This window comes from Armigeres subalbatus, chromosome 2 (genome assembly GCF_024139115.2).
Source record: "Armigeres subalbatus isolate Guangzhou_Male chromosome 2, GZ_Asu_2, whole genome shotgun sequence".
Classification (NCBI taxonomy): domain Eukaryota; kingdom Metazoa; phylum Arthropoda; class Insecta; order Diptera; family Culicidae; genus Armigeres; species Armigeres subalbatus.
This window is the reverse complement of record NC_085140.1, coordinates 109,241,738-109,505,756: the sequence shown is the minus strand read 5'-3', so window position 1 is coordinate 109,505,756 and position 264,019 is coordinate 109,241,738. Positions and strand designations below refer to the sequence as shown.

Here is a 264,019-nt window from a genome sequence, read left to right as displayed (position 1 = left end):
TCCCCTTCTCATTTATAAGCTCCTAGCATTTTCGGCGTAAATCTGATGTTAGCTATTCAAACCGTCAGATGATGGGAATGAGGAGAACATAACATTGATTGATTGGATATTGAAAGTGCTTTAAAGTTCAATTTGTAAATGAGTCTTTCTCAACGGACCAATCGAATTTTCCCCGTCAAAGTGCATGAAAAGCGACATTGCACTGCGGCACCACGCCGACCAGACTATGTATATTTCAGTTTCCGGTCCACAAGTTTGTCCGTCACCAACCTGATGCAATTTTGCAACATTGACAGCGGATTTGAGGCTGCAAAACTTTCACTCTCTCCGAGGCAGCGCCTGTGTGCATTCCAGCAAGCGGCCGCCATTGAACAAGCTGTTTTGCCACCCTTAACAGCCAAAGCAGGATTTCGCAAAATGGTTTGACAAACATCCGGCTTCCGCTTGCACTGCGAAACCCTTCATCCTCTTTTATTCGACGAGTGCAGTCGCGTGGGCAACTTTCAGTAAATGGCAGGAGTGAAAAAAACAGAACTACCGCCCCAGCAGAGCCCTTTCAATCGAGAACATCGAATATAAACAACTTCCAAAGCCGTCCGTCCGACTCGATATCCACGACGAAACGGAACGCCAGCGGATGTCGGACCAGGTCTACATCAAACCAATAAATGAGCTGACAAACGGTTTCGGCTTGGTTCTGTTGTCGTTGTCCGCAAATTTGCTGCCACCACCGAACCGCGAGAATACCGATTTTTGTTGATTTCAACTCGTATGGATTGAATGGAAAATATATATATGAAGGAACAAGTATTTCATATTATGCCTTAGTAGGTGGATTATTTTATTATCAAAGGGTTTAATAATGTTGTAGTACTTATCGAAACTGAAATCAAACTTTTCAAACATACATTTTAATTGCTAAAAAAGATTTTTTAAACTTTATTATAGTGAATTTAAAATTTAAAATAATTCTTCACCTAATGTTCAGAATAAATAAAATGGAAATAATGTTTAGAAATTACGATGGAGATCATGAAGGTTCATTGATCATTTTCAATTACACAATTCCACGATTTTCGTCAGATGCATAGAAGATCTGTCATTTGACGTAGAATATAAATTTATCGTTAAATATAGCTCATTATTATTCAATTAAACGTGTATCTTCCTACTTTATATGACCTTCCTAGTTGTAATGGGTTCCTGTATTTTGTTGTGCATTCCAGAACGAGGACATCTTCTGCCCGAAATGCCATTCCCGAATGCAGGAGTCACGAATTGATTGCCTCTCTCTCCTACCACATTGTCGCCGTTGTCGTTGGATCACCCCGAATGGCGGTGGCGAATTATTCAGATATGTAAATTCCCGCTTCAAACGCCATACAAATATTTATCCTTTTGGTACCCGAACCATCTCGATTGGGGATCGAGATTCCACTGCCTGACTGTGAATCGGTGTGGAGCACACGTTTGCTCGCTCGTTCTCGCCCAACAGCCGCGGCGCCGGCTTCTGGGGTATGGATGAAGTCAGTTTTATTTAAATTGCACCGAATAACAACAACAGCACTTGTTCCAACCGGTAGAAGTAAAACTTCCAACTACATCATCCAGCGCTACCTCCAGCAGCTAAGGGGTGGTCGTCGGCAGTGGGCAACAATAATGGCGAAGGCGATGATAATGTTGTTGTTTGAGAATGTACGACATGATGTTCTTGTTTGTGCCTTCTCGAAAAGTAACTCCATCCGATAAGTGGGCTGAAGTACGCATCCGATTTGGCACCATTTGAGAATGTGAAATTTTGATGGAAAATCGTCAGTGCCGTTGATCGCATCTTAAACGCTCAAAACTAAGGCTTTCTGTACACATTTTGTCGAACGTCAAACGTTTGTTCAATTGTTAGATACCTATCTTTAACGATGTTTCATCGGGCTTTTAATAGACATATTTGACGCTTTGTATAATTACGAGCAGCCCGTTCATTCATCACACAAAATGCATCCTGAGTTGTTCGGGTTTGCTGCTAGGCTGTGCGTTTCATTCGATATGTTAATTACCGTCATCGGGGGTGACAATGGGTCTAGGGGTGAGAATGGGTCATCGCTCTCACCAACAGTATTATAATAGGAGTCGGATAACAAAATCGTTCAAAAAAGTCTCTTATATTTTAGTTTTGCTGCCCACATATACATTTAATCTATTCTACGAGCATTCTAAGTAGTTAAAACAGTGACCCATTGTCACCCTCGACGACGGTACTGACTTGATTGCGACGTCACATTCTGGATCAATGTTTGCGCAATCGATAGAATTTCTTCATAATTTCATAACGACTCGAGGCCACCTTTCCATCCTCGTTTGCACCCACGCTCAGTCGTTCTGCACCTGGTCAGCTCTCTTGCTCGCTACGCTCTATGCATTCTTGTACCCTCCGGATCAGAAGCGAACCATCTTCTCAGGGTTGCTGTTCGACATTTTTGCAACAAGCCCTGCCAATCGACCTTCCGACTTCAGCTACCCGCTGGAGGCTGAGATCGTCATAGAACTGGGCAATATCGTGGTGTATCCTTCGCCGACCACACGCGTCTCTAATACTCCGAGTGCTTGCAGTCCTTAATGTTCAAAGGCATTCACCACTCGTTAATTTACTTGGTTTTTCTTAAAAATATAAGTTTTCAGTCTGAATTCTTTAAATATCTTCCATTTCACGGGGCCCACATCTTACCCACGAAATTTACAACACAAACGTGTCGGTGCTTTCTGCGCTTGTTGCCCCATTCGGGTGAACTGGTCTGATGAATTCTTAAACTTTTCGACACGCTTTAATGCGCCATCCAGTGCCATTGTCTGCTAATCTGCCGATGGCTTTCTCCCATACCGTCCTCGCATGAAAGCACCACTCAAAGCTGCTAATGTCCTCGTTGGTCCCTGCCTGTAAACCGGGAGTTTGGTTTGGGCTATGTTTTCTGTGCGCTTTGTGAAACATGGATGTCTCTGCGTTCGTGTTCTCTGGCGGACGTGACAGAGTGGAAGTGCGCCAAATCGAAAAGCAAATATGAGAAGTTTTAGTAAGTTTTCCATTTGTTTGCTCCAAGATTAGGAGAATCCGTGCCAACGGAGAGGGCGGATCCTGTTTACAACCGAACAATTGCTGAGAAACTTGTTTTCTGAAGTTGTTGCTTAATTTGTTTGATATTTTTTGGCTTTGAATAGAGTCTTTTGGATTTTTCCAGATTCGTTTGCGGTTCCAAATCATTAACTGGGCTGGCGGTTCATCAAGCGTTTACCTCATGATTTTCCAAACCAATAAAATCTGCATGGGTTTTCCACCTAGCTCTCCAAGTCAGGGAATGCTTCACTTTTTTTGTTAAATTACGAATAATAGATGGTGAAACGTTAAAATACATACTTCATTGAGTTATAATTTATTTTTGGTCAGACTAAGGGCGGAGTGGCCTGTCAATACATAAAAATCTTCTCCATTCAGCTCGGTCCATGGCTGCGTCTCCAACCACGCAGTCTACGGACGGTTCAAATCGTCCTCCACCTAATCGATCGCAGCGCACCTCGCCTTTTTGGCCCGCCGAGTCGTTGTCGAGCACCATTTTCACCGGGTTCCTGTTCAACATTCTGGCTACGTGCCCGGCCACCACAGACGTCCGATTTTCGCGGTGTAGGATGGATGGTTCTCCCAACAGCTGATGCAATTCGTGGTTCATTCGCGTCCTTCGCGTACCGTCCGCCATCTGTACCCCATCATAAATGGTACGAGCACTTTTCTTTCAAAAACTCCAAGTACGCGTTGGTCCACGAGCATCCTCTATGGTTTTTAATCAATCTCCCTTCTTTCTGGTTTTATCTCACCTGAAAGCATTCTGAACAATTATTTCAAAAGAAGTAAATACTAGTAATGTTGTTGTAATACAGTACATTGGAACGCTGCGTGTGAGGTATGGTCTTGTAATGCTATCAAAAGAAATGCGCGGAGAATAGTGCAACAAGCGCAATGAGCTTCAATTAACAAATTAATCTTCTCCGAAAAGCTGTGTCAATGCCAAAATAACACAGTCCGCAAAAGATGAAAGTCGAAAGGCTGTTCCTGCAACATGCCATATCTGGCCACCAACATCCTAATCTAAGTATCTGTAATGGCCATGATGTTGGAGCTTGATTGACTTATCAGGAGCTGATCGCGATGGTGAAGGTTATTAAAATGACCAAGACCAAATAGAATTGCAAACCACGTTCTTAACATACCGAGACAGGTGAATTTGGGATATAGTTAGGGTCCAATAGTTGAATCAAATAGATGGTGTCTATTTTTCTTTTAGCAGCATAACGATCGTGATTATCGTAATGTTTGGTTCTAGCTACGCGATTGTTAAATCGATAAATTATTAGAGCGTTCAATTGTGTGTGTGGGATATAAATCGTGTTCATTAGTGTTCATATTATTTTTAATAGTTTACGGCCACATCGCTTATCATGGAACCCAGACCCAATCATATGTATCCAACAAATGTTATGTAAACAAGTGAATGTAAACAAATGTTCCTTCTAGTGATGTTTATGGAGACGCAAAGGTAAACACGGTCTTTAAATAGCAAAAAAAACGCCTACTAATGATCCTTTATTTTTCCTAACGGACTTTACGGACGTGACCGGTACCGTTATTGGTCTTCGTTTGTTTTGGACTTGTGACCTTCCTTAACCATGCGGCAAGATACGTGGCTGCAAAGCGAAACCATGGCTGGGTTCGATTCCCGATCCACTTGAGGAAATTTTTGGGTTAATTTTCTCTAATTCCCTGGACATAAACATATCATCGTGTTAGCCTTATGATATACCTACCTGGATACCTGGTTGGCTGGCGTCGATATCTATGCCTGACGTATTGTAGAGCTCCAAATCGTCGTCTTGGGCGTGTTCCTCCAGTTTCCCAACGTTCAGGGTCCCCAGGTCCGATTCCACCGCGTGCAGCCAGCGTGTATTGGCCTTCCACGAAGTCCGGCCCTATCTGGTTCTCTGCTGAATATTGTTTTCGCATTCTTTCTTCCAAAAATCGCACTGGGTGACCAGCCTACTGAAGTCTGCCGTATTTTATACGATTCACAATATTCTCTTCTTTGTATACTTGATACAGCTCATGATTCATGCGTCTCGCCACACACTATTTTCTAGTTTCCCTCCAGTATTGTACGCAGCACTTTTCGCTCAAAACCCAAAGCTCTTCGGTCCGCTCTTTTATTGTCCATGCTTCTGTCCATAAAGGCCACTTGTAGAATCGAACTTTGGTATGAGCAAATTTCGTTTCCGTCTGAATGTTGAGGGACCTAAGCTGGTTACGTAATCCTAAAGGCCCTATTCGCAGACAATACATCTTTTTACTTCACGAAACGTCATTGTTACATGTCACAAGCGTTCCAAGGAAAACAAATTCCTCAACATCTTCAAAACATCCCCATCAAGCACTTCATCAGCACCAACATCACGTTCTTCCTCTTCCTGCCACCATGTACTTTGTTTATTTTTTAGCAGCAACTGCTAACAGGTGAGACATACGCACTACTGACATACTACGGTATACAACAAAAATTGATGCACTATATCTAACACAAATTACTTTTAAATCTATTCTTATTAGTTATACGAGGAACGAATCAAATACATTGTAACACCTATTAAACACGCGACACATGCTTTTGATGGGCTCATTGATTCCGTAGTTAGTTCTAGAATCGAATATAAAAATGAATGCGACCGAAGACTACGATTTCGCGTGTTACTTCAATTTTTCAAGCAGATCAGGACAATCTGTACTGGCCTTGAAGCAAATCTCCTATAAACAGGCTTTTGCAACTTTCGTCTAGCATGAAGCGTTTCCAGTTTATAAGCATGCATCGGTTCTCATATCTTGGTAAATTATAGGAATCTCGCCTATTAAGGAAGCAGAGCAAAGCGGATGAACTTGCGCTGAATTGAATTCGTTGAGTATCATTCTGATAGTGGTACAAACTGTTCAAGAATATTCTAATATAGGACGGACTAATGAGCAATACATTGCTTTTAGGCAATAAACATCTCTAAATTGTTTAGCAAAGCGAAAGATAAACCCTAATTGTAATGAGGCTTTGGACACAACATACGATATATGATGTTTAAAAGTCAATTTGCAGTCTAACATAATGCCTAAATCCTTTACGGTCGTTTCACGTTTGATGATACTATTATACAACAAGTATTCATGTTGATATAGAACATGCTTCCGTCCGAACGAAACACGGAGCACTGGAGACTGGAGTACCATCCGATTAAGCTGACACCAGGCTGCGAAAACCTCGAGTTGCCGCTGCAGAAACGTAGCATCGCTTGGGCATCTTATGACATAAAAAGTTTTAACTCCTCAGCGTACAATAAAGTTAAGCAGCTTAGAATAAAATTAACATCGGTCATATAAAGTACAAATAAAACGGTCCGAGATGCTACTGGGGACGCCTGAGCTAACGGAAAACGGTGACGAAACATGATCCCCGATTTTGACAGCCATTTTACGATCGGTCAGTAGGATCGAAGCCACTTGAGATAATGGTACTTAAGCCTAGTTTTTCAAATTTAAAGCGCAATACCGTGGTTCATTTGTCGAAAGCTGCAGACAAGTCTGCGTAGACAGCGTCAACTTGGTAACCTTTCTCCATTTGGCTGGTGACGAATGATGTAAACATTGCTAAATTAGTGCTGGTAGAGCGTTTGGCGATGAATCCATGTTGGTTTGTGGATACATAATGAGCATGCATACAAGCTTCTCAAGTACGATCAACTCAAATAATTTGGAAGCAGCTATACCTCGATAGTTGACGACATTTCGTTTACATCCTTTCTTATGCACGAAATATATAAGGTTCTTCCAACTCGACGGGAACGTACCAGTAGATAGCGAGGCGTTGAAAATTGCGGCTAGTGGTAGCGCTAAGGATGACGAACACTTCTTGAGCAGAATCGATGGAATGCAATCTGGGCCACAACCTACTGAACTTTTCGGTTTTCAGTGCGCGTGAGACCATGTCGGATAAAACATCAATTGCGAGATTGCGAAAGAAAGTTGAGGAACGTTGTTTTTGGTGGCTGCGATGTCGAGCGCTAAGCTTTGTCAGAGACTACGCTGCTGAACTAGGGCGGAACAATTCTGCGATTTCCTTCACAGTACTAGCTTCTGCATTGCCGTTAGTCATTGAGGACGGCAGACCAGACTGGTGTCGTTGATTTTACGTATTGGAAACCTCGTGGATCCGACTTGAGACGGCTTTGAATTTGAGCTAGTGGATGGCGAACAGATGCTCGTTGAGCCTAGAATATGTTGATTGGCCTCAGCATAAGCAATTCTAGTTGCATCAGTGCGATGTTTGCTGAGTCTTCAGAGAGTACCTTTTGAAGCGTTTTAGACGCATAAGTTGTGGATTCGACCATTCCGGCTCGACAGGTTCGCGACGAGTTACTTTCGACACAAACTGTTCGATGGCGTAGAGTAGGATGTTGGACATCAAAGATGCAGCATGATTGACATCGTTATCGAGGAGAATTTCTGTCCAATCTACATCGCGAAGAAAAGCATTCATTCTTTTGAAATCGGCCTTGCGGAAATTGTAGAAAATGCTGTCGGATGTTCGTTAAATTGAAATTGGGACCAACTGTTCAAATTAACAAGCAGAGGGGGTGATGCCTGCAGTTTTCACTAATGGTAACGGTGCCCGCATGACAGTGTAATTGTCACAAAAATCTTCGCTAGAACACAGATCCAGCGCTCGGTGATTGTCGTTTAAAGTTAGATTGAGCTGTTTGAGTCCGCAGTGCAGTATGCATCAAGAAGGCATCTAGATGCCATTGTCATGGAAGAGAGATGGGTCTGGAAATAGAGTACCATTCGAGCCGCTCTAGGTTATGCCACGGAGGTTGAAGTCACCAATAACAATGCTATCATTAGGGCCCATTTGATTAACGATCCATTCTAGTGACGCCAAATGTGTGTCAATCAGAGAATCGTTATTTATCATGTCAGGCGGAGTGTAAATCACACATAAAGGTGTATTCTCTTTGGCAGTGATTCAACACAACTGTTCAACTGCCAAATATCGGAGGACACAAAATGCGCGACTTGTGCATTTACGCAGCAAATATACTCCCCGCCAGAGTTTTTTTGCTGTTTGAGGACGACGATCTGACGATACACTGAAAAGGAGCTGTCGAAGAGCTGACAAGATTCGTGTGATCGTTGAGTCATGTTTCGTGAAAGCGTAGATGTCGTAGCTAGCATCACTGACCGCTAACTTATAATCTTCAAAGCAGGTTCATACCTCCGACATTTTGGTAGTAGACTGAGAGATGAAGCAGTAGTCGAAGTGTTCTTGATCTTTGGCGATGTGCTGCCGTCGGTAGCATTGATGCAAATGTCGGAGTAAAGGCAGCGTGGATTCATCGTTGACATCGCTCAGAATGGCGCCGTTGATTTTGTTGCCTGCGGGGTTTGAAACCCTTTCCTTACATCATATGGGACCGGGACGACTGCAGGACGCTGGCGGGACTGGCTCGACTAACGAGAGGGTATGGGGTTTCAGGGGCTCGGCATCGCCCCAGTAGAGAGTGTTTTCGGCAATCGTTTTGAGCTACGAACACAAGCGGCATCAGGGCAGGAATTGAACTCATATTGACGGTACTTGCCTGTATGCACAGGCTGGAAGACCCTTCACCGTACCCATCGCAGGACCAGGACGGCTGTTGACGCTGGCTACAGTCTCGACTGCGATGGGGGCTTGGGCTTCAATGTGCTGTGATTTGTTGCATCCTGGTTGTAGAGCGATCCTTAGCGCATAGAGGTGACAAACAGAACGATTTGGAGGACTTGGAAGGTTGATGTGGGCGGCAGGTGAATGGTATTTGGTAGTCAAACAGGAACTAACTAATAAGTTGGTAACAGGAGCCGCACAATAGCACCGTTTTTTGAGTTTGGTTCAAATTCCCGCACGGTTATGCCATCAGGCCAATACCAGGCGTCACCAACACATTAGAAACAGTACAAACCGTCACTTTGAAGGACACAAACGATAGATCCTCGACGCTTTTCTCTTAGAAAAACTTGGTTGCTTTGACCATGGAAGATTCAGCATTGGAAATTTCGCGACATACTGTCGTCTGTTCCTCATTCTGCTCGGGTGCGGAGGTTACATAAAAGATTGCTCGTCGATTGTAATTTGTGCATTAAGCCACCATCAATGTGGTCCCAACAGCACACCTTGTTCCACTACTGAACATTTCACTGTGTTGCAACTATTCAGAAAGAAACATTCTCTTGTTATGTGCAGCAAATATAACTCTTGCAATCTAAAAAGCGCAAGAGGTGGAGCTACGGAAACATCCGTCGATTGCAATAAATTTCAATAATATTGCAAAATACTACAGCGGACAAAAATAAAATAAAAATATAAAACTAGATTCGATTTATGGATCTTGTGATTGATAGCTCTTCACTCTACCACAGCACCATTAAACACTTCGAAGGGACTGCATGTTGACACACCATAAAACCATACGATTATGAAGTTTTGTACCGGGTTTTCTGTTACTTGATCGCACCATCACCGGAAAAAAATGTGAGTTGTCAAAACGATGAACGATGCTAAAATAAACATGAAGACACACTCAACTTATTTGCAACTCAATTTAAACAAACAAATAAATTTCTAAAGACGCATTGAAGTTACATGATAAAAATATGCAACTTGATGATTTTGCGTGTTTGCAACATAAAGTGCAGTATTCTTTGGTTGTTTGTTTCCAAATGTAAAACACGTACTGCATTGCAATATTAATGAAACGTTGATCGCACTCAGACTTTTTGACATCTTGATGCAACTTTTTCGTGCTTTGATGTTTTTCCAATGCCTTTAATGAAACTGATTAGAAACAGGTGCTTTCTGGAAGATGTTGCGTGTGCTACTTGGGGTGGCTCCTGTTTACTAGAACCACGAGTGTCCTTGGCAATTTATCCACAGCGGCCAGATTGTGCATACCATAACGGTACGCTGAGCGACGGCAGATTTTGTTGGTTTGAATAATTGGTAGCTTCCAAAAGCAGCAGGTGTGGATACATTTGCTCGAGGTTAGTTTTCTGTCGCGAGTTACTTGGGTCCGTGATAATCTGTACGCGTTTGTTGGATCCTACAACAAACCTATCGAAACTGGGCAATGGAGCTGTTAACTTCGTCCAGAACCTCGAAAAGAAGTATCGTTCGCATGACCTTGACCGATTAATGGGATCCTCGAAGAGAATCATCCAAATTCAGCTCATCAATGCATCGAGAAAATGAATTCTGGTGTACCGAGCTATTATTAGGTTTGGAATGTTGCTGCAGCGACTAAACAAGCTTCTGTTAATTTTGCGGAGATTTTCACCGTAATTCCCCAGTCGCGTATCCATTGAGTCGGTGAATTAGCAATTCGCGCAAAGCTCATATTGTTTTTCTCGATCATAAACAGCTGGCTCGAAGTTCAAACGGCATGACTCAGAACCAAAATAACCGGTTTTAGCGCACCACGAAGAAAATTGCGACTTAGACAATCCAACGCAAGCAAATGAAATGCCCGGCCACAAGATCCACTGCAATGAATCGCCTGCTTTGGGCTTGCTTGGCGGCACACTAGGAGTTAACTTTCTGAATCAGTATGGCGAAAGGCATCTAAGGCTCGATTTCTCAAAATAAGCACTTTCATCAAAAAAATATTTGGTAGGCATGGTGGCGGACACCTTCCTGCATAATCGGTACCAAATAGTTTTTCATGAAAAGTTTCTTATTTGAAAACCCGCTTAGATGACTTTCGCCATAAAATTCTGCGGTTTACTCTTGCTGGCTGTTTTGCGCATATACTATAGCGCCTGGATGTGACGGCGGCAGTAGAAAATCAGCCACTGCCAATAATTCATTAAGCCACCTGCTGGAATCAAATTACTTGAGCAGAGATGACATAGTTCCATCGTTGAAAAAAGTTGGTGACTACTGTCAGATGGTAGGAAAGCTTCCAGATACGCTGAGGTGAATATAAGTTGCGCCTTTGCATGCTATCAGGTATGTGGAAGCTTGGAGACGTTGCGTGCAAGTTGTTGTTTCTGTATATTCACTAAAGATGTCGCTTCGCGTTAAAAATTTTGCGTCAGTTTTTACGATGGGATTGTTGATATACTATAGCCAAAAATCCACTATCGCGAACTTTGAAAAAGTTGTTTGTTATATTTCACTGACGTATTGAAATAAACCACATCACACATCAAACAAAATTATAGATACGAATATTGGAGGTAAAACGGGCGATATGGTAGTTAAACACTAACGCTTCGCGGAGGTGAAACTTGCGAACGATTAGACTTGTCCAATCCTTGTCTTGTCTTGTCTTGGTAGAGTTAATGGTTAAGCCTATCCTCGCCGTCTCCCTTTTCAGTGGGACAAAAGCCTCTAATACTGCTCTGCGATCGTTCAATAGGCTCGATGTCGTCCGCAAGCCTAGGAGCATATGCGAGAACTTGTGATGATAGTACCGTTCCTTTGCACGAGATCTCTAATAGCGCCCTCAGTGCAATGTTGAACAATAAATTCGAAAGTGCATCATCCTGCTTCAATCCGTCTAAGGTCACAAACGGGTTGACACTTCGTCTACAATCCGAATACTTGATTTCGAGCCATCCAGTTTACGTATCAGTCTAATCAGTTTGGCCGGAAAACCATGTTCGGACATTATCTGCCACAGCACATTTCTTTTCACTGAATCGAACGCTGCTTTGAAATCAATGAGTTTTTGCAAGTTTTACTCCCGGAATTTATCAAAGATTACCCGCAGGCTAAACATCTGATCCGTCGTTGATCGGCCCTCACGAACCCTCTGCCCTTGTTACACTATACCGCTCTCTGTTGGAGTGGTATGGGTCACTAGCAACATTTTTCTCGTCCGTCACTCGCTGGCACTCATCAAACCACACTTCTTTCGTTGGGGTCGCTGTTGTAGTCACGCTTCGTGGATTTTCCCACAATCTGTTGACGTCGCCAGATCCGTGGCATCTCCATCCGCTCGTCCAGCTTCTGATGGTCTTTCAGCAACACATTCAACTGATAAGCGTTGGATATTGAAAGGCGGCGTTCTGTTGTTTCGTAAATTCGTGACGCTGGAAAGTCGCGCCCGAATTTTTGCAACTAAGGTAGTGATCCGAGTCAATGTTCGGGCCTCTGAAGGACCCCTATAACATCCGAAAATGTCGTCCGTCGACCAGCACGTGAGCATCTGTGAGCAAGTGTCTCCCACTCGGATGTTGCTAGCGTGTTGCGGATATTCTTTCGTGCGAAGTGTACTGCTTATTGCCATCCCTCTAGCAGCAGCAAAGGTTACAAGTCGCAAACCATTATCGTTGGTAGGAATGAAGGCTTTTCGACCAATGACAGGACGAAAGAAACTTTCTCTTCCGATTTGCGCATTTGCATCCCCGATGACAATCTTTACATCGTGTGTTGGAGCACCTCGTGGGCCTTATCAAGGCTCTCCTAGAACTCATCCTTCACGTCATCAGGCATATCGTTCGTTGGGGCATAGATTCTGATCAGGCTGTAGTTGAAGAATTTTCCTTCATTCACGAAAATCCGTCGCTTATCGGCTACCGGATAACACGCTTCATCTGCTTCCCGATCACCATGAAGCCAACTCCTCGTTTTGCTGTGCCACCGCCGCTATAGGATGTGGTCTTGAATGAAGTGTTCGCTATGGGATCCACCGCCCGGAATTCTGGGCACCGTATTTCCTGGATTGCTTCCACTCATGCCAACCTTCTGCAGCTCACGAACCAGGAGTCCAACACGTGCGGGTTCATTCAAAATTCTCACGTTCCAATATCCGACTTTCAATTGTTGTCCTGTGAGGACGGGATGATCAGCCGCCTCTATGGAACATACTTTGTTGTGAGCCGGTCCTAACATGGAGAACAGATGCTCGATCAGATTTGCACCTTCGGAGAAGAGCAAATCCCCTTCTCAGCATACGATCATAGTTCCTCCGAGTTTAACTGATCTTCCCTAAGGATGCTCATAACCTCGAGCGTATTGAGGTTGAGGGTATCCAACAACAAATGTTTAATGAATTAATATGAAATACTTTCGGTTTTGATTTTACGAACAAAATATCAAAAAGTCAGTTAAATAGGCGTTTAGTTGTACTGGGGTTAGTAAAAATAACTTCTAGTTTTCAAATCTATTTTCATAAATTACAAGCGGCTAAAATGGTATGAATCATCACACAGTTAGTGCAAAATTAACTGTTTTTGATAGTCTATAATGATTGAATGCATTTAGATTTTAGATTTCACAATAACTTAAGGTCACTCCTGACAAAATCCAAGTTTCAAAGTGCTCGTGTTTTCGGGATCTGTATCGGAGGCAGCGGACAGCTTCATGATGATACAGCTTTGCTGCGTCGTAGCATGCGTGAAAAATAAAAATGACAGTTGTGCTTCTTCATATCAGTGTGCCTAAACAGTAAACTGGATTATAAGTGACTCATGCTATCAATTTTCCTTTTCCACTTCCTCATGTCTACCTTTTATTTTCCACATGTATCACATTTATTCACATATATCCATTTTTCTTACAGAATTTCCAAAAGATACCTCCGAGTCCCGACACCCCGATGATGGTAATTCTTTTTTTCCGATCATTTAACTAATTTAGATCACTCGCGAAGTAAGAAACGAATACAATTGGTTCATGGGCACTCCCGCTTGCTTAAAGTCAGATTCTAAAGAAGTTAATTGCTAATGATTCCTATCTAGCAGGATCGTCAAATGTGGAGTTTATTCTGCTAGTAGTCAATTCAGAGTCTCCAGGAAAACCTTTCACTTTCGAGACTGACAACCAATTGTTTTGATTATTATTGATTCGACTATAAGAATCAGGCCTACTTCGATGGTTTCGAAGCCATTGAATATTTGCTTATATATCTCACTGCCACACAAGTCCGGGCTGCGAAATGATGAGTTGACATCCGGGAAGGGGCGCCTAACATAGCTCTGATCCTCACAAGTTCCAATACTCACTTCCGAGGTCTTCCGATGACAGTTGAACCGCCTAAGGGTTGCGTACTTAGCTAGTAGTGCACCTGGGCACTGTTGTCCTTCTGACATCAGCCTAGAATGAGAGGTGCGTCCTGTGGGGTCTGCCTAGGATGTGGTGGGGTTCGACAGTGGGCTCTTTTGAACTTCTATAAAGGCAATATGTCCCAAGCAGGCCCTATCAAGCGACCGTTCAGGCACTTCGAACAACTTTTCAAGAGGGCCATCACCACCTCGGCATGATCCCTAGGATCCGACGTATAACACGCGTCAATACGCGAAGCTCCATCCTAGAGATTCAAACAGCCATCCAAAGCATGAAATCGAATAGCCCAGGGGTCGACCGCATATCAGCCAGATTGCTAAATGACCCCTGACATCCCTCAACTACTGCATCGTTTATTTCGTAATATCTGGGACACCCCAACTTTCGCAGTCGACTGGATGCAAGGTATCTTAGTGAAGGTGCCCAAAAGAGTGACCTGACTGTGGTAACTGGCGAGGCATTTGTTGCTGTGTACCGTTCTCAAAATTCTGTGCAAATTATCCTGGCGATTCAGGAAGATCGATGGACTCTCCGGCGGCAGCAACCGGATTCCGTGCCGGAAGATCCTGTGGATATTGTTGCGCTCCGCATCATTCTGGAGCAGGTCAACAGAATTCAAGAGTCCCTTTACTTGGTATTCATTGACTCGAAACAGCTTTCGACCGTCTCAATCACGAGAATATGTGGGGCGCCCTGAGACGCAAGGGGTTCCTGAGAAAATCATCGGTCTCATCGAAGCACAGTACAGAGGCCTTTTCGTGTAGAGTGCTGCACAATGGGGTCCTGTCCGACCCTATCCGGGTCGTAGCTGGTGTGAGGCAAGGATGTATTCTATAACCGTTACTGTTCCTCATCGTAATCGATGAGATTCGTGATGCGATTGACCGTGACAAACCGCGGGCTGTTATGGCAGCCTATATCCATGGAACACCTAAACGACTTCGAATTGCCTGATGACGTTGCACCTCCTGCACAACGGCGCTCTGATAGCAGAGTAAGCTCAACGACCTTGCCGAGCGCTCATGCTCGCAGGTTTTAGTCATCAACGTCAACAAAACCAAATCTTGGATGTAAACACGGTGACTCCTTCCAGTTTCATAGTAGCCGGCAACCAGTGGAGAATTTTTGAAGCTTCAATATCTTGGTAGCCATAGCCTCAGATGGCGGTACCAGATCGACATGAGCGCACGATCAAGAAAGCAAGGGCTGCCTTTGCGAGTTTCAGAAATATCTGGAAAACAGGAAGATAAGTGAACGCACCAAAATAGAATTTTCAACTTTAACGTGGAAATCTGTGCTGTTATACGCTAGCGAAACATGGTGTGTATCAGTGGAGAACAGTCAACGGCTGCAGGTGTTCATTAACAGATGCCTGCGGTATATAATTCGGCCTGGTGGCCTCATAAGTGGATCAAAACAACGAGCTCCATCGTCGTTGTCACCAAGGCCGATAAAACAGAAATTCGGATCAGAGTGGGCTGGGTCGCCACACTCTACGTAGAGGCGAAACGAAATCTGTAAAAAGCATTGAACTGGAACCCAGCGGGACATCGCAGCAGAGAGACCCAGAGGCTCATGGCGGCGTAGCCTCAATAAAGAAATAAAGAATCGTCGAAATCTAACTGCAACAGTTCAATCAAAGTTAATTGCCTACTTCGAGTTAAACCACCCGACTTGAACGTTAATTTACAATGTATGAAAACTCATGTGAATATGTACGTTATGTGGAAGATATTGATTTGGAAAATGTATTGGGTATACTTTCCTTCAGATGGGACTCGAACCCATGACCAGTGTTGCCACAAGTACAGATTTATCTGGAAAGGTTCAGATTTTTAACAAATTTTGGTACAGATTCTGTACGGTACAGATTACAGATTTTTACCAAAAAGAACGATTGAGCAGATTTTTAACAAAGCATTAGAAAATAAATTTCTCCGACGATAGAATTTCAATTGAGATTTTTCCAGATGAGAACAGTAGGTAAGTTATCACCACTATACAACACTGTTCGATGATTAAATAATTTTACTTAACTTTCGGATAATTTTTGGGAGTTGAATTGTATTTTTGGATTTATTGATCGAATCGTATCAGAAAACTATATAAAGTTCATTTAATCATCATACACGTTCTGTAATTGTTCTTAGCATACCAACTGCCGTTTTTCCAATTCTTAGCTAAATCGAGCAATCAGAACCAATTTCCAGATCGAATAAGTGACGGAGGTGTAATTTCCTATATATTTTGGCTGAAATCCCCATACAAACTTCAAATCAAATGCGCCAACTTATGCAACAAGCGATTGAGTTGAAATTTTGAGAGTTGATTTTCTCACCCAAAGACACAATCCTGGGGTGTCCGTGGAATTCGACAACTTTTGTTTCCTGGACCAGTCTATTCAACAGAACCGTTAAATATTGTTTCGTGTGGCTCTCGATAGGAGAAAAATTAGTTCAAAACATAACACAACGAAAATGCTTGAAACTAAGATACGATTTTTTATTTGCTGGCAGAGTTTTATTAATTCATAATTCAACTTACATCGCGTGTGAGTGTTCATCAGACTTGATTTATATAAACAAAATCTTTCCAATCTTTGCTCTGTTATGAAACAAATGTTTAGAATACAGTCAAAACGAGGAGTTTGTATTCTATTTAGTTTTAATGTGATATAAAACTATCGTTAGTTAAAAGTGGCAAAAATAATATCAAGTCATCCCTAAGTAACACTGACGGTTCTGTTCTATCTGGTTTATAGCATACTTGAAGAGTAAATCGCTATCTCAAAGCATTATAAATCATAATTATTACTTGGGATGCTGGAAAAATATTGAAAATTAAACGACATTAAAATAGTATCTAATGTTGAAAATATGTACACGAGCTCAGGAGTTTAGTTTCTGGAAAACAGTCATCACAATTTGAAAAATAAACACTTGAACAATTCTGATGTGACTTGCTAACTCCAAGTCCAAAATCCGACTCTCTTCTTTATTTACAAACGTTATTTATAACTCTGCTTGTTTACATTTTTTTCTCATTTTCAATAATTTTAGAATGTTGCATACTACCACATTTACTCTCATGCGACATTCTGCTCAGCTCATTCAGCTTTCTAAATAAACAATTATTTAACAATTGGGTCAACTATATTTCTAGGCCAGCTTATTCAAAGTTTTGCTTATACTTAAATATCCGTTGTAGCAATACGTAACTTCTAGGCTTCTGGAAAGCTTCCAGCCAAGAAGCCTTGGAAAGCTTCCCACAAGAAGCTTCTGGAAAGCCCACAAGCAGCTTGGAAAGCTTCCACAAGAAGCTTGGAAAGCTTCCACAAGAAGTTTGAAAGCTCCACAAGAAGCTTCTGGAAAGCTTCCCCACAGAAGCTTGGAAAGCTTCCACAAGAAGTTTGGAAAGCTTCCACAAGAAGCTGGAAAGCTTCCCACAAGAAGCTTGGAAAGCTTCCACAAGAAGCTCAAGCTTCCACAAGAAGCTTGGAAAGCCTACAAGAAGCTTGGAAAGCTCCACAAGAAGCTTGGAAAGCTTCCACAAGAAGTTTGAAAGCTTCCAGAAGAAGCTTGAAAGCTCCAAGAAGCTTTGAAAGCTTCCACAAGAAGCTTGGAAAGCTTCCACAAGAAGCTTGGGAAGCTTCCACAAGGAGGTTGGAAAGCGTCCACAAGAAGCTGGGAAAGCTTCCACAGCTTGGAAAGCTTTGGAAAGCTCCACAAGAAGTTTGAAAGCTTCCATACAGTTTGGAAAGCTTCCACAAGAAGCTTTTGGAAAGCTTCCACAAGAAGCTTGGAAAGCCCACAAGAAGCTTGGAAAGCCTCACAAGAAGCTTGGAAAGCTTCCACAAGAAGTTTGGAAAGCTTCCACAAGAAGCTTTGGAAAGCTTCCACAAGAAGCTTGAAAGCTTCCACAAGAAGCTTGGAAAGCTTCCACAAGAAGCTTCTGGAAAGCTTCCACAAGCAGCTTGGAAAGCTCCACAAGAAGCTTGGAAAGTTTCCAAGAAGTTTGGAAAGCTCCACAAGAAGCTTGGAAAGCTTCCACAAGAAGCTTGGAAAGCTTCCACAAGAAGCTTGGAAAGCTTCCACAAGAAGCTTGAAAGCTCTCCACACAGCTTGGAAAGCCCACAAGAAGCTTTGGAAAGCTTCCACAAGAAGCTTGGAAAGCTCCACAAGAAGCTTCTGAAAAGCTCCACAAGAAGCTTGGAAAGTTTCTGGTGCTTCCCACAAGAAGCTTGGAAAGCCCACAAGAAGCTTCTGGAAAGCCCACAAGAAGCTTGGAAAGCTTCCACAGAAGCTTGGAAAGCTTCCACAGCTTGGAAAGCTTCCATAAGAAGCTTGGAAAGCTTCCATAAGAAGCTTGGAAAGCTTCCATAAGAAGCTTGGAAAGCTTCCATAAGAAGCTTGGAAAGCTTCCATAAGAAGCTTGGAAAGCTTCCATAAGAAGCTTGGAAAGCTTCCATAAGAAGCTTGGAAAGCTTCCATAAGAAGCTTAGAAACAAGAAGCTTGGAAAGCTTCCACAAGAAGCTTGGAAAGCTTCCACAAGAAGCTTGGAAAGCTTCCACAAGAAGCTTGGAAAGCTTCCAAAAGAAGCTTCCACAGTTTGGAAAGCTTCCACAAGTGCTTGAAAAGCCCAAAGCTTCCACAAGAAGCTTGGAAAGCTTCCACAAGAAGCTTGAAAGCTTCCACAAGAAGCTTCTGGAAAGCTTCCACAAGCAGCTTGGAAAGCTTCCACAAGAAGCTTTGGAAAGCTTCCACAAGAAGCTTCTGGAAAGCTCCACACAGTTTGCAAGAAGCTTCCACAAGAAGCTTTGGAAAGCTTCCACAAGAAGCTTGGAAAGCTTCCACAAGAGTTTGGAAAGCTTCCACAGAAGCTTGGAAAGCTTCCACAAGAAGCTTGGAAAAGCTTCCAAGAAGCTTGGAAAGCTTCCACAAGAAGCTTGGAAAGCTTCCACAAGAAGCTTGGAAAGCTCCACAAGAAGCTTGAAAGCTTCCACAAGAAGCTTCTGGAAAGCTTCCACAAGAAGCTTGGAAAGCTTCCACAAGAAGCTTCTGAAAGCCCCACAAGAAAGCTTGGAAAGCTTCCACAAGAAGCTGCAAGCTCCACAAGCAGTTTGGAAAGCTTCCACAAGAAGTTTTGGAAAGCTCCACAAGAGGTTTGGAAAGCTCACAAGAAGCTTGGTTTCCACAAGAAGCCTCTGGAAAGCTCCACAAGAAGCTCTGGAAAGCCCACAAGAAGCCTGGAAACAGAAGCTGCTTCCACAAGAGCTTCTGGAAAGCTTCCACAAGAAGCTTGGAAAGCCCCACAAGAAGCTTCAAGCTTCCACAAGAAGCTTGGAAAGCTTCCACAAGAAGCTTTGGAAAGCCCACAGCAGCTTCAAGCCTACAGCTTGAAAGCTTCCACAAGAAGCTTGGAAAGCTTCCACAAGAAGCTTCTGGAAAGCTTCCACAAGAAGCTTGGAAAGCTTCCACAAGAAGCTTGAAAGCTTCCACAAGAAGCTTGGAAAAGCCCACAAGAAGCTTGGAAAAGCTTCCACAAGAAGCTTCTGGAAAGCTTCCACAAGAAGCTTGGAAAGCTTCCACAAGAGCTTTGGAAAGCTTCCACAAGAAGCTTGGAAAGCTTCCACAAGAAGCTTGGAAAAGCTTTAACACCAAGCTTGGAAACGTTTCCACAAAAAGCTTTGAAAGCTTCCACAAGAAGCTTGGAAAGCTCCCACAAGAACCTTGGAAAGCTTCCACAAGAGGCTTGGAAAGCTTCCCACAAGAAGTTTGGAAAGCTTCCAGCTAAGCTTGGGAAAGCTTCCACAAGAAGCTTTGGAAAGCTCCACAAGAAGCTTGGAAAGCTTCCCACAAGAAGCTTCTGGAAAGCTCCACAAGAAGCTTGGAAAGCCCAAGGAGCTTCCACAAGAAGCTTCTGGAAAGCTCCACAAGAAGCTTGGAAAGCTTCCACAAGAAGCTTCTGGAAAGCTTCCACAAGAAGCTAAAGCTCCACAAGCTTCTGGAAAGCTTCCACAAGAAGTTTGGAAAGCTTCCACAAGAAGCTTCTGGAAAGCTTCCACAAGAAGCTTCTGGAAAGCTTCCACAAGAAGCTTGGAAAGCTTCCACAAGCTTCGAAGCTTCCCATTGCTAGTTTGAAAGCTTCCACAAGAAGCTTGGAAAGCTTCCACAAGAAGCTTGGAAAGCTTCCACAAGAAGCTTGGAAAGCCCACAAGAAGCTTCTGGAAAGCTTCCACAAGAAGCTTGGAAAGCTTCCACAAGAAGAAGCTTCTGGAAAGCTTCCACAAGAAGCTTGGAAAGCTTCCACGAGAAGCTTGGAAAGCTTCCACGAGAAGCTTGGAAAGCTTCCACGAGAAGCTTGGAAAGCTTCCACAAGAAGCTTGGGAAGCTTCCACAAGAAGCTTGGAAAGCTTCCACAAGAAGCTTGGAAAGCATCCACACGAAGCTTGGAAAGCTCCACAAGAAGCTTCTGGAAAGCTTCCACAAGAAGTTTGGAAAGCTTCCCACAAGAAGCTTGGAAGGCTTCCACAAGAAGCTTGGAAAGTTTCCACAAGAAGCTTCTGGAAAGCTTCCACAAGAAGCTTGGAAAGCCCACAAGAAGCTTGGAAAGCTTCCCACAAGAAGCTTTGGAAAGCCCACAAGAAGTTTGGAAAGCTTCCACAAGAAGCTTGGAAAGCTTCCACAAGAAGCTTCTGGAAAGCTTCCACAAGAAGCTTCTGGAAAGCTTCCCACAAGAAGCTTCTGGAAGCTTCCACAAGAAGCTTGGAAAGCTTCCCACAAGAAGCTTGGAAAGCTTCCACAAGAAGCTTGGAAAGCTTCCACAAGAGCTTGGAAAGCTTGGAAAGCCCACAAGAAGTTTGGAAAGCTTCCACAAGAAGCTTCTGGAAAGCTTCCACAAGAAGCTTGGTGCTCCAAGAAGCTTGGAAAGCTTCCACAAGAAGTTTGGAAAGCTTCCACAAGAAGCTTTGGAAAAGCTTCCACAAGAAGCTTGGAAAGCTCCACAAGAAGCTTCTGGAAAGCTTCCACAAGAAAGCTTGAAAAGCTTCCACAAGAAGCTTGGAAAGCTTCCACAAGAAGCTTGGAAAGCTTCCACAAGAAGCTTCTGGAAAGCTCCACAAGCAGCTTCTGGAAAGCTTCCACAAGAAGCTTCTGGAAAAGCTTCCACAAGAAGCTTGGAAAAGCTTCCAAGAAGCTTCTGGAAAGCCCACAAGAAGCTTGGAAAGCTTCCACAAGAAGCTTGGAAAAGCTTCCCACAAGAAGCTTCTGGAAAAGCTTCCACAAGAAGCTTGGAAGCTTCCACAAGAAGCTTGGAAAGCTCCACAAGAAGCTTGGAAAAGCTTCCACAAGAAGTTTGGAAAAGCTTCCACAAGAAGCTTGGAAAAGCTTCCACAAGAAGCTTGGAAAAGCTCCACAAGAAGCTTGGAAAGCTTCCCACAAGAAGCTTGGAAGCTTCCACAAGAAGCTTGGAAAAGCTTCCACAAGAAGTTCTGGAAAAGCTCCACAAGAAGCTTGGAAAAGCTTCCACAAGAAGTTTCTGGAAAAGCTTCCACAAGAAGCTTGGAAAGCTTCCACAAGAAGCTTGGAAAAGCCCACAAGAAGCTTGGAAAAGCTTCCACAAGAAGCTTGGAAAAGTCCCACAAGAAGCTTGGAAAAGCTTCCACAAGAAGCTTGGAAAAGCTTCCAAGAAGCTTGGAAAGCCCACAGTTTGAAAGCTTCCACAAGAAGCTTGGAAAAGCCTCCACAAGAAGCTTGGAAAGCTCCACAAGAAGCTTGGTGCTTCCACAAGAAGCTTGGAAAGCTTCCACAAGAAGCTTGGAAAAGCTTCCACAAGAAGCTTGGAAAGCTTCCACAAGAAGCTAAAAGCTTCCACAAGAAGCTTCTGGTGCTTCCCACAAGAAGCTTTGGAAAAGCCCACAAGAAGCTTGGAAAAGCTCCACAAGAAGCTTTGGAAAAGCTTCCACAAGCAGCTTGGGAAAGCTTCCCCAAGAAGCTTGGGAAAGCTTCCACAAGAAGCTTGGAAAAGCTTCCACAAGAAGCTTGGAAAAGCTCCCACAAGAACCTTGGAAAGCCCACAAGAAGTTTGGAAAGCTTCCACAAGAAGCTTGGTGCTTCCACAAGAAGTTTCTGGAAAGCCCACAAGAAGCTAAAAGCTTTCACAAGAAGCTTGAAGACTTCCACACGAAGCTTGAAAAAGCTTCCACAAGAAGCTTGGAAAAGCTTGGAAAAGCTTCCACAAGAAGCTTGGAAAAGCTTCCACAAGAAGCTTGGAAAAGCTTCCACAAGAAGCTTGGAAAAGCTTCCACAAGAAGCTTGGAAAAGCTTCCACAAGAAGCTTGGAAAGCTTCCACAAGAAGCTTGGAAAAGCCCACAAGAAGCTTCTGGAAAAGCTTCCACAGAGAAGCTTGGAAAAGCTCCACAAGAAGTTTGGAAGCCCACAAGAGTTTCTGGAAAGCTTCCACAAGAAGCTTGGAGTGCTCCCAGCCCACAAGAGAGCTTGGAAAAGCTTCCACAAGAAGCTTGCAAGAAGCTTCCACAAGAAGCCAAAAGCCCACAAGAAGCTTGGAAAGCTTCCACAAGAAGCTTGGAAAAAGCTTCCACAAGAAGCTTGGAAAAGCCCACAAGAAGCTTGGAAAGCTTCCACAAGAAGCTGGAAAAGCTTCCCACAAGAAGCTTGGAAAAGCTTCCACAAGAAGCTTGGAAAAGCCCACAAGAAGCTTGGAAAAGCCCACAAGAAGCTTGGAAAGCTTCCACAAGAAGCTTCTGGAAAGCTCCACAAGAAGCTTGGAAAAGCCCACAAGAAGCTTGGAAAAGCTTCCACAAGAAGCTTGGAAAAGCTTCCACAAGAAGCTTGGAAAAGCCCACAAGAGCTTGGAAAAGCTTCCCACAAGAAGCTTGGAAAGCCCACAAGAAGCTTGGAAAGCTTCCACAAGAAGCTTGGAAAAGCTCCACAAGAAGCTTGGAAAGCTTCCCACAAGAAGCTTGGAAAAGCTTCCACAAGAAGCTTGGAAAGCTTCCACAAGAAGTTTGGAAAAAGCTTCCACAAGAAGCTTGGAAAAAGCCCACAAGAAGCTTGGAAAAGCTTCCACAAGAAGCTTGGAAAAGCTTCCACAAGAAGCTTGGAAAAGCTTCCACAAGAAGCTTCTGGAAAGCTTCCACAAGAAGCTGGAAAAGCCCACAAGAAGCTTGGAAAAGCTTCCACAAGAAGTTTGGAAAAGCCCACAAGAAGCTTGGAAAGCTTCCACAAGAAGTTTGGAAAAGCTTCCACAAGAAGCTTGGAAAGCCCACAAGAAGCTTGGAAAAGCTTCCACAAGAAGCTTTGGAAAAGCCCACAAGAAGCTTGGAAAAGCTTCCCACAAGAAGCTTGGAAAGCTTCCACAAGAAGCTTGGAAAAGCTTCCACAAGAAGCTTGGAAAAGCTTCCACAAGAAGCTTGGAAAAGCTTCCACAAGAAGCTTGGAAAAGCTTCCACAAGAAGCTTGGAAAAGCTTCCACAAGAAGCTTGGATAGCTTCTACAAAAAGTTTGGAAAGCTTCCACAACAAGCGTTGAAAGATTCCATAAGAAGCGTGGAAAGCTTCCACAAGAAGCTTGGAAAAGCTTCCACAAGAAGCTTGGAAAAGCTTCCACAAGAAGCTTGGAAAAGCTTCCACAAGAAGCTTGGAAAGCTTCTACAAAAAGTTTGGAAAGCTTCCACAACAAGCGTGGAAAGATTCCATAAGAAGCGTGGAAAGCTTCTACAAGAAGCTTGGAAAGCTTCCACAAGAAGCTTGGAAAGATTCCACAAGAAGCTTAAAAAGATTCCACAAGAAGCTTAAAAGATTCCACAAGAAGCTTAAAAAGCTTTCACGAAAAAGAAAGATTCCGCAAGAAAAATTTGAAAGCTTCCACAAGAAGCTTGGAAAGCTTTCACTTGAACCTTGAAAAGCTTCTGGTGGAAACTTCAACAATCCACATGTTTGGAAAACGCTTCATGTTCTCATGATAAGAGTATCAAGAAATTCCTCTCGATTTTATGTTGATACTTTTTTCAATACTGGCTACACCCATGTCCGTTTGCAATCTACTTCAAGAGCTTTCTGCCTGCCATCAGAGCATAAGTTCAAATAACAAAGTTTCAACTTACATTATTGAACATCCTGCTGGTCTTGACCCTTCCGAACGAAAATCACCCACTGACATCAAAACAGGACAACATTGCCGCACAGATAGAAAAATCCACTGAAATTTACGCTAAAGATGATGCACATAAATGGAACACCATTATTAGCTTAATTCCACGCGTGATTTAGCCTGAATGTATATAATATTTGACGTGAATCGTCAATATTGCTTGCAAGTTGCAAGCAAACTTGTTAGGAAGAGGTCCATTTCCGTGTAGAATAGTGTAAATTTCCGCATCTCAAGTTTTACGTGCTGTTTACTTTTCATTATTTATTTCTGTGCGGTAAAGCTTCGAACGTAGTGCAGTTGAACAAAAATCTCATTCGAACAAGAACCTAGTGAACAACTGTCACTAACCAACAATCTGCTTACGCTGCATCCTACGACGTAACAGAAAAAAACAACACAGCATCCGTAACCATGTCGATAAACTCAGCCATCCGGAAACAATCGGACAGAGGGCGCTCCGCCGATCAAGTTTGCTACTCACGACGGTGCAATGCTCACCCAACAGCCATATGGAGCACCCACAGTAGTGTGGGCTGTGTTTGTGATTGCAACCGAGCTGCATTCCGCTGGTCCTGGCCCCAAACACATGGCTTCGACTGAGTTCTCATGCGGAATGCATTGGCCACTTGTTTGCCATATAATTGATTTATTTATGGCGTTTTCGATCTTGAATAATTGATTTATATTTCGTGCTTTATATTGAAATGCCTTACATGTATTGCGGGTATAAATAGTCAAGGGCTCGTATGCTGAATGTTCCACAAAAAGGAAACGGAAAATCTCAAAATTATTTTTTATTGTTTTCCAAGAAATTGAATAGAAAAATCTCACCAAAAAGTCCCGCATTGCAAAACTAATCATAGCAAAAAAGAGAAATATTTGAAACACCCCTTCATTTTCAATCAGTTTATATAACTGTTTCCGTTCTCATTATTTTCTGAATAAAATAATATTACTGTGCACCGTTCTGTAAAACACGAGTCGACACCTCACAAGATCTACACTTCTTCGCATCCAGTACTCTACACAGAGAAAAATAATGAAAAATAAACAGCGCGTAAAACCTGACATGCGGAAATTTGCGCCATTATACGCCGAAATGGTCCTCTTGCTAACAAGATTACTTACAACTTGTATTCAATATTGACGATTCACGCCAAAAATTGTATATATTTAAGCAATATCCCATGTGGAATTACGCTAATAATGGCGTTCCATTTATGTGCATGATTTTTAGCGTAAATTTCAGTGGATTTTTCTATCTGTGTAGCTTTCAGTACAGCAGCCGTTTCGTCGTGCCTTTCCATCCAGTATAATGTTATAGACTACCTAGTTGCATTATTAATCCCCTCGGGCAGCGTTTTGACAGCTGATTAAATGTTAAAAAAATAAGAAATTTTCTCCTCAAAACATAAAATTTGACAACATAGGACATAAAATTATAAAATATTTAAATAACAGAATGAGCTTATTAAAACATTCTGTGAAATACCGAGATTTTGAAGTGTATGGTTTTGTATTAAATCGCCGTTGTATTAAAAAATGAAATAAAAAGATATTCTTATTGCTCCTTGAGACATTGATTAAAAGCATTTAAATTATTATAATAAATTGCTTCTAAAATTTGGCAATTGAAAAAGCATATTTCTGTAACTTTTCCCCAATTCCATGAGAAAATTTTCATCCTAGTCATGTGTTATTCAACACTTCTCTCGTCAACACCGTCGATCTCACTTCAGTAGATGGAGCTAAACTTCACAAGTCTCTCGCAAGACGTTTATTGATGACGGTGTGTTTTATATCGCCTTGGCCTGTTTAATCGCAATTCTTGGAGGGTGCAGTTTACGACGGAGAAAAGTCGCCCAACAAAACGCTTCGTCCGTTGTTCGACAGCAACAACGGTTGCACATACAGAGGAAGATGCTTGCAGTTAGTTCCCGGAGGAAAATGGCTACACTAAAGCATTCAACAGTGAACCAGCTCGGCCCCCGAAGTGTAGTGCTTTGTGGAGTGTTCTTTCGTAAGAACAACATACTTCTTTGGTTGTTTGTATCCACCTAGACAAACCCGAGGGGAATTGGGATCAGACGCCCATTCAGAATAAAATAAGCTGTAACAACGTTCAGTCCTATTACTTATGTTTAATTTTATTGCATAGTCAGTAAAATAATCTCCAGGTGATATTCAATTCTTGTAATATCAAAAATAATGCATGGATAATTCTTTTGAAATAGAGCATCTCGAAAAATTTAGTACGAAACCGGAAAATGTCGTGTCGAGAAGTTGAAATGAACAAAACATTGTTGATTTTGATTCAAATAAAAAAGCATTTTCTTAATTTAAAAAAAAAAAGTTCTGTCTATATCAGGAACGAGCTCACCACTAACTCCTATGCGTTATATTAGAATAATGCAACTTTTGTTTGTTCAACTATGCTATTAAATTGAACCATTTTTTCTCAAAACTGAATGTGAAGCATCCTTTGCTCTATTCTCAACCAAGAAACATCGACATGAGGGAAAAAATGCCTTGGAAAGTATGCATTCTACAGTATGCGACTTTTTCCCACGACCGTCTTCCAAGACGAAGATGACGACGTACATATCAACCAGGCAGACATTCACACAAACACATACACTCGAATGATAGTGGGGTTCGCAGTTGGGTATACTGCTGCTCCACCTACTTGAGTGTGAGGGAATAAATCTCTCAGGACCTACTCCTTAAGTTGATTCAGTCACAACGGGAAGAGTAGGTACGGGTTGATCCGATGCATCTTAACAGTTCAATGCTTCGAAGAAGCAGTAGTGTGGTCGCCCCAACGAGAAACAAACGTGTTGAAGGTGGGTTCTCCTGGGACACATGTGGGTACATGCACAAGTATGTCAACAAAAGCTGATGCCGAGCTGGTGCAGATAGTCGATATGATGAACAGGGTGTGCCAGTGGAATACGGCTTCATGGAAACAGCTGCAAAACAATAGAGTTTATATTTTTAGGTGTGCAGTAGATGAATTACGAATTATTGAAGAAGATCCATCGGCGAATGAAGGGAACATTTTCGATTGTTCGTTGTAATCAGTTCACAGAAGGCAGCCATCCTTTACATCATCGTACAAAATGTTATTACACATGTTTATACTTCATGAGAAGGGAGCTTTTGTCGAAGCTTTCTAAAATAAGTTTTCGAAGCACTACACTACACACTACTGAGGCTTCCGAGCCTCTTGAAAGGAGGCTTCCGAGCCCCTTGAAAGGAGGCTTCCGAGCCCCTTGAAAGGTGGCTTCCGAGCCCCTTGAAAGGAGGCTTCCGAGCCTCTTGAAAGGAGGCTTCCGAGCCTCTTGAAAGGAGGCTTCCGAGCCTCTTGAAAGGAGGCTTCCGAGCCTCTTGAAAGGAGGCTTCCGAGCCTCTTGAAAGGAGGCTTCTGAGCCTCTTGAAAGGAAGCTTCCTGAGCCTCTTGAAAGGAGGCTTCCTGAGGCCTCTTGAAAGGAGGCTCTGGAGCCTTCTTGAAAGGAGGCTTCTGAGCCTCTTGAAAGGAGGCTTGAGCCTCTTGAAAGGAGGCTTCTGAGCCTCTTGAAAGGAGGCTTCTGAGCCTCTTGAAGGAGGCTTCTGAGCCTCTTGAAAGGAGGCTCTGGAGCCTCTTGAAAGGAGGCCTGAGCCTCTTGAAAGGAGGCTCTGAGGCCTCTTGAAAGGAGGCTTCCTGAGCCTCTTGAAAGGAGGCTCTGAGCCTCTTGAAAGGAGGCTTCTGAGCCTCTTGAAAGGAGGCTTCTGGAGCTCTTGAAAGGAGGCTTCTGAGCCTCTTGAAAGGAGGCTTCTGAGCCTCTTAAAAGGAGGCTTGAGCCTCTTGAAAGGAGGCTTCCTGAGGCCTCTTGAAAGGAGGCTTCTGAGCTCTTGAAAGGAAGCTTCTGAGCTCTGAAAGGAGGCTCTGAGCCTTGAAAGGAGGCTTCTGAGCCTCTTGAAAGGAGGCTTGAGCCTCTTGAAAGGAGGCTTCGAGCCTCTTGAAAGGAGGCTTCTGAGCCTCTTGAAAGGAGGCTTCTGAGCCTCTTGAAAGGAGGCTTCGAGCCTCTTGAAAGGGAGGCTTGAGCCTCTTGAAAGGAGGCTTCTGAGCCTCTTGAAAGGAGGCTTCTGAGGCCTCTTGAAAGGAGGCTTCTGAGCCTCTTGAAAAGGGAGGCCTGAGCCTCTTGAAAGGAGGCTCTGGAGCCTCTTGAAAGGAGGCTTCTGAGCTCTCTTGAAAGGGAGGCTTCTGAGCCTCTTGAAAGGAGGCTCTGAGCCTCTTGAAAGGAGGCTTCCTGAGCCTCTTGAAAGGAGGCTCTGAGCCTCTTGAAAGGAGGCTCTGAGCCTCTTGAAAAGGAGGCTTCTGAGCCTCTTGAAAGGAGGCTTCTGAGCCTCTTGAAAGGAGGCTTCCAGGCCTCTTGAAAGGAGGCTTCTGAGCCTCTTGAAAGGAGGCCTGAGCCTCTTGAAAGGAGGCCTGAGCCTCTTGAAAGGAGGCCTGAGCCTCTTGAAAGGAGGCTTCTGAGCCTCTTGAAAGGAGGCTTCCTGAGCCTCTGAAAGGAGGCTTCTGAGCCTCTTGAAAGGAGGCCTGAGGCCTCTTGAAAGGAGGCTTCTGAGCTCTCTTGAAGGAGGCTCTGAGCCTCTTGAAAGGAGGCTTCCTGAGCCTCTTGAAAGGAGGCTTCTGAGCCTCTTGAAAGGAGGCTTCCTGAGCTCTTGAAAGGAGGCTTCCTGAGAGCCTCTTGAAAGGAGGCTTCTGAGCCTCTTGAAAGGAGGCTCTGAGCCTCTTGAAAGGAGGCTTGAGCCTCTTGAAAGGAGGCTTCTGAGCCTCTTGAAGGAGGCTTCTGAGGCCTCTTGAAAGGAGGCTCTGAGCCTCTTGAGGAGGCTTCTGAGCCTTCTTGAAAGGAGGCTTCCAGCTCTTGAAAGGAGGCTTCCGGGCCTCTTGAAAGGAGGCTGAGCCTCTTGAAAGGAGGCTTGAGCCTCTTGAAAGGAGGCTTCCTGAGCCTCTTGAAGGAGGCTCTGAGCCTCTTGAAAGGAGGCTTCTGAGCCTCTTGAAAGGAGGCTTCTGAGGCCTCTTGAAAGGAGGCTTGAGCCTCTTGAAAGGAGGCTTCCAGGCCCTCTTGAAGGAGGCTTCCAGGCCTCTTGAAAGGAGGCTTCTGAGCCTCTTGAAAGGAGGCTTCTGAGGCCTCTTGAAAGGAGGCTTCAGGCCTCTTGAAAGGAGGCTTGAGCTCTTGAAAGGAGGCTTCCTGAGCTCTCTTGAAAGGAGGCTCTGAGCCTCTTGAAAGGAGGCTTCTGAGGCCTCTTGAAAGGAGGCTTCCAGGCCTCTTGAAAGGGAGGCTTCTGAGCTCTTGAAAGGAGGCTTCTGAGCCTCTTGAAAGGAGGCTTCTGAGCCTCTTGAAAGGAGGCTTCCTGAGCCTCTTGAAAGGAGGCTTCCGAGGCCTCTTGAAAGGAGGCTTGAGGCCTCTTGAAAGGAGGCTTCTGAGCCTCTTGAAAGGAGGCTTGAGCTCTTGAAGGAGGCTTGAGCCTCTTGAAAGGAGGCTCTCGAGCCTCTTGAAAGGAGGCTTCTGAGCCTCTTGAAAGGAGGCTTGAGCCTCTTGAAAGGAGGCTTCTGAGGCCTCTTGAAAGGAGGCTTCTGAGGCCTCTTGAAGGAGGCTTCTGAGCCTCTTGAAAGGAGGCTTCTGAGCCTCTTGAAAGGAGGCTTCCTGAGGCCTCTTGAAAGGAGGCTTACGAGGCCTCTTGAAAGGAGGCTTCCAGGCCTCTTGAAAGGAGGCTTCTGAGCCTCTTGAAAGGAGGCTCTGAGCCTCTCTTGAAGGAGGCTTCTGAGCCTCTTGAAAGGAGGCTTCTGAGCCTCTTGAAAGGAGGCTTGAGCCTCTTGAAAGGAGGCTTCTGAGGCCTCTTGAAAGGAGGCTTCTGAGGCCTCTTGAAAGGAGGCTCTGAGCCTCTTGAAAGGAGGCTCTGAGCCTCTTGAAAGGAGGCTTCTGAGCCTCTTGAAAGGAGGCTTCTGAGCCTCTTGAAAGGAGGCTCTCCAGGCCTCTTGAAAGGAGGAGGCTTCCTGAGCCTCTTGAAAGGAGGCTTCCGAGCCTCTTGAAAGGGAGGCTCTGAGCCTCTTGAAAGGAGGCTGGAGCCTCTTGAAAGGAGGCCTGAGCCTCTTGAAAGGAGGCTCTGAGCCTCTTGAAAGGAGGCTTCTGAGCCTCTTGAAAGGAGGCTTCTGAGCTCTTTGAAAGGAGGCTTCCGAGCCTCTTGAAAGGAGGCTTCTGAGCCTCTTGAAAGGAGGCTCTGAGGCCTCTTGAAAGGAGGCTCTGAGCCTCTTGAAAGGAGGCTTCTGAGCCTCTTGAAAGGAGGCTTCCTGAGCCTCTTGAAAGGAGGCTTCTGAGCCTCTTGAAAGGAGGCCTGAGGCCTCTTGAAAGGGAGGCTTGAGGCCTCTTGAAAGGAGGCTGAGCCTCTTGAAAGGAGGCTTCTGAGGCCTCTTGAAAGGAGGCTTCTGAGCTCTTGGAAGGAGGCTTGAGCCTCTTGAAAGGAGGCTTCTGAGCCTCTTGAAAGGAGGCTTCTGAGCCTCTTGAAAGGAGGCTTGAGCCTCTTGAAAGGAGGCTTCTGAGCCTCTTGAAAGGAGGCTTCTGAGCTCTTGAAAGGAGGCTTCTGGAGCCTCTTGAAAGGAGGCTTCCGAGCCTCTTGAAAGGAGGCCTGAGCCTCTTGAAAGGGAGGCTTCTGAGCCTCTTCAAAGGAGGCTCTGAGCCTCTTTGAAAGGAGGCTCTGAGCCTCTTGAAAGGAGGCTACTGAGCCTCTTGAAAGGAGGCTTGAGAGCCTCTTGAAAGGAGACTTCTGAGCCTCTTGAAAGGGAGGCCTGAGCCTCTTGAAAGGAGGCTTCTGAGCCTCTTGAAAGGAGGCTTCTGAGCCTCTTGAAAGGAGGCTTCTGAGCCTCTTGAAAGGAGGCTTCTGAGCCTCTTGAAAGGAGGCTCTGAGCCTCTTGAAAGGAGGCTTCTGAGCCTCTTGAAAGGAGGCTTCCTGAGGCCTCTTGAAAGGAGGCTTCTGAGGCCTCTTGAAAGGAGGCCTGAGCCTCTTGAAAGGAGGCTTCTGAGCCTCTTGAAAGGAGGCTCTGAGCCTCTTGAAAGGAGGCCTGAGCCTCTTGAAAGGAGGCCTTGAGCCTCTTGAAAGGAGGCTGGAGCCTCTTGAAAGGAGGCTTCCTGAGCCTCTTGAAAGGAGGCTTCTGAGCTCTTGAAAGGAGGCTTCTGAGCCTCTTGAAAGGAGGCCTGAGCCTCTTGAAAGGAGGCTTCTGAGCCTCTTGAAAGGAGGCTTCCGAGCCTCTTGAAAGGAGGCCTGAGCCTCTTGAAAGGAGGCTTGAGGCCTCTTGAAAGGAGGCTTCCTGAGCCTCTTGAAAGGAGGCTTCTGAGCCTCTTGAAAGGAGGCTTGAGCCTCTTGAAAGGAGGCTTCTGAGCCTCTTGAAAGGAGGCTTCTGAGCCTCTTGAAAGGAGGCCTGAGCCTCTTGAAAGGAGGCTCCCGAGCCTCTTGAAAGGAGGCTCTGAGCCTCTTGAAAGGAGGCCTGAGCCTCTTGAAAGGAGGCTTCTGAGCTCTTGAAAGGAGGCTTCTGAGCCTCTTGAAAGGAGGCTTCTGAGGCCTCTTGAAAGGAGGCTCTGAGGCCTCTTGAAAGGAGGCTTCTGAGCCTCTTGAAAGGAGGCTTCTGAGCCTCTTGAAAGGAGGCCTGAGCCTCTTGAAAGGAGGCTTCTGAGCCTCTTGAAAGGAGGCTTCTGAGCCTCTTGAAAGGAGGCTTCTGGAGCCTCTTGAAAGGAGGCTTCGAGCCTCTTGAAAGGAGGCTTCCTGAGCCTCTTGAAAGGAGGCTTCCGAGCCTCTTGAAAGGAGGCTTCCGAGCCTCTTGAAAGGAGGCTTCCGAGCCTCTTGAAAGGAGGCTTCCGAGCCTCTTGAAAGGAGGCTTCCGAGCCTCTTGAAAGGAGGCTTCCGAGCCTCTTGAAAGGAGGCTTCCGAGCCTCTTGAAAGGAGGCTACCAAGCCTCTTGAAAGGAGGCTACCAAGCCTCTTGAAAGGAGGCTACCAAGCCTCTTGAAAGGAGGCTACCAAGCCTCTTGAAAGGAGGCTACCAATTATCAAAACTTAATCGATAAGCTTTAATTGGAATTGTAATACATCCGCCACTACGCTTTTTTGTCCGAGGTACCCACGGAGGCAGCAAAGGTACCCCCACGAGTACCCCAGGTTGAGAATCGCTGATCTAAAAGAATAATTTGCAGAGAGGATGTCTGGCTTAGAGTTTTAACTTTTCTGCCTTTCTCGAACAACAAAGTTGTACTGGGGCTATCATTTAACTCCAAAAACGAACTTTTTATAGATGGCTCGGAGACTCATGATGTTATATACCAATCGACTCGGCTCGACGAAATGAGCAAATGTCTGTCTGTCCGTGTGTATGTGTGTGCACAAGAAAACTGAAAAACATTTTCATGGAGTAATCTTCATCCGATTTTTTCGCAATAAGTTGCATTCGACGGGAGATAAACTATAGTTGATCACTATTGAATTTGATAACGATCGAATGGTGTTCAAGCCATCCAAGGTTGGTACATTGCGCAGCATCCAATACATAATTTCTACGCCTTAAGATAGGCAATTATTTTTGGTATCGCACTAAGTCGAAATCAAATGATCGCATCGAGAAAGGCATCAACACCGCTAGGTGGATTAATTTGTTTTTCTCGTTAACTTTTTAACTAGCCCTCAAAATTCTAAATATAATAAAAGAGTTCTTTCGCCGAAAGCCATTTGGTCGAATAACGCAATAGGCTGCAAGCCATCTATTCGAATTTCATTAGGCCGAATGAAACATTTGACAAAATAGGTTATTAGGCTGAAAACGGTTAGATCGAAAATGTCTTTTAGCCAAACGAACGTGCGACAAAAAGGCCATTCGGCTAAACTGGATATTTGATCAAAAATATCGGTTGACCAAACAGATCATTTGGCAAAAAATGCTATTTGACCGAGAATATCGTTTGGCCTAAACTAAATGGTCATTTTCCAGAGTATGCCATTTGCCCAAAAATGTCAATTGGCCGAACCGATGACGTCTCACTTCCTACATTTCATTCGCAAATTTTTCCTTTCTCATTTCTTACTTTTCTCTTCTCACTTCTCGCAAAGAGAAACAAAAACTGAAAGATGAGTCGTCTCATTTCTCTATTCTCATTTCTTACTCTTCGCTTCTCAATTACTCTCCATCACTTTCCACATTCATTATTGTTCGGCCAAACGACATTTTCGGCCATATGGCCCATTAGCAAACAACATTTACGGTCGTATGACCCGTTCAGCAAAATAACTTTTCCGACCAAACAGAATTTTCAAACAAATAACTCCTTCTGTCACATGACCATTTCGTTCAAGCGTTTTTTTTTGGCCAAATGGCCTGTTCGGCCAAACGACATTTCCAGGTAAATGACCAATTCAGCCATATGAATTTCGGCCTAATGCTTTGTTCGATCAAATGACATATTCGGCCAAACTAATTTCTATGGAATGATATTCCGCCAAACGGGCGTACTCCCTCAATAAAATATCACCGTTTTTTAAAGTAGATTTTCATAAATATTGTGTACAATTTCCAACACTATCCCATAAACATATCTTATCTTTATTAGTGAGCGTTTCATGTTTAGCCTGGTACGTTATAAACGCAGATAGGATAGTTTCGGTTAAGAAACATCAAAAGAGTGATAAAAATCAAACACTCGACACATATACACGACTCTAACAAATTCGGAAATGGGTGCGACTTGTCAAAGAGGAAAATAGTCTTGAGCATTTTGAAAATTCTTTCCCATAATGTCCTCTTCACAGAACTCGAGAGTGAAATTATAATAATCCTCCATTCGGTTGAAAATTCTCCTTCCGACGTACCGCAGACCACTACAAAAGGCGACCAAAAGAAAGTGCAATCCTGGACGTGTGAAATGCAATACACAGCCACCAGCCGGTGTTACAACGCCTGAATAGATGATTAGTGTTGTTAGATGCCCTGGGGGGATTTGCCGGCGATACACATCCCTTTTGCGCTGAGCCAGCAGTTCAGATACTGCAAAGATCGACATTGACTGTTGAATGTTTGTTGCAACCGTTCGTATAGAAGTTGCATACTAATGCCATCGGTGTTATTATTATTGCAACAAGCAACGGCTATGAGCATGATATAGCGCACCCGCACACCTAACGACTAACTTTCCATCAATTGGTTCGACTGCTTGGGAGGAGTGAGTGCATGCTGACATAGTTGGAAACCATATTGGAAACTCCCATTGAATACTCGGTAGGTTTTAATTTAGTAACTTTCTAAGCTGTTTCCACTAAGTAGTGTTGTTCAATTAGTCCATCGAACGCGATTGAATCGGTGAAGCTAAAAAGAAGAAACATCCAAATGATAACATTCTTAAAACCGTCGAGTTTATTGCATACAACGATTATTAGGCAGCTAAGCACAATTTAGGAGATCAGTAGAGATGAACTTTAGCAAGGTGATATGATTACATTTGAAAAAGTAAAAACTATATTTATATTTCTAAGCACACTGTACACTATTGAACGAATGAAGCCATTCTAGTCATAGATTGAAGTAGAAGAAAGAGTTGGATTAAAAAAATAATGCGTTGGATTAGTTTTAAGAGAAGAAAACATTTGAGTGATAGTCTTTAGGTCTTTAGTAATTATACATAAAATCGGAACAGACGATTCAAAAATGCAATTAAAAATTAGTCTTGAGAAATTAGTGTGTAGAACTTACACATGCGTTAATATTTTGGCAAGCTAAATTTCACTAATTAACAGATTTCTAGACACGTCATAAATTTATTTAGAATGCAGAAATTCCTTGCTTACTCTTCCATGAAAAGGGGAGAAAAATAAACTACCCCAAACACCGGCAGTAAAGAAACACCCCAGCAATAAAAAATAGAAAAGCTGCATAAACGATTGTTGAAACGGAACCCACAGTCCGGCGGAAGACCAAAAGGACATAATTAGGATTTTTAACTGACCTGTTCCGCCATTTACCCTCGCCACCATCATCATTACTTGACTCTATAGAAAAAGAAGCGAAACAAACGTCAAAGACCGGGGAATCAAATAAAATATTCAATTAGCAAACAAAGCTTCTCGGTAGAGCATTTTAGAGCAACACAATAAAAGCAATGAAGCAACGCGTCAAATTAGCGGAAACTGGCGAATAGGGGCAGGAAAAAAAATCAATTTCAAGCAAATTATAATCAAATTCAGTAGACCAATAAGCATAGCGGGTTGGGCGAAAGCGAAAGTGATGGAAAATAATAAGTCCACTGGAGAAGTGGAGCAAAAATAAAAAACAATTAAAACGTGGTCACCAATGAGCAATCGCGTAAGCAATGAGGCGTTTAGCAACGCTCATGGGAAGCCATATTTACAGCATCCACAGTCACATTTTAGAGAGTAGAGAACACTACAATGATTGATTGCAAAGAAGAACAACAAGCAACTGTAACAAATTCAAAACAGTTTATATAGATTATATAAAATAGGCCTTTTTGATAATTTTTCAATATATTTACATTTGCAAGCAGGAGAAAGGAGAAGCCACGATTTATTACACGTAGGTTTTGGTCAGCATGGCAAAAGTTAATTAAAGGTGATTACAACAGTAAATAAACGAAATACACATTGTAAAGTAGAATGCTTAAAACAAAATAGAAAAATTAAGAAATGCCCAAGCAATATGACAGTACTTAAAGAAAAACTACATAAACAACACGAAACCAGCAAAGCAATTTGGATATCTTAAGACCCCATTGAAAATAAGCAGATGAAAGAGCGAATGAATTTCAATGAGTTATTCCTGAATAAAAAAAAATGAAAATATTTATTCCGATATTTATTTGGAACCCTTGATGAAAGACATCTAGCAATGGTAGCGAAAAGTCAGTGCTGATATTATATATATAGAAATATACACTGAAGATATTGTAAAGCAGTAACGGTTATATTATATATACTTTACATTATATGAACAATTATATTAGACAGCAGAAACTAGTCAGTCACTAGCATTATGGAGTAGACGCCATGGTAGGACAAAAAGAAGCAAGCCAAGTCGGTGAAGCCGACGTAGAGCTAGCAAACCAGTACTTAGTGATTAAAGCCTCGGAAAGCAATAAAAAAAGCATATTTTTTAGAACCGTCAACATTGGGTTGTTTTCAATCGTTGGTAGAACAAAAAGAATATCAAATGTTATAATATGATGACACATTGTTCATTTTAGTCCTTCGAAGAATTGAAAAGAGATAGGGGGTAGATTGACTTTTTAAAGTGACTTGTGTTCCGATGCGTATCACGAAATAAACTTACAGGTAGGTACTTATTCAAAATAATCTATGTTTAGAAGTAGGATGGAAATTCTAATGAATGTCTGAGTTTTTCGAGGAACTACTGAAACATTTTAGATGAAGCTGTGAGATAATTCTTTCAAGCATCTGTAATGGAGCTTCTGCGGCTATTTCTGGGGACCATACATCCTTAAAACTTTACACAGATTTCTCAACAGCAGAACTGTTTGATTAAACAATTTAACATATTTATTGTCGGCAATTTCGACAATTGAACAATGGAAGAAAAAACTGAACAGTTCTCGCTCAACTTTTCAAAAGGACCTAAGTAACATTTTTTTCATGAATTAATTTGAATAGCGCAATCAACATAACAACATGAAAGCTTTTGATTGCAGTATTCAAATTAATTCATGAAAAAAATGTTACTTAGGTCCTTTTGAAAAGTTAAGCGAGAGTTGTTCAAAGAAAAACTCTACAAAGCCGAGTCGAAAAAATAGAATAAATCTCGCTTAACTTTTGAAAAGGACCTAAGTAACATTTTTTTCATCAATTTATTTGAATATTGCAATCAACAGACCAATATGAAAGCTTTTGATTGCAGTACTCAAATTAATTCATGAATAAAATGTTACTTAGGTCCTTTAGAAAAATTAGGCGAGAAATATACTGTCTTATTACACGTTGGCTATTTATTCGTCCATTTGGACGTTTCTTAGAGAGAGACGATACAACACATTGAGGGTCTACCAGAGATGCCAGATTTGAAGACATGTCTTCAATTTGAAGACATTTGAATCTCTGTGAAGACATTTATTTCGTGAAGACATTTTGAAGACTTTTCATAATATTTGAAGACTTATTTGACTTATTTGAAGATATTTGAAGACAATTAATAAGCCAGCGAATATAAAATACAATTTTATTGCTTACTTGTAAATTCTGCGACTCTGATATGCAAATCATAGAAATGTCACAAAAGTTATAATAGTGTTTGTCCCGGGATTAAAATCTCACAATTACACAGATTTACACTAGCCGGTTGATAACTGCAACGCATTTTAAACGTCAAACGCACTTAACTTTGAGTTGTGTGCTATTGAGAAAACTCTTGAAGGCAGCATTCGTTCACCGGTGGCGGCGTTTTTAACGTGTCTTTAAAAAGGTATTTCGATCATTACTTTGGAACGCAATGACCGAAATAAATTATTCTTCTATCACTTGTTTAATCTATTCAATAGTTGAGCTAGATCCAATTTTTTTTAGATTTCTTCTGAATTCATGTGATCTATTCGAAATTTTCATATGACATTCCTCTGAATACCCATAGAGAATGGGGGTCTCCAGTAGCCTTGCGAGCAAAGGCGTAGGATTGCCAATCCGGAGATGGCGAGCTCGCTTCTCGGTCTGGTCTAGGATATTTTCGGGTTGAAAACATTCTCGACTAGCCAAGTTCAGTTGGAATGTAGAGCCATTGAAGAAGACCCATAGCGAATGAGAACAGATTTCGTGAAACTCTTTGAATTTCCCGTGGATTTTAAAAAGAATTTTCAGTGAGAATTTTCCGTATAAAATAAGGATGATTTATGATGAAAATTATGAAAACTTCTCGTCTAAATTAAAGAGAATAGAAATTAAAGAATTCAGTACAATCGTGGACATTTATAATAATTTCTGTATGGAGAATTTGACCGGAAATTCCTAATTTCATCAAGTTTTTTTTCTAAGTTCATGCGCGAAAATCTTCTGAACTCTCACAATTTTAATTTTCACAAGAAAATTGCCCCAATTAATTTCTAAAGAAAATCCTTACGAATGTTGACAACAAATTAAAATTGTTCTTGAATGAATATTTCTAAGAATTTTCACGGTAAATTTTGTACAATCTACTTAAAAGAAATTAAAAAAATCCACAAAAAATCCGGTGGAATTTTAATTAAAGACTCAGTAGAAAATTCAGAGGAAACTTGGTACACACTGTAGTTTAATTCTTCCTTGGATTTCTTTGGTAATTCTTCTAGAAATATCTTTGAACTTTCGAGGATTTTCTCTAAGGGGCTGTCTCATTTGAAGAATTAAACTGAAACTAAACTTAAACTAACATTTCAGTAATTATCGAATAACCCTGCTAGCAGATCAAGATTGCTTCTGACAGAAATCTAAAAAAAAATTCATCCTTAGTCCATTGTCAGACTCCAATATTTAAAACGAGATAAAACAACTGAGCCCCACGGCGATTGAACGTATAAAGTGACAAATTAATTGCCTACCAAAAGGCGGATTTCATGGGTTGAGTGACAACAAAATGAACGAAAACGCACTGTACGTCATGCTGTCTATCTATTAGGCGCTCGTCGAAATGAATAGCTATTGTAACATGGTTAGTAACTAGCGTAACGCTTGTAGCATATACATATACTCGTAATTTCCAGAGACCTCGATAATTATTAATGCAGAACTAACTAAATCAGTCATTGATCTGAACGAAACTTAATAGCGTTCAATAATAACATATATTTCGCCTTATGGATGTCTAATTTTGTAATACTAATCATGTTTAATACCTTAAAAATGAGTGAGATTTTTATGTAAGTAAATTTCAGAATTTGCACACATACGCACACATACATGCATATAAGTGGTCTATTAGCATCTCAAAACATGCTCACATTTGCTATCTAGCTTCCACTGAAGAAATTTTTGAAATCCCTTTAAATTTTTACGTTTTTGCTTTTCTGAGAAGATTGTTTGGTACATGCTTCTATATGTTGCTCAATTAAAATCAATTGTTTCTTTGAAACAAACCAGAAAAATATGCATATTTTCATATCATATCATTTGTCATAATTATATTTTCAATATTAAAGTGAATTTGTTCCAAATACCATACATCTTACTTCATAATTTAAGAGATTTATTGATAGATTAATACGTAACACACCTGCGTAACGCATACAAAGCGAAAGTATATACACTTCCGAAGGAAGGGTCAAAAACTTTCCACATCTATAAAACAAGATGATTAAATTTACAAACTTATTGGATTTTAAAATTTCGCGCTGATAATCAAAATTTTAATATTGAAGACATTTGAAGACGTTTTTATTATTTATACGTTATATTTATATTTATTTAAAAAAATCACCTGGCATCCCTGGGGTCTACTTGCGCTTCGTGGTTCTGTTAGTCGTTACGGTATCTGGGTTTGTGATGGCATTGTTCACCACTCAATTTCCTTATCATCGCAGAGTTTACCGGAGGATGTTCTAATCGGGTTCGCTGTTTGATACGATGAACTCGGTGATGGACGGGATCCGGTAGGAACACACTGTAACAATCTCCTTTGACGTCCGTACGCCTGCGGAGTGGACGTCCTTACGTCTCCCTCACTAGCTCTATTTGCTCTTAATTTCTCAGGGTCGGCACGACACCTGCTTGGGGGAACACCCGACACATAAACCTTGCAGAAGCGGACTCAACAAGAAAGTCAACGGATTGGCATGCAACCTAGGGCTGAGTGGTTAATTTAAAAGATTTTTATAAATACATTTTACTTAGTTTATTGTAGGTTCATTTTGGTAGGGTTAGTTTTGGGGAGGATTAGAATTCGGTGCGGCCGTTTGCTGACGTTGGGTACCTGAGGGTGTATTCAGGCGCATAAGAAGATGCGCTAATGACCAGGGAATCATTTTTTCTTGGATGCGCACGCGAAACAGGCGACAAAAGAGAAACAGCGACAAAGCTGTGTTTTTGTGGTAGATAAAAATGACAAAGATCCGAAAAAAATGTCAGCTGCAAAAAAGAAGACAATTTTGTTGCTAACTTTTCATCCCTACAGCAAATTTCGTTTTTTTTTGCTATCATAGGGTAACGGTACCAATAGTGGATGTATTAGTAGATCCACAAAAGAAAATATTTTTTTTTAAATTGATAATTATGGGAAATTTACAGCTTTAATATCTTAGTCAATAGATAAACTAATAAATTTGCTAACAAAAATAAGATAGATGTCATTTAACATCAACAATTACCAAATATTGCTTGCACCACTATGGGTACACTGTTCCTTTAGTGGCGGTAAAAAATAATGTTGGTTCCCATAGTGGTGCTATCCATTGATTTCTTATGAGACTCGCCACTATTGGTACAGTTGCACCACTATAGGAGCAAGGAAGTCAATTTTGTTAAGAAAAATCATTGTTTTCAATAGTTTCTCAAGCGAAATCTTAAGATAAGTTGCATAACAGGATATTTAAAACACGACGCATCAACTGAAACCATCGTAAAATGTATAAATATGATAAATCTCATTAAAACCCCACTACCTCCACTTTTGGCGTTACCTCCACTAAGGGTACGGTTACCCTAGTCTCTGCTTTTATGAAAATATTCGAGAATCTAACTATGATTACAAAATTAGCATCGTATTCTCGGAAATATCAAAGCATGTCAGACAAATGATTCTTGTCATATTGTGTTTGGGTTCTGATAAAGGCTTGTTGCGAGGAGCGTTTGTAAGTAACAAACTAACTCTGTTGACGACAAAGGGTATATTGTTAGGCGTTGCTCGGATATTGATTCCCTGCTGATGACATACCTTGTGTGGCGTTCCACGGGTTCATACGCCCAGAACGGTGGAATGGGTTCGATGGGTTGGCTGGCCCGGAAGGAGGGCCAGGATGGAGGCGACGGCGAACACGTGGCGTCGCTTGGTTGGTCGCCGGAAGCGTTCGTAGAGTTGGCTGTCTCGGAACGAGGGGCAGGATGCATGCGACGGCGAAGACGTGGCGACGCCTAGTAGGTCGCCGGAGGCGTCCGATGGGTTCGTAGGCTCGTTACGTGACTGGGTTCTTTCGACGAGTTCGTTGGCCCGTTCCTCGAAGTGGGGTGCGGACTCGAAGACTTCCGTTGGCTTGGATGGCGTCCGACGGGTTCGCTGGCCCGTTTCCCGGAGCAGAGGTTGGTTGTGTCGATTTACACGTGGCTTGTAGGCGTTCTACGGGGTCGTAGGCCCGTTTCCCAAAGGGGAGGTTGGACACGCAGACGTTTTAGTGGGTTGCTTGACGTCCGACGGGTTCGCTGGCCCGTTTCCCGAAGGAAAGGTTGGACTCGAAGACGTTATGGTGGCTTGCTTGGCGTCCAACGGGTTCACTGGGCCTGGAAAATGTCCAGGGGTTTGTTAGTTGTTTTTTTTTTTTTGATGGGATGGTTTTTTTGTTCAAATATAATCAGTAGTTGACTATATTGTTACCTCATTCAGTAACAACACGGCGGTCTGAATCGGCGACGCTGGTAGTTTACTTGCAGAAAACACCACATTAGACGATCTCACTGCTCAGTTTGCTGCATTAGGTGACTGTTATGTGGGTTCCCAAAGGTGGCGGCAGCACTACGAAGAACACCTGAATGGCGATGTGGCACACGAAGATGGCGGTATGGTGATGGGCCTGGGAGAACGCGCGCAACACATAATTTTACCGGCTCCGGATCTCCAGGAAATCCAGGAGGAGATTGGCAGTGTGAAGAACAACAAAGCCCCTGGGGTTGACCAACTACCAGGAGAGCTATTTAAACACGTTGGTGAGGCACTGGCTAGAGCGCTGCACTGGGTCATTTCCAAGATTTGGGAGGAGGAAGTTTTGCCGCAGGAGTGGATGGAAGGTGTCGTGTGTCCCATCTACAAAAAGGGCGATAAGCTGGATTGCAGCAACTATCGCGCAATCACATTGCTGAACGCCGCCTACAAGGTACACTCCCAAATTTTATGCCGTCGACTAGCACCAATTGCAAAGGAGTTCGTGAGGCAGTACCAGGCGGGTTTTATGGACGAACGCTCCACCACGGACCAGGTGTTCGCCATTCGCCAAGTACTGCAGAAATGCCGCGAATTTAACGTGCCCACACATCATCTATTCATCGACAACAAAACCGCATATGATACAATCGATCGGGACCAGCTATGGCAGCTAATGCACGAACACGGATTTCCGGATAAACTGACACGATTGATCAAAGCGACGATGGATCAGGTGATGTGTGTGGTTCGAGTTTCAGGGGCATTCTCGAGTCCCATCGAAACCCGCAGAGGTTTACGGCAAGGTGATTATCTGTGTCTGCTATTCAACATCGCTTTGGAAGGGGTAATACGAAGAGCAGGGATTAACACGAGTGGTACAATTTTCAATAAGTCCGTTCAGCTATTTGGCTTCGCCGACGACATAGATATTATGGCACGTAGCTTGGAGAAGATGGAGGAAGCCTACATCAGACTGAAGAGGGAAGCCAAGCGGATCGGACTAGTCATCAACACGTCAAAGACGAAGTACATGATAGGAAGAGGTTCGAAAGAAGACAATGTGAGCCGCCCACCGTGAGTTTGCAACGGTGGTGACGAAATCGAGGTGGTCGAAGAATTTGTGTACATGGGCTCACTGGTGACTGCCGAAAATGATATCAGCAGAGAAATTCGGAGACGCATAGTGTCTGGAAATCGTACGTACTTTGGACTCCGCAAGACGCTCCGATCGAATAGAGTTCGCCGCCGTACCAAACTGACAATCTACAAAACGCTCATTAGACCGGTAGCCCTCTACGGACACGAGACCTGGACGATGCTCGTGGAGGACCAACGCGCACTTGGAGTTTTCGAAACGAAAGTGCTGCGTACCATCTATGGTGGGGTGCAGATGGCGGACGGTACGTGGAGGAGGCGAATGAACCACGAGTTGCATGAGCTGCTGGGAGAACCATCCATCGTTCATACCGCAAAAATCGGACGATTGCGGTGGGCCGGGCACGTAGCCAGAATGTCGGACAGTAACCCGGTGAAAATGGTTCTCGACAACAATCCGACGGGCACAAGAAGGCGTGGTGCGCAGCGAGCAAGGTGGCGACGTGTAGCCATGGACCGAGACGAATGGAGAAGACTCTTATATACCGCACAGGCCACTTCGACCTTAGTCTGAATAAATAAAATAAATAATATCCTCGCATAGTACTTTTCTACGAAATCGATGATCTTTTTGTCTATACTGCATAGTAACAAGTTTTAACAGGGATCGGCTCATGTGGTGCTAACGTCTTTGCTGAACAAGCCTGATATACTGATCCTTCATTCCGATTAGGGTACTTGGGCGAACAACTTGATAGTAGGTGATTGTTAGACTTTGAGATGTTGTTATAGCTCTTCACAATTAATCATCATCGACGGGAGAAGTGATTCAGCAACAGTGCGTACTCCACGCAAGGTGTGCTTCTTTAAACCATTGTATTCAGCGCCGAGCTTAAGCTGGGCGCTTCTTGAATCATTCTCCCGACGCTTCGTTTCTTCGAGGGAGAATATACATAAAAGGGTAGCATCTCATTCGTTTCAATCGACCGATGGTTTTTATGCAGCACTACGGGTAGGAAGCAGAATAACAAATGGAATGGCATCCATGCTCGCCCGAGCTCGGAGCTGATTAAGCGATGATTTGCTTGTGTCGCTTGAAGAAGTATTCGGTGGAAGCGGTGCGCTCTTCTGCTCGTTGTGCAGCAGTTTGGCTTGACATCCACCGTTATGTTGGCCCTGGCGTAGACACTGGCCCAGCAAGAATAGCAAAAGAAACTTAAGAGGACATTTGCCTTTGATGATTGACTCGCAGCTTTCTTTGTAAACTTGGCGGCAACCAGCTGCAATTATCGCGTTGGATGGGCTATGAAGCGATGACTTCGGTGTGAGCCTTGACGAAGGGGTAACTTTGTTTAGCCGTACGTGAGTCGTTACGCACAGTTTTGGATTATAATGTAGTGTTCAGGATGGAAACAGCGATAGCAGCTTCTGCTATAGAGTAGAGCCTGCTAATAGACGACAAATGGACTGTAAGCAGCGATAGTCGGTGCTGCACCCAATTCAACTTGATCAAGAAGGGCGCAGAAAAGCTGGCCACTTAAGTCACTTAAGCCAGAATTGTTTGCACAGTAGAAGCATAAATACTAGAACGCTAGTGGCGCTGTGGTGATTTCAATTGTTTTGCCAAATTATGCTTAACAAGATTCAGTCCTTACTTATGCATCATGTTGTACTAGTGCATGTTTGGTTTCATCACCAACATCGGTTTGACACTAGTTCCGGTACTTTGACTGCCAGGTCGAAGTAAACTACATGTTAGGCACGCGAACTGGAACGACATTAGCAATCTTATACTTTTTGAATCAACTGTCTGCACATACCGGTGGTTAGAATATGGGAAAAAGAGCATTTACCGGAGAAGTGGAAGGAAGGAGTGGTGTGACAGTTGATGCAAAAGTACATATAAGATTCCTAATGGCGCTCCATGTAGTTTGCTTTGGTCTAGCAGCTAAAGTACCGGTACTTCAAGCGTCAAACTGAAGTCGGTGTTAAAAAAACTATAGCATGATGCATAGTAAATGGCCAAACTATGCCTATTAAAGCATATTTCAACAAAATATGTATAATGACATACAGCGTCACTAGCGTTCTAGTAGTCTAGTACTAATGCTTCTACTGGCATGACCCATCTAGTGTGTGAGAACTTCCGAGCGATAACCAGCCTAGATGCCGTCAACGCCTATTTTCCGTCGTCTGCCACTAAAAGTGGATGAGTGTGTGGGAAGTAATCAAGCTGGATTCGTTGACGAAAAATGAATACGCTCGTTATCACATTCAAGAATACTAATGATTTAAGGCGACGAATTCAGTTCACTGCATTTTAGAATGGAGCAGACTAAAAACAAATTGATTTGCTCGACTTGGGGTACAAAATAGAACTTTTATTTACATCAGCTGATTCACTAACAGGAACCACCACCGGAAAAAATATTAAGTAGAATATTTACAACCAGACAGCATGGCAAATCTCTCGACAAAACAAAACTTATCTTTATTACATACCACTTCAGAATACAATCTTCGGAAATGGACATCTTGTGTCGTGTGGATGCATCGTTCAAGTGGAGAGACAGTTTAATCAGTTCCGAGAAAGAAAGTAATACGTAACGATAGAAATGGCCGGGGTCATATTGTGATTACGTTAGGATTTAGAGAGGGTGCTATAAAAAAATTAATTTGTATAAATATAATCTTAATTTGTGGGAGGAGAAGAAAGCGTTCGAAAAAAAAACTCAGAAAAATGCCTTACGTAATTAGTACGCTCCCCTTAGGCACAAGTATCCGCACATGTACTAAATGATTGTGTGAGCAAAAAACCAACAGCACATGACAAATCGCTTATCTATCACATCAATAGGTTATTAGAAGTATCTGATTGAATAAATGTTTCATAAGTTCTTCGAGTATCTATAAATATGATGATGGTTAAATCGACCGAAACAGTTCGGCGCCACTTACCATCGCGATTCCCTCGATTCACCTCATCAAAAATGTTCCAATACTTCCTCGTTCTAAGCATTTTTGTCTTAGGAGTAATCGGCAGTGATCAACGATGTCTCAATCAAAATAACAACGGCCAAACCGTTCATCTACCACATCCGACGAACTGTGGAAAATTTCTAACCTGCGTTTGGGGTGAAGCTGTCGAACAGAGCTGTCCAGCCGGGCTACATTGGAACAGCCACGGGAATTACTGCGACTGGCCATCAAACGTTAATTGTGACTCCGCTGCAAAAGACCCGCCGTGTGTTTCCGGACAGTTATCACCTCACGAAAAAGACTGTACGAAATTCCACATTTGTGTGCACGGGAAACAGTGGACGCTGGGTTGTCCGGCAGGATTGCATTTCAATCCCAGTTTGAATGTTTGTGACTTTCCAGCGAATGCTAGTTGCCAGGTGCAAACAAGTACGACAGAGCATAGTACTGTCGAAACAACAACTACGGTAACGGAAACAAGTTCGGTGGAAAGTACGGAACCGAGTTCTACAGAGCAGTCGGAGTCATCAACTGAAGCAGTTTCTACAACTCCAGCATCGCCTGCAGTGAGCTCAACCGAACCCGAACCGAGTTCCACTGAGCAGCCTGAGTCATCTACTGCAGCAGATTCCACAACTCCAGCATCTTCCGCCGAGAGCTCAACCGAACCTGAACTGAGTTCCACTGAAGCTGATTCCACAACTGCAGCATCGCCCGCCGAGAGCTCTACCGAACCTGAACCGAGTTCCACTGAAGCTGATTCCACAACTGCAGCATCGCCCGCCGAGAGCTCAACCGAACCTGAACCGAGTTCCACTGAACAGCCTGAGTCATCTACTGAAACAGATTCCACAACTCCAGCATCACCCGCCGAGAGCTCTACCGAACCTGAACCGAGTTCCACTGAAGCTGATTCCACAACTGCAGCATCGCCCGCCGAGAGCTCAACCGAACCTGAACCGAGTTCCACTGAAGCTGATTCCACAACTGCAGCATCGCCCGCCGAGAGCTCAACCGAACCTGAACCGAGTTCCACTGAACAGCCAGAGCCATCTACTGAAGCAGATTCCACAAGTGCAGCATCACCCGCCGAAAGCTCAACCGAACCTGAACCGAGTTCCACTGAACAGCCTGAGTCATCTACTGAAGCAGATTCCACAACTCCAGCATCACCCGCCGAGAGCTCTACCGAACCTGAACCGAGTTCCACTGAAGCTGATTCCACAAGTGCAGCATCACCCGCCGAGAGCTCAACCGAACCTGAACCGAGTTCCACTGAACAGCCTGAGGCATCTACTGAAGCAGATTCCACAACTCCAGCATCACCCGCCGAGAGCTCTACCGAACCTGAACCGAGTTCCACTGAAGCTGATTCCACAAGTGCAGCATCACCCGCCGAGAGCTCAACCGAACCTGAACCGAGTTCCACTGAACAGCCAGAGTCATCTACTGAAGCAGATTCCACAACTCCAGCATCACCCGCCGAGAGCTCTACCGAACCTGAACCGAGTTCCACTGAAGCTGATTCCACAACTGCAGCATCGTCCGCCGAGAGCTCTACCGAACCTGAACTGAGTTCCACAGAGCAGCCTGAGTCATCTACTGAAGCAGATTCCACAAGTGCAGCATCACCCGCCGAGAGCTCAACCGAACCTGAACCGAGTTCCACTGAACAGCCTGAGTCATCTACTGAAGCAGATTCCACAACTCCAGCATCACCCGCCGAGAGCTCTACCGAACCTGAACCGAGTTCCACTGAAGCTGATTCCACAAGTGCAGCATCACCCGCCGAGAGCTCAACCGAACCTGAACCGAGTTCCACTGAACAGCCAGAGCCATCTACTGAAGCAGATTCCACAAGTGCAGCATCACCCGCCGAGAGCTCTACCGAACCTGAACCGAGTTCCACTGAAGCTGATTCCACAACTGCAGCATCGTCCGCCGAGAGCTCTACCGAACCTGAACCGAGTTCCACTGAGCAGCCTGAGTCATCTACTGAAGCAGATTCCACAACTCCAGCATCACCCGCCGAGAGCTCTACCGAACCTGAACCGAGTTCCACTGAAGCTGATTCCACAAGTGCAGCATCACCCTCCGAGAGCTCAACCGAACCTGAACCGAGTTCCACTGAACAGCCTGAGTCATCTACTGAAGCAGATTCCACAACTCCAGCATCACCCGCCGAGAGCTCAACCGAACCTGAACCGAGTTCCACTGAAGCTGATTCCACAAGTGCAGCATCACACTCCGAGAGCTCAACCGAACCTGAACTGAGTTCCACTGAACAACCTGAATCATCTACTGAAGCAGATTCCACAACTCCAGCATCACCCGCCGAGAGCTCTACCGAACCTGAACCGAGTTCCACTGAAGCTGATTCCACAAGTGCAGCATCGCCCGCTGAGAGCTCAACCGATCCCGAACCGAGTTCCACTGAACAGCCTGAGTCATCTACTGAACCAGATTCCACAACTCCAGCATCACCCGCCGAGAGCTCTACCGAACCTGAACCGAGTTCCACTGAAGCTGATTCCACAAGTGCAGCATCACCCGCCGAGAGCTCAACCGAACCTGAACCGAGTTCCACTGAACAGCCAGAGCCATCTACTGAAGCAGATTCCACAAGTGCAGCATCACCCGCCGAGAGCTCTACCGAACCTGAACCGAGTTCCACTGAAGCTGATTCCACAACTGCAGCATCGTCCGCCGAGAGCTCTACCGAACCTGAACTGAGTTCCACAGAGCAGCCTGAGTCATCTACTGAAGCAGATTCCACAACTCCAGCATCACCCGCCGAGAGCTCTACCGAACCTGAACCGAGTTCCACTGAACAGCCAGAGCCATCTACTGAAGCAGATTCCACAAGTGCAGCATCACCCGCCGAGAGCTCAACCGAACCTGAACCGAGTTCCACTGAACAGCCTGAGTCATCTACTGAAGCAGATTCCACAACTCCAGCATCACCCGCCGAGAGCTCTACCGAACCTGAACCGAGTTCCACTGAACAGCCAGAGCCATCTACTGAAGCAGATTCCACAAGTGCAGCATCACCCGCCGAGAGCTCAACCGAACCTGAACCGAGTTCCACTGAACAGCCTGAGTCATCTACTGAAGCAGATTCCACAACTCCAGCATCACCCGCCGAGAGCTCTACCGAACCTGAACCGAGTTCCACTGAAGCTGATTCCACAAGTGCAGCATCACCCGCCGAGAGCTCAACCGAACCTGAACCGAGTTCCACTGAACAGCCAGAGCCATCTAATGAAACAGATTCCACAAGTGCAGCATCACCCGCCGAGAGCTCTACCGAACCTGAACCGAGTTCCACTGAAGCTGATTCCACAGCTGCAGCATCGTCCGCCGAGAGCTCTACCGAACCTGAACTGAGTTCCACAGAGCAGCCTGAGTCATCTACTGAAGCAGATTCCACAACTCCAGCATCACCCGCCGAGAGCTCTACCGAACCTGAACCGAGTTCCACTGAACAGCCAGAGCCATCTACTGAAGCAGATTCCACAAGTGCAGCATCACCCGCCGAGAGCTCAACCGAACCTGAACCGAGTTCCACTGAACAGCCTGAGTCATCTACTGAAGCAGATTCCACAACTCCAGCATCACCCGCCGAGAGCTCTACCGAACCTGAACCGAGTTCCACTGAACAGCCTGAGTCATCTACTGAAGCAGATTCCACAACTCCAGCATCACCCGCCGAGAGCTCTACCGAACCTGAACCGAGTTCCACTGAAGCTGATTCCACAAGTGCAGCATCACCCGCCGAGAGCTCAACCGAACCTGAACCGAGTTCCACTGAACAGCCAGAGCCATCTAATGAAACAGATTCCACAAGTGCAGCATCACCCGCCGAGAGCTCTACCGAACCTGAACCGAGTTCCACTGAAGCTGATTCCACAACTGCAGCATCGTCCGCCGAGAGCTCTACCGAACCTGAACTGAGTTCCACAGAGCAGCCTGAGTCATCTACTGAAGCAGATTCCACAACTCCAGCATCACCCGCCGAGAGCTCTATCGAACCTGAACCGAGTTCCACTGAACAGCCAGAGCCATCTACTGAAGCAGATTCCACAAGTGCAGCATCACCCGCCGAGAGCTCAACCGAACCTGAACCGAGTTCCACTGAACAGCCTGAGTCATCTACTGAAGCAGATTCCACAACTCCAGCATCACCCGCCGAGAGCTCTACCGAACCTGAACCAAGTTCTACAGATCAGCCTGAGTCATCAACTGATTCAGGATCTACAGCACCAGCATCGGAATCCGAGAATTCAATGGTAACTAAAACATCGGCTTCAGAAGATTCATATACTGACGGACAACGTTCAATATATTGGAGTAGCTAATTCAATCTACCAGAATAAAACAGCAGTTGAACTCTTATTAGATTTTGACCCTTTTCTAAATGCAAATAATGCAAATGCATATCATAAATATATAAAATTTTGAGAATAATCTTCGTTTCCATTGTTTGTTCGTTACTCATTATAAAATTTCAAAAAATATGCTAGACTAAAGGTCACTCCAGCAGCTGTTCGCTGAGCTGTATTTTACACTTGCACAGAATCGACAGACGGCTGGAAGCAAAGTTTCCATTCGATGCTCTACATGTTCTCTCTAAAGCATGGGAGAACTCCGTAGTGGAGCTTTCGATACATACAAATAATCGAGCGTTGACGTGACTAGAAGTGAGCAAAACGGATCACTTCGTTGAACGGATCAGTTCTGGGTCCTTTAGTCTGATGGTCCGGATTAAACCGTGCGTGCAACTCTTCGCCAACAGCATCCGCTCGTCGGCTTTATCAACCCCGTTATAGAAAAAATCAACTTAATTCACCGAGTAGTGATACTGCCTTTCTCGCGGTTAACCAAGACACCAACCTTATATGGTATTGTATGCTTTGACGTACCATTTTCTTCATAACTTTCACATGCTCAACCGTTGTTATCAAATTCAATAGTGATCAACTAGGATTTACGCCCTGTCGAATGCAACTTGTTGTGAGGAAATCGGTTAGGGATTACTATTTGAAAAGATTGCTAATGTTTTTCTTATCTTTTGTGTGCACACACATACACACTGACAGACAGACATTTGCTGAGTTCATCAAACTGAGTAAATTGATATTTATTTATTTAGTATTATTTTACATTCATTTGATCTACATTGATCTTATTGATAATATAACTCTATGAGTCTCTGAGGCTTTTATTTAAAAAAAAATATTGAGTGAAATGATAGTCTTTCGGTACGAGAAAGCCAATATATGTAAGTGTCACCATTCTTCAGGTTTGCGAAAAGTAATGCTGATTTCGATCCCTCCCAATTACTAAATACTGCATAATTCATTGTGTTTGTTCTTACATCAAAGAATATTTCATCATTATATGAGTAATTCTATGACACCATTTTTATTACTTTTTCATTATAGCCAACCGAACAATTTGTCTCGCCACTTCCCTGAAGTCGCACTGAGCCTCACCACCTCCCCGTCACCCATAGCCAATTGGGTGATTACGAGAGGATGTTATTATTAAATATTATAATAGGAGGTTCGAGGGCCAGCCGAAAAGCCGTTATCGCTATGCGGTCGGCGGAGGGAGGGTTCGGTGGTACCACATATCGAACGGTGGTGTCTGCTCACTTTTGATGATGAAGACACTCAAAACAAATGACCAAATTTGCAGCCAGTAAAAATCATTTTCCAGCCAATTTTCCATTTTTCGATTGGAAGACATCGCATCGTTGGCGGCGATCTGGTGCATCGAAGATTACATAACGAGAAGACTTATCAATATTAGATTATTTACATATTTAATATTCTTTCTCATGTATTTCTTATTATATCTTATATCTTATTATATATTATATCTTATCTTATATTATCCTGATAAAATTAATTATAACTCTCTGTAACTACTGTCAGACTAGTAACTAGTCAAAACTGATATATTTAAATCTAATCGATTTGACTCATTTAAAAAAATAGTTGGGAAGTTGTGCTTCGCTTATATGAAGTCTTCGATAAATGTTGTCCACCTGACAAATTGTAGCAGGTCGATTTCGTTGGGGGACGCCGTACTATCGGGTCAATTTAATTTTGGCATTAAATTTTAATTAATTTATGACTTTGAATAATAATTACTGTCGATTGTGGGTGAAAAGGAACAGGTTATGAGTCTGGCAATTCTTTCTTCTCCCGCAAATACCCATCGCCCTCCCCTATGGTCATTTCAGAGCTTGGACCGTTTGTTATTGCCTCTGATGAAACTAATGATGGCAATGTTCTAGAGATTAGCGAATAGCGACCCGTTCCGGTTGTTGTCATCAAATTTGATAGCAAAAGACCAACCCCGTGTTGCCGACTGCCTACGTGCAAAGTGGTTGGTTAGCGATGGTTTTACCATCACCTCCGTCGTGCCGATGAGTGTTTTTCGAACACAATGTGGATGCAATTAAAATTTTGATTGAAATTAGGATAGCAAATATGCATATTTAGGCAACTAGGCTTGAGTTGATTACCAGATCAGTGTTTTTGCAGTATGTACGTACGAACGTTCTAGATTTTGCAAGAACGTCATGGAAGTAAGGCCTTAAGATAGTGACCATTGCTCGCGTTATTTCATGACGATCCGAAAAGTTTTACAAAGATCCGCAAAAGTATGAAAAATTTAGCAAACATCTGTAAAGTTTGCCGGAGGTCTGCGAAAATCCGTGGTGTTCTACGAAGGTCTACTAAGGTTTACAAGGCTCGCGAGGGCTCAGTAAAGTATTCGAAGGTCTACGAAGCTACACAAGGGGCTATGATGGTTCATAAAGATCCGTGTAGGTCTGCGAAGGTTTACGAAGGTTTGCAAAGATCTGTGAGGCTACGCAAAGCATGTGGACGTCCAAAAACCCGTTTAGGCCTTTTGTTCCTTTTGACTTTTTGTTTATTTCGTCCATTTCTCCCTTCGACCTTTTGTTCGTCCGGAATATAGTGCCACTAGTTGGAACGCCATGAATTGATAATATCGTCGACTGTCAGATTGTAAGCAACGCTGAACTATCGAGGAGTCTGACCGCAGATATCACCTGTTGAGCTTAATATCTAACGACGCTAGTACCGATTCTGTAAACCTTGCTGCTTGCAGTTCTAGCCTAGGAAAAATAGAGGTACAGCCGCCAGCATGCCCCAAGGATTGTCGCAGTCTATATAGCAAAGGTACAGATCTGCTGCGCAAGCTAACTTACTTGCATTGTTCCAGTTTTCGAGATCTCATTTCATTATTTTTTCTTCGTTCACTACTAAATGTGCAACCAGCCGTAGCAGACCGAATACTAACCTGACCTTACAGTACTTTGTCATCAAATTGAAAGCCTTTCGCTAGGGCGCGAACAAGTATGAAGCGATAGAGGGTGAAAGGGAGAAAGGAAGACCATCTATTGAACAGCACACAATAGTGTATTGGTTACATCTGCAGAGTTTCATAGTTATTCATACAGTGGTTCTGAAAAATTTTAGTTAGGCTCAGTTTTTTATGCAGATTCAGAATATGTAAAAACATATATACCACTAAACAACCCAATTATAGTTAATATTGATAATCGATGCACGATAACGTGTTCTGCAAATATTTGCCACAACATATCGATTAAGATTCGTAGTAGGCAAAGCGTATGCTGTTGATCTTAGTATACATATTTACCTAGATTTATGCAGGTGAGATTTCAAAATCAAAACATTTCATCTTCATTAATTATGGTTTTCTTGTTGAACATTATAGCGAATGTGTTATTTTGCATTTATCCGATAATCGATATGCCTCAAGGTAAGTTATTTTAATCAGTTTATACATATCATACATTAATTAGTATATCAGTATCCAGTATCACCATACGAACAATTGTCGAGAAAACAGTTTCCTCAAACGGCCAGAGATTTCTTCCCAGAATCAGTGCAACAACTATTGAAGTGTGCAAATAGAAGCATTTTCATAATTGTTTGAAGATTAGTCATTTTTTATTATTTTTTCCTTCATATGTCACGTTGTCCAATAAAAGTTGTAGTCTGGGAAAAATAATAGAAGGCAACTAAAGTGTATTGTGTTTGCAAACTCGTTTTCTTGGTTAGCCTTGAATTGGTTGCTTTGACCCACTAATGTTACTTTTGTACCAAACTTTAAAACTATTTAATATATTTGATACCAAAAAAACATGATATGTTTCAATATTCAGATTAATATTTCTCTTTCAACTTGATGAAATATCAAAAACTCTTGCATAAACCATGAGCACTATCAACTGTGACAGACTACTAGGTTTTAATATGTTATTTTTCACATTTTTCGTAAATAGTCCAAAAAAATCGAAAAAAAGATGAAACTTAACAATTTTTACTATATCTCTGCAAATAGAAGGAATACAGCTTAAGTGTCTTCGGCAACTACAATTATTTTTCCACGTTCTACAACTTTGCCGAAGACACCAAAGCTCTAAACCGTAAAACAAAAAAGTTTGTTTTGCAGCGCCACCTATGCGGCAAAAATTTGAACTAATGCTCGACGCTGGGCTTCATATTTTTTCAAAACACGACACTCTTCCGAAGACACCAACTCAAAATTACGCATCCCCTAAGCTCCAAGGTATTTTGTCGGGCTAGCTCCGCTCCGTGGCCCAATGTGCAGCCGTAGCAGACCGAATACTAACCTGACCTTACAGTACTTTGTCATCAAATTGAAAGCTATTGAACAGCACACAATAGTGTATTGGTTACATCTGCAGAGTTTCATAGTTATTCATACAGTGGTTCCAATCATGTCGTCGGAACAAGAAATAGCCAGTGAAAAAAATTGTACATCTACAGCAAAAATCCGGAGGCGTCCCACCGATCGATCGCTAAAAAATTTGGGATTGCAAATTCACTGTATCTAGTGTGATTAGAACCTCCAAGGAGCGTCTGAGTCATCAAAGGAAAGAAGGGAGTGGTCGTAGAAGTGGTCCAATATACAGTAAAATGACCAGGAGTGGTACAACAGATCAAGAAGTCTATGTCTATTCGAGATGTCGCTGACAAGTACAAGGTGTCGGTTGGTTTTGAGCAGAAAACCATAACGCGTGCTGGGTTACAAGTCTCGCGCTGAGAATCATAGTAGCGTAAATGTATTGATCGATTTCTCTTAATCGATTTTGTATTTTGCTAATAACTCAATTGTTTCAAAAGCTATAACCGTGATTGTTGATTCTGGTGCAAAATGGAATCAACCTTTATCACACCAATCAATAAAATCTTTGTAAAACTATCCCCCACATTAATAAAAAAAATATCGACGGAGAGAAATCGATCAATGCAGTTACGCCCCTATGATTCTCAGTGCGAGAAGTGTACAAGGTGCCCCAAACCGAAATGAAAAGCAAAACATCACTGTCATTCCGTGCCGATAGTTCGAACGAGCCAGACGTGTGTGCTGTGTCTCATCGCGGATTGTGTTCGGTAGTGAAAAGGCTATTGTGTGGTGCTCCTACCTACGGATCCAAGGCGATCGCTGTCGGCGAGTGAAGTAGCTGCTTCTGGCGACGAGAGTGAAGCAGGCTATTGTTACTGCTGCTACCTACAGCAGCAGGGGCAGATAAGTGGCAAAACTTTTTATTGTTCTCCCTTCTGTTTGATACAGAGTGGGACTGCTTAGAATTAATCAAATTAGTTTTTTTTTAAGTTTTTATTCTAATTTGATATTAGTTTTAAGTTAGTATAAGCAAAATTATCCTTCCACCTTGCGGGGTGAGAATGGAGGCGGAGACTGGAGAAGGCAATGTGCCTGCTAAAGATGGAGGGCGCACTCGATTGTACCATGCGGCTTCGCCTGGGCCTTGGGTTGTTTACTTTCGGCAGAAAGTAAAAAGCCTAGATTTTCTCGGCATCAAACGAGATTTGACGCGTCGTTTTCCGAAGCTTGATTTTAGCCAGATCAACAGGAACAAACTACGCATCATCGTACCTACATATCAGGTGGCGAAAGAAATTGCTGGCGACAGGGCGTACAATGTTGAATATATGGTCGCGAGAGGTCGAAATTGAAGGTGTGATCAACGCAGCGAGCCTGACTTGCAAGGATGTACTTGCGGGAAAAGGCGGCCTAAAGAATGCAATGGAGTCTACCGTGGATATTCTGGACTGCAAGGAATTGCATTCAGCAGCCACGGTAGATGGAAAGAAGGTATATTCCAAGTCAGGTTCGCTTCGGGTGACGTTCGCCGGTTCGATGCTCCCAAAATATGTTGATATTGAAAACATGCTATTTACGGTGCGTCTTTTTGTGCCAAGGGTATTTAATTGTACCAATTGCAAACAACTTGGTCACACTGCCGAGTTTTGTGACAACAAACCACGTTGTGGCAAATGTTCTGAAAGGCATAGGGAGGAGTCCTGCCAGCAACAGACAACAAAATGTGCTTATTGTGGTTTGAATCCTCCCCATGGTTTGCAGGAATGCCCGGTGTACATAAAGCGCACCCAAAAAGTGAAGCGCTCGTTGGTACAGCGCTCCAAGCAGTCGTATGCGGAAATGGTTAAGTCGCAAGACACATCCGCCACAGCCACTGCATCGACTGCTATTTCAGCCACCGTTCGTGTAAGTGATTATTATGATTCCATATCCATTGATGAATTGGACTCTGACGCTGCCGATATGGATGATCCTGCGGAGGTACACGTGCCCGAAAAGAGGAAGCAACCGTCAAAAATCATCCATAAAAGCTTGGCAAAATCTGAAGGTAATGGGGGTTTGTTTAAAATCCCGAAGCAACCTGTCCCTACTGCTTCTTTTGATCCTAGTTGCAGTAAGGCATTCCCGCCATTGCCAAAATCCGATGTTTCGAAGAAACATCCGGCTAGGAGAATCAACGAAAGAAAAAAAGTAATTCGCACTTCTAGTAAAAGCATTCCGTCCAAGCGAGGATTGATCTCCTTTAAGGACCTTGTGGACCGTTTTTTGAATTTATTCAATATTCCGAATTCATTGAGGCCTATCATTGACCTTTTCATACCAACAGTGGAAAGTTATCTGAAGCAATTGACTGTTTCATGGCCCCTTCTTGCAGGAATTGTATCTTTCGATGGATAATACCCAAGATACAATCACTGTGCTGCAGTGGAACTGTCATAGTCTGAAAAATAAATTAGACGTGTTCAAGTTTTTGATTCGCAATTCCGATTGCGACATATTTGCACTCTGTGAAACATGGCTTTCTTCTGAAGATGAAATCAACTTCCACGATTTTAATATTATTCGCCAAGATCGGGATGATCATTATGGTGGCGTTCTTTTGGGGATCAAAAAGTGCTACTCCTTCTACAGAATTCCCATTCCGACTGTTAATGGCCTAGAGATCGTCGCTTGCCAAATAAATGTAAAGAATAAAGATCTTTGCATAGCTTCAGTGTACAGTTCCTCCAAATGCCTCTATTAATCGTCGACATTTTTGGAGCGCAGTCTCCATGTGGAACGCACATGGTATTGGATGGGGCGAAACGTATGACGATTATAGAGCGCCTATTTTCTATGATTTGTGTGACGATTTCAATTTGAATATTTTGAACACTGGTGAAGTAACTCGAATAGGACCAAATGGTCAACAAAGCCGTATTGATCTGTCTTTATGTTCAAATTCACTATCATTAGATTGCACGTGGAAGGTAATTCAAGATCCCCATGGTAGTGACCATATGCCGATAGTCACCACAATTAAGAGTGGCTATCAACAATCTGAGCCAGTTAATGTTCCTTTCGATCTCACGAAGAACATTGACTGGCAAAATTTGCATCGGCGGTAAAATTGGTATTGAATCAACTGATACTCTTCCACCTTTGGATGAATATCGATTCCTTACTGAGTTGATGCAAAAAGCGCACTAGAAGCTCAGAAACGACGCGTTCCAAGTACATCTGTCATCAGAAGACCAGCCACTCCTGGATGGGATGATGAATGTACTAAGTTGTATTCTGAGAAATCTGATGCCTTCAAGGCCTTCCGTAAACACGGAAGGTCCGAGCTTTGAAGAGTATTTGAGGCTCGAAAGAAAACTCAAAATCTTCTCAAGGCAAAAAACGTAGCTACTGGCGACGTTTTGTCGAGGGACTATCACGAGAAACCTCAATGACAACACTTTGGAAAACGGCTCGCAACATGCGGAACCGCATTTCCACCAATGAGAGTGAAGAATACTCCAATCGATGGATATTCAACTTCGCAAAAAGGTCTGCCCAGATTCCGTACCAGCAGAACCGCTATTTCGAGAATCAGTCACTGATCCCGGTTCTTTGGGTGGACCATTCACAATGCTGGAACTTTCTATGTCTCTTCTTTCATCGAATAACTCTGCTCCGGGATGCGATAACATCAAATTCAATCTTCTTAAAAACCTCCCAGATATCGCAAAAAGACGATTACTTGACCTGTACAACAGTTTCATGGAGTACAACATTGTGCCACCTGAATGGCGACAGGTCAAAGTAATAGCTATTCAAAAGCCTGGGAAACCAGCGTCTAATCACAATTCATACCGACCGATTGCCATGCTATCATGCATGAGAAAATTATTGGAGAAAATGATCCTTTCAAGAGTCGACCATTGGGTCGAAGAAAATGCATTGCTTTCAAATACTCAGTTTGGATTTCGAAAAGGGAAAGGAACAAACGATTGTCTAGCGTTGCTTTCTTCAGATATACAACTGGCCTTTGCGCACAAGGAGCAATTGGCTTCAGTATTCTTGGATATTAAGGGCGCTTTTGATTCAGTTTCCATAGAAGTACTGTCAGACAATCTGCACAGTAGTGGATTACCCGTTATTTTGAACAATTTCTTGTATAATTTGTTGTCAGAAAAACAAATGAACTTCACACTCGGCACTCTGACAACTTCCAGAAATAGCTACATGGGCCTTCCCCAAGGATCGTGTTTAAGTCCCTTGCTTTATAATTTCTATGTTAAAGATATTGACAATTGTTTGGAAGGACAATGCACGCTCAGACAACTTGTAGATGATGCCGTGGTCTCTCTAAGAGGTCCATGTGCAGCTGTCTTGCAAGGACCATTGCAAAGTACCCTAGATAATCTGACTGTTTGGGCCAGACATCTAGGGATCGAGTTTTCACCGCAAAAAACTCAGTTGGTTGTGTTTACTAGGAAGCGGTACCCAGCTCAACTGAAACTAAAACTGTTGAATGATGACATCAACCAATCTTTATCTTCTAAATACCTTGGGGTCGTGTTTGATGCTAAATGTACTTGGAAACTCCATTTTGAGTATTTGATACAAAAATGCCGGAAAAGGATCCATTTTCTACGTTCTATCTCCAGAACATGGTGGGGTGCTCACCCGGAAGACCTCATCAAACTCTATAGAACGACTATTCTCTCTGTTTTAGAGTATGGCTCTTTCTGCTTCCTCTCAGCAGCTGATTGCCACCTGATCAAATTGGAACGAATTCAGTATCGTTGTTTGCGTATTGCCCTTGGCTGCATGCATTCAACGCATAACATGAGCCTGGAGGTGCTTGCTGGAGTCACTCCTTTAAAGCACCGTTACTGGGAGCTCTCACTTAGAATACTCGTCAAATGTGGAACAAGTAACACACTTGTCTTAGATAACTTCGATAAAATGCTTGAACTGACTTGTCGTTCAAGATTCCTTAGAGTCTATCTCAACTACATTTCTTCAGATCTTTGTCTTCCGTGTTATAATCCACCTCGAGTTCACTTCACCAACGACAGTTCCTCAATTGTATACGATCTGTCCATGAAACATGCTATTCAAGGAATACCAGATCATCTTCGACAAATATCTATTCCCTCCCTTTTTTCAGAAAAATATAAACATGTCAATTGCAACAACAGATATTTCACTGATGGTTCTCGCATCAACGGATCCACTGGCTTCGGTGTCTTCAATGTAAATTCAACCACCTTCCGAAAACTTCAGGAACCGTGTTCGGTTTATGTTGCTGAGCTGGCAGCAATTAACTTCGCTTTGGGTATAATTTCCAATCAGCCCGTAGACCATTATTTCATCTTCTCGGATAGTCTTAGTTCTATCGAGGCACTCCGGTCGATGAAACCTGTTAAGCACGCATCTTACTGTCTTACAAACATAAGAGAGCAGATGCGTGTTTTGGTCGAAAGATCATTCAAGATTACCTTTGTTTGGGTCCCATCTCACTGCTCAATCTACGGCAATGAGAAGGCAGACTCGCTGGCAAAGGTGGGCGCACAGGAAGGTGAAGTTTATGATAGACAATACTCGAGCAACGAGTTTTCCCATTAGTCCGTCAGAGTACTCTTCAAAGTTGGCAAAGAAATTGGACACACAACGAACTTGGACGGTGGCTATTTTCCATAGTTCCAAAAGTTTCTGGGCGAGCGTGGTTCAGAGGTGAGGACTTAAGTCGAGGCTTCATTCGCGTGATGTCGAGACTTATGTCTAATCACTATTCACTAAACGCACATCTGTACAGAATAAACCTTGTCGATAGCAACTTATGTAGGTGCGGAGCCGGTTATGATGACATCGATCACGTAGTTTGGTCCTGCTCGGAAAATGACGCCTCCAGAGAGCAATTATTGGATACCCTTGTGGCCTGAGGTAAACAACCCTTCAGGGAAGTTCGCGGTGTTTTGGGAGATCGTGATGTTGTCTATATGCTGGCCATTTATTGTTTTCTTTGTACTTCTGACATCAAAATCTAACATTTTGTTTTTTCTTTCTTTAAAGTTTTTTTGTTCTGTCTCTGCCTTTTTTTTCCGTAGAGCCCCATAGCTCTTGCCATCCGGAAGATGCTCCCAGTCGAACCATTCCTAGAGCACGACGACACGCCACATCGCTGAAACTTCCTGATCCCGAATCCTAAGCCCCGTCCATCCATCCAACATTGTAAACCTAACCTCTAGTCACCAGGAGTACGCTGGCTTCTACCCCCCCTCTTACTAACCGTATAATAAAATGATATTGATTGTATATATCACAGAGAACAATGGCTCCGTAAAGTGTTATACACGCCTGAGCCTACCAAATAAACGAAATTGGAAAAAAAAAACATCACTGCAAAAACCCGCGCTCGGTAACTTTTCATGAAGTTGTTCACCAAATCGTGTTGTATTATGATGGATGATAAAACCTACGTCAAGGCTTACTTCCGTCAACATCCTGGATAAGAATATTTCGTTGGCAAGTCTAAATTCGATGTTATCGAAGAAGTTATCAAAATTTGCAAAAAAAAATAAAGGCAGGCGATTTGCGGATGTGGTGAAGTAAGCGTTCCCTTCATTACTTCCGGAACAATCAAGGCACGATTTGCACCGAAAACTGCCTCAAGATTCATAAGAATTTATTTCAATATTTTCATGATAGTTGATCAATACTCGTAAACTAAGAAATTAACATAAGTTTGGACGCTTTCAGGAATTTCTTCAGAAAGTCTCTCAGAGTTTCTTTTAAGAATCCTTCGTGAATATCATTTGGAAATAATTTTCTTTTAGAATTCTCTAGAAAATCCTTACAAAGTTTCTTCAGGAAATCCTTTGAAATTTTCGTTAGAAACTCCTCCAAAAATTCTTTTAGGATTTCCTAATTCATTCTTCCATAGTTTTTTGAATGATTTTTTTTTCAACAAAATTTCCGGAATAATTGCTGTCTGAATTTTGGAAGGAATCTTACATTGGAATTTCTGGAGGAATTTACAAAGGCTTTTCGGGAGGTCAAAGGGAATTTTATAAATTATTCCAGGAGGAGCTCCCGAAAGATTTTTTGAAAAATTTACCGGAGAAATTTTAGAAGTATTTAAATGTATATCAGGAAGAATTTCCGAAGAACAACCTGAATCGGTTTGGGACAAGAATTTCTAAACGAATTGAATTGTCTTTATTTATAGAATCCACGGAAGAATTTTCAATGGAATACCCAAACAAATTCCAACTGGAATTTTCATATAAATTTTTAGATTTCTACAAACATCTGAAGTATATATTTCGAGAATTCTGCTAGGCATTTCTCTGGGAAGTCAATCGATAATTCGGACAGCAGTAAAGCAAAACTCTGTTTTGAATCTGGAATTATTTATTTATTTATTATCAGACTAAGCGGTACTGTGCAGTACATAGAAGTCTTCTTAATTCAACTCAGTCCATGGCCACACGTCGCCAAAAAGGAGGGTCCACAAATCGTCCTCCACCTGATCGATCCACCTTGCTCGCTGTGCATCTCACCTTCTTGTTCCCGTCGGATCGTTGTCGAGAACCATTTTCATTTGATTACTTTCTGGCTATGTCCCTGGCCCACCGCAGTCTTTCGATTTTCGTGGTGTAAACGATGGATGGTTCTCACAATAGCTTATGCTCGTGTGCGTGATACTCGGGGTTTATTCGCCTCCTCTACGTACTGTCCGCCATCTGCACCCCACCATAGATGGTACGCAGCACTTTCCTTTCGAAAACTCCAAGTGCGCGTTGGTCCTCCACGAGCATCGTCCAGGACTCGTGTCCGTAGAGAACTACCGGTCTAATAAGCGTTTTGTAGAAAGTCAGTTTGGTACGGCGGCGAACTCTATTCGATCGGAGCGTCTTGCGGAGTCCAAAGTACGTACGATTTCCTGCCATGATGCGTCTCTGAATTTCTCTGCTGGTGTCGTTTTTGGCGGTCACCAGTGAGTCAAAGTACACAAATTCTTCAACCACCTCGATTTCGTCACCACCAATACAAACTTTTGGTGGATGGCTTACGTTATCCTCTCTTGAGCTTCTTCCTATCATGTACTTCGTCTTCGACGTGTTGATAACAAGTCCAATCTGTTAAGCTTCGCTTTTCAGTTTGATGTAGGTAATTCGAAGGACAGGGATTGACACGAGTGGTACGATTTTCGTCCAGTTATTTGGCTTTGCCGACGACATTGAATCTGGAATTAAGACTTGCCCAAAAAACCAAAAATATCCGGATTTCAGTCAATCATCATACTTCCTTGGATATTCTCGAGAATTCCTTATGAATTTACTTAAGGAGTTGCTTGTAAAATTTCTTCAGTAATGATTCAGGTGATATGTTTTGAATTTATTCAAAAGTTCTTTCGGAAAATCCTCCACCAAGAATTAATTCGGTTAGTCACCCAAAAATTCTATCAGGTCTACCTTCAAAAAATCGTTCAGGAATACCATCGTGAATTTATTCTCTCTCCTCATGGGATTTCTTCAAAAATCCTTCGCAAATAAATCTTGAAATACCTTCAAAAATTCTTTAATGAATTCTTTCGCAAATTCCTTAAATAATTTCTTCAGGAATTCCTTTAGTAATACTCAGAAGTTCTTCCAGGTATTCCATCGGAAAATCCATACCATTGGCTCCCGTAATTCCGCTGAAATTTCTTACAGGAATTTTCCAACAAATTCCTAAAGGAAAAAAAAGAGACCCAGATTTTTGTTTGGAAATACATACATCAAGATATTTCTTCAAAAATTCCTTTAGGAAAACCATAAAAAATCCTTATGGAATATCCTTGCGACTTGAGAATATCTTCTGAAATGCCTTCCAAGATTTTTTAGAAAATTCCTTCGGAAATTCCTTAACCAATTGATTGAATTTCTTTCGGCGATAGCAGTCTTATTAAGTAAACGTCGGATGTAGGAGCAACAAAGTATTTGCTATTTATTAAGACTGCTATCGTTGAAAGAAATTCAATATTAATAGCAAAACTCCAGTCGCCAATTCCCAGATAATGCTTAACAAATTGTTTTAAGAATTTCTTCGGAAATTCTTTTAGAAATCCCATCGGAAATTGCTTTGAAAATTTGGATTCTTTGGAAATATGTACCTACGGAAATTGCTTCAGGAAAATTTTCCAAAATACCCTTGGGAGAATTCCTTTGGATTTTTTTTTATGATTTCTTCTGAAAAGGGCTTTAGGAATATCTGCGGAAATTGGTTTAGGTCTTCCGTCGAACTTTATTTTAGAAATTGCTTCAGCAAATATTCCAGATTTTTTGCCTTTCTCGTATACTAAGTATACGGTAAAGGCTATATGATCGCTCCAAAAACAAACTTTTTATAGAAGGCCCGGAGACCCATAGTGTTATATACCAATCGACTCAGTTCGATGAATCGAGGTGATGTCTGTGTGTGTATGTGTGTGTGTGTGTATGTGTGTGTATGTGTGTGTGTGTGTGCGCAAAACAACTCAAAAAATGTCACTCATTTTCGGGCACTTATCCTCTACCGATTTGCTCGCAACAAGTTGCATTCGACGCAGAATCCTGTCCCATTGTTTCCTATTTGAAATTGGCCAGATCGAACTATGGGATCGAAAGTTATGGCCAAAATACAAATTCATACGAAAAAATCGCGTAAAAAATGTCACTCATTTTTCGGGCCCTTAATCTCAACCGATTTGCTTGCAACAAGTTGCATTCGATGCTGTCCCATTGTTTCCTATTTGAAATTGGTCAGATCGGACTATGGGATCAGAAGTTATGGCCAAAATACAAATTCATACGAAAAAATCGCGTAAAAAATGTCACTCATTTTTCGGGCACTTATTCTCTACCGATTTGCTCGCCACAAGTTGCATTCGACGCAGAATCCTGTCCCATTGTTTCCTATTGAAAATTGGCCATATCGGACTATGGGATTGAGTATACGGTAAAGGCTATATGATCGCTCCAAAAACAAACTTTTTATAGAAGGCCCGGAGACCCATAGTGTTATATACCAATCGACTCAGTTCGACGAATTGAGGTGATGTCTGTGTGTGTGTGTGTGTGTGTGTGTGTGTGTATGTGTGTATGTACAGTCACTCTCAAAATTGAGCGTACAGCATGGATTAGATGAATATATTCGAAATTTCCCAAGGAAATTTGATTGTTGACTCGGTTGTTTTTAATGCATTTCAATATTCATCCCTTCCTTCAATGTATGCGTACATAAAATGGTTGAAATTTTTTCTCTAAAGTTCATTTATTTGAAAATAATCTCAAAATACGCCTGTTAGATGTGACAAAATTGAGCGTACACCGATTTTTTTCTATAAAATGTCTTATTATAAACACGATTAATGTATTTTAATATTGTTTTTTCATGATTATATTTATAATAATAAACCGCTACTTAAAGATTCAATATTTTGAAAAAAAAACATGTTTTGGTCAAAATGGCGAACAAGTAAGATGTATAAACAATGCTATTTAACAATTCAATGCTGCTGGGCAAAATAGATGCTTTAAGATATGGATTTCACCGGCATCGTGTCTTATATATGATAGATAATCGAAATCGAGCGAGACATACGATAAATTTAGGAAAATTCAGTCGGTAAATGATGAAAACACATGTAAACATACAGAGAAAACGACAAATGTTGGGAATGGCATATTTCAAACTAAGTATAACTTTTTTTAAAAGTCGATGTATAGGTAGCTTATAAGCTCAGGACACTCATGAATAATAATATTAATAAAAGAGCAGCACACGGATACATTATAAGATGTCATTTTATATTTGAAGACTCAGTCACCGTAGGAGGAAATTTGGTTGAATCATTTCAATTCACCAAGATATCATTAAATAAGCTGCCGAACTCTTAAAAAAGTTTATTTTCACTTGCCACATGGAAATCATCCAATTGTATCCCTTATGGTAACAGATCGTGGAGTTTAATCCAAATTTAATTATGAAATTACGATTTAAGGCTATATTTTCAATATTCAATTAGAAGTGTTCTACGGGGTTGAAAAGCTGTTTTTATGTTCGGTACCTTAACATGCACCTTGTACTTTAAGAATTTGACTGTAAATTATCGGATTCAATAATATTACTCTTAATGATAGACCTGAGACAATAATCGAGCTTTAAAACAAATTTTAGTTAAAGACATACTAAATTTGAAATATGTCATTCCTAACATTTGTCGTTTTCTCTGTATGTTTACATCTGTTTTCATCATTTACCGACTGAATTTTCCCAAATTAGTCGTATGTCTCACTCGATTTCGATTATCTATCATATATAAGATACGATGCCGGTGAAACATACAAATTAAAGCATCTATTTTTCCCAGCAGCATTGAATTGTTAAATAGTAATGTTCTTACCCTAGCAGCACAATTCACGTTGATTTGGTTGAAATAACTCATATATGACCAAATTCAGTCGTATATGAGTATAATAGACTAATTTACAACATATGTGTTGCTCGGGTACCTCTCACTTGTTCGCCATTTTGACCAAAACATGGTTTAATTTCAAAATATTGAATGTTTAAGTAGCGGATGTTTATTATTGTAAATATAATCATGAAAAAACAATATTAAAATACATTAATCGTGTTTATAATAAGAAATTTGATAGAAAAAAATTCGGTGTACGCTCAATTTTGTCACATCTAACAGGCGTATTTTGAGATTATTTTCAAATAAATGAACTTTAGAGAAAAAATTTCAACCATTTTATGTACGCATACATTGAAGGAAGGGATGAATATTGAAATGCATTAAAAACAACCGAGCCAACCATTTAATTTCCTTTGAAATTTTCGAATGTAGTCAACTAATCCATACTGTACGCTCAATTTTGAGACTGACTGTATGTGTGTGTGTGTGCGCAAAACTACTCAAAAAATGTCGCTCATTTTTCGGGCACATATCCTTAACCGATTTGCTCACAACAAGTTGCATTCGACGTAGAACCCTGTCCCGTTGTTTCCTATTGAAAATTGGCCATATTGGACTATGGGATCGAAAGATATGGCCAAAATACAAATTCATACGAAAAAATCGCGTAAAAAATGTCACTCATTTTTCGGGCACTTATCCTCAACCGATTTGCTCGCAACAAGTTGCATTCGACGCAGAATCCTGTCCCATTGTTTCCTATTTGAAATTGGCCAGATCGAACTATGGGATCAAAAGTTATGGCCAAAATACAAATTCATACAAAAAAATCGCGTAAAAAATGTCACTCATTTTTCGGGCACATATCCTTAACCGATTTGCTCACAACAAGTTGCATTCGACGTAGAACCCTGTCCCGTTGTTTCCTATTGAAAATTGGCCATATCGGACTATGGGATCGAAAGATATGGCCAAAATACAAATTCATACGAAAAAATCGCGTAAAAAATGTCACTCATTTTTCAGGCACTTTTCCTCAACCGATTTGCTCGCATTAAATTGCATTCGACGCAGAATGTCTCATATTTTCTTATTGAAAATTTGCCAGATTGGACTATGGGCTTAGATGTTATGGTCAAATTACTATTTATTGTGAAAAAGAGTTCAAAAAAGTCTAGCTCACTTTTTTAGCACTTAGACTTCATCTATTCCCCAAGCAACATAAGTTCAACACATCTGGTTGCAGTAGCCATATTGTGACTGAATCCGGTCATATATAAGTTACTGTGATTGATGTGCAATATGTGTGCTTCTCAGGTCGCTCGCAACAGATTGCCTTCGACGCAGAATCTTGTCCCATTATTTCCTATAGAAACTTGGCCGGATCGTACAATTGGGTCAAAAGTTATGGCGAAAATACTAATTTTAAAACTACAAAATAAAATGCCATTTTTTGCTCTTATGCTCATCCGATTTGTTTGCAACAAATTGCGTTTGGCGAGAATTCTTTTATGCATATAAACAAAAATGAAAAATAAGACCAATCCACATATTGGTGTTATTTTAGATTTTTCCAAACCTTTTGAACGAGCGAGAAAGGCACCATCACCGCTAGGTGGATTAATCTGGGTTTTTTAAATAAATTCTTCCAGTATTCCTATAACTATTATTGAAGTTCTTTCGACATTTCGACACAGGAATTCTTTCGATTTTTTCTAAAATTCCTTCGGACACTCCTCCGGAAATTTTATTAAGAATTCCTTTTTCATCTGGACATTCCTTTGAAATTACTTTTTTCCTCTTTCGTACTTTAACAAATTATCGGAAAAAACCTCTCTAAATATTTTTCGGAATATTTCCCTCAGATATTTCATTATTATTATTATTTATTCAGACTAAGGCCGAAGTGGCCGCCTTCTTGTTTTACTAAAATAATTTCCAAAAGATTTCCTGGAGGAAGTTTCTAAGGTTTTTCCGAAAAAAAAAATTCATATGAAAGGAATTCTCAAAGATATTTTAAAGGAAGTCCAAAAAAATTTCTAAAAATTCCGTAAAGGAATTTCCGAAGAATTTTCTCAAATTTTCTTAGAATTTCTTCTTTGAATTTCCAAAATAATGTCTTAGGGAATCTCTAAAAAAAATCAAGGGCGTAGCCAGAGGGGAACGTAGGGGGGATGCCATAAAAATATTTAGAAACCACTCAAGACGAGGAAATTCCTTGAAGATTTCTTGTCTTATACTTCTATACATTTCTTCGTCAATTCATCTAGAAAAATCTCCTGCATTTCCATCGGGAAAGCATTCGAAAGTTCCTTCAAGAATACAAACGGAATTTCCTCCAATAATTCCTCCAGAAGTTTCTTCAGAAATTTATGACGGAAATCCTCCGATTTCTCTCCATAATTTCACTTGTAAATCTAAAAGAAATTTCTTTGGAAATTCTTCTAGGAACTTCTCCGGGAATTCTTCTTTTAATTCCTCCGGGATAACTTCCAGGAATTTTCCCGGGAATACCTCCATAAATTATAAAGCGAAATCCTTTAGTATTTCATTCTGAAATTCTTTTGGCAATTACTTCAGAATATCCTTCAAGAATTCCTCTAGAAATTTCTTTAGGAATTTTTGCAGGAATTCGTCCAAGTATTTCTCCGGAAATTCTTCCAGGTATTTTTCCGGGTATTCCTTTCGAACTTCACTCGGAATTTACTCCAGAATTTCATTAGGCAATTAATTTGAGAGTTCCTCCAGGATATCTTCCAAGAGCTATTTCAGGAATTTCTTCAGAACCAACCCCCAAGAATTCATCTGGTAATTTCTTCAGCAAATCATCTGGGAATACTTTCAGGATTTCATCTGGGAAATTCTCCATTAATTCCATTGCTATTTTTCCTGGAATTTCTTCAGATATTTCTCCGGAAATTCCATCAGGAACTTCTCCAATAATTATTTCAGGACTTCCTTGTGGGAATTCCTCCGGAAGTGCTTGTGGGAGTTCCTCTGGGAGCTCCTCCAGGAGTTTTTCCAAAAATTCCTCCGGGAATCCCCCCAGGAACTTCACAGGGTATTCCTACAGGATATTTGGCAGGAATTTCACGGAATATGGGATTTCAGAAGTTCTTCTAAAAATTCCTCCATCTCCTCCTCCTCTGAGAATTTCTCCGGGAATTCCCCCGGAAATTCCTCCAGGAGTTCCTCCGGAAATTACTCTGGAAGTTCCTCCGGGAGTTCCTCCTCAGAGGAACACCCGGAGGAAGTGCCGGTGAAACTCCCGGAAGAATTCTCGTAGAACCTGCCGGTGGATCTCCCGGTGGAATTCTCGAAGGAGCTCCCGGAGGAATTTGTGAAGAAACTCCCGGGAGAATTTTCAGAGGAACTGCCAGTGAATTCTCGAAGAAAAATCTTGGAGAATTCAACTTATACATAAATCTCGTCTAGCTGAAACCTTTGTAGGGGTATGTAGCTGGATTATCACAATCATCATCAGAGGACCTCCCGGAGAATTCCTTGAGAAGCTCCCAGAGAAGTTCTCGGAGGGGCTTCTGGAGGAATTTCTATATAAATTCCTGAAGTAACCTAAATGAATTCCAGAAAGAAAGCCTAAATGAATTCCCGGAGGGAATTCTCTGTAGGAACTATTTCGGAGGCGAGCCAGCCTGGGGCTGCAAGTCTCCTTAATAAAGCTAATAAAAAAAAAATTCCCGGAGGGAATTCTCTGTAGGAACTGCCAATAGAACTACCAGAATAATTCTCGGAGGAAATCCTTGAAGAATTTTTGGAGGAATTCCGATGGAACTCCTGGAAGAATTCCCGGAGAAAATCCTGGAGGATCTCCCAGTGGAAATATTGAAGTTTCCACCGGAATTCTTTCAAGATCTCTTCGGTGAAATTGTATGATGTATGGTTTTGGTTTTCTAAAACTTATGGAAGAATGCAGGATTTTTATAATAATTTTATAGCCGATTTTATATTCTTTCTGTATACTAAGTTCGTTAATAATTTTCGCACTTTATTTAAAAATATCTGTTCAATAAATCATTCATTTTTAAGTCCATTATTGTTTTAATCATTATTATTGTTAAATAAACGCACGACGCGAAAGTTCCATTGTGGGCGTGAATACGTCACGTTCATTGCCGTTGCGTTTTAGTGGTTTTAGTACGAAAAGCTGACTTCAATGCCCAGCGCAACGTGACGTGCAACGCGCTATTGCGATCCAGCCTTTACTGTTTGTTGTGGAATTGGTTTCAAAGTTTTTGGAACTTAGTAGGAAATAGTGCCGAGCACTAACATTCATGTGTTTTTGTAAAACTACTAAAAATTTAGAAGGCCTAAAAAAATATCATTTCAAATTTTGGGAATTCCTACAAAATTGTTATCATCCAAATTATGCGCAAGAACTGTGAGTTCAAGCTTCCGTAACTCCATTTCACCGTTGAATAAATCAACGGGCGGCTCATTCAGCTTTATGAAACTACTGGCCGATAATGGTCAGTTGTTTACTTGAGCTGATGGCTATCCATTGTCGTAATCGAAATAAACGAATTCTGTAACGCGATCGACAATGAATGGTACACAAATCATTAATCAAACGTCGGGCCCGAGAAAATAACTGCAGTTTTGCAGCGCAATTTTATCCACACCATTCATTGCGGTTTTTGGCTGGCTCCGAAAATGTTCTGCGGAAATATCAACAGAAAAAGAAAAACACCCATGGCTCAAAACATCATATATTTTTCCATCGCTTCAATGGTGACCAGAGCATCACGTTCGCTGTTGCTGCGTTCGTTGTCGCTCTGTGAATGCGCCATAAATTAATGAACATAATGGATGTCAAATTCATCAACACACAAATTTAATAATTCCGATAAATTATGACCCATCGACGTGGTTCTCGCGCGCGGAACTTCATTGGCATCGAAATGGCCGTCTCCTGCCGGGCCTGGATCAGGATCACAGTCATCCTCTGGTGGGGGTGTTTTTGTTTGTCGATGGTCTTCTAGGTCAGAGGTTTTCAACCTGGGCTGGGCTACAGGACCTTCGAGAAATTCAACGGCACAAGGATCCTTTTACAATTAGCATTTTATTGATCACTATATGACACTCTACACGACTGATGTATAACCAAAATGGAACATGAATATTATATTGATCTTTAAATTTATCCGAATTTGTGGATTAACTAATACAGTTGGTCAAGGCGACGATGAATCGGGTGATTCATCGAACCCCTACGAAAAGTGCAGATAGCTACGGCAAGGTGATGGTCTTTCATGTCTGCTCTTCAACATCGCATTGGATGGGAATGGTACGACGGTGCCCTCCTTAGCCGTGCGGTGAGATGCGCGGCTACAAAGCAAGACCATGCTGAGGGTGGCTGGGTTCGATTCCCGGTGCCGGTCTAGGCAATTTTCGGTTTGGAAATTGTCTCGACTTCCCTGGGCATAAAAGTATCATCGTGTTAGCCTCATGATATACGAATGCAAAAATGGTAACTTGGCTTAGAAACCTCGCAGTTAATAACTGTGGAAGTGCTTAATGAACACTAAGCTGCGAGGCGGCTCTGTCCCAGTGTGGGGATGTAATGCCAACAAGAAGAAGAAGAAGAAGGTACGACTTTCATGAAATAAGCTTTTACCGATGCCATTAATTTATATCACGGTACGGAACTTTGGGAAGATAGAGCAGATCGGACTAGCCCTCAGACGGCGAAGACGAAGTACAATACGTCAATACAATTCGTCGAAGGAAGTAGCTCAATAGAGGACAACACCACCCACCCACCCACGAAATCAAGGTGGTTGAAGAATTCGTTTACTTGAGCTCACTGATAACCTCCAAAAATGGTGGCAGCAAGAAATTTCGGAGACGCTTTGTAGCAAGAAATTGCTCGTATTCTTTTCTCCGCAAAATACTCTACATAGCCGCCGTATCAAACTGACTATCTACAAAGCGCTCAAACAACAAACCATTGAGAACCACTGTTTACGCTGATGCTGCGGAGGATGGCGCAATTTTTAATTCAGGCCCGACTAAAAGTCGTGTGTGCTGTGCATTCTCTCTGGTGCAATCGGATGGACGGATAAATCTCGGTGTGTGGATAAATAAAATTATTATGAATCGGCAGTGGCATTCGGAAAGGGAACCATGAATGATGCATACTTTGGCTTGGCGGACATTCTTGCTTGGTGGTGGTATTTTTTTCGTTCATTTTGACGCGCAGAATGTCCACGTGTTTGGTAGTCCATGGTTGTTTTTTGGAAATGGATCGTGACATTTTTTTTCAGAAGCGCGTTTGAATGGAAAATCATTATGCCATTCATATTGGAACAACGCGACGTGTTTAAAATCCGCGTTGGAAAATGTGTTTCTGTCGAGTTGTGTTTATTGGAAATAATAATAATGCTGCAGGAAAGAACGCTTTACTTTTGCGGTTCAAATATATACTTATTGCGATATTCATTTGCTCCATCAGTTTCCACAATTTTCAACTCATCTTCATTTCTTTTAATTCTGATAACATCTAGCGCCCTTGATTGTAACTATATATATTCAATAAGGATAAAAAATTAATCAAATCAAATGAAGACTTACTAAAAAAAACATCTATTAAAAAAACCAAGCCAGCTGCCAGGGTCTTCAGTTAGCCTCACGCGAGGAGACGTTGGATTACCAATCCAGAGATGACGAGTTCAATTCACGGTCCGGTCTAGGATATTTTCGGGTGCGCAACATTTTCGACTGGCTGGGTATCCATTGTGCTTGCCACAAACGATACATATTCATGCAATGCGGGGCACAGAAAAGCTTCCAATTAATAACTGTGGAAATGCTAATAGAATACTTAGTTGAAAAAAAAAGCAATTGAAGAAGAAAATTACCAAGCGTAAGCCGCGTAAGCCAATGAACCAAACCAACATAATTGAATCCCAAACCAATCACGTTTAGGTATGGCAAACTCGAGGAGGAATGAAGCTTTCCTGCGCTACACGGAGTACGTCACCGCCATGTACCAGGCCAGGCCGCCATAATGCCGCCATATTTTAGATCAATCAGTGGCTGACCGCCACTGTAGCATGATAGTGGAAAAAATGAAGACTACTTCATATGATTTCCGAACCGAACTTTCTTCAGAAGTTTTATCTGTCAAACTAATTGATTCCTTTATTTAGCGCATCTTTAGGCGCATCCAGCGCACTACTTCCGAAGTTGGGAAAGTTGCCTGTATCCGGAGAAAAATCCAACTTCGGTATAAAAAGCGTTATAAATTAGTGCTGTCCAATGAGCAGCTCGAAGTAGCTCGAAGTTGTTCCCGTCCTGCTCGTTCTTTGTCAACAAATGGGCATGAGCAGGACAGGGAGAAACTTCGAGCTACTTCGAGTTCTCATTGGACAGCACTATTATGTTCCGGATAGACAATAGCAGGCTATAGGCCCTATACTTTGCCTCTTTCCTCGTCGGGTAACCAACAGAGTTGCACGCTCGATAAAACAACACAAAAGCGACCAAAAAAAGGGATAGTTCGTTCGGCGGAATTAGGCACCCGCCAGAGTAAACGCGACGTGCGATGCGACGCGACGCGACTCACGTAAAAGAATAACAATCATTATCAACAGGCTGTCAAATTGCACTGTCGCGTCGCGTCGCATCGCACGTCGCGTTTACTCTGGCTTCACCCTTAGGCCGCACATTTGGCGATCCTGCCAGGTTGATCCTGGTTGGAAATTATTGTTATGTAAGTAATGCTGTGAGCGTGACATGTTTTCATAGGTTCGGATTGAATGATTTGCTCATCGGTTTTGGTTTGTGCTGTCGAAGAGCGCTGGATTAAAAAATCTGCGAAAAATCTGTTTCTCAACGGTTCTGACTTAAAAAGTCGAAGGCGCTCTGAAAAGAGTGCCAGCATAAATGATTCGCGTTTTCTCATCGGTTTCGACGGATTGAATGATTTGCCCATCAGTTTTGGCTTGTGACATCGAAGACGCTCTGGAAGAGCGCCGAAATAAGTTATTTGTTTTCTCATTGGTTTGACTTAAACGAGTTAAAATGTTGAAAGAACATGAAGTAGCGCCGAAGCAAATGATTCGTTTTCTCATCAGTTTCCACTTGCAATTTCGAAAATGCCAGATTGAATCATCTGTTGTTCTTATCGGCTTACCCATCTCGCGGTCCTTAGCCTCTTACCCAGCAACTCCTATCCCTACCTCCCCGCGGTGCTGGCCGGGATACGAGCAACCTTAGGGAAGATCGGGTAACCAACCCCGGTGGGAACTATGGTCGTATGCTGACAGGGAAGGGGGGGTTTGCTCTCCGGAGGTGCAAATCTTATTGAGCGTCTGTTCTCCATGTCAGGATCGGCTCACAACAGCGTCTGTTCTCCATGTTAGGGGCGGCTGATCATCGTCCGAGTGCCAGCGAGGGACTCTAAGAGAAACTGTGCACCATGGTCCACCGGAAATAAGGAGGAATGGTCCTCCGGAATTTTAGGGGGTTTGGTGTCAGGCCCTGCAAGCCAGCCTTTAAAAAATCATAAGCAACGAATAATCAACAAGAGAGTACGGACCGGAACCATCGGCGAAGACCACTGCGACGAAAAGGGACTAGCGATTTGAAACTCGGTTCGTGGAACTGCAAATCTCTCAACTTCATCGGGAGCACACGCATACTCGCCGATGTGCTCAAGGACCGTGGATTCGGCATCGTAGCGCTGCAGGAGGTTTGTTGGAAGGGATCAATGGTGCGAACGTTTAGAGGTAATCATACCATCTACCAGAGCTGCGGCAACACACACGAGCTGGGAACAGCTTTCATAGTGATGGGCGGTATGCAAAGGCGCGTGATCGGGTGGTGGCCGATCAATGAAAGAATGTGCAAGTTGAGGATCAAAGGCCGGTTCTTCAACTTCAGCATAATCAACGTCCATAGCCCACACTCCGGAAGCACTGATGATGATAAGGACGCATTCTACGCGCAGCTGGAACGTGAGTACGACAGCTGCCCAAGCCACGACGCCAAAATCATCATAGGAGATTTGAACGCTCAGGTTGGCCAAGAGGAGGAGTTTTGACCGACTATTGGAGAGCTCAGCGCTCACCGGCTGACGAACGAAAACGGCCTACGACTAATTGATTTCGCCGCCTCCAAGAATATGGCCATTCGCAGCACCTACTTCCAACACAGCCTCCCGTATCGGTACACCTGGAGATCACCACTGCAGACAGAATCACAAATCGACCACGTTCTGATTGATGGACGGCACACTGGTGATGGTTAAACTGCGCCCAAAACTATCCGTCATCAACAATGTTCGGTACCGACGACCGCCGCGGTACGACCTAGAGCGACTGAAGCAACCTGATGTCGCCACTGCATACGCGCAGCATCTCGAGGCAGCGTTGCCGGAAGAGGGTGAGCTCGATGAGGCCCCTCTTGAGGACTGCTGGAATACAGTCAAAGCAGCCATTAACGACGCAGCGGAGAACAACGTCGGGTATATGGGTCGAAGTCGACGGAACGATTGGTTCGACGAAGAGTGCAGACAGATTCTGGAGGAGAAGGACGCAGCGCGGGCGGTCGCGCTGCAGCAAGGTACCCGGCAGAACGTGGAACGTTATAGACGGAAGCGGAGACAGCAGACCCGCCTTTTTCAAGAGAAGAAACGCCGCCTGGAAGAAACGGAGTGCGAGGAGATGGAACAGCTGTGCCGTTCTCAAGATACACGCAAGTTCTATCAGAAGCTCAACGCATCCCGCAAAGGCTTCGTGCCGCGAGCCGAAATGTGCCGGGATAAGGATGGGAGCATATTGACGGACGAACGTGTGGTGATCGAAAGGTGGAAGCAGCACTACGAGGAACATCTGAATGGCGCTGAGAGTACAGGCAGTGAAAGTCAAGGCAGCGGAGGAGATGACTACGTCAGTTCAGCGGACGATGGAAGCCAACCAGCCCCCACCTTGAGGGAAGTTAAGGATGCCATTCAACAGCTAAAGACCAATAAAGCAGTTGGTAAGGATGGTATCGGAGCTGAGCTCATCAAGATGGGCCCGGAAAAGCTGGCCACTTGCCTGCACAAACTGATAGTCAGAATCTGGGAAACCGAACAGCTACCGGAGGAGTAGAAGGAAGGGGTTATATGCCCCATCTACAAGAAAGGCGACAAACTGGAGTGTGAGAACTTTCGAGCGATCACCATCCTTAATGCCGCCTACAAAGTGATATCCCAGATCATCTTCCGTCGTCTGTCACCATTAGTGAACGAGTTCGTGGGAAGTTATCAAGCCGGCTTCGTTGACGCCCGCTCGACAACGGACCAGATCTTTACTGTACGGCAAATCCTTCAAAAATGCCGTGAATACCAGGTCCCAACGCACCATCTGTTCATTGATTTCAAGGCGGCATACGACAGTATAGACCGTGTAGAACTATGGAAAATTATGGACGAGAACAGCTTCCCTGGGAAGCTTACCAGACTGATCAAAGCAACGGTGGATGGTGTGCAAAACTGTGTGAAGATCTCGGGCGAACACTCCTGTTCGTTCGAATCGCGCCGGGGACTAAGACAATATGATGGAATTTCGTGCCTGTTGTTCAACATTGCGCTAAAAGGTGTCATGCGGAGAGCCGGGTGTAACAGCCTGGGTACGATTTTCAACAGATCCAGTCAATTTATTTGCTTCGCGGATGACATGGACATTGTCGGCCGAACATTTGCAAAGGTGGCAGAACTGTACACCCGCCTGAAACGTGAAGCAACAAAAGTTGGACTGGTGGTGAATGCGTCAAAGACAAAGTACATGCTTGTGGGCGGAACCGAGCGCGACAGGGCCCGCCTGGGAAGCAGTGTTACGATAGACGGGGATACCTTCGAGGTGGTCGAGGAATTCGTCTACCTCGGATCCTTGCTAACGGCTGACAACAACGTTAGTCGTGAAATACGAAGGCGCATCATCTGTGGAAGTCGGGCCTACTACGGGCTCCAGAAGAAACTGCGGTCGAAAAAGATTCGCCACCGCACCAAATGTGTCATGTACAAGACGCTTATAAGACCGGTTGTCCTCTACGGACATGAAACATGGACAATGCTCGAGGAGGACTTGCAAGCACTCGGAGTATTCGAGAGACGGGTGCTTAGGACCATCTTTGGCGGTGTGCAAGAAGACGGTGTGTGGCGGCGAAGAATGAACCATGAGCTCACCCAACTCTACGGCGAACCCAGTATCCAGAAGGTAGCTAAAGCCGGAAGGTACGATGGGCAGGACATGTTGCAAGAATGCCGGACAGCAACCCTGCAAAGATGGTGTTCGCTTCCGATCCGGCAGGTACGAGACGGCGTGGAGCGCAGCAAGCGAGATGGGCAGACCAGGTGCAGAACGACTTGGCGAGCGTGGGGCGTATCCGAGGATGGAGAGATGCGGCCTCGAACCGTGTATTGTGGCGTCAAATTGTTGATTCAGTGTTATCTGTTTAGATGTTAACTAAATAAATGAAAATGAATGAATCTTATCGGCTTCGACTTAACATGATTTGTTTTCAGATTAAATTATCTGTTTTATCATCGGTTTTCTGCTTGTATTATCGAAGGTGCTCTGGCAGAGTATTGTATCATTGCAGCTGTTGATGGTGAAGGTTGTGTAGAAATCGAGCGGATTTTTTGCGTCGAAGAAACATTAATGCGGTGGACCAGCATAACGCAACGCGACGCAACCATTCAAATTTGAATTTCGAAGGTGTTGTATGAGAGTGCCGGACTGATTGGCTTAAGCTTGAAGGGCCAATACAGAGTATGTTTGGAGCGCCACCGATATTGTTTTGGCTTTTCTCATTGGAAGGCCATCAAATTGTATTGAATATGGTCTGCCGGATCGAATTCTATTAGTTTTGGATTGCAATGCTGGATATATTCGTGAAAAAAAAATAACAAAGAATACAGCTTGCGAGACATGGTGTGTATCAGTGGAAAATATTCAACGGCGGCACATGTTCAACAACAGATGCCTGCGGTACATAGTTCGTGTCTGGCGGCCGCAAGACTAGATCTCGAAAAATAAGCTCCATCGTCGTTGTCACCAAAGCCCGATTGCAATTGAAATTCGAAATTGGAAGTGGGGCTGGGTCGGCTACACCTTACGTGGGGACGGAAATGAAAGCTGTAAACAAGCATTAGACTGGAGTTCATCGGGACATCGCAGCAGAGACAGACGCAGAAGCTTATGGCGACGCCGAGGGGCTGTCAACTCACGTATTTACGATTCACCTGCCTGAATTGAAAAGGCGTATAATTGAGGAATCATTTTGAATTTCCGTATTTTTTGGCGTATTGAAGTATTTATGTGTATTTTTGTATTGTAGTGTATTAAATTCATCAAAAATTGTATTTTCAGTGTATTTTTCACCATAAATTGTATTTTTTGCGTATTATTGATGGAATTTTTAATCCTTTTCGACTGATCGCGAAGCCGAAGCAAAATTTTTCACACAACAAATGACAGCTCTTCAACGGAGTAAAAGACAGATAGGATAGGAAATGGATTCCATATTCCATTAAAATTATTACAGATTAGAATTTTCCATAGAAGGGAGGAGTAGAATTGTATTATTAATTGGGTTGTTTAGGGGTATATATGTTTTTACATATTCTGAATCTGCATAAAAATCTGAGCCTAATTCCAATTTTTCAGAATTTTTGGAGCCCCGGAACTATTTTTAATTTGCATTTTAAATTTATATGGGACTTAAAATTTGTTCTTATGCTGCATGGGCCAACTGTCATTCTATGAATGTTAGTGTCATTCTATCGATTGAAATGGATTATTGTTTGCTGTACAAAAATGTAAATGAAAAGTTTACAAACAAAATAAAAATATGTTGGAGATCAGGAAAGCATGCTCTTTATGTTAAACTGCAAAAAACTAGATATTTTTCTGAGCTAAACAACCCAATTTAATATTTTCACCATGCTTGATTCATCCCCGACAGTGCTCGTGGCTTTCTTTCCATAGTTGCATTTTTCATCGTTTTCAAATTTTGAATTTGTGAAGCAGCCACCTTCAGAGAGGCTCGGCCATCTTGTGCTTAAACTGTGTGGTTTTTTAGCAACATAAATAAACTATTTAAAAAACCAGAACATCTTTTTATTCTTTTTTTTTGCTTATTATCTCGTATTTTAATTTGAACCACTCACGCAATAGGTTCCAGTGTCCTGCATGATACAATCCGGAAATCTTGTAAATTGCGATGAAAGATGTAAAAGTTTTTAGATGGTTTTTTAAACATTGTTATTTTTTGTGACGCCCTACCCGCATACTCAAAAACTGTGTGGAATATATTCCAAACTTTAAATTCAATTTAAGTCACATATTAACTTTTTATGTTAACTTTCGGATATGGCTGCACTTCAAATAGTTTTCAATATTGCACTATAGACAACAGTGAGGCTACATTATATCATTATGTCAATTTAACATATGAGGTTACTTAACTGTGCTTTACAATCTATGTTTGCATGTTTTAGATATACGCACATTATACAAGTATTCGTGAAAGATATCACACAAAATCACTTCACGATATATATTTTAAACAATGTTACTTATGATCCTGGTCATGGAAAATGTCACAAATACACTACAAGATTTTATGATACTAACTTAAAACTACATTAAATGATAAAGTTATGCGGCACATGTGTGCGTACTGATATTCTATTTGTACTTTTTCACTTGCCATTTGCCAGTTTTGATTTCTGCTTCCTCAGTGCTATTAGTGAAAATGAGGAAAAAGTTTAACGTTACAACCTCGGTTACAACCGAATACACACGAATCTATCAGGTACGTCTCTTATAATTCTTCCATGATATCAATTTACAGAGATTTTATGAATTTTAAGTGATCTTTTTTTCTTTCGCAGTGTTTCACAATGAACGAGAGTTCCAGTTACGAACCTCGAAACGAAACAACCGGAGTGTTATTTTTTCCTCCTTTTCGGGACTCAAACAAGTTGTCCTTCATCAAAATGGTAGGTACATAACAAAGACAAAATCGGAGAAAAGTTGTATTGACATCAAATTTATTTTTCCGCACACAAATCTAGTGCTGTTCGAAGCTTCTCGATGCCGCTTGCATCTCGGGAGTAAATTGCTGTTATGTGAAAATGCAACGAGCGGTATCATTGGAGATGCAGCCAGCCATGGATTCGGCACTCACGCCACAATTGCCTTCCTGCATTTCTGGATGTTGAGCATGCATGAATTTACAAACTTTACAATGCTGATGGAAGCTCAGATTGAATAAAAATTATTCATTAAAGAAACTGGTTTGTTTTTTTTTGTTTTATTACGAAAGGAATTCAACAGGAAATGAAAATAATAAATCTCAACAATATAGGTTGCAGTTATTCTCGTTTTCGTTTTGTACGATCCAATTATAACTGAACTTTGCGATATAATGTTTCACGTGACAAATATGGATTATAATCCAACCTTATAATATGGATTCCGTTGAAAATTTTGTTCGCGAAAATGTTCATTTTTTTATGGTGACCTAACTTAACAACCCCTTCCACACATGGTTATTTGTCCGATAACCATCTTCCAAATGGTCATAACCATTCGTGAAAATGTGGGCTTAAAGTTAAGACAAATGTTATATCAAATTGTTTAGGCGAAGTTGTAAATCGTTTGAAATGTTAAGATATGGAGTTCAAGAATAGTTTGTGTTTATGCGGGTATTAATATTATAATATATACTACATTAATTTGTTCACAAGCAAATGTTTCCAGCTCTACTATGAATTATTCGGAAATTATGATTGATGCGTTGAAGCGAGTTAATCCCTCCCATGTTTTGATATAGAAATAGATATGTTTCTCATGAACTTCCTCCACAATATTTGAAAAGGAACAATCGATATATCCAGCTCGGTTATGTTCATTCTTCTACAGGATACAGATACCGATATAATCGAGTAAATAACATTAAAATTGAAATAACACGATTCCGCGAGTTATTTGCTCCCGGATTTTTGTTTTCAAAACAACAATTCCATAGCTGTCAAAATAATCTGATTTGTATTGACAGGTATTAACGTATTTTTGGTGAGTCAGTGTATTAATCGGGTATTAAAATTGAACTTTGAGATGTATTGAAGGAATATCGGCGTATTGATGAATTATTCCGAATTGAAGTATTAAAAAGAATTTTTGTATTTTTTTAGGTATTTTTAATGTATTTTTAGATGCAAGTATTTACAATTCAACTGATTTATACAGTTGATCGCCGGGCGACGCAGCCTCAATAAAGAAATAAAATAAGTCGACCAAAATCTATAGATGACAACAGGTTAAAGCGATAGCTAACTTATCGAAATCGGTAAGGATGGAGATCTTCCAAGTCTGCCCTTTGCACCACTGGAGGTGTACAGAACCTTTACACACTCGGTTTTTATTTCTACAGCTCGGCAAAATTCGCACAGTCCTGGTGCCCAGCCAAATAAAAACTGATATATTGTCAAAAATTAAGCGTGTTAGCTGGGTTTCGGCAAATTATTTGCTGATTTTCAGCAACTTTGACAGTCTCGGCGGATAACATGTTTACTGGGGCTCGGCTGTCCGAATCTCGGTAAGGGGCCGTACACGCATATATATTCCGTAAGCACTAACGGGGGGAGGTGGGTCTGTCGTTATCTTACGCACCATACACAATTAAGGCGTGCTCGTAACCCACCCGTCATTGAAATTAATTTAGTGGTAAAGACGTAGCGATGTTCATCTTTAAAATACTTTGACAAAGTAAATCATTGCGTTGATACTTGCGTTGATATAAAAGATATTTTAGTTACTAGATAAAGATTGTCGCTTCGGTTCCCTTTGTTCTGCTGTCCGAAACATGTGTGGTACATACCTGTCAAATCGTATGGATTTTCCTTCTTTGACATTTAGCTCCCCTATCTTCGCCAGCAAAAGATGTTCCGGACAGCGACGACAGCGACAATCTTTATCTAGTAACTAAAATATCGATATTACATGAATTGTGATATCGATTAATTAAGATTTGTATCATTTTTGGGGATAATTTAGTGTAAAGAAATACCGATAAAATCATTTAATTTTATGTAAATAACTTTGAAGAAGTTTGACGAATGGTTCACCGGACTGTTTTTTTTTATATTGTGTCGCCAGCACTAAATTGTATTCCTACTTCGGACGTTTTACTTCCGAACTTACTTCCGACATCATGAACGTCAGAACAAAATTTGAATTTGCTACCAAAACATTGTCGGAAGAGCGTTCGGAAGTGTGAAATCGACTTCGAACCTCAATTTGGTGCCAGCGACGTTGTCAGCGACAAAAAGCTCGATTTTGTGACAGACACTGAGGAAACTGGACGCATGATTTCCAATCAAACGCCTTATGAAAATTTGCCACAAGGAATCGGTATGAATTTCAATATGTTGCCTTATGAATGATGATTTACATTTAAAAAAAAGTAAAGTGCAGCAGACTGGGTTCGAACCACGGACGTCGGGATCGGGAGGCCGGTATGTAGACCACACGCCCATCGACGCTTGATGACTTGGGAAGGTAACTGCGTATAAAAAGCACTGTTGGTGGAATATTCAGTCGAAGCTTCATAAGGCGCTAGTTATGAATTTCGCTAGTCCAGTTCGCTGAGTGGATAACACCGTGCAGTGCTGCATATTTATTTTATTTTTCCGTGTGAATCTCGTCGGAAGTGGGCCTTGCTGCCAGTTCATCAGCGTCATATAAACAGTTTTGGTCTAAATGCACAATACATACACTAGTGGGTAGCCCCTCGCTCGCTTTACTAAATCGATTTAAGCGTGTGGTGGTATGCGGCGCAACATGGTATAGGCTTTTTGTTTCTTTGTAGCATATCAATGTTTTGCTACATATTGAAGTTAGTGGTGTGTGGCTGTCAAATCGTCATATGCTTGTAAATATCAGCATCTTTTGCCTCTTCGGAAGTATTATTTTCTTTTCTGGTTTTTATCGGTAATGCAAAGTAAAATTACCTGAAAAATCTGTAAAAGGTTTGAATAAGTAGTGTAAGTAGTGAAAACAACAAAAAATCGTTATGGTGAAAGTGTAGAAGTGTTAATATTCGTAGAAGAAAAATCAAGTTCAGATAATTTTTAGCTTCACCTTTTGGCAGGGGCTGAGTTACAAAGTGAGAGCATGTGACGTGAGTTCTTGCTTACGCGACAGAATCAAATCAACGGAAAAATAGTGCGGAAAGTGGTGATAGATGATGCTTAATGATTGGTGTTTTTTGAGAATATTTTGAAGAATATTGCTAAAAATAAAAGTGCAATTGAATCTACAATATCTACTGTTTCTTAGCAACATAAAATGAGCTACTCCAGGGGCCAATATTATGAGGTAAGATCTCTGATAATTTTGTTGATTTTGACGTATATTTTGTGTTACCATTTGCAGCAAAGATCTCGTTCCCGCAGCCGTGATCGAAAGTATCGCCGGGAAAGCCGCGAGGATAGTTATCGGTGAGTCGAACAAAATGCGTACGATGATCAAAAACAGATTTTTGATATTTAAATTTAATTGTACCGTAAACAAGATTTCAGAAAGTTTAACAACAGATTATCTAGTTGACAGAACACCACACCGTGGTGCAATGAGTGTTAAATGAGTTACCATTAAGGTAAAACGACTCAAACCACAATTCCTAATCATATCGCAACTTGTTGCTAATTTTATCACAATCAGGCTATATTTGTATAAAGCTTTTCTTGATACATGGCAATTTTTATTTTGTATAAATCTTTTCCTAGATACAGCTCATCCTACGCTGGTGGATCTGATTATGCCGGGGGCAGAGACAGCGGAAGTTACCGCCCTCGAAGCTCACGACAATCGCATGCCGCCGAGCCCCACCAATCACATCACAGTGCGGCGGAGTACGACGAAAGCAAGGCCGTTCTGGCGGTCTTCAATTTGAGCATTTATACCACCGAATCCGAGCTGTTCGACATGTTTACCAAGTTCGGACCACTGAAGAAAGCAACTGTAGTGATCGACGCGAAGGTAGGCTCTGATCCTGGTTAGTGCATAGAGAGAATTGCTGTGTGGCAAGAAGAGAATATCGCCAGAACAAATGGTTCGTTTGTTTTAACGTGCTGGTAGCTTTATCGAAGATATCGGAAAAGTTCTGCCTCGTGTGAGTTCTGGCTACAGAAGCATCGTTCGATGTTGGGGGATTTCAGGAAGAAATGTGAGAAGCATATAACATTTCTTTAAAGGCCCTCCCAAACAGCGAAAATTTATAAGTTTGGTGGAAGATTCAGTTGGAGTGCCTTTCAACGAATGATTTAATCTTGCAATTGACATTATTATGTTTGAAGAGAAATAATCTTTTAATTTATGTGTGCCATTTTTGAAGAATAAGAATTTAATTGTAGCGAAACAAATTTTAGTAACTGGTTTTATAAAGAAGCGTATTTCTGGAAGTTCTAAAGGTGTTGCAGAAATGTTTCTGAGAATAAATCAATGAATGGTAAGAAGTCAATCATACGGAGAAGATGAAGAATTGAAGCCATAATTTGAGAAGATGTTATTGCGAAGATTGAAGATTCCAAGGAAGAGAGAAGATCAGAAGATGGATTAAAATTGAGTGAAACGAGAAGATCTGTTGCTGTGAAGTCAAAAAGAAGAATTGAAGAAAACCAACGGAGAAAACTGATGATCTGCATATTAGAAGATTAGCTTTCTTGTTGTAGTGGTCTTGAGCTAAAGTTGAGAGTTGTTCTAAGCTTTCTTTAAGAAGAGTATGGTTGAGAAGAAAGATGGTTGAGTGATACTTATCGGAACTTCAGATTCGAAGGATCCAATGCATGGAGCTGAATATTATACAGGTTGTATTTTAATCAATAATTTAGATACCTATTATGTTTTTCTTTTGGTTTCACATTCATTTGTTAAAGGGATCTACTTGAATTTCCAATGTATTTTAAGGCTACAGTAAAACCTCCATGTGTCGTTGTTCTATGACACGATATCGACTCATGGAAGCAATTTATTTCGGGTCTGCCACGAAAGGCTGAATCACATAAGGCTGAAAACTCATAAGGCTGAACACGAAAGGCTGAAAAAGTAAAAATCTCACATAAGGCTGAAATAACAAAAGGCTGAAACTCGAAAAGCTGAAAAATCGTGAGAAACCAATTTTTGTGGAAGGATTCACATTTGACGTTAAAAGGGGCACAATCTAAAATGATCCGCAACCTTCTTGCAACTTCTTGTTGTCTTTAAATTTTTATACGGAATTCTTATTTTTTAGTTGTTTAGTTGTTTTAGTTATGTTGAGGTAACATAAGAAGAACAAGACTTTAGTGTTCTTAGTTCTTGTATTTGGTTTTTGATTCTTGCTGAAATTACTTTCTTATTTTTTATTCTTTATTCTTCTCTCTTCTCCTTTCTTCCTTTTGCTTTTTCATTCTCCCTTCTTTCTTCTTCTTACTTTTTTATTTAATTTTTTTCATTTTTTTTGTTCTTCTTCCTTTTTCAATCATTCTTTTTGCTTTCTTATTTCTTCCTTCTTCCTTTTCCTTGTTTTTTTCTTTGTCTTCTTTCTTCATTACCATTTTTTCCTCCCTTTCTGTCTTCTTTTCTCTACTTTCTTCTTTTTCCAAATTTCTTCTTCCTTTTTCTTTATTTATTTTTCTCTATTCATTCTTCATTCTACCTTCTTTCTTCTTCTTTCACCTTCCTTCTGTCGTCATTTTGTCCATTCTTTTTTTCTTTCCTTTTTCCTTTTTCCTTTCCTTTTTTACCTTCTCCCTTTTCTTTTTTCTTGTTCCTTCTTCTTTCTTCCTTCTTCATCTTTATCCTTCCTTCTTCCATCTTTATCCTTCCTTCTTCCTTATTTCTTCTTGCTTCATCATTATTCCTTCTTCCATCTTTATTTGACTTTTTCCTTCTTCTTTCTTCTATGTTTTTTGTTCAATATTTCTTTCTCTCTCCTTCTTCCGTCTTCTCTCTTCCTTCTTTCATTATCTTCCTCCTTTTTCATTCGTCCTTGTTTCTTCTTGCTTCATCATTATTCCTTCTTCCATCTTTATCTTACTTTTTCCTCCTTCTTTCTTCTATGTTCTTTCTTCAATCTTCAATTTTTTCCCTCTCCATTCTTCCGTCTTCTTTCTTTCTTCTTCCTTCTTCTTTCCTCCTCCCTTTTTCTCTGTGCAATTTTCATTCTTTATATTTTATTCTTCATTCTTTATGTTTTATTTTTTATTCTTTATTCTTTATTCCATATTCTTTATTCTTTATTTGGTATTTTTTATTATTTATTCTTTATTCATCATTCTCTAATCTTTATTCATTATTCACTATCCAACCACTCAACATAGTTGGTACAACATATCGTATGGTTGGAATTCATTTCATCCCATCAATTTCAGCCTTTCGATACATTTCAGCCTTCTGATACTTTCAGCCTTTTGAGACTTTCAGCCTTTCGGGATTCCAGCCTTTTGAGTTCAGCCTTATGAGTATTCAGCCTTATGTGTTTCAGCCTTTCGTAGGACACCCATTTATTTCATATTAAAAAAAAATGTTTTTGGGTTACTGTGATGATCCCTCCAAAGAGCTTTCCAAGGATTTTCTATTCCTCATCTCGATATTTCCGTGAGTCGATGGTCCCTTCGATATCGACTCATGGAGGTTTTACTGTATCAAGTAAATCTTATTACGATACATCAAATATGAATATTATCGTCCCTCATCTTAAGTAATTGTTCAGCACATCCACTTTTGGTCGGGTCTGGAAACCCACACTTAGCGGATTATTGACTTGAACAAAAATACATCAATCATAAATGTAACATTTAATGCTTCATAGAGAAATGTTTCCTTTGCACCCATAACATACAAGAATTGGGACGATGGAACTAATTGTATTTATCCATAAAAACTGAGAATAAATCATCGATCAAATCATGGAACCGTCGAATGACTCTAAGTTCTCTTGGAGCATTACGAACATAATAAAATTATTTTGCCGACCTGATCAAAATTTTCACAGAGATTCTAACAGCCGAAATCTCAGGAAACAAATTTACCGAATTTGCTAATTCCTTTGCGGAATCTTGTCAATATTTTACCGAAATTCAGCTCAAATGATTTCTTGCCGAGATCAAGGTAACAATTATCAATTACTTGGCAAAGTTTTTCGAAATTCAGGGGAAATTTTTACCGAGATTCGTTGAAATCATTGCCGAGATCTCAGCTGTTGGATTCTTGGCAAATGTTCAATTTTCATTTTCTAATGTAAATGTCCGGGAAGTGGTCAGAGTCATCAATACAGACCCCATTCGATTTTAGCAACATTCGGTTTTGGCAACATCCGATTTTGGTAGCAGAATATTTTTTTATATTTTTTTATATTTTTTTAAATTTTTGATGTTGCCTATAAAACAAGTAAATATCCTCGTAAAAAAATGCGTTAAAAAAGTGAAGAAATGTCGAAGTATCATAAATAAAAAACAAAAACCATCCAATTTTGGCAACATAAATGTTCCGAACGTGTTGCCAAAATCGAATGGGATCTGTGGTGCATTTTAAATTTATGATTCGTTTCTTGATGAAAAATCACAATGAAAGAGCTGTCGAATGACTGGTTTTTGCACTAAAACTGAATGTCCCCTTCTACAGGTTCCCAGGTAGAGACAGGTAGATAACTGTTTCGGAAATTGAAAGTATGGGGCATTAGAGACTTAGAGAGGCATTAGGCATTTAGAGTATGTTAATTGGCACCAAGTTATTCTTTATCATGATTTTATTATCATAAATTTTGTAATCTGAATAGGCTAATTTAGTTAATTAAAATCAATTTTATTATAATAAATGGCGTAATCTGGATAGGCTACAATGCTGTGCAGAAAATTCGAAACATTAGCATATGTTTAACAAATAACTAAAACACGAGAATGTTTTATCAAATCTAGTATATTTTAAAGCTATCGCATTTTATGATATCGCGACAACATAGCGAATGGTATTTTTACATGTTCGATACTACAGACGGGCACTATTATTTTGAGACATCGTAAAACGGGAAAGAACACGATTGCCACTTTGGTTTTAATTCAGACCATAATGAAAAATTAAATTTTTGCTGATTCAAATTGAGCTCCAAAATATTTTGTTATTTGTTCCAAACATAAAAAATACGAGTCCAAAACTATCATCACGCTAACCATCTTTTCATTTGCTGTCCGTTCATTCACAACAGACCGGTCGTTCCCGCGGGTTCGGTTTCGTATACTTCGAGAGCACCGAGGACGCCAAGGTGGCACACGTGCAAGCCAATGGTATCGAAATCGGCGACCGCAGAATACGGGTCGACTATTCAGCAACGGAAAAGCCCCATGATCCGACCCCGGGGGTGTATTACGGCAAAGCAAGCTACCCAAAGGGGGGAGGCGGCGGGTCCAGCGGTGGCGGCTACGATAGTGGAAGATCTCTGGGACCACCGGCCCAGATGGCAGGCAACATGGCAGCACCCGGTGGATACTACCACTGTCGGGCCTGCGAGATCGAAGCGCGCGAGCGTGAACGATGGGAACGGGATTCGCGACGCTACGGAAATGGGTAAGTTACTTGTGTGAGGAAATTGTTATGCGACTGCTAAGAATGTATTAACCAGCAGAGAAAGAGAGTACTACTACCAGGACAAGTATTCTGGCTCGAGAACAAACGAGATGCGTAGCCGTGAACGGTCGGCTCCGTCTCGGTCACGGAATGACTACTACCGAGGAGGTGCAGGTGTCCGCTGACGTTGGTTACCGATTGTTGCGCCAAATGATCAGAGGAAGTTCTGTTTCAAAAATAAGGTCATTTCGTAAATTATGTTCCACAATGATTTGTATTCTCTTAAGCATCATCATTTTCTCAATCAAAGGCCAATCTTCTATGGTGCATGCAATGCACAACATCAAATGAAACTGTTATGCACGAACATTTTACAAATTATGTCAACATGAAATAAGTTAAATAACAATTGCAATGATAATTTCACAGGAAATATAACACCTTTTTAGTATAAACTAATGCAGCTTTTCAACCGATGAAATCATATCTAATAATTATCCATAAAAAATCTTAGTTTTAAAGCGTAACTGATATGTTTTTATCGTTGAGTCAAGCATGTATTTCAGTTGCAGCTTGTGGTATTTTCCACAATCATAAAATCAAACAAATATACCTATATTGAAGTTTTGAATACAATTGTTATTATTTGTATCCGAAATATTCATCGATTATTTATAATATGTGCAAAGAGTTGGAATGGATGAGATTTCGATTCTCAATAAATTTGAATTTTTTATCAACGGTTTGGCAGAATTCGTTCTATTATGGGAAGGGGAGTTTTTTATGACTGACTATGCTCAAATTTGGCCTAAACATTCTTTGCATATCAAAGAATATTGTGGCCAAATTTCAAAAATTTGGTCGACAAAAACCCCCCTGACAATAATAGAACAAAACCTGCCAAACCAACGATTCTTCTTCAGGGACGGAGGAAAGGGAAAAGAGCCTGGGATTTATGTCATGAACGTTATGACGTTCGGGGCGGCATGCTCCCCTTAACCTTAACGCAGAACGCATCAGGGAACAGTTCCCGGCTGCGGCTAGGGCAATCGTGCGCTACACATACGTGGATGACATGTTGTGCAGTACCGAAACGGAAACAGAAGCCATTGACCTTGCGAAACCCAATTGGATGTCCAATTCTCCGACTGTTCTTGCTGCATTACGTGGGGACTCTGGAGTGGGAAAAAGCTTGGACCTTTCATCAACCCTAGCTACTGAAAAGGTATTGGGAATGTGGTGGTGCTCCCAGACTGATTGTTTTGTCTACAAGATCAACCTGGCCAGATTAGGGGAGGACCTACTTTCTGGTGTTCGCCGGCCTACAAAGCGAGAGGTCTTACGTACTGTCATGACTATCTACGATCCCCTGGGTCTAATAGCCAACTACTTGATGTACCTCAAGGTGTTACTTCAGGAAATCTGGCGATCAGGTACAGGCTGGGATGACGAAATCAATACGCAGTGTTTTGAAAAATGGCAGATCTGGTTCAGACTTCTTCCCGAGCTTGAAAGTTTACAAATCCCGCGTTGTTACAGGCTTCAGACGACGATTGGAGCGCAAACGAAAACCCGGCTGCATATATTTGTCGATGCCAGTGAGAACAGTATGGCAGCCTTAGCGTACCTCCGTTTCGCAGAGAAAGGGATAATCGAGTGCTCGCTCGTCACAGCGAAGACCCGTGTAGCCCCGCTAAAGTACCTCACTATTCCTAGGCTCGAACTGCAGGCAGCTCTGATTGGTGCTTGGCTAGCAGGCAACGTTCTCCAAGGAGTAGATATCAACATCTCGCAATGCATCTTATGGACGGATTCGAGGAATGCTCTATCGTGGATTCGCGCAGACCACCGACGATACAGCCAATTTGTGGCAGCTAGAGTTAGCGAAATCCTTGACCTTACGAACGTCTCCAATTGGCGATGGGTCCCAACGAAATGGAACGTTGCCGACGAAGGCACTAAGTGGTAGCATCGTCCTTTGTTTACACATGAGAGCAGATGGTGTAAAGGCCCTGAATTTCTTTGGCAACCAGAAGGAGAGTGGCCTACCATGCCGAGACCATTGGAAGGAACAATAGAGGAACTACGCGCCAACGTTCACGTGCACTACGACACTACGAAGCTGAAATTTTCTACGGAACGGTTCCGTACATGGGGGAGCTTGATCCGAATAACTGCTTACGTTTTTCGGTTTATCAAGAACGCTCGTTCAAAAACCGCCAGGGATATTGGGGACCTTACTAGTGAAGAAATCCGCCATGCCGAAAACTTCCATTTTCGGGTAGCGCAGCAGGACGGCTTCTTGGACGAACTCTCAATCCTTCAACGCACAGATCGGAAGGCAACACTGCCGAAGCGTAGCCCACTCTACAAACTCAACCCGTTTATCGACGAGAAAGGAGTGCTACGTATGCAAGGAAGAACAGGAGCATGCAAATACCTGTCACCGGATGCAATCAATCCAATTATTCTTCCTCGAGTGCATCTGATTACGCTGTTAATCGTCAAAAGTTACCACAAAAAATTCCAACATCATAATCATGAGTCGGCTATCAACGACATCCGGCAAAGGTTCTGTATTAGCCGTATTCGCCGCGTATTCGCAAAAATCAGAGCCAATTGCACTCGTTTTATGCTACGGGAAGCCCGCCCGTACCCGCCAGCAATGGCAGACTTATCGCCTTGACGGCTTGCCGCCTTCGTTCGCCCGTTCACCCATACAGGGGTTGATTATTTCGGCCCGATGGAGGTAACTATGGGGAGAAGAGTTGAGAAGAGGTGGGGGGTTCTTCTTACGTGTCTTACCATTCGCGCAGTCCATCTTGAGATAGCTAGTTCGCTAAACACTAACTCTTGTTTAGTGGCGCTACGCAATTTTATTGTGCGCCGAGGAGCACCAGCAGTATTCTACGGCGACAGAGGAACAAACTTTGTTGGTGCAGAACGAGAATTGAAGCAGGCGCTGGCAACAATTGACCACGACAAACTGGTGCAAGAGTTTGTGAACTCGAATACGTCCTGGCACTTCAATCCACCGGCTGCTCCGCATATGGGAGGTAGTTGGGAGCGGCTCGTTCGGTCCGTGCAACGGACCCTTTCTAAACTCAAACCATCACCGCGCCCAACTGATGAGGAGTTGAGAAACGCACTGATTGAGGTTGAAGGAATTCTCAATGCACGCCCGCTCACGCATGTCCCTATCGACGACATAGATGCTCCGGCTCTCACCCCGAACCACTGGCTGTTAGGAAGCTCCAATGGTTTTAAGCCATGGTCTCTACTGGACGGTAATTTCATCGCTCTACGACGTGGTTGGCATCAATCGCAAGCATTCGCCAACCACTTCTGGTACAGATGGCTCCGGGAATACCTTCCGGAGATAACTAGGCGCAGCAAGTGGCACGAAAAAACTCGGCCAATCCAAGAAGGCGACATCGTACTCATCGCAGATCCGGCACCACCTCGAAATTGCTGGCCGAAAGGGCGTGTCATCGGCACCGTGAATCGAGATGGCCAGGTGCGCAGAGTAACCATCCAGACCGCCAGGGTGTGTTGTGAAAGGGCAGCTGTACACGTGGCTGTACTCAATGTCGGCCATAAGAAGGAGTTGGCTGTCTCAGAGGCGGAGTCAGCAAACTGGGGGGAGTGTCACCGAATCCCCTCGGTGTCAGCGAAGCAACGCGTCAGAAGAGCATTGACGCGCCGACGCGTACGCGAGATAACAGCGAACGTCCGGAAGGAGGGAATGGCAAATCCGTCAGTCATGGTGACGAGACAGAAATTAATGAAAACGAAGACTAAAACGTGATTCCGAAGAACAAAGCATACATAGTTATAGTGTTATATGGAAATATTCCAAAATCCCTACGAATGTTGTTTGCCTTAAATCTAGTTTATACTTATCTACTTTCTTAAAACTACGTTTTGCCTGGGAATTCTATCCGCCGATTTGGTGCACGAGTCCGATTCTGATAACGATATCGGTTGGTGTTACGGTAGGGTTCCGAAGAAGCAGTTAGCCAGTATTGGGAGACCGGTAGAACGATTCTAAGCAGGCATTGAAAGCGTGAGTGAAGCGGACGAGCATTGATCTAATTCAATCATAGCATCCTATGCCAGTGAGTGAACAGCCTTGCTCAGATGGATACCAAACAACGATTATGAGCGATCGTTGCTGCGTAAACAACGAGCAACAGAGTTCGCCAAGCCCAACTTACAGTCACTCTCAAAATTGAGCGTACACCATGGATTACATGAATATATTCGAAAATTCCAAAGGAAATTTAATTGTTGGCTCGGTTGTTTTTAATGCATTTCAATATTCATCCCTTCTTTCAATGTATGCGTACATAAAATGATTGAAATTTTTTCTCTGAAGTTTATTTATTTGAAAATAATCTCAAAATACGCCTATTAAATGTGACAAAATTGAGCGTACAGTGATTTTTTTTCTATAAAATTTCTTATTATAAACACGATTAATGTATTTTAACATTGTTTTTTCATGATTATATTTATAATAATAAACATCCGCTACTTAAACATTCAATGTTTTTAAATTAAACCATGTTTTGGTCAAAATGGCGAACAAATGAGAGGTAAGAACATTGTTATTTAACAATTCAATGCTCCTGGGCAAAATAGATGCTTTAAGATATGGATTTCACCGGCATCGTATCTTATATATGATAGATAATCAAAATCGAGCGAGACATACGATTAATTTGGAAAAAATCAGTCGGTAAATGATGAAAACAGATGTAAACATACAGAGAAAACGACAAATGTTGGGAATGACATAATTCAAATTTAGTATGTCTTTAACTTAAATTTGTTTTAAAGCTCGATTATTGTCTCAGGTCTATCATTAAGAATAATATTATTGAATCCGATCATTTACTGTCAAATTCTAAAAGTACAAGGTGCATGTTAAGGTACCGAACGAAAAAACAGCTTTTCAACCCCGTAGAGCACTTCTGATTGAATATTCAAAAGATAGCTTAAAATCGTAATTTCATAATTAAATTTGGATTAAACTCCACGATCTGTTACCATAAGGGATACAATTGGATGATTTCCATGTGGCGAGTAAAAATAAACTTTTTTAAGAGTTCAGCAGCTTATTTAATGATATCTTGGTGTATTTAAATGATTCAACCAAATTTGTTCCTACGGTGACTGAGTCTTCAAATATAAAATGACATCTTATAATGTATCCGTGTGCTGCTCTTTTATTAATATTATTATTAGGGTGAAATCAGGAGTGATTCAGTTTCATTCTAAATTTTCGACCACTATTCTAGTTTGAATCTGGAGCAAAATAGAACAAACTTGCTGGTTTCCCCAGCAGTGTTCTATTCATGTTTTTCAAATTTTCAATTAATTGAAATCATTATGTTACCGCCAAGAAAGGCGCCGGAATTGCAAAGTGGATTGATCCGTAGATAAAATGACGCATCCATACACCAAAACAATTGAAAAATATTTGAATCTCGTGATTCAATCGTGGTTCAAATCTGCAGAAAATAGAACGAAGCGTTATACCAGTTTTATTTTTTTGACATTTGACTGGTATAAAAAATGAATCTAGAACAGCTGCTGGGAAAATTAATGTTTCAGATTCATATTCAAACTGACAGCCTCGAACGATTTGAATCACTGCTGATTTTACTCTTAATGAGTGTTCTGAGCTTATAGGCTACCTACCCGCATAATTCTTAACTATATCTAGACCATAGCTCGTATTATCCTTGATGATAAATAACGTTGTCATTATTATTCTGATTGTAGTATGTAAAAACAATAAGCATACTTCAACATAAATGGTTTCAACAACATGATATATTGTGTTCGTCAAATGTACTATTCGAGTAATGGGCGGTTAAGTATAATTACAATACAAAAATGGCCATTTTTCAGTACATATTTTTCGGCATACAGCATATATTATGGTGCTTATACAATCCCTTTTCTCAGATGAAAACAATTAGGAATGTAATAATAATATAGTAGGACCATACATGAAAAAAAAATCCGTACCATATTCTTTGATGTTTGTTGTTTTTCTTATTTTGTAGTGATAATGAAGTAATTAAATGAATAAGCACACATGTCTATCATTGCACAATCATAATTTTTATTATCTACATCAAGTTCTTGAGTATTTCATCGGATGAAATGGGTAGATATTATTGAACATCAATCCGTGCAAGAAACCAATTTTGGGGACTTTCGGAGCCGACTGCAGTATATGTTCCCGATAATGTTGCTGCAATGAGCGTATGGAATCAATTCAGTTGTTAAGATTCACTTTTAATTATATAAAAATACATACCCTGTAATCGGCAATAAAGAATAAAGACGGTCACTTTCATGGTCAATTTGATGAACTCCTCGTCCGTGTGTTGGATCTGTAGATTTAACATGGAAATAATTAATTCGACCTTTTTGGAATTTCATCGAGAATTCAGTCAAGATTTGTTATACCTATTCACTTAACCAATATACACTTACTTTTTTCTGGGGCTTAGAGATAGATGTTAGAGGAAAAATGAACAATGTACAATAATTTTATAGAGTTTTAATAATTGGAGCGCCGTAAATTATTTGAGCGATAAATTCATGCTGCAGAGCACCGCAAATGTCAGGTTTTTGACATTAGGCTTTCTTGGTAGATTTTTATTCGCGCGCCAAGTTGAAAGCTCGCTAGATAGAGTGGAGGGAAACGGGAAGTACAGTACCCGAAAATAGGCAATGTGAACGCAAAGCATATTGCAACAAAAAACAGTCCACTAGAAGACTTTGAAGAGTGCGATTCTCGCGAAGTAAATTCGAATGTTAAGTTAGTTAATAAAATGTTTGTTTGTTGAAGACTAATACACGCGTTTTCATTGTGCTACATAATCACTTCCGCCAAAAATTCAAATTCCTGAGCTATACGATTAACATTGTTGTGGTCCGTCCGAGCCGGATGATGTGATTGGATTTTCTGGAAGTTTCTGGAAGTTGTAGCTGGTGCATGTGTGAAAGTGCGGTCCGTGACCGGAAGAACAACGACGATTATGCCCATGGCATAGTATTCGGGAAAATTGACTGCATCGTGTGCAGTAGTGCGGCATGTAGCCGATCCGCGTTTCGTTTTTGCTCGTAGCGAAAAATTGAAATTTGTGTCGGTTCGTGATCGATGATTGGCTGGATTGTGTCCGTGGCAAAATCCGGCGCACCGTGTGCGTAATTGCCAAAATCGTAAAGCGCGCTTTTCCGAAGCTGATTGCACCGTGTGCAAAGCGAAGCGAGTTTAGTCCGTGACTAATGCGTGGCCGAGGCCACAAAAAACAGTGAACTTTCAAAAGTGTTCCTGCGGCACATGTGTCCGTGACACGTCGCGAGCGTGATTGAACAAGAGTGAACACGATTGAGCATGAGTGAAGAAGAAACACCGTGGAGTGTTTAAACAAATAACTAAAGAAACATTTTGGAAGCGTTAACGGGCACGCAAAGTGAAGAAGAGCCACTAGTTCCGTCGGTGGCAGACCAGAAGATTGCAAAGCAAGTGCGCGAGGAGAAAGAAAGCGATGGAATTCAAAAATAGAAGTGTTATCGGATCGGCGTGATCTCATCAAGGAGAAGCTGACACGCATGAAGGAGACGTTGAGAGGAGAAGGTGTCAGCATACATTTGCTTAACCTTCACCTTGAAACATTGCGGCGTTGCGCGGACGAGTTTGATAAAATTCATGCCGACATGTCCGCCCTATTGCCGAAGGAACAACGAACTGGAATACGCCAGGAGTATGCGGCATTCGAGGAGATACACAACGAACTTTACGTTGACTTGCAAACTCGAGTTGCCCAAGCGCAAGACGCACGTCGCGTAAATCAAGGTACGTCAAATAGTTTAAGTATTCCAGGTATCCAACAGCCGATTGTGGTACAAGCAGCAGCACCACAGTTGCATGCTCCCTTTCCAACCTTTGATGGAACACCGGAGAACTGGTACAGTTTCAAGAGCCTCTTCAAAAGCATCATGGCGAAGTACCCAAACGAGACACCTGCAATGAAGATTTTGCACTTGCGTCATTCCCTGAAAGGAGATGCGAGAGACAAGATCGACCAAGACGTCGTCAACAACAACGACTACGAGAAGGCTTGGAAGATTCTTGAAAATGCGTACGAAGATAAACGGCTGATACTGGATACACACGTCGATGCTATTCTTGATTGCGCAAGGGTTAGCAAGGACAACCGAGGAAAGTCGATTTCGCAACTGGTTGAAACATGTTCGAAGCATGTCGACGCTTTGGAAGGGCACAATTATCTTGTTGACGGATTAGGTGAGCTGATCCTATTGAATGTGCTCTACAAAAAACTGGACAAGGAAACACAAGAGCAGTGGGAGCTGAAGGTACCACGAGGAGAGGTTCCTGATTACGAAACGTTCATGGAGTTCCTGCGTGAACGAGGACGTGTTCTGCAACGTACAAACCGCTCGCAGCAGCAACAGGTACCACAGCAGTCAACGGTCCAAGGGAAACAGCGAGTCGTGATAGCTGGTAACAAGGTATCAGCACAGCCATCTAAGTCGTTCATCCAAACGGCTAAGGACATGTGTCCGTGTTGTCAGGATGAGCACGTCATCTACAGTGCAGTCGGTTCCAGAACATGGATGTCCAGGAACGCAAGTCTGTAGCTGCAAAGTCAGGCTTGTGTTATAACTGTTTGAAGCAAAAAACATCAGGTCAGTGAATGTCAGTCTGACCAAGGGTGCAAGGTCGAAGGCTGTGGTCGCAAGCATCATAGTCTATTGCATCCCAAATACGAAGCGAGTCTACCGAAGAGCAATGAGAAGCCACAGTCTACAACGGATAAAGGCAACAAACAGGAATCAGGTTTGCGTGCAACTGCAATGTGTGCGAAGATTGGATCAGCGAAGCGGCAAGTGCTGCTCTCAACGGCAGAGGTCTTGATGGTTGGAAATGGTGGTTCTACCGTCAAGTGTCGTGCATTGTTGGATTCAGGGTCTGACAGTCACATTCTCACAGAGAGATTGGCTAACAAACTGATGTTGGAAATGAATCGTGTCGACGTACCAATCAGCGGTCTCAACGACATGCAAACGAAAGTGAAACATCTTTTATCAACGAAGATTCTTTCTCGAATAAGCTCGTACGCAACGAACGTGTTGGATTTCTTGATTGTGCCGAGTATAACATCGAGTATTCCAGTAGTGGAAATCAACACAAAGTCCTGGAAACTGCCAACCGGAGTGCGACTGGCTGATCCATCATTCTATTCGCCAGGAGAAATTGACCTCATCATCGGCAACGAGATATTTTTCGACTTGGTGAAGAAAGGGCGCCTGAAAATAGAGAACAGTGCGATTACATTAGCAGAAACGGAGTTTGGTTGGATCGTTGCAGGATCAGTGGAAATGAGGAAGAGTGTACCGCGTGCACGCATATGCCAGTTTGGTCGCCAAGAACAAGCGTTGTGTGAAACTATGGCAAGATTTTGGGAAATCGAGGATGTTCGTCTTGGTTCTAACTTATCAGAGGAAGAGGCAGTCGTCGAAGAACATTTCAAGCAGACTCATGCCAGGAATGAGTGCGGTCGTTACGTGGTGCGACTTCCTTTCAACAACAAAAAGTGTCAACTTGGTGATTCTTTCGTTGGGGCGAAGAAGCGTTACGAGCGGCTGATGATCTCCTTATCGAAAAATCCTGAAAGGCGAATGCAGTATTCCGAGTTTATGGCAGAGTACCTCGCTCTTGGTCATATGAAGGAAGTGGATGATCCCAGCGAAGACGGGTATTATATACCGCACCACGCGGTGTATAAGGCATCTAGTTCGACTACGAAGACGAGAGTTGTTTTCGATGCTTCGGCTAAAACGACTTCCGGAGTATCGCTGAATGACACTATAATGGTTGGACCCACCGTCCAAAGTGACTTGATTGAAGTAATATTGCGATTCTGTGGTCATCAAGTGGTACTGACAGCTGATGTTCCGAAAATGTACCGACAGGTCGGTATGCATCCGGAAGACTGCAAGTATCATCAAATTTTGTGGTGCAACGAACAGAACGAGATGAAGATATTTGAGCTGCAGACAGTTACGTATGGCGTAGCAAGTTCACCGTATCACGCAACGAAGGCGCTGATGCAGTTGGTTGCAGATGAAGGCGAGCAGTTTCTTTTCGCTTCTGCGGTAATCCAGAAGGACAGCTATGTTGACGATTTTCTGACCGGTGGCGAAACAGTGATGAAAGTAAAAGCCATGTACAATGAGCTTTCTATGCTATTGAGCCGAGGAGGATTTGGTGTTCATAAATTCTGCTCGAACAGCCATGAAGTACTTGCAGCGATTCCAGAAGAGCTTCAAGAGCAACAAGTCTGTTTTGAGGAATCTGGGATTAATAATACAATCAAGACTCTTGGTTTGATTTGGAATCCTTATCAAGATTATTTCGCTTTCCACGTCCAACCGGTAACCAGAGAACGTGTGTCGTCCACAAAACGTGCAGTATTATCGGATATTGGTCGGCTTTTCGATCCGTTGGGATTACTGGGACCGATAATTGCATTGGCCAAGATGATCATGCAAGACATTTGGCGTCTCAGACTGGACTGGGATGAAACACTTCCGGATGAGTTGATGCATCATTGGCGAAATTTCCGTGAAGAATTACCAGCAATCAACATCAAGCAGAAACGACGTTGTGTTGTTTAAAGCAAGGCTACTTGGATCGAACTACACGGCTTTAGTGATGCCTCCAAGCGGGCGTACGGAGCAGTAGTCTACATTCGGAGCATAGCAGCAGATGACACAGTGGAAGTAAATCTGGTTGCTAGCAAATCCAGAGTAGCACCATTGAAGCCGTTAACAATTCCACGTCTTGAGTTGTGCGGCGCCAAGTTGTTGGCAGAGTTGGTGCAGAAAGTTACAACGTCGATGGCGCTCCATTTCAATGAAGTTAATTGGTGGTGTGATTCGCAGATCGTATTATGTTGGTTGAAGAAATCTCCGTTGGCGTTGAACCAATTTGTAGCCAATCGAATAGCAGCTATATTGGAGCTCACGCCAGGCTGCAGTTGGAACTATGTTCGATCCGAAGAGAACCCAGCTGATGTAATTTCGAGAGGTGCGATGCCGAATGATTTGTTGCAGAATGAAATGTGGTGGAACGGTCCAGAATTTCTGTGGCAACAAGCATACGATGTGCAAGAACTGGAAGCATTTGAAGAAAAACAGTTGCCGGAACTGAAAATAGTGAAGAGTTTAGCGGTTATCAGCAAAGTTCCGTCAATTTCGTTTGATCGCATAAGCGATTATAGAAAGCTACAAAGAGCGTGGGTGTATGTGCTGCGATTCATTCACCTAAAGAAAAAAAGATGAACGTTAGTATAAATGCAGAAAACATGGCTATGGCGGAAACAGTTATATTAAAATTGGTTCAGCAAGAAGTGTTTTTTGAACTGTTGAAGTTACTACGATCGATGTCAGGCAAGCGACATAGTTTGTCCAACCTGGCTCCGTTCATCGGAGAAGATGGCCTCATACGAGTTGGAGGTCGCCTGAAATATTCGGCGATACCATATGATGGTAAACATCAAGTGCTAATTCCGGAGAAGCACCACGTGACAGTGATATTAATAAGGAAGCTACACGAAGAGAATCATCACGTCGGTCAAGGAGGAATGCTGGCCATCGTACGAGAGCGTTATTGGCCAGTGAAGGTGAAAACGATCATCAAGCAAGTGATATCAATGTGTCAAATCTGTGGAAGATGCAATCCAGCCATAGGAAGTCAGTTCATGGGAGATATTCCGGAATCCCGCCAGTGTTTTCAAAGGTTGGGATTGATTACGCTGGACCCTTTATGTTGAAGCTAGGAGGAAGAAGTCCAAAGCTCTACAAGGCATATGTGGTAGTTTTCGTGTGTATGGTGGTGAAGGCTATTCATTTTGAAGTTGTCTCGAATCTCTCTACGGACAATTTCATCGCTGCATTGCATCAGTTCGTTGGCAGACGAGGTCTGCCAGTGATATATTTTCGGACGACGGAACAGCATTCGTAGGTACCAAACACGAACTGGTGGCACTACAGCACTTGTTTGAAGATCAGCAACATCAGCAGTAAAAGGCATTTGCTGGCACTTCATGCCACCGAGAAGTTTTCATTTCGGAGGTATTTGGGAAGCTGGTGTTTAATCTATGAAATACCATCTCAAACTAGTTAAAAGAAACTGGCATTTGAAGTGTTGACAAGATTCTTGGTGCAAACAGAGGCGATACTGAATTCGCGAACATTGATACCAGTATCCGATGATCCCAACGGCATATCGTTTTCGGAGCCGGCATAACATGGCGAGAAGTTGGGTCGACTGAGAAGATGGCAACACATTCAATTGATGCAACAGCATTTTTGGTCCCGATGGTCCAACAAATTTCTGATGCATCAATTGCAAACCCGACACAAGTGGAACAGCGGTGTGAAGCAGGTCGATTTTGGCGCTTCACTTCTGCTACTGGACGAAAATCTGCCCCCTCAGAAATGGAGACGAGGGCGGTTTATTGTAGCTCATCCTGGTGACGACGAAGTAGTACGAGTGGTGACTGTTCGAACTACGACTGGAGAGTAGAGTACAAAAGGCCAATAACGAAGGCTGCATTCCTTCCATCTGTTGAGCCAGAGGCCTCAACGGGGGGCAAATGTTAGAGGAAAAATGAACAATGTACAATAATTTTATAGAGTTTTAATAATTGGAGCGCCGTAAATTATTTGAGCGATAAATTCATGCTGCAGAGCACCGCAAGTTTTTGACATGAGCTTTCTTGGGTAGATTTTTATTCGCGCGCCAAGTTGAAAGCTCGCTAGATAGAGTGGAGGGAAACGGGAAGTACAGTACCCGAAAATAGGCAATGTGAACGCAAAGCATATTGCAACAGAAAACAGTCCACTAGAAGACTTTGAAGAGTGCGGTTCTCGCGAAGTAAATTCGAATGTTAAGTTAGTTAATAAAATGTTTGTTTGTTGAAGACTAATACACGCGTTTTCATTGTGCCACATAATCACTTCCGCCAAAAAATTCAAATTCCTGAGCTATACGATTAACAATAGAATTAAACGAAACACAACTTTATTTCAATGATGCAAACAGGCCGCGATTTTATTTTTCGAACTGCTGTCATGGCTACTGCATAAACATGTTCGGGCTGTGAAATTACGCATACGACCCACACTTATTGCCAAAGTTCAATGCATATAGGAATGTTATCTTTCGATGATATAATTCGGCGATGTGTGTGTGGCAGCACGATGAATTTTTGTTTGCTGAAGATGGTATACCATACTGTTAGACGCAGTACCATACCTGATATACTTTTGTCATGTTCTAGTGAGGTTTACTTCCCAATTTCGTTCTAATTTGGAAAACAAGAAATGGTAGAGAAACATCATGCTGTATGTTTACCGCCTGTATTATTAGTGATTTATAATAGGGTATAGTATGCGTTCTCAATAAACATAAAGTTCCAGCATAAATGGACAATAACATGAGTTGTAACAATATCATTTATTTCATGTGAATAATATCCACCAATCTACAAACGGTTTTTAAATATGCGGGTATACATCGACTTTTGAATAAAGTTATACTTAATTCAAAATATGCCATTCCCAATATTTGTAGTTTTCTCTGTGTGTTTACATCTGTTTTCATCATTTACCGACTGAATTTTCCCAAATTAATCGTAGGTCTCGCTCGATTTCGAATATCTATGATATATAAGACACGATGCCGGTGAAATCCATATCTTAAAGCATCTATTTTGCCCAGGAGCATTGAATTGTTAAATAACAATGTTCTTACCTCTCATTTGTTCCAAAACAGGGTTTAATTTCAAAACATTGAATGTTTAAGTGGCGGATGTTTATTATTATAAATATAATCATGAAAAAACTATGTTAAAATACATTAATCGTGTTTATAATAAGAAATTTAATAGAAAAAAAATCACTGTACGCTCAATTTTGTCACATCTAATAGGCGAATTTTGAGATTATTTTCAAATAAATGAACTTTAGAGAAAAAATTTCAACCATTTTATGTACGCATACATTGAAAGAAGGGATGAATATTGAAATGCATTAAAAACAACCGAGCCAACAATTAAATTTCCTTTGGAATTTTCGAATATATTCATCTAATCCATGGTGTACGCTCAATTTTGAGAGTGACTGTAGTATGGTATCCAGGGAAGCTACGACTGGACCTACGACTACGCTTGCTCTACCAAAATAAAACCAAAACACATCAGGCGGTCTGCTTTATTCACTCTGCTTTCAAGTTGCTGGGATGGAGGAGAGAAAGTAGCAAAGCCTCCCATGCAGTGTATCAGAGTTCCATTCTCATAGCGGACTTAATTTTTCTAATGCCGAAAAGATTTTTCTAACAGCGTGTGGTAACAACACTCATTGTTAGGTTACCAAGTGATTTGCCTCGCTCAGTTGTCTCCCATTGAAGATCTTTAAACTATTAATCAACGAACGCAAAATTTCAACGATCTAGGAAGCTTCAACGATGAAGCATCAAGTTGGCATGAATTTAGCCGATTTTTACTCATGATCTGATTTTTTCAATACCTGATTCTAAGGCACTAAACGATTTTAAAAATTTATTACTTGTGTCACACGGTAACAAAGAGACGTGGTTTCCGAGTTCGGAATTCCCTGTCTTGCCAAATAAAGGGAATTCTGAACTCAAAAGCTCCCTCTATTACCGTGTGAATACCTAAGTAAATAGGTAAAATACAGTAGCTGTTCGATAACTGCAAAACGTTTACTTTTCAGTTAACGAAAGTCGTTCGATAACTGCAACGCATTCTAGACGTCAAACGGTTGTCAATCGACATCAGATGCAATAAAAGTGCATAAATGTGCAGCGCTATGCAGCTCTGTCATTAAGTTTGACATCAGTTTGAAGTTTAGCGGTCCCATAACTGGAAAACTGTTGCAACTATCGAATTGCAGTTAAAAAGCATTGCAGTTAAATGACTTGCAGTTATCGAACGTCTACTATACCATGGTACAAGAATCTTGAAATGAGCACCATACCAATTATTGTGTTTATCAAAGATATGGCCCGTTTACATATTCGCTAGTTCTAGCGCTCAATGCGCTATCCGACAATACTAGCGCGATATTAGCACAAAGTAAACAGGAATTGTCATCTGCTAATAGTGTCTACAGTGCTAATTTTGCGCTTGTATTGTCGGACAGTGCATTGTCCGCTAGAATTAGCGAATATGTAAACGGGTCAATTGTCTTGGAATAATTTTCTTGTCCTCTTGTACCATGGTACAAGTACCACAGGTGTGTTCTTATGGTCTGTCTCATTTGAAGAATTAAACTTAAAAGTGACATTTCAATAATTATCGAATAACCCTGCTCGCAGAGCAAGATTACTATTGACAGATATCGAATCATTTCGTATCGATGTCTTATTGGAATTGCTGGCACCAGCCATTCTTATGACCGGCAATCTAATTTTCGAACTGTCACTTTTAAGTTTAATTCTTCCAAATGAGACAGACCCTTAAGACACACTGTCATGTCCCTAATGGCTCGTTTACATATAGGCTAGTTCTAGCGGACAATGCACTGTCCGACAATACTAGCTCGATATTAGCATAATGTAAACACTATTAGCACATGACAATTCCTGTTTACATTGTGCTAATATCGCGCTAGTATTGTCGGATAGTGCATTGTCCACCAGAACTAGCGAATATGTAAACGGGCCATTAGTCTTAAGATCTGTCCTCGCTCATAATTGTTTTCGCTAATAAGCGTTTACATTGTGCTAATATCGCGCTAGTATTGTGGGATAGTGCATTATCCGCTAATACTAGCGAATATGTAAACGGCCATAAATAACAGATGATTAAGTTCAGTAGTGGCATCCCTCCCCAGGGTTGCCACATATACAGATTTTTCTGTATTTTACAGATTTCTGAGGTAAGGTTGTGATAAAGAATCTGTATATACAGATATACAGATTTTTGTCAAATTTACAGATTTTACAGATTTCTTGAGGATTTTAGTACCAAAAATTATTGTAAATTACTTTTATCCTACTCTTAAATGATCCTATAAGATCTGTATTTTTCTGTATTTTTAATTTGGAATTTAGTTAATCTCAAAATGGCGTTTAATATATTAAACGCCATTTTGAGATTAACTAAATTCCAATTTGAAAATACAGAACATATGGTCTCTGGTAGATTATGCTCTTAATTGGCAATTCAATGATTTTGAAATTCGATCAGAATATGATCCGGAAAATGTTCAGATTATATTTTAATACATGTGGTTTCGGAAAACGTTCTAAAAATAATACTAAAGAATCAGGTCTAACTATCATTGATCATATCTGAAATGCTTTGAAACAGTTTATTGTAGTGGTAGCAATGAGGTTATTTAAAAATATTAAGAAATTAAAGTTAAGCTAAATTCAATATTATTTTAATGTTATACATCTTCGCATATCACAAATTCTTGAACATGCGATGTAACCAAGTTATGAAAGCTCAGTGCGTATTGCTGACAATTCCAAAATATAGGCAATTATATTGCAACTAATGAACTTGAAGGCATTAATGGTAAGACATGGCAACAAGGTATGAATGGCAAGAATGGAGTGTTAACTCATCACTAATGGACCATGTCTCATATGTCCATAAATATGAGTAAAAGGGTAAGAATGTTTCGAATTTTTTGGCCGATGTGTTGGAACGCATCAAAGGTGGGACGTACACCTAGGCGGAGACTACCATAGCGTAGTGCCCATTCCTGGACCAGGACCTACAGGAGTAGGTCCAAGCGGCGGAGGACCTACAGGAGTAGGTCCGTGTTCCCGGTGGCATTGGTAGGCAGCGGGTAAGCGGGTGGCACCGCCCCTGCTGGTCGAAATGTCGCCGGAGGTAGCAGTTCCCGATGACAATTAAGTCAGAGAGCGGGTAGAACTGCACTCTACTTAAATTGTCGTTCGGAGGTAGCAGCATTAGCTCCGATGAGGAGCTTTGGTTAGTCAGGTCGTGACATTTATCAGTGCTTCTTTTCAGTGTGGCTGAAGATAAGTCCAATAAAGTTGTTGTGCATATGGCTATAATGGATCCTTAACATATGTTATTATTAAATGATCAATTATTAAACCTAGAGATAGCAAGCATAGTTGCTTGTATTCCTTTTTTTTGTAATCCTTGGAAAGAAATGTGCAAAAAAATTGCTAAATATTGACATGTCTGACATGTCTTCCAAAACTAACTTTATTAAAGACGACTTTAATTAGGTTCAGATGGATACAGATTTTCAATACAGATTTTTTGGCTTGAGATACAGATATAAAGATTTTCTGGGGAAAAAATACAGATTTAAATGTGGCAACCCTGTCCCTCCCTGGTGTCAGTAGATTGACCGAGTGTCCGAGTGAGTGTGTCGATTTGCTTGCGCTGGCATCGTATTTTTTTTTTTTTTTTCTTGCTCCGTATTTTGAGCTTTTAAACCAAGTGCGTTTTACTGTGAAAACTATGCATTTACCTACCAGTAACACAAATACTCTTCTAATTTAGAAAACTGTTGATAAATCGGTCAAATGACAATCAAAATCGAAAATTTTAGATGCATTTTTTTCATTACGCATTTGTGAGTGAGTGGGTAACGTCTGAGTTATCGGCGATAGAAGTGACAACAGAACGTCCGTGAGTGCCTTGTTTACGTCGAAAACGAAAATAATATCAGCCGAATGATCTTTCCAACGAGAGGTTGCTAAATAATTCGAAAAACATTGATACTATCCCTGATTGGTAGAATTCTAGTGGAAACTTAAGTATTCAACAATTACAAGCCTTGGTTCGTATGAAATGAGCCACTCGAGGGCCAACTACGAGGTACGTCTATATTTTGTTTTTCAGTTTCGACCTTTGAATCAATTTGATTGTCTCTCCCATATCAAGCATTTGCTGTAATTAAGACAATATTGTAGTTGCAAAACGTTTCATCGTTTTGAGAAAAAAATGTGTTTAACGCTTCAAGCAAATGATTGATGATGTGAATGAAAATTGTATTCTTCTACCTTGTTTCATTTTTGTAGGTTGTTCGAACTAGTCGAGTGATTTATAGAGAAAGTGAGGTAAAGATCATGTCTTCTTGTCTTCTCTGTATGTACTTATAATTTTTTGTTTTTAAACTTACAGCCAGACTCCCGTTCCCGGAGCCGTGATCGAAAGTATCGACATGAAGCACGTGACGAAGGTTATCGGTAAGCTGAAAGACTAGCCATCAATATGTCATAAATCAGCAATTGACCATAATGTTGTGACATTATATGTATTTGTTCCAGATACAGTTCGTCCCGCGGTGAAGGAAGCCATTACACAAGAGCCAGTTCCGGCGGAAGCTACGGTCGCCGTGGCTCGCAGCGACCGCACGGTCACGAATCTCACTCGCATTACAGCGGTGGTGGTGCTGCTGCTGCCCTAGAGGAGTACGATGAAAGTAAGAACGTCCTGGCCGTCTTCAATTTGAGTATTTATACCACCGAATCCGAACTGTACGACGTGTTTATCAAGTTCGGCCCACTGAAGAAGGCAACCGTAGTGATCGATGCTAAGGTAGGCTTTGATCCAGGATAGTGTGTAGTAGAAGAAGACGAAAATTGCCAGAATAATGTTCGTAAAATTACGTGCTGGTAGCTTTGTCGAAGATATCGGAAAAGTTCTGCCCGATTTGTGTTCTGGTTACAGAAGCATCGATCGATGTCGAGAGATTTCAGGAAGAAATGTGGGAAGATTACAACATTTCTTTAAAGGCTCTCTCGGACAATGCCATTTTTCTGGTGCGACAGAAAAAAAATATTCGGATTTTTTAAATTGAACCAAGTTGTGATCAAGAAGATATGTTTTTAGTACTTTGATGTGGGTTTCATAAAGAGGGAAACAGTTGAAAATGCTATAGAAGAAATCAAAGAAGAAATTTGTAATGATGTTTTGTGGGAGAAGATATGACCATTTGAAAAAGTTTGAACAGGTTGGGTTTCACTTCACAGAAGAGTCTTTTTTCGGAGAAGCAGTTCAAGGAAGACGAAAGATGAAATGCAAGAGATATGAAGGTGTCACAAAGAAAATAGAAGAATCCTGGCAAACTCAATACGAAGGAAAAAGAGGTTCTGCCTAGAAGAAAGAAGATTAGAAGGTGTTGCAAAAATCGAGAACAAAATCGATTTAGAAAATGCGAAAAAAAACAACGGAGATCCAAGTGAATCTATTGCTGAAAAAGCGTCACTATCGTCACTATGGAATTGAGCAGTCTGCCAACAGGCGACCAATTGACACTTAGAAGCTATGATGAGGCCAGATGAAGATCCTAGAAGAGAAGATTGGCTGCGTCAGCTCCTAAAGCTTGTTAGTGAATTTTAACAATTAACACCTGCTGAGAAGATGGAATGAGACAGACAGAATATACGAATCAATAGAAGATTGTGAACCCAAATGGATGTGTATCTCTGTGATACTATGTGATGAAGATGTTTGTCTAAGTTGTGTGTAAAGTGGTCGTGAATCGGATACCCGATTCAAACGATGGATATTATTATCAGGTGGCATAATCGTGAAATAATCTGAAACAAGTCAGTACAATACCAGAGTCTCAGGATTTGGCATCAATTGGAAAGGAAGAAAACTGGATCACAAGCTCTTGACGACTAGTACTATGAGTCACCTGCGCGATTTCACATTGGTTGATCTCCCAACGTTTGGATACTCTGACATGTAGCAGCCGAAACCAGGATATGCTCTGGCAGCATTCAAAGATGGCCGGCGTTCTTCCACCATGAAAATGTTTCAACCGTTCGCAATGATTTAACGAAGGGTGTCCCACGAAGGAAGTAAGTAGTATATTTTGCCGCAGCCTGTTTTCAGCGTACACTATTGAAAAGTGTCGCAAATTAGCTTTAAAAATGAATGGGTCGGTTAGAATAACGTCTTCATAAAATAAACCTGCTACATACAAATATTTCCAAATAGGAGTGAAAAACAGATTTATATAATGGTGTTATTTTGCTTTTTAGCTGTTGTAAGACTAATAATGGATAATTAAGATAATTCTAGAAGAATTTGTCTCAGAATGGGATACCTAAATGAAAAAAAAAACTTCTTATTTCAATTTTTCCAAGATTTTTTTTTTAATTTTGATAAATTTATCCGATTTTATAACGACAAGACATGAAGGAAATCCATTCAGCCACTTTGAAGTTATGCTGATACGATTTCATTTTTATATATTTACTGTATATTTCAATATTCCAATCTCAGGATCTTGCATCGGTTGAACTCCAGGACCTTTGCAAACATATTCGTCAGTTGATCTTGAGTTCATTCTTTGGCATGGGCATAAAATTATGCTTGATGTCAATTTCGTCTGTTGAATCTTCGCCATACGAATGCAATTTATATTTGTTCTTATAAATTGTGACGGATCTAGTCGATTCAAGAAGATCGTCTAGTATTCTTTAGCGTTCGATTCGTTTTATTCCGTGGGTCAGTGAACGGTTCGTGGAATTGTTTAGCCTATACGCAAACATCGCAAAAATCGATCTTACAAGTTTTGTCATTCATTCCTTCCAGCTTTTTCCGGGCATGACCTTCAAACCGCGTTGTCCTACTGCCGGAGCCACTCCGGTGAGAACTTTAGTGCCTTACTTGACCTGTGCAACTGTTTCATGGAGTACAACATCGTGCCGCCTCGAGAATGTTTTGTTTTTGTGTTTTCTTATACTGTCATTCGGCAATTGCACTTCGGAGTTATCGCTAAAACACTGTTGGAGAACAAATCAACGAATGTCGAATGAAATTTATCAGATTTGGACAGCAATGTTGAAACTAGATTCTTTCACAAACATTGCTGCTATTTCCGATGTTGAACCAATCAAAAGGTAGTCCATCCTTGGACGTTGAAATCTGAAATAATTTTTTTATGCTAACGCTACCGAAAAACTGTAGTTCTAGACTTCATGTAGCTTAAACTTCTTCCAAATCACTTTTCTACGAATCTTCTAAATTTCATGCGACTTCCGTTGATGTTTTTCCAAGGAGGGAACTGAAGGTTCGGAAAATTCTCGCCTAGTTGCACCTAAAATATCCTTTACCTCTGCGAAGCCTAACTATGTTTAGGTTATGTATCATTCATTCTTACGTGATTGTCAAGTCACTTCCACGTGAAAAGTATGGTGGATGATAACCACGTTTGTTTTCAGGTAAATCTGTCGTGAAGATTGTTTACAATGCTGGTTTTCCGTAAATGCCGAAGCTGCAATCACACTAACACAATCTCACTTAAGTTGTTTACGAGTACATACAAACATATTCACCAAGATTTTTAGTAAAAGTTACGTGAATTTCAGGTGAACATTACCAACGTCACGTAACAATCGTCGTTCGTTCACAGGGCTGGTAGCAAGTCACTTTTTAGTGACTTGGTCACTATTTTGAGCCTAGTCACTAAAAAGTCACTATTTGCATCCAAAAGTCACTAAAGTCACTATTTTTCGGAAAATGGTCACTAAAGTCACTATTTTCGCACCACCGTTTGCAAAAAAAAGTTCAAAATAAAAATCATATGTACCTACCATTATCATCAACCAAATCAAATGTAAATCTGTTAGCAAAAAATATAAAGTTTGAGAAATTGCTCCAAGGCCGTCTTATGAAAGGCAGAGTGGGTTCGAACCATGGACTTCGGGATCGAGAGGCCTGTATACAGACCACACAGCAAAGCTTGGGTTTACGTTTAGGCAACTCCTTTTATAAAGCGCAGGATTGTTACGACTACGCGGATTTCGCGATTTTCGCGGTTTTTGCTGTTTTCGCGGATTTACATAACGGTTTTGAGGCTTCGCGCGGATTTAGTTTTGGGTGGAAATTTAATAAATAAGGAGCGTAGGCTTTTGTTTTCGATAGCAAAATGTCGTTGAGAAGGGACTCCACATTTGATGTCTATGCTTACCCAATTTTTTTTGGATATTTCCAAGCCATTATTGAATGCATTATACTCTTGAGCACTCGTTTAACAAGCATTATAAGGGTAAGAACTTCACTTGCTGTCATTTTTCATCGTTTCTGAATATCAATTTATTCTCACGTCAAATTTGACATAATCCCGAGATATTTCTTAGTTTCTGATTGATTACCTCTCTACGACGAACCACGCAGCATTATATTGCGGCGTAGCACCACACTAGAATTCGGAAGTCGGGACTTCCGAACCGAACTTGCTTCCGAAGTTTTATCTGTCAAACTAATTGATGTGTTGTTTAGCGCATTATTAGGCGAATCCAGCGTACTACTTCCTATGTAAGTTGCCGGTATCTGGAGAAAAATCCAGCTTCGTTATAAAAAGCTTCCTAACTTTGTTTCTCTTGGAGGAACTTTCACTGTAATTTCTGTAAAAAATCTTTGTGTAAAATTCCGTAAAAATTCCGCCTTGAATTTGGTAAATAATTTTCGGAAGGTTTTACTTAGGAATTCACTAAACAATATCTACAAGAATTTCCAAAAGGATTTCTACCGGAATTCATGAAAAAATCCGCTTGTAATTGAAGAAGATTTTTTTCCAGGGATTCGCGGAGAAGTTTTTACAATAATTGACGTGCAGCTCCCGCAGAAATTCTTGAAAGACAGCAGGAATGTCTACAAATTTGTGGTATGAAAGAATTTCCGGAAGTTTTTGTGCTGAACAGTGTTGTAAAATGTCATTTGCATTCGTTTGTAGAATTTTCCCAGATTTTTTTCCAGAAGGTAGCTATCAATTCATGATGTATGACGAACTTATAGCGCTTAAATGTGCCTACAACTTTGTCAACAAGACATTGCTGTAAATATGTAATCTGGGGCGTGGGAGGCAAAATGTCATTCAAATGACATTATGTCAAATGACACGTGACATTTTGGAGAGTTTTCACTCTCCAGCCTAAGATCTTATATTTAGAGCAATGTACCCTTGGACAAAATTATAGCCGTACTCAAGCGTTATGAGTACATCTTAAATTATGCAATAAATTTGGCCTCTAAAGAAAGTTATGAACAAATTAGTCAAATGACATGCAGATGACATTTTACAAGCCTGGTGCTGACATTCGCCATCGGATTTCTGTAGGAATTTCCGTTTGAACTCCTGGAGAAAGCTTTCACAAGTTCCGGAGATGAGCTAGCCTCGGGCTGAAAGTCTCCTAAATAAAGACAAAAAAAAAAAGCTTTCACAAGAATTTTCCGCACAATTTCTGAAAAAAATCCTAGAAATTTCCACAAGGTTTACCACAAAAAAACAACTTCCGCTGAAATTTCGGAAAAAAAAATTCAGAGCAATTTCTGCATCAAATTCAAGATTTTGGATCACATTTTACGAAACTTGAAACTTAGGCGTGGTAAAATTCATGTTATAAATGAGTTCTGGTTAATGTTTTTAATAAAACCGAGATCAGGGTCTCGAAAAAACTGTCTTGCAGCTGAATCATTGGGAATATATTTTGACGAGACAATATTTTTTGAACGGTAGTAAAAGACAGCGCAAAATTTGTTATATTTCATTCTGCCTTTTTTCATACACAAACTGCAGTTTCACGAAAAACTTCGAGCTCATGTTAAACTTCATTACCACAATGCTGTAGAACTTGCTTTACCCGTGGCGTTGACTAAATAACATTACGTGGTGTGTTACGGAATAAGGTTTACCATGGTCATATTGCTAGCTTCTGGATGTCCCAACTTATACCTTCCTCAATATCCAACTTCGTGGTATTTATGATGGTGTCGCCAAGTCGGTTGTCCCCTGCTAAGATCCATCCTCTCCCTAGTTACGGTGAAGATGCACAAGGCCAGAAGTAGTAATCCTCATGCTATTGTCTTTTCTTGATTTCTGATAGCATTCTAATAAGGATTTAAAAAAAAACATGATATCCCTAGTTTCCGATCTACTACGAGTTACACAGTGACAATACGAATGCACCTCAGCTCATACAAAAGTCACTATTTGGTCACTTTTTCTGCTTCTGAAAGTCACTATTTGGTCATTTTTTCGTCATCGTTGGTCACTAAGTCACTATTTTGAACGGCGTTTATCGCTACCAGCCCTGTTCGTTCAAGACAGTTCAGTTACGTGATTTTTCACGTGAATATGACGTGATGATTATTTAGAGTGTATTAGTAATCTTAATAATAGGGTAAAAGGCCCCATAGTAAAATTTGATGCATAAAAAGAACGAGAAAAAGAATAATATTTTTTAGCCGGTTCATTTATTTGGTAGGCTCAGTCGTGTTTGACACTTTGCGGAGCCGCAATTCCAGGGGTGGTAGCAAGTCACTTTTTAGTGTCTTGGTCACTATTTTGAGCCTAGTCACTAAAAAGTCACTATTTGCATCCAAAAGTCACTAAAGTCACTATTTTCGCACCACCGTTTGTAAAAAAAAGTTCAAGATAAAAATCATTTGTGCCATCCATTTTTTTGTCACGTCAATTTTCACATAATTCCGAGATATTTCTTCACGTGAAAAAATTTAATGTTGTTTATTACTAATATTTCTAATACTTTTTTGCCAAAGCAGGCGCTTAATGACATGTATAAGAAAAAACTTATACATCGCATTAGTCACATACAATCGGAAACTTATACTTTTCATTAACTTATGAGTGTTATTAGCTTTTTGATATGGGATCATTCATTAGGTGGCATAATGAAGAGTATAAGTATTTTTGAAGGGTTTTTTGCAATAACATGTAAGGTTATTTTTTTTTTCGTGTTGGTTTCTGATTGATTAACCCCTCTACGACGAACCACACAGCATGATATTGTCGGCGTAGCACCACATTAGAATTCGGACATTGGGACTTCTGAACCGAACTTTCTTCCGAAGTTTTATCTGTCAAAACAATTAGCGCATCTTTAGGCGAATCCAGCGCACTACTTCCTAAGTCGGGTAAGTTGCCTGTATCTAGAGAAAAACCCACCTTCGTTATAAAAAGCTTCCTAACTTTGTTTCTCTTAGAGGAACTTTCACTGTAATTTCTGTAGCGATGACCACATAAATCTTTATGTCAAATTCCGTAAAAAATCCCCCTTGAATTTGGGAAATAATTTTCGGAAGGTTTTCCTAGTAATTGACGTGCAGTTTCAGCGGGAATTCCTGAAAGACAGCAGAAATGTCTACACAATATTCTGCCTTGAATTTATGTTATGAAAGAATTTCCGGAAGTTTCTGTGCTGTCATTCGCCATCGGATTTCTGTTGGAATTTCCGTTTGAACTCCTGGAGAAAGATTTCACAAGGATTGCACGATTTCTGAAAAAAAATCCTAGAAATTTTCACAAGGTTTTCCACAGAAAATCAACTTCCGCTGAAATTTCTGAAAAAAATTCAGAGTTTTCTAAAGCAATTTCTGCATCAAATTCAAGATTCTGGATCTCATTTTACGAAATTTGAAACTTAGGAAACTTAGGTTCGGTGAAATTCATGTTATATATGAGTTAATGTTTTCAATGAAACCGAGATCAGGGTATCGAAAAAACAAATGGCAAATGGACTCTATATGTATTTAAATTTGTTTCAATTAAAAATGTTATTTTTAATTATTAAAAATCGTATTTCAAAAATGTCATCATAGTTTTGGATTCTTTAAGTTTTTTTTAACAATTTTTCCTTGTAATGATTCATAAGCTTTGTGATTCCAAATAATTCTCTGTCTAGTTGGGGGAAAGACGGCTTTGGCAGGTTTGGTTCTATTATTGTCAGGGGGGTTTTTGTCGACCAAATTTTATGAAATTTGGCCACAATATTCTTTGATATGCAAAGAATGTTTAGGCCAAATTTGAGCATAGTCAGTCATGAAAAACCCCTGCCAATAATAGAACAAAACCTGCCAAAGCCGTCATTCCCCCCAATTGATTAGATCATTTTATTTCTTTTTTTGCCGAAAAACCGTGTTAATTTTTCAACGTGCCAAAACGAATGTCTTTTGTCTTCTCTTGATTTCTGATAGCATTCTAATAAGGATTTGAAAAAGAAACATGATATCCCTAGTTTCCGATCTACTACGAGTTACTCAGTAACAATACGAATGCATCTCAGCTCCTGGTTAGTACTTCATACAAAAGTCACTATTTGGTCACTTTTTCTGCTTCTGAAAGTCACTATTTGATCACTTTTTTCGTCATCGTTGGTCACTAAGTCACTATTTTGAACGGCATTTATCGCTACCAGCCCTGCAATTCTCAAGTATGATATGTTTACATGGTACATATATCATCTTATCTTAACAGTTAGTTGGGAGGGGACTTAGACCATAATACTCGTGGTCACTCAAGGTTAAAAATTACTTAATACAGGACGGACGGGGTAGGGATTTGGGTTTAGGTTATTTCATCCGGCCGTTTGACGTTGAAAACAGTTTTGCGTGGCGTCGTGCTCGATTTTGGTTCGTCAGGGAGCATCTTCCGGATGGCCAGAACGTCGTGGTACAGAGAAATAGAATCGGACAAGAAGAAAAACTGAGAAAGAGAAGAATATAGGCATTAAACTTTCATGTCAGCCAAGCAATGGAAGGCATAGATGCCCTCCATATATATCACATCGTGATCTCCCAAAACACCTCTTATATCCCGGAAGGGTTGTTTACCTCGGGCCACAAGGATATCCAATAGTTGCTCTCTGAATGCATCATTTTCCAAGCAATACCAAACTACGTGATCGATGTCATCGTAACCGGCTCCGCACCTACATAGGTTGCTATCGACCAGGTTTATTCTGTAGAGATGTGTGTATAGTAAATAGTGATTGGACATAAGTCTCGACATCGTGCGAATGAAGTCCTCACCTCTAAAGATGATCTGGTATTCCTTGAATAGCATGTTTCATGGACAGATCGCTTTAAAGGAGTGACTCCAGCAACCTCCAGGCTCATGTTATGCGTTGAATGCATACAGCCAAGTGCAATACGCAAACAACGATATTGAATTCGTTCCAGTTTAATTAGGTGGCACTCAGCTGCTGAGAGGAAGCAGAAAGAGCCGTACTCTAAAACAGAGAGAATAGTCGTTTTATATAGTTTGATGAGGTCTTCCTTTTTCGGCATTTCTCTAACAAATAATAAATATGGGTTTTCCAGGTACACTTGAAATCAAACCAGACCCCAAGGTATTTAAAGATTGGTTGATGTCATCTTTCAACAGCTTTAGTTTCAGTTGAGCTGGGTACCGCTTCTTAGTAAACACTACCAATTGAGTTTTTTGCGGAAAGAACTCGATCCCTAAATGTCTGGCCCAAACAGTCAGATTATTTAGGGTACTTTGCAATGGTCCTTGCAAGACAGCTGCACATAGACCTCTTAGAGACACCACGACATCATCTGCAAGTTGTCTAAGCGTGCATTGTCCACCCAAACAATTGTCAATATTTTTAACATAGAAAGGGAAAGCGACTTGAACATGAACCTTGGGAAAGGCCCATATAGCTATTTCTGGAAGTTGTCAGAATGCCGAGAGTAAAGTTCATATGTTTTACTGACAACAAATTGTACAAGAAATTATTCAAAATAACGGGTAATCTTTCTTTCTTTCTTCTTGGCATTACATCCCCACACTGGGACAGAGCCGCCTCGCAGCTTAGTGTTCATTAAGCACTTCTACAGTTTTTAACTGCGAGGTTTCTTAGCCAGGTTACCATTTTTGCATTCGTATATCATGAGGCTAGCACGATGATACTTTTATGCCCAGGGAAGTCGAGACAATTTCCAATCCGAAAATTGCCTAGACCGGCACCGGGAATCGAACCCAGGCACCCTCAGCATGGTCTTGCTTTGTAGCCGCGCGTCTTACCGCACGGCTAAGGAGGGCCCCAACGGGTAATCCACTACTGTGCAGATTTTCCGACAGTACTTCTATGAAAACTGAATCAAAGGCGCCCCGAATATCCAAGAAAACTGAAGTCAGTTGCTTCTTGTGCGCATAGGACAGCTGTATATCTGAAGAGAGCAACGCTAGACAATCATTTGTTCCTTTACCTTTCCGAAAACCGAACTGAGTATTTGACAGTAATGCATTTTGCTCGACCCAATGGTCAATTCTTGAAAGGATCATTTTTTCCCATAATTTCCTCATGCATGATAGCATGGCAATCGGTCGGTATGAATTGTAATTAGACGCTGGTTTCCCAGGATTTTGAATAGCTATTATTTTGACCTGTCGTGATTCAGGTGGCACGATGTTGTACTCCATGAAACAGTTGTACAGGTCAAGTAATCGTCTTTTTGCGATATATGGGAGGTTTTTAAGAAGATTAAATTTGATATTATCGCATCCCGGAGAAGAATTGTTTGATGAAAGAAGAGACATAGATAGTTCAAGCATTGAGAATGGTCCATCCAAAGAACCGGGATCAAGCGTTGATTCTTGAAATAGCGGTTCAACTGGTACGGAATCTGGACAAACCTTTTTTGCGAAGTTGAATATCCATCGATTGAAGTATTCTTCACTCTCGTTGGTGGAAATGCGGTTCCGCATGTTGCGGGTCGTTTTCCAAAGTGTTGTCACAGATAACAGATATTGAGGCTGGCATCCGATACGTGTGTAAATATCCGCAACCGTTAATTCAAATGTATTTTAAAATCTGTTATCTGTGGTGTTGTCATTGAGGTTTCTCGTGCTAGTCCCTCGACAAAACATCGCCAGTAGCTACGTGTTTTAGCCTTAAGAAGATTGTTGAGCTTTCTTTCAAGCCTCAAATACTCTTCGAAAAGCTCAGACCTACCGTGTTTACGGAAAGCCTTGAAGGCATCATATTTCTCGGAAAACAACTTAGATGTACTTGGAACGCGTCGTTTCTGAGCTTCTAGTGCGCTTTTATTAATCAATTCGGTAAGGAATCGGTACACATCCAGTGGAGAAAGAATATCAGTTGATTCAATACCAATTTTTACCGCCGATGCTAATTTAAGCCAATCAATGTTTTTCGTGAGGTCAAAAGGAACATTAACTGGCACTGATCGTTGATAGCCGCTTTTGATTGTGGTGACTATCGGCATGTGATCACTACCATGGGAATCTTGGACTACCCTCCACGTGCAATCTAATGATAGTGAATTAGAGCATAAAGACAGATCTATTCCACTTTTTTGACCTTGAGTCCTATTCGAGCTACTTCACCTGTTACTTCTGCTCAGAGACATTCCTTGACTGATGTTTCTTTGTAACATCAGTTTTAGGCAATGGCGGGAATGTCTTACTGCAACATGGGGCAAAAGTAGCGGTATAGACAGGCTGCTTCGGAATTTTGAATAATCCCCCATTACCATCAGATTTCGGCAAGCTTGTAGAGATGATTTTTGTTTTCTTACGGCGCAATCCCGGGGAAGACAGTTTCTTCCTCTTTTCGGGTACGTGTACCTCCGTAGAGTCATCCATATCGGCTACGTCAGAGTCCGATTCGTCTATGGAAATGACATCATAAAAATCACTTACTTGAAGGGCAGCTGAAATAGCAGCCGTTTCGTTGGCAGTTGCGGATGTGTCTTGCGACTTCACCATTTCTGCATACGACTGCTTGGAGTGCTGTACCAACGAACGCTTCACCTTTTGGGTGCGCTTTTTGTCCTTTGTCCGTGCCACAATAAGCGCACTTTGTAGCTCTCCTCCCTATGCTTTTCGAAACATTTGCCACAACGGGGCTTGTTGTCGCAAAACTCGGCAGTGTGCCTCAACTGTTTGCAGTTGGTACAATTAAAAACCCTGGGTACAAAAAGACGCACCGGAAACAACATATTTTCGATATCTACATATTTTGGGAGTATCGAACCGGCAAACGTTACCCGTAGCGAACCTGACTTAGAATATACTTTTTTACCATCTACCATAGCTGCTGAATGCAATTCCTTGCAATTCAGAATGTCCACGGTAGATTCCAAAGCATTCTTCAAACGACCTTTTCCTGCAAGTACTTCCTTGCAATTCAGGCTCGCTGCGTTGATGACGCCTTCAATTTCGACATCCCGCGAGGGCACATCAACCAAATATTCTACACTATACAGTTGGTCTTTTGCGATAGCATTTGCATCCTGATATGTAGATGCAGTTACACGTAGTTTGTTAATCTGATGGAAGTCAGTTTCCGGAAAACGTCGCGTCAAGTTACGTTTGATTCCTAGAAAATCTAGGCTTTTCATTTTCTGCCGAAAGCAAACAACCGCATGCAAATAGCGAGTAGATACTTAGCCGTTTTGTTGCTGCCTTTGTAGGTACCTACGACCGTTGTCGTACGTGGATGGACGATGCTCTGTCCGAATACTGATATTCACGGCGCTGTAATGATTAGTAAATGGCAAAGTAAGCTTAAAAAAGCGTCGGACTCGGTTCGATGCGACACAGGGAATGAAAAAGAATAAGTTTTATACATTTTTTTTGTTTTTATGCATAAAAGTTAATCATTTGTGAATAAAAGATAGTCATAATTCTAGACCAACATTTGAAGATGGTGTAACAGCCAAAATTTATTCCTTCTGATTCTTCGTCTACACATATATATCTACATATGTGGACAACGAATCAGAAGGAATAAATTTTGGCTGTTACGCCCTTTTCAAATGTTGATCTAGAATTGTGCATTATATTTATTTCTTTTTTGTGTAGTCTCATTCTCCCACGAAAGAGCGTACTTTGAAGTCATAATTGAATACATTATAGTAAAAAAAAAGCATAATTTAAAGTCTTTTGTGTGTAAACTTTTTTAGCAGTGTAGAGATTTCAACATTGATTTCCTCGGTTCATCAGTTTTTAAGTATCGCCCTTATAAAATGTTGATGCCGGAATATTGTTCTCATCTCATGGACCATTTGCACCATAGTGGTTCTTAAGACCTTTGTTTGGCGCCATTAACGATCATGCTGAATGTTTTGAATTGCTTTAATTAGTTATCGTTGTTTAAAAATGTATATGTTTTCGACGCCATTTGGCAGTGCCATTTAGCATAACGATTTAAATGTCTAAATGCCATTTGGCATAAAGACCATTTGGCATAATATGTTTTGGGTACCTCGAGGCCGTTTGGCATAACGACCATTTGGCATAATGCCCACAACAACCATTTTAGGAAGTATGTATTTGCCCGGAATAAGGAAAACAGTAGATGATCCCTTCTTCAAAAGAACGCAATAATAAGTAAGGTGAAGAGTGTAATGATTTCTTCAAAAGAATAAATGATTCCTTCTTTAAAAGTACGCATTTGCCCGGAATAAAGCAATAAAGTAGATGACTCTTCCTTTAACAATTTGCATTTGCTTGAAATAAGTCAAAAGAGTAGATGGTTCCTTCAAACGTACGCATTGGCCCGGAATATGGCAAAATAGTAGGTGACCCGTTTTCTTTTTTAAATTATGCATTTACCCGGAATAAGTCAGAAGAGTTATTTAAAAGTATGCATTCGCCCGAAAAAAGTTACAAGGGTAGATGACCCCTTCTTCAAAAGTATGCATTTTCCTGGAAGAAGGCAGAAGACTTGATGACTTATTCTTCAAAAGAACGCATTTGCCCGGAAAAAGTTGAAGCGTATATGATTTCTTTTCTACGCGTACGATCGGAATAATCAAATGAGCATTCCATCTTTTAAAGCACACAGTTTCTCCTTATAACTTGAAAGAACATTCGCATTTGCTTGAAAGAATTCTACAGAGGATGGCAATCCTCCATTCGAAGCACATATTTGCCCGTGAAATGGCAAGAGTAAATGACTTACTTGATGGGCTACAGCTCTTCGATGAACCTACGCCGAATGGAGTATCCTTCTCCACTGGACTCGATCCTGGGCCAATCGCTTCCAGTCGCCCTGAACATTGAGCGCCCTCAGGTCCTCTTCAACTGCAAAAAGCCATCGTGTACGCGGCCTTCCACGAAGCCTGCGGCCTCTTCCGGGTTCTCTACTAAATATTATCTTCGCTTGTCGTTCTTCCGGCATACGAACAACGTGACCAGCCCACCGTAGTCTGCCGTGTTGTATAAGCTTAATAATATCCAGCCCTTTATACACCTGGTACAATTCGTGATTCATGCGACGCCGCCAGATACCGTTCTCCTGTTTACCGCCGAGTATTGTCCGCAGCACCTTACGCTCAAACACTCCGAGAGCTCTCCGATCAGCCTCCTTTAACGTCCATGTCTCATGGCCGTATAAAGCCACCGGAAGAATCAGAGTAGTATACAGCGCGAGTTTTGTTTTCGTTTGCAGACTACGGGACTTAAGCTGGTTACGAAGTCCGTAATAAGCCCTATTTGCAGCTGCAATACGCCTTTTCACCTCGCGGGTAACATCATTATCGCACGTCACTAATGTTCCAAGATACACAAATTCTTCTACCACTTCAAATTTTTCACCATCCAGCACTATTTCGCTACCACCACCACTAATGAACCCACGTTGATTGCCAGCGACCATGTACTTCGTTTTGCTGGTATTGATCGTGAGTCCAATCCTCGCTGTCTCCCTCTTAAAAGGCGCAAAAGCCTCTTCCACGGCGCGGCGATCAATTCCGATAATATCGATATCGTCCGCAAATCCCAGGAGCATATGCGATTTTGTGATAATGGTACCGCTTCTTTGCACACCAGCTCTCCTAATCGCTCCCTCGAGCGCTATATTGAACAGTAGGTTCGAGAGTGCATCACCCTGCTTTAATCCATCTAAGGTAACAAATGACGTCGATATTTCATCCGCAACCCTTACACTTGATTTCGATCCGTCCAACGTTATACGAATCAGCCGTATCAGTTTCGCCGGAAAACCATGTTCAAGCATAATTTGCCATAATTCATTCCGTTTCACTGAATCGTACGCCGCCTTGAAATCAATAAACAGATGATGTGTCTGCAAGTTGTACTCCCGGAATTTATCAAGGATTTGTCTCAGGGTAAACATTTGATCCGTCGTTGATCGGCCCTCACGAAAACCTGCTTGGTATTCGCCGACGAAGGACTCTTCAAGCGGTCTCAATCTGTTGAACAGAATACGGGACATAATTTTGTACGCCGAATTAAGGAGGGTTATTCCTCGGTAATTGGCGCACTCCAGTCTGTGCCCTTTCTTAAAGAGAGGGCAAATGAGGCCGTCCAACCAGCTAGCAGGAATTTCCTCGTCTTCCCATATTTTCGACATAATATGGTGCAGAACTTCATAAAGCTGCTCACTGCCATGTTTGAGAAGTTCAGCCGGGAGCTGATCCTTCCCCGCAGCCTTATTGTTTTTCAGCTCTTTGACAGCTTTTTTAACCTCATCTTGTGTAGGTGACTCCACAGCTTGTCCATCGTCGCTAATATTTATTCTGTTCACCGATGCACCGTCACTTCCTCCATTCAACAAAGTCTCGAAGTGTTGCTTCCACCTGGCAGCCACTTCAGTTTTATCTGTCAGCAAATTCCCTTGTTGGTCGTTGCACATGACGGGAGATGACGCTGTCTTTCTCCGCACGCCATTGACAGACTCATAAAACCTCCGCATATCGTTCTGCTCCATTTTTTCCTGCGCCTCACTAATAATTTGTTCTTCGTACTCTTTTTTCTTCCTGCGGTGGGTTCGTTTTTCGGCTGCTCTTGCTTCCTTGTACCGATCTCTATTCGATCGGGTACCTGACACCAACATCCGGCTTCTGGCAACGTTCTTCTCGTCTGTCACTCTCTGGCACTCCACATCGAACCATCCCGTCCTGGGTCGCCTCTGTGCAGTGCCTACCACTTCTCGTGCTGTTGTGCTCACCGCTCCATGGATCGACTCCCATAGATCGTTGATGTTGTCGCTAACGTTGATTGCACTTATCCGTTCGTCGAGCTTCTGGCGGTACTCAGCCGATACTCCTTCCGCCGACAATCGCTGGATATTGTAACGCATCGTTCGCTGTGATCTTTCGTTCGATACAGTTGACAACCGTGATCGAATTTTACTGACAACGAGGTAGTCAATGTTCGGACCTCTGAATGTCCGCACATCGATAACATCCGAGAAATGGCGCCCATCCACCAGAACATGGTCTATCTGGTTGCAAGTTTCACCATTTGGGTGTCTCCAGGTGTGCTTTCGGATGTTCTTTCGTGCGAAGTAGGTGCTACTGATGGCCATCCCTCTGGCAGCAGCAAAATTTACTAGCCGTAGGCCGTTGTCATTGGTAGCGGAGTGAAGGCTCTCCCTACCGATTATGGGACGGAAAAAGTCCTCTCTACCGACCTGAGCGTTAGCGTCTCCGATAACAATTTTCACGTCATGCTTTAGGCTTTATCAAGACATTCATAAAACGTGTCCTTCACGTCGTCGGATTTATCGTTTGTCGGTGCGTACACGTTGATTAGGCTGTAATTGAAGAATTTGCCCCGTATCCTCAACACACAGATTCGTTCGCTAATGGGTTTCCACCTCATCACTCGCTTCATCTGCTTGCCCATCACTACGAAACCAACTCCATGCTCTGCTTTTTCACCGCCGCTGTGATAGATGTTATACTTGAATGCAGTATTGGTCGGGTCCACGGCTCCGGAATTCACGTTCTCCGGATCTAGGCCATCGGACTTCTTGAATAGCAGCCACGTTCACTCCAACCTTCTGCAGTTCACGAGCCAGAAGGCTCACTCGTCCAGGTTCATTTAGGGTCCTGACATTCCAGGTACCGAGTTTCCAATCATAGTCCTTATTTCGTTGCCGGGTCGGTTGCCAAAAATAACTTTCTCTTTTTCTTCTATCTCCATTTTTCGTGGTATTTGAGAGGCTTCAGTAAGCTACCTTACCGGGGTCGCGTTACCTACATCGCGATGATGGGGCTGCCACCTTAGGTATAGCTGACGCGATACAGCATTTCGTTAATCAGCCGCTGGGTACCAGGCAGACGCTGTTTGAGCCGCACCTCCTGGTGAACAGACGCTCGAGGCGTACCTTCTCACTCTAGCTGATGTCAGAAGGACAACAGTGCCCAGGCTACACTACCAGCTAAGTACACAACCCTTAGCTGGCGGTCTTTTGTCATCGGACGACCCGTGGAAGCGTGAGATAGGGACTTGTGGGGACCAGAGCTCTGTTGGGCGCTCATTCCTTGGTGTCAACCCATCATTTTGCAGCCCAAGAGTAAATGACTACTTCCTTCAAAAATCACATTTGTCAGGAACGAGGCAAATTAGTAAATTATTTCTTCATTAGAATCAAGAATTTACCCGGAATTAGGTGAAAAAGTAAATTACTCCTTTAAAACACGCATATGGCCTGGACAAGACAGGAAGACAGATGATTCTGATACAGCACGCGTCTGCCTAAAACAAATTATAATTCTTTTAATTTTTATGCCAAATGGTCTTTATCCTAAATGGCCCCTGGCTATTCAACTCGTTATACCAAATGGCCTTATGCCATATGGGGTTAATGAAAAAAAATCATTTTTTTTTTCAAATGCCATTATTTCATTAAAAGCCTAAAAATTTTATTTTTATACTATAAAATTATTGGCAATAAACCTATCTATCTATGTGTAATTTAATATTGTAAATAAAAACAATATGAAATTGGGAAACATATTTTAGCTCTTTTAGTGGAATGTCTTCAACTGTCTAAGACGAGTTTAGTGCTTTCCATTTAATTCGATGTCTAGTCAAGTACGATACACTGGAGACGACCTCACAGTTGAGGTCGAAATACGTATCTGAAAAGATAACAAAACGTAGTGGAATTAAATGGAAAGTACAAAACTCGTCTTAGACAGTTGAATATTAATTGTAGAATTCAAATGTGACCCTTTATGTCCCGCTGTTTGACCCATCACATCTCGGTATTTTTTTATTGACAGGAAAATTTTACTTTTACTTTAATAACTCGAAATGAAATAAAAAGTGGATTTTTTTTATTTCATGCTCTTGGCATACAGATTATGAGCAAGATATTTTTTTATAAATCATTGATGAAAAGTTTAATTAAATTGTTTTTGTTCTGAGGTATTGAGGGTTCGCCTTAGCCGACCCATCTTGCCCCATCCTACCATACCTTTGAGAAAATTCACGTTAGATGCCTGCCGTCATACAATATAATAGTCTGGCGGTAAATTTCGAACAGCTTTCCGAGACTGGGAGCTAGCGTCTGTATCTTGGTTGTGGTGGGTATATTCTATAGGAAACCAGCCACTTCCTTCAATTAGATTCAAAGCCAAATTCACTGAAACAAAATATATGAATTCGTTAACAAATTGTTTACAGTAGATCAAACTCATCTATTGTGTTTACCCTATTTCACAGACTGGCCGGTCCCGCGGGTTCGGTTTCGTTTATTTCGAGAGCACTGAGGACGCCAAGGTAGCGCACACCCAGGCCAACGGCATCGAAATAGGCGACCGGCAGATTCGCGTTGACTTTTCAGCAACGGAAAAGCCCCATGATCCCACGCCGGGCGTGTATTACGGCAAGGTGAGCTACCCGAAAGGAGGTGGAGGGGGTGGCTACAGGGGTGCACCTGCGATGGGCCCACCGGCCCCGGTGGCTAGTAATATGGCAGCACCCGGTGGCTACTATCACTGTCGGGCATGTGAGATTGAAGCTCGCGAAAGAGAACGGTGGGAGCGTGATGCACGACGATATGGAAACGGGTAAGTTTGTTCAACGTAGACTATTATAATAGGCGTCATGAGTCACAAATTATAAAAATTGCTTACTGAAATATGCTGTGAGTCATTCTGTTAAAAAATAAACCTCTTGTAACAGCAGAAGCCACTACTACCAGGCGGCAGCACCGGAACATCCGCGTGGCCGTGACCGATCGGCTATGTCCCGGTCCCGAAGTGACTACTATCGGGGTGGTGCTGGAATTCGCTGACATTGGGTACCGATGGCTGCCATTGCCACTGCGCCTCCTCTGCACGGTGGTTATCCGGCAGCGATGCTGATGTAAACCCGTAAATAATGTCACACTTTCAAACGAAGGCCAATTTCCATAACCGTATGAATTCCTCTGCAGCTTAGGGACGGAGGGAAATTTAATAAATTGAACTAACGATATTTATTGTAACATGAATGTAGATGCGCGTGTATGTGATGCACAACTTCAGATTTAAACAGAACATAAATGATGAATGAATATTATACAAACTTAAGTCAACCGATAACATGTAGCAATGCATTGATGAATAATTTAGCACATAGTAATAGATAACATTTGGGTGGTACAGTTTGAATATGGGCCATTTAAATTAGAAAACAGTCCATAAACAGAAATAGGTACAACTCATGAATAAAAACTTTAAACGTATTGAAAATAAATTTAGCATTATTTTATTCGAAAATTCAAGACCAATGTGTAATTTGTCTCTCAAATTGGTAAGAATCTGAAATAAAAGAATATTTCTCCCAGGCAACAAAAGGGTTGTGGACAAGACACGGCCGCAACACGTTGGACAACGTAATGACATCGATGCGATTGATTTTTCTGCCGTAGGCTTTGGTCCGATTTCTGTGTTGAACTTAGTTTACAATTAAAAAAACACACTAATAAAGAATAAAAAAAAAAAAAAAAAAAATTGTCCGATTTGTGAATCAAAATCGAATTAAACTTAAGGTGACTCGGGGAAGCACTATACACCGTGTTATTTTTCCTATTATTTGTCTCTTTCTAGCATTATCACCTCGTAACTTTGGAGCGGCTTATTTCGGTTTTCAGTTGTTTGATGTAACTGTAAATGTATCAGCATGTAGATTGCGAGTAAGCACGCGCCGCTGATACTTTTTCAAGATCATATTTGTTGTAGAAAACAAATTAAGCATTCAATGATGAAAATGATGAAGATTTGATGATTGTTCGTGCTTCCCGTATCCCCTTAAAAGTGACAGTTCAAAAATTTTCAGATAACCCTGCTCAAAAGATATTTTAGTTAGGGGGAAAGACGGCTTTGGCAGGTTTTGTTCTATTATTGGCAGGGGGGTTTTTGTCGACCGAATTTCATGAAATTTGGCCACAATATTCTTTGATATGCAAAGAATGTTTAGGCCAAATTTGAGCCTAGTCAGTCATAAAAACCCCCTGCCAATAATAGAACAAAACCTGCCAAAGCCGTCATTCCCCCTACTAGATAAAGATTGTCGCTGTCGTCGCTGTCCGGAACATCTTTTGCTGGCGAGGATAGGGGAGCTAAATGTCAAAGAAGGAAAATCCATACGATTTGACAGCTTGGTACCCAACATGTTCCGGACAGCAGAACAAAGGGAACCGAAGCGACAATCTTTATCTAGTAACTAAAATATCTTTTCCCTGCTCGCAGAGCAAGATTTAATTCGATTTTAATTCACGAATCGGACCAAATCCTAAGGGCATGTCTCATTTAGAGAATTCAACTTAAAAGTGACAGTTCAAAAGTTAAAAATCACCCGGTATTAAGAATAGCTGGGCTGGTGCTTCACAACAATTCCAAAAAGACATCGAGAAAAAATGATTCGATATCTGTCAAAAGTGACCTTCATCTGCCATCAGGGTTATTCGATAATTATTGAAATGTCTCTTTTATGTTTAATTTCATTTTATTTCTCCAAATGCGACAGACCCGAAGCGGCTGTGTTTGGTACATCGAAAGAATTTCTTCTCGGATCAGCTTTCATTTGTGTAGAAAGTTGGTCTTGCAAAGAACAGATATATAGAACAGTGATTTTAGATTCGAAACTAACTCTTGTGTAGCCGCCAGACATTCTAAATACTCACGCTCCTCTAATATGTGTGAACGTGTACTATACACATGTGGAAGTGTTGGCTTGGCTTGATAAATGGATTGCGAGTGATTTGACTATGCGTCCAATTTGGGAATTTCGAGCTCATTCAGTAGCCGCTAGGTTGCGAAGGCCGACGGAGGTCCTTCGTAGCTTAGTTGGTTTAAGTTGGCTATGAAGCACGTTGCATGCTTATAAACATACAAATATTAAAAGAGCGGTGAGAATTTGCAACGGTTTCATTTGTTAACGATATAATAGTTTCTCAACGTGTTGATTCAACTGAAATTTTATCGAAATTAAATTTTTGCATACCTTCTCGGCTACTTGAGTCCAGCTTGCTTGTAATCAATAAGGAAGGCGCATTAATCCCACCTTTTTGTTAATCGGTATGAGTGCGAATGTTATATGAAACCATAACACTCACATTTCTGACTACCTATTTTAACAACAATATGGGATAAATTAAATTCTAATAAGAAAAATGAAATACCAACGGCATTTAAATAAAGTATTGTATAAAGTATACACTCAAAAGATACAAGGGGTGTCCAATCTGCCCCGGGTGTTCATAATGCCCCCAGGTCCCCTACGTATACTTTGGATACGAGAAAGGCAAAACACTACTTTCACTAAGACGCTTTGCATCGAATCGGCCGGAAAAGTAGCGAAGAACATGAATCGGGATATGTGACCAAATCATGCGACAATTTTGAGCTTGTCTGCATGTTTAAACCGTCCATCCCATTGTACCTGTATCAAACGCAACTGATCTAGTCTTTGCGTTGCTTTAACATAGCCTAAAACAGTCCTATTATGAAAAGAAAATCCATCTTTACGGCACATTTTTGTATTTCACAATATCCGTACTTTAAAACCAAAAAAGCTCAGTACTCTTTATAACAATGTACATAGTAACTACTACCTGTAAATCTACACAACTCGCTGCATAGTTTTGCTTCCAAACTGTACTCTGATTCCTCTGCTCCATCTCGACTAGTGCGGCTTTGGTTTGTGTCCGTCCACGTAAAAGTTCCTCGTCGCTTGCGGTAGCTGCAGCTCCATGCCTTCCAGCTCTTTGGTGAGCACTATCTGACAACCTAGTCGGGAATTTTCCTTCAAAAATGGTGCCATGTCCAGCAGGTCGTCTTCTTTCTCCTCCGAGGGTGGTAACTTGTCCCCGTATTCTCCAAGCACATAGACGTGACATGTCGTGCAGGCCAAAGACGCCTCGCAAGCCCCCTCCATTTCCACACCGAATCGATGGGCAAGGTAGAGGACATTGTCGCCTATTTTGCCCCGAACCGGTGTCCGTTTCCCGTCCTTGTCGATGTACGTGATGTTGACCCTGAAAGTTACAATTCACCGGAGGGTGTAATAAAACTTCATCGTTTTTTAGTCACATGGGTATTACTCACACTTCTTCGTCACTTTTTGGATCCTGCCATTCGTATTCGCCGTGTAAAAGATCTGAAATAATCGAAAATTTGTTTCATAACATTATCGTAGATGTAAGATAATTCAAACTGCCGCACATTTTGAGAGATGGATGTTCCGAGGTATGATCATGCAATACCAACTGCTGTAGAGATTATGGGCCAAGTATCGTACACTTGTGGAGATTGACATTATTCATACGTTTTCTATGAGATGTGTTGTATTGTACGTAATATACAAGATTAAACTAGAATGAGTTAACGACCTCGAAGTAGTTTCGAATATATTATCCTACCGCTATCAGGTAGGTTTTGAAGTTATTGATAACAGTTTGGTTTGCAATCGAACCGAATCATTACGAATTAAAAACCCAAAATAAAATAGAAGAGAAAAGAGAAATAAACCAGTGACGTTAAGATTTCGTTAAATTGGACACTGCAAGAAATCCTTCACTGAAAATTATTGGACTGACCCTTTTTTGTGGCGGTCCCGAATTTGAAACTTTGGAATCTTATACCGAAGGGCGTGATTGTACGTCAATATCCCCGCATAATGAAAAACAACATCCCATGCAGTCAAAATTACATATGCGTTATAAGATATTGTCTATACGGAACAAAGTTAGAGCGCTTTTTATACCGATGTTGGATTTTTCTCCAGATACAGGAAACTTTCCCAACTTCGGAAGTAGTGCACTGGATTGGCCTAATATGGACACTATCGTGTTTGATTTTTACAGCATTTCCAATGCATGTAATCAAATCATAGAACTGTAAGGTACACACTTAGAATAAATCGCCGAATTCGGTAAAATTTTACCGAAATCTCAAAAGCAGAACTGTTTGGTAAATAATTTTACTGATTTTCGGTGATTTTGACAGTTGAAAAGTGGAAAAAATTACAAAAAATCTGTAAAGTAATTACCGAACAGATCTGCTGTTGAGATTTCGGTAAAATTTACCGAATACTGTAAAATGAGTTAAGTGTGTAGGTTCTCCCGATGGAATTTCATAGCAAAATGTTACATTCTGCTGTAATACACTCAGCGAACTGAACTATCGAAATTCATAACTGGCGCCTTATGAATCTTCTACTGATTATTCCACCAACAGTGCTTCTTATACGCAATTACCTTCCCGAGTAATCAAGCGTCGATGGGCGTGTGGTCTACATACCGGCCTCCCGACCCCGACGTCCATGGTTCGAACCCAGTCTGTCGCACTTCACTTTTTTTCAAATGAAAATCATCACTCATAAGGCAACATATTGAAACTCATACCGATTCCTTGTGGCAAATTTTCATAAGGCGTTTGATTGAAAACCATACGTCCATTTTCCTCAGTGTAGGGTAAATGATGTTTTTTGGACATCTTAATATATTTTGGACTTTTGGTTATATTTTGCGTGTTTTTCGACTTATGCTTTATAAATGAATAAGAATCATGTGTCTGTTAAGCCTCTTTCATAATCATATTTCCAACTGTAGGGTCTAATAGTAATCTGGATAGATCATAGTAGCCTAAAGCAAGGGAAAGCAGAAGGGAGGGCAGTTAGTCTCTGTGAATAAAAGAGCACGGTCGCAAATAAAGAGTGGTTGTGAAAGTACTTCTTATTTCTGTGATTGGCTAGTGAAATCCCGAAGCCCCAAACCCTACAATTGGCGACGAGGATTAAAGGTAAAAAAAAAAATTAAAAATAGAAATAAAAAAATTTAAAAAAATTACAGATGGAAGAAACACGTCAGATACCCCCGTTCCATTGCGAAACCATTGAGAAGGGCAAGGTTTCTCGAGAATGGGAATCTTGGAAGTGGTCGTTAGAATGCTATTTTGAAGCATATGGTATTGTTGAACAGAAGATAAAAGGCGCGAAATTACTTCATTTGGGAGGAGTCGAGCTCCAAAGAATTTTTAGAAGTTTACCGGATCACGATAAAACACCTATGGTTACATTGGAACCGAAATGGTACGATTTAGCTATCGAACTTCTCGATTCGTATTTCCAAGCGGGTCGACAAGATGTCATTGAGAGACGAAAGCTACGAAAGCTGAAGCAAGAACATAATGAAAAAAAAATTTGAGTTTCTAGGACACCGTATATCTAAGGAAGGTATGAGTCCATCAACATCCAAGATAAGAGCCGTCTTGTCTTTTCGTTTCCCTTCTTCGGAGTCAGAAGTTCGTAGTTTTCTTGGACTAGCAAACTATATGAATAAGTTTATACCAGATCTGGCTACCCTAGCTGAACCACTGCGAGAACTTACGAAGAAAGGTATAAAATTTGAATGGAATCGGAAGCACAGTGAAGCATTTACTGAAATCAAAGAGTAGTTAGCGGCAGCAATAAACTTGTTTTTTTCTGTAACGGACAAAACAATTGTAATCGCCGATGCAAGTCCATCGGGTCTGGGAGCAGTTTTATGTCAAGAAAATAAGGATGGGGTATCACGCGTTATATGTTTTGCATCAAAATCTCTAACGGATACTGAACGTCGATACTGCCAGACAGAAAGAGAGGCATTGGCGCTGGTCTGGAGTGTTGAACGGTTTAGAATGTATTTGTATGGAAGACGTTTCGATCTAATGACGGATTGCAAAGTATTGCAATATTTGTTTGCACCAAAATCGAAACCGTGTTGCACAGGAACTTGGAAAGGAATGGAGAACAGAGCTACGAAATATCTTCTAATGTATCATTCCACTAGCCACAGCACTACTGGAAAATCACCTGCTGAGCTTATGTTCGGGCGCAAGATTAGGTGCAAGTTACCCGTAATTCCACCAATGATATTAGAAGATGGCGAAATACGCGATCGCGACAGAATTTTGAAGGAAAAGGGCAAAGTATGTGCAGATAACAGAAGAAAAGCTAGGGAGAGTGACATCGATGTAGGCGACCACGTTCTGGCGAAAAGAATGAAGAAGAACAACAAGCTGGAGGCAGACTTCTCCCCAGAAGAATTCGAAGTAATAAGAAAAGTAGGCGGGGACACAACAATTCGATCGCGTGAATCTGGGAAAGGGAACATCCATAAAGTACGTCACGCAAAATTGGCGATTTTCGACCCCCCTCCCCCCTTTGTCACACTTTTTGTATTAAACCTCTAAAATTTTTGTATGAGTCGTCACGCTGTTCGGAACCCCCCCTCCCCCCTAGGAGCGTGACGTACTTTGTGGATAGCCCCAAAGAATATCGCAGAGTGGTAACTCATTTGAAAAAGATTCTGCCACCTGACCCAACCGATACATCAAGAAATACGGATTGTAAGAATCAAAGAGAGAAACGTGTGAGAACCGAACCAGTGAAGTACAAGGATTATATGCCACATTAATATAATAAAAGCTAGGGGGGATTGTAGGGTCTAATAGTAATCTGGATAGATCATAGTAGCCTAAAGCAAGGGAAAGCAGAAGGGAGGGCAGTTAGTCTCTGTGAATAAAAGAGCACGGTCACAAATAAAGAGTGGTTGTGAAAGTACTTCTTGTTTCTGTGATTGGCTGGTGAAATCCCGAAGTCCCAAACCCTACACCAACCACATTTATGTAACAAAATATACAGACTTAATTTTTTTATCGGGATCTCAGCAAAATGTTGAACTTTTACCGAGATTCGCACAGCCGTGCCCCAGCAAACCTGTTTTTTGCCAAGATTTATGTCAAAATTGCTGAAAATCAGCAAATAATTTGACTAAAATCAGCTAACAAACGTCATTTTTCCTGGAATATCAGTTTTTCATTTTGCTGGCGCACGGCTGTGCGGATTTTTGCCGAGCTGCAGAAATAAAAACTAAGTGGGTAGGCAAAAGTACAAAATATATTCAGATGTCCAAAATACCATCGTTACCCTAATGCAAAAACGTTTGAAAGGTTCACTATAATTTTACGAAACGGGAAAAATCACTGGGGACCAAACACTAATATTTACTTTTTATATTGTCGCGCTTATCTTTTTTTTAGAATGCTGCGGCGGTATTACACACCCAGGCTCCACTGCGAAGATAAACGTCAAGATAGCCGCCGTGTGATGGGCAGAATTTTCCCTCTCAAAACAAAACCACGTGCTTTTCGCGAAATGACAGCAGTGTTCGATTGTATTTGTGAGAGGCAACCGGAGTCACTGAGTATATGGAGAGTGTTTATCATGGCAAGTGCATACAGTGGGTAATAGCCTATTCAGATTACGCCATTAATGACATAATAATTTGCGTTTCAGGGTAAATACGCTTTATGATGTCATTATTTACGTAATATTCCATACATTTTGCGCTGTCAAAAGATACCCGCTAAAAAGAGTCATAGAGAATTTATTACGAACAATTATTACGAGAGAGCTTTCGTTCTAACTGGGATGCAGTGAGAAATTCAACAAAACAAAACTGACAAGCGTCACGCTCTCTTTGCCAGAGAGAAAATTCTCTCTGTTTTCATTTCGTTTCGTAGTTGACAGTCATGCTATTTCTGTCGCTGCAGGGTCGAATGCATGTTAGATGGAAATCTTCTGAGCGCTGAAGAATAACTCGGATTGTGATGGTTTTGTGGAAAGCATATTATATGATGAAAAATAATGATGATAATTATTTATTCTCCACTTATTCAACATGAATTGTTTAAAAAACATATGCTCTCTAGAATTAACATGAAGTATTTAACTTAAACCTAGATTTAATAGAACAAATCGAATAAATTTTCAAAGTTCAAGGGCCAATGCGGAAGCCAATTTAAAACGTAGGAATGGTTGTAAACCGAATATATTTGATGAATAAACATGAATTCATAAATTGTTTCAATTCTGCTCCTTGAATGGCTTAATATACTTTGGATTTCAACATTTTTCACGTGGGACAACTGTACGATTTGAATGGGATGTATATATAAAGTAGAATAACCTTAAATAAAACATGGATTGGTAATGCATTAATTCATCCAAAATTTGTGAGAATTCCCAAAAGTATCTAAATTTTTCTATCAAATCTCCGTTCGATCATAGTACAGAATCAAAATACTTTTTAAACTTAAAAATAAATTGAGGAATAGTCTGATTCCCCGAAGAACGGCGCACCCAACTAATGAATGTAGCTTCGCTCATTATCCTTAATGAGAGCTTCAAATATTCTTCGAAAATCCCTTTTCATATTTTTTTTAAATATTTTTTTTCGTAGAAACTTTGTTCAGAAAAAAATGTTCGATTGTCGCCACACAAATGCTTGATTTCGCAAATTAAATTTTAAAACTCTCCTTGAATTCAACCCTGTATTAGCGTGCAAATGAGGAAACATGGAAACGTCAAAATATATTATCTTGCTGCAGTCTGAACACCTCGTAATAATTGGATACCCTCTCACTTAACAAAGTCATAAATAGCCCAATCTGAATAGGCTATAAGATTTTCATTGATCCTGTCGTGCTTAGTGACCGTTGCGATTACCTGAGAAGCAACCAGCAGGAAGCCGCAGTATTCTATTTTATCTCGAGATGCATAATACGGAACACATGCGAAAATGTAACGAAATGATGATGATGATGATGACGAAATTATGATGGTTACCGTGCAAATTTACCCAAAAAAAAAACGTTTAGGCGTGCACTCAATTGATTGTGAAGTCTCCATCAGCTGATCAAAACTGCTGTCTCTTAAAATAACTTATTGGTTGGGGTTTCGCACTATTGGGCACTTTACCCTATATGAAGAACTATACGAAATTCATTGTGCTGATTTCAACCAGTGCATAAACTTTCGTTTAATTTTGACATTTCCTTTTCATCTTTCCCGTCTGTCACTTATTTCCCTTTTAGGCTTCCATGTTTACTTCTGTCCGGAACGTCACTGCGGTAGGAGGTGTTCTCTTTGTGCGTTTTGTGAAGGCGCTTTTTAATTGCCATCCTCCATCGGAAAATCTTTGATATAAATTAAGTTTAATCGTCGGTCGCCGTTTTTGTTTTCCTAGTGCCACGCGGAAAACTTTGTGGGATTCATTGATTAATCAGCCAGTGCGGTTCGATACGTGTTATTGTGCTTCCCTTTCAATTTGCTGCGTGCTCCGAACAAAAGTGACCCCTTTCGAGATGATGCAGCAACCCGTTTCTATCAAATCTGAACCAGACTGGAATGATTTGCTTCTGCCAGAACCGGATGCAAGACAGTATGGCATGCATCCGCAGCAGCAAATGCATTATAATCAACAGCTGCAGCCACCCCAACAACATCATCAAGGGCCCCAACAGCACCAGATGCAGCAGCAACAGTCGATGAGAAATGGGAGTCATCCTGGAAGCATGCAGCAACCGCCTCCGAATCAACAGCAACCACCTCAGCAACAGCCGCAACCGCAGCAACAACAGCAGCAGCCACCGCTGTCTAATGATCCGGTGGACAATGAACCACTGGACATCATCGAGAATGTCGATTCCGACGACAATGATTTTGCCGAGGCGGAATCCCTCACTCTGCAGCAATACAAGGTGAGTAAATCACGTACGCCACCCCCTTTGAAAAACGGTAATCAGCCGAAACCATCCCGAATTGATTATGAGTGGATTAACGGTTCAGCTTCCCCATTTTGACCTTTTCGATCTCCGCCAAGTGGCAGGGTGGAAGGTTCCAATTTAGCCAAACCTTCAGCACCCAGGCTGCAAACATAAAATTAATTATCCCTTGTCCGCGGTCGTCGTACGCATGCTCCCCCTCGTCGCCACTGTGGGCCACTGAGACGATAATATTTGAAGAAAAAGAAATCGAATGAAATGTTGCGATTTACAGACACATACACAATACATCCTTCACCTGATGTAAAGTTAACAGGTTCACGTATAGCTAATAAATTACTATTACGATACACTACCATGCTGTACAAAACAAGTTCTAACAACTTCTTCCGTACAAAATAATTCACATTGATTTTTTTTTTGTAGTTATAAAAAAATATTGGATCGGATGCATTTTCTCTAAGTGTAACTTATATCTTCCAGACTGTCGATTAGATAATATCCTCATAATAATGTTGAAATCAGCAATTATACAAGCGAAATAAGGTGCGATTTCGAAACACGTTGTTGATAATTAGTTTGTAGGATATTCTGTGGTTGTTTTTTCTTAGTGAACTTTAATCGCTGGCCCATTGTTTTGTCTTCGATTGTGTCCGTAACGGCATCAATCGCCGTACGTACACTCCTCTTGCTGGAGCGACACAAATACCACCATGTATGCCGTACGCAATTGTAAACAAAAACCCTTAATGTAGATTCTCGCCGTTCGTTTCTACATTCCCCACCTATGCATCTATCGACATCGAATTCTACGTCTTCCAAGTTGGACCCTTGGTTCGTGGAGGTGCAAACGATAGTAGTTATAGAATAGTTATGGAGAGTAAACCATATGGGAGAAACATTTTCAATAGACCAAAAAAAAAACAAGATATAGTGAACTCTAGAAGTATTCCTGATGCATGCTTTTGAGAGGTCGTTGAGTGTTGAAATTATTTAAAAAAGCTAAAAACGATTTTTTTTAGGAATTTCCAATTGAACAACAAGGAGAACAAATCTTTGATAAATATTTGATGAAATATTTTTTTTAATAATAATAAAGACGAATTTTTATAGGGTAAAGTGCCCAATAGTGGACCCTCCAGCCATTTTTGCATTATTACAGCGCAATATAGGGGCAGTAGGGGCAATATGAGCCACTCTCATTTTGAGCTTATTGACAAGTTTTATCATGTAAAAGTTATATGATCTTTAAGAGGATGCTCCACATATGCATCAACGTGAAAACCGCATTAAAATTCAATGCAAACATGAAAATACACTTGAAATGTAAATTTTCGCTGCATAGGCAAAATTATTATAAGATTTCAAGTTTATAAATAAGGTTTTGACACAAAACTGATTAAAATACAGGTGAAAAATACACCACAAACAAAAGATATATTAAAATTGAATATTGTGCACACATGTTTATATTGATACAAATCTGAATTTATCATAAAACGTTTTTTCCCAAAACCAGCATCTATGGGGCAATATGGACATACCTGCATAGAACAAGATATCTGGCCTTAAAATGCTAACAAGTTCAAATTTCAGTAGTCAAATGCAAGAATATTATCATATATGTAAGATTCATTACGGAAAAATTACAACAGCGCATTACTGCGATAGAAACAGAAAAAATGACCATTGACCAATTGAAATGTGGCTGTTCAAACGGTGAAGAGTGGCAAATCAGTTTAGTCCGCTGTTGTGCAGTTTTTTTCATTTTATTTGATATGGAATACTCACAACTGTTGAAGGAATATCATATTCTTTCATATTACGATACTTTTTTCGCCTAAATAAAGGTTGTGGAAGGGTGGTCCATACTGCCCCAAATGGTGGCTCATATTACCCCGTATAGTCGGGAACACACATTGAAATCAATACATTTTCAAAAGTGCATTCCAACAATTTCCAAACGCATTTTTCGTCATTCATCGACGTAATATGAAAGGTAACATTCTCTAGTATAAGTCAAATACATTTGAACGATGTTTTTTTAGCTTTTCAGCGCTTTTCGGAACGATTTCCTTAGGTGGCCCATATCACCCCTAAACATTTTGCTATGAAATTCCATCGAGAAAACCTACCCTACAGTCCTATGATTTGATTACATTCATTGGATATGCTATGGAAAGTAAAATTAGATGGGGGGTTCAATCAAAGTTAATTGCCTATTTCCGGGGATTAAACCACCCGACTTGGACATTAATTTACAATGTTGTGAAAACTCATATGTGGATATGTAGGGTATGACGGGGCAAGATGGGTCACTTATGACAAACCTCCAATATCTCAAAGTCTATGCTAGTTTTAGTCAAGTTTTTGTAGCATTCAGTTAGTTTGGAAGATGATATTAGCATTTCCATATCATAGTTTCAAATGTTTTCTTTGGGTCTGAGCAATAAAACAACAATAAACATATTTTTTTTCTATTTTTTCACGAAACTTTTAAAAAGTATCAAATTTTAACCACAAAATGGGTCATCTTGAGGGGCAAGATGGGTCACCTGTTTAAATATCCAAATCATAATGTATTATGCGTCAATAATTGTAAATATGATGAATACTACCACTAAACATATTGTACAGCTGTTGAAATTGTAATTTGCGACAATAAGGACACTTGGAACTTGTGTAAATAGCTGCAATATTTGGATCAAAATTAATAAAATTTTACACTTCCTTTTTTTTGTTTAATGAAACAAAAACATGTTTTAATCCACTTTATTGATAACAAGGGAAAGCAAAACATAAAACGCCTTATCAATTCAGCCTGTTGAATATACGACACATGCACTGCATAATATTTTTAAAAAAAATCTCCTTTACAATTTTTCTTCAACAATTACTCCTTACTTCTCCTTTATTACTCTTACCCTTACTTAATTACGCTTACTTCTCCTCTACATTTTTTGTTCAACAAAATCAAATCAACAAACATGTTTTCTAAATTGCAGTTGAATTATTTCTTACGCTGAACTTTTGCAGATCGACTGCCTCTTAGTTTTTTGGGTGTCTTCCGCTTGCAGATAGTTGAGCTAGCCGAAGGAGGCAGGTTTTCATGCGACTCTTTCTTCACTCTGGGCCTCATAGTTGCTGGATGTTACGACCATTTGGATCTGCCAACGGAGGAATGGTCACGGAAGTATCCTCCTTCTTCAACTTTTTTAATCGAAGAGCGCTCACGAAATCGTCGCTAGAAAGAACTGCTGCTTTTTCGGGTTGTCTACCTCGTTTTTGAACGGATCGTTGAATTTGCTGGGGCAAAGGCATGATATCACTGTGTCGAAAACTCACCTTAGGTTCACAGACTTGAATGCTTTCTTCGAGCACATTTTTTTCCCGCAGGTCGGTTTTCGGAGTTTGCTTTATAAACATCGGTTCATGTGTATCTTCATCAAACCCAATGAATTCACAATCCGAAGTCTCATCCTGATATGTTTGTGATGCAATTAGCTGTCCTTCAGATCCACTTAGATTCATGTTCTCCAATTTCCTTGGTGGATCTTCCGAATTTGTCGGCTGCTTTTTCGATGCACTCAGTTTATTCGGCGTACTTAGAGGCACGTCTGATGTTTCCGATGGAGCGAAGTCTTCATCCTTGAAAACTTTGACATCGAGCGGATATATACCGGTTCGGCGGAATCCATTCTCAGCAGTAGCCATCAATGCAGCCTTCCCGTATGCATCACCAAAAAGAGCCGCAACATTCACCTGGCGAACGGGCTGTCCATGTGTTACTCGAAGAAAATTATCGATGGCTTTGTTATAGTAGCTCTTCAAAGGAGCCATGAATGCCACATCAAGAGGCTGAAGGCGGTGCGTGCAATGCGGCGGTAGTGAAACAACTGTGACAAAGTTGTCACGTGCCAATTCGATGAATTCCATATTCTTAGTATGCGACGCGTGTCCATAGAGAATTAGTAGCACGGGGTCTTCCTTTGTAGGTTTGGTATGCAATTTATTTATTTAAGGCCTACATCAACAGACTACTTATGTCCTAATGATATGGTAATAAAAAAAAATATAAGTATACGTATCGTCAAAAAAATGGACAAAAACACTAAAACAGCTATCTATTGCGATGTGAAAAATTCTTTGAATCTTCGACGCAGCGTCTGACGAGGCAGGTTGAAGTCGAATATTGTAGAAATCCTTCATACTGTAGTTAGTCCGACGAAATGGCATTCTTAACATAGCGTTATTGCGAAGTGTTCTCGGCTGTACGTTAATATTAATCTGTTCCAAAATGTCACTACAATCTATTCGGCCTTGCAAAACGTCTGCAGCAAGTACAGCTCGAGCGGTGTTACGGCGTTCTCTTAGCGGCTCCAGATCGATAAGCCGACAGCGGCTTTCATAACTTGGCAGGCGTAATGAATCTCTCCACGATAGCCTACGCAGTGCAAATCGTAGGAAGCGTCGTTCCACGAACTCAATTCGTTCGGCACCGTTCGTGTAATTGGGATTCCAAACGGCGGAGAAATACTCCAGTATCGACTGCACCAGTGAGGAATACAAATACTTCAGACAGTAAATGTCAGTAAATTCTTTAGCTATCCGAAAGATAAAGCCCAGGGTTTTGGAAGCCTTACCTACAACGTATGAGATATGCATTTTGTACGTCAGCTGGGAATCCAAAATTACGCCCAAGTCTTTAACATGACTCAGACGTTCTATGCTGGTGTTCAAAAGCGTGTAGTCGAATCTAACAGGATTTTTAATCCGAGAAAAAGTGATCATCGAGCATTTTGCCGGATTGACTATCATACGGTTGACGTTGCACCAATTGGCAAAGGATTCTAACTGACGTTGAAGGAAATAGCAATCGTCGATGGATTGGATTTTCAGGTCATCAGCATACGATAGGCGGGGAACTTCGAGTACAAAATTCACGTCATTGAAATATAGTAGGAAGACTAACGGACCCAAATGGCTTCCTTGGGGTATTCCCGATGTAGCCACGAAGGAATCAGATCTGCAGTCGCCGATAGCAACCGTTAGTTGGCGGCCGGATAGATATGATCGGAGCCATTTACTTCTAACTTGTCTAATTTGGCGATAGCGATGCAGTGGTTTAACTTAGCAAAAGCAGCTGACAGATCTGTGTAGATGACATCTGTTTGAGCTCTTTTCGTCATGCTGTTCGTGATGAAAGATGTAAGGCACAATAAATTAGTACTAGTGGAGCGACCGGCTATGAATCCATGCTGAGTTTCAGACAGATACTGCTTGCTGTGGGAAAGCAGTGGATCCATCACAACGAGTTCGAACAGTTTTGATATTGCACTCAGCGAAGTTATTCCTCGATAATTGTCCACGTCACGTTTGTTCCCTTTCTTGTGCACAGGAAACATTTGTGCAATCTTCCAACATGAAGGAAAGATGCCACTGGATAAGGAAAGCCGAAACAGAAGGAGCAACGGATACTGCAAACTGGAAATGTGTCTTTTCAGGAAATTGGATGGAATACCATCGGGACCAGGTTTGATCGATGACTTTAGTTTTGATGCAGCAGAGGAGATCATTTCTTCGCTGATGTCGATAACACCTAGTACATGGCCATATATGCTGGATGAAGTGCTTGAACCAGTCCACAAAAAGATCTGCTTGCATCCAGCCACTAGGATGAGCACGAAACAATGTTCCGGTGGGAGCTCCGCTTTTCAAGTCGTCCTTCATACGAACACGGATAGATCATCATCGGGGGCACATAATGTCCGGTTGCAGACATGCAAATAACAGCAGTGATGAGAATCCCTCTCTCCGCCGACGTAAGTGCCCCGACTTGCTTCTTTCCTCTTTTAGCAAGAATCTTCGTCGCTCGTTCCTTAACCCCCCGATAAAAAAAAAACTTCTGTGAGATTAACTATTTGCGATTTTTATACCAACTTACGGTTGTTATTGCAGTTTCGTCCATGTTGTAAATTCGATGAGGGAAGAAATAAGTTTCACCAATTATCTCCTCCAGCATTTTGAAGAACTGTTCCACCGTTGATCTGTTGAAACACCTAGCTCTGGCGATCGACGTTTTCTCTAGTGTACGCAGGGACAACTCAGGATGACGCCTCATAAATCCATTTAGCCAATCTACTCCCGTAAGCTCCGTCTCCTTGCAGAAGTTGTTTGGCAAATTGTTTTTGACCGCAAGCTGGTAGGCTAGGTGCCTCACGTCATATGACTTCATGCCAAAGAATCGTCTCTCCATCAAAATAATATGTCCAGCAAGCTCATCTTCCAGTTCCGGGGGGAAAACAGTGCCAAAACGACCGAGATTTTTCGGTATGGAAACACAATTCTTCACTTGATTTATTCGGCGCCGCAGTGTTTCACGCGGAATGTTGTAAGACACCGACGCTTCCCTCACAGTTACGACACCGTTTTCCACTTTCTTCAATGCTGTTTCCAAGTCTTGCGCCGTCCACGAACTGCGGCAAGACTTTCGTATATATTTGCGGACCATGTCACTCGCGGAAACTACGGTTTTCTTTTCCTGCACATCGACCACGCCAAGAAGCTAACACGTTTTATTGCTAACGTGTTTCGCTTAACGAACATAGCTGTGAAAAATATTTATTTTTTTCAGCATGATAAATTTGAAAATTTGTGATGAAACCATGTGACCCAGTTGTAGAAATGCATTCTTCTTCTTGCAAAATTATGAACATACCATAAAGAATTAATTCAGCCTCAAAAAAGCTACTGACCCATCTTGCCCCGCCAGACCCTACGTTATGTGGAAGATCGAGTCTAGCGTACTGTAGGGTCATGGGTTCGAGTCCCATCGAAGGGAAAGTGGTTACCTCCAATACATTTTCCAAATCAATATCTTCTTCATAACGTACATATTCACATATGAGTTTTCAAAACATTGTAAAATTAGATGATTTTTTACAATTCTATAAAAAATAAACACGAGAGTGTCCATTATAGGATTATTGGGGGGGGGGGGGGGGGGGTTACATTGTGAGATCACATTGTCAGCTTCAGGAAAATTCTAATTCAACGAATACCTTCCCCAATACTTAACTCTGTGGTTCTTATGAAGGTGTCGCTGAGTCGGGGACCTCTCATTGAGCAGGGGCGTCTCGTGGACTTTTGCTACACCTGTTCTACCATCCTGGTGAAAAATATTCATCAATCTGAGTGGCTTCGAATGAAAGTTGTGCATTTAATCTAATATTACAACCTTTTCTTGTACAACTTAACCAAATATTAGAAAAAAACATTTAAATAGAAATGATGTACAAAACAATAAATAGCTTATTAATATCTTTTTTTTGCCCCGTAAAGCTGGTAGATCACTTTTACGTAGTGTTTTACGGTGTAAGATCTACCAAACCGAGCCCTAACTTAATCCATTCTTCAAGCTAGGGCAATAAGTTGTGGTATTTCAACGATTTATCGTATTTAGTCCTCTCTACCAATTGCAGTTTTTGAATTATAACAAAATTAACTTTACCCTGCACATGGTTGAAAGACTCAAATTCCTCTCGTTTGGTGCTAAATTGTATGCAGCGGAAACTTATTTTCTAGCAATTAGTTATAAAAACCAGGGCCCATCGACCTATACTGAACTAAATGCTGGAAAAAATTCGAGTTAGGGTTCTATGGGTACTAACTCTTCATGAACTGGTAAACAATGTTAGTTCGAGGAACATACGGAAATTCTTGTTACTGAACAACTTCTCTAGATTGAAATGGTCTTCTAGATAGAGCTTAATCCCGGGTTTATAGCTTTACTAATGATATTTTAGAAGCAAGACAAGGATGTGACTAGGGATCCAATGTATGGCCAATTAACAGTATTACTGTTCTGTTTTCTCAAGGAAAGATTTGATAAGGGGCGCGCCTTCAATGAGAATGCTCTCTGTGAAGGGTCTGAATAGCGTGACTGTGTCATGTACTCTTGGGAAAAAACAAGAACTGTAACGAAACCGATACTTCATTGCTTCTAAATAGTAATGAAGTAATTCGACATGCACTTAAACACTAAGTCACTTAAACACTCGTCCAAAATCTAACTTGGTAACAGTTGGCAAAATAACTGGATATTTCTCAGAATAGAGATCTTCTAAATCGGCTCATTCCACCATTCGGGGTACACGGGACCCATCGCCGCTAATATTTAAACTCTCACATATTTTGTTGCTATGAAAGAAATGTTATTAACCATTATCAGTATAATTGTTTGATGCGGCCCCAGATTGTGACGACCAATGAGTCACATTTAGAAGCTGAAAAGTGTTCCAGTTAGGTATTTAAATTTTCAAATTTAATGAAAACTATACCTTTTTCTCTATGTTGATTGATTTTCAATATTCGTAAAAAAGCATTATTGAATGTATCTTTTGAAAACGCAAACATTAATTGTTTATTGTTCTTGATGCATTGCATATTCATCAGGAGAAAAAAGAAAAACAAACTGTTTCCAATCATCGGAGTATGAACGAAAGCGTGCGCGGTGCGCCTTTCGACAAAGCACAGCCCGACACTCCGACCGAGTCTAAGGCCGATGACATACTGACGCGTCTGCGTGCGCGAACGCGTCCAAGACAAAAGAAATCCTCTTGCTGCTATTCTGCTTCACGAGTGCTTGGACGCGTTCGCGCACGCAGACGCGTCAGTATGTCATCGGCCTAACCGAAGGTGCGTCGCGTCGTTGATTGTTCTCGCAGCGCGTCGAACGGGTTTGACTGCTGCGCGCATAGTAGAATTTGCATCTAAACGTGCTTGCTTCGCATGCGAAAGAGGATGATGTGAGGAAACGGAGAAAGCTGGCAACGCTCACGCTGGTTCTCTGCGCGAGGAGAACGAGTGAGCATACCAAGGAGGAAATTAGTTGAAAATCATTTGTCATGGCGCAAAACTTTAAATTTGACTTCTGGCAGCGCTGCTGTTGGTTCTTCGTTATGGATCGCACGACTGGCAAAAGCTTTCTATGTGATGGGGTGTGGTGTATCGGAGAAACACACATTTAGCTGCAATTTGACTATACGCCAAGCATGTGGCGTTAACTTGATCTGCCTACGAAATATTTTGTTTCGTTAGATATTAAACCATCATTGGAAATATTACGTGAAACTTTGTTCGCCCTAATGAAAAATTAATTGTAAGTACATTAAGTTTCTTACTTCTGAACTAAAAATGGTTACCTGTTCCATGAACAGGTAGAACGTATGGACGAGGCGCCTCTGTCATTGAGTACATCAACACTTCCTTCCCCTCTCAAGTCGGTGAAGATGAGCGTGTCCAAGAGTAGTAATCCTCATACTTTTATGATTTTTATCCTGAATTGTAATCAAGGACGACACCCATCTTGATTTCTGATAGCAATCTGAATAAGGAGTTCAAAAGAAAAACATGATTATCACTAAGGGAAGATCCATCAATTACGTAACGCAAAAATTGGCCGTTTTCATCCCCCTCCTCCTTATGTCACGCTTTTTGTATGAAGCATCTGCAAATTTCGTATGGATCGTCACACTTCCTCCCCCTCGAAGCGTTACGTAATTTATGTATGCTCAGTTGTGTCCAATCTACGAAGCACATCGTAACTATGCTATGCTATGCTCAAAAGGCGCGAACATTTTTTTATTTATTTGAAGTCTTCGCCAACAGTCCTATTGACGGCCAAATAAGTTCGTCGGCTATGTGTACACTTTTGTTTTTGGTTCATAACATTCGTCCAATTGCACAAAATGGTGAATTTTGCATACTAATTAAAAGATAGAAACCCAGATTAATCCACCTAGCGATGGTGATGCCTTTCTTGTGCGTTATAAAATGAAATAAAAACACATTAGATAGGTACAATAGCAGTTTAGGGAAATAGATTTCATTATTTCCATCATTTCTAGTTTATTAGCTATCATTCCAATGCATTACAGCAATTTCCGAAAGAAAAAAAATAGCTTGGCAACAAACTATGTTTTGTTAATAACTCCGGAACGCAACAAATTTTCTATAGAGCCTTTTTAGGCCACAATCTGCGTCAAATGCAACTTGTTGCGAGAAAATCGGATAATGATTAGTACAAAAAAGTTTGTCTCACGTTTTTTTGTACACATACACACATACAGACATCACCTCAATTCGTCGAGGTAAGTCGATTGGTATATAACACTATGGGTCTCCGAACCTTCTATAAAAAGTTCGGTTTTGGAGCGGTCCTATAGCCTTTTCGTATACTTAGTATACGAGAAAGGCAAAAATGAGCACCGCTAAAATGGAATTACTCCGGAAAATCGAGCCATTTTCTCCGGTTAATCGAGCTCCGGATAATCGAGTCCGCCCTGTACGTGAAAATATAGCTTCTTATCTTATTCTTTTTATATACTTTTTATTCTTTTTCAAATGGAACCTGCATTCTAACCTAATACCAGCCGCCAGTCACGAGTCACTCCCAAGTCCCAAGTTGAGTATTTCATTCCTTTTTAAACCATGAATCGAATGCAATTAATGAGTATTCTTCAGGGTTTGCAGAAATCGCTCTCAATAGATAACGAACAACGATAAAAGAGAGGCAAAAACTGTTCCGAATCATAACAAGCCATGAAACAAATTTATCAAACTTGTATACAAGTGCGAAAAAACAGAATTGGATAAGCAACCCCCACAGAAAAATAGTGATTCTCGCTTTGTTTTCACTCCTTTCGTGTGGGTTACTGCACAGCTGTGTAAAACAAGTTGAAATGCCTCATCAGAGCCAGTGCTCCCCGTTTTTGGAGCTTTCTAAAAGAAATTTATCATGGGGTATAGCATCCCGAATCAGTCCTCTATTATGACAGCTTGCGAAAAAAGTTTCTCGTGGTATGCTACATATCGTATATGTATACAGAGTTGATAAGTGAGAGACTTGCTCACTTTAGGATTCAATCCCTGGTATTCTTCATATTCTTTTATTTTAAACCTAATTTCAAAGACACAAATGTGGAGAAACATAACGGATCCAAAATAATTGAATTCAACATTTGGCTAGCAAACAGTTTCTTTTAAGAAGAAAATGCATTTAGAGTATGATTTTCGTTTATTGGTTAACTATTCTGAACTGTGGGACAATTTCGTTTTAATTATATTCATACCTTTATCACGATTTTTCTGACTAAAAATCCAAACTCTTGAAAATTATTTATTAAACCACCCTGGTTCTGATCGCGATTTTGTGTTTGCGTTTTATGTTGGTGGTATTTCGAGCATGAGCTCCAATAAACAAGTTATTAGGACTATACATTGGTAATAATCGATTCCCCGTTAGTTTTTATATGATGATTGGAAGAATAAAAAAAACTGGATCTCATTTAAGGCCGATACAAATACATCCGGTGGGCAACAGGGACTATGTCCATGGGCTTGACGATCCCTCCCCAGGCCATCTGCGAGTTGTGGGGCTTGCCTAGGATGTGGTGGGGTTTGACAGTGGGCCCTGTTAAACCTCTATAAAAAGCTGCATGTATCCGCAAGTAGGCCCCACCAAAGCGACCGTGTGCCGCTCAAAGCGCACAAGCCCAAGTCCTGGTGTTAGGTGGGACGCTAAACAGCCCTCACACGACGGCCCTCCGACGAGACAGGAGGTTTGCGCAGGCAAAATAAGCCGCCTGGAAAACCAATCATTACGAATAATATAAGAGATAATGCGACTCGACATAATCGGCAAAGACCTAGGCGACGAATAAAGGATCACGATTGGAAGCTTGGAACTGCAAGTCGCTAGGTTTCGCAGGTTGCGACAGGATGATCTACGATGAATTACATCCCCGCAACTTCGACGTCGTGGCGCTGCAGGAGATTTGCTGGACAGGACAGAAAGTGTGGAAAAGCGGGCATCGACCGGCTACCTTCTACCAAAGCTGTGGCACCATCAACGAGCTGAAAACCGGCTTCATAGTGCTGGGTAAGATGCGCCAACGCGTGATTGGGTGACAGCCAATCAACGCAAGGATGTGCAAGCTGCGGATTAAAGGCCGTTTCTTCAACTATAGCATCATCAACGTGCACTGCCCACACGAAGAGAGATCCGACGACGAGAAAGAAGCGTTCTATGCGCAGCTGGAGCAGACATACGATGGATGCCACTGCGGGACGTCAAAATTGTCATCGGTGACATGAACGCTCAGGTAGGAAGGGAGGAAATGTATAGACCGGTCATCGGACCGGATAGTCTGCATACCGTATCGAATGACAACGGCCAACGATGCATAAACTTCACAGCCTCCCGCGGAATGGTAGTCCGAAGCACCTTCTTTCCCCGTAAAAATATCCACAAAGCCACATGGAGATCACCTAACCAAGAAACGGAAAACCAAATCGACCACGTTCTAATCGACGGTAAATTCTTCTCCGACATCACGAACGTCCGCACTTACCGCAGTGCGAATATTGAATCCGACCACTACCTCGTTGCAGTATGCCTGCGCTCAAAACTCTCGACGGTGTACAACACGCGTCGAAGTCGGACGCCGCGGCTTAACATTGGGCGGAATACAAATACATCCGATTCTTTTTTTACACGGGAAATGCGTTCCGTGTAAAAAAAGTTTTCAGTTCAAAATCTGAAAATTCGTGTAAAAAAAGTTTTATGATTTCTCGACGAATCATGCAAAATGGAGCAGCTTTGCAAAAATTTTGTATGGGATTTTTTTTACACGGTCTTGTAAAAAAATCCGTGTAAAAACAGATTCGGGTATATTTAAAATCTATTTTGCCCTCCCCCCCTCGGATTTGTTTTGCCAAAAATAATGTTTTGAGGGGGCAACAAAATAAAATTCGGATAATTCTGAGGATTTTCAAAACATTCTTAAACAAATCCGAGGAGTTTTTTGATTTTTTCATTTTAATATTTATTTTGTATTATCCCCACTCCCTTGACCTTTTGGGGACCAGTAGGATGTCATAAAGATACCCCATACACACGCCTTGATAAGTTAATAGCAGTGAAAAGATTTGATTTATTTTATCTACTAACTTGTAAAATGTTGAAGGGTATACCCTTCGAAAAAAAGGAGTCGCTTGTCGGCACACTACAAAAATCCTTTAAAAAAAAGGATGAGGGCGATATGGTTAAAAATGTCAAGTCTAATCATGTAAACAGCAATAGAATTAGCTACATTTAAGCACGTTATACAGAAAAAGGAACACATAAAAATTCAATACAGAAAATCATTAACCACAATATCACTAATAACAAATCAATTGCGACGAGTATCCGTTTACTTTGTTCATAATATAACCAGACCATTACGTTCTAAACTACGGAAATTAAGTATCAACTAGTTTTCAGTAGCAAAAACAACCTACTTAAAACATTACATGGCAGCATAAAAGACGCCGTGGGAAAATCTGGAGTTTATAAAATATTATGCCCCACCACCCCCCACTGTGACAAATCTTACATATGTAGGACAGACAAAACATACATTAGACATATGTCCAAAGAACATTTGGCAAAAGTCACAAAACCAACCTGTGACGGGTAATGTTGTTTCGCTGTCATGGGAATAATGTGCTAATAACTTTTTTCACAAGTTATTTACAATTTCATCTGAATATGTAGTACTTAAAGAATCCTAAAACTTTTTCTAATAGGCCATTGCTCTAAATCTGAAATTGGCGGCGTGAGAAACGAATTAGTGTCAAATGACATTGATGTCATTAATAACTCTGGAGGTCCTAAATAAACACTACGCTGCGAGGCGGCAATGTCCCAGTGGGGGATGTAATGCCAATAAGAAGAATAAGATTATCGGAAGTAGTATATTTCTTCCGAGGGGTGCGTCAGCGTTATTGAAAAAAATAACCCTTAAAAGGCCTGGACGACAGTCACCTCCTTCAAAGTGCTCGTTTTCAGTAAAGCGTTGACCACATTTCATGACCCCGGACTTATTTTTTGCTATGATGCCAAATTTCTTCAGTAATCATGTGCAATAAAGTTCTGGCATCATAAAATAAAGTAGATACATGGAATATATAAAGTAGAAGTGATTTTGAATGCTTCCAAGTTATCTGATTACCGTAATTACCTATATTGAAAGCCATATCCCTGATCTAAGAGTTATGGTCATATTTCTTAAAATCTGATCACGAAATAAACCCAATTGTGCCAGACAGGAGGGAAAAATATCACAAAAAAATTTCGACATATGTAATCAATTTTATGTGTTGAAGATACTATATCCGTGAGTCTTGAATTCTACCATAGAATCGAAAGGCAATGTGCACTTAAAAATACTTAGAGTACTCAGTTCTAAGATATCAAATATCTCATGGGAAATTTTTAAGCGTGCCCCATAGTGACGTTCTAGAAATCGCGAAATGTTCTGAAGTTCGGCTCGTAAGACCTACGCAATAACGGCCTCCAAAATGTTTTCGGCAGCTATCAAAACCTTTCCCTAAAGATCCTTGTCAAAAAACGTTATAACGATCTTCCCTTGAGCCATTTGATATCTTTGAACTGAGTATGATGCACTCTGAGTATTTTTATGTGCACATTACATTTCGCTTCTATGGTAGAATTCAAAACCTGAACTCACGGATATTTTGGATGAGCTGTAATGTTCCAAAATATCACTTCTACTTGATATATTTCATGTATCTACTTTATTATATGATGCCAGAACTTTATTGCATATGATTACTGAAGAAATTTAGCCATCATAGCAAAACATAAGGAAAAAACCAACTTAATTCACCGAGTAGTGATACTGCCTTTCTCGCGTTTAGCTAAGATACCAACCTTCTATGAGTTTATATCAGGCCTGCCCAACCTTTTCATGCTACGGGCCAATTTCCGAATGACCACTTGTTGGCGGGCCAGAAAGTTTTCGGTTCATATTTTTTATATATTTTAGAAATATCCAAAGTAATTTTTTTTTTCAGAATGACATTTAGTTTTACAGAATGGCTGAAAAAATGGTCAATTATCTCCATTTGAAACATTCCAAGTACCTACATTATTCACATCAGTAAACGGTGTTGAGGAGTTGTGTTCTCAAAAATCAGCGAAAAGCTTGAAAATTAATGTTGAAACGATTGAAGTTTAACAAGCATATTTAACAGATTTGCATGTACTGTTTTCTACAGGATAAATGAAATGAACCAATTTTCGACAATCAATTGTGCCAAATTGTTTCAATAGTTTGCCTTGCAGCTTTATGTTCAAGTAATTCAGATGTTTGGTGACATCTAATATAAAGGCCAAGCCTCTCACTCATTCAAGATCATGCAGCTTGGGCATTGCGTTTGCTTTATCTTGTAAAAGTAGTGTGATTTCCATTCGAAGAGAATAAAATCTCTGAAGCAAGGTACCACGGGTTAGTCAACGAACTTCGCAATAACACAGCAAATCTGCGTATTCTACATAATTTCGGAATTAGTGGTGATCAGTGGCGTAGCCAGAAACTTGATCTAGGGGGGGTCTTCTGAAAAAAAAAAAAATTGAGAGGGTTTAAAAAAAATTGACTCTACGGAGGGGGGGTTATGTCCATCGATTGCAAGCAGGTAAAATCAGAAGCAGGTGGCTTTCTCACTTAACGTAGTTTTCAAATTTTCTGTGAGAACTTTAACTATTCACAAAACTGGCCCATACTGCATTAGTCGACACCGTGCTTGTCCAGATTAAATGTTTTAATTAGTAATAACTTACAGAATTTTTTTTATATATAATAAGAATGAGCTTCTCGATCCAGATAGAAAAGCTTTCGGGCCTATTATGAAGTATTATTATCTTACATGTCGCGGGCCACAAAAAATGAAGCCGAGGGCCGCATCCGGCCCGCGGGCCGTACGTTGGGCAGCCCTGGTTTATATGGTTCGTGTTGTACCATTTGAGCGATTCCAAGCAACAGCATCAAAATTTAAGAAAATTTTTAATTCATGATTTTCTATTGAGTTGAAACTTTGCACAGTTTTTCAATTTCATCTAAATCGTCATTTTTCGATATCAAATCTTCATATTGAGTCACGACTAACTTTTCAAAAGGGTGTATGTGAAAATGGTTCAAAAAATTTTTAAAAAGCTGCACAGCAAAAACGGAATGTTCGATTGTTATGATTTTTCAGCAAAGTTAGACAACTAAATGGTGATTCTTAAGAAAATGTGCACAGTAAAAAAATTTTTTTGCCTTTAAAAATATCATTTTGTCACAAAAACTCAAATATCTCAAAACCCTATCTTTTTTCGAACGTAATTTTTTTAGGAATTTAGGAAAACGGTCCATTATATTAGCTATCTACCATAAAAATTTGGTGATGGTAAACTAATAAACAAAAAAGTTATGACATTTCAAACATTTCACAATTTTCACATATAGAAAACAAAAAAATTTCCGTGTATTTTTTTTCAAGAATCGCAGTTTGATGCTGATTTTATTGTTAAGGGCCTTGCGTGAGTTAAACAAGTTGTTTGTATGATATTCCATATTTATGTATTCATCGATATTATGTATATTATATGTATAAATATTATATGTATAAATAAATAAAAATGAATTAATATTATCCTAAGTATTAAATTAAATGTGGCAGTTACACAATGTTGTTATAGAAACTCTAAGAGTTTTGGGTTTGAATTTTGGTATGGGTTATGATATCATGAAAACAGTTTATTAATACTTATTTTTATTTATTTTTATTCAAATTTTTTAAAATATCGAACACTTTTGAATTATTATCAGCACAGTTTGAGTATAGTTTTGCTTTAATTTTATTTTCCGACAATGGAATGAAACAGTGAAATTTTTGGGTTCCTTGGATCGTTTTCGCGTTATTAAATTGCTCGCTGAGCTCTGAAGCCTTTATTTCGTACTCTTCAGTAGTAGTAAAACAAAATGATAATTTGGTTAAATCTTTTTCTTTTCTACGATTTGCCCAATCAAAAAGTTCTTTCGCAGTTTTAATTGGATGCTCACGTTCTTTGGCTAAACTTGCTCTTGTGGCCATGCGCTTTATTGTTCCTCAATAGCATCACAAGGACCTTTGCCATGTGATGTAGCAAAAAATGCCATTCTGCATCAATTCCGTACATTGATTTAAATTGACATAGGCTCGAAAAATTCTTACGATTTTTGTACTGCGACGCTGCTCCATCAGACATGAAATATATCTTTTTGACTTCTTTATACTTATCAACGCGTAAAAAGTTAATCATTTTTTCAATGAACAAGTTTACGGATACTGAATCGTGTCTTAAATCTTCGGAAATTATAATAAAACTTAAGTGTTCAATTTGCGTACTTCCATTAAAATAAATAACGAATGGATGAATTGTAGCTTGTTGTACGTTCCAGTGATGGGACTGCACTTCATCTTGCAATACAAAGCTGTAATTTTCAGAAAAATCACAAATGACTAAAAATTCACCATTTTGTAATGTATTTTTTAAAAAGCTGGATTGTTCTGTTTTAATGAAATCGTGAGGGATTAAACTTTCTAATTTCAAGCAAAAATATGGCAAACTCATCTACAGGTTTTCGCATGGTTTCTATGTCACACCTACCCGTGGGCACCCAGTGCTCAAATGATAACTGATCAATATATGTTTCTTCAACCTCAGCGAATAAAGTATTTTCCAATGATGAAGAATCTGGACAATCCGAACAAGATCGTAGATAGCAATTTGATGTTGTATTTTCACACAAAGACTACCAGTTAACATTTTAATATCCTTTGTTAAATTGATTCTTTTCAAACTATGTAAAATAAGATTAATATTCTCATGGGTTGTGTACACACACATTATGTGTTCCTGAATTGGAAAGAAGCTTACATTGCCTTGGCCGAAGGCTTTGCAAATGAGGAAAACCTATTTTAATATTATCGTGAATTTCCTTGAAGCGTGTGTACGCTTCTTTCAAAATCGTCATCATTAATCGTTTTTGGATTGCTTGACGCTTTCCATCTTTTTTACTGATACATAATCTTTTGACCAGGCATAGCTCGACTTACTTCATCATCTTCAAAATATTGAACTACTATTTCTTTTGTCTCATCTGTTAATGCAGTACTAGACCTAGTATTTTTGGTTGAAAGACAGTTATTCTTCAATTGTTTTGCCTCTTTTACTGTATTTCTATTGGTTTTGAACTCATCAATGGCATCCTGAATAGACCACGAACTTGGCAGCATCGACAAAATCAATAATTTTTCTTTCCTTGTCGTGGCTGCATTCGAGAACCTTTCCTTCATATTTATAATTACCTCATCGTAGTCTGTATTTTCCACATCATCAGGTCCCTAATTTGAAGAGGTTTCTTCGTACAGCTTCGTTTATTTCACGGTATTTTTCTCCGGGTAATAAACGTAGTCCATCTTCTCCATTTAATCAGGTCACTTTTATCCCAGCTATGCCCTCGTTAAAGCGTTCGATGTTGACCTTTTGGATACACTCATCTTCCGATTGATTTGTTGAAACAGATTTCGCTGATGGTACGGTGGCAAGGCTCTCAGCACTTAATACTTCTGGTAATTCCTCAGTTGTTGTCGATACATCTGGCAATTCCTCAGTTGCTGTCGTTTTCGAACTTCCTGCGCTCTGCTCAACCGATGATATACAGATTGCTCTTTTGTCAACGTTTAGACGGCAGGACGTGCAAATGCGTAAATTTGTATTCAATGTGGACATTGGAGCATAACCAGTCGCTTTCAGTTTATCTATGGTGCTTTCGGTGAGATTTCGTAACTCTTTTGAACACTTTTTTCCATCAAACGGCCTACAACAGTTGAGAAAGCGGCTACTCATGTTGTTCGTAATATTTCAATAAACAAAATCACTTTTAAGTTTTTACTGACTAGTTTGGTGTCATTTGCTTGACTGAAGAAAAAATTACTATAAGATCTTTAACAACCTTAGTAGTAGTATTTTTTTGCTTTTTCGTGAAACATTGTCATGGTATGTACCTATCATGCATTTGTTGTTGTTGAAGATACCCGTTTCCTCCCGATTATAAAGTCTATTCTCTAAGAGGTATATTTTTTGCAGGTAAACTATAGACGTACACGTGTATATAAATCTTTGATTTTGCAGCTTTTGTCTTAAAAATAACATTTCTGATATGTTTCTATCAACGTTATTATCAACAGGTTTCAACACTATTAAAAGAATTTTTCGCCAGTCACGTGCAATGAAAATTATGACACTATCAATACTTTTGATCACAACACTGGATCGTGTCTAAGTTTCTTATAGATGCTATGAATAATTAAATCAAAATATCATGAAAACAACTTGTTTAAATCACGTCCCTTAACAATAAAATCTGCATCAAACTGCAATTCTCGAAATAACTTACACAGAAAAAAATTTTTTTTACTAAATGTAAAAATTGTGAAATGTTTGAAATGTCATAACTTTTTTGTTTATTAGTTTACCATCACCAAATTTTCATGGTAGATAGCTAATATAATGGACCGTTTTCCCTAAAAAAATTACGTTCGAAAAAAGAGGGTTTTGAGATATTTGAGTTTTTGTGACAAAATGATATTTTAAAGGCAAAAAAATTTTTTTTTACTGTGCACATTTTCTTAAGAATCACCATTTAGTTGTCTAACTTTGCTGAAAAAATCATAACAATCGAACATTCCGTTTTTGCTGTGCAGCTTTTTAAATATTTTTGAACCATTTTCACATACACCCTTTTGAAAAGTTAGTCGTGACTCAATATGAAGATTTGATATCGAAAAATGACGATTTAGATGAAATTGAAAAACTGTGCAGAGTTTCAAATATTTTCGAAATGGTCGCTCAGGATCGACTGACATGCCCCCGTGGAATGCCTCATTTTCTTTATAGCTTTCAAACGCAACGGCAGATTGGTACCAAATTCAATAGTGATCAATCTCAGGTGATCAATTGGGCTTTGTCCCTGTCGAATGAAACTTGTTGCGAGAAAATCGGTTAAGGATTACGATATGAAAAGTGGTCTAATGTTTTTCTTAGCTTCTGTGCACACACATACATACACACGGACAGACAGATATGTGCTCAGTTTGTCGAGCTGAGTCGATTGGTATATAACACTATGGGTCTCCGAGGTTCCTATAAAAAGTTCGTCTTCGGAGTGAAATGATAGCCTCTCGGTACAACTTTGTTGTACGAGAAAGGTAAAACGTGAACGCGGGGAAGGGTTTACCGGGGGCACCTATGTCAAAAGAATGCTCTACTAATTCCCTTCGAGAAAAGTCCGGGGTCATGAAATTTGGTCAACGCTTTACTGAGAATGAAAACTTTGAAGGAGGTGACTATCGTCCCGACAATCCCAAGATGATACAAAACTTATACATTAACTTATAAGTGTGAAACGCACAATTTAAAGAGGAAACTAATGAACACGTCACATGTATCTTCTCGCTTCTTATTCTGCAATTGGTTAGTATCTATCCATTTATAATTAATTATTTTAGAGCGTCTTAGGGGAAATGCTACAAGGTTAAAATACTATTATTCTTCCATTTACTTCCACTATTAACTTTTTTATGTATCAACAAGCAGATACGTATTTCGTTTCCTACTTGGAAACTTCTTCAGTGTTTGTTATCGACTGAAGAAAAACATTGCTCATTAACTTTAAATATGGTGTGTAGGTAGAACTGTAGGTAAAAATTAGGGCACGTCGCTTGGACCGATTCGTCGTCGTCCCGTGGGTAGTAATCTAAACAGCCAGGTATATCCGTTTCCTTGATCTTTGTTAAGTAAGTTTATTTGTTTTGTTTGTAAATTTCTAAGCTTTCCGCTACGTCAAGTTTCCAAGGATTTTGTATTTGTCTGAGAAGTGATATGTTGTCTTTGGTTAATTGATGATCTTCGTTAAATATATGTTCGGCTACTTTAGATTTGAAATGATAATGTATACCCTTTTCAGTGTCTTTGTTTGCTTTAGTTACTTCTGCCAAATGTTCTTTGAACCTCGTGTCTAGTGTTCGTTTTGTCTGTCCTATGTAGATTTTGTCACAGTGTGGGCATGATATTTTATAAACTCAGATTTTCCTAATGCGTCAACAGGGTCTTTTGTGCTTCCAAGTAGTGTCTTCAGTTGGTTGTTCCTGCTACTGAAAACTAATTCGATACCAATTTTCTAAATTTTGAGCGTAATGGTCTGGTTATATTATGGTCAAAATTAACGGATACTCGTCGCAATTCATTTGTTATTGGTGATAATGTAGTTAATGATTTTCTGTACTGGGTTTTTCTATGTTTGTCTATAATAGCTTGAATAGTTCTAGTTGAGTATCCGTTTAGTCTAGCTGTTTCAAAATGTAATTTAATTCTTTCTGTTTCCCTGTGACGCTAAGTGGAAAAGTCTCGAGTCTATGTATCATGTGTTGGAATGCGGCTGCTTTGTGTTGGTGTGAATGGTTTGAAGTGTTGGGTATAACTCTTTGTGTGTGTGTGGGTTTTCTGTAAATTTCGAAATTCATTTGGTTTGATTCTCTAACTATTAAAACATCCAAAAAGGGCAATTTTCCGTCTTTCTCTTGTTCACAAGTGAACTTGATATCCCTATGTGCACTGTTAATGGCTTCTAGGATTGATGGAAGTGCGTCTTTCCTAATGATGCTGAAGATATCATCTACATATCTCCACCATCGCTCAGGAATGGCCCTTTTCCTTCAAATCCTTTTCAAGATTAGCCATGAACAGTTCACATAAGAAAAGGGACAGGGATTACCCATTGGTGCTCCTTTCGTCTGCTTGTAGTATTCTCCTCTGAATGTAAAATAGTTCTCTTCTATGCAAAGTCTTGTTAATTTTAAATATGTGCGTACTTTTGTCTTCCAAGTTGCGTCTGATTTTTTGTCTAAGTAACCAATCTTCCAACAAGACAATAGCTTCTTTTACGGGTACACTTGGGAACAGTGCAGCCACATCAAATGAAACCATTATCTCGTCTTCTTCGATATTTCCTGAGTTTTGCAATTTTTCAATAAACTGTTTTGTGTTTTGTACTTGTCTAGTGTCTGTTTGTGTATGTGTGTAGAGTGTTTGGAATTCTTTGACTAACCATTTTGCTATTTTGTGAGTTGGAGATCCTTCCGCAGATATTATTTCTCTGATTTCGTTTCCGTGTTTGTGAAGTTTGGGTGTTCCGCTAAGTCGAGTCAAAGTTGGGTTGGAAATTTTAAGTCGAGGCAAATTTTCAAATATGGGTTTACATTCTTTGATGGTTTTATCTACTTTTTCACAATATCTGTCAAGGGATCTTTTCTTTGTTTTCTGTATGGACCATTATTAAGTTTTTCTATCATAAGGTTATCGTAATTAATTTTATCTAGAATGACAATTGCATTACCTTTGTCGGCTTTTGTATAGAAAACTGTTTTTTTTTAATTCCTTAATAATGTTAGTCTCGTGTGTGTTGGGTGTGTGTTCTAGTGTCTTTAATGTGTCTTCTGTAAATGTCCTAGCTGTGTTTTTTCTGGTCAAGGGAAATTTGGCATGAGTCTATGGCTGTCTCTAAGTCTATAATTATTTGGTTTAAATCAGGCTTTGAGGTCAAAGCGTAATTTAAACCATTTTATAACTCTATACTTGTTCTGATAGAAAACTCCTGCGATGATCTGTTGACTACGAATCCTTCCAAGGGTGCACTTTCACTTTATCACTTTTCACTATATCACTTTTCACTTTATCACTTCAGAATTTTAATAAATTTAGTTTTTAGCATGTAACAATCTTTTGCGCTCAGACTCACATTTTCTGCTACTATTACTTTAGTTAAAAAAAGAGGGGAATTCTGCTGGATATTGTTTAGCTAATTTAAGGTGCAAATTATAACATTCTAAATTTTTGATATTCAATTTACTGTACAATGTTTTGATGCTTTCTTTTACGTGCTCTCGTTCTATTTTCTGAATAAGATGGGCATGGGTTGGTGATCTGACTTTAATTTTATGGCTGACGGGGGTAAGTTTTAGTTTTAGGCAATTTTTCAAAAAGGAAATATCTTTATGTAATGAGGCAATGATTTTCTTGAGTGCGATGAACTTATTTGGCTCTGAGGGCTTGGTTGCCATTATAATAATTAATTATTTTAGAGCGTCTTAGGGGAAATGCTACAAGGTTAAAATACTATTATTCTTCCATTTACTTCCACTATTAACTTTTTTATGTATCAACAAGCAGATACGTATTTCGTTTCCTACTTGGAAACTTCTTCAGTGTTCTTCAGTCGATAACAAACACTGAAGAAGTTTCAAATGAAACAAACATTAAAATATGAAAAAAACAAGTAACTTTGACCAAAATTTTCAGAAATCAGAAGAGACAGGAATCGTTGAAGAAAAGTGAACTGCTGAAATAGCAGAAAAAGTTGAAAACAGCAAAGACGACTAAACGATGAAAGTAATAAACATCTATCCATTTGCCCAACAATTTACTCCTAAATTTAACAACATAACGCATCCGAAAGCATCTGGCATTCCACCACTCGGCGTTGATACATTGTCTCTCTATTCGCTATGGTAGTTTATTTCATTCATTTATTATTGTTGTTATATTTAAAGCTGTTCTTCGCTGACTTAAGTACTTTCCCCCTTCTCGCTCTCGGTCGTTTGACTGGGCGGACGAAATATCGTCGTTCTTTGTGTTAATGTCGTCGTACCCTACACGAATTTGTGTGCGCCGTTGCTGCCAGTATAATAATTATTACATTTTTCTTTCGTTGTTCGGCTATTTTCATTCTTCCATTTATTTTTTACTGTTATTGGTGTCGAACCCCACAGCGGAACTGGGATACACAACAGTCAGCAACTCTGAATAACAATAACACAGTTTGGCTTTTAACGTAGGGGTTTGATGAAACCAAAGCATATTTTTATACTACTGCATGTCGTCGAATGACTTTCTGGGGTTTTACGATCTCCGCGCATCCCTCGTTGCGACGCTCGGCTGTTTTATTTTAGTTATTTTTTATTAAATACTTATCCAAAAGCGATGAAAAAAATTGTATAATTCTCATAAAAGTATATTGCATCGATATGCAAATTAGTCACATTTATTCCATAAGCTGTTATATGATTTAGTACGGGATTATCTCATGTTATGGGGCAATAAGATTAAAGAACTTTTTTGCAATTCCTGATCATAATTTACAGTTTGTGTTTGGTATATAAAACGGCATACTTGTCCATACCATGATCGGTATGTAACTCAAACGAGTTGCATAATAGTAGTTTGTGCAACTAGTTGCAAAAAGATGATTTACGAGTTGTACGTTTATCCAACGAGGCTTGCCGAGTTGGATAAATACTACGAGTGCTGAAAAAATCGAGTTTTGCAATGAGTTGCACACGCTATTTTTTGCAATGACGATAAATGGACTTGAATTTGATAAGTTTGTACCAAAATTGTACAGTCTAATTGACTCCACATGATCGTTCTTGCCAATAAATTATGTTGCTGCAGAAAACAATCAGATTCCATGTTACCGTGCCACATTGCATAGTTCGATAAGCCGTGAAGCGATAGATGTACTCGCCTTTGGAAATTTTTGATGTCATGTCCATCAAACTATTTCATGTATTACGCGACGTAGAAAATATACTATTTGAACACTTTCCCAAGCTCATTCAGCAAAATGTAGTCATGTAACTACTGTTCTGATGTTGGTTTTTCATTATAGCACCCAAATGAGTGTTGTAATGAATATTATGCAACCCATTTGAGTTGCATAATGTTCATTAAAGCACCCATTTCGTTAGTATGGAAAAGTAGGCCGTTTTATCACACAAAGACGAACTGTAAACCATATATTATGATAAGGAATTGCAAAAAATATTTTTTCAGAACGATTTGTACGTTTATCCAACGAGGCTTACCGAGTTGGATAAATAGGGTAGAATACGGCTTTGGCAGGGTGCGACATTTGTTGGCACCCTCAACAATATTTGCGTTTTCCAGCAAACATACACTATTTATGAACATAAATTTGATTCAATCACACAATTTCAAGTCTAGGCTTTCATTTGAATAAGTTGTTTGTGTAAAAGTAGCAAGATTTGATGAATTAATCACCGAAACAAATTTACACATACGAAATCCTTGCATTATTGCATCGCCCAAGAAAGCAGCAGACGAAAAGCAAACTGTTACTTACCTTTTTGGATCGCCTGTTTCTTCTCTTTATCGTGTAGTATACGACAAATTAGGTACGTAAACTACTTTTTACACTTTATTACCACTTGATTATCACCACAAATAGCAAATTTATCCAATATTTGCTCTATGTTTCACTAAATAAAATTGGGACTGTTCGTTTTCTTTGGCAGCAACGCACTTCGGAATTGAGCGAGAGAATGTGTTTGTGAGCATATCAAACACACGCTAAAAAAAATACCACGCACAATTCCATGTGATTTGATTTTAGCAAAACTACGAACAAAATATCCGGCGTTGGCATTTATTTTAAAAAAAAGTGTTAGAATACAAATGCTTCTACTCAGATTTTTACTCTGACCATGAATTATATCAAAAGTGATAGCCACACCGTAGTATTTTAAGCCTTATGTGGCTGACAGAACCGTTTTCCGTTTGCAACTTTAATACTTTCCAAGCTCATCAAAAAAATCATAACCATTCCCGTTCCTACATAGCGCATTTCAACCATAAATAATTGCCTACTTTTAGGGTATTATAAATTATTCAACCTGTGAAACATAGTGTACGAATGAGGTGGCTCCAACTCAATCTTATGTGTATAGATTTGGTTTTACATAGTTTACGTCGTTGTACACAACCCCCATGATTATTTTGATGAAACAAACATATCATGTAAGGACCTTCAAATCTAAGGACCGTAAAGAGCAAGTTGTATATTTGAAACTGGTTGATAGACTTTTGCTTACGCGTGAAGACTCTAAGGCATTACAAAAGACAAAAGATGTAAATTTTGGCAGCGGACGAAAAGTATGTAAGTTCCCTTCTCCAAAATGGCCAACATTATTCAAATAGGTTAAAAATGGTAAAAGTTATGAAATTGTCAATATCTGGGTACACGGGTACCCTATCTGCCATTCACGTCTGTTTTTTGTTGGCCGCATAAGAGGTAAAATTTGTTTTACAATGTGTTTAAATGTTTTGTCTATCTTCCACGTGACATAAAATTGATGCCAAGGCTAAAATTCATGTTTTGTTTTAAGCCAGTTTGATAATTATTAAAATTTCTCCCAAAATTGAGTGAAGCGAGATGAGCGTGCAGCCGATTATTATGAATGAATTTTACTACTAGAGGATATAAACAACCAGCATCTGGCACCAATACATTACTAGTTTTCTACTTCCATGTCTAGTTGCTGAAGGGAGCAAAATCATTGCTGATAATAGAAATTGCTATGCCAATAGAAGAAACGTTGACCTGTTACTTTATATTAAATTTACTAAGTTTGTGGTAAAAGATATTATATTAAGTGAACACCAATCATCAAAGGAAGAGCATACGAATGTATACCAATTGAACTATACCTGTGTTTTAGTGTAATTATTCATTATTTTTATCATTCAATTTGGCGAATGTCTTAGACTGCCAAGAATAGGTATTTTCCCCTACTACAAGTGCTGAAAAATCGAGTTTTGTCGAGCTATGCAATGTGGCACGATAATATGAAATCACATACAAACAGACATAACACATTCACTTATTAAATTCATAGTCATGCAAACACTAACGACATCTGTTGTTTGCACCAACTTAGGCAAACCACGAATCAGATGGCGGTAGTGAGCAAACGTCAAACTCGAGCAAACCCGATTCAAGCTTCAAGTCAAGCGTCACGAGCGATTGATTGGCCAACTAATGATTAATTTAAATTGACCTGTTAATCGATGTACGATGCAATGTTATGTCTGTTTGTCTGTGATGGAATCTTCAGATGGGACTGACTTGTAATTCACGGCAGTATTGTGAAACAATTCCCTTTTTTGGAGTCATGGAGTTCTTCTCCTTATTGGCATAACATCCCCCAACGGGACATTGCCGTCTCGTAGTTTAGTACACCTGGAGAATTTCTCGCCAACTCGACCAGCGTTTGGCAGCACCATCTCAGAATCGAATGAAACATGGTGGGCATTAATATATGATATTTCTAAGCCACTCTGCATACTTAGTTTTTCAAAATTGTCAAGAGTAACATTTTTTGAGGGCCTAATTTTTTTATTGATTTTTTAAAAATGGCAAGACTTACAAAAAACAGGGTGGCCACCGAACCGGGAAAAACGGGAAAAGGGGAAAAAAGACGGGAAATTGAAGTCACCGGGAAAAAAGCGGGAAAAACCGGGAATTCAGAACATGAACCGGGAAATAATAAATTTTTGAGTTGATATAAATGAAAAGATTTACTCTTTAATTTTTATTGTTCAATCGCATTCTAACTGAGTTATTTGATTTTAGTACATAATGTGTGTGGTATAAAAAATAAGTAGTTTTTTTCCAGATCCATTTGCCTCTAGATCATTTTGATGCCAATTTCGAGTAATCGGCTTTTTGACTGACTTGCGATATTTTGTACGTATGCGTACATTTGCTGTAGGATATCCTCAGTTATGGGGTTGAGGGATATCCTTTAGTATAGAACCTAAACGATTTGTGATTAATTAAATCTGTTAAACAAAAACTTGGGCAAAAATATGAGTAATTTACCATATATCATAAATGAATCATTTGTTTGAGAAACTGCATAAGTCCATTTTACACTATTTCGAGAAAACAACAAAAAACTGTTTTTGAACAAATTTGCACCGAATCTTTTGATTTCTTCGATACAGATCAATAGTTTTTGGCAAAACTCAACACCCTGGGGCACTTTCAGTGCAAAAAATGTAAGCAGTACTCCACAATTGCTCTTCAAAGTACGTGGACATATGTAGTTTCTCAAACAAACGAAAAAAATCATACATTCCTAGCATAGCATAGCATAGCATATGTGATTGTACAAATCGTGGGTGGCTATACAATGCTCAATTGAGCAATCTACTGTATATTGTCGCAAATTTTGGTACTTGGGATTAGTACCTTTTCCTATACAGTAGCAGTTGTATACCTGGCCACGTGCTTACAATCACGGAAGGAAGGGAAGGAATGTTAGTTCAATATCTACTAGTGAAGATGCAGGGAACCCATACTACCTTCATAGATGTCTCGGGAAGGAAAATTTTTGTTAGTGGGTAAGGTCAATAATAGGGAGCTCTATTCGACAATATAGAGCGTTTGTCAATAACAGTATACACTGGATTTTGTTTTTACACGATTTACATTTTCTCAATTTTCCACTCATCCTAAATGTTTAACGCATATTAATTATCATGTGATTTTTCTTCGATTTATTCTGGATTTTTTGAAGCATGTTGCGAAGAGTTTGGTGGTAAATTGAAGTCACACGATCAAAAATACGAGCGAAAAAAAAATCGAAATATTCATTTTTTCAAATGAATGTTTTCATCTTTAAGTTATTCTTTCAATGTCCAAGTTTGCCTTTGTATGTACTTCTGTTATTTGTATGTAATTTCCAATTAAACAGAATTCGAAAAAAATGAATATGGTAAATAGTATATATGTTAACACATGTTCAAGAGTTGTTTGGAATTATATTTGAAAATTCTACAAATCATTGTAAATGGTATTTTTTTAATTTTCAATAAAAAAAATCCAAGATTTACTTTCTAGACATTAATCCTAGAAATTAAAAAAAGTAAAATTGAATAAATTACGAATCGAATGTTTTGATTGCCCAAGTCCTGGTGTTACAAACAGGACGCTAAACAGCCCTGACACGACGGCCCTCCGACGAGACAGGAGCAGGAGGTTTGCGCAGGCCCAATAAGCCGCCTGGAAAACCAATCATTACGAACAATATAAGAGATAATGTGACTCGATATAATCGGCAAAGACCTAAGCGACGAATACAGGATCAGGATTGGAAGTTTGGAACATGGAACTGCAAGTCGCTAGGTTTCGCAGGTTGCGACAGGATGATCTACGATGAATTACATCCCCGTGACTTCGACGTCGTGGCGCTGCAGGAGATCTGCTGGACAGGACAGAAAGTGTGGAAAAGCGGGCATCGAGCGGCTACCTTCTACCAAAGCTGTGGCACCACCAACGAGCTGGGAACCGGCTTCATAGTGCTGGGCAAGATGCGCCAACGTGTGATTGGATGGCAGCCAATCAATCCAAGGATGTGCAAGCTGATGATAAAAGGCCGTTTCTTCAACCATAGCATAGCATCAACGTGCACTGCCCACACGAAGGGAGACTCGACGACGAGAAAGAAGCGTTCTACGCACAGCTGGAGCAGACATACGATGGATGCCCACTGCGGGACGTCAAAATCGTCATCAGGTAGGAAGGGAGGAAATGTATAGACCGGTCAACGGACCGGATAGTCTGCACACCGTATGACAACGGCCAACGATACATAAACTTCGCAGCCTCCCGCGGAATGGTAGTCCGAAGCACCTTCTTTCCCCGCAAAAATATCCACAAGGCCACATGGAGATCACCTAACCAAGAAACGGAAAACCAAATCGACCACGATCTAATCGACGGTAAATTCTTCTCCGACATCACGAACGTCCGCACTTACCGCAGTGCGAATATTGAATCCGAACACTACCTCGTTGCAGTATGCCTGCGCTCAAAACTCTCGACGGTGTACAACACGCGTCGAAGTCGGACGCCGCGGATTAACATTGGGCGGCTACAAGACGGTAGACTAGCCCAAGAATACGCGCAGCAGCTGGAAGTGGCACTTCCAACGGAAGAGCAGCTAGGCGTGAAGATGGCTGGAGAGATATTCCATCCGCCATTGGTAGCACCGCAACCGCTGCACTTGGCACGGTGCCCCCGGATCAGAGAAACGACTTGTATGACGGCGAATGTGAGCAGTTAGTGGAAGAGAAGAATGCAGCATGGGCGAGATTGCTGCAACACCGCACGAGGGCGAACGAGGCACGATATAAACAGGCGCGGAACAGACAAAACTCGATTTTCCGGAGGAAAAAGCGCCAGCAGGAAGATCGAGAACGTCAAGAGACGGAGCAACTGTACCGCGCTAATAACACACGAAAGTTTTATGAGATGTTAAACCGTTCACGTAAGGGCCACGTGCCACAGCCTGATGTGTGTAAGGACATAAACGGGAACCTTCTTACGAACGAGCGTGAGGTGATCCAAAGGTAGCGGCAGCACTACGAAGAACACCTGCATGGCGATGTGGCAGACGAAGATGGCGGTATGGTGATGGACCTGGGAGAACGCGCGCAGGACATAATTTTGCCGACTCCGGATCTCCAGGAAATCCAGGAGAAGATTGGCCGGCTGAAGAACAACAAAGCCCCTGGGGTTGACCAACTACCAGGAGAGCTATTTAAACACGGTGGTGAGGCACTGGCTAGAGCGCTGCACTGGGTCATTACCAATATTTGGGAGGAGGAAGTTTTGCCGCAGGAGTGGATGGAAGGTATCATGTGTCTCATCTACAAAAAGGGCGATAAGACCGCGCAATCACATTGCTGAACGCCGCCTACAAGATACTCTCCCAAATTTTATGCAGTCGACAAGCACCAATTGCAAGGGAGTTCGTGGGGCAGTATCAGGCGGGTTTTATGGGCGAACGCTCCACCACGGATCATGCGTTCGCCATTCGCCAAGTACTGCAGAAATGCCGCGAATACAACGTGCCCACACATCATCTATTCATCGACTTCAAAGCCGCATATGATACAATCGATCGGGACCAGCTATGGCAACTAATGTGATAATTAAAAATAAATATTAAAATGAAAAAAATTAAAAAAAACTCCACGGATTTGTTAAAGAATGTTTTGAAAATTCTCAAAATTATCCGAATTTTATTTTGTTGCCCCTCAAAATATTATTTTGAGGCAAAAAAAATCCGAGGGGGAGGGATACAGAATAGTTTTTAAATATTTGTATCGGCCTTATTTAATTCAATAAAACAGTGCTACACTTATGATTTTGGGTACAATTAAATATCACCTCCTGCTTAGTTTCCGATGTTGCCCGTTTTCAAAGCAATTATTTGTTTTTGTGAACCTAATTGTTTTAAGCTACTTCGATACAAAAAGTCAAAGAAAATATAAACTCTTTTCAAATGTTGGTCCACATTAATGTTAGATTATGATAAATTGCTTCCTAAACAAATGTTCAAAATGTGTCGTTGGTTGATGATAGGCTGCTGAACCTATATTTGGCGCTGTAGGCATAAAACACGCTGATGAATTTTCACTCAATATAAACATGAAAAAAGTGTTTGTTGCTTTTTTCAATACTCAAAGCTTCAATATCCGTTCAATTATATCCATTATACCTCCCGGAAGGTCAACGGATATGGTAAGATAGTTGTGAGATATCCTAGGCAATCCAAACTGTCCTTGAGTTTAGGACTTGAGATCTACAGCTGCATAAAAGCTCTTTTCGGTACGCAAAGCTTCAATATCCGTTCAATCATATACTTTACACCTCTTGGGAGGTCAACGGATAAGGTAAAATAGTTATGAGATATTCTAGGCAATCCAAACTGTCCTTGAGTTCGGGACTTCAGATCTACAGCTGCAAAAAAAATCTTTTAAAATGTTGGTGCTTGTATAGTCAACCGCAATATACCGCAATTTCGGAACTCAAGGACAGTTTGGATGACCCTGGATATCCCAAAACCATCTGGACATGTCTCCTGAACTTCATGAATATATTTTGAATATGGTTGAATACATATCCAAGCTTGGAGTGACGAAAAAATACATATCCATGCTTGAAGCAACGAAACTAGCTAAAGTGGGGGCTGTAGATCGCAAGTTCTGAACTCAAGGACGGTTTGGATAACATAGGATGTCCCAAAATCATCTTACCTTGTCTTCTGGTCTTCTGGAACATGTTATGGATATAGTTGAATACATATCCAAGCTTAAAGCGACAAAAATAGCTAGAGTGGTGACTGTACATCGCAAGTTCTGAACTAAAGAACGGTTTGGATGACCCGGGATATCGCAAAACCATCTTAGTCACATTCCCGCGTAACGCCGACTTTCAGCGAGAAATTAGGTCTGCATTCGAAAATTAGCTTCGGGGGCATGTGATTAAACAGGTTTATAATAATCCTCACTAAATTTCCTTTCTGATAGAATATTCACTTTAATATTTCTTGCTTTATATATAGTAAATAAAACGCGGTGCATTTCGTAACGCGACACCATCGCTGAAATGAACTTTTTCGTCGTTTGCAATGCAAGTGCGTTTTTTAGCTCTGGTATATGATTTATTCCAAGCACTTCTCGTATACATCAACAGAAATGAGGCTGTGAACTCAAATTGAGGGTAAAAACGGAAATTACAATGAAATTCGATGGATTGATTTCAACACCACCGCGTTACGCTGATCGACAAACAGTGTTCTGCAAATGGTGTCGCGTTACGCGAACATGTTTCTCGCTGATAGAGTGCATCATTTCAGCAGAATTCGATGCGACATGTTGCATTCGACATGGGATATTGTTACATTATCTATCTTTGAATGTTGTTTGAGTTGTTGTCCACGTTTCGACTATTAAGATTTTACGGACTAACCGGCCATCCAAACAAACAACCAAAACCATTCATGTCACATATCCAGTTTTCAAAACGAAATCAATGGTAATAGGTTTTCTGATATTTATATTAGTCACGCCCAGGTACGATCCGGATATGTTTTTAAGTACGTGGTCAGATGATCGATCTCCCTAGAAGTGATTTGTTTTTTTAGATGAAAAGTTCTGTGTTTCTTTTTTTTTCTATGTTAACTGTTTTAAAAGGTGATGATGGCCCCAGAAGCTAAGAAATGTTGAAGATGTATCTTTCTGTTGTTTTTAGTCTTCTTTTCTACTGGAACGTGGTATGTTTTTAACTTTTTGGTTCATACATGTCAGAATACATTAGTGTATGTCTCATGTCTCAAGCAATATTTACCACATGAGCGGACGCGTCGTGCACTGAGTTGCTTACGTGCATTTTAAACCCTTACGCCCTCACGCTCTTGAGTTAATATTTTAAGAATAGTGTTGATGTCCTGATGTAAAATAAAACACAAAAACCGAATATAATATGTCTTTAATAACGAGATTTTAGCCCTAAACAGGTTCATCTCGATTAACATAACTGGGAAATCAATAAATTTCCAATGTTTCACACAGAAGCCCCCTGTTTGCCTTTTTCAATAGACCCTTATTCTTGCAGTGGTTGCTGAAGTTTGTTTTCCTGATGCTATCCATTATATTTTCAACTGCCGGTGACCAACGCTCTAGGCTGTGTAAATCTCGGTGAAATTCCATAAGCTAAAATATCGGCTTAATTGACGCATGGTTACGGCGCTTCCTTTAAATGTTGCAATTAACTAACATTTGTTTTCAACTGGGATATTTGTAGAAATTCATGAATTAAGCATTGGGTCGTGCCGACATCGGTTTGGAAAAATAAAAAAATATTGCAGATCTACTCTGCCGTGAATCGCATATCTGTCCCATCTTTGCTGGGTTTCCTATTCATATGTGACAAATATGCGATTCACGGCAATACTGATCGTAAGGAAAACAAATTAAAATACTAAAAATCTCCAAAGCCAAAAATATGTATAAGAATCAAGATAAAACTAGTATCGAAAACCATTTTTGTGGCTCCGTAACGCTTCACGACAAATGAGCTTTTCAAAAAAACAATTGAGGCAAAAAAACGTCCTACATGGCAGCCGCATAGAGTCTGAAGGTCCGTGAAAGAGTAAAAGGAAGCCGCGTTCGGGAGCAAACTGTTCGCTACGTTTACTCATATGAGTACATGGTGATATCGAGCACGAAGAGAGCGGTTTAAAAAAGCCTCACAATCTAATTGAACCAAGAAAATGAGCTCAAATTTCTCGTGAGTTATTTATGGTTGACCCCTACGAGTTCTACGAAACATTAAAGTTTGCAGTTTCTCACCACTTCGTAACATTTTTTTGCATTGGAACCCATTTTTTAGTAATATGGACAGTTATCAAATGATACACACCGTCACATCCCCAATTTTGTTACGTTATTCACGTACAAACCCTAATATACTAAAAAGATTTGTTTTTCTCCATTTCTGGGCCATTGTGATACTGTATACATACACCGAAAGCCGATTATCCCTCATCTCCGATTTTGGATATTAAAACATGAAAAGAAAGCTCTTGACGAGTACTAAGAGAATCCGAAGTATTATTTTTCCAATGTGTGTACTTTTTGTGTAGTATCAATTATGCAACTATTTTCGTAACGCGACACCATTTCAATGTCACTGTTTTCAAGGTACACAAATTTCAAGAAAACAAAAATTTTCGAAGCAATACAATTGGCTCACAAAAAGGCCATCATAAACTCTACTTTATCATATATCAACCAATACATTTGAACCTAAATAGGTGCGATGGAGCACATTTGTAAAAATTAGATTAGAAAGTATTTTTCTCATAATAAAAGTCTACTATTTTATTTGGCTATTAAAATATCACTTGTCATAAGACGAGTTAATACAATCCCATTGAATTCCACCACTTAATTGTATCTTGACAGATACGTATTTCGACCTCAACAGTAAGGCCGTCTTCAGTGTCTCGTACTTGACTCGACTTGACTCGAAGTCGAGTCAAGTACGAGACACTGAAGACGGCCTTACTGTTGAGGTCGAAATACGTATCTGTCAAGATACAATTAAGTGGTGGAATTCAATGGGATTGTATTAACTCGTCGTATGACAAGTGAAGACATTCCACTAAAAAGCTCAAAATAATTTTCTTATTAAAATATGTTCTCAAACTAATTCTCAGTGAAACAAATGTTTTTCGTATAATTCAATATATACATTTTCGTGTCCTAAAGATATTGGACCCTAATTTTCAGTTCAAAATTTTGGTCCCTTGGCGTAGAAGTGCGTGGAATGTGTCTCATGATCTTCTCTAGTATGTTATTGGCATGGTACAGAGCATTAGTGATTAATCATAGATTTAATCATGATTAATGAATAATGGGTAATTTAATCATTATTCATTATTCATAATCATACAAAAAATACGACTCAATCATTAATCACTAATCGTTAATCATAGATTTTTACATTTAATCATTAATCACTAATCATGACTGTTTTTTGTTTATTCATTATTCATCAATTTTAATCATTGCATACCTTGCTTTTAATCATTAATCTTTAATCATAATCATACAATTTTTATACCTTTTAATAACACAATTTAATAGAAAGGTTACTTGATTATTGATTAATATGCAAATCATTTAATTTGATTATTCATAATCATTAATCATTAATCATACACATATTGTGTCAACATTCAATCACGATCGGTTATCGTTAATCATACTTCAAACATTTTATTAATTAATCATAATCGTTAATCAATGCCAAAAATTAATTTAATCGTTAATCATAATCATTAATCATTGTCAAAAATGAATAAATCATTAATCATAATCTTTAATCATAGAGCTGAATGATTTAATCATAACAAATTTAATCATTCATTGGAAGCTTTATTCATTAATGCTCAATACATATCCAAGCTTCTAGTGGCGAAAAAATCTAGTTTCGTGGCTGTAGATCGCAAGTTCTGTACTAAAGGACAGTTTGGATGACCCAGGATACCCCAAAACCATCTGACCATGTATTTGATCTTTAGGAATATGTTATGGACATGGTTGCATACATAACCAAGCTTAAAGTGACGAAAAAAGCTCGCATTGTAACTGTAGATCGCAAGTTCCAGACTCAAGGAAAGTTTGGATGATATAGTACATCCAGAGCCGTAGCGTGGATTCCCGGTGCCCTTGGTGAACTCTTTTTTAGGCCCCTCTCTTACTAAGGAAAAAATGTGCGATATTTAGCACGGAAAAGTAAGATTTGAAAGTTAAGTGTTTGGAAGATGCTGCAAATACTAAGCAGTATTCGTCGGTATGCTCCTAAAAAGTTTTGAAATTTTGTGATTTTTTCTTCAATATTTGCAAAATATGGCAAAATTCATATGGGACCTTGCAGAGCCGTGGCCATTTCTCGATCTTCGTATAGAATCTGTAAAAACATCCAGATTATTAAGATTCTTGAATGTTCTTCACTTTATGTCTTTCAGCTCATACTGTCCATAACGACTGTTTCTTGCACTCAATTGATAGAACTGGCGTACTTTAAAGTGCATCCTGAGAAGAGAGATTTGAAAATCATGACAAAATACTACAAAACTCTGAAATGGATCGATCGAAGGTCAAAATCGCTATCGGAGCTATTCGGATCAAAAAAAAAATCCTACTTCCGAATCGAAATAGGATGCAAGAGTGGTGAAGTAAGACGATGAATGTATTGATAGCACGTGATATTTCGTATTGCGATTTTTTTTGCTAATTTACGAGAACCTTGAAAAATGATAAACAAAGTAGTAATTTTAGCAAGGTACATTGCTCTTGATTATCAATCATCATTTATCACACCGAACTGTTACATCTTTGAAACCGCAATTTGCTACATTGGTAGAAAAAACATCGACTAAGAGAAATCGATCAATTCAGTTACGAGCTCATGATTCTAAACGCGCGATTAGAGTGAAAGGGCCCTTGGAACAAATGTTCAAATACACGGAGAACTGTGGTTTCTAAGAGCATCTCCACGGGAGTCCTCATCTGGGTCCCTATCGCTATTTCCGGGCCCTATATAGGGACCCACTTCTACACCGGTAGTATCTAAACGGGAATGTAAAATAAGAACGCAACTCAAAATTTGCTGTGGGTTTCCAAATTTAGCGCCCCATACTGGGTTGCTAAATTTCTATACAGGGTTGTTATTTTGTGAAACGTTACTTTAGTATTGATTGAAAATAGCAGAAAATCTGTTTTTCTTTTACAAAACAAATTCGGCGTATGTAATTAAATAGCGAGAAATATTCAAATTTTTGGATCACGTACCCTAGTTCAACTAATTACCAATTCAAGTAATTACTGTAATAGATCAGCTACAATGAGGATCGATGAAAAACGGCGCCCGCTAGAGTCAACAATTTTCATGGATTTTTCTTGGAAAAAAAACCTACTGTTTTCTGTTTTTTTTGCTAGTTATTCCAAGGAGGAGGTCTTCCAAGAATCCCTCAGAAGGTTCTTTAATGATCGTTCAGAATGTTCTTCAAGAAGTTCCGCCAGAAAATCTCCCGCAAGTATCTCAAGGCATCATGCACGCGTACAAAAAGATTAAGCAACGACTGCTACGCGCACATAAAATTTAGCACACGCGAGTCTCACGAAGCTTGTGTACCTCACATTAACATTGGTGAGTCGCATTGAGACATCTCAATACGATCAGCTCACGCGCTGTTTGCCATGGCAAACCTTTGCAAACAACAGCAGAGGCGCGTAAAACAGCTTGAGCGGGAAATTTTCATTCAATAATATAAGTAACGCCAGTTATACATTCCTAGCGCATGAGATGAGTCTCATGAAACGTACATTGAGATACGCTCACTCAGTTATTTTATGCGCGCTAGCTTTTCTCGTCGCACAGAATCGATGCTACGTGAGCTTTTGTAGCTCATGGCACACTGTCTCATCCATGTACACACGAGAATTAAGAGACTGTGGTATTTCATTTCTGTCCTCCATTCAATTAGAATAGCGATGAAGACTCCCGTGGAGGTGCTCTAAACGCTGGCAATTTCTAATATGTGATTTTTAGACTTTTTCTTGGCCCTTTGTCTCCGGGTTCGGAGGTCTTAGAGAATCCGAAATAGACCAAATTATTAATATGTTGATTTGAGATTAAAGAAATATTCCTTGTTTGCTCTAAATTACTCAATTTATTATTAATTACTGGTCCTTAAACTAAAACAATTCTTGATTTTGGCGCCCTTGGCGGGGGCCAACCCGGTCAACCCCACGCTACGGCGCTGAGTACATCTCGAAAACATATTTTTCAACTTGTTTTGTCAGTTCTCCATTATAAATCACGAAAACAAATGGAACATACAAAATTTACTGCGTAATACCGCTTAGAAAAATTTGGGCCTGAAAGGGTTAATTATGTCACAGGAACATTATTCCCAGAAAAGTTAGATAATTGAGATGAGATGAGGTTTGTAATATCGATTTTAATTTTTAAAACTAATTTTTTTCAGTGTAGAAATCGATTTTTTATTTTTTAGATATTTTTCCAGAAAGCTTCAGAGAATTTTAAAAGAGATTTAAAAAAAATAAATAAAAAATAGGCCCTCATCAAATGTTACTCTTGACAATTTTTGAAAAACTAAGTATCCAGAGTGGCTTAGAAATACCATATATTTATGTCCACCAAGTTTCATTCGATTCTGAGATGGTGCTGCCAGCCCCATGGAAGTGTTGGCGCGAAATTCGTCATTTCCACAATTTTAAACTGCAAGTTTTCTTAGCCAAGTTACCATTTTTGCATTCGTATATCATGAGTCTAACACTATGATACTTTTATGCTCAGGGAAGTCGAGGAAATTTCCATCCCGAAAATTTCCTAGACCGAACCGGGAATCGAACCCAGCCGCCATCAGCATGGTCTTGCTTTGTAGCCATGCATCTCACCGCTAAGGAAGTCACTTATACTTTAAAAAAATTTAATTTGTAACTGTTGTTATTCAGAGCGCAGTAATATGTAATAATATACAAATGCAATGCCATACAATTAACGAAAGACGGTCGCTAACCGTAAACATGTTGCAAAACCAAGGATGCCTCTAAACTAAAATAACTCAAAATTATCTTAGTTGATCATCTACACAAACAGCTATTTTATCCATCCCACAGCCCGCTCTCCGACCGTAGTTGCGCAAACAAATGGTTCCTATGCAAACATTTACCATTAAAATTTACGATGTCATTATTTCATCCATTCCGTTAGTAGAAACAGAATAATAAAATACTCTCGCTTCGTTCTATTCTATTTTATATATGTTTATGTACAAAAATCCTGATGATACATAAAAAGCTGTGAGCAATACGGGCTGCAATAACCTGTTCAACCACCGTCAGCAGTCAGCATCCATCCTCTGTACTCTGGAACCGTTCCTTGACAGAAAATAGCAAACACGAATTTATGATTATATTTAACATAAATTTAAAATTTTATATTTATTGCATGAAGAGCACCAGGGCTTTCGTCCTAGTCGTCTAGTGAAGCAAGCATGCAGCAGCAGTTGACGTGTTTGCCTTAATTTCGAATGATTCTATCTGGGGTACACAGCAGAATGATTCCAGATATGCAGTCGGTCCCGTAAAACTGAACTTTTACTAACTTTTCTATTGTTGAAACGGAAGACGTTATGTCGTTCGTTCGAACGTTTCTGTTTCATCGTCCGGGTTTGTTCAATTAATGCTATCGATTTTTCATTAAAATGAATCGTTACGAACGCTTGTGTGGTACTTTGGTGGGATCTGGTAAGATGGAACGTTTCCCCTTATCCGATTTCCTTGCGCTTCCTTCCGCAATGTTTCCCTGTGCCGCTGTGTGGTCCAGCAGAGTTTAAATGTTTGTATAATCGAATAAAAAATTGTTCAAGCAATGCCAGATAAATGTTAGTTTTAAACAACTTTCTCTGGACAACCGACGGCGATTGCTTTTAGTAGTCACTGGACCAGATCGGTTCGAGAATAACTGGGATCGGACGGTGCGGAAGCGGGGTATCAACTTGTCTAAGGTGTTTGCCCGTGTGCAGGCCAGTCAGTGGGTCATGGAAGGAGAAAGCAAGTTGCAGGAATATGCAAGTGTGGCAGCTTCTCGCCTGACTATATTTGTTATCACAATGGTATCGATTTTCCATCTGGCACGCAAGTAGATAAATAACTGTCCTTATTCTTGATGGGTCTTTACGCACTGGTCTTAGATTTGCCGGAGGCAATTAAACACGGGCGGCGTAAACGTACGATAATCCTCATAAGCTTTAATTGTGTTATATATTGATACAGACAGACGTTTGAAGCACTGCTGCTGGAATGTTGGTTTAGTTATTTAGTTGAAAGCGAAGCATTCATGAATTATGTGGAGAGAAGATTTTTAGGATGCGTGATTAAATGACTGGCACAAAGCAATAACATTTCGAAGGCTGTTATTCAGTGAGAAATATGTTGATGAGATCCTAACACTCGTTTTAGCCGACTTTTTTTTTTCTATCCATGATTTCTTATATTTATTTATGCTCTTGACCCTTCACACTGAAAACCATTGAAAATGTTAGTATTAAATTTGAGCCAAACAACGATATCTCATTTAGGAAATGTGGATGCTAAAGAAATAATTAACATTTTGATACACCTATATTTAAATATTTTTTAAATAATAATGCTCATAAAAGGCGAATGAAGTTCTTAGATTTTACATCTCACTTTCGCCAATCAAGTTAGGATCATATAAGTTAAATAATGATTCTGCTTATTATTCCATATCAAACCGATGCGAATAGCAAACCCAGCACAACCCTTCGTGAGTAGTGCTGCAGGATTTGCTTCTACAGGGTGTCTACTACCTGGAAAAACCTGGAATTATCAGGGAACTTTTCGCCACCTGGAAAATACCTGGAATAATCAGGGAAATTTCAATACCCGGTGATAATGAGTGAAATAAATATACCAACCAAATCCGACCCGTAATGCTGGGTAGACACTTTTACGTGGTGTGTTACGGGGTAAGATCTACCATGGTTACATTGCCAGCTACAGGCAAATCCTGACCCAACGATTACCTTTCTCATTATCCAACTCCGTGGTACTTATGAGGGTGTCGCTAAGTCGGTGGCCTCTCGTTAAGTAGGTACTACATCAACACTTCCTTCCTTTCCCTAGTTACGGTGAAGATGGGCGTGGCCAGGAGTAGTAATCCTCATGCTTTTGTTATTTTTATTTAAGACTGGAATCAAGGACCACTCCCCTTCTTGATTTCTGATAGCATTCTAGATAAGGATCTCAAAAGTAAAACATGAGTATCACTAGTGTCCAATCTACGAATTACACCGTAACAATGCTATTGCTAATGCTAATGCTAATAAATATACCAACCAAATCTATTGAAAATGTAGTGAACGCAAAAAACGTTTTGCCATCTTCAAAAGGATTCCTTGGAATTTATTCGGGAAATCAATTAGGGATAACTTTGTAAATTCTTTTGAGTATTCTCTCGGAAATTCTTTAGGAATGTATTAAAAAATATTAAATTAGTTAGAATTTTTCAAAGAAATTCATGGAGGAACTTCCGAAGGAATTTCGGAATCAATTTTCCAAGGAATTTTTCGAAGAAATCACTAAAAGAGTGTCCGTAAAAAAGAGTAGTATTTTTTTTATTATTTCTGGAGGAATTTCCAAGATAAAAACCCGGAGGAATTTCAAAACGAATTTCCGGACGATTTTTCGTCGTTCTTGAAGGAATTCCTGATTTGTAAAGTGATTTGTGAAGGATTTTTGCTGAAGGAATTCTTGAAAGAATAGCCGAATGATTCCCGAATAGGTTTTTCAAAGGATTTTGTAAAGGTGTTCTCGAAGAATTTCCAAAGAATTCTTAAAAGCAAAAATCCGGAAAAACTCCTCCAGGTGTTTTCTAAAGTTTTCGTCAAGGTACTTCTGATTGAGTTCCTAAAAAATCCAAAAGAAATTTCAAAAGAATATCCGAAGCATTTTCCGAAGGTTTTTACAGTAAAGCAGTAATAGAACGTCAGTGGCGCTGTAACCATTGAAATTATTCTGCCAAAATATGCTTCAATAAGCTTAGTAGCCTATTCAGATTACGATTAGATTATGTATCGTAATAAATATCGTGTTAAAGCTGAGAAAGAAAATTGAATGTATGGGGATGGCATCAGGTTGTTGTTTATCATGATATTTATGATCATAAATGGCGTAATCTGAATAGGCTATAACTTGGCCGTTTGACACTTTCAGTACCGGTAACTTGACTAGGTCGTTAGGCATGAGTACGTTAGGCATAAAGGATGTTAACCATAAAATGCCCCAAAAACAGCCCACGACATAAAGAAGGTTTTATGCCTAAAGTCCTTATGCCTAACGCCATGGATCCAGCAATCTCATATTTTTGCATCAACACATTTCTTGAAGGAGTTTTCGTAAGAAGTTCTGAAGGATTTCCTGAATAAATTCTCAAGCATATTTCCGGAACATTTCCTTAAGAAGTTTTCTTAAGTTTCAGCTGAAATAAAATTCTGAGAAATATCCGAAAGAATTCTTAACCAAATTTCCAAAGAAATTCTTAAAAAAAAATTAGAAGAATATCTGAAGAAATCTGCAAAGTATTTTATAAAGGTATTTCCGAGGGATTTTCACAAGACATTTTCGACCAAACACAATTGAAATTTAGAAATTTAGCAAATTAAATCCTGGAAGAAGTTCTGAAGCAATTCTTAAAATCTTTGGAGAAATTTTCAAAGGAATACCTAGAGGAATTTCCTATGTGATTCCTGAAGGAATTTTGATTGAATGGCTGAAGCAATTTCTGGGTAAACTTGCGAAGGAATTCCTGGAGGAATTTCTTAAGTAATTTACAACATTGTTTTTGTTGTACCGAAAGGCTATCATTTCACTCCGAAAACGAACTTTATATAGAAGCCTCTGAGCACATGTCTGTCTGTCCGTGTGTATGTATGTGTGTGTGTATGTGTGTGCACAAAAGCTATGAAAAACATTAGACAACTTTTCGTATAGTAATCCTTAACCGATTTTCTCGCAACAAGTTTTATTCGGCAAGGGACAAAGCCTTGTTGATCACTATTGAATTTTATAACGATCGGTCATTGCGTTCAAAAGTTATGAAGAAAATGGTACATCAGACCATATAAACCCCATATCTAGATTGCTTTGAGAATAGGTCGTATGTGCAAAAGAGAGATTCTCTTTGTTCACGCTCTCTTTCGCTAATAGATCGGCAAGTTTAGCATTTTCTGCTACATTTTCAGTTTAGCACGCTAGACAAAGTTATTGTCTTTAGATATCTGCCAAAAAATCCAACACAAATTTGTGTATAGCTTTGTAATAATCGAAAGAGAATGTAACCGAAGAGAGGCTCTCTTTTGCACATACGACCTATTCTCAAAGCACTCTAGATATAAGGTTGGTGTCTTAACTAAATTCGAGAAAGGCACCACCAACGCTAGGTGGATTAATCTGGGTTTTTTATTTGATTATTTTGCTGCTAAAATCTATATATGGTACGTTTGTTTTTACCTGGAAATTAATGTAAAACATCTGGAAAAAACCTGGAAAAATCAGGGAATTTTGTTTTTACAGATGAGTAGACACCCTGTTCTAGTTCTGAATAGATGTATCGGATCAAAGAGCATTTGACTGGTACTCGTCAAAACTAATAAAGACCCCATTCGATTTTGGCAATACGTTCAGAATATTTATGTTTCCTAAATTCAGTTTGTAGACGTATATCTGACGTCGATTGGAATTCCTTGCTTTGTGATTGTTCTGCGGATGATGCGCTTTGCAGATTCTATGAAGTAATCTACAATGTAATTCGTGAACATGTTCCGCGGAGAAATCGCTGTAAGTTCCGTGACACTCAACCATGGTGGAGCAGCAATCTCAGGCCCGATGTCCACGTAGCGTCTTTTCAACGCTGCGGGCGCACGGCGTTAAAAGGACACAGATGTACATCGGGAAAAAGCAGAATAATCGAATATGACATAAATCTCTCTATTATAACTGTCTCAGTCGATGAAGTTTGTAAGCGGCTCTCTGAGTTGGACTCCACCAAAGGTCCAGATCCCGACGGATTATTTCTTGAAGCAATGCGCCGGAGCTCTTGCACTGCCGGCATCAATTATCTTTAACCGATCCCTGTCTAGCGGAGAATTCCCCGAACTATGGAAACTGGCTGAAATCATACCAATTCATAAGACGGGAGGCTTAAACAACGCCGAAAACTACCGCGGTATTTCGATACTGAGCTGTTTGTCGAAAGTTCTTGAATGTGTTGTCCATGACACTTTGTACGAAGCTGTAGGTTCTTTGATATCCGTACACCAACACGGGTTTGTTAGGAACCGCTCGACTACAACAAACTTGATGTCTTTCGTAACCAGCATAAGAAATAAGATGGAGAAGCGACGCCAGGTAGATGCGGAAAATGGGACTCCCGGACTGGACAACCGCCTGGCTGCGATCATACTTGACTTCTCGGCTTGCATTTGTTAAAGTTAATGGCTATGAGTCAGCGCGATTTAGTATTCCCTCTGGTGTTCCTCAAGGTAGCCACCTCGGGCCTCTCCTGTTTGTGTTATTCATAAATGACTTGTGGTCACTGATCGAATCGGATAAGTTGCTGTACGCGGACGAACTGAAAATTTTCCGAACAATTCTCTCGCATTTGGATTGCTTGATATTACAGCGCGACTTGGACAATCTAAATATGTGGTGTCAAACGAACGGAATGAGTGTCAACGTTCACTCGCTCACGATCTGCTTTCCGTCACGACTTCGTAGTGGCATTGCTACCAATAGAACGTGTGGGTTCAATCATCGACAGCAAAGGTGACTTCAACGAAACCCATAACCGTTACCGCATCAAAGGCCTTTGCACTGCTTGGATATCTGCGTAGAGTTACCAAAGCGTTCACTGATGTCTATGCTCTAAAATCAATTTACTGTGCAATAGTTAAGAGTGTGCTAGAGTATGCAGTTGTAGTTTGGGCTCCGTATCCCAGGTACAATCCACCGAATTGAACGAGTGCAACGGTCGTTTGTGCGTTACCCCTTGAGATTCCTGCAGTGGAATAATCGGAATAGGCTACCTCCGTAATCGGTCTTGGCACGCTGGGCTCTAGACGAATTTTTCTACAGAGAATGTTTTGTTTTGATCTATTGACAAACAGAATTGACTGCGCACCACTGCTACAACAAGTGAATTTCCACGCTCCACGTCGTTTGCTTCGCAACCAAGCTCTACTCTATATTCCGACACATCGCACCTTGTATGGTCACAATAGTCCCCTACTCAGGTGTTGTAGACTCTTCAACGAGGTTGATAATATCTTCGATTTTAATATTTCCAAGACGATCTTCAAGAATAGATTAAGATCACTACTTTAAGTTATACAATCTGTGCAACAAACAAATGTTGAAGATGGTGAATAAATAAATAAATAATGTCTCCTATCCAGGGCTGTAAATATTCGGCAGCACTGGATGAAGGTGATGTTTTTTTATATCATTTTTTTATTTTCTTCCTGCTTTGAAATCAACTCCACATTCCCGGAGAGGCAGAAAAGTAAACAACAGAACTCACATCACCCACTGCGCCGCGAAGATGAAATTTACCACAGCAAAATGTACACATTCACCCAGCAAATTGAAAAAATTCACCACGCGTTTAAATCTCGCTTAACAATTGATAAGGGCCTACAATGAAAAGTAAACAAATTCAATTTTAACACCTTTCGATAGCATCCTCTAATAGCTACTAATAGTATAAAAATGTTCCGCATCTTCAATTAAATTACTTAGAAAAAAATAATTTTTGATTGGGCCTACAACGTGTTATTTTCAAAATATGTGTAGGCCCACCCTAAAAAACGGCCAAGCCACTCGTTTTTTTTCTGTCTGGGATAAGCCTTCTCCAACTTCGGGCCGATAACGAGAATTTTTTCCGAACCGTCATCGGCTCGACCTCGGAGAGAGAAAATTTCCCCTCCCGAAAAGCCTTATCCCGTGTTTACTTTCGAAACATGCCGTAAACAAAGGGTCTATGAATGACAAGCAAATGCAGAATGACTTATCAAGAAGGCCTATTCCGGAGAAAAAAATGAAAATAGACTTAAAATTTTGGTTTAAAGATTTCGACACATTTTTGCATGTTTTCGATGCAATTAAGGTTATAGATGGACAGATAGTGTTGATTATGTGCTTTTAGGAGTTTTTGCTGCCAAAAACATCATAAACCTGGGAAATAGGAATAGAAATTGTGATGCATTTTTTTCGAACGTCATTTTCTCAATGTTTACGTTTTGGCTGTAGGCCCTTTTCAAATGTTACGCGAGAAATGGGCCACTCACAGTCATACGGTAAGGCGCGAACTGAGTAGCAGGTCAGAGCGACTTGTGAGTGGCTGAATGTGAAATCGAAAGGTCGGTGTTGGAAATGATTTTTCGGCTGCACCCAGTCGCACTCACCACGGCGGCGATGAAGGCGACTGCAGATTATACTGAGATCCATGTTTTTCACTGCATTGACTGTGAAATATTTCTACCCTGCTCCTATCTACTAAAATCATCCCTCGAACGAAATTTTCTTCACACTTTTTTGTGATGAGCCCTTAACGCTATATTACTAAACGATAATTAGAAGCTCAAAAAATTACTGTAGATTAGAATCATCCGAAACTATTCTGTGTGCATGAAACCTTTAAAAAATATTATTTGGGCAAACCGCAAACACCTTATTTCAGTTTTCAAATAACCATAAAAAAGAGTGGGGCAAGAGTACGCACTTAGTTTTCAATCAATCATGTGGCCCTTATGAAGCAAGCTTCTGCATATCAAATCAATGTCGATGATTCATATACTCCTCCTATATGTCACCCAGCGGAAAAAATATTGAAATTATTGAGATTCGTTTTAGTAGAACCCTTATTGCAAGACAAATGAAAAACGCACTCTTACCCCACCGGTGGGGCAAGAGTGCGCATCGGGTGGGGTAAGAGTACGCATTTATCCAATCATGTACTTTAAGTATATATTAACACAAATAAGAGTTAATAACATTTAATTGATGTTTAATGAACATTTATTAGGGAATGTTTGAAGATTACGTAACTCTTTAAGGGGGAGGGGGTCCTAGAAATGTGCCCTTTCATACGAAAAACCATTGTTTTTTTATAAACAAAAAAACTACATTAGAAAAAATATATCAGATTTCGCGTGGCGTAAACAAAGAAATTTACCTTAAAGAAAGTCCACCAATCACGTAACGTAAAATTTGGCTATTTCATCACCCTCCCCCCCTATCTTACACTTTTTGTGTGAATCCTCTAAAAATTATATGGATCGTCTTACATCTCGCAACCCCTCCCAGCTCAGCGTTGCGTAATTTTTTGATGTTTCTTATGATTAAATTAAATTATCATTTAGATGAAATTGTGTTTTCGTACTATGTTTAGGTGTACAACAAGTCCTAATAAAAATTTCATTATTTCGCTTCAGTGCTTTGTTCGCTACATCGTTTCTAAATTCTGACACCAAATTACTTCAACTTATCTTTAAAACTTGTGATAATTTTCGATTTCTGTCTCTTTTTTCTTATTTATGGATCTTCATCGGAGATACGGCCGTTTCTGCGTACTTTTACCCCACAGTCCTAAAATTTATTCAAGTATTGGTTTTGACTTCTTGGAAAACCAACAGGATTGGTGTTATGCACCACAAACTACTCTATACAATAGGCTATCGAAATGGTATAATGTTCACCTGATTGAACGTATGTATGGTAATGAAATACTAGTTGCGGAAACAATATTTTTTAGCAAAATGACCAAAAAAATATCTAACTCCATATCTCCTTTGTTGTTTATTCAAATCGTTCACAACTACACATGATAATAGTTGGCCAGAATACCTGTCAAACTGATGCAGTGCTGCTAGTTTATCTTTTTTTATTACTTCAAAAAATCGAAAACGTACTCTTACCCCACGCGCACTCTTGCCCCACTCTACTCTAAGTTGCTTTCTTTTGATGGCAACAGTTCTAATAAAGAAAAGGGTTGGTCACGGCTCACCTCCGTAAAGCATTTTGAGCATGAGCATGAGCATTATGACCGCACAATTCGTAGTTGCTACTCCGTGATTGACTGAACTTGCGAAATTGTACAGAGAACACAATGAATGGGGCTTGGGATTAGCTACCCATTCTCAATGTACACGTTTCGGGAGCTCAAATATTTAAAGTCAATAACGGCGCCGGCCACGTCCTTACGGTCATATAGGAATGGAAGGATTGTTAGTCCGACTCTTGTTGCTACTAGAGACCGAGTATACCTCTGCATCTCCACGATTGTCTTGGGATAGGATATAGTTTTAGTTACAAAGGATAATTTATCTGGATTCACTTTGGTAAGCGATGCGATCTATGGGATGGGAAATAACATTAATACGAGTTAAAAGTTAAAACATGCACACCCGGTGGCATATGAAAACTGAGGAGATTCACGTTTTGGACACGGAAGCGCAGTACTCTGTACTCACTTGCTCGATGGCTACAGCAAATTGTTGAAGAGTGCGCTTTTCTTCGACCGCGCGCGACATGCGCATGAGCCACCGAAAACAAGATTATTATTATTTAATCAGACTAAGGCCGAAGTGGCCTGTGCGGTATATAAGAGTCTCCTCCATTCGGCTCGGTCCATGGCTACACGTCGCCAACCACGCAGTCTACGGAGGGTCCGCAAGTCATCTTCCACCTGATCGATCCACCTTGCCCGCTGCGCACCTCGCCTTCTTGTGCTCGTCGGATCGTTGTCGAGAACCATTTTCACCGGGTTACTGTCTGACATTCTGGCTACGTGCCCGGCCCATCACAGTCGTCCGATTTTCGCGGTGTGAACGATGGATGGTTCTCCCAACAGCTGATGCAATTCGTGGTTCTTTCGCCTCCTCCACGTACCGTCCGCCATCTGCACCCCACCATAGATGGTACGCAGCACTTTCCTTTCGAAAACTCCAAGTGCGCGTTGGTCCTCCACGAGCATCGTCTAGGTCTCGTGTCCGTAGAGGACTACCGGTCTAATTAGCGTTTTGTAGATTGTCAGTTTGGTACGGCGGCGAACTCTATTCGATCGGAGCGTCTTGCGGAGTCCAAGTACGTACGATTTCCAGCCACTATGCGTCTCCGAATTTCTCTGCTGGTGTCATTTTCGGCAGTCACCAGTGAGCCCAAGTACACAAATTCTTCTACCACCTCGATTTCGTCACCACCGATGCAAACTCGCGGTGAGTGGCTCACATTGTCTTCTCTTGAACCTCTTCCTATCATGTACTTCGTCTTCGACGTGTTGATGACTAGTCCGATCCGCTTAGCTTCCCTCTTCAGTCTGATGTAGGCTTCCTCCATCTTCTCAAAGTTACGTGCCATAATATCTATGTCGTCAGCGAAGCCAAATAGCTGGACGGACTTATTGAAAATTGTACCACTCGTGTTAATCCCTGCTCTTCGTATTACCCCTTCCAAAGCGATGTTGAATAGCAAACACGAAATACCATCACCTTGCCGTAACCCTCTGCGGGTTTCGAAGGGACTCGAGAATGCCCCTGAAACTCGAACTACGCACATCACCCGATCCATCGTCGCTTTGATCAACCATGTCAGTTTATCCGGAAAACCGTGTTCGTGCATTAGCTGCCATAGCTGGTCCCGATCGATTGTATCATATGCGGCTTTGAAGTCGATGAATAGATGATATGTGGGCACGTTGTATTCGCGGCATTTCTGCAGTACTTGGCGAATGGCGAACACCTGGTCCGTGGTGGAGCGTTCGCCCATAAAACCCGCCTGGTACTGCCCCACGAACTCCCTTGCAGTTGGTGCTAGTCGACGGCATAAAATTTGGGAGAGTACCTTGTAGGCGGCGTTCAGCAATGTGATTGCGCGGTAGTTGCTACAATCCAGCTTATCGCCCTTTTTGTAGATGGGACACACGACACTTTCCATCCACTCCTGCGGCAAAACTTCCTCCTCCCAAATCTTGGTAATCACCCAGTGCAGCGCTCTAGCCAGTGCCTCACCACCGTGTTTAAAAAGCTCTCCTGGTAGTTGGTCAACCCCAGGGGCTTTGTTGTTCTTCAGCCGGCCAATCTTCTCCTGGATTTCCTGGAGATCCGGAGCCGGTAGAATTATGTCCTGCGCGCGTTCTCCCAGGTCCATCACCATACCGCCATCTTCGTCTGCCACATCGCCATTCAGGTGTTCTTCGTAGTGCTGTCGCCACCTTTGAATCACCTCACGCTCGTTCGTAAGAAGGTTCCCGTTTATGTCCTTACACATATCAGGCTGTGGCACGTGGCCCTTACGTGAACGGTTTAACTTCTCATAGAACTTTCGTGTGTTATTAGCGCGGTACAGTTGCTCCGTCTCTTCACGGTCTCGATCTTCCTGCTGGCGCTTTTCCTCCGGAAAATCGAGTTTTGTCTGTTCCGCGCCTGTTTATATCGTGCCTCGTTCGCCCTCGTGCGGTGTTGCAGCAATCTCGCCCATGCTGCATTCTTCTCTTCCACTAACTGCTCACATTCGCCGTCATACCAGTCGTTTCTCTGATCCGGGGGCACCGTGCCAAGTGCAGCGGTTGCGGTGCTACCAATGGCGGATCGAATATCTCTCCAGCCATCTTTAAGAGACGCTGCGCCTAGCTGCTCTTCCGTTGGAAGTGGCACTTCCAGCTGCTGCGCGTATACTTGGGCTAGTCTACCATCTTGTAGCCGCCCAATGTTAAGCCGCGGCGTCCGACTTCGACGCGTGTTGTACACCGTCGAGAGTTTTGAGCGCAGGCATACTGCAACGAGGTAGTGGTCGGATTCAATATTCGCACTGCGGTAAGTACGGACGTTCGTGATGTCGGAGAAGAATTTACCGTCGATTAGAACGTGGTCGATTTGGTTTTCCGTTTCTTGGTTAGGTGTTCTCCATGTGGCCTTGTGGATATTTTTGCGGGAAAGAAGGTGCTTCGGACTACCATTCCGCGGGAGGCTGCGAAGTTTATGCATCGTTGGCCGTTGTCATTCGATACGGTGTGCAGACTATCCGGTCCGATGACCGGTCTATACATTTCCTCCCTTCCTACCTGTGCGTTCATGTCACCGATGACGATTTTAACAAGAAAACAAGATAGATATTTTATTTTTTATTTCTTTCCCGACGACTAAAACACGCACTGCACTTACTTGTTCGATTGCTACTCTCGGCCGCCCAATGCAGAACACAATAATTCGGCCAACCACGCGATCGTTCTGCTGTCCGAAACAAGAGAGATCACGCACTGAACTCCGGCTCACCTCCGTAAAGCATTCTGCATAAAAAGGAAGATTTTGCTTACACGAATGAAGCGTATGAGATTTTAAACTAATTACCCGAATAAAAAATATATTAGAAAAACAATACATTGTGTTGTAACACTGCCATTCAAAACAATAAATTTTCTATAGAATTTATTGTAGATGCAACAATATATTGTTATAAACTATTTACTAAATTGTAAATGAAGTTTTCGCAATAGAATATACGTAACGTAACTATACATAACTTGAGATTTTTCCACACACTTTTTCGTCAAACAATATCATATTGCAGAAATTGGCGCTAGGAGTCAAATATTTTTATATTGTTAGATTTTTTTTTCAAAAGTGATTAAATGATGAAATCTTCTGGTCTTAAACGAATAAAAACATTTGAAAGTACAGTCACATTAGAGTAATATGTTAACATATTATATCCACAGTATGGGTACGATGTGTGCAACCATCAAGAAACAATATATTCTGATAAGAAAATTATTTTGAGCTTTTAGTGGAATGCCTTTACTTGTCATAAGACGAGTTCGTACAATTCCATTTAGTGGTGGAATTAAATGGAATTGTACGAACTCGTCTTATGGCAATATATTGTTGTACTGTATATACACATTATATGGTACATCAATTGTTTATACTATTGATCCAATTGTACATTTTTATTCGTGTAGCCATCATTCATCTCAAAAATACAAAATATTACATTCTAAGATTTTATATTTTTCTTCTATTTTCAGGTATGTGAACACATTTGATACTACAATGGTGTAAGTTGAACAAACATTGCGAAATTTGTGATTGTATGTTGAGTTTATGCTAACACGATTTTGTTTTTGATTTGAATGAGTACAATCAGCATTATGACCGTACAATTCGTATAGTGGTGTTTGCCGCCGCGCTATCGACATTTTATTACTACATCATATAATATTACAGATTTATAGAATACCAGAAATGATTCATATTGTGTGGGGAGATTTTTTTTAAATTTATTATCAGACTAAGGCCGGAGTGGCCTGTGCAGTGTAAAAAGTCTTCTCTATTCAGCTCGGTCCATGGCTGCACATCGAACTCTATTCGATCGGATCGTTTTGTGGAGTCCAAAGTACATACGATTTCCTGCGATGATTCGTCTTCGAATTTCTCTGCTGGTTTCATTATCGAAGGTCAGCTGTGAGCCCTAGTATACGAATTATTCAACCACCTCGATTTCGTCACCACCAATACAAACTCGTGGTTAACGTTGTCCTCTCTTGAGCCTATTCCTATCATGTACTTCGTCTTCGACGTGTTGATGACTAGTCCAATCCGTTTAGCTTTGCTTTACAGCCTGATGTAGGCTTCCTCCATCCTCTCAAAGTTACGTGCCATGATATCAATGTCCTCGGCGAAACCAAATAACTGGACTTCGTGAAAATCGTACCACTCGTGTCAATCCCTGCCCTTCGTATTACTTTCTCCAAAGCGATGTTGAATAGCAGACATGAAAGACCATCACCTTGCCGTAACCCTCTGCGCGTTGGGACTCAAGAATGCCCCTGAAACTCGAACTACGCACATCACCCGATCCATCGTCGCCTTGATCAACCGTATCAGTTTATCCGGAAATCTGTTTTCGTGCGTTAGCTGTCCCGATCTATTGCATCATATACGGTTTTGAAGTCGATAAATAGATGATGTGTGGGCACGTTGTATTCGCGGCATTTCTGCAATACCTGACGTACGGCGAACACCTGATTTGTGGTAGAGCGTTCACCCATAAATTCCGCCTGATACTGCCCCACGAACTCTCCTGCAATTGGTGATAGTCGGTGGCATAAAATTTGGGAGAGTACCTTGTAGGCGGCGTTCAGCAATGTGATTGCGCGGAAGTTGCTACAATCTAGCTTATCGCCCTTTTTGTAGATGGGACACACCACACCTTCCGTCCACTTCTGCGGCAGGGCCTCAACCTCCCAAGCCTTGGTAATTACTCAGTGCAGCGCTCTAGCCAGTGCCTCACCACCGTATTTGAACAGCTCTCCTGGTAGTTGGCGGTTGGGCTTTGTTGTTTTTCAGCAAGCCGATCTCCTCCTGGATTTCCTGGAGATTCAGAGCCGGAAGTCTTATGTCATGCTCATGCGCGCATGCTCCCAGATTCATTACTATACCGCCACCGTTGTCTGCCACATTGCCATTCAGGTGCTCTTCGTAGTGCAGCCGCCACCTTTGAATCACCTAACGCTCGTTCGTAAGAAGGTTCCCGTTTATGTCCTTACACATATCGGGCTTTGGCACGTGGCCCTTACGTGAACGGTTTAAATTCTCATAGAACTTTCGTGCGTTATTAGCGCGGTACAGTTGCTCCGTCTCTTCACGGTCTCGATCTTTCTGCTGGCGCTTTTTTATCCGAAAAATCGAATTTTGTCTTTTCCGCGCCCGTTTGTATCGTGCCTCGTCCGCCCGCGTGCTGTGTTGCAGCAATCTCGCTTACGACGATCATTAACATACTATTCCCGCACCAGGGCCCAACCCATTTGTCGTCAGCAGCAGCGAGAATAGCAGCCACAAGGAGACCCCTCAGCGCACAGACCAATCTGTCTAATAGACACGGTGGGAAGCTACTAGAGAAGTTGATCCAAAACAGGCTGTCGCCGTACGTGGAGGAGGCGGGAGGATTATCGAGCGAGTAATTCGGCTTTCGGAGAGGACGGTCTACTCTGGGTGCCATCGAATCGGTGGTCACACTGCAGAGGTCGTTATCGAATGCAATCGACGCGGTATACGTTACTGTGCAGTAATAACACTCGACGTGCGGAATGCATTCAACAGTGCGTGCTGGATGGAGAACGCGAACTCGTTCCTTCGACAAGGAATACCGGTATGGCTGTGCAAGATTCTGGGAAGCTACTTCCAGAATCGAGTATTGATCTACGAGTTTAGCCCCCTCATCATGGCAGGCGTCCCGCAGGGATCAATTTTGGGTCCATTACTGAGGAACGTGATGTACGATGGCGTGCTGAGTTTGAAGCTTCCACCAGTAGTCAAGTTAGTGGGATTCGCCGATAACGTTACCATGACCGTGTACGGAGAGTCCATCGAGAAGGTCGAATTGACTGCAACCTATTCGATCAGTCTAGTAGAGGAATAGTTGCGCAGTAAGAAGCTACGGTTGGCGCATCAGAAACCGGAGATGATAGTCGTCAACGACTGGAAATGGATGCAGGAGGATGATGGCGAACGGCTCTAGGGTGTGCTCCAGCAAGCGCAGGCTGCTGGCAAGCGTGGCGGTCTCAATACTGCGATACGGAGGTCCAGTCTGGATGTCGGCGTTGAGCGCAAAGTGCAACGTGCGAAAGCTGGAGAGTACACATAAGCTAATGTGCCTGAGAATCATCAGCGGGTATCGCATCGTATCTCGCGAGGCGGCATGTGTACTCGCGGGCATGATACCTATCAAACTGGTGGTGGAGGAAGACGAGGAGTTCTACGCCTTCAGGGGCACCGGTAATGCTCGGAGGAATATGAAAGCAGCAACGGTAGCAAAATAGCAGAGGGAGTGGGACAACTCGGCTAAGGGAAGGTGGACCTAGTCCCAAGTGTATCTGCGTGGATAAGCAGACCTCATGGAGAGCTAATCTTTGGCTTGGCAATGCCCAAACGTGACAGAAACGGCTGAGCACATCCTGTTCACATGTCCCCGATTCGAAACGGAAAGGAGTGCGATGTTGGAGTCATGCATGCGTAATGGACACTACCACCGATAACATCGTTAGAAGAATGTGCCAGAACCCAGAACAGTGGAGGGCGGTCGCAAAAGTGACGTCCATGAAAGCCAACATCCTACAACGAAGTTGGCGCACGGAGCAGCAGCAGGCCGCCATTGCGGATATCGGACCATGAGCACTCCGCCGCGGAAAATATAATGTCGATTATGTATGGGAACGCCAGTGCCAGCTACGTCAGCATGCGGCGACCGCGTAGCCGCAGAATGGCGGGATTCGGGGGAGCTCCCGCTTTCGGGGAACTTCTCGTCGGAGTACGTTAGATCCGCCATCGGGGACTATCCGAGTCGTTCGCGATCGCGACAAAGGCGGGAGCTAAATGGTTCAACGAATAAGTGGGAGCTGAATGGCTCAAGGGCATCGAAAGTCGATTATCGGAGTAGGCTAGGCCCACCGCCGGGGACCAACTGAGTAGACCGCGACGTACGAATGCACCGACTTCGGGTCGGTGCACCATTGAACCGGAAGTTCTCTCCTCCCGGAATCTTTGGATCGACCTCGGCACTCATCCGGTCACCCGTTGAGACGGGTCGTAAACTGGAACTTGGTTAAAATGACACTTTCGTGTAAAAATAAAGCTGATCCCGAGCAGAAATGACGACCTTGATAACAACCGTTGTTATTAACTGTGGTGTGAATAATCAAATAATAAGACAAACACATTCAATTTTGAAAATAAAAATAAATAAAATATGCTTCATATACGAGTTCTTTTGGTATTATGAATTATACCCCATTATAGTTATGATACATTGAATTAATATGACCTCATAAGCATCTCTTGTGCACAAAAAGAAAGCATGCCATATTTAAATATGTGCCTGTCCTGCAACAGAGTTACTTGAACGAACCGTCGACCGTGCTAGGCACTGTCCTCGAGAAATAAATATTGGTTTAAAGCGCGTAGTACTGCCAGCTAAACATTGAAGAGAAGAACGAATAAAATTGATGGATTGACGACGGTGGTACGATGAATTATGGATAAATGGTTGTCATTGATTCCATGTTGCGTGGACCTAAGTATTGCTCCGTGCATGCTGGTTGATGTTACAACGGAACCAAACATCGATAGCATCTGAATTTGAAATTTTTATTTTCTTACCATGGTTTTGTTTATTTGCCGCGACATTTCTATTCGATCATTCTCGTTTCTGTTATTTTGATAAATTGCTTTAGATAATGGTTATCTTTAAGTTAGTAAAACAACAATAATTATCAGAACACGTGGTAAAAATTGGTACAGAAAATTATACAGAGTTTAATGATGCCATGACCAACAACACATAAATACAACTACAAAGTGAGTGTGTTTTATCACCGAGCTTGAATTTAATATTTGTAACTGGCATGATAACGATTTCAGTACATTCAATTATTAATTGTGTAAGCAAGGCAAGCAGATACATGCTTAGGTACATATATGCCGTACACCAATCTAAGAGCGCTGTTAGTGAACCAACGAACGAAGTAAACAAATATCATATAATAAAGAATAGAGTAAAATCGTTCCTAGAAGGGAGTGAAGCTAATAGCAACCGCACGGTTCGGCATGAAATGTAATACAAAGACACTAATGAATAAGCCTATAATTTATTCTACGGTAATTTGAAGTGGTCGTCGACATCGTTGAAGGGTCGTGTGCTTTGCTGCGAACGCCAATTGTTTGATCATTGTATTATTTGAAATGGGAACTATCATTATATTGCATTATGCGTTGGGGTTGGTTTTGTAATTTTGAAATATTAAATATGTCTCTTCGAAAGTGGTATGCTGGGAGCGGTGAACAATATTTAGAATTTGAAATCAAGTGAGAAAATATTAGTATACAATAAAAAAATATTAAAAAATATGTGCAAGAATGGAGTCCGTTTTTTAGTCAAACTTTGCCTTTCTTGTGAGTAACTTTTTTATACCCAGGAAATAAGGTTACTGCTAGCGCTACCTTTCATTCAAAATCGTTATGTTTAAGAATCAAAATCTGGATTCCTAGCTATCAAAGATTTCCCAGCTTATCAAAATGATCTGAATTTTCAATCAATGAAAGAGACACGAATGTCACTTTAGTGGTAAAGTGTCACTAATAAAGTATAATAATAATAATAATAATAATCAATGAAAATTATTTGTATGCTGGATTACCCTGTACCTATTGAATTATAGATATTTTTACCAAATTGAAGTGGGATCCACTAAAAACAGCAATAATGTTCAAGTAATCTCCTAGCTCTTAAGCTTTTGGGGCAGCCGTAGGCTTAGTGGAGGTAGCACCAATAGAAGAGATAGTGGGGTTTTAATGACTTGTTTCGTAATCTGTTCGGAAATTCTGCCGGGAATCCCTCCCTTCATAAGTCCTTCCGAGAATCTTTACGGAAGTTCCTTCAGGTATCCATCTTTAAATTCCTCCAGAAAATTCCTCCCGGAGTTCTACTGGAAGATCCTTAGCAAGTTCCTCTGGAAGTTCCTCCCGGAGTCCCTGCGGAAGTTTCTCTAATAATTCCTCCGAAAGTTCCGCTGGGCATTTCTCCAGAAGTATGTCTGGAAATTCTTCCGGGAATTCCTTCAGAAGTTCCCTTGGGAAATATTCCTGCGAAAATTCAAATGTGATTATCTCAAAAGAATCTCACGCGCATTCCCCCAGAAATACTTCCAGTAATTCCTCAGAAATGAATCTGGAAATTCCTCCAACCATTTCCTCCTTTTTCTTTTCAATAATTCCTAATGAAGTTCCTCTGGGAATTCATCCGGTTATTACTCCAAAAAAAATATCCAAGAATCCTTTCGGAATTTTCTCTCCCGGATGTTGAACTGGAAATTATTTAAGAAGTTCTCCCGGAAAGACTCACAGAAATCCCCTAAAAACTTCCCCTGGTACTCCCCCAAAGAATTAATCCTTCAGGATTTTCCGGAATATTTCTCCAGGAAATCCTCCAGAGTACCTTAAAGAAAAAATCCCGGAAACTTTTCCGCTGTTTCTTCTCCGTACTCCTTTAGAAATTCCTCCAGAAATTTCGCCTGAAATCCCTCTACAAAATTCCCCCCGAAGCAAAAAAAAAATCCTTCGGAAACTCGTTCCGAAATTTCGCCAGAAATTGCCTTCATGCGCTGCTCTGGAAAATTTCTGTTTCAAAAAGAGTTACCGAAGGAATTTTCGTGTAAAAATCCCAAGGATTTCCTTAAAGATTTCTCAAGACAATTCCTAGAGTATTGCTTAAAGAAATTCACGAAGGAATTCCTGGTCTGAATTCCTGAAAAAGGTTTTTGATGAAGGCTTGAAGAAATGCTTGAAAGAATTCCTGAAAAAGTTTTTGAAGAAATTCCAGAACTCCAGTTTGCAAAGAAAATTCTAGTTTCAAATCCTGAAGAAATTCCGAAACCATTCTAGGAGCAATTCCTTAAGTTTCTGAAGAGCAATTCCCATATTTTCTGAAAGATTATATGTCAGATAAATTTCTAAGATGAAAATATTCTTAGGTTTTGCCTAGCATACGTTTTATAAGTATCTAGTGGCCTTACACAAATATTGTGCTACGATGTTTTGCACACTTTAGGCTAAAAAGCAGCTCCATGCTAGTTGCAGTTATGTTTTGGTCATCATCGAATGGTTTCAATTTATGGACTTTATCATAAATGAGAACAAATGCTGCGAAATTGTAAGCGGATAATTGTCAAATGAACTTGGTTGAAAATATATATTTTCGACAGGAAATATCATTCAGGATAATTTCTGAGAATTTACAATAGCGTTAGAACTGATTGGACTTAGCAGAAAATGCGTTTTTGACCCTTCCTTCGGAAGTGTCTATAATTTCACTTTGTATGCGTTACGCAGGTGTGTTACGTATTAATCTATCAAGGAATCTCGTGAATTATTAAATAAAATGTATGGTATTTGAAACAAATTCACTTTGATATTGAAAATATAATTATAACAAATGATATGATATGGAATTAGGCCTATTTTTCTGATTTGCTTCAAAGAAACAAATGATTATAATTAAGGAACATATAGAAGCATGTACAAAAAAATCTTCTCAGAAAAGCAAAAACGTAAAAATTGAAAGGGATTTCAAATTTTCAGTGGAACCTAGATAGAAAATGTGAGCATGTTTTGAAACACTAATAGACCACTTGTTTGCATGTATGTGTGCGTATGTGTGCAAATTCTGAAATTTACTACCATAAAAATCACACTCATTTTTAAGGTATTGAACAAAGAAGGCATCCATAAGGCGAAATATGTGTCATTATTGAATGCTATTGAATTTCGTTCAGATCAATGACTTATTTAGTTAGTTCTGGATTAATTAATATCGAGGTCTGTGGATATTCAACCAGCGTTACGATAGTTACTAACCATGTCACAATAGTTATTCAATTCGACGAACGCCTTATAGATAGGCAGCATGAAGTACAGTATGTTATCTTTCGTTGAGTTGTCACTCAACCCATGACATCCACCTTTGGGTAGGCAATTATTTTGTTAAAAGGAAAAAGAAGAAAAAGTATGAAAGAAGAAGAATGAAGGAAAATCTTTTTCTTCTTATTGGCATTACATCCCCCACTGGGACATTGCCGCCTCGCTGCTTAGTGTTCATTCAGCACTTTCACAGTTATTAACCGCGAGGTGAAGGAAGATGGAAAAAGAACGAAACAAGAAGGTCTCAGGAAGAAGGAATAAGAAATATTAAAGAAGGAACATGGTCAAATGTAGAAGAAAAACGGAAGAAAGAAAGAAGAAGCATGGCAGAAGTATCTCTCACTTCTCACTTCTGACTATTCACATCTCGCTTCTTATTTCTCACATCTCACTTCTTATTTCTCACTTTTCAATTCTTACTTGTCACTTAGTTCTCTTACCTGATTTTTTCGTTTTTTACTTCTGTCTTTTGACTTTCCACTTCCAGATTGTTTATCACTCTAGATTCATATTTTGACTTTTAACACAAATGTCATCGGTTAAGCATAGAAAAGCGAAAAAGTCAAAGTTTGAATCACTCTCTAGAAAAACCTGGAAAACCTGAAAACCTCAGGAAAATTTCAGTAAAATCGGGGAATTATTTTGGAAATAAGCATTTTTGTCATATATTATCTCAAACTTGGTTTGAAGGTTAAAAATTACGAAATCGTTGAATTTGGCATTTTTGCCTTTCTCGTACAACAAAGTGTGTATGTGTGTGCACAAAAGCTAGGAAAAACATTAGCCAACTTTTTATATAGTAATCCTCAACCGATTTTCTCGTAATAAGGGAACAAAGCCTAGTTGATCACTATTGAATTTGATAACGATCGACAGATGCGTTTAAAAGTTATGAAGAAAATTGTTAATCGAACCACATTAGCATCATTATTAGGTTGGTGTCTTGGCGAGAAAGGCAGTATCACTACTCGGTGATCAAAGTTGGTTTTTTATGTTGTCATGGCTTGAATATATGTCGCTAATATTTAGAAATTTTATTTGCCTGCTAGTAAACGAATTTAACAAGTGATTTGTAGTTGCGGACTATAAACTCAAATTTTCCTAACAAATGAGACTATGAGCTAGAAGCTCTTCAAGGAAGAAAGCCTAAAAAAGTCGACTATCATTTATCATAGCACGTAACTAAAATCGGAGACACTTTAGTGATACCTTGACAACAGGGTGAATTAAATTGTAAAAGCCTCTATCTACAATATCGCCTCAATGGAGACATTTTGGCCAATTTTAATCCGAAGCCAAGAAAGTCTTGAAAAGTGATTTGGGTGATGTAGAGGTTAAGAGATGGTGGAATGAAATGGCCACTCAAGTTGATAAACAAAATAATTCGAGGTATTGCAAGAATAGCTCATCTTCTTCCTCTTCATCTGCATTACATCTTCTACTGGAACATTGCCACTTCGCTGCTTAGGCCCTGTCGCATTTGGAAAATTAAACTGAAATTAAACTTAAAAGTGCCATTTCAATAGTTATCAAATAACCCTGCTTGCAGAGCAAGATTACTTTTCACAGATATCGAATAATTTTGCATCGATGTCTTATTGGAAATGGTGGGTAGCACTAGGGATCCTACATTCAGAGATATGCGAAAGCGGCCATCTTGAGCCAATCGAGCATTGAGAACTGTCAAAATCTGAGCCAAATGAACAACGTTATTGTTGCAGATCGAAAGGTAGATTTTAGAAATAGATTTTATGAAAAGTTTTATCAAATAAACAATTTGTTTTGCTTTCGTAAGTAAAAGTAGTCTAGTTGATGCCTTATACCGTGTTCATTCGTATTGCTCTTTAATTTTAGCGAAAATGCACTGCTAGATGATAGACAAAATAATCAAAAAGTGTCTCCAAATGTAAAGTCATGTGCATGCCTAAACATTTTTCACTGCGGCAAGTGCTGGCAGCGTTTGTTTACGAAAGTAACAGCGTTGCTAAATAATCTGGAAAAGTATTCGCACATCTCTTAATATAGGATCCCTAGGTAGCACCAGCCATTCTAATGACTGGGTTATTTGCTAGTGTTCGAACTGTCACTTTTAAGTTTAATTATCCAAATGAGACAGAGCCTTAGTGTTCATTCAGCGCTTTCACAGTTATTAACCGCTAGGTTTCTAAGCATTCGTATATCATGAGGCTAACACGATGATACTTTTATGCCCAGGGAAGTCGAGACAATTTCCAAACCGAAAATTGCCTAGACCGGCACCGGGAATCGAACCCAGCCACCCTCAGCATAATTATGCTTTATAGCCGCACATCTTGCCGTTAGGATAAGGAGCCCCCCATACGTAATTCTCACTTCTGGCAATATGAAGATTTTGTTTTAACCTGGAAAACGATGGCATTCGGCCAAATGGCCTAAAATCATTAATATAAGCATTTCGATTCGATTAGAAATTTTATGTACAATCATATTCTGGCATTGAATAATGATAATAATAATAATAATCATCTTATTCTTGAATAATTTGATTTTTTTAAATTATGTTTCGGTGAGGCTTAGACAAGGTCCGAGAATCAGGTTGACTCTGGTTTAACAATTTATTTTGTTAAGAAAATTATTTTGAGCTTTTTAGTGGAATGTCTTCACTTGTCATAAGACGAGTTTATACAATCCCATTGAATTTCACCACTTAATTGTTTCTTGACAGATACGTATTTCACCCTCAGTATTATACGTATTTCGGCCGTCTTCAGTGTCTCGTACTTGACTCGACCAATTTACAATGTTATGAAAACTGATATGTGAATATGTACGCTATGTGGAAGATATTGATTTGGAAAATGTATTGGAGGTAACCACTTTCCCTTCGATGGGACTTGAACCCATGACCCTACAGTACGCTAGACTGGTGCTTTAACCAACTAACCAACCCGACTTGGACGGTTTTCATAACAATTTACCCGAGTAGCACACTTGTCACATATCAGTCGCTGTGGCTCATATGCGACTAAATCTAGTCACATTGGAGTTGCTGCAACCAAATCGATTTGAACTGTGCTACTAGGGTATTTTGACTTCGCGGAAGTGCGGAAGGAACAAGAGGCTCCGGTTAATGGAGACTCCGAAAACTTTCACAAGCTTTTTGTTGGGAACTTGAGGCTTGGTCCGCACAGCTGATGCCTTCACCTGCAGACGTGTCCTGGTACGCATTTACTGGCTGTCATAGCAAAGCCTACAGAGTGCTACAGAGCTTGCTCAACGAATGACGCCATTGGCAGATAATTGTGCCTTGATCCGTGTCGCCGAGCCTACTATCTCCTCCCTAATTTGTCCTTCAGTCGCCGGTTCACTAACCTCTCCACGAGCTTGAAGATACAAGAGATCAGTGAAATCAAATGCGAACTGACGTCTATGGCGGTGGTCCCCATCTAATAACCCGACGTTTTTTATTTATTTATTATCAGACTATGGCCGGAGTGGCCTGTGCTGCACATAAAAGTCTTCTCCATTCAACTCGGTCCATGGCTGCACTTCATCAACCACGCAGTCTGCGGAGGGTCCGCAAATCGTCCTCCACCTGATAGATCCACCTTGCCCGCTGTGCACCTCGCCTTCTTGTTCCCGTCGGATCGTTGTCGAGAACCATTTTCACCGGATTACTGTCCGACATTCTGGCTACGTGCCCGGCCCACCGCAGTCTTCCGATTTTTGCGGTGTGAACGATGGATGGTTCTCCCAACAGCTGATGCAACTCGTGGTTCATTCGCCTCCTCCACGTACCGTCCGCCATCTGCACCCCACCATAGATGGTACGCAACACTTTTCTTTCAAAAACTCCCAGTGCGCGTTGGTCCTCCACGAGCATCGTCCAGGTCTCGTGTCCGTAGAGAACTACCGGTCTTATAAGCGTTTTGTAGATAGTCAGTTTGGTACGGCGCACAGTGGTGCGTTTGGCTAAAATCGTGAACTTTTTATTTTACCACTTCAGGGTGTTATTTTTTGGCATCGGTGTCTTTGGGAATAAATTTTAGAAAAATATGGCGCATCGAATGACGAAAAGTTGTAGTTCCAATTTTTACCACAGGTGGCGCTGCAAAATGTAACTTCTTTAATAAACGATTTTAAATATGGTGTCTTTGGCAAAGTTGTAGTGTAATTTATTATGAATTTTATTGCTGAAGACACCGAGTGTCCATCTATCATCGTTTTTGAAATACGGGCGTTTTTTATGGACAGACCCTAAAAAACAGTATTTAAAGATATTTTCGAAACTAACAGTTTCAGGTCAATACAATGTTCTACAAAAATGTATATATAATCAAAATAGACCACTTTCTGGAAGAAACCAGGGATGTTTTTTGCAAACATGACTTGTTATCGGCGATTTAAGGTCGAAAATAGTGATATTTGAAGACTTCATATGCAACAGAGGGGCAAATTGGGGCAAGGAAATCCCCACAGGATTTAAAATATCTGGTCTGTAGTTTCATATGCATATAATTATGTCTGTCTCCACGTGTATCCAAACAAGTATTTCTAAATTTCATTAATCGATATTTTCAACTGATATTTATATAATAATTGAGATTTCACCACACTGCATACCACGCTGTTGAATGTTATTGTCAAAAGAAGTGCATCGTGAAGCTATTTTTTTGTTCTCTTCATCCAATCATTTCACACAATGCAATTCTGACGTCATACGCTAGTAGGGATGTCGTAAAATCCCGAATAATCGATTAGTAACTAATCGATTACTCTTTATTGAATCGATGCACGCTGGGTAATAATCGATTTAAAATTAATCGATTATCACAACGATGAATCGATTAATCGAAGTAATCGAATGATTTGCGACATTTCTATAACGCTAAGCGAGAGAATGAATGGGTTGACACCTTAACATTATACACTTAACAATGAATCTTAAGCAGTAGGTGGTTTTCTACCCACCAACTGCCAGCATTCAGGTGCTATCATATACATACATTTCAATCAATCGATTAATCGTTGAGATAATCGAATTATTTTGAATCGATTGCTTACCAACGGTTAATCGATTCAATAATCGACAAGAATCGAGAATAATTGATGAGTTACTAATAGATTAATCGAGAATTAACGACATCTCTAAGAAGTCGCAAATTAATCGACTAATCGATTCATCGTTGTGATAATCGATTAATTTTAAATCGATTACTACCAAACGATGGATCTATTCAATAATCGACAAGAATAAAGAGTAATCGATTAGTTACTAATCGATTATTCGTGATTTTACGATCTCTAGGAGCGTATGACGTCAGATTTGCATTTTGTGAAATGATTGGATGAAGAGAACAGAAAACAGCTTTACGCTGCACTTCTTTTCACATTAACATTCAACAGCGTGGTATGCAGTGTGGTGAAATCTCAATTATTATATAAATATCAGTTGAAAATATCGATTAATGAAATTTAGAAATACTTGTTTGGATACACGTGGAGACAGACATAATTATATGCATATGAAACTACAGACCAGATATTTTAAATCCTGTGGGGATTTCCTTGCCCCAATTTGCCCTCTGTTGCATAATGAAGTCTTCAAATATCACTATTTTCGACCCTAAATCGCCGATAACAAGTCATGTTTGCAAAAAACATCCCTGGTTTCTTCCAGAAAGTGGTCTATTTTGATTATATATACATTTTTGTAGAACATTGTATTGACCTGAAACTGTTAGTTTCGAAAATATCTTTAAATACTGTTTTTTTAGGGTCTGTCCATAAAAAACGCCCGTATTTCAAAAACGATGATAGTTGGACACTCGGTGTCTTCAGCAATAAAATTCATAATAAATTACACTACAACTTTGCCAAAGACACCATATTTAAAAATCGTTTATTAAAGAAGTTACATTTTGCAGCGCCACCTGTGGCAAAAATTGGAACTAAAACTTTTCGTTATTCGATGCGCAATATTTTTCTAAAATTTATTCCCAAAGACACCAATGTCGAAAAATAACACCCTGAAGTGGTAAAATAAAAAGTTCACGATTTTAGCCAAACGCACCACTGTGCGGCGGCGAACTCTATTCGATCGGAGCGTCTTACGGAGTCCAAAGTACGTACGATTTCCAGCCACTGTGCGCCTCCGAATTTCTCTGCTGGTATCGTTATCGGCGGTCATCAGTGAGCCCAAGTACACGAATTCTTCAACCACCTCGATTTCGTCACCACCGATAGAAACTCGTGGTGGGTGGCTTACATTGACCTCTCTTGTTGATGACTAGTCCAATCCGTTTAGCTTCGCTTTTCAGTCTGATGTAGGCTTCCTCCATCCTCTCAAAGTTACGTGCCATGATATCAATGTCGTCGGCGAAACCAAATAACTGGACGGACTTCGTGAAAATCGTACCACTCGTGTCAATCCCTGCCCTTCGTATTACTCCCTCCAAAGCGATGTTGAATAGCAGACACGAAAGACCATCACCTTGCCGTAACCCTCTACGCGTTTTCGAAGGGACTCGACAATGCCCCTGAAACTCGAATTACGCGCATCACCCGATCCTTAATCAACCGTATCAGTTTATCCGGAAATCCGTTTTCGTGCATTAGCTGCCATAGCTGGTTCCGATCGATTGTATCATATGCGGCTTTGAAGTCGATAAATAGATGATGTGTGGGCACGTTGTATTCGCGGCATTTCTGCAATACCTGACGTATGGCGAACACCCAAGTAACACCGAAAACATATATTTATCAGAAAAATAAAAAACATGTTGTATTCAAGTTCTAATAGTGAAAAGCAATACCTTTTTTGTTATAACAAAGTTTTAAAAATGTTTGAAACAAACATTCCTTAGCACAATTATTCTTTGTTGTATTTTTGTCAATAAGAAATATATAAGACTTCATTATAACACTCACCGTGACTAATATTGTAAATGTTTTATTTATGTTATATAAATCTGGTGGCACACATGATATGATTGATGAATATATAACAAGTTAATCACACTCTTGCAGGAATCAATGTGATAATTAACATGCCAACGAAAACTACTAAAAACAACTTATGTGAAAGTAAGAAATTGCCATGCCAGCAAAAAAATAAGATGAACTTATTTATTTCAATCATTAGAAAATGTTCTTGAAATCTATTATGGTCAATATATAGAAAAAAATGCATAGACTAGAATGTATCGATCATAACGGTCTATTCTGAAGTTAGCGTACAAAATTCTGTCACGTATTCTGTTTAACAGACTGAGACCGTTCCAGTAGTCCTGGCGGAACCCTGGCATGTTCCATATTTGTGATGGCTTATCGCTTGCCCAAAATATTATCTTCCTCGGCAGTTTTTTTCTAACTGGAAACTGAATCTAAATTCGCCAATTATAATTATATGATTTTTTCCTACATTCTGAAGCAACTATAGCAGTAAGAATTCTGTTAAAATAACTCACTCATAACAAATATATGACACGTTTTAAATATGTATTTGAGATGATTATAAAGCTGCGTTCGTGGTTAATTTTGAACGTAGTTAAAGCATCCTTGTATAACAAAGCAATGATTCGAAATCAAAGAAAAAATACAGTGTTGGCTGAAAAATAATGATACTAAACCAATTATTTTGGTTTGAAATGATTTCAGTTTAAAAACGATTCTTCTAACCTTTTTGGTACAAGAAATAGAATCATTTTTATCACGATAAAAATCATGATGATATGCTGCACGTATTACGTTAACCTAATATGTTGGAGAGATGACCCAGTCGAGAGCTACAATGGAGATACTTGTAATAGGATAATATTAATAATAACTTAGCATGTTACAATTTCGTAATTTGCAATTGAAAATTGATTCGACGAGTTTATGCGTTTCGAAATTATTACCGAAAACTAAAAATACAAGTCCCCTCAAAAAACATTTACTTTTGTTTTGCTAGAAATGTAGCAATTTATATAAACGTACACATACAAACTATATTAGTGTTTTATGTGCTTTTAGATTTCATTTGACGACTCTACTATGAGTCTAAAAAACAGGGAAATATCGAAATGTGGATAAAAGTTATTGGAAACTTTCATTTTTTAAAGGCTAAACTTTTTATGACCAGTAACAAACATTTTGATTGGCACTGTGATGTCTCCTAAATACTCCATTGCCATTTTTTCGGATATTCTATAAAATGTATGTCAAAAATATTTTTTTTTTTAATGCTTCCTTCTATTTAATAAATGGCGCAAGAATTTACAGCAAGTAGAATGGAAAGTTACACAATAAATCTTGAACCGCAAGGAAAAAAGATATTTTCCTACTTAGTACGAACTCATTTTGCAATCTATAATTTAAATAATTTTGTTTGAAAACAACTTTATGCGCATTACAAATAGCCATTAAATTATCGAATTATAAATGTATAAATAAGATATAATTTTTGTTATGTCATAATTATTGCGTGGCTGAAAATCTGCTTATGTATAAATGCATATTTAATACCTTTGTATAACTCAATAACAACCTATTGGTAATAATAATAAAAATTATAACTAATATAGAACATACAAATACGTATTATAAAAGCATTTCATAACTTTTTTAATACTTCACTTATTGCTATAGTATGTTGTACAACGCTTGTACAACGCTACAACGCTCATATAAGGCATATAGGTTAGTTATACAGATGGTATTGAAAACATATCCCAAGTAACAATTCTGTGACCGTTGGGTTTTATATTAATTTTAAAAAGGTTTTATTGTGGGAATAATTAAAGCCTATTGTTTTATGGTGGTCATAAACAATGCTAACGAACAAAGGTTTTATATCACTCTTGAGATATCCATAAAACTCTTATAAACCATGTTTTAAAACTAAACTTTTTGCTAGCTATGAAGTTTTAATAATAGTTTTATTATTGCTTTCAAATGCGTCATAAAACCAGTTTGGGTCACTGCTTTAATACAACTCAACGTAACTCGATCTATTCGCCATGTTGAATTTGGAAAGCAGTGTTGCTGTATAACTTATACGTGAATAATGCAATAAGACGCATAATGAGGTTTGCATATTTTTACCGACATAGTGTGTGTGACATGTGTTTCTTAAGATGCTTCTCATTTCCCAAATAAAAAAAATAACTAAAAAGGGACAGGTAAAAATCCCCTGGTCTTAATAATCTCCCGTGTTATCCAATAATACCAATAAAGGTCTGTCAAAAAACAATTCGATTTCTGTCAATATTGAGTATGTTCTATGAGCAGGATTATTTGAAAATTATTCAACTGTAACTCTTATGTTTTGATATAAATTTGAGAAATGGGACACATAAATATGAAATGCTGTTAAATATATGCACTTAATTGGATTGCGGCTTTTCATGAAAAGCCGATACGATAAAGAATCATTTCAATTCACGATGATTTCAAGTTTCCGGTTTCTAAAAAAGTGAAGGAGGAAATATTTTTTGCATTTTTCCTCAAGCACATGTCCTCCTGGTTAAATAATTTGCCATTGTAACATACACATATTTGATTCCTACAAATTACACCAAAAATACGAATGGGTAATATTCCATATATTCGTAGATTCACTAATTTCAGGAAATTACTAGCATTCGTGTATTTCTTATACAGATCCGCAAATCCGCCGAGAGCTTTTATTTCCACAGATTTGGCATCGTTGCCCGTGGGATGAAAAAGTGCTTCCCGCCTCAGCCACTAGGCTGCATGTTATTGAACCGAAGGCCATCTGTTGTTGGGAAGTGTAATCATGACAAAGTTTTATAGCAAGTTTAAAACGGTCATGAAGTAACCAAGGAGATTTATTGAGGTTATCACAAAAGCCATTGAGCTATTTATTGCCAGATTTTTGTTTTCATAAAAAGGAATGTCGCCATGTTGAAATAATGATCAACGTCATAGCCGCAATTACGATCAAATGAACTGTTCAATAGTGGAATTCAATTATTTCTGAGGTTTTTTGATAGAAGCAGGATTACTTTATCACAAGAGGCATTCCACGGGGGCATGTCAGTCGATCCTGAGCGACCATTTCGAAAATATTTGAAACTCTGCACAGTTTTTCAATTTCATCTAAATCGTCATTTTTCGATATCAAATCTTCATATTGAGTCACGACTAACTTTTCAAAAGGGTGTATGTGAAAATGGTTCAAAAATATTTAAAAGCTGCACAGCAAAAACGGAATGTTCGATTGTTATGATTTTTTCAGCAAAGTTAGACAACTAAATGGTGATTCTTAAGAAAATGTGCACAGTAAAAAAATTTTTTGCCTTTAAAAATATCATTTTGTCACAAAACTCAAATATCTCAAAACCCTATCTTTTTCGAACGTAATTTTTAGGGAAAACGGTCCATTATATTAGCTATCTACCATAAAATTTGGTGATGGTAAACTAATAAACAAAAAGTTATGACATTTCAAACATTTCACAATTTCCACATTTAGAAAAAAAAATTTTTTTCTGTGTAAGTTATTTCGAGAATTGCAGTTTGATGCAGATTTTATTGTTAAGGGACGTGATTGAAACAAGTTGTTTTCATGATATTTTGATTTAATTATTCATAGCATCTATAAGAAACTTAGACACGATCCAGTGTTGTGATCAAAAGTATTGATAGTGTCATAATTTTCATTGCACGTGACTGGCGAAAAATTCTTTTAATAGTGTTGAAACCTGTTGATAATAACGTTGATAGAAACATATCAGAAATGTTATTTTTAAGACAAAGCTGCAAAATCAAAGATTTATATACACGTGTACGTCTATAGTTTACCTGCAAAAATATACCTCTTAGAGAATAGACTTTATGATCGGGAGGAAACGGGTATCTTCAACAACAACAAATGCATGATAGGTACATACCATGACAATGCTCACGAAAAAGCAAAAAATTACTACTACTAAGGTTGTTAAAGATCTTATAGTAATTTTTTCTTCAGTCAAGCAAATGACACCAAACTAGTCAGTAAAACTTAAAAGTGATTTTGTTTATTGAAATATTACGAACAACATGAGTAGCCGCTTTCTCAACTGTTGTAGGCCGTTTGATGGAAATAAGTGTTCAAAGAGTTACGAAATCTCACCGAAAGCACCATAGATAAACTGAAAGCGACTGGTTATGCTCCAATGTCCACATTGAATACAAATTTACGCATTTGCACGTCCTGCCGTTTAAACGTTGACAAAAAGAGCAATCTGTATATCATCGGTTGAGCAGAGCGCAGGAAGTTCGAAAACAACAGCAACTGAGGAATTGCCAGATGTATCGACAACAACTGAGGAATTACCAGAAGTATTAAGTGCTGAGAGCCTTGCCACCGTACCATCAGCGAAATCTGTTTCAACAAATCAATCGGAAGATGAGTGTATCCAAAAGGTCAACATCGAACGCTTTAACGAGGGCATAGCTGGGATAAAAGTGACTCCGATTAAATGGAGTAAGATGGACTACGTTTATTACCCGGAGAAAAAATACCGTGAAATAAACGAAGCTGTACGAAGAAACCTCTTCAAATTAGGACCTGATGATGTGGAAAATACAGACTACGATGAGGTAATTATAAATATGAAGGAAAGGTTCTCGAATGCAGCCACGACAAGGAAAGAAAAATTAAGGTACACTGGGGGAAGTGGAAAAAGGGGGTAAGTGTAAAAATCGACTCGAAAAATTGGAATTGTTCATACTTTACAGTTTTTACCACATCATAGCATCATGCAATGTTATACTTTGATGCTCACACTAATACTATGTTGAAATTTGTATAACTCATACACTAACACGGTTATCGCTTGAACTGTAATTTTAGGTTTCGCGATAAATTGATATTTGCATTCATAAAATTAATTCTTATTTGCACCAATTGTTCTTTTTTCAAGTGAATTTATATCACAGGTGACCATTACAATACAATTAAACTAATCCCATTCAACTGGTAGTGGTTTGTACCAAGAAAGCAAATAATTCAAAGATTTTACACTTACCCCAGGTATCAAACACTGCGGGGGAAGTGGATAATATTCTAATTACGCAATTTTTTTCGTCCCTCCAGGGTTTATTTCGATAGCTGTGAATCTTAATATGTTCCTTCTTTGTTATCATTGTGATTCCAGTGGTGATTGGACTCATATAAATGAGAAAATGCCTGATTAATCCACCTATCGGTACTGATGCCTTTCACATGTTTTAGATATGAAAAAAAATATATAAGAAAGTTAAAAATAGCACTGATAGGTAAATATATTGAATAATTCACATTAACTTTTATTCCTAACAAGTTTCACCGTTGAATGCAATTTTTTTGCGAACAAATCGGTTAAGAACAAGTGCTTAAGAATAGCTGATAATTTTGTACGTGTTTTGCGCACTCACATACATACAAATACGCACATACAGACATCATCTCAATTCGTTAAACTAAGTTGATTACTTTATAACCCTGTAAGTCCCATTTTTCCTTTAAAATGTTCATCTTTGGGGCGAACATATAGACTTTACGTACACTTAGTGTCCGAGAAGGCAAATCCAGCCCTCCCCTAGCTATTACGAGAATTCCTTAAGGATCTATAACGTTAAGATAATGAAATTATTCCACAAAAGATACTCAGAGCAATTATCGTATTGATTTTAGTTATATGTAACTACTCATCACTATTGAAGGTCAAGGCAACATGCGTTTTCCACTTACCCCATCCCACTAGGGTAAGTGGAAAAACAACTCCTAATTTTAAAATCTATTTCCATAAATTTCAAGCGACCAAAATGGTATGAATTACCGCACAGTTGGTGCAAAATTGACTGTTTTTGATAGCCCATTTTGATTGGACGCATCTAAATCATTTAAACTGGTTTTACACTAATTCAAACATGCACTATCGATTTTTCCTTTTCCACTTCCCCCAGTGTACCTTATTGATTTTGTCGATGCTGCCAAGTTCGTGGTCTATTCAGGATGCCATTGATGAGTTCAAAACCAATAGAAATACAGTAAAAGAGGCAAAACAATTGAAGAATAACTGTCTTTCAACCAAAAATACTAGGTCTAGTACTGCATTAACAGATGAGACAAAAGAAATAGTAGTTCAATATTTTGAAGATGATGAAGTAAGTCGAGCTATGCCTGGTCAAAAGATTATGTATCAGTAAAAAAGATGGAAAGCGTCAAGCAATCCAAAAACGATTAATGATGACGACTTTGAAAGAAGCGTACACACGCTTCAAGGAAATTCACGATAATATTAAAATAGGTTTTTCCTCATTTGCAAGCCTTCGGCCAAGGCAATGTAAGCTTCATTCCAATTCAGGAACACATAATGTGTGTGTGCACAACCCATGAGAATATTAATCTTATTTTACATAGTTTGAAAAGAATCAATTTAACAAAGGATATTAAAATGTTAACTAGTAGTCTTTTGTGTGAAAATACAACATCAAATTGCTATCTACGATCTTGTTCGGATTGTCCAGATTCTTCATCATTGGAAAATACTTTATTCGCTGAGTTTGAAGAAAAATATATTGATCAGTTATCATTTGAGCAATGGGTGACCACGGATAGGTGTGACATAGAAACTATTGTAAAACCTGTAGATGAGTTTGTGTCAAATTTTTGCTTGAAAATAGAAAGTTTAATCCCTCACGATTTCATTAAAACAGAACAATCCAGCTTTTTAAAAAATACGAAAAATACATTACAAAATGGTGAATTTTTAGTCATTTGTGATTTTTCTGAAAATTACAGCTTTGTATTGCAAGATGAAGTGCAGTCCCATCACTGGAACGTACAACAAGCTACAATTCATCCATTCGTTATTTATTTTAATGGAAGTACGCAAATTGAACACTTAAGTTTTATTATAATTTCCGAAGATTTAAGACACGATTCAGTATCCGTAAACTTGTTCATTGAAAAAATGATTAACTTTTTACGCGTTGATAAGCATAAAGAAGTCAAAAAGATATATTTCATGTCTGATGGAGCAGCGTCGCAGTACAAAAATCGTAAGAATTTTTCGAGCCTATGTCAATTTTAATCAATGTACGGAATTGATGCAGAATGGCATTTTTTTGCTACATCACATGGCAAAGGTCCTTGTGATGCTATTGGAGGAACAATAAAGCGCATGGCCACAAGAGCAAGTTTAGCCAAAGAACGTGAGCATCCAATTAAAACTGCGAAAGAACTTTTTGATTGGGCAAATCGTAGAAAAGAAAAAGATTTAACCAAATTATCATTTTGTTTTACTACTACTGAAGAGTACGAAATAAAGGCTTCAGAGCTCAGCGAGCAATTTAAAAACGATCCAAGGAACCCAAAAATTTCACTGTTTCATTCCATTGTCGGAAAATAAAATTAAAGCAAAACTATACTCAAACTGTGCTGATAATAATTCAAAAGTGTTCGATATTTTAAAAAATTTGAATAAAAATAAATAAAAAATAAGTATTAATAAACTGTTTTTATGATATCATAACCCATACCAAAATTCAAACCCAACACTCTTAGAGTTTCTATAACAACATTGTGTAACTACCACATTTAATTTAATACTTAGGATAATATTAATTCATTTTTATTTATTTATACATATAATATTTATACATATAATATACATAATATCGATGAATACATAAATATGGAATATCATACAAACAACTTGTTTAACTCACGCAAGGCCCTTAACAATAAAATCAGCATCAAATCAGTGATTCTTGAAAAAAAATACACGGAAATTTTTTTTGTTTACTATATGTGAAAATTGTGAAATGTTTGAAATGTCATAACTTTTTTGTTTATTAGTTTACCATCACCAAATTTTTATGGTAGATAGCTAATATAATGGGCCGTTTTCCCTAAAAAAATTACGTTCGAAAAAAGATAGGGTTTTGAGATATTTGAGTTTTTGTGACAAAAATGATATTTTTAAAGGCAAAAAATTTGTTTTTTTACTGTGCACATTTTCTTAAGAATCACCATTTAGTTGTCTAACTTTGCTGAAAAAATCATAACAATCGAACATTCCGTTTTTGCTGTGCAGCTTTTTAAATATTTTTGAACCATTTTCACATACACCCTTTTGAAAAGTTAGTCGTGACTCAATATGAAGATTTGATATCGAAAAATGACGATTTAGATGAAATTGAAAAACTGTGCAAAGTTTCAACTCAATAGAAAATCATGAATTAAAAATTTTCTTAAATTTTGATGCTGTTGCTTGGAATCGCTCACAAACTATTTGAAATTGAAATATTTGAGCAGTTTGGAAAATTATTTAATTTCCAGTTTTCATGTGATTATTCGATAATTTCGAGGCGCGTTGATTTTAAGCTTCTACAAACTCAATATTCACGATAAATTTGGTTGCGCATGTCATTCTGTTGTATGAACTACTTAAATAATTCTCCATTTTCAACATCAAATCAGAAACATTATTTTCCACACATCAGCTTTACATAGGGGACATTCTTGTCTAGTGAAAATAAAAACAAAGGCAATGGAATGACAATAAATATAATCCATAATACGAAAATGAAACAGTTTTACAACCTCTTATACATTCAACAGTCACGACAACCTTTTATAGAGTATCAACAAATTCAAAACAATGTTTTATTGCAGTTTTATCACTACTCTTAATACGGTTTTAATAACTTCTTCTAGATTGGTCCATTAGGCCGGAAGGCTATCTTAATGATGTTATGAAAAGGTTTTGGTGGAGTTATAAGTTTTATTAGCAACTGGTCATGAAAACCTCTTATAGAGCATGATAAATCTTAAAATGTTACTTGGGATTCTATGACAAGAACGATGTTTTATAAGACGCCATTTTTTGCGCTTTTCTGGGCTTATAAGCGTATAAGAAATGGTAATGTATTCATGAAGAGATACATGATACTATGTGCTATATGTGCATCATAAACTTATATAAGACAAGTTGTGCTGCTTGGGCACCTGGTCTGTGGTAGAGCGTTCACCCATAAATCCCGCCTGGCACTGCCCCACGAACTCTCTTGCAATTGGTGTTAGTCGGCGGCATAAAATTTGGGAGAGTACCTTGTAGGCGGCGTGATTGCGCGGTAGTTGCTACAATCCAGCTTATCGCCCTTTTTGTAGATGGGACACACGACACCTTCCATCCACTCCTGCGGCAGAACCTCATCCCAAACCTTGGTAATCACCCAGTGCAGCGCTCTAGCCAGTGCCTCACCACCGTGTTTAAACAGCTCTCCTGGTAGTTGGTCAACTCCAGGGGCTTTGTTGTTTTTCAGCCGGCCGATCTCCTCCTGGATTTCCTGGAGATTCGGAGCCGGAAGTCGCATGTCCTGCGATGGTGCTCCTAGGTTCATTACCATACCGCCACCGTTGTCTGCCATACCGCCATACAGGTGCTCTTCGTAGAGCTGCTGCCACCTTTGGATCACCTCACGCTCGTTTGTAAGAAGGTTCCCGTTTATGTCCTTCCCTAGCGACACAATTCACGTTGATTTGGTTGAAATAACTCATATATGACCAAATTTGGTCATGTTTAGCTGCGGCGGACGACTCCGACACGTGTTGATCACCGTCGAGAGCTTTGAGCGCAGACATACTGCAACGAGGTAGTGGTCGGATTCAATATTCGCACTGCGGTAAGTGCGTACGTTCGTGATGTCGGAGAAGAATTTACCGTCGATTAGAACGTGGTCGATTTGGTTTTCCGTTACTTGATTAGGTGATTTCCATGTGGCCTTGTGGATATTCTTGTGGGGGAAGAAAGTGCTTCGGACTACCATTCCGCGGGAGGCTGCAAAGTTTATGCATCGTTGGCCGTTGTCGTTCGATACGGTATGCAGACTATCCGGTCCGATGACCGGTCTATACATTTCCTCCCTTCCTACCTGTGCGTTCATGTCACCGATGACTATTTTGACGTCCCGCAGTGGGCATCCATCGTATGTCTGCTCCAGCTGCGCATAGAACGCTTCTTTCTCGTCGTCGGATCTCCCTTCGTGTGGGCAGTGCACGTTGATGATGCTATAGTTGAAGAAACGGCCTTTTATCCTCAGCTTGCACATCCTTGCGTTGATTGGCTGCCACCCAATCACACGTTGGCGCATCTTTCCCAGCACTATGAAGCCGGTTGCTATAACCCGACGTTGCTTCTTACCAAACACTACGGACCCAAATTCATGTTCCGTCCTCTCGCCGCCACTTTAGTATATGTGTTTACGTGGGTTAGGTGCGCGAAGTTGGGTTCACTGCGCGGAATTCTCGTTCTCCGGTTTCTCGTCATCGATCCTTTTGCAGCTCTCAAGCAATGAGGGGAATGAGACTTGCATCTTGTATACTCGATTACATTGTTCGAGGTTGATTGTTCAGCAATCTTAGGAATAGCCGTCAAGATCCAACATGTCTTATTCAACCGCCCATAACGGATTCCAGTTCGAGACAGCAACACGTACGGACGTGTTTTTTGCTCGCGCATTTTTTCGAAGTGTTTTTTCTCGTTCTTTCGCTGTTTACGTTTTCGCCTGTCGCGTTGGCGTTATTTTCTCCCGGACCCGTCATGGGAGACTCGGTGGCCGATTCGGTCGCTGGAAAAGTGCCTAAGCGCACTGCTCTTGGAGGCGCGGGTAACCCCTCCAAGCAGCTTTTGCAGAGCAACGTGTTTTCGCCGTTGCCGCTTGATGACGCCGGCAATCCGCCGAAAAAGAGGAAGAAGCAGCAATCGCAGCTGCCGCAGGTGCAACCCGGAGCGGAAGGAGAAGTGCCCGCCCGTGTTTGTGAAGGGCGATCCGCCGGATTTACGCCCAAAAATTCGCCAGCTGATCGCTAAGGGGCTGAAATGTACTTTTCGGCTCTGCAGCGAGGGCGTGAAAGTGATGCCGGCCAACAGGGACCATCATCAATCCGTCGTGGAGTTCCTCGAGGTCCACAAGTATGAGTACTACACTCATGACCACCCCGGCACGAAGCCGCTCAAGGCTTTGCTGCGAGGACTTCACGACATGAAGGAGGAAGAGCTCCAAGCAGAGCTTGAAAGTTGCGGACTGAAACCAGTAGCCGTCCACAAGATCGCTCGTCACGACAAGGCGAGGAAATATCGCGACCAGCTTTACCTGATCCATCTGGAGCACGGCTCCACTACCTGGAAGGACCTGAAGCTGGTTGGCGTTATAAATTACACCGTCGTTGACTGGGAGCGATATCGGCCAGTGCACCGCGATGTCACGCAATGCACCAACTGCTTCAATTTCGGACACGGCACCAGGAACTGCCGCATGAAGCCGCGCTGCAACAAGTGTGGCGAACCCCATCCGACGGACGAGTGCGACAAAATGGAGGTGGCCGATCCCAAGTGCGCCAACTGTGGCGACAAACATCGGGCCACCACAAAGGGCTGCCCAAAGCGAGCCGAGTTCCTGGAAATCCGGAAGAAGGCTTCCACCAGGACCATTCCGAAGAAGAACCGTGTTCCTGTAATCAACGAGGTGAACTTTCCAGCCATCTCGGCTCCCCGTCGTGTGATTCCAATACTCCCACCGCTACAGCCGCACAAGCGACTGGCAGCGGCAGCTGCATCGGTCCAAGCTCCAGCATCGTCGGCACCATCCACCAGCGAATGGCCCCCGCTTCCTCCTCCTGGGTTCCGTCGGCAGTCGGAGAACGAAGCCGTCCCACCGGAAGAATCTGCCCCGCTGTACACTCCGGAGCAACTGATGCCGATCTTCGCGCAGCTCGCCACTCGACTGCGCGGCTGCAAAACCCGATTCGACCAGGTCTTCACACTTGGCATGTTCATCATTGAAAATGGCTGCTAGGGTGGGCCTGGTCAACTGGAACGCTTGCTCGCTAAAGAGCAAATCAATCGAGCTGAAGGATTTCCTTGAGGAGAAGGAAATAGACGTGGCGTTCATCACCGAAACGCACCTAAAACCGGAGGTGAACGTCAACATCGGACTTCCGCATCGTGCGACTCGACCGGCCGACCAGGGGAGGTGGTGTGGCCATCGCTCTTCGCTACAACATCAACTGTCGTCTGCTTCCAAGCTTCCAGCTTAATGTCATCGAAGCCATCGGTGTCGAAATCACCACTTCGGTCGGCACAATCGCGCTCATCGCGGCGTACTGTCCAACGCAGGCCAAAGCCGGCGATGGATCATCGGCTGCCCTTCGGAGGGACATCGTCAAGCTGACGCGGAGGCAAGGCCAGTATATCATTGCCGGCGACTTGAATGCCAAACATCAAGCCTGGGGCAACAGTCGCGGCAATCGAAACGGCACCATCTGGAGCAACGACATGGAGGAAGGCCACTACACGATCCTGAGCCCGGATTCCCCACTCGGCTGAGTCGGTCCGGTGCCCACGCAACGCTCGACCTCTACGTAACAAACCTGAGTGACCACGTCTCGCAGCCGGTTGTATACCAGGAGCTCAGTTCGGATCACTATCCGGTGGTGGCGGAACTGGGCTCCTCGGTCAATCGGCACCAGCAGTTACGGCGGAACTACCACCGAGTGAACTGGCAGCGTTTCCAGCAGTGCGTCGATAACACCGTCGACTACGAGGTGCGTCCGGAGACGCCGGAAAGTATCGACCGCCAGCTGTGCGCTATCGAGGAGGCGATCACGGCGGCCCGAGAGCAACACGTACCGACGGCTCGGCAGGTAAGCAACTCCTTAAACATCGATACACTCACCAAAGATTTGATTCGATTGCGGAATGTCACTCGCAGGCAGTTTCAGCGTACTGGACTGCCTGAGCTTAAGGCACGCTGCAATCGAATCACAAAATTATCAAGGCCAGAATGGTGGACCTCAGAAATAACGACTTCTCGAATAAGATCCGCACTCTCCCAGATTATGCTAAGCCGTTCTGGAAAATGACCAAAATTCTAAAATCCAAGCCTCGGCCCATTCCACCTTTGATCCCACTAGACAATAATGGCTCGAAGGATCGCTTGATAACTCCTGCAGAGAAGGTCGCTGAAATAGGTCGTCACTTCGTCAGCTCACACAATCTTGGGCAGAACATCGTCAGTCCACACGAAGCAGCCGTCAACGAGCATGCTAACAACATCCATTTGATTCCCAACGACTTCTCGGAGGAGTTGGAGATCTCAGCTGACGAATTGACGGCCTATATCAAATCGTCGAAGAACATGAAGGCCCCAGGCTTCGACAGCATCCTGAATCTCGAGCTCAAACACATGAGTGCTCCGTTCTTTGAGCACCTCTCGCTGATCTTTAATCAGTGTCTCCGGCTTAGCTACTTCCCATCGTCCTGGAAGTCAGCGAAAGTCATCCCCATCCGGAAGCCTGGGAAGGATCCTTCCTCTCCCAAAAGTTATCGACCCATCAGCCTTCTCTCAGGGTTATCCAAGCTATTCGAAAAAGCTATTCATCATCGGTTACTTGAGTCTGCCGAAAATCTCAACATCTTGCTCGAGGAACAGTTTGGTTTCCGACGCGGTCGGTCAACTGTACACCAACTGACCCGAGTTACCAACGTCCTCAGACGGAACAAGTTTGTCTCGAAAACATCCGCCATGGCCTTACTCGATGTCGAGAAGGCATTTGACAATGTATGGCATGATGGCCTGGTGTACAAACTACAACGCTACAATCTTCCCAGCTACCTGGTGAAAATCATCAACAATTACCTGTCGGCAAGGACATTCCGGGTCTCAATCAGCGGAGCGAGTTCCAATGCGCACAACATCGTCGCAGGCGTCCCCCAGGGCAGTATCCTCGGCCCCCGGTTTTCAATCTTGTCACCTCCGACATGCCAGAACCTCCAGAAGGCGGCATTCTGTCTCTGTTCGCAGATGACACATCCATCGTCTACAACGGTAGAGTGATCAGAGCGCTAGTGGCAAAACTCCAACGAGGCCTGGATGCCCTGACAGAGTACCTCACCAGCTGGAAGATCTGTATCAACGCGGCGAAGACCAGGTATCATCATCTTTCCCCACTCCAAATCCCCTAAACTTGTTCCGCCTGGGGACTGTAAAATCATCCTCAATGGCACGACTGTGGAATGGGCCAATGAGGCCGACTACCTTGGCTTAACTTCGACAGCAAGCTTATTTTCAGGCAACAGGTTGACAAAACGGTAACAAAGTGTAACGTCTTGTTGAAACTACTGTACCCTTTGATCAACCGCCGGTCGTCATTGTCCCTGAAAAATAAGCTTGCTGTCTACAAGCAAATCATCCTCCCTGTGATCGAATATGGCATGCCGGTCTGGGAGAGCTGCGCTAAAACCCACCACCTCAAACTTCAACGGGTCCAAAACAAATTCCTGAGGATGATCCTCAACACCCCTCCCAGGACAAGAACATCCGAGGTTCACCGTCTGGCCGGAATAAAAACCTTACATGAACGCTTTGGTGAGTGTAAAGAAAAGTTTAGGGTCCGTTGCTTGCACTCGACCAAGAAGCGCTTAGGGCGCTAGTTCCAATCTAGGTTATCAAATTTTCATTGTAAATATTAGTGTACATAGTAGTTAGGTTATCAAATTTTAAAAAACACACTAGCGCCTCCTGAAGGCCGTCATGATACATTATATTTTAAAAATTAAGTCAAACATTATAGTCATAATAATAACAATAATTGAAATTGAAGTTGGAGGGCCAACCGGCCGATCACTGTACATGTTAAAATTAATTATAGAACAAAAAATGTTTTAAATAAAGAAGAATTTTACTACTACTACTAACCGCCCATAACGGGTCAGATGCTGTTCTGAGCCACCACTAACACTTAGACAGGCTCCGCCCACTCACAGCTATTGTCAGAAGAATAACAGTACCCAGACTACACTACCAGCTAAGAACGCAACCCTTAACTGGCGGTCGATTGTCATTGGCAGAGCCGTGCCGCTACAAGCGTGAAATTGAAAACTTTTGGTGTCTCGGGTCTCGACTCACCATTTCGTGATTAAAAATTTGAAATCAGTTATATTTTGCGACGCTGACATTTTGCTGTGCTGAGCTGCATCTTTGATTAAAGAAGAATTATTCTTCATGAAATAACTGAACATAAGTGATATGAAAACATACACATTCTGGGGCCTCCAATTAGCCTTGCGAGTAAAGACGTAGGTTTGCCAATCCGGAGATGGAGAGTTCGATTCTCTGTCCGGTCTAGGATGTTTTCGGGTGGGAAACATTCTCGTCTCCCTGGGCATAGTAATAGTAATCTTGTGTGACAAAGAAACATACTCATGCAAAGACAAGCATATAAAAACTTTTAATTAATTACTGAGGAAATTCTAATAGAATACTAAGTCGAAAGGCAGGCTTAAGAAGATCAGCCTGCCCAAATCTATTACACGCAATATTTTTTAACACGGTTGGTATTTATTAATTTCTCGGTTAAGCTGAACTTTCAAAGCTTTTGAAATACCACCTGCATTTGTTTTGATTTTTAGTGATTTTTTTCGTGGGATGAACTCATAGTTTCATTGACGATAAAGGTCATAATCGACTAAAACCCAACCGTGTAAAAAAGAACTGGGTGTATCTGTGTTTATAGATAGAGACGATGATACCCTGATTTACTACAAGATGCAGATGTACTACCTTCGAAACTGAACGAATCGCATAGAACTTAGATTCAAAGCATGTCTCAAAAAGCAAAAGGCAACACAAAACCACCCTCCACGATATTAAAATCACTGCATCGATTGTTCAGTGACATTTATTAGAATAAAGGTATTAGATAGGTATTTACAATCAATCCCGAAAAGATATGCACGCCAGCGTCGACGGTGGTGGCCACACATCTATTGAAAATCAGCACTCTTTCGTCCAATGATACTTACTGTTGCTTTTGCTTCTACTAACTTGCGCCACCACACACCAACCTGCCGCCATCCCAAACAACGTGTGCACATTTCGTCGTTGTTGTTCGGTGCTCGGTCGAATGTGTGTCTTTGCATGTCGTACACGAACGATTGTGATTAGTTCCATTCATGCCAGTGTTCAATCCGGACGCGTTTTCGGACAAAATCTCTCTCGCTGCCGCCGGTTTCTCTTGCTGTGTGTGTGAGTGGTTTTGTTAGTGGGTGTGCTTTCGTGCGCACGTGTTGGTGGCCGCTTGGCGCCTACTCAGCTGTAGCGGGTCGGTGTCGTGATAACAGAAACACGCGCGCGGATTCAAATTTGAGCCGCCCAACGTGGTCGCGCGGAATGTTTTCGCCTCACATGGGGTGCCCTATAAAAGCATAACCGCTTCCCCCTCGTGGAAGAAAAATAGCGCCAATTTGGAAAAACGCAACCGGTAAAAATCCAACGTCTGCGCAGTGGTTGCTTCCGATGTAAAAACAATCTCCTAGCTCGGATTTGATTGTAAATTATTTCTTAAACGAAGAAGGAAAGAAATGATTACTACGTACAATGAAAATTACTTGTTCCATGACCGTACTAACGATTGATTAAACGTCTCTGCTGGCTGTGTCAGTACCTGCAAGCTGCTAACCTTGTGCGAGTGTGATACTAATTTTATCGTGTTCGTGTTGCTGATTTTAATTAAATTATACCATCATTCATAGCGACTACACATTTAAAAGAAGAAAAGAAAAATACCTTCCAGATAGATAAGCTCAAAAATTGATAATTGTGTTCGTTGGGAAGCAACGTTGTTAACGCTTGAATACAAAATGCGTCCAACAATGGAGCACATCATCCAGTGGAGAAGGCTAGATCCAAGATTTTGAGAACGACACAGAAAAGACATTAAGACAAGCAGTTGGCTGTGTTTATGGTCGTTGAAAGCGAACGGCACAACTGGGACGTGTACTCACAAATAATAATGGAATTCAGTCGTATGGTAAATATTGATTTTATTATATGTTCGTAACAATAATACAGCTTGATGTACTAAACGTTGAACCTAGAGGTTGCGCTACATTCCACGCTAAGAATGAATTTTGTTCCACACACATTGTCGTTTGGGTATGAATTAGCAATTCCTGGTGTAGTTCGTCGTCCTTCTACGATGCATAGAAATAATCGTAGAAAACAAATAAGACAGTCATCGAAAAGCTCCTCATAAACTACTTTATATAACAACATAGTGCATATCATACTCGAACGTGCATATTCAGCATATTTTCCTTTGTAATACGTTGTAGAGTTTGAGCCATCCAGTTGAGCAGCATAGTCAGAGTGGGGGAAGAATCATTTATTGAAATAAGTTACCCCACGAAAGCAGTTACACATTTATGCTTTGGTTTATTTTACCACTTTGCTTGCTTTGAATGACAAAGACATAAAATCTAATGGTGTGGACGTGGATGGACATATATTTGATACAATGTAAATTTTGTTGAGACGAATTAGAGATAAGTTAATCGCTTTTAGTTTTGGCTTATATTTACATTGGTTATGACAAAGTGATATTGAAAAATTATGTACATAAGTGATGACTTTTGAAACCCTGCATTATTAAACTATAAATACCTATCTTTGTCTGTATCTGATGTCTGATTATGCTTGGCATATTGAATTTTGCGTACAAGCAGAAGGTGTTGTGTTCTCCAAGTCCGTATCCAACATAATGCAGCACAACATTAACCTACTATCAAATGGAAATAACACTTATGTGTGGTGTTCAACCGTAGTAGTGTGAATGTTATGTAATTATGTTCTTTTTCCTCAGCACTCGCAAAAATCTGACCTAAAACAATTTCTGCAGGTGAAACAAAGATCAAAACCATTTTTTTGTCAGCAGCAGTTTGGACATAAACTCAAATGCTCTAAACTCTCGTTCGATTAATATTATTATTTATTCAGATTAAAGCCGGATTGGGCTCTGCTGTACATAAAAGTCGTCTCCATTCAGCTCGGTTCATATCTGAACGTTGATGTACAGCATTTTCGATTAGAATCATATTCGGCATAAACCACGTCTCACGCTTGTAATAAACTTAATTTACCGAACCTCATCGATCGCTGTTTAGCTCCTCCAACTTATCCGCTAATTTCTCGTTACCTTGCATCGTATACGCGGGTGGTAGGTCATTTGGCATAATGGTCATTTGGTATAATATTGTGTAATCACCTATTCCGGAACCAATGCTAGATATGTTCAATTCATTATAATTACACCCGATTCTGTTTTTACACGGATTTTTTTTACACGGTCGTGTAAAAAAAAATCCCATACACAATTTTTGCAAAGTTGCTCCATTTTGCATGATTCGTCGAGAAATCATAACTTTTTTTACACGGATTTTCAAATTTTGAACTGAAAACTTTTTTTACACGGAACGCATCCCCTGTGTAAAAAAAGAATCGGGTGTATTTGCTTTTGTCTTTTGAACAGCATCACTATTCGGAGGTATGTTGGTAGTCCCTATGCAGTTTGTAATCTATCTGCTCTATCAACTTACTATCTGTTTGCCTCTGGGCAAGTGTGTTTGGGATCAAGGGAGATTTTTTTCGTTTCGTCACTTCTATTTTTCATTCATTTTTTGCAAGAATCATCGTCAAACAATTACAAAAATTGGCTAACCATGGCGGCTTTCAAACCCAGAACATTGACAATATAATAGCATAGTGATGCGCACACTTTAGCCATACCACCACACTATTTGCATGTAGGCAATAGGTTATTGTTACACGAATACTACTACCGTTTGCATTGGTGACGGCACGAAAAGGATCGGATATGATGAAAACGAGCAAACTTTTCGTGACAATTCAAGTGAGCGAAAAATGGTTATCCACTTATCAGACTGTTTTTCTTTCTCGAAAAGTGTTTTCTTCCTGACAATTTTCGTGAGAAAAAATCCTTGTTTTAAGACAAGAGAAGATATGATCCCTCCTTCCAAAGAACGCATTTGTTCAACAGAAGGCAAGAGAGGATATAGTTCCTTCTTTCAATTAAAGCATTTGCTCGTTTCAAGGCAAGGAAAGATATGGTCGCTTTTTTTTTAAAGGATGCATTTGCCCAGAAGAAAGCAAGAGAGAAAACATAGTTTATTCTTTCATTTCAAGCTTGTGCTCGTATTAAAGCTAGGGACATTTTCTCAGTAGAAGGCAAGAGAGGATATAGTTCAGTGGTCCCCAGCGTGCTTACTATCTAGGGCCGCATAGCAATTTTGAACTATTGAAGCGGGCCGCAGTACATTTGCATGATTTGTTTTTCATTTCATGAAAAAATGTTCAGCTTAATCTACATGATTCTTAACCCTCTCCCACCCGTGGGAGAGCACCATAAAATTTTGCACCTTCTATCCTTCGTCGAATTGTTTCAACAACAAAAAGCAATATTTGGCACATCTTTATGGTTTCATTAGACTGCAAATGAGTAATTCTCGCTGAAACTGGGCCACTGTTTGCACTAGGTTCTTAAAAATGCCTAAATTTATATTCTTTCGAAAGCTTTCGGTGAGTATATTGAGGATCCGAGATAAATTCTTCAGAAAGATGAACCCCTCGTTAGTTATACACGAAATCATTTTAATGGACCCCTCGATTTTTGTCATTTCTTGACTCATCCAAACTGTCCTAACTCCAACATTTCTCAACCGATCATAGAGATCAGCATATCGTTGGAAACAGGAAGAGTGTATCCTCAATTTGCATTAATAAAAATATAAGCAGCTATATTGAATTTGGCCGCCATCTTGGATTTCTTTTTGAAAACTATTTTTTCGCCAGGTTTGCAACCACCAATTTTAAATATTAATACATCGATGGAAAGTTTAGCTTATATTGTGCATTGTGTCCGAAAATCTCAGGTGTATGTTTTTTCTATTAAAAGTTTTGTACGATTTATCAAATTATGTTTTGAAGAGCCATCTGACCAATGAACATTATTTTTATGGTTAACTAGCTTTATGTACCCGGCCTTGCTCGGAATTGCCAGTTTGATTCGCAGTTTTTTTTTTCACAATCGGAAAATGAATAAACCAATTGGTCAACAGGATAATTGCGTTTTCTTATCGATACTTCATCATTTGATCAAAAGAAGGCAGATTTCATTTGAAAACATTGACTGATTTTGAAGAAGGGAGCAAACCCATAATCGCCATATTCCGGGCAAACGTCTATTTCTAAAGAAGGAAAAACATCCACCGATGCCTTATTCCGGGCAAACGTCTATTTTTAAAGAAGGGATCACATTCACCATCCAGAAGGAAACACATTAATCATTGCTTTTCACGTTGGGCAAACCATGATTTCTGATAAATGGTTGAATTGATCGATAACAAAACAATAAAATTATGGGTTCAGAAGTTAGGCTGGAGCATACAAACAATCAAACAAACATTGAGTTTTATATATATCGGCAACTTATGCAAATCGACGTATGTGATTTTGTAAACAAAGATGCATACGTCGATTTGTCAATATGATGACACTCCACGCAAACCAACACAACGAACATGTAGCCGAAACCTTCCCCTACCTGTATGTGGCGATAGTTTGCGTGGGAGTGCTATCAGATTGCAGAAATCAACGTTTAAATTTTTGTTTACAAAATCACATACGTCACATACGTTGAATAAGTATCCGAGATATATAGATAGCTAATAGCTATATGTATCCGGCTTTGCTAGGGACTGAAAAGTAAATTATAGAATTAAATGTCCAATGCTGTAGCACGAAACCCACAGAGGTAGATCTACCGGTCATAGAATTGAACCTTTGTATCAATATATTTTTATATCTTTGTTTGGCCCTTCCACCTTTTCAATAAACATCTTCCAAAATAGAGAATAAGTGTACCAAATCTGGTTGAAATTTATCCTGGGAGTTACACTGAATTGCTCATTTTTAAAGACAACCCCTTCCCCATAACTTCCCTTTTTCCAAAATGACCTCCCACCTTCTTTGTTATCTTCTCCTTAGGATAGAAAATGTGTGCACCAAATTTGGCTGAAATCGGTCCTGGGAGTTGGGTGTTACACTGAATTGCTCTTTTTCTAAAGACAACCCTTCCCCCTTACCCTCCCCTTTTCCCAATGATCATCCCACCCTTTGTTATTTTCTCCTTAGGATAGAGAATGTGTACCAAATTTGGATGAAAGCGGTCCAGGGGTTCAAAAGAAACACTGAATTGCCTGTTTTCTGAACAATACCCTCCCCCAGACCCTCCTCTTTTCCCAAATTACACTTCCATGTGATCGACTTCTCTTAGTGAATATGTGTAAAATATTTGGTTGATATGGGTACTGGATGTTGGGAGTAACACTGAATTGCTCGTTTTATAAAGACACCCCCTCCCCCCATACCCTCCCTCTTTTTACAATGACCGCCCCACCCCTTTGTTATCTTTTTCTTTAGGGTAGAGAATGTGTGTATCAAATTTGGTTGAAATCGGTGCAGGGGTTCAGAATTTACTCTAAATTACCCGTTTTCTGAACAATACCCTCCTCCAGACCCTCCCCCTTTCCCAAAATCTCTCATATGATTGTTTCCTTATAGTGAATATGTGTACAAAATTTGGTTGAAATCGGTCCTGGGAGATGAAAGTTACACATAATTGTTCGTTTTCTAAACAAAACCCCTCCCCCTTTCTTAAATGACCCTCCCACCCCCTTTGTTAACTTCCCCTGAGGATAGAGAACGTGTGTACCAAATTTGGGTGGATTCGGCCAAGTGGTTCAGAAGTAGTTAGCGAACATACATACATAGATTGGTTTTTATATATATAGATATGGTACTACGACGTCAGTTCCTTGATTTCATGCACTATTCTAAGCCAAATATGTTTCAAAAATGAAAAGCATATCTACAACAGTATTTTCGTTATTCAAGTTATTGTATTAAATAATTCAAGAATTTTGGTATTGGTAAATCGTACACAACTTATGATAGAAAAAACATACACCTGAGATTTTCGGAAACAATGTACAATATAAGCTAAGCTTTCGATAGATGTATTAATATTCAGAATTGGTGGTTGCGAACCTGACGAAAAAATAGTTTTCAAAAAGAAATCCAAGACGGCGGTAAAATTCAATATGGCTACTTATATTTTTATTACTGCAAATTGAGGATACACTCTTCCTCTTTCCAACGATATGCTGATCTCTATGATCGGTTAAGAAATGTTGGAGTTATTTAAGCATTTTTTAGAACCTCGTGCAAACAGTGGCCTGGTTTCAGCGAGAATTACTCAAATATAATCAATTTTGGGTACTAATAATTAAACTATTGTAAACAATCAATTAACTTTTGATTTACAATCAAAAGCTTTTTTTCGTTTTCCACTAATTTTAACTATGCCAAATAACTTTTGTTTTAGCATTTTTCTCAAAAAGATGATTCCTTCTTATTAAAATTTTTGAAAAAGTCGTGGGCGGGAAAGGGTTAATATTTATTTCACATATCAATAAAATTTGTTGCGATAAATCTTCTTTAAATAACTTTCTTGTGAAAATATATTATTCTACAGGTTTTATCACCGTAGCTGACTTTCAGTTGATAATAACATATACTTTTGTGGTAGCAGAGTTGACACGAGAAAAATATTTTCGTAACAACATGGTTTTAGCATAATTTGCAGAACATATTTTAATCTATTTTCCCAAATGATATGTCGTCCGATTCTAAGATTCTGAGTTTTTGTTGAAGGATTAATGTTAACTACACCTAAAAGTAACTATTCCTTAACCTCATTCTATTGGTTCAAGGACTTTAAATATGCAAAATTCATGCGCGTGAATGCATGAAATGATAATTTTATTTCCTATTTGGGCAAAATATTGAAATCTTCCAATTCTGTGTCATTGAACAGATAAATTTTGACAAATCGGGGGCTACTTTGAACATTTTAAAACAAAAATTATAACGTAAATTATTCTCAAATTGCCATTATCACCATTCGGGTGTCGTGTTGATATTTATATGGCAACTTTCTGTTTACAATATGGTATTTTTTCCGTTTAGTTTTTTTTGAAAATCAAAAATCCAAAGTAGCTCTTGGAGTCAAAAGAAGCCTCGCACGACTGTAGCGTAAAGTATGTTGATATTCATCTTACTTTTTGGAGTAAAATTTATTTTAATTTGGCCAAACCCTAACTTTTATTTAAAGTTTGCTGTTGGCTTACGTGACATCTATGAAGTGATGAATTTAATTAATCATGATGGTGCTTAAACATCGTAATGATGTGAACTAGACAGATTAGTATAATAAAAAAAACTGAGCATGATGAGAAGGTTTTGTGTCATCTAATGCTTATCAATGGGCTACATGTAGTGTACAGAGGATGGAAAAAATAATTAGGATAGGCAAATTTTGAGTAAAATTAGATGTGTTGTAATTATCTTAGTTATCATCCGATTTTGACAATTCAGGCATGCCCGAACTAGAAATTTAATGGCCACCTGATTCCGGAGATATTGCGGGTTTTTCGGAGGTAGGTTCAAAACCGTAAATTTGTGGTGGATATTAGGAAAAGTTGTGGTTAAAAATTGAATAATATTAGTAACCACAAATGAAGTAGGGCGCTTGCTGATTGGAACCATATATTGAGATTTTGAATCGGACCAGAATCAAGTGAGATATGGCCATTTCTTTATAATCGGTTCCGATCGATACTTATCAAAGGGGTCAGGCCACAACTTAATTTGAATCTCGCTTTTTGATAGATCGTCCACTATGATTTTATTCTTGAAGGCTTCTAATGTGTCAAGAATGAAAAACCAATTGAATAAACGGATCCTGGAGTTGCTGGGATGTCCCCGGGGAACCTGTGAATGGGGACATTTTAGTTTTACCACCAAAACCAGTCGTTCGACGGCTCTTTTTTCATGGGTTTCAATCAGAATGTGAAGTATGAACAAGAAATGGACCATTGACGGCTCTGACCGCTTTCTGGACCTACGGATAGCTCACGGCGAACCTGTAAAAGGGAACATTTTAGTTTAGAGCCTTTGTGTGACTAGTTTTGATGCTACAACTAAAATGTACCCTTCCACAGGTTCCCTGGGCCAATATGTAGGTCCAGAAAGTGGTCAGAGCCCTCAATGGTCACTTTTGTATTCATTTCTCGATTCCTAATCGAAACCACTAGAAAAGAGCCGTCGAATGCCTGGTTATAATGCTGAAAACAAAATTATTTTATATTCATACTTCGCTTCCTGATCGAAAATCGAATGACTGGTTTCAGTGCTGAAACTAAAATGTCCCCTTCCACAGGTTCCTCAGGGCCAATCCGTAGATCCTGGAAGTGGTCAGAGCCGTTAATGGACCATTTTATATTCATGCCTCGCTACCCTATCGAAAACCATGAAAAAGAGCCGTCGAATGACTGGTTTTGGTGGTAAAACTAAAATGTCCCCTTCCACAGGTTCCCCGGGGCCAATCCGTAGGTCCTGGAAACGGTCAGAACCGTCAATTGGCAATTTTATATTCATACTTCGCTTCCCGATCGAAAACCATGAAAAAAAGAGCCGTCGAATGACTGGTTTTGGTGCTTAAACTAAAATGTCCCCTTCCACAGGTTCCCCGGGGCCAATCCGTAGGTCCTGGAAACGGTCAGAGCCTTCAATGGACCATTTTATATTCAAACTTCGCTTCCTGATCGAAAATCATGAAAAAAAGAGCCGTCGAATGACTGATTTTGGTGCTAAAACTTAAATGCCCCCATTCACAGGTTCCCCGGGGACATTACTAATATTATTCAATTTTTAACCACAACTTCTCCTAATATCCACCACAAATTTACGGTTTTAAACCTACCTCTGAAAAACCCGGAATATCTCCGGAATCCGGTGGCCATAGTCGGTTCCATAGACATACCGTCAAACTGCATTAAAATTCTAGTTCGGGCATGCCTGAATTGTCAAAATCGGATGATAACTAAGGTAGTTGCAACACATCAAATTTTACCCAAAATTTGCCTATCCTAATTATTTTGTCCATCCCCTGTATATTCTGAAATCCTTCGCGGGCCGCAGAAAAAGTCTTCGAGGGCCGCATGCGGCCGACGTTCTGATGCCTGATACCTGATAGTGTCGTTAGCATCTTCCCGGTTCGTCATGTCCATGACTGCTCTGCACACTACTATTCTGGCTCCGGCAGCTTTGCACCTGGTCTTCTGACTCTTCGCTGGTTCAACTTCCTTCTTCCTATTCGTATCTACTCTAGAGCATCGGCACTTCCTTCGTGTTGCCACCAACACGGTCCCCGAAAGTCGGTGGTAGACGGCTGCTGGATCACTTTTTTGGTGTAGCCACCTTCCGCTTGGGCTGCTCTTTCTTCGTCCAGCAAACAGTTTGGTCCTTCAAAGAATTGACCATTCTGACGTTTCTCTCGAACTAGCTCCGCATCACCTCCCGCTTCCTGACGAGATCCTTCTCAGCTGCGAGTTGATCCCCACCATCACTCTGCTCGAGCTGTAGCTGCCGCTTCTCTATATCGCGCCGAACCTGGAGCTCAGTTCCTGCATCTCAAGTAGCATCTACCGCGCTACCATTTGCTTTGCAAAGACCTTTTCCTTGGCGAATTATCTTCCAGCTGCTTTTCATTCGGATCTGCGTCATAATCAACTCCATCCATCGCTCTCTTGTCGGTCTTCTGGCCACTTCGCATTTTGCTTCTCGTGCCCGGAACCTTCAGCAGCTGAAACAAGCACTTGACGCCAGTCTACGCCAGCGCAGGGGAAATGAGCCCACTGCTTGCACTTAGTTCCCACGTTGGACCCAATCCACATCCTCCGACATCGATTACGTCATTCAGCAAAACAAACATTGCTCAGTTTTCGAAGGAGAAGAAGCCATTCAGAAGTTATACGATTTAAAATGTTTGATTTTATTCGAACGGTCGGATATGAAATAAAACCGTTTTTGGAATCGATCCTAGCGCAGGATGATCAAACTGTAAGGGTTTTCTCGAAGTTCTGCTGCGTTCTATGCTGTCCGCATACGTTTGACTACCAATGGCGTGTCTTTAGAATGGTTAGTTGTTTATGGAAGCATAAATTTCATTAATTTCTGTTTTACATTTACATTGTGAAATTACTTACGTATGTCGTTTGTCTTTGAGCAGCAGGGACTATGCCCAAGGATTTGACAATCCCTACCCAGGCCACTGCAATTTGTGAGGATTGCCTAGGAAGTGGTGGGGTTTTTTTTCTATAAAAAGCTGTATGTATCCGACAACTTGTCGGCGACAAGTAGGCTCTACCAAAGCGAACTGTGTGCCGCTCAAAGCGCATTATCCCAGATCATCTTCCGTCGTCTGTCACCAATAGTGAATAAGGTCGTGGGAAGTTATCAAACCGGCTTCATTGACGACCGCTCGACAACGGACCAGATTTTTACTGTACGGCAAATCCTTCAAAAATGCCGTGAATACCAGTTACTAACGCTCCATCTGTTCATATATTTCAAGGCGGCAGACGGCAGTATAGACCGCATAGAGCTATGGAAAATTATGGACGAGAATAGTTTTCCTGGGAAGCTTTCCAGACTGATCAAAGCAACGGTGGATTTCGGGCGAACACTCCATTTCGCCTCCATTTCGCCGAGTACCCTTTATAAAACAAACAACTTAACCACTATAAGCAGTCGATGTGGTTGAATGGCTAGAGTAAGCGCATCCCAAAGCCATTTTTGCTGATGTTATACGGTCTTATGAATCTAATAATTGCACACAGAAAATTTTCGTAAAAAGTGAGTGAGGCGAACCATGATTAAACGAAAAACGATCATCAAGTTAGCACGATTTTCCATTATCTTCCTGATTCGGTCAAGGGCAGAAAAGAGTGGTGAGTAAAGATATTTTTTTCCAATTCACAATAGTAGGTAGCACCAACAGTGGAGGTAGTGGGGTTTTGATGAGATTTATCATATTTCTACACTTTACGATGCGTCGTGCTTTAAATATCCTGTTAAATGCAACTTATCTCAAGATTTCGCTTGAAAAACTATTGAAAACAATGATTTTTCTTAACAAAATTGACTTCCTTGCACCTATAGTGGTGCAACTGTACCAATAGTGGCGAGTCTCATAAAAAACCAATGGATAGCACCACTATGGGAACCAAAATCAATTTTTACCGCCACTAAAGGAACAGTGTACCCATAGTGGTGCAAGCAATATTTGGTAATTGTTGATGTTAAATGACATCTATCTCATTTTTGTTAGCAAATTTTATTAGTTTATCTATTGACTAAAATATGAAATCTGTAAATTTCCGATAATTATCAATTTTTAAAAAATATTTTCTTTTGTGGATCTATTAATACCTCCACTATTGGTACCGTTACCCTATCAATTGATGAAGATTTGTCATGCTGATTTATTTATGCTTTCTTTTTGTTAAATGAAAATTACAGTCATAGATAATCATCTGGAAATTATTCTGCAAAAGCTCTGCTCGAAATTCTCATACACACACGCTCACACACATATCAGACAGACATTCTATCAAATTGTCGAGTTTCGAGTTAAATCGATAGCCTTTCGGTAAAACTTGGTTGTTCGAGAAAGGCAAAAATATATGCATTTTGTTATCCAATTCCGAATGCATTAAATATTCCTTTCTATCCTCTCAACCGCAATAGTACTTTCGTAGCATGACACGCTTGCCATTCCTCTTTTGGCACTAACCGCCTGCTCGTGTGATAGGTCAACATACCAACCAAAATGTATGAAGAAAGAGCATTTTTCTGAAAGATTTGCAATTCATGTTCGTTCATTGCCCATACAATTCAGTTCGAGTAAACATCCTTTCCGTTCCCACACCCTCCCTGCAACTCGCTTCGCTGCGCCACTATCCTAGCCCCTAGCGGACACGCATATAAATGTCGCCCGACATCACCAGAGCCAACTTACCTAGCAAAGGGCACATAAAGCTCTGTCGTAGTAAAAGTTACCTCCGGTCTTAAAACGAGGAAGCTTTCAACTTGTTAGACGAAAAACAGCACGAACCGAGCAAGTTGAACAGCTATAGTAAAGAAGCAAGCAGTAAAATAGAAATAAATTTATAAATTAATAAAAGTCTGCGCAGTCGCAGTCTCAGGCGTAACCCGGAGATATTTTTTAAGATTTCTATTTCTTGTACCGACTATACTACATAGCTCTGCTGGTCTCGGTCTACTCCCCATATTACCAACCAGGAGGTGCGAAAAGATGAAGCGATTTATTCTCCATAATTGCTATCGGTTTTCGAACAATGAGCAGATAATATTTTTTTAAATGACATCAATTATACACCCAGCTATAACAATGATGATGGTTTGAAATACGTTACCCGCATTGATGTGACCTCGTTTATTGTTCGAGAATTATCGTTAAAAGTTTTGCAAGTCAGCTATAGACTATAGATTGTGAACGTTTCACATATTCGGTTGTGCTATTTCGCCAACTATCGGGTTTAATGAAGCAATAATGTGCAATTTAATGACCGTCATTGTGTATTCCACAAGCTCCAAAAGTAATGTTATGGCTGCCACACTGGGTAACACGAAACAAATTAAATAGAACCTTGCATCTATGTTATGAAAAAGTTATTATTTTACAGTATTGTAACCCCAAGATTAAATTTTTTTGACAATAATAATCATTCGATAGGCCATTTTAAGATACGGATTTTTTTAAGTCACAATTAGACTATTTAATCAAATTCATCTAATTGTAGTGTAGCTTTTGTTGTATCTACTTTTTAATAAAGATTTGCCTGGAGAATTATTATCGTTCATTTACTTTTTTTTTAAAATCCACTTGAGCAAATTCGAACTTAGAAGAAAAGTCAATTGTTGATCAGCCAGCCCTATAGTCGAAGCTTTCTATAGGGCTTACTCGAAAGAATAAGAAACCAAAATGGGCGCTAATAATTTCTTCCAAATTTTCAAGGAATAGGTTATGTTGCGCACACCCTAAGCGTGACACAGCACCTACATCGAAGCAGGGTTAATTGACATACCTACAGTGACAATTTGCACTCAACGGCCTGAAGTTGACTGCGATTTGTTTTGATGGGAGCTGTCAACAGTAAAAGTTTTGTATACCAAATGGCTATTGTATAGAGCATTGTAAAATTGACTAGTAATTTGTTATTCGTACCTATAAATTGTTAAATTATTCTACTTAAAACTAAGTTGATACGGGACGAACAAGTGAGTCAGTAAGCTGGTCCCACATGCTAAGGATCCAGCCAGTGATACCGCGTGATATTAATGGTAACTAGGTCTAATTAGTACGAAAAGATAACTAAAACTAATACGTGTACTTAAAATTAAAGACTTGTTCGCATAAACGGTTGTCGCTGGTAGATACATCCATACAAACCCACGGAAACCTACAAACGTGAGTTGTTATATTTCTAACCTAAATGTAAAACTAAATAGAAAAAAAAATGTATTTACAGAAAAATTTAATCGCGGTGCTAAATCGCGCAAATAAAGCCAGATTGAAATTTTTGGAAATTGTTTCCCTTGTTGCATCCGCAACAGGTTATATTATAACGTTATTATAATGTGTTCACTTTATTGTTTTGTTGGATCTAAAATAGCATCTCGTGATGTACGCAGATTGGAATGGAACTCTACTAGTGATCATTCAATTATTGGGGCACGACCTCACCTCAACAAGCGAATACCGTTACCCGATTTTAATAACCGATTATTTTTAATTAAGTTATGATAATCTTTCCACATAATTCAAGCCTTCTTCTAGAAAATTGCAAGTTCTTTTTCAAGCAAATTTAAAGTTGATTGCTAATAGTTTTAGCTTTAAAATCATTATTAAATAAATACACAGCAACAAGAAGATCACACCAATCTGATGGTTTTAAAACAAAGCGAAAAAAAACAGCGATTAGGGTTGGTGTACCAATCGTCGCCATACTTAGGAACAACCCATTCCACGTCGAGCATCCGTGCGAGACGGTTGTAAGTCCGCGTACGGTCTGCTTCTCATTCGGTTTTTTTCCTGAAGTACAGGTAGTGGTTTTTTCCGAAAGTGTTTTGAAGCATAGTGCTTGAGTGGAAGTGGTGCTTAGCTGTAGCAGTTAAGTAGCCATTTCGTTGGTTTTGCAACTACGCAAAACTTTGCAGTTTATTCGGCGTCCATCGCAGGCGCAGGCATCATCGTCCCACGCCGACAGTCATCATCCATCGTGCGTCTCCACCAACACAGACGCTGCCGTCCTGCCACCATCCATCCACCCAGTCGCAGTGTTGAGTGCGGCGAGAACACCAACAATAGCGTGGTTCGCTTCGAACGCACCACCGGCGAGTGTCCATCGAGCTAGTGTGTGCTGCCAGAACTGTTAGCCGGCAACACAGCAGTGTGAACGCAAGTATTTAATTGAGCTCCCTCTCATTGTTCCCCTCTCTTCTCCATCTTATTGGAATAGTTTTTTTTCTTTCTTTTTTACTCGTCTTCCCCTCTGTCCCAAATCATTATTTTGTTTGTGTGTGTTTTTTTTCTGCCCTTGTGATAATTGTTTAGTTTTAAAAGAGATTGTGCCTCGCTGCAGCGGCGCATTTCGTGTCCGCAATGCGCGAAGGCGAAGTTGGCGGGGGTACTTCGTATTCCATGTCAGATGTTTCGTTGCATTCGGGTGTTCCAAACCAAAACGAAATGGACACCATCAACGCTAAAATTTCCTCTATGAGCCCCCGTCCCAAGGTCTACCCTCACGACTCTAGTGGGCCGTATGTTGTTTTTTTTTCGACCCAAAGGCAAACGTTTGAATATCAGCCAGATTAGCAAAGATCTGGAAAAGCGATTTTCGTCTGTCACGACCATTGACATGGTCGGGTCCAGTAAACTCCGTGTCACGGTCAGTGATCGCAAACAGGCCAACGAGATTGCCACCTGTGAGCTTTTCACTCTCGAATATAGGGTGTATTTACCGTCAGCAGTGTGTGAGATCGCGGGGGTGGTGACGGAGGGAAGTATGACATGCGACGATTTGAAACAAGGTTTCGGTCGTTTCAAGAACGTTTCTTTGCCTCCTGTTGCGATACTGGATTGCAAACAAATGTATTCGGTGTCGCAGGAGGGAGAGAAGCGGAGTTATTCCCCGTCTGACTCTTTCTGCGTCACTTTTTCCGGGTCCGCACTGCCTGACTACGTAGTGATTGGCAAACTTCGTCTACCTGTTCGGCTGTATGTACCGAAGGTGATGAATTGTGTTAATTGCAAGCAGCTGGGCCACACCGCTCAGTACTGCTGCAATAAACCTCGCTGTGCATCATGCGGAGAGAAGCATGTGGAGGGGGCGTGCAAGACGGGGCCAAAATGTGTTTATTGCAGCGAAAGCCCTCCACATGCTCTTGAAGCTTGCCCAACGTACATAGAGCAGCGAATCCACCAGAAGCGGTCTCTTCAGCAGCGTTCTCGGCGAAGTTACGCCGAAATGTTGAGGAAGGCCGCTCCTCCACTCGTCTCTTCCTTTGGACGATCAAGGTAGCTCTGACTCCGAGGTTGGAAATGGGGTTCCCTTTGTTTTCAATGGCTCAACGAGGAAGAGAATAAAACAGAGCCAGCGACCCTCAAAAAAGCCTAGAAAACAGCCTCAAAGTGAGCCCCAATCCAACATGGTCAAATTCAAAGCGGGTGGAAATACTCAAAAACGTTCAACTTTTGTGGCTTCACATCGGGATGATCGAGAGTTTCCACCGCTTCCGGGAACATCTAAAATCCCAGATGCCCCATTTTTTGCGATTTCTCAGCCAGAAAGAGAGCATACAGAGCGATCAGAAGAACTCCCGAGCGCTCCAATGTTCACACTTTCTGGCATCGTGGAGCTCATCCTCAACTTCTTTGATGCTTCCGACCCCGTGAAGAACATGGTCAAAACTGTTCTTCCTATTCTGACTCCTCTCCTGAAGCAGCTGGCTTCGAAAATGCCCCTCCTCGAGTCATTTGTATCCTTCGATGGCTAACTTTCTTTCTTTCTTTATTGAATACATCAACAGGTCTATCTGACCCCAATGATGATCTTAAACTAATTAACAAAAAAAAATAAACAATGACATTTATAATAACATTGCAACATGAAAACATTTTCAATAAACACAGTGAAAAACGATGAACAAATCTTACATAAACAATAAAACAATGGTTATATAAACATTTGAAGTCAAGGCTCCCAGTAAGATGAACCGTTGCGAACGAATTCCCGGAACAGTAGTCCAGCAGGCCATGTAGTTTCAGCGAGTGCCATCTGTTTGTATCTCCAATCTACGCCGACTTTGAATGAGACAAAACGCCAATCTTCGGAACTCCCCCATCGTGGTACTAATTTGACGACTTCAGGCTCTTCTGGCAAGTTTAACGATCTGGAAACCATCTCTTGGATAACTTCGCTCCGTACGTGCTTGGCGACCTTCGTGAAAAATATCCAAAATTTGCCAGGTGAAATGTTTTGCTCACTACTTTGACGCGAACCAATAAGCAATCGCGATCTATTGTTTCTGCATATTGTTCTTTCCGATGGAAAACTTTGTGGCGTAGAAGTTATTGGCATACTATTGGTTGCTGAATGGTTTTGATTGCGATCGGTCGAATCAAGCAAACCCGCGATGCACTGTTTAATATCGGAAACTTCTGCTTGGAGTTGGCCCACTGTGTACTCAATACAGCTGTGGTCGTCAGTTGGTTTAGTCTTTTCCTCATTCTTTTCGTCGTTCGGTTTGGTTCGCTGTTTTTGGAATGATCGTAAACAGTCATCACACATCCATAGCACATTTTCGTTTTCCGCGCAGCGTCGAACATCAAACGAATTCAATGTTGTGCAGTCCTTGTGATATGCCTTTCCACAACAACCATCACAATTAATATATTCGTCCATACCGCCAATGGACCGAGAGCATTTACCACATCCATACATTTCGTGGGCACTCACGGAAGGCAGTAGTTGTCAGGCGAGAGACAGAAGTGATAATGGATGAAGTATGGAATATTACGATGATCACTGAACGAGAAATTCTTGGTTTAACGATAAACAAATTAGCTCAGTATCACGGTAGTTTGAAGCATAGTCCGATTCAGTTTTGAAGGAAATCTCGATAGCACATAATTGTAGCAATAAAAAACGCTTAGTTTCGCAGTAACGTTCGAAAAACCGCAGAGCAATGCGAACCACTTGTGCAACAACAATTTCACACACACACAACCACTCCAACTTAACCACAACCAACTTAGTCAATAAGGGTAACATGATTTCGATTCTACAGTGGAACTGTCGAAGTATTCTTCCAAAATTAGATATTTTTAAATTTTTAGTTAACAAATTACAATGCGATGCTTTTGCTTTATGTGAAACATGGCTAACACCAGATGTGAACCTTCATTTTCCTGATTTCAACATAATCCGCCGCAATCGGGGATATCGATATGGAGGGGTGCTTTTAGGGATCAAAAACAGCACTCATTTTTAGATTCGATCTTGCGCCGATGTATGGCACCGAAGCTGTCACATGTCACGTGACTATTCGAGGAAAAGACTTCAGTGTCGCCTCGATATATCTTCCTCCAAACACCGCGATACCTCGAAGAGATCTCTCGCACATCTGCTCGGTTATGCCCGAGCCACGGTTGCTCCTGGGAGATTTTAACTCCCACGGAACAGGCTGGGGGGAACTGTACGACGACAACCGTTCATCAATGATATATGACCTCTGCGACGACTTCAATATGTCAATTTTGAATACAGGAGAAGTTACACGAGTGGCTCCTCCAGCAAGAGATAGCCGTCTAGATCTTTCCATTTGTTCGAGCTCATTATCGTTGGACTGTACTTGGAAGGTGGTCCAAGATCCCCATGGTAGTGATCATTTGCCGATCGAAGTTTCGATTTCCAATGGACATAAGCAATCTGCTTCCATCGATCTTTCATATGACCTAACAAAGCACATCGATTGGGGCAAATATGCGGACGCCATCAGCGATGGCATACAGTCGATAGAAGCACTTCCCCCGCGGGAAGAGTACAAGTTTCTATCGCAGTTGATTCTTGAAAGCGCTCTTCAGGCACAACGTCGGCCGGTGCCAGGAGCTTCGGTTCGTAGGAAACCCTACAGTCCGTGGTGGGACATCGAGTGTACGCAACTTTATCGCGAGAAATCCGCCGCGTTCAAAGAATTTCGGAAACACGGCTCGATCGTACTTCACAAACGGTACATTGCGCTCGAGATCCAGTTCAAGAAACTGGTCAAAAGAAGAAGCGCGGATATTGGCGCACTTTTGTTGAATGTTTATCGCGCGAGACTTACTCTGTAGATCGTCGGGAGAAGAATGCGTAACGCGTCGTCCGTAAACGAAGATCGTGAAAGCTCGTCGCGGTGGATACTCGACTTCGCAAAGAAAGTTTGTCCGGATTCGGTACCGGTGCGGCAAGAGCTACGTGATGCTTTTGCTGACAGGGATGATATGGATGAATTCTCACTTGCTCTTCTGTCATGTAACAATTCCGCTCCAGGGATCGATAGAATCAGGTTCAATTTGCTTAAAAACCTCTCAGACGTCGCGAAGAGGCGCGTATTGAGTTTGTTCAACCAGTTACTGAAGTGCAACATTGTTCCGGATGATTGGAGGTAAGTGAGGGTGATAGCCATCCAGAAGCACGAAAAACCTGCGTCGGATTATAATTCGTATCGCCCCATCGCGATGCTATCCTGTCTTCGGAAGCTGTTGGAGAAGATTATTCTCTTCCGGCTAGACAAATGGGTTGAATCGAATAGTTTGTTGTCAGATACACATTTTGGTTTCCGCAGGGCAAGGGAACGAACGACTGTCTTGCGTTGCTTTCTTCAGAAATTCAGCTTACTTTCGCTAAAAAAGAGCAAATGGGCTCAGTGTTTTTGGACATTAAGGGGGCTTTTGATTCAGTTTGCGTCGATGTCTTATCTGACAAACTCCACGAGTGTGGACTTTCACCAATTTTGAACAACTATTTGTACAATTTGTTGTCAGAGAAGCGTATGAGTTTTTCTCATGGTGACTCGGCAACTTCACGAAAGCCCCCTTCTTTACAATTTTTACGTCAGAGACATTGATGAATGTCTCATGCCAAATTGCTCGTTGAGACAGCTTGCAGATGATTGTGTTGTATCCGTTTCGGGGCCAACAGCGATTGATCTGCAAGGACCGTTGCAAGATACTCTGGACAATTTGTCCACTTGGGCTACGAAGCTGGGTATCGAATTCTCTCCGGAGAAAACTGAGATGGTTGTCTTTTCAAAAAAACATAAGCCGGCAAAGTTCCCGCTCCAACTGATGGGTAAGACAATCACTCATAGCATATCTTCTAAATACCTCGGGGTCTGCACATTGTGTATCTGACACAAAAATGCCAGAAACGGATCAACTTCATGCGATCAATAACCGGAACATGGTGGGGAGCGCATCCCGAAGATCTTATGACGTTGTATAGAACAACCATTTTGTCGGTCCTCGAATACGGTAGTTTCTGCTTCCAGTCCGCGGCTAAAACACACATGCTGAAGCTTCAAAGCGATTCAGTACCGTTGTCTCCGTATCGTGTTAGGATGTATGAATTCGACACATACGTTGAGCTTGGCAGTACTTGCGGGAGTACTGCCACTAACAGATCGTTTCGCGGAATTATCGAATCATCCGCTGTGAGGTTCTCAATCCATTGGTCATTGACAACTTCGAGAAGCTGCTCGAACAAAACCCTCAATCTCGATTCATGAGTATTTACCACTGGTACATAACGCTGGAGGTAAGCCCTTCTTCGGTAGATACCAATCGTGCTAACTTCTTAGACTCTTACAGTTCCTCTGTTACTTTTGATCTGTCCATGAAGCAGGAGGTTCATGGAATACCAGACTTTCTGTGTGCGGAGGTCATACCTCCATTATTTGCAAGCAAATACGGGGACGCCAGTGAGAAGAGAAGCTTTTTACAGACGGGTCAAAAATGGATGACTCCACTGGTTTTCGTGTTTTCGACGTTTTTCATAGCGCCTACTTTAAGCTCAAAGAGCCTTGTTCCGTGTATACTGCTGAGCTAACAGCTATACACTATTCACTCGAGCAAATCGCATCCCTACCTCCTGACCACTTTTTCATCTTCACCGACAGTCTAAGTTCCTTGGAGGCTGTTCGGTCAATGAAACCGGTTAAGCACTCAGCGTATCTTCTGAATGGGATACGGAAAGCTTTGAGTGCCTTATCACAACGGTCTTACACAATCACTATGGCTTGGGTCCCTTCTCATTGCTCGATCCCGGGAAATGAGAAAGCGGACTCTTTGGCTAAGGTGGGCGCTATGGAAGGTGATATTTACGATCGGAAAATCACCTTCGATGAATTTTTCACATTAGTTCGTCAGGAAACCTTGAACAGCTGGCAACAGAAATGGACAAATGGGGAGTTGGGTAGATGGCTGTATTCAATTCGCCGGCAGGTGTCGAAGCGTCCAAATTGAAAATTGAATATGGGACGAGACTTCATTCGAACCATGTGTCGTCTAATGTCCAATCACTACACTCTAAATGCACATCTTTTCAGAGTGGGGCTCTCGGAAGGAAATCTCTGTGTTTGCGGCAAGGATTATCAGGACATCGATCATGTCGTGTGGGCGTGCGAGGAGCATCGTGGCCCCAGATCTGCGCTAACTGAACATCTCCGGGTCCGAGGAAAACAACCAAAGCCTATTAGGGAAGTGTTGTCGGGCCTTGATCTCGAGTACATGTCCCTGGTCCACCAATTTTTGAAAGTTGCTGATGTAAAACTGTAATCATGGTCTGCCCATTCCCTTGTTTGTCGTACCCCATATCGAATGTCTTCCTCTTGTTGTACATTTCCATGTCTGTCGTTAATCCCTTCCGTATGTCTTCCTCTCGTCGTTGTCTCCCAAAAAAAGTTTGTTTGTCCCGTTACAGATGTAAAAATGCGAGGAATGTCAACTTTGTGAACATCAGCATCGTAATTACTTAAGCACCCTAAAATCCTTTCCTTTCCTACTGTATTATTGTATTCCCTAACCTCGACTAAACCGCGAGTCTTTCGGTTCCCCAAAACTAACACTATGTATAAGAATCAAGAAATGTATTAAACTTGATTTCGGCTCCGTAACGCTTCACGGCAAATGAGCCTTCCAAATAAACGAAAGATAAAAAAAAAAAAAAAAAACTTAGGAACAACTATTCTATGAAAAATATATAAAAGGCATGTGGGTATTGTTAATATATCAAACGAAAGGTTTCCTGCTCCTGCCTTTTCTGCTCCTCAGAACAATTGTGGAAACCGCATTAAAATTTGTTATAATCCCAAAAATTTCTAATTCTATAATAGAAACGCATGGCACTATTCTTAATTTTGGTTCCTATTATGGCAAATCCCATTGTTTTCTTATCGGATTCTCCATAATGGGACGAATACAGGCCGGACTCGATTATCCGGAGCAGTGTTGTAAAATGTCATTTGCATTCGTTTGTATAATTTTCCCAGAACTTTTTTCAGAAGGTAGCTATCAATTCATGTTGTATGACGAACTTATAGCGGTTAAATGGGCCTACAACTTTGTCTAACGAGACTTTGCTGTAAATATGTAATCTGGGGCGTGGGAGGCAAAATGTCATTCAAATGACATTATGTCAAATGACACGTGACATTTTGGAGAGTTTTCACTCTCCAGCCTTTGGTGTTATACTTAGAGCAATGTACCCTTGGACAAAAATATAACCCTACTCAAGCGTTATGAGTACATTCAAAATTATGGAAGAAATTCTGCTTCTAAAGAAAGTTATGAACAAATTAGTCAAATGACATGCAGATGACATTTTACAAGCCTGATCCGGAGTGTTGAACAAAATTTCACTCCGAATAATCGAACCCTCCGGATAATCGAGCCATTTTTTTGTTGTTGCTGAAAATTTAACTTTTGCTCAAATAATCTTTATTTTGGTTATATGACATCTAATGAAATATCACGTTATGGATTCTGACTACCGTTAGAGGTCAGCGCCGATCCGCAAATCGTCGGCGGCAACGTTTGTCATAATTTTGGTCGGCGATGGCTTGGCGATTCTTTATGACGTTCGTAACGTAAAGTTTTTTCTCAGGATATTTTAAGACATTAACGAGAAAATCCTCTTAATTTCCCGGGAAAATCTAATGAGCTGTCCCAGGAGATTCTTCCAAGTTTTTCGAATTTTCAATAGGAATTGCTTAAGTTTTCACGGGAATTTCTTTGAAATTTTCACGGGAAATTGTTTAGGAGTTTACCTATGCCACCGAGCATGCATGCTTCGAATTTAACAGAATTTGCTTGTGTTTTTTAAGTTTCACAAAATTGTTTCCAATGGAATTTCAACTAGATTTTTCACGGAATTTCTTTGGATTTCTGCGTGAAATTCCTTATGTTGTCTATTAGTAATTCTTCGGAATTTCCACGAGAAAATTTTCAAAAAAAGGGTCGTTTAGTGGAAGGTCATTTCATTTCATTTATTTAGTTTACATCTAAACAGATAGCACTGAATCAACAATTTGACGCCACAATACACGGTTCGAGGCCGCATCTCTCCATCCTCGGATACGCCCCACGCTCGCCAAGTCGTTTTGCACCTGGTCTGCCCATCTCGCTTGCTGCGCTCCACGCCGTCTCGTACCTGCCGGATCGGAAGCGAACACCATCTTTGCAGGGTTGCTGTCCGGCATTCTTGCAACATGTCCTGCCCATCGTACCCTTCCGGCTTTAGCTACCTTCTGGATATTGGGTTCACCGTAGAATTGGACGAGCTCGTGGTTCATTCTTCGCCGCCACACACCGTCTTCTTGCACACTGCCAAAGATGGTCCTAAGCACCCGTCTCTCTAATACTCCGAGTGCTTGCAAGTCCTCCTCGAGCATTGTCCATGTTTCATGTCCGTAGAGGACAACCGGTCTTATAGCGTCTTGTACATGACACATTTGGTGCGGTGGCGAATCTTTTTCGACCGCAGTTTCTTCTGGAGCCCGTAGTAGGCCCGACTTCCACAGATGATGCGCCTTCGTATTTCACGACTAACGTTGTTGTCAGCCGTTAGCAAGGATCCGAGGTAGACGAATTCCTCGACCACCTCGAAGGTATCCCCGTCTATCGTAACACTGCTTCCCAGGCGGGCCCTGTCGCGCTCGGTTCCGCCCACAAGCATGTACTTTGTCTTTGACGCATGCACCACCAGTCCAACTTTTGTTGCTTCACGTTTCAGGCGGGTGTACAGTTCGGCCACCTTTGCAAATGTTCAGCCGACAATGTCCATGTCATCCGCGAAACAAATAAATGGACTGGATCTGTTGAAAATCATACCCCGGCTGTTACACCCGGCTCTCCGCATGACACCTTCTAGCGCAATGTTGAACAACAGACACGAAAGTCCATCACCTTGTCTTAGTCCCCGGCGCAATTCGAACGAACTGGAGTGTTCGCCCGAAATCTTCACACAGTTTTGCACATCATCCACCGTTGCTTTGAACATTCTGGGAAGCCGTATGCCGCCTTGAAATCAACGAACATATGGTGCATCTGGTCCGTTGTCGAGCGGCCGTCAACGAAGCCGGCTTGATAACTGCTCACGAACTCATTCACTAATGGTGACAAACGACGAAAAATGATCTGGGATATCACTTTGTAGGCGGCATTAAGGATGGTGATCGCTCGAAAGTTCTCACGCTCCAGCTTGTCGCCTTTCTTGTAGATGGGGCATACAACCCCTTCCTTCCCCTTCTCCGGTAGCTGTTCAGTTTCCCAGATTCTGACTATCAATTTGTGCAGGCAAGTGGTCATCTTGATGAGCTCAGGTGCAATACCATCCTTACCAGCTGCTTTATTGGCCTTTAGTTGTTGGATGGCATCCTTAACTTCCCTCAAGGTGGGGGCTGGTTGGCTTCCATCGTCCGCTGTCATCTCCTCCGCTGTCTTGACTTTCACTGGCTGTACTCTCAGTGCCATTCAAATGTTCCTCGTAGTGTTGCTTCCACCTTTCGATCACCACACGTTCGTCCGTCAAGATGCTCCCATCCTTCTCCCGGCACATTTCGGCTCGCGGCATGAAGTCTTTGTGGGATGCGTTGAGCTTCTGATAGAACTTACGTGTTTCTTGAGAACGGCACAGCTGTTCCATCTCCTCACACTCCGCTTCTTCCAGGGGTTGTTTCTTCTCCAGAAAAAGGGGGATCTGCTGTCTCCGCTTCCGTCTATAACGTTCCACGTTCTGCCAGGTACCTTACTGCAGCGCGACCGCCCGCGCTGCGTCCTTCTCCTCCAGAATCTGTCTGCACTCTTCGTCGAACCAATCATTCCGTCGATTACTACGGAATACCGTCTCAAATACCCGACGTTGTTCTCCGCTGCGTCGTTAATGGCTGCTTTGACTGTATTCCAGCAGGCCCCATCGAGCTAACCCTCTTCCGGCAACGCTGCCTCGAGATACTGCGCGTATGCAGTGGCGACATCAGGTTGCTTCAGTCGCTCTAGGTCGTACCGCGGCGGTCGTTGGTACCCAACATTGTTGATGACGGATAGTTTTGGGCGCAGTTCAACCATCATCAGATAGTGGTCAGAGTCGATGTTAGCGCCACGATATGTCCTGACGTCGATAATGTCGGAGAAGTGCCGTCCATCAATCAAAACGTGGTCGATTTGTGATTCTGTCTGCAGTGGTGATCTCCAGGTGTTCCGATACAACAGGCCTTGTTGGAAGTAGCTGCTGCGAATGGCCATATTCTTGGAGACGGCGAAATCAATTAGTCGTAGGCCGTTTTCGTTCGTCAGCCGATGAGCGCTGAACTTCCAAATAGTCGGTCTAAACTCCTCTTCTTGGCCAACCTGAGCGTTCAAATCTCCTATGATGATTTTGACGTCGTGTTTTGGGCAGTACTCACGTTCCAGCTGGGCGTAAAATGCGTCCTTATCATACGTACGTTCTAAACGTTCCCAAGTAACATTTTAAGTTTTATGACGCTCTTGAAGAGCATAATTTACACTACAAGAGTGTCATAAAACCAGAATAAAACCAAAATGTTTTTTGGGGCCGGGAAGGTTCTTAAGATAGCTTGAGACCCCTCCCCCTTTGGGAATGAAACAGAAATTTCTGCATAACTCGAGAACTAATCAGAGAATAAATCAATTTTAGACGAAGTTCGTCGGGTCTGTTAGTGGAAAATAAACCAAACAATAGTCGTGTTTCCTGATGGGGATTCCAACATTTACATCAATTGTGAAGGCACATACATCTCTTTTTGTTAATTCAGAGATAAGTGTAGCAATGATAGGGTTGATAGCAAGTACACATGTTCGTGGAATTGATCGAAAGTTGCCATTCCATTACTGAAAGCAGCAATAACCGGTAGAAGTCAGCTTTGCGAAATTTTCTGCATCAAAGCCATTTGGGCTTTGCCATTTTGCATAAGTCTACAAAGATTGCATTGCAAATTAAGATAATATACTTCACAATTTCAGCGTTATTATAAACAGCAACGATGAAACCAAACTGATATAGTATGACGAACGTCAAAGACGGAACACAGAGGACTCTGTGGAAAACGCATAATGCGAATCCATATAGGTGACGGTTTGTAGAAAATCTAAATGAAAACATACAAATAATACCGCCCTTATTTAACCTCATTCCAAACAGTCCACTACACTGTAAACCCAGCAATACACATTAAAGAGTTAAAAAGACCCATTTTTTGATGATATATCAAGCTGTCAAAATAATGGGTACTTTAAAATTTTGTATAATGCGTATTTTTACCCCATTTCTTAGGAGAATGATTATACCCATTAATGGGTGAAAATCGACTTGAAAATCTTGATGGTGAATAAACGCAGAAGGCTGAACCAATCTCGAACGAACGGAATGACCGTGAGTACTATTTTCGTTTTATTTAGATTTGCATGATAAAATTAAAGATTAACTTTTGATTATTTCAGCAAACTATTCTTCTATGCATTTGTCAAAATGCGCAAGTCGGAGAACACCAAGGAGAACACACCCCTTGCCGTTTTGGGGCGATACGCCGCGTCAGGAACTGTTGGTGCTACCGAGGGTGCAACCACTGCAACGCTATCCAATGTTGAAAATGCTGAAAATCACGGAGGAAAATACCCGCGAATCCTTGGATCCGCTAAAGGAAAGCGCATCGATTTGGCCAGATTTAACGCCTGGAATGTACGGAATGGCTAAGTTAACTTAGTTAGGGCCAATTTCTTCACCTTCGCTTAACTCTTAAGCGGTGCTTACCCATAAGCCCCAAACGCAATACAACGGAACGGCGACGGAAACGGCAAATTTGACAGAAAATATATGGGCTAACTGTCAAATTTTCCGTTTCCGTCGCCGTTCCGTTGTATTGCGTTTGGGGCTATACGTTTAAACCTGGTTTAAGGCCTAAGCGGAGGTGAAGAAATCGGCCCTTAGTAAGTTAGTGAAAAAGCGCTACCTACGCTACCAAAAAAGGTATAATTTTTTATGTATCATAATGTTTATTATGCAGTAAATAAAATGGTTGCGAATAATTCCAGTGTTTAATGAAATGAAAATTTATTTACATCCCAGCTCCCATCATAGTAGATGCTTTTTGAAAATAATAAAGGGTGAAATTCACACATTTTCCGGCCAAACTTTTCGGTGATAGTGGGTAAAAATCACTCGCTAATTTGACGTATAAGCTGTTTACTCATTAATGAGTAAACGCTCTTTACTCTTTTAATGAGTTGAACTATTTAACTTCATAATGGGTACTTTTTTACCCATTAAAGAGTACTTTGGTGGCACAGTGTACGCCATAGCTACGGTTAGCATAGCAAAGGCTCAATACTGTGAAGGGTGCCCTGGTGCTTCACAGGTTCCGTTAGCTATTAGGTTCTTTTTAGACCCCCAACCATACATTCGTAGACACGGTAAGCATAAAGCCATAAACTCCTCACGGTTTTCGAGAGCCTCTTCGTAACAAAGTAAAGATTGTAAATGTCACTAGTGAGCGGGATTGAATGACTACAGCGCCACCTCGGTTTTTCATTATTTCAATATAAATTTCATGCTTGTTTAGCACCTACTTAGACTTGGCGGATCTAGTTTCGTTTTTCAAGCAGGAAAAATCACTTAGGGTAGGATAGATCGGCTAAGGCGAACCCTAAATGCCTCAGAACAAAAACATTATAATTTAACTTTTCCACATGGATTCACAGAGTGAGGGCTGCTTGGGCGGCAAGCGGGTTGCAGTGGGTGGTACCCACACACCCCCAAGTGGTGCACATGTGGTGCAAGCGAATGGGAGCTGGGGGTATTACTCGTAATACCCCCACAAAGTGAGGGACCGAATGTATGGATGAGCACACAAGTAAGCCTTGCATGGTACGCATGGTCGGCAGTGTTGGTAATAGTTCTTAAATCTCACCTACGATTCAAATCAAGCGCGAGGCAAACCTCACCCGATTCATGGCCCAGAGAATGATTTTTGCGAGTTTTTCTTCGTTAAATTCATCGGAATAACTTCCTTTGCTTAAAACAATGGATAACAAATCCATACGAAAACATAAAATACACACTTTTTGGAGCGAAATATTTTTTCGGCAAATAAGCGAAACGATGCGATTCGGCGTGGAAAAACTCATGCGCGATGATCTCAATGTATCCAAGAATCGCAAGCGAGTCAGCTCGTGCATGAGGCTTCGGTGAGTAAGATTTGAGCATGATTCTACCAACACTGATGGTCGGTAGTGTTATAATGATTGAAGTATGGTGAGGCCTGGCAGGAGTGTCGGGGGCAGGACTGACAATAGTCATTCTCGTCGTATGAAGAAGGCGAAAAAAATAGCCATAAAATTGCACGACGCGACACCTATTCGGTTTCTTCGCACCACATGCCTACCACGAAGATAGTCGCGCAGCCAAAAGTTATGACGATCGTCACTTCTTCACACAATTGATTGCACGTCATTATAGACGGAGTGGTTAAAAACATAATGGCGTCTAAAATAAACAAATAGTACGAACTTTGGTAACATAAATGTTTTGATAATATTTATAACATCTTCATACGTTACTTCAAATTCATTATTACAAAGAATTTATAAAAATCTTCGCATGGCAGCTGCCGCTTGAAGAATAATGGTATGAAGTCTTCGTTCTTCGATGTCGTCATGACGATTTGGTTGCACGACGAAAGCTAACGTCGTGCGCGTCATTGACGATGGGTCGAGTAGCAATGAAGACAACACAACTCGTCGCTACTGTGGCTTTTCTTGCTGTGACGATGACTATTGTCAGCTCTGGTCGGGGGGCAGATACCTCTGCGGCACCTCAGAATCAGGGGACACGAAAGTCTCGCTATGCCTGGCAGGAGTGTCGGGGGGTTGATGCTTCTGCGGCACCTCAGAAATTGAAGACGTGTAAGGTAAGTGGTGCCACTCCGTTACAGGATGGGGCGACCACCACACTGATTGAGGACTATCTGAGCTTCGAAATGTCAACAGGAGGGTACCTCCTGCAAGGTACCTGGACCTCGGCCTGACGACAGTATCAAAGACCGGGTAGGTGTTAGGCAATAGTGTGATCCGGCTGCCAGTGACGGACTGAGTGAATTCTCGCTAGGCCTTGCAGGATTTTTTAACGTCTTTATTATCGTGAATTTTTATAAGGCCTGGCAGGAGTGTCGAGGGGCAGACCTCAGAATTAGGGGACAGGAAAGTCTCGCTATGCCTGGCAGAAGTGTTGGGGGTTGATGCTTCTGCGGCACCTCAGAAATGGGAGACGTGAAAGGGTCTGCCTCATAGCTGAGGTAGGAGCGGCATAGGAGCCACCAACCTAGGGTCGCCTCCGGCTTGGTAGACAAGTGGTGCCACCTTGTTGCAGGACGGGGTGATCACCACACTGAATGAAGACTGTCTGTAAAATGGCAGCAAGCATGAGGTACCTCCTGCAGGATACCCGTGGATACCCTTGCTGTCACTCGAACAACATAGACAGGAGAGTGTTGGGGCACATATAGTGCCAGTATGTCTTGTGTACAGGTGGTGCACGGGGAGTACCAGAAGAATTGTACGTCATGTAGAAGGCGCAATGCCCAATAGTCATCCCCCGAAGTATTGCTTAATTGCGGTCCGGGGGAATGACATGAAAGGAAGGAGTTGGTTTTAGTGGGTCGGGAGTGGTGATCCCATCCCCATACTATCTGGGTACGTCTCCCCAGGTGTCTGGTTGTAGATTGTCGTTACCTTCGTTAAAAAAAAGCTGAACAATATTTTACCTTACCATTCCCTATCAAAATAAATTTTTATCCTCAAATTGAGTGACAATAAAGAAGGACCAAATTATTCTTCTAACAAGCCGGGTCCGTTCTTCATACCAAAACGACTGCATGTTCGGCCCAGTGTGCATCGCATGCGCTATATGAGGTCTCGAAAGCCGTTAGTCTGAAGATCTCCCATCTACACCATCCAACCCGTATCTAACGTCGACTATCCCGCCGACTGCAAGCCTAGTTCGTGGTCCTGATAGCCAAAAATTCGGGAATTGGACAGTTAGGGGAACTGTTTTGATCTCCATCTCACTGTACATATATCCATCTCATCGCTAAACAAAGAAATACGGCACCAAATTCGTCGTTTCTTTTTGTCAACTTGCGTGCTCACTGCTGAAAAAAATCACAAAAATAATAAACAAACCAAATTCCTTTCCATTGCTTTGTTTTTGATGGTATGGAAATAGGAGCTATGAGATGAAGTGGAGAACCGTTCCCCTATATGTACAGTTTGTCAACAACTTCTAGTCGTGTTTCGTAGTGAGAGATAGGAAGTAAGATGTAAGAAGTGATAATTGACAACCTCCCGCTTATGCTCCCCCGTTAAATTTCGGACACTTAGATAATTTTCAATTGATTTGTCGCCATTTCATCAATTTGGACGAAAGCTAAAACATGTTGAAGGCAGCACATAAAGCGAAGTGAATCAGCAGTGGTGTAAATGGATCGTATCAGTGGTTTGTAAAAACTTTAAAAAATTGAATTGTGAGATGGTCGTCCGAAATTTAACCCTTAATGCGCAATGTTGTTGAAAAAAAAATGAAAATACGTTTAATGTTATTGATTTCAATGACAATTTATATATTTCAGGACAAAATTTTCAAAACGACTTATCTGCTTTTGTAAACAAAGATTCAAACGACGATTTGACGAATCTGATAGCTCTCCCACACAAACTAGCACCATCAATACTACCTGCCTGTTGATGGTGTTGGTTTGCGGCTATCAGACTCGTCAAATCGTCGTTTGAATCTTTGTTTACAAAAGCAGATAAGTCGTTTTGAAAATTTTGTCTTGATTTAATGTTTAGTTAAAAACACTTTCGGCGATTTCTAAAAAATCGTCTTGCGCCGTTAAGGGTTAATGTGGACAGGCTTTAATATGAATGAAGCACAGGTTCGATCATAGTAGCGAGGTGCAGTTTTTCCTGTTGTCCTGTAAGGAAGTAATATTACCCACTCGCTGGATAAATTAATTTTGCTTCGCCAAATTTTCTTTCCCGTCACTTCTTCGGATATTTTTTGCAGTTTTAAAGTCGCAAAATGTAGGTCTACGGGGGGTATCGAACCTAAAATTGTTTTAAAATATTTGGAGCGTCCACTTTAACCCCATTCCCATATGTACATCTGGGCTTCTGCTTCTCATCTCTCACTACTTACAATGTGATAGGAAATACATATTCGGACGACACCAATGATAGCATCTTATTTTTTTAATCTAGCGATATCGATTCTCTTCATAAGTCACTTTCCCATATAAATTGGGTTGCTCTTTCATTGATTTCCGCTTTTGTTTGGGTTAGAATATAATTGTCAAGCCTCGTTTTCTGAGATTGAAAAAATAATGGTTTCTGAGCCACTATATTGTAAACCTCTGCAATTTATTTACTCTTATACCTAAGAGAGCACGTGTTTGGTTTCAATAACGTTTCCTCATGTGAGATTGTACCAGTAAGAGGTTGGTTCGAGAGTTGCCCAAAGTAAGTTGGAATAACGACCCTAAAAATGTTAATATCCCATAAGAGTAGCAAGTTTCATATTAGAAATCTATCAACACTAGCTTTGTACTGAAAATCAAGCAAATCAGTTGGGATGCGGCTTAGTAATCAACGTAGGGGCGCTAATGTCACTCATAACATCATAACATATCTACAATGCATATTTTAATCAACCACCTCAATTCAAAAGGACTTTACTAATAAATGAGGATAGATGTATTTAACTTTTCCCGGTAAATATAAATCAAGAATCGAGAAATAAATCTATTTCTATAATCTTGATATGAAATATGTTTGTATCAGATAAATTCGTTGATATTTCTAAAATTTCCACGAGATGAGTCTTGGGTTGAAAATCTCGATGATAAAGTCTAGAAATGTTTTAATTTGCAGCCTTTATGCAGTACTAACTTGCCCCGTCTCAATATTTTTCATGGTTAAGCTAGGCGTTTAATCAATCACCACGTTGATATGTGTAGTACTACCTATTACAACGACTGCCTATCTTGCAAAAATATTTCATGATGCGTCACTCAGCGTTCACATAAGCATTTAATTCATAAATATTGCATAGCTCAGAATTATGTTTGCAATTTCAAATGAGCCACAACTAGACAGCAACATCCATGCATAGAATTTATTAATCATTACTTTCACGCGCTCGGTGACATGCCATTTCAGCATGTTATCTAATTCCTCTCAGCGTAATAATATGCTGCACTCTTGCTGTCCTGAAACTGGAAAACAGTACACGCTTGTCTACCCTAATAATAAAGAATTATACGACTTTGAATGTGCATGTGCGCCATGCAGGCCATTTGTTGCGGCTGAGGGTATATTATCAGCCCAACAAGGCGGAGGGTTGAAAAATACAACCAAAGTATAATAACAAACGAACAGAAATAGAAGAAGGTAAAAAAGATTAAACAAACAATAAAATTCAAAAGAGCGAACTCAACTGAACTGAACTGTGTGCCGGCTGGCTATATGTGGCAGAGACTCTTTTATTATTATAATACTTATACTTCAGCCCGGGAATGTGCTTCGCAGTCGTCGAGTCGAGATTGTACCCGGAGTTTGTGGCAAACTGTGAAAGAAACAGTTTATACGAACGAAGAGAAATAATATAACTTCTAGCAGTCAGCCCGAGTAGTCTACTTCTAGTCTTTTGAGAAAAGTGTCGAACAAATATAGAGGAGAAGTTGCTAACTGAAATAATATTATCGATCGGAAAAATAAAATCGTCAGTTTTGTTACACAACGGAACGAATGCAGAGAATAGATAGCGCAACGAGTAGTCTACTGAAGTCGAAGTCGCACACATATCTAAGTTGTTTGTTATAGATGTTTACATGACTCTATGTAGCGATGCTACCCAATAAAACTAGTGCTCTTATAACTCTGAGTCTGGACGATGAAGAACGAACCACGTTGAGAGCAACTGTGTGAACATATTCAGTACATTAATTTTCGAATCAGTGTTGGATCTAGATTAGAAGCCGAAGGAAATTGAACGCTATCGTAAAGTTACAAAATATGTTCCATTCCCCTGTCCGATACTAAAAGTTAGTTTTCGCTCGACACCCTCGATCCGAGCCCAACGGAAAGCAGTCCCTTCAGAACACCGCCATGCCATGCGGTTTGTTGACATCGCGCGCGTCGATTGTTTAAAAGTGCTATAAAAAGAGTCTTTCATTTCTCCTGCCTTGCGCGTTGTCGCCGCGGTTATAAACTAACTAACCTACAAACTCACAAATGTTAATGTTATTTTTCTCCTTGCTGGCTTGTGCTTATTTAATTAAACCAACCAACGAATATTAATTTCCATTTGTTTGCTTTTTCGTTTCTTTGTACTTTGTTGGTTTGTATGAGGCGGGCCCCTTCCATTGAAACGCGTAGATGCGAGTGTGCGTATTTGCGCTGGATTTTTATTTAGTTTAAACATCAAATATCTTGGTACCTCAGTCAGTGCAATTCTCACTTCACTTGTTAGTTGTTCGAGTTTATGGATACACGCACGCCCTTTTGTTGAGTTATTTGAAAGTTATTGTTCAATACCTGTCGTTCATAATCTGTCGCAAAGATGGATTATCCGGCTGCTTTCCTTGAGCAGCAACTCATATTGAGTAATCTATCACCGGTCGTCGAGAATCGCCACAAGGAAGAGTTCACCTTCGTTGATGTGTTAGAGGTCTTACAAATAATTTATTCGAACCAATTTAGAAGATTTTAACATTTTTTTTCTCCTTCTCCAATTGCAGAAAGATGAGAAACTGTGCGAATACTACCGCCGAATGCCGGTACTGTACGACAAGAGTCACCCGCACTACAAGTTTCAGTCCAAGAAGGAGAAGGCCTGGCGGGAGTTGAGCCGACTGTGCGAGATGAACGTGGACCAGTGCAAGAAGCGGATGACGTACTTCCGCTGCAGGTTCACCGTCGAGCGGCGGATCATGAAGAACGGGGTCAACTGCAGTGAGTGGCCACTGCTCGACAAGCTCAAGTTCCTCAACAAACACATCAAGATTCGGAGGCCCAGGGCCCCGAATGGCGACGTTGATCCGGACACGTAAGTACACTTTGTAATTGGTATTCGATTAGTAAGGTAATTCGGCCATATTTTTCCCAGCAAAAATCCTGCTGAACCTTTAGTATCCTTTATGGGATGTTCTACATTTGACTTTCTATCTATTAGAATTTATCTTCCATATACTATATTTATCCAATTAATAACAAATAACTGAAAAATAGTTTGATTAGTTTTTATATTTCTGTGATTTTTTCAGTAGTGAACAACGCAACAAAAAGAAGCTGTTTTATTTTTTTGTTTCGACATCAGATGAATTTGTTACAGTGAGATGATATTGGGAACAGTTCGTCTATATCATATGCCAATCACTCATTTCAGAATGTGAACTTTGAAACATGTTCTACATGTAATGGGTATCCGCCGGGTAGAGGTGAATAACAAACAAATAACATAATAATAACAAATTTTTCTGTGATATCAGATTTTGTTATTCCTATGTTATTCATGAATAACATAAAATAGCAAAATTTGTTATTATTATGTTATTGTATGGAAGAACAGAACAACAAATGAAGAACATATTTTGCAATCATAACAAAGTTCGTTATTCATTTATCATTTGCATTTTCAACATATCAATAATAACTGATTTTGATATTTTCCTTTCTATAAATATTTTGCTATTGGTTTGCTCTTATAATAGCAAAATAAGTAATTTTTTAGCTATTCGCTCGAACAACTTTTTGCTATTATTTTAGTTATTTTAGCATCTATATCAAACAAACTAACAAACTGAAAAATGTCATGGACATGAAGTTGATACACTCCAATATCATTTGAAAAGTCTCGGGAATGTTCCAGAGAATCCGATGGAAGAGAATATTCTAGATATTCCAAATGAAATAATCCAGGAATTCCGACGGGAAAGTTTCAAACATTCGTCGCAAATCCTCCAGGAATTCCATCGAGAATGTTCAGTAATTTCGTAGGCAATGTTCTAGGGATGTAGAAGCAAATCGTCGAAGGATTCCGAAGTAATTTGTCCTCCAGCGAATTCGGAGGGTATCCTCCAGGGATGTTGAACCAACTCGTTGAGGGATTCCGAAACAAATCTTCGTCAAAGGATTTTGGAACAAATCGTCGAATGATTCTAGAGCAATTCGTCGAGGGATTTCGAAGTAAATCTTCGAAGAATTCCGAAGCAAACCGTCGATGTATTCCGAAGCGAATCGTCGAATAATTTAGAAGCAATTTGTCGAGGGATTTCCGAGGCAAAACGTCGAGAGACTCCGAATTAAATATTCAAATAATTTTGGAGCAAATCGTTCAAGTATTCTGATACAAATCGCCAATGAATTCCAAAGCAAATCCCCGAACGATTCCGAATAGGGGCAGTAGGGGCAATATGAACATACGGGGCAATATGAGCCACCCTCATTTTGAGCTTATTGACAAGTTTTAGCATTTAAAAGTTATATGATCTTTAAGAGGATGCTACACATATGCATCAACGTGAAAACCGCATTAAAATTCAATTCAAACATGAAAATACACTTGAAAATGTAAATTTTCGCTGCATAGGCAAAATTATTATAAGATTTGAAGTTTATAAATAAGGTTTTGACACAAAACTGATTAAAATACAAGTCAAAAATACACCACAATCAAAAGATATATTAAAATTGAATATTGTATACACATGTTTGTATTGATACAAATCTGAATTTATCATAAAACTTTTTCTTTTCCAAAACCAGTCTCTATGGGGCAATATGGGCATACCTGTACTGAGCAAGATATCAGGCCTTAAAATACGAACAAGTTCAAATTTCAGTAGTCAAATACAAGAATATTATCATATATGTAAGATTCACTACGGAAAATTACAACAGCGCATTACTGCGTTTGAAACAGAAAATGACCATTGGCCAATTGAAATGTGGCTGTTCAAACGATGAAGAGTGGCAAATCGGTTCAGTCCGCTGTTGTGCGGTTTTTTAATATTATTTGGAATGGAATACTCACAACTGTTGTAGGAATATCATATTCTTCCATATTACGGTACTTTTTTCGCCTAAATAAACGTTTTGGATGGGTGGCCCATACTGCCCCAAATGGTGGCTCATATTGCCCCGTATAGTCGGGAACACACATTGAAATCAATACATTTTCAAAAGTGCATTCCAACAATTTCCAAACGCATTTTTTGTCATTCATCGACGTTATATGAAAGGTAACATTCTCTAGTATAAGTCAACTACATTGGATCGATGTTTTTTGAGCTTTTCAGCGGTTTTCGGAATGATTCCCTTAGGTGGCCCATATTGCCCCGATCACCCCTATGAAGCGTATCCCCCACAGATTCCCAAGGGTATCCCTCAACGATATCGAAAGGAATCCAGTGTGAGTTCTTCTGGATTCCGGTTGGAATACTTCGATGATTTTGAAAGGAATTCTTTAGAGATTCCAACGAGCATTCTTCTCGGATCTGATGAGAATTCCTCTCGGATTCTGATGAAAATCCTTCTCGAATGCTGATAGAAATTGAAGAGATTATCATGCTGCCCAGGGTGGCCACTCACCCGGGAATCCGGGAAAACCGAAAAAAAACGGGAATTTGAGTTCACCGGGAAAAAGCCGGGAATACCCCGGGAATTTGATGAAGCCACTGGGATTTTTTTTTTTTTAATTTATATAAAGTTTATAATCTAAACGCATATGTTAATTTCATAATATAGAAGATGTATAACTGTTTTACACTTGAATTCGAGGCTGTATATTTGAAATGAATTATGAGAATTACTCGAAAAACGCATCTATAAACCAGGACTGATTTGCGATTTGAGCGTAACTTATTTTGTGAACAAACACAGGATGGCAAATAGTGTTGTCCTACATTTGTGCAAAAAGTTCTGCTCTTTTATTTTGCACCATCTCAACGTTTATATATTCTTAAATAATTAAGTGCGACTATCTGTATTTTCATTCTGTAGCGAGCATTTTCGGTGAAAATAGCGATATGTATCAAACAGAATAAGTATTCCTCTATCAGAAAAAGGAATGAGTTTAAGGGGAAACGCTTGCATTCTACAGAATCGAATCGCAAATCAGTCCCGAAGTAATGCACTGATTAAGTAAATATTAATTTGTTTAATTAAATTTTTAGTAGTATAATTTTATCAGAATTAATTTAATTAGATACTTTCTTAAAAGTTTTCACCAATACTTAGCCTCTTTGGAAACCATTTTTTGTTAAATATCTTGGCTGTTCATATGCACAGCATATGTTTCGAAATGGACAAATTGATATGAAATTTGCGAAAAAGAATCCACGTGTCTTGGAGGGACTCGAACCCTCAACCTCCTACTCTCTAGATAGGCGTGATAACCCCTACACAACAAGACCACTTAAAGGTCACGTTTGCGGAAAAGCCATCAGAATCCGAGTACCAACCTCCACCGCGGTTAGCTCTCTTTTTTGCAAATTGAATATCTTTCGGATGCTTGATTTGTCCAATCTCCACATGTGCTTTACTATTGTATATCCACAGTCAAGCGAGTGCACATTGTTTATTAAACGAGAGGATCGCACTCCATGCCCCCCAGTAACGGGCTGGGCGGGACGGTATAGAATGCGAATTCAATCGCACTCTGCTGTGCCAAAGGCTTGCTTGGCTAAAGCATTTGATGAGTTTGATTGCCTTTACGTAAGCGGTCGCGTGTACTCAGACGACTAATGACGGTGAAAGACCGACACTTGATTACAATTAATTGCATATTATTCGGCAACTCATTTTTTTGTTAAATATCTTGGCTGTGCATGGCTGGGTTCGAGTCCCTCCAAGACACGTGGATTCTTTTTCGCAAATTTCATATCAATTTGTCCATTTCGAAACATATGCTGTGCATATGCACAGCCAAGATATTGAACTACTAATGAAGAATTGTCACACCAATATCTCAGCCGTCTATGACCTGATTTGAACTCTTTTGGGCTTAAATAGAAGCTGTAATATTGCCATTTAAGGCGGCAAATCAAATCTGCAGTCTTTTTGTATTTTTTAAAAATTGTTAAATTTCCAAAAATATCCCTTTTTACCCTTCTTACATCCTAAAGAAGGGTATTAAGATTACTTGAAAAATCGACCCAAGTCATATATACCAATCAACTCAGCTCGACGAACTGAGCATGTGTATGTGTGTGTGTGTGCGTGTGTGCGTATGCGCGTGTGTGCGTTTCAAAAAAATGTCACATCTAGATCTCAGCCGTCTGTGAACCGATTTGCATGATTTTATCTTTAAACGAAAGCTATGTCTTTGCCATCGAACGCATTGAATTTTTTTTTGCAATCGGAAATTTAGTTTCAGAGATATTCGTGAAATACGAATTATAAGTGCATTTTCAGAAAACTAACAAAATAATGTCACATAATGATCTCAGTCGTCTGTGATCCGATTTGCACGCTTTCATTTTCATACAAAAGCTATGGCTTCGTGATAGAACCCATTAATTTGTTTTGGAATCAGATATTAGGTTCCAGAGATATCTGTGAAATACGAACATGAGGCATATTTTTAGAAAACATAAAAAATTGCCACATCAATATCTCAGCAATCTATGGTTCGATTTGAACTCGTTCGGGCTTCAACGGTTGCAAATCATCGGGCTTGGTTGCAAATCAAATCTGCAGCCTTTGTGTATTGTTATAGAAAATTAAAAAAAAAAATCCAAAGATATCCCTTCGATAAAAAATTATCACTTAGCTTATTTCGCTTTTTATTAATATACGACTTTCACACTTGCTGCTGATATCTCTTAAATCCGAAAAAAAAATACCAACTGGTTCAAACTTTTTTTTCGAGCATAAAACTTCGTTTATTTGTTATCCAATTAAAGTTCATGTTTATGCATAGAAATTGTAATATGCAGTGCACCCATAACCTTTCAAAAGTGTAAGAAGGGTTCCATTCACTGTAGGTGGATTAAGTCGGGTTTTTTCTCAAATTCCTGCTTATTTTCAAGTGTTTCAATAATTTTCTTAAATTTTATAAGCAATCCTTACTGTTTTTTACTATAAACATTCTGATAAAATTGCGAAGATTCCAGACTATATTTTCAGGAACTTTTATGAAGTCTATTCGAATTTTTGGAATTCCTTGAGAGCTTCCTGCAATTTACGCAGATTTCCTGTTACCAGTTTATGGTTGCTTATCGTCTACATCTATTTCATAATCTTTTTGAAATTAAATCATGGACAGTTTAGTTAAGAAGGAACGCCTTCGAAAGATTTACCAAAGGTACTGCAAAAATTTAAGATCTACCGAGTATAGAACAGTAGAGGACCCTTTTTAGAAGATAGATACTGAAAATAAAGTCTTAGCTTGCCTTGCTTTGGCTGTTAGATCGTTAGTTTCAATGCGAGAAATTAGAGAAAACATTAGACATATGAACATTCTTTAGGTTAATTTTTTTTATGGCTTATCAATGAACCATTTTGTAATTTTTTGAATATTTTTCTCCCTATGTCAACGGTTTCGTGCAAAACAAGCACAACTCGAAATCAAATGTTCAGAAACAACGTTTAAAATTTTTACTTAAAAAACATGTTTTTGTAAATATATCGAATTCCAATGGATATTTTTGCATGTATTGATACATTAGGATTACTTTTATGTGTTTCAATTTAAAAAACTTGAAAAAATCAATAAATTCCAAAATAAGCATAACTTTTGATGCATTATGAATTTCCGATTTCGGGTCTTTGTCAAGTGTTACTTTTACTGTTTTCTGTGCTTTGCAATTAAAATGTCAAAAACGAAGTATTATGAATTGAGCTAGTATTGCACGAAACCGTCGATATGTGTGCTTTTCATTATTTTCCTGGCACATAGCTTCTAGAGTGCAATCAATATCTCAAAAGCTTTTCGGACAAAACAGCAGTTAGAACTTGAAGTCTTTTACAGCGAGTCATGAGTCTGTTAGAATGTTAGAATTCAATGCTTATTATCAAATAACTGAATTGATAATTAAATATAATATTATACATTTATATATGTACCAAGAAACTATTCTCTTTGTTCAAATAAAATACATTGTTTTACATCATCAAAACCCTCTCAAGCACTTTTTAAAGTTTCCGTGAAAAATTTGAAAAGCCTACCGGGAAAACCGGGAAAAACCCGGGAATTTATTTTGTCGACTAGAGTGGTCACCCTGTGCTAGGCAAGCGGAAGTCTGCTGGAAAACTGTCAGTCACTCTAGTCCGTGATAGTTGACCACATGTCTTTAACTTCTGGAAAAGTACCACGATTGCTTTGATTGATATTTTGGTGCCTTCCATTGTTGTTCATATCAAGCTTACTTTGATGCTTTCAAAGTAAGCCTTTTCATGCCACACAGGAATCTTTCTCAGAAATGAGTAAAAAGCTCATTCGTCTTCCACTAATTTCATTATGATAGGATGAATATGAGAGATATTTGTCTTCAAACTTTTTCAGTAATTCATTATGCTATACACCCGATTCTTTTTTTACACGGGGGATGCGTTCCGTGTAAAAAAAGTTTTCAGTTCAAAATTTGAAAATCCGTGTAAAAAAAGTTTTGTGATTTCTCGACTCATGCAAAATGGAGCAACTTTGCAAAAATTTTGTATGGGATTTTTTTTACACGGCCGTGTAAAAAAAAATCCGTGTAAAAACAGAATCGGGTGTATGTTGAAAGTTGATGTTCCTCTCCCCAGACTATTTTTTTCTAAGGAGGACTACCCCCCCCCCTAGTCTCCCCCCTCCCTCGTTTAGACCAATGAGGTTCCTATTTATGTTCCCATATGTCAGGCTGTGGTAGATGGCCCTTACGTGAACGGTTCAACTTCTCATAGAACTTGCGTGCGTTATTGTTGTTTGTAGTTCTTTCTTCTCATCAGCTGCTGCGCGTAATCTTCATTTTAAGCCGCGGCATTTGACTTTGTCGTTGTTTTGAACACCATGTTTCGATTAAATATTCGCACAGCAGTAAGTCCGGACGTTCGTGTGATGTAGGAGAAAAATTTACCGTCGATTAGGATGTGGTCTTGGTTAGGTGATCTTCCTTGTGGATATTCTTACGGGGAAAAAAGGCTTCGGAGGTCGAGCTACCATTCCTCGGCAGGCTGAAATGTTTATGCATCGTTGGCCGTTGTCATTTCGATACGGTATGCAGACTATCCGGTCCGATCACCGGTCTGTACATTTCCTTTCTTTCTATCCGAGTACTCCCGGAATTTATCAAGGATTTGTCTCAGGGTAAACATTTGATCCGTCGTTGATCACGAAAACCTGCTTGGTATTCGCCGACGAAGGACTCTTCAAGCGGTCTCAATCTGTTGAACAGAATACGGGACATAATTTTGTACGCCGAATTAAGGAGGGTTATTCCTCGGTAATTGGCGCACTCCAGTCTGTGCCCTTTCTTAAAGTGAGGGCAAATGAGGCCGTCCAACCAGCTAGCAGGCATTTCCTCGTCTTCCCATATTTTCGACATAATATGATACAGAACTTCATAAAGCTGCTAACTGCCATGTTTGAGAAATTCAGCCGGGAGCTGGTCCTTCCCCGCAGCCTTATTGTTTTTCAGCTCTTTAACAGCTTTTTTAACCTCATCTAGTGTAGGTGACTCCACAGCTTGTCCATCGTCGCTAATATTTATTCTGTTCACCAATGCACCGTCACTTCCACTATTCAACAAAGTTTCGAAGTGTTGCTTCCACCTGGCAGCCACTTTGGTTTTATCTGTCAGCTAATTCCCTTGTTGGTCGTTGCACATGACGGGAGATGGCGCTGTCTTTCTCCGCACGCCATTGACAGACTAATAAAACCTCCGCATATCGTTCTGCTCCATTTTTTCCTGCGCCTCGCTAATCACTTGTTCTTCATATCCTTTCTTCTTCTGCGGTGGGTTCGTTTTTCGACTGCTCTTGCTTCCTTGTACCGATCTCTATTCGATCGGGTACCCGACACCAACATCCGGCTTCTGGCAACGTTCTTGTCGTCTATCGTCTGTCTGTAGTCCTGGGTCGCCTTTGTGCAGTGCCTACCACTTCTCGTGCTGTTGTGCTTACCGCTCCATGGATCGACTCCCATAGATCGTTGATGTTGTCGCTAACGTTGATTGCACTTAGGCCGATTACATACGCACGCGTGTGCGTGCGCGAACGCGTCCAAGATAAAAGAATTTCTCTTGCTGATATTCTGCTCGACGCGTCAGTATGTCATCGCTCTTATCCGTTCGTCGAGCTTTTGGCGGTACACAGCCGATACTCCTTCCACCGACAATCGCTGAATATTGTAACGCATCGTTCGCTGTGATCTTTCGTTCGATACAGTTGACAATCGTGATCAAATTTTACTGACAACTGAGGTAGTGATCAGAGTCAATGTTCGGACCTCTGAATGTCCGCACATCGATAAAATCTTAGAAATGGCGCCCATCCACCAGAACATGGTCTATCTGGTTGCAAGTTTCACCATTTGGGCGTCTCTAGGTGTGCTTTCGGATATTATTTCGTGCAAAGTAGGTGCTACTGATGGCCATCCCTCTGGCAGCAGCGAAGTTTACTAGCAGTAGGCCGTTGTCATTGGTAGCGGAGTGAAGGCTCTCCCTACCGATTATGGGACGGAAAAAGTCCTCTCTACCGACCTGAGCGTTAGCGTCTCCGATAACAATTTTCACGTCATGCTTTGGGCACTCTCCATAGGCTTTATCAAGACATTCATAAAACGTGTCCTTCACGTCGTCGGATTTATCGTTTGTCCGTGCATAAACGTTGATTAGGCTGTAATTAAAGAATTTGCCCCATATCCTCAACACACAGATTCGTTCGCTAATGGGTTTCCACCGCATCACTCGCTTCGTCTGCTTGCCCATCACTACGAAACCAACTCCATGCTCTGCTTTTTCACCGCCGCTGTGATAGATGTTATACTTGAATGCAGTGTTGGTCGTGGGATCCACGGCTCGGAATTCATGTTCTCCGGATCTAGGCCATCGGACTTCTTGAATAGCAGCCACGTTCACTCCAACCTTCTGCAGTTCACGAGCCAGAAGGCTCACTCCTCCAGGTTCACTTAGGGTCCTGACATTCCAGGTACCGAGTTTTCAATCATAGTCCTTATTTCGTTGCCGGGTCGGTTGCCAAAAATAACGTTCTCTTTTTCTTCTATCTCCATTTTTCGTGATATTTGAGAGGCTTCAGTAAGCTATCTTACCGGGGGGGTCGCGTTACCTACCTCGCGCTGATGGGACTGCCACCTTAGGTATAGCTGACGCGATACAGCATTTCGTTAATCAGCCGCTGGGTACCAGGCAGTCGCTGTTTGAGCCGCACCTGTGAACAGACGCTCGAGGGGTACCTTCTCACTAAGTGTTGGTAAAAACTCAAAATCACAAAACTCGTGGATGATTCAAATCAAGCGTGAGTTGAAACGCACCCAACTCAGCACCTAAAAACTCATGAATGAGTTGAATCATCCATTTGAATCATCGTAGGTTTTCTTTTGTTCTCCTTCGTTAAAAACAGTGAATTGACGTTTGTCGCATAAAATATTAGACACTCTTTTATGTATAAGCAATAAATTGCCCCCAAAGTGATTTCAAATGCGTTTTTAAACCAAAATGATTTTTTGGCAAATGAGTGAAATGATGCGTTTTAGCATGAAAAATTCAAGCGTGATGCATTCCTTTAAAATCGCAGACGATTTCGTTCGCACGGGAGCGCTCGTTGATTGAGATTTATGAGTGACTTTACCAACACTGAATCTCACTCTAGCTGATGTCAGAAGGACAACAGTGCCCAGGCTGCGCTACCAGCTAAGTACACAACCCTTAGCTTCTGCATTGCATCGGATATTCCTGCAGAAATTTTAAATTGTAACCAACTTCTCATACAGTAATCTCCCTTCTTAGCTTAGCGGTAAGATGCGCGGCTACAAAGCAAGACCATGCTGAGGGTGGCTGGGTTCGATTCCCGGTGCCGGTCTAGGCAATTTTCGGTTCGGAAATTGCTTCGACTTCCCTGGGCATAAAAGTATCATCGTGTTAGCCTCATGATATACGAATGCAAAATGGTACCTTGGCTTAGAAACCTCGCAGTTAATAACTGTGAAAGTGTTCAATGAACACTAGGCTGCGACGCGGCAATGTCCCAGTGAGGGATGTAATGCCGATAAGAAGAAGAAGAATCTCTTCGTTCAAATAAAAAAAACTGTTTTACATAATATGGACTATAGCGTTCAAAACCTTAGGCACTTTTAATTTTTTTCGGAAAAATTTTGAAAAACCAACCTAGTAGTCACAGCCCTTCTACACAATTTGTACATAGGAACCATCTCTGTTTAGTTTGCGTATTTGCTCAATATAATCCACATTGTAGTAAAAGGTAACGGGCTTGGTAGTCATATGGCTACTGCTTCTGCCTCATACGCAGGAGGTCGTGGGTTCAATCCCAGGTCCGTTCCATTTACCTACTTTGTATCTTTCTCTATATTTCTCATGTTCTAGCAATCGCTAGAACTGGAAATGGACTTCCATACCGTTTTCATTTCTATCCTATACCTTCAACTTGACTATTCTATCAGTAGCTGCTAGAATTGGAAATGAACTAAAAACAAAACAAAAAGCTCGTTTCCCTTCATCCAATTAGAAATTCCATGCTTTCTCCTATTCATCACATTAGCAGCTCGTTAGCAAGACGGACCTCTGCCTCTCGAACCCTAACCCAAAAATTCCAATAAATTCCGTATGATCTCGTGGCAAGTGCAGAGGTATATTCGGCTTGCAGTGGGCGAGTTCAATTCCTCCCCCTTCCCTACATTGACTTGCATTCTGGCGTGGCAGGCGCCAGTATGACCTAACAAATGAGATCCCCAGTACTTGTACATTGAAGATGAGTGCTAGTCCCAAGCAAACATCTGTTGGTTCTCTGTGCAAGAACAGCTGATCTGGTCATAATGGAGTAGCAACTACGGGCAGTCAATCAAGCTCAAGCTCAAGCTCAATATAATCCACATTGTAGTAAAAGGTCATGCAGGCTCCTGATTTTTTTGGAAGACAGTATTCCCATAATCTTCATATAATATTAATCGACCGCATATTTGTACTTTATCCCTACAGAGATGACGAATCCAACCCTATGGTTGCGCTCCGCAAGCGTCAGATGGAGGACGCCAAGGATGATCTTCATGCGTACCTCGACCTGCAGCAGATGGCTGCAGCCCAGAATCCTCAGGCGCAGCTGCACTATCAAGCCCAGCAGGCCAAACTCCAACAGCAATACCCTCACGCACAGCACCAAGGATACCACCCGGGACAGGACTTGGGGCTGCACCACCTCCAGTCGCAACATGGATCCGGCCAGCAAGGCCACCCCGGAGCGAATGCCCATGGGCACCGTGGTGACGGTCACCACCCAGGGCAATTGGGTCCGAACCCGCTGGCGGCAGTACAAGCCATGCGCGCCAGTCTGTCGCAGCCAACACCGGCCGATTCACCCATACCGGCTTCCAACGTGGAAGTGTCCTACAATGCACCAAAACGCCAGCGACTGAACTTCGACATGGATGAAGCGGGATCCGTTTCCAATTACAACCTCAACCGCACCGTCAAGTATCAGAACAATCTGGACCATGCGGTCAACCTGGACGAGCACGGTGCATTCGGATTGTATGTCGGTGAAATCCTTCGAAAACTTCCAGAACGACTGGGATCGGTCACGTCGTTAAAGATCATGCAGCTCTTGCATGAAGCACAAATACAATCGTTCGATTTGGCAACATCTGCCAATGCCAACAACACCAACAGCAACGGCGCCAGTAACAACGCAAGAAAGGACAGCTCGGCGACCAGCTCAGCCGGGAGCGTCGAGCGAAAGTCGACCGAAAGCAACGAAAGTGCGAACAAAGATTAAAACCGCGCCATCTGGATGCCATTTGATTCTTCGTAGCCTGAGATAAAATTATATTTATTTTATGAAGAGTAATAGCAGCCAATGATCTTTTTTATAGATTAACGATCGACCATTGAATCATTGAATTGAGAATAATGAAAAAAAAAAAAACATTCGTAAATTAGTTGCATTTTCACCTATAGACGAAATTTGTAGGAAGCTTTCATTTCTACGATAGCGAGACCCCATTGGAAATTAGAAAGTTGGTATGACAGTCACTAAAGTTTTACCGAAGCGGTTGATCCGTCATCCAATGACCATTATTCCTCAGTTTCTATAGTTCAATAGGTTATTTTAGGGAGTTTTTTTTAGTATGAATAAGCATCGGAGAATAATAAACCTATTTAGTGAATATCTTGAAACCATGATTTAACATATTCGACAGAAACTATATACAAAGAAACATTATAAAGTAATCCCAATAAATGTGAATTATGTTAATGAAAAGATGCATAAAAGGCAAACTTTTGTTCCCATAGAAATGAATGAACCATCCCTGCTCGTAAACGCTAAGTAGAATGGCAAAATATATAACTTTGCTTAAAATACTCACTCCTATTCTTTTTTTACGGGCAACGAAGCTTTCATATAAATCCAATTGGAGAGAATCATTTCTTCATTTTGTTGACGTAAACATGAATGCCAATCAACGTTCTTTCAAAAATACATATTATAAACAAGAATACGAACACGAACGGCTTGGTCTAACTTTTGTATTGTATTTTTTTCGATTATAGTTTATGTTTGATATTGTTTT

The 264,019-nt window shown here is 40.6% G+C and overlaps 8 protein-coding genes and 1 long non-coding RNA gene across 18 annotated transcripts; 7 read left to right on the top strand and 2 right to left on the bottom strand.

The window, feature by feature from the left end:
• The first annotated feature begins 46,010 nt into the window (after positions 1 to 46,010).
• LOC134210656 (mucin-2-like) lies at positions 46,011 to 51,931 on the top strand. The gene has a single exon (XM_062686836.1). It carries the CDS (start codon positions 46,065 to 46,067, stop codon positions 50,409 to 50,411), a length of 4,347 nt encoding a protein of 1,448 aa, XP_062542820.1. The 5' UTR covers positions 46,011 to 46,064; the 3' UTR covers positions 50,412 to 51,931.
• A 27,580-nt stretch (positions 51,932 to 79,511) lies between these two features.
• On the top strand, positions 79,512 to 80,788 carry LOC134214932 (uncharacterized). Its single transcript, XM_062694205.1, has 3 exons — positions 79,512 to 80,014; positions 80,094 to 80,201; positions 80,277 to 80,788. The coding sequence occupies exons 1-3, from the start codon at positions 79,955 to 79,957 to the stop codon at positions 80,421 to 80,423; spliced, it is 315 nt and encodes a 104-aa protein (XP_062550189.1). The 5' UTR covers positions 79,512 to 79,954; the 3' UTR covers positions 80,424 to 80,788.
• Positions 80,789 to 83,101: 2,313 nt separating this feature from the next.
• Positions 83,102 to 89,445, top strand: LOC134210655 (transformer-2 protein homolog alpha-like). Of its 6 annotated transcripts, none has more exons than XM_062686830.1 (6): positions 83,102 to 83,234; positions 83,357 to 83,583; positions 83,641 to 83,705; positions 83,994 to 84,246; positions 88,451 to 88,809; positions 88,865 to 89,445. In XM_062686830.1, exons 2-6 carry the CDS (start codon positions 83,554 to 83,556, stop codon positions 88,992 to 88,994), a joined length of 837 nt encoding a protein of 278 aa, XP_062542814.1. In that variant the 5' UTR covers positions 83,102 to 83,234; positions 83,357 to 83,553; the 3' UTR covers positions 88,995 to 89,445. The 6 variants fall into 6 exon arrangements, with proteins under 6 accessions (XP_062542814.1, XP_062542816.1, XP_062542818.1 ...); XM_062686832.1 differs by having other exon boundaries at positions 83,114 to 83,249; XM_062686834.1 differs by having other exon boundaries at positions 83,119 to 83,583; positions 84,000 to 84,246.
• A 439-nt stretch (positions 89,446 to 89,884) lies between these two features.
• On the top strand, positions 89,885 to 90,778 carry LOC134209145 (uncharacterized). Its single transcript, XM_062685126.1, has one exon. It carries the CDS (start codon positions 89,885 to 89,887, stop codon positions 90,776 to 90,778), a length of 894 nt encoding a protein of 297 aa, XP_062541110.1.
• A 4,145-nt stretch (positions 90,779 to 94,923) lies between these two features.
• On the bottom strand, positions 94,924 to 95,346 carry LOC134214931 (uncharacterized). The gene is made up of 3 exons (XR_009979977.1): positions 95,323 to 95,346; positions 95,144 to 95,219; positions 94,924 to 95,077 (listed from the first exon to the last, which is right to left on the bottom strand). It is a non-coding gene; the product is annotated as an uncharacterized LOC134214931 (long non-coding RNA).
• Positions 95,347 to 96,552: 1,206 nt separating this feature from the next.
• Positions 96,553 to 100,203, top strand: LOC134209144 (uncharacterized). Its single transcript, XM_062685125.1, has 3 exons — positions 96,553 to 97,455; positions 97,546 to 99,458; positions 99,573 to 100,203. Exons 1-3 carry the CDS (start codon positions 96,553 to 96,555, stop codon positions 100,201 to 100,203), a joined length of 3,447 nt encoding a protein of 1,148 aa, XP_062541109.1.
• Positions 100,204 to 100,226: 23 nt separating this feature from the next.
• Positions 100,227 to 126,168, top strand: LOC134209143 (transformer-2 protein homolog alpha-like). The gene is made up of 6 exons (XM_062685124.1): positions 100,227 to 100,565; positions 106,961 to 106,999; positions 107,064 to 107,128; positions 107,210 to 107,480; positions 125,152 to 125,498; positions 125,617 to 126,168. Exons 1-6 carry the CDS (start codon positions 100,227 to 100,229, stop codon positions 125,723 to 125,725), a joined length of 1,170 nt encoding a protein of 389 aa, XP_062541108.1. The 3' UTR covers positions 125,726 to 126,168.
• A 2,268-nt stretch (positions 126,169 to 128,436) lies between these two features.
• On the bottom strand, positions 128,437 to 129,402 carry LOC134214929 (adrenodoxin-like protein 1, mitochondrial). Its single transcript, XM_062694204.1, has 3 exons — positions 129,138 to 129,402; positions 129,021 to 129,072; positions 128,437 to 128,950 (listed from the first exon to the last, which is right to left on the bottom strand). Exons 1-3 carry the CDS (start codon positions 129,229 to 129,231, stop codon positions 128,599 to 128,601), a joined length of 498 nt encoding a protein of 165 aa, XP_062550188.1. The 5' UTR covers positions 129,232 to 129,402; the 3' UTR covers positions 128,437 to 128,598.
• Positions 129,403 to 134,838: 5,436 nt separating this feature from the next.
• Positions 134,839 to 263,720, top strand: LOC134210653 (putative mediator of RNA polymerase II transcription subunit 26). 5 transcript variants are annotated; one of them, XM_062686828.1, is made up of 4 exons: positions 249,791 to 249,997; positions 250,748 to 250,945; positions 251,016 to 251,323; positions 262,431 to 263,720. In XM_062686828.1, exons 2-4 carry the CDS (start codon positions 250,838 to 250,840, stop codon positions 263,221 to 263,223), a joined length of 1,209 nt encoding a protein of 402 aa, XP_062542812.1. In that variant the 5' UTR covers positions 249,791 to 249,997; positions 250,748 to 250,837; the 3' UTR covers positions 263,224 to 263,720. The 5 variants fall into 5 exon arrangements, with proteins under 5 accessions (XP_062542808.1, XP_062542812.1, XP_062542811.1 ...); XM_062686827.1 differs by having other exon boundaries at positions 249,791 to 250,067; XM_062686825.1 differs by having other exon boundaries at positions 249,791 to 250,067; positions 250,654 to 250,945.
• Positions 263,721 to 264,019: the final 299 nt, after the last annotated feature.

Bases quoted from the DNA above. Each gene is read 5' to 3' on its own strand.
- LOC134210656 (XM_062686836.1), top strand. From the start codon at position 46,065: ATGTTCCAATACTTCCTCGTTCTAAGCATTTTTGTCTTAGGAGTAATC.
- LOC134214932 (XM_062694205.1), top strand. From the start codon at position 79,955: ATGAGGAAAAAGTTTAACGTTACAACCTCGGTTACAACCGAATACACA. The intron at 80,015-80,093 runs GTACGTCTCTTA...TTTCTTTCGCAG, and splicing joins AATACACACGAATCTATCAG to TGTTTCACAATGAACGAGAG. The intron at 80,202-80,276 runs GTAGGTACATAA...ACACAAATCTAG, and splicing joins AGTTGTCCTTCATCAAAATG to TGCTGTTCGAAGCTTCTCGA.
- LOC134210655 (XM_062686830.1), top strand. From the start codon at position 83,554: ATGAGCTACTCCAGGGGCCAATATTATGAG. The intron at 84,247-88,450 runs GTAGGCTCTGAT...CATTCACAACAG, and splicing joins CTGTAGTGATCGACGCGAAG to ACCGGTCGTTCCCGCGGGTT. The intron at 88,810-88,864 runs GTAAGTTACTTG...TGTATTAACCAG, and splicing joins TCGCGACGCTACGGAAATGG to CAGAGAAAGAGAGTACTACT.
- LOC134209145 (XM_062685126.1), top strand. From the start codon at position 89,885: ATGTTGTGCAGTACCGAAACGGAAACAGAAGCCATTGACCTTGCGAAA.
- LOC134209144 (XM_062685125.1), top strand. From the start codon at position 96,553: ATGTCCGCCCTATTGCCGAAGGAACAACGAACTGGAATACGCCAGGAG. The intron at 97,456-97,545 runs GTCGGTTCCAGA...AAAAAACATCAG, and splicing joins AGCACGTCATCTACAGTGCA to GTCAGTGAATGTCAGTCTGA. The intron at 99,459-99,572 runs GTTGATGCATCA...ACACGGCTTTAG, and splicing joins GATGAAACACTTCCGGATGA to TGATGCCTCCAAGCGGGCGT.
- LOC134209143 (XM_062685124.1), top strand. From the start codon at position 100,227: ATGGCTATGGCGGAAACAGTTATATTAAAATTGGTTCAGCAAGAAGTG. The intron at 100,566-106,960 runs GTGATATCAATG...TCATTTTTGTAG, and splicing joins TGAAAACGATCATCAAGCAA to GTTGTTCGAACTAGTCGAGT. The intron at 107,000-107,063 runs GTAAAGATCATG...TTAAACTTACAG, and splicing joins TGATTTATAGAGAAAGTGAG to CCAGACTCCCGTTCCCGGAG.
- LOC134214929 (XM_062694204.1), bottom strand. From the start codon at position 129,231: ATGTCAATCTCCACAAGTGTACGATACTTGGCCCATAATCTCTACAGC. The intron at 129,073-129,137 runs GTGCGGCAGTTT...CGATTATTTCAG, and splicing joins GAACATCCATCTCTCAAAAT to ATCTTTTACACGGCGAATAC. The intron at 128,951-129,020 runs GTGAGTAATACC...TGTAACTTTCAG, and splicing joins CCAAAAAGTGACGAAGAAGT to GGTCAACATCACGTACATCG.
- LOC134210653 (XM_062686824.1), top strand. From the start codon at position 135,102: ATGATGCAGCAACCCGTTTCTATCAAATCTGAACCAGACTGGAATGAT. The intron at 135,498-251,015 runs GTGAGTAAATCA...CTCCAATTGCAG, and splicing joins TCACTCTGCAGCAATACAAG to AAAGATGAGAAACTGTGCGA. The intron at 251,324-262,430 runs GTAAGTACACTT...TTATCCCTACAG, and splicing joins GGCGACGTTGATCCGGACAC to AGATGACGAATCCAACCCTA.